General features: G+C 39.2%; 2 protein-coding genes across 30 annotated transcripts; both read right to left on the bottom strand.

The window, feature by feature from the left end:
- Positions 1-68,166: 68,166 nt before the first annotated feature.
- Positions 68,167-194,534, bottom strand: ST8SIA1 (ST8 alpha-N-acetyl-neuraminide alpha-2,8-sialyltransferase 1). 3 transcript variants are annotated; one of them, XR_011337889.1, is made up of 6 exons: positions 194,242-194,534; positions 160,003-160,147; positions 121,044-121,153; positions 114,911-115,003; positions 68,746-69,786; positions 68,167-68,529 (listed from the first exon to the last, which is right to left on the bottom strand). XR_011337889.1 is itself a non-coding variant. In XM_069862710.1 (6 exons), the coding sequence occupies exons 1-5, from the start codon at positions 194,475-194,477 to the stop codon at positions 69,300-69,302; spliced, it is 1,071 nt and encodes a 356-aa protein (XP_069718811.1). In that variant the 5' UTR covers positions 194,478-194,534; the 3' UTR covers positions 68,167-68,529; positions 69,263-69,299. The 3 variants fall into 3 exon arrangements, 2 of the variants coding, with proteins under 2 accessions (XP_069718811.1, XP_069718798.1); XM_069862710.1 differs by having other exon boundaries at positions 69,263-69,786; XM_069862697.1 differs by having other exon boundaries at positions 68,167-69,786.
- Positions 194,535-214,700: 20,166 nt separating this feature from the next.
- C2CD5 (C2 calcium dependent domain containing 5) lies at positions 214,701-275,150 on the bottom strand. Of its 27 annotated transcripts, none has more exons than XM_069862430.1 (29): positions 274,991-275,150; positions 270,468-270,554; positions 269,329-269,500; positions 268,478-268,573; positions 267,791-267,946; positions 265,678-265,876; positions 262,956-263,107; positions 259,971-260,165; positions 257,676-257,761; positions 252,199-252,307; positions 250,375-250,440; positions 238,745-238,859; positions 236,033-236,221; positions 234,180-234,371; positions 232,313-232,499; positions 231,161-231,325; positions 230,689-230,829; positions 227,842-227,905; positions 226,576-226,637; positions 225,441-225,539; positions 224,980-225,069; positions 224,108-224,195; positions 222,946-223,032; positions 221,398-221,448; positions 220,584-220,637; positions 220,296-220,397; positions 219,269-219,459; positions 216,141-216,287; positions 214,701-215,471 (listed from the first exon to the last, which is right to left on the bottom strand). In XM_069862430.1, the coding sequence occupies exons 1-29, from the start codon at positions 275,078-275,080 to the stop codon at positions 215,343-215,345; spliced, it is 3,561 nt and encodes a 1,186-aa protein (XP_069718531.1). In that variant the 5' UTR covers positions 275,081-275,150; the 3' UTR covers positions 214,701-215,342. The 27 variants fall into 27 exon arrangements, 26 of the variants coding, with proteins under 26 accessions (XP_069718531.1, XP_069718540.1, XP_069718559.1 ...); XM_069862439.1 differs by having other exon boundaries at positions 220,296-220,367; XM_069862458.1 differs by having other exon boundaries at positions 236,093-236,221.
- Positions 275,151-288,358: the final 13,208 nt, after the last annotated feature.

The raw sequence follows: 288,358 nt of genomic DNA, 5'->3' as shown, positions 1-288,358 counted from the left end.
TTTAGGTAATTTCCTTTAGGAGCATTTTGTGTTGGAGCAAAGAAAGGGCCGCGGAATCCTGCTGAAATGTAAAGCTGTCATGTAAAATGCCACATTAGGCGTGCACCTCATACCTCCAAAACCTTGCAATTTTTACATGCTGAGTACAATTTAATTAAGAATCTTCATACAGCGACTGTTGTCAAAGAGTATGCTTTTCTCTGCATGCAGTAGTTAATAGTAAAAAAAAAATTACAATCCAATAGCAAGTGGAAAATCTGCAGCCAGACTCCTGCAAAGCCTCTGAGATGCCAATTAAAAAAGATTAAATAAAACACAATGTAATTTTGAGTTATTATTTCAAAAAGCACATCCATAAATTATAAAGCGCTGTTCCCACCGGAAAGTTGCAGAAGCTGCATGCCTAATACAAGCACATTAAGACACTGGTGTCTTCACAAGGGACTGTGGAATAGGAAATAATATTCTTCTCAAAGAATAAAATTATGTTAAGCAAAACCACCACAACAGCTTAAACCCAGAATGAATTAAGCTGAAGGACAGTGTGTTGACAGTGCTAGCAACAAGTTGCTATGTTGCTCTGTAGCACAGGTACAGGGCTGACCATGTCTCCCCATCCCTCATTCTGGCCATTTATCCTTTGCAGGGTATGTTTGAGCCTCTCAAGCTTGCTAACAGCTAGGGTTTGAAAAAATCAGCCTCTCACAACTCCAAAATAGGGCTTACACTTTGAAATTATACAGCCATGTTGCTGGGAGAGAGACAAAAATCAGAAAAACATACGGGCCAACAGAAAAGAAGAAAGACAAAGAAAAACATTTTCAGGACAAACACTTCCAATTTTATAAATTTGTGGTCTCAAGTAAGGCAGCAAAATTGAAGTGGAAGCTTTCCGGTGCTGTTGGAGCAGAGAATTCTTGTCCACAAAACTGTAATTACTGATTTTTATCAACTTGCCATTGCAGCAAGTAGTGCAATACCTATATGAGCCATTTAAGCACTTTCATCTAATCCTAGGACATCCTTGCTACAACTGATTTTAAACATGTGACAATTTTCCAGACAGAAATTATATAACATTTGGCCACTGCAGGACCTTAGCAGGTATTGTTTCAAACTACTGGAGCATTCAGGTAGAAAAATACTAGTTTCAAGCCCACATGCCATAATTTTCAAACGTACAAAAATCACTTTCCTATAAATCATGTAGTACTTCTAGCATGCATGCTCACATTCACAGAGATCTTATGTCAACATCTGACTTACCCAGTAATACAGGTAGAACAGCCTCACACTGACAAAACATGAATGCCCAAGAGACCCCGAACTCTACTTATTCATTTTGAGTTAACATTATACCAATTGCTACAAAAAAACCCCACAAACAATAGTTTGTAAAACTGGTAAATACTATCTCATCTAAAACTGTTGCAGTAACAATTCTGTGTTTCCTTCATCATTTGTTTAGGAAAGGTCATATTGAGAATGACAAAGTTCTTATGACACTGAATTCAGAGGTGAATTTTGATACCTGATTACACAGAGGAAACTGCAGTACTTCTGCAGTTTGAATGTCTTTCAGGTCCTTGGTAACTTTGCATTTAGATGTTGACATATTCAGAATTATCCAGAATGCTACATTACAAAGTGCACATGTACATCTACACAGTGTATGTGCTTTGTACTGTGACGGCAAATTTATGTTGCTAAATAAATGGTTAATGATGATTTCATAAGCTGCATAAGTGAAACATACAATAACCATACATCACAGAAGAGCCAAACTATAGATGACAATTCCAAATAAAATCAGATAGTGGATCGGTATGTGGTTACAGTTTTCAGTGTTTGGATTTATGAAAGTGCATTTTTATTTTACATGTTACCTGTGTATACAGTATTCTGTATATGTCTGAGAAAATTTTATCTAATACATCAGTGAGAAGTCCTACATTATAAGGCAGAATACCTCATATCTAAAGATTTAGAACTACTATTAATTCAATATTGGATCTCAAATATAGATCAAATAGCTCCTGAAAATTGTACAGATCCCTTAACATCTAAAGAGGGCTCATAACCAATATGGATTTAATATTGAATTTCAAACTGAGTGAGAAAAAATTAATTTATGGTCTTACTATAAAGGTAAAGCAGTTGTAGAAATCCTGGGACACTTCAGACCAGATATTCAGCTGTTATGAAGTGATATATTATAGTTTTATATGTGTAGTATGTTGTCCACTATGGAAATTTTCTAACACAAATAGGGCTCAACTCGCTGTGATATGAATAATTCAGTATATAAATCTGAAGGAGCATCTGCTCTGAAGGAAAGGCAGATTAGGCTTGTATTAATTCTAGCTTTTCATCTGAGCAAGTCTATTAGGTATGTAAATGTGTGAATTTAAGATCTTGTAACTGTTACTCATTTCTGTGGAAGCAGAATAAGTAACCAGTTTTTTTGCTTAAATCCATGCTGATCTAGTTTGGCATTGTTATATCTGAATATAATACAGACAAATGTATAACCCACACAATTTGTTTAAAATGGGAGGAGGAGGGTCAAATTCTGGCCTTCCTCCCTCCCCCTCTCCAAATTAGCTGCCTTGTGCTGAGGCATATGAATACTGTACATTAACTTTCCTATTCTCTAACTTACCATAGAATCATAGAGTCATAGAGTCATAGAGTCATAGAATCATAGAATCATAGAATCATAGAATCATAGAATCATAGAATCATAGAATCATAGAATGGTTTGGGTTCGAAGGGACCTTGAAGATCATCTAACTCCAACACCCCTGCCATGGGCAGAGACGCCTCCCACCAGACCAGGCTGCTCAAGGCCCCATCCAACCTGGCCTTGAACACTTTGGAGGGGGCATCTACAACTTCCCTTGGCAACTTGTGCCTGTAATTCACCATCCTCATTGTGAAGAAATTCCTCCTTATGTCTACTCTAAATCTGCCCCTCTTCAGTTTATAGCCATTCCCCCTTGTCCTATCACTACAACCTTTGTAAATGCTCCCCCCCGCCCCAGCTTTCTTATAGCCCCTTCAAGTACTGGAAGGTCGCTATAGGGTCTCCTCAGAGCCTTCTCTTCTCCAGGCTGAACAACCCCAACTCTCTCAGCCTGCCCTCATATGGGAGGTGCTCCAGCCCTCTGATCATCCTTGTAGCCCTCCTCTGGACCCATTCCGACAGCTCCATATAACTTCTTATGTTGAGGATTCCAGGACTGGACACAATTCTTCAGAGAAGAGTGTTGGCAACTATCTTATGTTTCCTCATCCACAAGTCTCCACTGCATTCATCACACAAAGCAGTCTACAAGCTGGAAAAAATAATCTTAGAGAACAGCACCAAATATATACTATTGATCTGTACAGCTGAGATTTGGCAAAACCATGACCTTCTTCTCCTCCTTATATATTCAACAGAGCAGCCATAGATTCAAGACAATTTCTGAGAGGAAGACACAGGCTAAAAAGTCTGATACTTCTTCAAAAGTCAGTGAAACAAAGCTTTGACGCCGTTAGATTCATAGCTTGGAAAGCCATTATAAAATTCCTTTCTCTCCAATAAATTAGTCATAATCTTTTAACTTCTAGATTGCTCCACAGGGAGAATCCACTGCCTGAGCTTGAATGCTATGTTTAAAACATGGTGCAAACCAGTGGACAGACGTCATAGGTGCCCACTAAAAAAGGACCTGTGAAATTCTGCATAGATGAGCTGGTTAAAAAAGTAAAACTCAGACTTCTCCAAACTGCTCCAGCATGCTTTATTATCAAATGCTCTCATGTACCCCATCACAGAGTCAGGATGCCACAGAGACTGTTCATATTTATGATGCCACAATCTGTGTGCTTGGACACATTGAGTGAAATTAAGACTATAAAATGTATTTATACACTAGTAGCAGACAAGCAATTGAGAAAAGGTTTAGTTGAATGTTTGCTACTCTTACAACTATCATCAACATTTTTGTACAGAACTGTAAATTTTTTATCATTATGTTTAATACTTTTGCTGGGCATTTTAAACAAAGGATTTAAGCAGAGGGCATTTATTTTATATGGCATTTAAACAAGATTCTGAGGAATGCTGGAGGATGGATAGCCAGAAGGTAAAACAATGTCTTAATAACTCCAACCTAAGAACTCATTGTCTGAGGCACAGTCGCTCACTAATCTCCAATAAATATCTTGTGGTGCTACAACATGTGTCTTACTATTACAGAGCAACACCAAAAGGAATCTGCTAAACCCATGTACTAATTCATCTTCCTCTCAGTGTGTATGAAAGGATCAGAGTGGAAACTGGTTCCAGGTAAAACCAGCACCCATACTTGTTGACACTTCAATTTTGCTTTTGCATTTAATAAAATAATAGTTGCAATCTGCGTATAGTTGTGATGCTGAGAGTTCCCTTGGCACCAGTCTTGTGTTTCTCTCCCCATGCTGTGTATCATGGGGAAAACCCTAGGGTATAGATGACCACTCAGAAGAGTTCTCTTTTAAGCCCCAGGTTTGATCTACATGTTGCTTCTAATCTTCCCATGAATACTCTTCCCTGCTGCAGCCTTATGATGGCATTAGCATAAGACAAAGTGTCTGAAAGTGTACCAAAGGCTACATCTTCCTGTGGTGGCAGGTAAGACTCCTCATAGGCAAGCCTGGAAGAGGAGGCAGTGATAGAAGTCTGACTCCTTGCACTTTAATCCAAGGACAGACTTGTTTAGTTTTATAAAAAATGTAATGTCTGCAAGATATAAGAACTTGGGGGGGAAGGAGGTGTAGAAATAAATTAGTGGGTACTCATGAATTCTGAAGACTTGGTAATTATGCAACTGATTAACATCCTTTGTTTTAAACCCTTTGAGTTCCCATAAAAACTCTTTTTTTTGTTTTGTTACCAGGTGCTCATTCCTTCTACTCCCCCTTCACTCACCTGGCACCAGTGCCTGGCTTTAACCATACGTGCACTATTCCTAAAGAGTTCCGCTGCATGTGGTTAAGGGAATCCTAGGTGCTCAACCACATAAACTAGGCAGTTGTGTCAAATGTGTCCAAGTCAGAACAAGCAATCATTCCACTTGCTGAAGTGTCAGCCCTCAGCCTATGCGGAAGAACAATGCTGGCATTAAATGCTAACACATAACTGTACTGACAAAGCGTGCATTCAGCCACTGTAATACACTCATTAACATTTTGGACTGGATTGTTAGTTCCAGTAACCTCTGGCTGAGAGACTGAAGAGCCATCTAATTAAGGTGCTGCAGCAATTACTGAAGCTCATGTATGTTACAAAGCAGCAACTACCTTCTCCCTTTTGATGATAAAGCCACAATAATAGAGGCTGGAGGAACCTGAGACTCCCCTTACTCTTAACAAAATATTCCAGTTGGCAGACCTGTTCATTTTCCCCTTCCACCCTGCTCCCCGCCCCCACCCTTGGCCACAATTGACAGCACAAGCTCAGCACGGGCTGCGCGGAACAGGGCTGAGATGAGTAAGAAGGGGGCTGAGAAGGACCTTTTATTTAACAAATGGTTTTTGCTTGAGAAATATTTCTACGGCACAGGAAGAGTTTAAATCTGTTGCAAGTTAACTCATATCCTACACCATTTGCAACTGTGTGGACACATTTATGATTTTTTTTTTCCTGCACCTTTGAAGAAAAGTGCATTTGTGGAAGGTAGCAGCATATGGACTTGAACTTCTCACGGGGTTTACTCTCTTATTTCAGGTGTGAAACAGTGAATTGCTATTGATCGGAAAGCTTTATCAGCTTTCCCTGAGTGAAATGAACGCTCTAGCAGTATGTTTTTACCTCTATATTCCCGCGTATTGCATACAGACATATAAATTGACTGTAAACTGTAAAAAGAAGCTTAACAGAAAATATTAGCTGTATTTTCTTTATTTCTCTTCTAGCAATTCACTAAGTTCATCAGTTGGTTAGGATTTAGCAGCTGAGACTGTTCTTGGCAGGTCTCTACTGACTTAGGATTTATTTTCATGCTATTTGATTAAACTGCATGCAGGGAATAATTTGCCCTTAGTAAAGATAAAAATTGTATTTAAAACTTACAGGGTTTTTTCTTGTTTGGCTAGCATAATTTAGGTTTTAAAGGCAGAAAATCCTGAAAAACAATTTACTTCTTATTGCACTGACTTCCGCATGTGTAGGAGGATACCAAAATAAAGCTGATTGATAGTTTCAATTTGGGATAGTGAGAAACTGGCACAATTTCTAATTAGCATGTTGCATATGGAAATTCAAGAATCCATAAAACCTTCAATAGTTTTATAATCACCAGTGACATTTTTTAAAGTTATCGATGATTAAATAATTTGAAATTACTTCAATAGCCCTTTTCCCATCAATTCACCTATTTATAGAAACATGGATTGTTGTAATCTTTAGGTAAATAAAGAACAATGTTTTCCCCAAGACCAGGCTTGAATCATCCTTTTGGGGGAAGTGACAGTGTTTCATTGTGCAATGTTTTCCAGCAAGGAGTGGATACCAAAAGAAACCCCAGGTTTAAGAGAGGGGATTCACTGATCAGTAAGAAAATCAGCTGTAATACTCTCAATAAAAATTTACTTTCAATGGCAGAGGCTTGGTGGCCTCTTCCTCTTGGTGCACGATATCATTACTGACTTCAGTTCATATCTGCTAGGCATTACAAATGGGGTTTCGGCTCCCCACTTTTCAATCAACTTTCATGTGGTTGAATTAATTTTACACCATACCCAGATGTGAAAACTTCTGGTTATTCACACCACCTCTTAATAGCAAAGTCAAGGGCAACAAAACCTTTCAGGGTGAGGTTTTGACACAGAAGAAACCCATTGCTACAGTAAAAGTACTTGCAAGGATTCTTCTTTGCTCTGCATTTGTGTTGTCCTTTATGGCCACTGATTATTTTTGGCCAGATAGTACTGTAGTAGTCACAACTATACATCACCATCCAAAAAATCCCACCTAGTAATTCCTATTTCAAGCTCACATTGAGCAAGACCACATCTTTTAAAAAAGTACCCAGTCTTGATTTAAAGACGGCAAATGGGATAAAAACTTGTCCCCTTCCCTTTGCAAGTTGTTCCAGTTCACAGTGACCTATGTTGTTTTAACGTGTATGTTGTGAGCAGAATTTTTCTCTCTCAATTCTAGACACCTGTGTCTGAGCTAAACACTTTTTATAGACGGTGGAAAAAACCCAGGTATTGCCAAAGTTCAGTTCAGCTGACCTGTTTTAGATCAGCTGAAGAGTGACTTTGACAAGTAATTTCTTTTTCTCTCATTGGCTAAAAGAGTGTCTAGTTCAGGTATATTTACTAGAGGTATATTTACCAGAGATAGATAATTTCCTTGGTTGAACTCCAAAATATACAACCTCAGGTATATTTTGTCACTGTAGAGATCTATATTTGGAAGGGAGAATTTCCCTTCCCTGGACCCTAATTTTTCTATAGTTTTATCACTTTGTTTCAGAACACAATGAGCTTATATCCACATGCTTTCTCCAATGAGATAAATAAAAGGAATTTCCAAATATACCAGTATAATGCAGATTTTCAAGCCCTGAAGTGACTCTGTCATCATTTTATGAAGCTTTCTCCATTTTTTCAGCATTTAGGGGCATGATGGACAGCTATATGTGATGGCACTTTGCAAGCCTGATCCCTTGTGTATTTGAGTACAAAGACAATAACAATGACCTTGGGGGACATACAGATAACTTAGTGCAGTGCTGTACCTAAGCAAATTAGTTAGGTGGCTTGGCCACTTAGTTCAGGAAAACTGTCATACTGCTGTGACTACATTCTTTCACAAATGACTGTTATCTCTGCATTGCCATTAATTGCACAGATTAGAGAGGAGTGCAGTTGGATTTAGAAAAAATTCTGATATATATGTCTGTCACCGAAGAGCAGGACGGCAATGAATTTAGCTTAACACACTAAATGATGAAAAAAAGGAAGACAATAATAGGAAAACAAAGCACCAGACATTTAACGAACCTTATGAGGGATATATTTCAGTTTGGAGTGTTCCTTAACTATCCAGTGAGAGAACACAACTTGTTAGCTATGGTCCAAGTATTACCTGTCGTCATATTACCTGGAATGCATTTTTGTAGCAAAACTTCCAAGTAACTAAATCTGGAAGCCTATCAATATCAATAAAATTGTTCACAACTACATGATCTGTGTTTTTGCAGCAGCTTGTATTTCAGCCATGTATGATACTTACTTGCCCTAAACAAACCAAATCACATACACAATTAAGTTTCACAAGAATGCTAAGGTAAATGCATCTGGGTTGGGTGAGTGGGTTTTTTTATATATATATTGCTCTTAGCATCAGAGGGAGCAAATTCACACCCTAGTAAAGTTGATTACTAGGGAATTTGCAGCTCCAAATAGCACATGTGCCACTAGTAGATGAAATTACATGGAGGGCTGCAGCTGCTGCTGAATTAGCAGGATGATAAATCTCACGGGAGGTTTGCCCTCCGTATGACAGAGGTGATGCAGTGGCTGGATGGGAAAGTTGGCCCATTCTGTTAGTACTTAAGTCGCTGCTGTCTTCCTAGGCTCTCCCTAATTCTTCAGTCTTGATGCCTGACCTGGTTTCTCACAAGATACATTGAAGAGGTGAAGAGAACCAGAGCAAAGCTGCAGTACATTTGAAGGAGGTAATTTTAAGCTGAGCCTAAAGGACTGGCAGAACTTAACTAACAATGTTTTCTTTTTTTCCCTAAGCTCAACATACCTTTCATTTACACACTTATTTTATTATGCAATTAAGAGAGAGAAATGAGTGTTCCAGAACTCCTACCCCAGTGAGCACAAACTCAGTAAGTGCTTAGATATCATTCTGCAGAGGGCTGGCAGCTACAGAAAAGGCAGGATAGGAAACACTCAGGAATGTTTCAACACAATATTTATGCTTGCATCTCTATCAGTATTTCTTCTTCGTGTTCACACATTTTGCTATATACTAACAATGTGGATTTTTTTCAGCCCTATTACTTACATAATAATTTCTTTCCTTTTCAGCTTTTCCAGAGTAGGCATTTAGTCATTGGGCAAGACTCGCTTTCTGTCTCTGTGGAACGAATGGCATTTCCTTGTGAAGGAACTTGGCTTCATTATAATGAGGATGTCAACACAATTCATTCTTAATGACAACCTGAAACAAGAGGGTACAGAGAAAGACAGCTGAGCTTTGTAGCAGGCTGAAAGGCTAATAATTAGTGGCCCCTGCATTCAGTTGTGGTGCATTCAGTTGTTTCTCAGGAAACAGTACGCTGTAACATATTAGATGCCTGCATGGGAAGAAATCAGTCTAGTCTCATTGTCTGACTGAGTTTCAATGGGAAAAACAGTTTAAGGGAGAGCTTGAATTACTTTGGAGAGGACTTCAACTAGTATCTTAATTGTTTCATGCTTGATATTTGGAATTCTTTAAGAAAACTACTCAGATAAGTAGAACTGTGTACTTTTACTTTTCTCAAAGGTACAGCATAACACAGGCTTATTCTTTTTTTTTCAGCCATCAGCAATAAAGAAATATGTTGCACTGGCAGAAGCAGTCACTTATTTTTTATATCTGTAGAACATGACGGTAGCATGATGTATAGCGTCATACACATCCTCTTGTTGAGGATAATCCAGGCTTGCTCTCATACAAATTGATGTGAAAGTTATGCTGACAGGGTAGACCTTTTCAGAGATTATTTAATCTGAAGTTGGAGGGAGAGCCGAGTGAGCAGCTTGCAAGTCATAATTTATCTGACAAACAGCAACTTTTTTCCATCACTGGTACCCTACACCCCAGTTGGGGTAAGGAGCAACTTGCATCACAAATATAGGGTCTTTCCATTGCTCTGCTTTCTCCATAGAAGAGGGAAGAAGGACTAACACTAAATGAGCAAAACAAGGCATCTGTTGCCATTGCTTTTCTATCCATTTAGTAGGTACATGGAGCCAAACCTTCACTGTCATTATTGTCATCAGCTATGACATCATCAGCCTGATCTCATATTTTGGCAACCCACAGGAAGTGCTAAGAGAAAGACCTACTTTCATTCATGTCTTTGTATTGGTGTGTGATCCAAACCATGTCCTTTAGACCTTTCTTAATTTTTGTTGAGGTGCTGAGGTGTTCCATTTCACAGCTATGCAACATCCAAACCAGAACTGAAACCTTCATGGCAAGCTGCCTGTATTAGAAACTCTCTAATAATACAAGAAAACACCTAATTGTTTCTCATCATGAGTGGTGCCAATGGAAATTTTGACTGAGAGAGAGCAAAGCTACATAACTTACCAACCTACAGATCATGAGTGATTTTTGAAAGTCTGAGTTGTTGTTTAAAACTGACAGTGCTTCCTTGATGCTAGGGCATGAACTAAGACAACCGGGGGAGGCCATCAAGCTGCTAATAGCTGTGACTTATTGCAAATGACTGAGCAACAAATCCATGAGGCAAGCTGAGGTAACGCCAGGCAGCTGCAAGGGATCACTTCATGAATAATGTAATTTCATCCCTCTGCACACAGAGTTAAAATTCTTCTAATTGTTACTGCACAGATGGAACCAAGATCCTCTGTGGTTGGTTTGCTGCTCCCTGGAGAGGCAGTGCTCCATTAGAGAGGGATGTAAGGCTAATAAAAAATAGAATCGATGGCTATTAAGAGAAAATATATTTTTTCCTTTCCTTATATTGTAATCTACCAACTGACAGATTAGGTAGTAAAAAAAAAAATAGGGCGATGAACAAAAATTTACCAGAAATGTGCTGCAGTGTTTCTGAGGACACCAGCAGGTGCTGCTGAATAATTAAATTTTTATGTATTCATTCTACTGGTCACATTGACAGCCATTAACAACATAAATAAAACTAGATTCTCTTTTGTGGACCAACCTTTTGTCAATATTCATTTTAAAAAGGGTAGGACAAAATATTCTCCATGGAAAAAGGAAATACATATATTTCATCTTCAAATATAGATATATACCTATATACACATGCATACATGTACCCATGCACAGTGGGGTTTTTTTAAGGAATTATGTTACACCATCCAGGAAAATCAGACTAGATAGATTAATACCTCTTTGCTCTTTCTGATGCCTAATTGTATTTTCCATTTTAAAGGTACATCTTCCTATTTATCATCTCTTAAGACAAAGGATTGTGACATGTACTGTACAGCACAGATTAACATGACAAGCAAATCTGGTGAAACAAAATTTTTAGAGAAAATAGGTGTGCGAGATAGCCCTGTCAGTACATTCAATCCCTATAAACACATGTGTTATAATACAGAGCAGAAAATTAGTTAGGGGATATTAAGTTCTTAATCCATGTCAAGAAAGCAATCTTGATTTGTTCCACTAATAAATCATGGATATTTATCCTTCCAGTTAACTGAAGTCCACTGTAAACAAGAAATTAAATATGATGCTACACTAGTAAGCAGTTGCGTATCTCAAAACAGAAGCTGTACTTGAAATCAAGGTCATCCCTCTTGATTACTGCCCTTCATTAGCATGCTAGATAGTGCCAGAATTTATCCCAAAGCCTCCAAGGATATTTCAACGCATGATGAAAGGGAAAGAGCAAATACTGTTACCCGTGTGACATAAGGAGTGTTTGTTGTTCAGCTCTGATGGGTATAGACATCCATTTTGAGGTTCTCATGGAAGCATGCTCCAAACCTTGAGCTCTATTGCAGGCCATTTTGTTGTATCTGATTTCATATAGAAAGTGGAGAAAGCCAAGACAATCACTGTACAACCATCATTCACTCAGCTAACCCAGATTGTGTTTCACTGAGCTTCTAAAACTGGCAAGTCTCCTCTGGATTTCAAAAATGAAAAGTTTTGTGAGTTTCTGCAAGCAGATGAAAGGGAAATGCTTCCACAAACCACAGTCTTTCCATCTGCCTGCTGGATGCCACTTCTTTTAGCACTTTGCAGTTGTCTGTGAACACGGTTGGTGGAAAGGCATAATGCAGAACGGCTATGCAATGTGTCGTAGGGCTGTCTGAAACCTGACGAGACTGTAATGTTTCCTCCAGAGCAGGTGTACTCTTCTGGATTCAGGTCTGTTGAGTCTTCCATAAATGCGTGCTAAAGTATTTCATGAGAATGTATTTACTTGATGGACCATGGGATCACAAACAGTAAAGGTCTAGACTTTGACTATGAATGCAGAGAATGATTAAACAGATGTCTTTTACTTGGATCTTTGCTTAGGAAAAGAAGTAACTCTTATTAGCTGAACCACAGAAAGAGTCCTTTCAAACAAACTTAATTGCAGTTTTCTGAATTCTTCTATTCAAAACAGAGACTAGGACTCTTAGGATAGTAGCCATGATGTGGATTGGGAGCAGTTCAGCCACCACCAGGCTAGCTATACCATGACCTGAATTTGTCTTTCTGCCCCTGCCCTGGCAGGAAATGTGAAATGGCCTATAGCACAGAGAATAAAGGTGTCTAGGGCAGTCCAATAAATCTGACCTTTATCTCACCCAAGCCTCCAGTCCTTCTCAAAGTCCCCGTTCTGTTCATCTACGAAAGGTGCTGGTTTGGCCTGTTATGCAGGAATACAGCTAGTGGTGGGTCATACTCTGTGGCTTCACGTTGTGCATTATGCCCAATTCTGCCCAAGCTATTGAACACCACTGCTTCTGCAATACTGCAGTATCTGCAGTAGACTAGTCTTCGGTCTTGCATAATCAGGCCTGGCCAGGACGCTGCCCTCATTTGCTGTCCCGCCTTGGTGACCCAGAATGATGTCATCTATACAACCCCACTGATCTGCCCCTAGCAAGTGGACCAGTCAGACACTTTACTTGCCAGGAATGTTTGCTGGTGTGATTGAGTGGTATATCCCAGCATTACTTTGTGCTTCCTTGCAAGAGAAAGCACAACACAGACTGTTTGTCTTCAATTGAGAAAAATCCTGTGAGCTGAAACAAAACGCATTTACACACGTGCACAGGAAGCCACAAGCTATCATTAATCTTTGGCATCAGTAAATTCTGCAGAAATAAAAGTATATAGCACATTCTCTTAAATGTTTTTGTAGAAAGGTATTTCTTCCTTTATTACAAAAGCTGAGCACCTCCTAAATTACATATACTCAAGCATCATAATAAATGAACCAGGTTGTTTGAAACAAGTCTGCAAAAACGTGTAAGACAGAGCACTATAAGTCCTTGAACTACAACCTAACTACCTGCCAAGAAGAACTCAAGAAAGCTACTAGGGAACATTAGAAAAGAGAAAGGAAGCTCTATTCAGACCCAACAGAAATGGTCAACTTTTCAACAACACTTCCACTAAAGAGCTGCAGACTAATGTTTATTGTTCACATAAACCATGCTGCAAAATTAACAGAGCTATTAAGCAAACTTCAAGTGATGTTCTTACAGTCTTCTGGTAATAATGCAGTCAAAGAAGTGCAAAATTCTTCTGAATCAAAGTACTACCCATGTATAAAACTGTTTAAATTCTCATTGTGATGCTGGTGGCCCATCTCCAGCCTAAGAAGAATGAAGAAATTTAGAAACTGATAGGCAGAGACCTTCCCCCTAGACTTTTAAGGTGATTTTGAAAGTAGGGGTCATACTAATGATGTTCTGCATGCCAAAAACAACTCCCATGGCAGATTTTCAGAAGCTATAGCAACTGCACCTTCTGTGAAGGAAGAAAACAGGAAAATACAAGATCTGCAAGGAAGTTCACTCTTGGTGTTTCAAGACCAGGTTGGATGGGGTCTTGAGCAGCCTGATCTAGCAGGAGGTGTCCTTGCCCATGGCAGAGGGGTTGGAACTAGATGATCTTTAAGGTCCTTTCCAACACAAAGCATTCTATGATTCTCTGGTGTTGTGTAGGTGAGCTTGTGTACAGAAACACAGGTTCCAGCACAGGAAACAGGCAGGTCCAGCAAACTGGGCATACATCAAGCACGTTCCACTTTTCATAACCCACATGCCTTTTGCCAAAAAATTGTCCCAGGAAGAGCAGAAAGGCTTTTTGGAAAGCATGGAGAAAGGCAGAGGGAATCGGATGACTGAGCTGAAGACAACCCTCTGTAAACAGGGCTCGTGGGTCTGATAAACTTCTGTTGTTTTAAGATAAAGGCTGCTTATGAAAATGTGAATCCATTGCCATCTGTGCCACATCAGAAAGACAGATAAGGGACTTGAGGAGATGAGTCAGCTGGAGGAAAAGTTGCTGTGCACATTGGCATTGCTAGGAGTTGAATGAAGCCCAAACCCCCAAATAGGGCAGGCAACTTCTCAAGCAGACTCCTCAAAGCAAATGGTGGGAGGATCTTAATCATATCTGAACATGTGGCTGCATGTTCAGTGCTTTGAAAGAGTGGCTTCAAAACAGTGAGAACATGTCACAAAGAGGAAGTAACCACTCATTAGAGAAAAAAAAATCCCTTTTTTACTCTTTCCTTACTGATAAGACAGGGACCATTTCTGTTCCTCCACAATCCTGGGGAAAAGGCTGTGTGATGTTTGTCAGAATTGCTACAACTGCAGCTATGGCTGAACTCAGCAAATATTTTTAGCCAAGCAGGATTTTCATTTGAAGGAATGGGCATGGGTGGAAGAGAAAAGGGAGTGAGAAATTCAGTGTTTCCTTTTTCAGACTTCTTGACAAAATATTTTGTTGCACAATTTGCCTAAGTTTATCTTTGAAGGATCTCAGTTATGATAATTTAAAAAAATCTCAGGAGACAGAACAAAAATATTTTGATAAACTAAACCCAAGGTTTTTTAAACTGATTGTTTTTCTTTTATCAGGAAAATAATATAATCCCAAGTGGAGGAAGAGATTAGGGTAGTTTAGGGAGGGGGGTGTTCACTTTGTTTAGGCTCCATAGACAAAGCAAAAACTCGGTTCTTATGCTCCCTTACTCTCTGTGTGTTGGCATTTTGGGATACAAAATTCTGCCGTCCTGCCCTTCTTCTATGCAGCGAGAGAGGGACTCCACAGACTTCAGATCTGCTCTCTTGTAACAAAGAACTGAGTTTTAACATCAGACTTAATCCTAAGATTCATAGCCAGGGCTTTCTTCCCATTTTATATACTTAAAAGGAAACATAAATGGAGTCAAGGGGCAAGAAAAATTAAAACTCCTGTGAAACACTGGTAGAGAAAGAGCCAGTACAGTTAGAAAGGCCCTGTAGCCATGTTATTTGCAAAACTCATCCAGGACACTGCCTCCAATGTGTTTCTCTTCCAAGACAGATTTAACAATACTTATTTATGTAACTGTCCTCCCTTAGGGCTCCAGCTACGCTGCTGATTCATTTGAGGCCAAGGTTCACTGAGCATTAGCAAGACCCAGATGATAAGAAGGAAAGATAAATTGAGCCAAATGATAAGCTGGGGAAGACACATGTTGAAAACATGCTGCTGCTGCTGCTGCGGCTGTTGTGTCTGCCACCTGTCTCCTTGCAGCCTCCTCTGGGAAGGCACAGCACTTGACCAAGGGTATCGTATATGAGAGATGAGGATGTGCTGGTGTAGCAAATTCCCCTTTATGAGAGCAGGACTGTCAGTCCAGGACAAGCTCTGCCAAGGAAACCTGCTGCCACCAGCCTCAAACTTCTCTGCCCCTTATACTAGACCATTAGCAAGGGATCTTTTGTGCAGCACGGGACAAATGTTTCCTGAAGACAAGAAAGGATAAGTACAGAAACAACTTGCAGAGAACTGCACAACCGTGGGCAGGACATCACACAGTTAACACTGAAGCAAGAGGTACTGCAGGTTTATGAAATCCCTTAGTCTGGATCTTTTTCTAAAGAGAACCTTAGCAAAAAGCTCGGTGAAGGAATCAGGAGGCTTGTTATTATCCCTGGAGTATCTGTCTCTCCAGAGGATTTAGAAGAACACAGGTGAATGATGTAGTTAAAAACCTCGCCTATACAGTAGTAAAGTCAGTGCAAGGAAAGGCTAGTATCCTGATCTAATGTGCACAGTACATGTAAGAAGGAAGAACTGACTTTTAAGACTTAGCTCAGCAGCTGAAGGAGAGTGAACACTAATTTCAAATTTAACTTGTTTCTTTAATCATGTTTCTAGGTTAGAGATTGCCCATTAATAAAAGTGACAGCAAAAAATCTTTACAGACTTTGAAGAAAACACAGTTCTTTAATCTTAAGAAGTTATTTCCCAAAGCTACCTCTAGTCTTGGGAGGCAAAGTCTCCCGGCTTCCCTCATCGTAACAATATCCTCTCTGGGGGCAATTCGAAGCAATTAAAGCCCAGCTCTGATCTGCTGTTGACTATATGAACCATCTAGGAGGTGATCTTCTGAAAATATCTTCCTTAGACATTATCTGGCTGGAGTGTCGTGTTGAATAGACTGTGAAATGGAAAGGATGAACAGAAAACTTTACCTCCTACAGGTCTCAGAGAGGTTCACTTATTTTTATGCTGTGGAAGGATTGAAAAAACCCACTAAATTAAAAAACCTCACGGGATTGGAAGCATTACATGCAGTGCATACATACTTATTTCTGGGGATTATCCTCTCCTTCAGAAGCAATAGACATTCAAATCAGCTATAACCAGATTATTCTTCTTAAAGATTTGTATTGCAGCTACACCTGGGGGCTCCCTCTGTGATTATAATTGAGGCAGGCACTGTAAAACTGAGGCATAAAAGAACCTTATTTATTGTTTATTATCTAAAAAGACAAACCAAAGGGAGACAGAAGAAACAAAGATGAAGAGGTCAAGATTGCATCGCAGGCTAGCAAGAGAGGAGAGCAAAAGTCCCTGACACCAGTTCATTGCCTATATGCTGCTTCTCCCAATGAACCCCACAATGAACTGGTATTGGCAATGATGCTCCCAAGAAATTCTGGATCAAAGATATTAGTAATATTTGTCCTAGAACATTGTCATTAAGGCTGAAAGGTATTGGAAAACACGTTTGGAAGACAAAGTAGGGGTAACATAGAAGACTTCTTCCATGTGACCCAGAAAACCAATTTCAAAGCGTTGCATTTTCATAATCCAGGAAACCAACCAAGCAGTAGTCCAGGGAAATAAGAAACAGAGGAGAGGGGAGCGGAAGGAGTCAGAGAAGCCCTTAACCCCAGCTTCTCCCAGGTGTGATAGAACACAAACCTGAATGCAACAGCGCACAGCAATAGTTTTGTTTTTCAAACCCTTTCATTTGCAACCCCTCAACAGATATTGAAAAATTACTTTGTACCAGCTAGGTACCAAGAGCTTGAGGAACGGCTACTTCTCAAAAGCCTCTGAGATTCTTCTTTCCCCACCCCAAATGAAAATGATCAGGAACTGGGCCCCTGAATCAGCTTGAAAATTTTACCCAAAGACAGCAGATATAAATAGAGCCAGCAAGCTGATGAGTCATTTGGGTCAGCAAGTCTCCACACAAAGCAAATTAGATGTCAGCAAAGTCATAGTTTCCAATATACACTGGTTTAAAATTAGATATTAGACTTTAAAACTGAAAAAACCCCTCTTTTTCTGAATAAGCAATAGATGTCACCGTATGAATAGCCAAAACCTATTCAAAATTCAAGAATGTGAATAGAGTAGATAAGAGTAATTAATTCACATCAAAGCTGTAACAGCATTCAGATGAGTATTAGCTTCAACCTTACTTCACTCAAACATTTCCCCAGATAAGTCAGTTAATGGTTGAGTTAGGGAAATAAAAATTAGAAGTTAAGTTAAGAGCAATCAAGGCAATAGGTGACTTTTCAGAAGCAAGACACAAGAGAGCACATGAATGAAGGGAACACATTCATTTGCAAGCAGGGAAGAAAATGCACTCAGATAAGAACACTTGGACAGCCAAATAATACAAAGCAGAGAACAGACAGGAGATGAGGAAATTCAGCATAAAAAGCCTAGGATAAATACGTGATACAAAGAAAAAGAAAGCAGTTGAGATATTCATGCAAAGGGACATGTCACAGTAATTGTCTATCATTATGTAAGGTAATTTCTTCCCTGAAGAAAAGATTAAGTCAATATAGATGTAAAATAAGAATTTAGCAGCTGGCTCAGACAATACCTGACAAAGAAATGGTTATAAAGTAAATTAAATGTGCCTTACTACTAATTATATAGCCTCTCAAATACATAGAGGAACAGCAAATGTTAAATAAGATTCATTGTAGCATGCATTTGTCTAATAGACATACATTCTGGCATCAACTTGTTTAAGAAAATACAGAATTTGGGCAAAATAAACAGGCAAACACTTTAATATGCTACAAAATGCATTGGCACAAGCTGTCATGCCAGCAGGGAGTAGGGTTGTAAAACATGCAAATCCCATTATTATATGATTGCCCACACCTTCATTGTTCAAATCCTAAACACTTTGTTGTCTGACTTGCAACTACCACCCTCTCCCACCCTATTTTATCTCAAACTTACTGGGAGATGATGCCCCTACTATCTTACCCTGAGAGCTCCAATACCTTTTTGTCAAATCAGGTATCAAAGCAGCTTGGTGCCTGATTCCCAGGAGAAATTAATGTCCCTGAACCAGCTGGCTTTCCATGGGAGAAAGGAATGCTTTCCACACACAGGTGAAAAGGTGCCCTGCTCCTTTCCATCGATGCTCCTTGCCTGAACTATGTTGACACCACCCAGCCAACTGCTAAACTAAGTTAATAGCAGTATCTAGCAAGCATCGGCTCTGCCATCCAAGATGGAGTGTTCAACACATGGAACAATAGCTTGCAATATCTCCATGTTGGACTCTGGTTTCCAGGCAAACAGGCAAAAACCTAATCCAGCAACTTGCTGCTGGCATTAAAGCCCACAGCAAACAGACCCAAAGATCAAGAGACTCAGCAGTTTCCAACCCAGGGCAAATGAAGCCTAAGATCTTTTTATAAAGTCAAGTATTTTCTGAATGGATGGAGAAAAGAAAGATATTAAACTTCTTCCTTATGTGTGGATCCACAATCTGAATTCCAGTTATGTGCTAAACAAAACTAGCCAGAAGCTTGCCAACAAAGTAAGAATAAAATTTGTCTTAAAAGTGTGAAAGACAGGGAAATACTCAGGTCCTCAAGAACTTTGGTAGTGCCAATAGCATCAGTACTAGGCTGTTTTCTGGGGCTACCATAGCAGATGTGTTTTTTCAAGACACTAATACAAAGAAGCATCAATAGCTAGGTATAGTGCTATTAAACCTCCAGAAAACCATCTTTTGCAGGGGACAGTGGCAATGGGTAGCACATTTCTATGTCCATTGCCCTACTAGCCTTTCTTACTGCCTATCAGATCTCACCTCTCTGGAGGGGATTTGTCACTGCAGACCCTACTCTAGGCCCTTTACGTGAAGGAGCAACTGATATATATCAAGGTGTGCCTAGGGGTGAATGAAGAATTAGTGGAGAGCTTACAAGTAAGAATTAAGGGGCAGACTAACATGAGTGACGCTGTTGTGTTAACTACAGGCCACATTATCAGGAATGGAAAGTCAATGAGGGCTTTTGCAGACAGCTGGAAGCAGCTTCACAATCACAGACCCTGGTTTTCATAGAGGTCTTCAGCTACCCTGATATCTGCTGGAAAGATGACACAGCTAGACACACACGCTCCAGAAGGTTCCTGCAGAGCATTGATAGTAACATTATTACACAGGTAATGGAGAAGCCAATGAGGAGAGGTGTGCTGCTGGACCTTGTACTAACAAACAAAGAAGCACGGGTTGGAGATGTGAAGGCTGGGGGCAACTTTGGCTACAGTGACCATGAAAAGGTGCGGTTCAGGAAAAGGTGTGGTAGAACAGGACAATAAGCAGGATTACAACTTTGGACTTCAGGAGCGATAATGTTAGCCTTTTCAAAGACCTATTTGGAAGAATCCCATGGTTAATGGCTCTAGAATGTATGGGGACCCAAGAGGGCTGGTAAATATTCAAGCACAACTTCCTCCAAACACAAGATCGATGCATTCCTAAGAGTAAGAAGTCCAGCAAAGGAAGAAGGACACCTGCACGGACAGGCAAGGAGTTTCTGCAAAAGCTTAAATGGAAGAAGGAAGTTTATAGAACGTGGAAAAGGGGACTGGCCACTTGTGAGGAATACAGGAACTTTGTCAGGGTATGCAGGGACCAAAAGAGGAAGGCTAAAGCCCGCTTGGGATTCGATCATGCAAGGGATGTCAAGGACAAGAAAAGGGGTTTCTTCAAGTGTATCAGTAACAACAGGAAGACTAGGGAAAAGATGATCCCACTCCTGAATGAGGTGGGTGCCCTTGTGACAGAGAATACAGAGAAAGTGAAGTTATTGAATGCCTTCTTTACTTCAGCCTTTACTACAAAGGCCAGCCTTCAGGAATCCCAGATCCTGGGATCCTAAGATCTTGAAGGAAACCTACAGAAACTGGTGGTTTGAGGATCCCTGTCATAGGCAGCCTGCCGTCAGTGATGTGTGCAATATTTTTTCCATTTTGTCTGAGTAAATGACAACAATGGAAAGGGTAAGCACAAGTGATATGAGTTTGGTGTGAAATCTCGATTTTTCTTTCACATGTCATCAGTTACAAAGATATTTGTAACTGATATTTGTCATCTAAAAAGATATTCTTGAGCTTCATGACACACTCTGGTTAACTCTATGAATATAAAATCAGTACTTAAATGGCTTATCCCAGAAGGTAATAAAATCTACAAGTAGCATTCATACTAGTGATGATGGACAGCTTTTTACATGTGATAATTTACTCAAAGTGTGTATCAAACACACAATCCATGCTACTGCAATTTGCTAAACTTATCAGGAATTAGAAACTTAACTGAAGAGTATGTTTTTCCAGGTAACTATCATCATTATTTATTAGAGCTACTGAAACTTCAGATGACAACTATAAAATATGCTCATTTTTTAATATTTCAGAAGTGTTATGTAAAGTGTCTATTGATATTATGTAACCATTTCAGTGGTGCAATGTGATGGAAAAAAACAGTTGGCTGGAAGCTAGATAATGAGTATTTCATATCTCAAATAATTAAGAGATCTCAGTAACAGGAAAACAGCTTTCTGTTTCCAGTACAGAATATAAAATACATTGGTATGCTGACAAAAAAGAGAAAAAAAAGAAAAATCTGGAAGTAATGTACAATCCCCCCTGAAATGTTATACACTACTAGATGTCCTGTGCATGATTCAGTGGATCCACTCAGGGGCTTTTTGAAAGAAAATATGAAAAGAAAGGAAGCAGTCTAGGAGGTTCCTGGAGTGTGTGGGAGACAACTTCCTCGCACAGCTGGTGAATGAACCAACAAGGGAGGGTACCCTCCTGGACCTGCTGTTGGTGAACAGAGAAGGCCTTGTAGGGGATGTGGTGGTAGGTGGACGCCTAGGGCTAAGCGACCATGAGATGATAAAATTTTCTGTTCTAGGTGAAGTGAAGAGGGTGGTTAGTAAGACAGTAGCATTAAATTTCCAGAGGGCAGACTTTGATCTCTTCAGAAGGCTGGTTGGTGAAGTCTCATGGGAGACAGTACTCAAGGGCAAGGGAGCCCAGGAGGGCTGGGAGCTCTTCAAAAGGGTGGTCCTAGCAGCTCAGGAGAAAGCCATCCCCATGGTCCGGAAAAAAAGCCGGCAGGGCAGAAAGCCAGCTTGGTTGAATAGAGAGATCTTGAGGGATATCAAGAAGAAGAGAAATGTTTATGGGCTCTGGAAGAAGGGACAGGCCTCTTGGGTGGACTACAGGAGGGAAGTGAGATTGTGTAGGGAAAAAATCAGAAGGGCTAAGGCTCAGCTAGAAATTGGATTGGCCAAGTCAGTGAAAGATAACAAAAAATCTTTCTACAAATATATAAATAATAAAAGGCGGACTAGGGAGACCATACAGTCCCTATTGGACACAGAAGGAACAACAGTAACAGGGGACGAGGAAAAGGCTGAGGTACTTAATGCCTTCTTTGCCTCAGTCTTTAGTTGTAAGGAGGGTCGTTCCGTCTGTGTACTAACCCAGGAGCTAGAGGAGCATAATGAGGCTCCTGTGATCCAAGAGGAGGTGGTCAGAGCCTTGCTAGCCCGACTGGACACCCACAAGTCTATGGGGCTGGATGGGATTCACCCAAGGGTATTGAAGGAGCTGGCGGATGTGCTGGCCAAACCCCTTTCCATCATCTTCCAACAGTCCTGGAAGACTGGGGAAGTTCCACTGGACTGGAGGCTGGCTGATGTTGTGCCCATCTACAAGAAGGGTCGCAGGGAGGACCCAGGGAACTACAGGCCTGTCAGCCTGACCTCAGTGCCAGGGAAAGTCATGGAGCAGGTGATCTTGAGTGCTATCATGAAGCACATGCAAGAGAACCGGGTGATCAGGCCCAGTCAACATGGGTTCACAAAAGGCAGGTCTTGCCAGACTAACCTGATCGCCTTCTATGACAAAGTGACTCGGCTGCTGGATGAGGGAAAGGCTGTGGATGTGGTCTTGCTGGACTTCAGCAAAGCCTTTGACACAGTTTCTCACAGCGTTCTGCTTGAGAAACTGTCAGCCTCTGGCCTGGACAGGCGCACACTCTCCTGGGTGGAAAACTGGTTGGATGGCCGGGCCCAGAGTGTGGTGGGAAATGGTGTGAAATCCAGCTGGAGGCCAGTGACAAGTGGGGTTCCCCAGGGCTCAGTGCTGGGTCCAGCCCTGTTCAATGTCTTCATCAATGATCTGGATGAAGGCATCGAGTGCACCCTTAGCAAGTTTGCGGACGACACTAAGCGGGGTGGAAGTGTCGATCTGCTGGATGGTAGGGAGGCTCTGCAAAGGGATCTGAACAGGCTGGACTGCTGGGCAGAGTCCAATGGCATGAGGTTTAACAAGGCCAAATGCCAGATCCTGCACTTGGGGCACAATAACCCTATGCAGTGCTACAGACTAGGAGAAGTCTGTCTAGAAAGCTGCCTGGAGGAGAGGGACCTGGGGGTGTTGGTTGACAACTGACTGAATATGAGCCAGCAGTGTGCCCAGGTGGCCAAGAAGGCCAATGGCATCTTGGCTTGTATCAGAAACGGCGTGACCAGCAGGTCCAGGGAGGTTATCCTCCCTCTGTACTCGGCACTGGTGAGACCGCACCTTGAATACTGTGTTCTGTTCTGGGCCCCTCACCACAAGAAGGATGTTGAGGCTCTGGAGCGAGTCCAGAGAAGAGCAAGAAAGCTGGTGAAGGGGCTGGAGAACAGGCCTTATGAGGAGCGGCTGAGAGAGCTGGGGTTGTTTAGCCTGGAGAAGAGGAGGCTGAGGGGAGACCTCATTGCTCTCTGCAACAACCTGAAAGGACGTTGTAGAGAGAAGGGTGCTGGCCTCTTCTTCCAAGTGACAGGGGACAGGACAAGAGGGAATGGCCTCAAGCTCTGCCAGGGGAGGTTTAGGCTAGACGTTAGGAAAAAATTCTTTACAGAAAGAGTCATTGGGCACTGGAACAGGCTGCCCAGGGAGGTGGTTGAGTCACCTTCCCTGGAGGTGTTTAAGGCACGGGTGGATGAGGTGCTGAGGGATATGGTTTAGTGTTTGATGGGAATGGTTGGACTCGATGATCCGGTGGGTCTCTTCCAACCTGGTTATTCTGTGATTCTGTGATTCTGTGAATGGTTATTCTCAGATCTTAAATTCTAATACTCTTTAGATACTCTTTAGATAATGTATGTCCTTAAGCAAAACTTAACAAAAAACCTTGGGAGGATGTTATTCAGCTTTTCCCGCAACTTCCGAGTGTCGGCTCCTACATCTGTTTCTGGCTTCTGTCAAAATCAGTGTCACTGGGTAACAGAAAAGTGGTTTCTACAGAGCTGGAGTGCTTTCTAAATGCCCTTCCCAGGAATGCTTGATGAAAAGCTATCTAGAAGAAGCCAATTAAGTAAATAAAAATAGCATTGGGTCTGAGTTGTTAACCATAGCTTTCTCATTGACTTAAAGGAATTGAGATCAGATTCCCATTTGCAATTATCATGCTGAATGCAAGTAGTCTTTCACACCATATTTGTTTTAACTCTTTTTTTAAGACACTGCTAAAGGTCAATGAACAGAGCTTCAGCAGTGTTTTCTCTCATCAAGTAATATCACCGTTAGTACAAAATGATCCAACATCAAACATACCCTGTTCTTTTAGTCTTATGTTTTGAAAGATCTAAGAAAACAGCCACTTGAAACAGCAACACAGAATACGCACAGAATGAATGGGGGGAGGGGGGAGGGCTTGGTATTACAGACTTTACTTTTCCTTTTTCCTTCTCAGAGTTCTGTTTAAATGAAACTAGAAGCTGAATTTCCAGTTTTTGCTAGCCCTGTTTTCTGGCATATCAGAGCAGTGTACCACCAACAGTAACAGGGATTAGGGCACTCTCACATGTCCCAGCCAAAGAAACAGGAGAACAATGAGAATTTAAGAAGGAGAAGAGGACGTATTTGAAAAATGTGCTCTTTGGCATGTGATGTACTCTGAATCACCTGTAGGTTGAACTCACCAGGAATGAGCTCTCCAAAAAAAAGGTCAAAAAGCTTTGGAATTCAAGCAAAACTTTATTCACATGAAAACAAGAAACTTAACTTTTAAAAGAGAGACAAATTAAAGAGCAAACATGGAAGGCAGATCCATGTACTTCCAGGGCATGAACACACGGCCTTTTGAGAGGCTGTAACGGACGGCACACAGAGCACACAAATGAAGCCAGTATCACCAGTCAAAGGGGCACCTCAAAACCTCAAAACAGGTTCTAGTAAAAATGTTTCCTAACATCAGATTTGTAGCTGGATCACCACCCCAACATTTCAAATCTGAAAGGGCTTTTGTTGCAACTTGTGTCTGAGTTATGGATGCATTCATATTTCTCAGCCACTGCAGAAAGTCTCCTTTGTTGTTGTTCCCACACATCCATCAGTGGTAAGGACAAAACGTGGGGGGAAAACAAATCCCATCACGTTTTGTTATTTGATTTTAGGTACATCATTAGTTTCTACTGGCAACATTGGTTATGTACTTCAAACCAGCTTCACAGGACTATTTCTAGAAGAAGATACTTTATTTCTGCTGAGTGGCTTATTTCTTAGCTAAGCCTCCCAGAGCAGTTTCTTCTCTTCTTTTTCACTTTTCAATGAAACTGATCCTTGCCCACGAGGATCTTCTCTTGAGAAGACTTGTGTAGCAAGGGAAGCAGCACATTATCAAACAGTCGTTTGAGGGGAATATAGACTTCACAGCACTCTGCTTCTTGCTCAGCCAGCCACTCTTCTGGCAGCATTTCTTCCCAGATTCATAGGATACAGTCTGTGCCAAGAGGGGCAATCTCTTTCCCTACAAATGTTACCTTATTTACCTCTGCAAGTCACAACTACAACCATGTTCCCAAATTAATCACTAAGTAGAACAGGTAGGTGCAATTGTATAGAATGGGCTAATACTTATTAAAGCACAATTTTTCTACCTCTATTTGGCTGTTGCCAAAGTAAGTAATTCACAGGTGTCTCATTTTTAGAAGACTTGGGTGGACAGAGTAAGATTTAGTACAGTAAGAGTTCATAAAAAAACTGCAAAAATGCAGTGTAATTCCTCTGTGTTAAGGAAAACAGATGATAATAAATCCTGCTAAATTTTAAATAGCACTTGTTATCTATAGGACTCTTAGAGGTCAATATCACAATATTGATATCAGCTGTTACTTTGTCAGATGCCTATTACCAGATGGCATTAGGAAGGGAATGAGATTTCCTCAGTGCCTTGTAGTAGGTTTTTAAAAGAGCTGTGAGTAGAAGCAGATTTGAAATGTCCTAGACAAAAACTGTACACATTTACTGCCCAGCAGCTCATTGAGCTATGATTTGTGATTCTGGTTCATCCTTTAATAAACAGAAGCTTTATCCCAGGATTACTAAGTACTATGATAGTAATTTAGAGAGAGTTTCTTTAAAGGATATATGTGAATTATGCACCTGTGAGTTTGTAATAGATGCTAAATGCCCAGTTGTTCTCTTTGCTTTAGCAAATCTTTTCTGATATCACAAGCGATGGGATTAATGGTGCTATTTCTCAGAGTACAGAGCAGAACATGTCCAAAGTTGGTCAGTCTCTGACCTTTACCTGGGGAGAGATCACAGGGCTGGGAACAGCATTCTCTGCTTTACAGTTGGACAACACCTTACTCCATTAATTTCATGTACTTTTTCCAATTCATTAACTAAAAGCGAGTTGTTGCCAAGAATGGAAAATAAATAACTTGCATTGCTATTCTTCTGGTCCTAATGGCATTTCTTTCCCAAAGATGGGCTGGAAATTATAAGCAGAGATAATATGCCAAGAGTTTGGGGGTGGGCCAGGTTATAAAGGGGGAATCAGGGAAGCTATTTAACAGTTTATCATCATACCAGCTTTTAATAGTGACTGCTGTAGAGATAGTAATCTGACAAGATGACAAATTCCGTTTAAATGTGGATATTACAAAAGGAAGCCCTTAAGCATCACAATTAAGACATCACATGTGGTCCATATATATTTACATACACAAGCTGGTGTATACATTGTCTGAAGTCCTGAGGTCTGTAAATATCCGAAGAGCCGAGTAACACCACATGGAAACTGGTGCAGCTTTGCAAAACTGCTGCATTTTCATCCCTCCTTACTCCTCCTTGAAAATAAAGCAAAGCACTCCCAGTTGCAGGCTGCTCTAGTAACAGTCTCTCATGCCATCTTGACAGTCTTGAAAGACGTGGCACTTGTTCCTATTCATTCATTTTGATGACATGCACTGTACCAGCCACCACAAGCCTGCTTCTGTAGCAGCTTCTTGTCTCTGCCCCAGATGGTCACCTCCTGTGTCCTCCTGCTCCCCAAAAATCCCTGCACCAGGTTCCCAGGAAACTCCTCTGGCCAGTCAGTGGGTCATCACTAGGTTCATTATGGACCATGCAGGAGTGCAGATGTCACATTCTTAGCCTGGGTATTTTACTGCTCTAGAGCCCAGTTCACCCCTGTTCAAGGAATTAAAGCTAGCTTGATTTACAGCATCAAGCTCTGGACAAAAATCTCTACTCTTTCAACCTCAGAAATCTAAAACTAGTGAAAAGAGTATACAATATTCATAATCAAAACCAGTTACACATTAAGCAGTTTCTGGTCAGCAGATGGCAAACTGTACCAGGGTAGGATTTCATCATCCCAGTGGATAACTACAGGCAAGTTAACACTATCACAAGAGTCATAAGAGCTCTGCTTTGCTGCCTAGAGAAGCAGTGCTTATAAACCAAGAAAGGAGATATTTCTCCTTGGTACTCACTGGCTTTCAGTCAGGAGTATTGCACTTTGTCAGTGCTTTGCTTAAAGAGGGGCAAATTAAAGACTTTGAGTACAAAAACAAACTACCTAGAAAAGGCCCAGCAATGTCAAGGACTGATTTTCAGCAGAGGAGAGGAAGACTGAGAGGAGAAATTTACATTTTACCAATGGCAAAAAGTGGCTTTAAAGATGATCAGGATAAAAACTTTTCTCATTAACACTGAAGACACAGATGATCTTAAACTACAATTGCGAAAATTTAGGATAAACAAGAGAAAAAATTTTATAACCATGAGAATAAGCAGCTAGGGAAGGTTATGAAATCTGCAACCATGAAGATACTTAAAGCTAAATAAATACACATACATTAGAGAGAATTCACAGCTATTCTGCTCAGATTTTACTGCCCTGAAGTATACCAGCAAAATAGGATTGAACCTCATTTATAAGGGAACTGAGGTCTTCTTATATAAAAGTAAGCATACATATTCATGGACTCTACTTGTAGTTTTTAGTTCTCTGACAGTTTTAACAGAAATAATGGAGATTTTATTAGTATTGGCTTTGCATTGCACCTCCCAGAAAGAGGAGCCTGCTAGTGACACCAACAGTGGTTTCAGAATCCAGAAATGCAGTTTGCCTCCAGATGCTTCCAGCATGCTCATCCTCCCAAGGCAGGCAAGAATCTCTAGGCCAGTGCCAGCAGTGCCAACAGTGGCAGCAGAATGGACCAGGAACTTAGCAAAAAGAATTAGTGAGTGTGAACACATACCCACAAAAAAAGGAGAACACACCTTTGAAACAAGAAGTAAGGAGACCTATTACCAAAATGGAGAGAGATTAGGGTCCTGCTGCCTCCCACACTTATCATCATCTTAAAATTTTGAGTGTTGGCTGGAGGCAATTATAGCTAAACCTGAAAATCATAAGGGGCTTTTCCTACAGTGTCTACTCTCTTCCAAGATATCTAGAAACTGGCAAATCACAACTCTGAGAGGATGTATGAGATTTCTTGTTGGCAGTGTGCTTGGAGGAAACCTGCTGTTTCACTGATCAGTACTCCTTGAGTTATTTAAGACACGTATGTATAAGCTGTGTATGTATAGGCTGTGTTCAAGCAAGCACATTATCGGCAAGGCAACTAGCAGTAATATGTGAACTTGGGCTGCTATCCTTTAGAGCGATAATAAGTGAATTCATGACACTGTCCTTCACAGTCACATTAGTGCACTGTGATGATTTGTTGCCTACCTTGCACTCGTTCCTTGCTCATCTTCATTACAGAAGTGCCTGATGGGAGGTCATTAAAACGTATTACTTTGATTCATGCTGCAAAGAGATGCTAAACAGCTGTGTTGCTCTAGCTAAACAAGTAGCCTGTTAGCTACATCCATCTTCCTTGAAGAGTGATCGAGCAAGGTTGGATGACCTTCTTCAAGGTGATATTAAAATTACTGCAAATTTTCAAGAGGAGGGAGAGACAACACTATTCCTAGTTTTGTCAGTCCCTAACCATCATGCCCCTAATTTCATGCCCTTGCGTCACTCTGCTACCGTTAGCACTGCTACTTGCCGTCATCCAGCTGTTCTTGCTCATGACCCTCAGCAGGCTCCATATGCATCCTTATCAATCAGCATTAGGGAAACACACTAAAAAGCCAGCAGGATAAAAACCCATCATTAGGATTTTAGGACTAAGCGTGATAACTGAAGATGAAACTTGACTAGCTAGGGTGTTGGAAGTAAGATGGGACTGTGGGCAATTGGAGGAAGACATTTTGGAGTTCTGTTTCTTTAATTTGATGCTACATCTGTGATCTCATGGAAAAATGGTGAAAATGGGGATGGGTAAGGCTTGAAAGCAACACCAAGCAGAGAGTTATTGCTGGTATGGCCCTGGAAGATAGTTATTCTTCCCTGTATTTAGCAGAGCGAAGATCTCTCCTCCAAGTGTATGCAGTAGTGCTTTCCCTGGGGCTTCTACTGCTCTTGGGGAAGTGTGGTACCTTGGCTAGGAGCGCAGTGACTCTTCCTCAGGATTTGGAAAGAGGCAGAACACTGAATGATGTATGTATGTAATAACAGTAAAAATGCAGAGATGCTTTCACTGCTTAGTAAAATGAACTAAGGTACCCAAGTACTTCAGAGCTGATTAATATGTGTGTGAGTCACTCCAGGTATATTATCTGAGGGTAGATGCGGCCAGTACAAGTTCATTGCAATGACAAAATATCTCTTTGTATCTAGCCCGAAGTATGTTTAGGACGAATCAGTTCTCTCCATCTCAAAGCATTCATTTGACATTCAGCTGTTAAGAATTTTTATCAGAGGGGTGATATAGATGGACAAAACACACCATTCATTTTCGTTTGATATGAGATTCTCCATCAATTCTACACATATAAACCCCATCTTATGTAGTGGGAAATCAGGACCACGTGTTTCTGGCTCTCTATTCTTCTGCAAAATCACTGTTCTTTCAGAGGTAAAGTAATTGATAAAACTCATAATTCTCCAACATTTATATCTTCTTTTTTTAGTAAAAGTGAAGATTTTGAGATTCAGTTTCAGACCTGCCTACAGACTCTTATACATAATATCCTTGGTAAGTGAGAGGCTGTTCAGTAGTATGAAACCAATTGGATTTTGGTTTTGGTATTACATCCATCTATACTGGAATTAAACCTTGAAGCAATCCATGAACTTGTTTAGAACTGAATACTGGAAAAGGAGGTGGTTTTCTTGATATTGTTTTCATCTTCAACATTACCATATTTTTAGTCTCAGTAATGCTGCTTAGAAAAGGCAAAATAAGAACTGATAGCGAGAAATAAATGGCAGGAAACTTCAAATTAGAAAGAGCACAAAAACTTTGTAAATTTTTTCAGTAAAAGTGACCACCAGTTAGAAAGAAATCACTGGAGAAAGCAGAAAAATACTTAAAACATAATTTCCAGACAGTTCTGAATGCCTTCCTGGAGGGTGAAAGTTAGCTAAATATTTGTTATTTAGCTCGTCTCAGACCTCTACTAAAGAAAGAGCAGATAAGATGAAAAACATTGTAAGGCCAGAACATGTTGTTATTACCATTTGCAGATCATGGCTTTTTTTCATTTAAGAAAAAGGAAAACTCAGCAATCAGAAGCTAGATCTTGAGGCTGCATTGGGGTATATGGTGGCGTGCAGGCATAAGTCAGGCATATATAATTCCTGTTTTATATTATCTGCCCCTCAGTTTGAAAAGAACTTCTCACTTCTTAAATACCTGCATATGCATTTGCTTTTCCTGCTTATCCCTGCTATTTTATTCTTTCTCCAGCTTTGTTTTGCTCTAGTTCTGACAATATCTGTCGTGTCCAAATGAAATGCATCTTCTGCTTATTGTTACAACTGTCATCTATTGAGACAGTTCCAGCAGCAGCGTGTCAAAAAACATGCCCCTCGGATATTCAGTTACAGTCTCTTTTCTGGGGTCTTCAAATGCTATATAACAAGCCGTTCAGGAAATGCCTGTGTTCATAGGAACTGCACTTTTTTTTTTAATGTGATTCTTTACAGATTTTGGAAGACTAGTTCATGAAAAAGAAGTAATAGGATTAGCACAAAGTTTCCTGTAATTGAACCAATAGGAATTATAGATCACTGTGTTTTACAGCTAGTAGATTATCTTCTCCCATGCAGTTAGAAAGGACTGTATTTCTTCCTTGTCTCTGGGCATTAAGATCCTCAGTCTTCTACATTTCAACAAGAAGATACACTATGCTAGTTTTCTATTAATCATGCTTCATGGATACAATTTTAGTATTGATATCACTATTCATTTAAATGGGACAAAAAAAAATTTACTACAGGGCTAATTCTCTGAACTGCTAAGCTGTTAAAAGCAGGTAATGCTGAATGCTTTCCTTTTCTGGACACAAATCTAAGAAGAGGAAAACTTACTGTTACATAATTTCCACTGAAAGAAGGATGTTTATGTCAAAATTAATTGGGGGGAGGGAGGCATGAAATCAAAAGAAAAACTGAAAGGACATTTTCTGAATTTCATTCTGAATTTCCTAATTCAGATGCTTTCATTCTCATTGCCTTACCTTTTATGACTGAGTTACATAAGTAGCCATGCATAATAAACTACTGATAAATCAAAACCGTAGTGGGATGCACTTTAACCAATTAATGTCTTGGACCTGTGTAGGCAGAGATCTTTCTACATAATATCAACAATCCCCAGTGAAATGTGCCTCAACTTCCCTTCTTCCCTTCAGAAACATACTATAAGATTTAGTGTTTGCCATGTTCATTCATTCTGTTATCATAGCTTTAAAATTGTGAAGTCTGTGCTTTCATACTGACTGAAGCTACATCAAAGCCTCCTGTTTGTATCATAATTGAAACATTCTGCTCCTGTACAATACAGTGGTTTTGAACCATGCATCAAGCACTTTTGATTACAAATAAAGGCAACACTTTTGGTATCTTTTGTGATATGAAAGACTTCATGCCCTGTTACATCCATACAAAACTCAATGCCATAACAATTTCCACATGTACCATACGCATCTCTAGTTGTTCAGGTGTTTAAGACCTACAGAAACATTCCTTCTCACTTTTGGTCTATGAAATCATTTACAACATGATCAAATTTTAAAATAAGCTGTCATAGTCATGATGTTATCCCTGTTAAAAGTCTTAAGAAAATTTAAATCTAAGAGTAAAATTCCTCATACTTTGTGGTTTCCAGCCACTGTTGCTTAATAACTTTCACAAAATAGTATGGAAGACTTATCTTTTTAGTTAAAGCAAAATAATTTAAAATTATTATAATACAATAATTTCACTGAAACATTAAATGTACTTTCACATATTGAGTAGGATGATTCATCTGCTCTGTATTTTTCCTTTTAAGTAGTTTGTACCATCACTAAATTGGACCTACAGCTTACAGCCATTTGCACTTACAATTGATCTTCTAAATCTAGCCTGCTGAAAATGTAATTTATGTACATAATTAGATGTCTCTCTCTTCCCTTGTTTTAATTGATTTAGTAGACAACTCCTAGTTTAGAGTCAGATTAATTGAATCACTACATCTATTTTAGAAAAAGCTGGCTCTTGCACAGGAGTTCACTGATCATAAGGGTGGTGCAGTATCTACAGTTCTATTTTCACCCACTAATATGATATCATAGAGCTGCTCTGGCTTTACACCAAAGATGCATTAGCAACACATGGATCCCACCTACAGTTATTTCATCTCTACTTCATACTTCAGCTTTCCTGTTGCTTCGCTTTTGCACCCTAGGCACCAGGAACAAGCAAGATGCACAATAAATACTGAAAATGCACAAACTCTCGTTAGAAATTAATTTGTCATGCCGGTCATACTACAATGCAGTTTCAGCTGTGGCCAAATAAATAATGGTGATGCCAAAAGAAAGCAATATGGGGATACAGTGGCAATATGGAGCTCTTCTATCAGACATGCTTGCCAAGAATGAGGTCCATGCAGATAGGAATAGAAGGTGAGGAGAAAACAAACCTGGAGCTCTTGTTTTCTATCACAGTGAATTCCTTGCAGTTCATAACAGAAAGTAGAAATTATCTCAGCATGTGTTGAAGAGCATTAATAGACAGAAGCATTATTGTGCTCCAATTGTCTTTCAGGAACACAACAAAAAAAATCAGAAATGGTGATACCAAAGAGCATCAGATGTGTCTTGGAAGAGGGATGGGAGACGGGGTTGACTTCTCAAAATGTGAAGCACTAAGGAGTCAATGGAAGATCTCATCATGGAGAGAAAATCTAGTTGAAGATGTCCCCGCTTACTGCAGGGAGCCTGGACTAGATGACCTTTAAATGTCCCTTCCAAACCATTCCATGGTTCTAAAAGAGTAAAAAAATGTGGCAAAAACTGTTTAGAAAAAACAGCACAATTACTCTGTCATGAAAATTTCACATTACATCATCCTCTCAAGTCTCATTTTTGAACTAACCAAGGATTATCTTTTGCTCTTTATTATCACAGCCATCTCCAAGCAACATACCAGAAAGCTCATACATATGCCTTAATGCAGCAAGACAGGTATGCCAGAGTGGATTGGCACGAATCAAAAAGAATCCAGGATGCTTCCCTACGTAGATTTTTATCTTCCCAAAATTTTCAGCTACCAGAGATTTGAAGATTTCTGAGAGTGAACTGTAATTTCCCACTGACTGACAGACTTCTTGTTTCTAAACGTGAAATAATCAGTGGTTAATTCTTTATCAACTTATGTAAGCTTGTTCATGAAAACAAAGAAGACTGGCTGGAGGTTGTCTTCTGAATCAGCAGAATTGCTACACAGCTATAATCATCTGAAACAACAATTCAGTTTTCCTTCAGTTCTGTATATGTTCCCCTGACATGTAAATTCATGAAATATTGATGTTATACTCTCACTAAAGGAGAGCTTTCATAAGGAAGTTTATAATGTGGAAAATGTCCTGCTTCAGTTAGAATTATTGCTGCAAAGATTAGAACCCATGCTTCCAACCATGATTAACAAGAAAAGGCAATTGGAAGTCTTATCATCCCACTGTCTGCTGTCATCCATGCGGTACCAAAGCACATTATCATGGCTCAGGGTGGAAGCTGGAGGTTTCACCATCTGATTAGCTTGCATTCTCTTGCAGGTCTGTTTAATGACCAGCTGATCAGAATATTAAACAATGAAAAAGCTATTATCTGGGAGAAGACAGAAAGGATGAAGAAAATATAGCAACAATACTGTATTAGACCTAGGTTGTATACAGTAGGAATAATATCAGCATGAGGGCTTTCATGCTTTGCTGGGTGGTATTTTTGGTTTTATATATTTCCCAAGTATGTTTTTCACTTGAAATGACAATTAATTTGCAACCATTTTTCCTATCTCCAAGTGTCTGCTTTTCATGACAGCAAAACATCTGCATTGTTCTAGGCCAAACTAATATGGATTACCAAAAGAATTGTAATTTACCCAGTTAGACAATTGCTGTCAACTGCTTGACAGTTGAAAATGTTTCCTATTTTTTATTTTTCCAGTAGTCAGTCTTGCTCAGCTGGCTGCTCTATTGACTAATTGACTAATGGTGTGTTTTACATGAAGGTTCACACTACATGGAAGAGAAACAATTCAAGAGAGCTTGATTAGCCAAAAGTAGTAGCCAAATGCCTGGCACATGGATAATCAAACAAGCCACATTAAAATGTGTCTTTTTTCTTCATTGCTGACTCTATATGAATACACCATGACAGTGTGTGTGAATACATAACTTCTTGGGCAGAATGTCCCATACAAACTAAAAGAGTATGAAATTGCTTGTCCTGAAGCCCAGGCTGCTTTCCATCTTCTGCTGTGGCTGCACAAACCAAAACCAACTTATACTGAAAAAGAAAACTGCTCAGAGAAACTGTCTATATTTTTAGTCAGGGTCTTGATCATGTTTTGAAGTCTAAGCTCAGTCTGTGGGGTAACACTGCAATCTAAACAAAGTGACTACATTTGTTATGACATTTTAAATCTATACTAATATCTGATTATCACTATATAAAAAAATTAATAAGCCCTGTGAAGTAGGAAGAAAATAAAGCTTGTTCAGAGATTGATGTAAACTATAAATTGATGTAAAATTTAACCTCCTATTAGGATAAAATCCAGACAATGATAATTCATACTTTATTAAGTCTGCATTTAACATTGGTACAAATCCTTGTGGAATGCTACAAGTAGTTTTGCTGTCCATGTTTCGAGAAAGCTTTTGAAAAAGTAGACAACTGAGGACAGCAATCTGGAAATTCTTGAAGTGTTGAAACACATTCTGCAGCCAGTCTTGAGGAGCTCACATTTAGGTTTATTGAGGCAGCAGGGTCATGATGATCATAGGTCTGAGGGTATGTCTGTGAAGGCAAATATGTGCAAATATAGCTTTCTTCAACTGAGCAGGCAGGCACAAGAAGATTCAGTAATCTTACCATGAAGTTAGATGACTTCAGAGTAGAAATGGGGTGCACACAGTTATCAGTGAAGTTATCTCATCACTGAAACTGTTTCCAAGGTCTACAGTGGCTCTCACTGACAGACTCTCTCAAAAAAATAAACTTTTTAATACATCTGTGCCATCAGAATCACCACCTGCCTGCTTTGGTTTCCTTTCAGCTTATGAAAGTCTCTGTCTGTAACCCTTCCTCACTGGGTCACTTGTCCAGACAGGTGAAAAGGAACACTGCAAGCTGGATACACACAATTTTTGAGGACCCAGATAAATCACTTCTTGGCCAACACTCCCAGCAGACAGCAAAGAGTCATGCTGCTACGGCAAGTGTGACTCACCTGCTGGCCAGGTACCAAACAGCTGAACAAAGTGTAGACCTCTGTGGTTTCTTGGGGAAGGCTGATCATTGACTTGCTTCTCTTTCTGTTTGTTTGCTTGTTTGCTTGGTGTCTTTTCCTTAGGGTTTTGTACCATTTCATGTCAGTAGTGCATTTTTGAACAGTTGCCAGTATCATCAACTCAACAACTTTATCATCTCACTTTTCTTATCTTGCATGGCTTTAGCCCATGTGTTTTCTCACAACTCAAAACCTATTTTCTTGGTGAATGTGATCACAGCCACAAGATTCTGCTGAACCAAACTGGGCCTTGGCTCATCACCAGCTAGACTGCTAGGGAAGGCGTTACAGTTCTGCTGGGAGACCATCTTACTCTGAATGTTCCCTGGGTAGGCAGGCAAAGGTGTCCATGTGCTGAAGTTGATTAGAAATGATGTTTAGGCAATAAATCAAAAGCAGAACCATTTGGCATTCATTACAAGACTTTTGCTTGTAGAGTTCTCAGATATTCGTAGTACCTTAGGCAGAAGTACTGGAGAGGCAGGGAACCACCCCAGCTGAGAACCACCCAGCTGAGAATTCAAGAGATTAACATGCAGGTATTAGAAAAAAATCCTTAAACTCATTTCCATGACCCTGGCGTGATTACTGAAATTACTTACTGAGTCTTCCCTGCATCTGCTTTATAGGCTAGCAATTCTGCACATGAAAGCAGAAGACTACATTCCATCATCAGATGATCAACTTGTTTTTTACTGTTGAGGTTACACAGGCTGTTTCACACTGATGGAAGTGGCATGAATTTTTATTCCAGCACTGACTTCTATTCTTAGAATGGCTCATGAAAACTGAGCAAGTAATTTTCCTCTTATGGGTAATTGTCTCATTCGTAACAAGTTGTAAAAGTCATCCTAATAACATTTGAAGGATTTAGTCAGAAGAATTCAGTTTTCTCCTTGGGAAAATTCTCGGTGAGGTAGCATGGCTAATGCATTGTTGTAGTTCGCCATGCTGTGTTTAGAGCTGCCCAGGACAGAAGAGGACACTTCCTAGTTAAGAAATGGCCATGGCTAGAGATACTAGCACCCATATTGAAGCTCTTCTTCCAACACTCATATGACACTCATCCTTGCCCAGAGTATGGTATGCAGAAGTTGAATAGGGGCACAATAAGCAGGGGCTGAACACAGTCTGTTCCTTGTGGGCTGCCTAAACACACTGTCTGCTCCAAGGTAGTACTTTGGGTTATGGTGCAAAGGTAGGAGAGGGAAGAATTATGACTGTCTTGATCATTCTTGTTGTAGGTGAGTGGTCAATGAGGATCATGCCGAAGACTGATGTGGCCACCACTTTCCTAGATCTTCTTGTGATCCTCCTGATGTGGGTTCTTTTCCTTTAGCTGCCTTGCCTCCTCCAAAGGGCTGTGTGTACCTGCCAATGTCTTGTTCTTTGATCATCTCAAATATTGTCAGCTCTCAGGTCAGCAGTTTTGGTACCTTTCTGCTAGTAGGCACCAAAGGAAACCAATGCAGATAATGTATCAAATGAACACAGAGCCAGAGTCTCATTGCTTTCACATGTGGAGGAGGTGACCTCTAAAAAGCAATTGGCTCAATACATTAAAATCAGTCACCACTTTTCAAGACATCTTAATATACTTTTTTTCTCTATTATAGGGGGAGTAAGGTGACCAAGTTCTTAACTTGTCAGTTGATTTTAAATAATGGGTTAGATTGGTACACTGGTTGGCTCATAGCTCTGGAGACAGAGCATCTAGAAGTTTTGTTTGTTTTGTTTGGGTTTTTTTAAGTACTCTTCAATCCCAAGTCATCCTATCACTACAGTCATAAAAAGTAAACACTCCTGCAAGCTTCCTCAGTTAATCTACAGCCCCATAATTTGTATATAGACCTTTGCTTATCAGATATCTGGTTTAATTTTAATGTATTAGTTTAATATGTTTTTCAATATTACCTGATAATACATACAGGCAAGATTTACAACCTCAACTTCTATCATCTGATCATTCAGGAATCCTGGAAGAGGCCAGAAATCTACCTTTCATGCTACTTAGAGCTGCAGCAAAGAAACCCAAGAGCTATAAAATTACTTGCTGACAGTTCAATTTCCTTGCTGATTTCTGAGACAGAAAAATTTAATACTTTAGCGAACCAAAAAAAAAAAAATTACCTCTGAGCAGGGAGTGCAGAAGTAGGCAGGAAGACTGGGGGTGGCTGGCTCTCCTTGCCCACAAAGGGACATTCTGGTGTAGCCATACAGGAGCACGCAGGTGCTGCTGAGAACAAAGGTTTTCAGCACCGGTAATGGAGGAAGGGAAGATCTCACCTCTCTGCAGAAAAAAATCTGAAGCCTGAAAGGTTACTTGGCATGCTTATGGTAATTATTTCATTGTGAATTGCCACAAGGAGCAAGAAGGGAACCTGGACTACATATATTCCAGGAAAACATTACCAGTAAATGTGATCTCAGTCTACTGGTGAAAATCTTCTCTGCCAATATCTGTATTTCAGGATAAGAGTCAGGGCACTATCTTATTTTACTTCAGATCTGTTTCCAAACAAAACACAGCCAGGAATGATTCAAGAACCTATGTAGGAGACTGTCTTGGTATACCATATTAGATGTATGTGTCAGCTTATTCTGGTAAGGAAACCAACATAACCTCTCCATCCTAGGTAGGTCTTGAGACATAAAAAACCAAACCAAAACAAAAAAAAACCACAAACCCCAAAACCAGAGAAAGGAATAACAGGGGAGGGAAAAAAGACATAAAAGGCAAGACTGCAGGGAGCTGCAAAAATTTATTTTGTTGAAAATTGTCTTTCAGCTATGGAACAGAGCATGTGAAGGTAAGGCATGTAGCCTGCAATACATGTCATTGTTTGTTAGAAATGAACCTGGCACTTCTCTCATTCTACCAGCAGTGTCTTGAAAAAAGAATAATGTTGCTTTTTAAGTTGTTTCTGTAGCCTCAAAGTTACTAAGGGGAAACCTTATTGCTCTCTACAACTACCTGAAAGGAGGTTGTGGAGAGGAGGGAGCTGGCCTCTTCTCCCAAGTGACAGGGGACAAGACAAGAGGGAATGGCCTCAAGCTCTGCCAGGGGAGATTTAGGCTGGACATTAGGAAAAAATTCTTCACAGAAAGGGTCATTGGGCACTGGAACAGGCTGCCCAGGGAGGTGGTTGATTCACCTTCCCTGGAGGTGTTTAAAGGATGGGTGGATGAGGTGTTGAGGGGCATGGTTTAGTGATTGATAGGAATGGTTGGACTCAATGGTCCTGTGGGTCTTTTCCAACCTGATGATTCTGTGCTATTCTGTGAAAGTACTCTGCAGCCCCCAAAATACAGCACAGATGGGGCCCCACTGGGCCACCAGCCTTTCTGGAAGCAGCACTTTCTGCTGCAGAGGTGCTAGTGCATATAGGCATGATTTTTCTAAGCAGGGGTGCCTGCAGGACTAAAACTCAGAGATCCCTGTGGTTTGGGGTCAGATAGCTTCTTCAACTATCAGGGGCTCATGCATAGGCAGACACAGCAACCAGCAGCAGTTTTGAGGGTGATTTCAGTCTGCCCTCCACTGCTGGGTCAATACTCAACATCTCCTAATCCAGACCAGCTCATTGTAAACCATGTCTTACATGGTGGTGGTCACCCTTATCTTGCTTTTACCGAGCCTAATCCTCCAGGGCTCAGCACTAAGATAGGGGGGAAGGACTGTGCTGGATTTTGAGCAGGATCCAGACTACTCCTGTGCCTCCACTCTCAGCAAGAACAACTCCATTTTGCCTGGATGCTATGCTTACCACATGTGTGTAACATGAGGATGGCACTGAACATCTCATGTTTGCAGAAAGCCAACAGAACAACCCTGTGATCACTAATCGCACTTTCTTCATGGGACTGTTCTATAGCCATTTTCACATTTTCAGAACGGCCTTTTAGAGCAGGAAGTAGAATAAATGCTGCAGAAAGTCATTGTTGTATGGATTCTGTTGCATTGCTCCTATTAGAGATAAAAGGTTTCAATCTCAGCAGAGTAACATTGCAATAGCCTACAATAAGCAAAACCAATTTGGATATGAGGCTAGTTTTGATTTCACTAGGTTGTATTGAGATTACACCAAAATAACCTTTTTGCTGCTGCTTTCTCCACTATTGCCATAACCAGGAAGAAAACACAAAGCCTTAATTGCCCTTTTAGAGAATGAAACCCTACCACTGACATTTAAGGATTCTTTCACAGCAGGTGCAAGTTGCTCCAATTCACACCTCTTTCCAAAGTCCTAGGCAAGGTGTTTCTTGCTGGCAGAAGATGCTGATATTGTCTGATATTGGCTTCCCAGAAAGCAGTGTTCTTCTTGGCAAAGTTCTCTGTCAGTCTGCATGGGAAGAGGGCTCTGGCAAGAGCACCAAAAACTGACACAGAAGAGAACCACAACAGGACTCACCAGCCTTAAACAATGGCCAAGCCGTTCTCGCCAAGTCAACAGCTGTGCTCTGAACAGCTTCAAAAAAAAAAAAAAAATGGCCTGGCTGAGCACAACTGCTGAGTTTGGATTCAGACCAGCAAAACTCATCCCATCTGCAACATTGGAGGGCAGTGTTTCCTTGGGAGCACCACAGGTAATCTTGAGGTGGGTAGACATGGAGATATTTTATTTTTATGCTAAGAAACATTTGACTTTATTAAAGCTGGCAGCTAATTTAGGAACTGGAAGCAAGTAAATTGCAGTTCTGGTCACAAAATAAATCATTCCAATACTACCTACAGCTGAATAGTCATAACATACTGCAAATGGATGTTATGAACAGCAAAACAGGCTTAATGTAGATTGGGAGACATAAAACATTAATGTGAATGACCCCTGAAAAAATTAGGTGGAAAAAAAACCCTGAAAAAGTAATTCATGTTGAAAAGCCTTAAATATGGGAAAATGAAAAAAAAAATCAGCAGTATTAAAAAGAAAACATTCTAAAAGTGAAATGAGAAAAAGAATTGTACCTGATGCTTTGGGATAGGTATAGTATCAGAAATACCCATGAATCTGAGAAGTAGATGTGATAGAAGAGTTGCAGAAGGCAAAGTATTGGCATCAGAACACATAGGATCTACTGTATCTAGCGCAAACTTGGGTTATGCTGATGCATCAGTGGCCACTTGTGTGTTTGTACAGCTGTGGACCTTTCACAGCTCCAGGAGCACACACACGTAGGGTGACTGCAGCAGAAGCCTGCAAGACACTTCTAATCAAAAGCTATTGCTACCAGATGGGGTTTCTGGAGAGCTGCTATAACGGAACTGGAGGCTCTAGCACAGTTCCCAACAAGCAGCTGTCCACTCTATTAAATGTAATGGGAGAGGCTGCCAAAAGCACAAGTTAGCATGCTTGCCAGCAAAGCCAAGGACTGGCTGTGGGCCTGCCAAGACAATCAGGTTGTCAGAGCAGTGTACAGCCTTGGCTTTCCTGCTGCTTTCAGACAAGAATTCCAGGGCTGCTGTTCTGGCATTTTTACAGAAGAGGGGGAAAAAATATTTAAAAATATCAGACACACCTGAAGTGGATTCAAACAAAGAAGAAAACCAAAAAGGGAGGAAGAAAATAGAAAACCAAAATTAAAGAGACAGTGCCTACACAAAAAGTAAACTGTGAATTGTCAGACTAAACCAAAACTAGTTCAAGATGGATCATCTTGGCTCCACAGAAGCATGACTTTAAAAGGAAAAATGAGTGCAGGGAGTTTTCAGTTCTTCCTTCACTTCTTTCAAAATGAGTTAAATTCAAGCATTAAAAAAACCAAAAACAACCAAACAAGAAACCAACAATCCACTTCCACTAATTTTTTCCTGAGCCTCTCATTTGAATAGAATGCTCTGCTACACATTTTACAGCATTTTGAAAAAAATATTTCAGAGCCACTGAAATTTATGTGTTGTTTTCAACAGTTCAACAATCCCAAGCCACTCACTTGGAAAACTTCTCCATCACAACAGGATCTTTTTCTTTGAGCCAGCCCCAAGCTTTACACACTGATCCAAATTCAGAGCCCTGATCTGAGGTCCCAGCCAGCCATAGAGATGAAAGTAGGAAAACACTAAGGATAGATCCCTGCATTATTGCCTTGCTCTAGCTAAGGTCCCTCTGAACTTCTGCCCTCCTGGAATTTCTGATCTGTTTTTCATGAAAAAAAATAATGCCACTAGTTAGCAAAAAGCCCATGCCTTACTCCAAATCAAGATAGCATGCTCATCCACTGTTCCTACTTCATATATTTCACTAATGCTCTTCTTCCCCTTAGTCTTGTATGTATCTGCCCCAGACAGAGCAGGATTTACTGATGGTGGTTTTCCTCTTACACTTTTACCAATAACCTTTCTCGGAACATCTCAAATTGTAATTTCCATGTTAGCAAATACATGGATCGTAGGAGCTGCTCCTTGGCTGCTACTGTGGGTGTGAACAGCATGACTGTTCTAGGAAACCCACAATACCCCCACTACATCAAAACAGACTACCGCTTGTAGTAGCAACTACGCAGTGCAAGAGATAACTTTCATCTATTAGGACACATTAGATAAATGGCTATGCAATCCTTATATACCCATTTGCTCTGCAGAGGTCATCTTAATTACTTGCAAAAAAATAAAAAGATTCTCTCTTGTGGCAGCTCCTTTTTTGATGACTTGTTTATAACACTGGAGTCAGTGACTAATGTGCATTTTGCAAAAAGCTTTATGTCCTATGCTCTGCCCTGAAACCCCCTTGCCAGGGTAGAGCAGGAAATTTAAAAGCTGCTTAAATCTTTTGTTTTGCTGATACCAGTAAGGCAGGGAGATGTGGATAAGATCTGCATTGACCCAGTTCAAACTAGGCAAACAGAGTGCTTACTTCATGCCCTGCTTTGTAGTCCACATGTCAGTCCAAGGGAGAAGTGCAGAAAGAGCTTCTATCCCACACTGGTGGATGTCAGTATTTCATCTCAAACTGCCCTAGTGCTATCACCCAGCTGATGTGCACAGGCAGACAAGAGGACTGTGCTTGCTGCAGTGCACACAGGATTTAGGAAGGCACCTTTCTGCACTTTTCAGCTCTAATAGCACTATCAAGACACCTGACAATATACCGTAGCTGCAATGGTTTTTAGTTTGAGGTGGAAGATATAATCAACTAGTTAGACACAGTATGAGTGACTGCCCAGTCTAGTCTGCCCTCAAACCCCCAGCACTACCTTACTCTGTCTTAGGTCCATAGAAAGTCCATGAGCTGCAAGAAGCCTACATCTGGAGCCTGTGCTTTCAGACCTGAACAAATACCAAGTCAGCCTTCATGACTGATGTTATGATGCTCCATGTAATATCATGGGGATGCCAAAAGTCAGTCTTGGAAACTAAAAATAAGAAAACTCCAACCAATATACTGCTCTTGCCTCCCACACCGGTCCCAAATGACTTCACCTCATTTTATAACTGACTGAGGTCTCAAGTCCAGATTCCAAAAAGTATGAGAGTTCTGTAGATGCTTTTGGTTCAATTTACCTACCATAACTACTGGCAACAATTTTCTTCACATTCACAAAGCAGAAACTTCAGGCATTATATGTTCCAAAGCCTTCTTTCAACAGAAGGACCCACAGAGTATAACTATACCAATAAATTATGCCTTGTGATTTCCCTGTGCCCTGTGCCAGTCTTACCCACATTTGTAATTAATAACCTCCTCTCCAAACCTAGAGACTAGCATACAAAGTGCTTTTGGGAATGGTCCCTGGATTGTCCTAATTCCTAAACTGTGCCTGGCAAACATTTGGGATGCTCCCAGCTGGCAAAGGCATGGGATCATGCTGAGAGCTTACTAGTATAAACAATTGTGTTCCTGTGTTTTGGAGCCAGCCCAAGCACCATGGAGTTTACTAGCACAGATGCAGCCATAAAGTCTCCGTCAATGACAAATAGCAGACCATAACTCATCTTTATTTCTCCAGCATAGGAATCCACTGAGGACAATGCAAAACACCAGGAGCCACTCTGTTACACTACATTTAAACCCATCTCCCTCTAGTGAAATGAATGTCTCTTACTCTGGCGTTTACTGCTATATTCAGGCTATTATTCAGCCACCAAATAGCCTTGCATGTATTTAGACAAAATGCTTTTTGCTTGGCCCTCTAAGTGTTATACAAACATCCCCCCTGGTATGCAGATATCATCCAATGTCAATAGCTGTGAATAATCGTTGCATTAATCAGTTATATGTGATTCATCCTCTTGGACCCCTGCATTTGCTAATATGCCTCTTGCAGAATGATAGGAAAGCTCTGTAAGAGGTATTTACTTCTTCCAGGAGAACAAAACAAAAAAGCTGTCTGCACAGCCAGCTTTATTTTTACTGATTTTGAAAGAATCATTTTTTTGCAGTGTAAAAGGAAGAGCCTGCCCAAGTGCAGCACCATTCTTAGACAGAGTAAAGAGACAGCTGCTGAAAACCAGGTCCCAGCAATGCCTCAGGCTGAATTTGGGATCTGTCCAGAATTTAGCTTACCCACCACTGGGACCTTTTGAAAATTCAGACCTTAATTTTTGTTGTCATAACGAAAAATTAAGATTAGGTAATTCAGCATTCAGATTCAGATCCTGAAAAAGGACTTGACAAGAGCATATCAATAACTGTCAACACTAAACTCTGCTAATGAATCCTATTTCATACATGTTTCTCCAACACTGCTCACGTAGCACTTCAGTATAGCTTAGTCTTACTCTGGAAATCTGTCTTCGACTGGGTAAACATATATTTACCCTTTACAAAAATAATAAGAGCCTGAAAGCAATATAAAAAGCTTGCTGAATGTTGATCATTCCGAACAATTTTAACAGAAATGTAAATTACAAGCAATATTTTTCAATAAAAATTTCTGGACAGTTTCATTTCTGCTCTTTTCAAATGAAACTGAAGTAGGGTTTCTAATTCTATTACAGATTTTCGGTGAACTGAGCTTGAACTCAGCTTTGATTTTTATTAATTCTGTGTATTTTTTTTAGAAATCTGGCTACTCTTCTCTTTAAAACCAAACAATCTCTCCACAAGTTTCTTTAACACAGAAGTGAACATTTCACTTTACATGTCAGATTTACATGGTTCACAACCATGAATTTCTGAATTCAGAAAAGTCTGGTTCACATCTGTTTTATTAATCACATAGCAAAAGGCTTATGAACTATAGGATATGGATTAAAGTATGAACACATTCCTTCTAATTGCATTATATCTTGAGACAGACTTCAACAGTCATATTTCTTAATAAGAAACAGAAGGGAAGAAGAAAACATTGCTCTGGTGGGTTATGAAATAGTAAACACCCTGCTCTCTAAACAAGCTGCAGAAAGAGGTCCACCTATTCCTCCTTGTAAGGAATATTTCCATATTTTCCTCCAGAAGCTTTCCTTGCTGAAACTTTCAGCTTTAACTGGACTAAAAGTCAGCATTTTCAAGACACATCTGGGAATCTACACAAAAGGCATCCTGGGGACAGGAGCCAAGTGAAAGCCTTGAAAGCTCTGTCCTTTCAACACAGAATTAAGACTAAGGCAGAATGTAGTTGGTCCTGTATTAGTTCATTAGTAACGCTAAATGTGTGTGCAGATCCACATATAGATAAGACGGCAATATGCTAATATCAAAAAAAAGTATAGAAATAAAAACAAAAAGAAGAAGAAAAGAGAAACTTAACTAAAGATCTTTTCTCAATTGTTTCCGTACTGCCAGAACATTGTTGATGCAGTGTTGAACACAAGGCTCTTGGCTAGTGACTGGAAACTGCCCAAGCAATTGCCATCAGTTGCTGGTTACTCAATATAGTTGAAAGGGAAATTATTATCTGGTTTGAAATCAAACCAAACAAAGAGTATTTTAGGCCAGAAAATCAGCTAACTGAGAAAAAAAATGGATACAAAAGTCAACCACCTTTACTTACTGGACTTGCAGATCTCATTTTTATTTACAACCCCTCTGCCTCAACTCTCCACACTTCAGACACTTTCCTAAATTTTGCCTTCTAATCAGTTCTATTCTACTATCAATTTTATGCTGGAGATAATTGTTTATTTAACACCCTCCATAAAACTTCATTTTAATTAGCCTCCAGGCATTACCCTGCTGGCTGCAGATACTATGAATTATTTCTTCTTCTTGGAGCCTACAGTATGATTGGATGATGTCCTTTTACCTGAGAGCTTTGCAGATTACTTAGCTGGATGGTGATCAAAATTATAAGGCCATTCTTGAGGTGCACAAGAGAGAAAAGGAAGAGATCTGCTCTATTTCAGGTGCATAGCCTGTATCCCTACCTACCAAAGTATTTGTGGCCACATATGTGATTCCTGTGTGCACACACAGGACACTTCCATGTCCAGGATGGTTTACAGCACTCTTCCCTCTTCTGTTTTAAGTCCAGAGAAGAAAAACTCCGTACTCAGAAAAGGGAATTTTAATCCACTCTCTATATTAGGTTACTGATGAGCCTTGTACTGCAGCATGAAGGGGAATGCCAAAGGGACCAGTAAATCACTCTCTGGCTTTTGGTGTAGTTCCTAGAGCAGGTGGGTCTTGGGAAACACTGCAGATGAGCCAGCAGGGGCACCTGGGAAATCTCTGTCAGACAGGAGATTTAGGGGTGTCCTAGCTGAGAACACACACCAGTTCACAGACATCACCTGTGATACCAAACAGTTTTTATTTATAAAGCTTTCTTCTGCTAGTTTGTACAGAGTATTTTAGATCATCTGTCTTGCCCCTGTTCAAATGGCTTATATTGCTGTCAGTAAATTCTGGAGATGGCCAGCCTGTGCCAGGCTTTGGTGGAAAAGGTTGCATAATATTTGTTCCCACTTTCTAAATATAACTGCTCTGAGCTCTGTCTGGTGCCAGCAGGGTTTGCAGAACTAACCCCAGGGGATCTGTGAACTCAGAACTGGACATGCTTTTATAAATATTAAGTTTTATAACAGGATTATGCAGCAGATAATTCCCATCTGGATTAAGGATGCATACCTGTTTTTGTCAGAAGTGCGAAACAGGCATTATCTACATAAGCACCCTTTTACCAGTATTGGTTTGCTGCACTCCTCTTTCTCTCCTCACTGCATAGTACACTGGTGTATGTGACTTACTTATACTCCTGACTTATTCAGAGCTGTTGATATTCAAAATTACAGAGAGTTAAGGTGAAGTAAAGCAATGCACAGTATAGCATAGACAATGGGGCAGCAGTAAATCAGAAACTATATTGCTTTTCTCTTTTCTCTCTGCATGCCTGATAAGGAGGCATTATTTTGAAATTATTTTGGAGATTTTATAATAAGGCATACAAATGTAGAAGGGCTTTACAAAGCCAGCAACGATCAGTACTTCTATGTCTAAATGTCTGGTTTGCCCATGCGTGAGAAAGAAGACATCTGAATCTTAGTGCAAGAGCCCATGGTTTCAGAACACCAACCCTCAAACAGCAGCAGTCACTTTCCCTTTCCATCCTTGCACTGCTGAGAAGATTAAAGAGAAAGAGCAGCTTAACACAAAGCAGGCTGGAGCAACACATGGGGAGTTTTCTGAAGAGGGAAATTACGGACTGAATTTGTTTCCACTGTGTTCAGCGGCAGAACTTCCGATGCCACCTTTGAAAATAAGGAAGGTGACACTGAGAAAATAAAATCTGTCCCTTTTGTCATGATTTTGTCCTCTTTGTGTTTACTGCTTGCAGAAAACGTGGGGAGAATCTATCAGTTTCCTAAGGAAGTCCTAGCTCAGAAAAGATCAAGTGTGGACTGGCTGTTGTGGGGCAGGACAGTACAGATTTCCCAACCCTTTTGACATGTACAGGACTCAGTGCAACCCTATAGACATCCAAAGTCATGGCACTCTATTTCCAAAAGACAAAAACCAAAGTCCGTCTGACACACCCATCAAAAGCTCAGAACAACAGTTTCATTATGCTAAGCCTTGGGTGCTTAGAAGAGCATAACTAATAGAACAGACAAACAGGATGTTTTTAGGTATCCATTTGTCTTCAGTTGCAAAGGTCCTAACATGCCATTAAGGAGCTTCCCTACACCGAAGTATTTCATTGTGTGATATATGGCCCTTGTCCTGGGAAAAGCAATAGAGTTTGTTATCAATGTGAATCAGAGCCTAGAATGCCAGTAGATTTATGTCAGAAAAGTTACTATCTTAGAAAGACACCAAAACTCAAATCAGGAAAATGAAGTTGAGGTATGACCTTCAATCAAATGAAGAAACTGAACAGATGCTGAGGTGCAGCCACCAGAGGATCTCATAAGCGTGCGCTTTCCTGTGCTTTTACAGTGACAGCCATGGATTGTTGAGGGGCTCTATCGGAAATCTCCACATCCCGCGAGAATAGGATGCTGGTAAGACCAATGGAGACAGCACCCTCCAGTCACTATGCACTCCACAGCTTTTTGTCTCAACCATCATGTTGATAGCTTCAAAGCTACTTTCTACTATAATGACTGTGATCAATAGCACAACCTGTTGAATTACAGTCAGTTTAACCCAGGGTTGGCTTTCTGTTAACATTACTTTGGAGATGGCATCACAACAGCTGGCAATGACAATTCATGACCACTAATACTTCAATGTATTTCATATATACTGACAGAAATGGACTGGAAGAGATAGAGCAGGACTGCAAAAATCAGCAGGAGTGCTGTTGGTTCCAGTTATGTTGTATTAACAGACACCTAATCTGTCAAATGCCTGTGAAAAAGTTGAACTAAAATTGTGTTTCTAAGCTCAGGATAAGCAGTGCCAGCCATTGTTATAGGATAAAATTGGGAGCAATACATTCTGAAATATACAATATATGAGTTGGGTTTCTTTTGGTGGCTAGGTTTTATTTTATTTGGAGAGAGAAAGGAGCAGATTGCCTCCCAAGATGGAGGCAACTTTTCCATAGCCTCCATTTCCACAATTTCTGGCAGTTCCAGTGCTGCTTTTCATTGGATGAGCACTCATTTTCAATGGTGTGACTATGAATCAGGTTTTAGAATATAAGACACTTACGTGTGCAATGGGAGCACTCTAAATGCTGATTTTGATGCCCTATACTGTATAATGCTGAAAAAAATCTTTCTGTACTTAAAATGGGCCCAAAGAGATGCCCTGGTAATAAAGAAAGGAATAAGCACATCAAGGGCACAGCTCATCTGATCTAGTTTAGGACATTTGCTGCACTTAAGAAATGCCTGTTTCTCCTCACAGAGCCCAACTGGGCCATCTCAGGGGCCACAGTAGGATCTGGTGTGCTGATGAGGCTGCTCCAAACATAAGCAAACTCACAATGCAGCATGAGGATCAAAAATAGTCATTTGCCATCACTGCCTTAGCAGCCTCATATGCTTGTGGCTGCCTGCTCTAGTTTTTGCTCTCTCTCACTCTCTCTCTCTCTCTTTTCTATTTCTGTCTGAGGACCTGAGAACAGACTGTTTCAGAGCAGAGTGCACCCTGCCAAAACGTTGCCAAGCTTTGATATTAACACTTAAATTAGATTTAGGACCCACTGGCAGGTGGGTACTTGCACAGACACCTGTAAAAGTTTGTCTAGAAACACTCAGTGGATTACATCAAACTACGGTTATGCATTTACTGCAGGTTTTTAATTATTCTTCTTATCTCCCCAAAAAGTATTCAAAGGTTCTAATATAAATGTCTGAGGAAATTCACACAAAATCATATCTGAAATGTCTACATTCAAAGCACATTAAATCATAAGGTCAAGCACTTCAGAATTCAAAACCACAAGAAACAAGATTGTCTGTGCAACATTCCGCTTCCATCTCCTTCTGCTTCCCCTGTGTGCCTGTACTGTCAGTTACATACTTTTTTTTTCCAAACAAGAATATTTTCTTTGTACACTGAATAAATACTTATTTATATTTCTTTTTTATTCAGCCCAGTTGCCCCAAGCTTTCCAAAGTTCATACCATCAAAGTATGCACTGATGAAAAAGTATTTGCTTCCTCCAGGCTACTTTTGTGGCATTTTTCCTTTCAGATCTGCCTCAGTCTATCAATTATCTTTAATAATGAGTAGCAGTTTTAGCAATGCCTGTAGATCCGAGTAGAAACAAGCAGGGAGATGAGAGGATGTGAAACCTGTGACTAGAGCCAGGGGAGTGGGCAGGGAGGACCACAAAGGCAGGATCCAAAAGGGAGGTAGAAGGTTGGAGACTAGAAAGTAGTGGGAGGGAGCAAGACGTGGGAAATGAAATGGAAGAAAAAAAGGCAAAGTGTGGTATGCTCAAAACACTGGGAAAGATTAAATGTCTGAGCAGGGTTGGCCACAGCAGATAGGAGCAGGAAGGGATTTGGAAGGCAAAGGGAAAATCAGCCTTCACCCACTGGGGTCCCAACCCCATGGAAACCTGAAAGGAGACACTCCATCACTCAGGTTCCAGACACCCTGCCACTGTCCAGCCAGCCTGTACCATCTGCTGCCCGCAGAGGAGATACTCACCTGTACACTGTTGAGTCATTCTTCTTCATGTCAAGCTTGAGCAAAAGAAAATTTGGACTTGCAAAATGAAAAAGTGAGGTCCTTTAGGCTGTTGAACAGCCCTACTAGAGAAATAATTGTAGTGTCATCGTGTAATTTGTTTTGAGCCAACGTTATCAAAAGATCTGCTCTTACATGAGGCCATCTGGAATGGAAAAGAGATTTAGGAAGACATTTGTTCCTCCCTTCCAATGATACTGGTAAAATGCAATTGCTCTAGTCTCCCGCAGTTCATGGAAAAGGAAATGCAAGCAGTTCATGGAAAAGGAAATGCAGACCCATGTCACAGGCATAAAGGAACAGAGCTTCACATCTTGTAGTAGCATCTTACATCCAGACAAATTTTGGGATTCACTCTCTGGGACACATTTTGTCACACAGCAGTACTATTAACGTCCCTACTACCAACAGCATAATTCAGGCTGGAAGAAATATCGAGCCCAGACCCTACTTTGGCATTGGGGTAAGGAGGTCGAGCCTTGTTCAGTCTCATTCTGGGTATAGATCTCCAAGGTTGGAGTTCTTACATCTGCCTGGGTTCCTGGTCTACTGCCTGACCCTCACAGCAAATTTTTTTTCCTTATAATTAATCAGACATTCTGTTTTTGCAACCTGTGGCTGCTGCCTCTCATCCTTTCACTGTTACCTTTGAGAGGAGCATCACTCTGCTGTATCTCACCTTCCCAGCCGGAAGTTGAAGAGCACCATGATCTGCCCTTGCCAGACTTGTTTCTCAGGCTGAGTAAGGGGACAGCTGCCCCCGTTTTCTTTGGGTACCCTGATCTCTCACTCCATGGTCATATCACCTTTCTCTGTAGTCACTCCAAAGTTTTCAGTATCCTTGTCATACCAGGGCATTTAACATCAGATGTAGTACTCCAGATGTTGACTCACAATTACCTCATGTGGAATAATTCCACAACTAATGTCCCTAGCTACACTATGTGGTTGGCAGTTATCATTGCAAATCCGTGCTGTTGACTTACAGTTCAACATACTGCTCACCAGAGCCCGGGCCCTCTTATTACAAAGGCTTCACCCTAGTCTACTGGCATCTGTCCCATGTGAAAAACTTTGCACTTGTCTTTTTCTATCAGCCACGAACATTGCTGACAGCTGATATCTCTAACAATTATTCATCCAGACAGTTAATAATTCCAAGAACTAAACCACACTTGACAGGCCACATGCAATCTAAGCCAAAAGTGCCATGTCGATAAATGAACCTAAGGCCATGCTGGTGTCATTCATGATTTTCTTTGATAGTCATGTTTTTGTTTACTCTTTCCCTGTCGCCAGACATGTCTGGTATGTCACCAAATGTGGTTTATCTCATTGAGCACTTGTCAGTATGCAGCAAGTGTTCACAATGGCAATGAATGGTACATTTAGAGATGAGTGTGAGAAAAGGAAGTGGTTAACACCGAATGGCAAGTGCTCAGTCTAAGAGATGGATTATCAGATTTTTTAAATTGCTTTTGCTAACAATACATGTTCAAACTGTTGAAGCCTTCAAATTAAATCTTGTTTTCAATAACTTGAATGAAAACATTTTTGAGAGTTTTAGACTGAAATACACATTAATCCAAGATAAAAGTACTCAGATAATGCATAGGATTGTTAAAGAGATTGTGATAGAACTATTTTGAACTTTGTGTTGTCTCTCCCATACATGTTTTCAGTCTTACCTCCTTGCTAGAAAAGGTTACATTCACTTGATTTTCAAATACTTTGTTATATTTTAAATACTTCTTTTTAAATTTAAACACCACACAGTCTGATGATGATTTGGCATACACAGTTGTATAATATTTTTAGTATTGTGACAGATCATCTCCAAATCAGGGATTCTGAATAGCTATTCCTCATCATCTACGATGTTTTTCTTTCAGTATATCTGCATAATGCAGTAAAAGAATATTCCCTTTCTTGGGAAAGTAGACTGTGTCTTAGGAAATATTTTTGCATATTAACATGGGTATAGATTAATGTCAACATCTACATCTGTAAGTATCACCAGTTATAATTATAAACAGTGAACAGAAATTTCCAAGAAATCTGTGCAAATATCCATCTTGAAAACTATCTGGAATCTTTTTTTGCAGTATTGAACTGGTCTTTGGCAGTATGTACATGTGCTTGCCTGTTTTTTAACTGTTTTGCAAGTTGTCTACATTGCTGGCACTGATTAAGAAAACCCTAGGTTTTCACTCATTTATAAGAACATAATAAAGGAAAAGCACGAGGTAAATGAACCAACAGATCAAAATATTGAAAATACCGCATGGAACTTTTTGAGAATTGAATAAAATTGGGTCAACAAGGACTAAACCACTTTACAGTCTTATTCCTGTTAAATGTCTACAAAATAAAAAGAACATGTAGCAGAGTGGACCAGAGGCAATCATTCCATCTCACAGTACATTTCAAGGTAATGAAACTAATTCTTTTTCTTCTTTAGAAAAGAAGCCCAAGCAGACCTTTTCACAGAAAGTAATCGTGTCCTAGTATTCTTTCTAAAAGATATCCAAAGGCATAGGCTTTTAATTTAAATCTCTCTGGTCAGAAGTCTACGTTAGGTATCTTGAGCCTTCTCATGACAACTCACGATGTATGTAGAAATTAAATAGAACACTTACATTTAAGAAAACACAAAGACAAAAATGTTCTAATTCTAAATTCTAGTTTCAGTAGCTAAACCGACCTGTCTTTCAGATCTTGAGGTTGTCACGGCAGTGGCTTATAGTTGGAGATAAGTAAGATCTGATTTGACAGACACTGAAAATAGTGAAAAGAAACCTAGTAATTTAATATCCATAGGATTCTAAAGGTTCTATCTCAAAAAGAAAGAGGAAGGACCAGAAAGACCACAGGGAAAAGTAACAGAAACAATCACAGTGACTGAATAGCTTTCATTAAAAACAACAACTAAATAGGCTAGGGAGTCTTAGTCTGGAGAAGATTCAAGGCCTTTGGCTTGGTAGATGGAGAAAAAGTAGCACTAGATGATTGGATGTTAATTACCACACTGAATGAGCAATACAGAAAGGCAGTTTATGAAGTATTGATTTAATCAAGATGGGTATAATGCAACTTCTCATAGTTGTGGTACCCTTAGAATATTCTCTAGCCTGCTAAGGCAAAGCAAAATGTCATGGTGACCTGTGACTAGCATTCAACTGGTTGAACTTCTATAGGAAGGGCAGCTCATTTCTTTCAAGATTCCAATTCCCCCTGCTAGCATTTTTCAAAATACACTAAAAATATTTTACCTTAAAATCCATGAGACTGGGAAGAATTAGACCTTGTTGACAGATAGCAACAATTTCACAGAAAGTAGTCAATTAGTTTGAGAGGTTAAGCAGGCGATCTGGAGCAGAAATCACAAGTGAATGCCTTTCACTTAAGTCCTATGTGTCTTCTTCTGGAAACCTCTACTTGAAGTTGTTACTCATGTTACACATAAACCACTTTCATATTCCTTAGGAAGGCAGCACGTGCTGTACATCAGCTGCTACATAATGGAGGATAAAATATCTTTGTTGCCGAAGAGGCTTAAGCAAACATGGCACAGCCAACTGGTAGATCCTTGTGCAAAAGTCTGATGCAACAACTTCATAAATCTTCTGAACAGTTAAGCACAATTGCAGCAGATTGGAACATATGCATTAAACCATTCTGATTAATGTCGCAATACTTACACTGTAGTTCTCACTGACAGCTGGTCTTTTCGTTTAAGAGCATATTTTCTACCCGATATCCAAGTCAAGCAGCAGAAGGTGTATAACATTGCTGCTAAAATGCCATGAAGAGGTGAACTGGGAAAATACATAAAGGAAACAGGTACTCGGAATCCAAAGTGCTTAAGTAAACCCCCTCGTCAGGTTGTCCAAGCTGAGTATATGACAGCAAGCTGAAAATCTGGGTGGAAGAGGATCTGAAGTGAGATACTAGAAGAATTTCCTGCATTTGGTGAGTTTCTTTTGTCCCAGCAATGACCTTCTCTATGACATTAAAGCATCTCCTGTCAAAGTCAGGTGGAGGGAGTCTGAAGTACTAATACTGTTGACATTTTGCCTTTCCATAGAATATTTTCATACAAGGAATGAATATTAGCTTATCAAGGTTAAAGGGCTAGGATGAAGAGGCACAGGGCTTAAAAAAAGTACCTAAGGTCAATAGCATAGCTAAGGTACAGTTCCCTTAGGGAGGGAAAAACCTAGCAGTAACTGCAAGATATAGCTTTCAAGTAGCACTTCACCAGCTGAAAGTGAAATGTAGCTTCAAGGACTTGAAAATTTGACTTAGTTTGCCCATCATTCAAGGCAGTATTGACAATTTTCATTATGCAAGGTAGAATACAACTGAGACACCCTACAAGGAAGCTTCCATCCATTGTCAACTCACCTGGCAGAAGTCCTTGGAGGGAGCAAGTTCTGTTTTGAGCCCCTAATGATGTTTATCCCTTATTGTAGCATGAAGAAATCTAGTGAGCAACCTAGATGGAGATGGTATATTCTGAAAACTAAGAAACCAAATGAGAAGAACAAGGAGTTCTTATTTACTCACTGGGTAGGAAAATGCATTTAGGAAAAGAAAAAATCTGTTCTAGAGAGCCAAGGAAAGCCAAGGTATCATCTGAGGATTTCTAGCACAAACATAATCACTGGAACTTGTCCTCAACTGGCCTCAACAATTTATATTTGCCCACACCTGAGTGAACTGGAAGTTAAGAAGTCTCTCACTTATCTTAATTTGGCAGTTCTTTGAAAAAGAACAATCATAGCTAAAATAAAGGGAGCTTCTATCTTCCTTTAGCAGAGACCGTCTTTGCTATGCATAACTCTTGCAATAAAATTAAGATAGAGAGAGGTGCTTGCTTTTTTTGTATCTATTAGGCTGAGGAACCCTACCAGGGTTCAGATATTAGAATCACCATTTGCTTTAGAAAATGTACTCAAGGCTCTTACGTGGGTATTAGACTGAGCACTGAAACATCCAGTCCAAGCAAGCGGGATTCAGTTACACTGATTTGAGTGCAGAATGGGAATCTCTGGCAAAATGTCTGTGTCTCCTTGGGATTCCTACAGGCACTCAAAGTTGTGTTTCTGTTTTGCTCTGGGAAGGCAAAAATGTACAGGCTCAGCCCTGGGTTAATTTTCAGACTAACACTGTAGAAAAAAATACCATAGTGACTAAGCTACAAATAAAAGGAACAGAGTAAGCAGAATAATCAGTAATATTAGAGGAGAACAATGGATGTAAATCTTGACATAACAATAGACTATAGAGGACATAAAGAAGAAGAGGAAATTGCTCTGATTTTTCAGATACATTGAGATAGAGAATAGGGAAAAGAGGAGGAAAAGAAGCCCCACAAATACTATTTTCATTTCTTAAAATGGAGATATTTATTTATTAAGATAATTTAGTCCAAAGTATAAATAACATAATAGTTACCTTTGAAAAATTCCATCAAAATTAAACAAAACAATGAGCCTGTCCCTTCTGATCATGCTCATTAAGACTCTTCAACTATGAAAAAAGGCATGGACTACTATAAAGTCGAGATTTGTTTCCATCTACTTGCACGAAATTTATAAATAAGACTTTCCTTATAAAAATCACATGAGATGCTTGTGGCATATTTTGTAAAATGTGGCTAGAAAAAGACAACAAGATATTGTTAATAAATAATACATTCAATAACAAAGCAATTTTTGCTATTGAGAGACATCTAGACATTTTGGGGTACAGTTACCATTAAACCACCTGAAAAAGTTACATTCTTCAAAAGAGTACTGCACACTACTTGAAAATGAACAAGTCTACTGACATAATAGAAAATACATTATTGCCAGGCAAAGAAAGATAAATCCTTAGTCCTTATAACAGTGTTAGCTGACACCAAACATTTGCTACATTGGAGAGAATTAGATCAAAATCCTAATCACAAGACTCTAAACAACACACGCTTTGTGATGTTTAACACACTCCACTCAAGTACCTTTGCCCCTGAGTATGTCAAAATGATGATGGTTCACGGAGATGTTTACCCAAGTGCTCAAGTCATTTTGACACAATATCCAGCCTGTAGTGCTGACGTACATCATAAACGATACAATAAATATTACACGCCAGTCACTGGAGGTAAGATAAATCCACAGAATTATGCAACCTCAGAGGCATAATGGTATGCTTATCTATTTTAAAACCATCTCAAGACATTGAACTACCACATTACCATCACATTTTTCAATAAACTAGGCAAGATAAAAAGGATTGTAAATCAAAGTACTAGTATTACGCAAAGGAAAAATTCAACAGCTAACACTGATGTCCCACATCACCTTACTCCTTTGGAAATATTGTATGAGAGCAAAAATGGCAATTATGACCAGTCCCTAAAGAGAAAGGAGACACTTTGCATCTGTCCTGCCTGGGCTATTGTCCACCAGCCTATACCATAAATCACAGACTGATCTCAAGTTAGCTTGTTTTACCCAAACACTGAGCTCCTACCAAACATACATACATGTTATGGTATAGTATGATATGATATGTTTAATCATCACCTGCTTGGGCACTCCACTGTGCTTGCCCTCTCTCATAGCCAGCCTTGCCAATAGGATCAGCTACAAAGCAAGAGGTCTGAGATGTGCAGATGGTGTGACAGGGAAGATGAGAACAGAGAACTTGCAGTCCTGAGTAAAACAGAAACCCATCACAATCCTTCAAGCAATTTTCCTGGGATGCTTGTCTTTAAATAACCTATTTTGTTGTCAAAGCAAAACACCAGGGAGTTGGTATAACCTCAGCAATGAGCCAGTTGTGAATTCCCTGGGTCCCTGTGGCTAGGCAGGTATTTCAGGGTCACTGTAACTCAGTGGTAAGGCAACAAATGTTACTCCCTCCAGAAATCACTGGCTTCTCATGAATACTTCTATCAGATAAATGCAGAATTAATAATTACGCAAAATATTTGCCTGGCCCATTTCTGTTCTAGTCAAGCCCAAAATTCCTTTCTCAAGTTGTGTGCAGCTATGCCTACAAGAATTGGAAGCCAGCTCGTGGCATTTTAGCTTGCACTTCAGTTTCAAACCATAAGCAAGCATCAAACCATACACAGCCACGGTCACTTATTTCCTGGCACAGGAAGACTTGAATTCTGTGGGCCGTAAAGACATAGTATGGCATCATCAGTGAGCCTGACTGATCTCCCAGCCAAGTGCAACCCGATGAGCCCATGCCTGGGAAGAGTTCTGATTGGCTGGAAGAGCAAATATGTTTTCACTTACAATACTGGAAAGTGTGTTTAACTTTAGGGAGAGAGCAGTTCATTACCTTTTTAACAGTAAAGCTTCCATTACCGGAACCTGACTTTGGTTATGAAAAGGGAGATAGACAAAAGAGGATGTGGTTCACTTCAAAAACTGCTAGGGATACCTTCTTTCCATTTAACTTCTCTTTTTTACACTACAGAGCTCATACTAATAACCCAGCTTATGGGCACGACATTCAAATAAAAACACATGCAGTCTTTTACATTCATTATCATCCGCATGCTACATTTCACAGTTCATTATCAAAGCAATGTACCACTCCATAAAAATTTCACAGCGAGGCACCTTTACTTGCCTTCACATCTTGTTGTTTGCTTTTCTCCTAAGCCTTCAGAAAAGACAGGTGGAACCAGCACTGACACAGGTTAAAGCAAGGTGAGTGAGATGCTTAAGAAACACAAAGGTTTACAAGTCCTTAAAGAACTTCCACCACTAAGGCAGAATTGCTGTGTCACTTTGAGCTGACAGAGTTGAAGGAGATTAAAATGACTACAAGATTTGATTTGCCAACTTAGATACTCATATTTGTAATTTGAAAAAAAAATAAGAATCTAGGTTTCAAAATAAAAATAGGAGGTATTTCTATCCTATGGTCGGAGGAATAATCAGAATTTACAGCAAACTGTTTGCACATTCAAACTTCTTGCTTTTGACCTGTAAGTGGCTAAAGCACGGTATGAAAATGCTTTGTGCTGACTTCCCTTCCACAACAAAGAAAAGAAAGTTCATCAAGTCCAATCATCAGCTCAACACCACCATGCCTATTAAATCATGTCCCAAAGTGCCATATCTACATATTTTATGAACATCTCCATGTATGGCGACTCCACCACTTCCCTGGGCAGCCTGTTCCAATGCTTCACCACTCTTTCAGTAAAGAAATTTTTCCTAATATCCAATCTAAACCTCCTTTGGCACAACTTGGCACGATTTCCTCCTGTCCTATCACTTGTTACTTGGGAGAAGAGACCAACCTCCACCTTGCTGCAGTAGAGGGTGATAAGATCTCCCCTCAGCCTCCTCTCCTCCAGAATAAATAATCCCAGATTCCTCAGGAACAACCCCAGTCCCCTCAGGGGGGAGGACTGGGGATGACATAACCCTGCTCCATGAATTTCCAGCTGGGAGAATACTTCTTAGATTCAAAATTACCCTTCCCAGCAGATTCAGTGAGGTTGCCTGTGAACACTGGGCCCCCCATGCCACATTCTTGGGGGGGAGCATGAAGCACGAGCAGACAGCAGTGGCTCCTGCTCATCCCTCATTTAGCAAGGGCTGGGACCATACTCCACATTTCATTCCAGGGCTCATATCACTTTTAATCCCCACTGGCTCTCCTCTCATCTGGTTAGACCGTGAGCACCCAGCAGCCCTGGGAATTCTCCAAACACCTATGCCAGCCTGGTCCCACTGCTTAGTACAACATGCAGCCCCAGCAGCACCCCTGAGCATCTCCTATAGCCCCAGAAGGTTGCCCTCTGCCTCCAGCACAGGTATTCAGCACAAGCAAGACAGGACCCAGGTGGTTATTTTTTAGTGCCTTGCTTTCTGACTTAGACAGTTCTCCCTCTGGAAGATGATAAAATATCCTTCATTTAAAACACGGACTATGACTAAACTCTCCAGCAGACCAGAAACCTTACTAAGTGCGATTCCTGTACACTACACATAGTAATCATTTAGTTATTGGATGACAATCTGAACAATATTCACTGAGATACAAACAACAGAAAAAATGAAAAATAATAAGGTCACTGGAAAGAATACATGTGCCAAAACCAAAAGGGCCGCTAGGCTAATACTGATTTGAGTTGTTTATATACTCATCTGAGATTATAACTTCCATAAGACATAAAATTAAAATTAAAAAAAAATTTATCACCTTGGTAGTTACAGGCCATTATTAAGAAAGACAATTAAAGACTCCTTGGTTTGTACTGAGGTTCAAAGAAATTTTGGAAATTAATTTATATTTTATTGATCCTTGATTGACTACAAGTGCAGTAAGATACTGCAAAGATTCAAGATGTGACTGTGTGCAATTTAGGCTAAAACCCAAAGACACTTGCAGCCAGAGAGGTTTTTACGAAAGTGAAAAGAATTTCAGTTCTCAAAAATGTTTGATGTTTAAGAAGATAATTTGTTGAGACTTTATTGTTGATCATCATACTCAGTGTTAAAGGATGATGCACAACATAGGAAAAAAAACTAAGAACAACATTTTTAAGATAATTAGAACCCGAGATTAGAATTGAGCCTGAAATTTAAATTGTCATTAAGGAAAAAAAAAAGGAAGAGAATAGGAAAAGACTAAAGAAAGATTTCTTCCCTGCAAAGACTATGAGAGAAGAAAAATTGCAGTCAAATAGCAGGGGGAAAAGATCATATCATTACATCCTTGAAATCTAACAAAATTATTTGGCAATGAGAGGAAACATTAGCAGGCCTCTGTTCCATCATAGACAATAAATTACTTGAGAATATGTAATTCCCAGATAGAGCCAGTCAATGCTGAGGCTTCATGCTGTAGTAAAATCTTTTTTTCTTTTTCACTTGGCTCATGCAATGTACTTGACAGGGCAGCACATGGATCACTTCTATACAACTTGCTGAAATAAGGAAATTACTTAGATTATGATTTGATTTCAGACTGTGACAGCCTAGTGCAGCAGATATTGGAAATTCAGTAAGATATCTGCTTAGAACCACCACTAACAAATAGTATAAAATGCTCGTGTTCTACATTTGTGGAAAAAATCAGTAGCCTACTGTATAGGAACCTTTAACTAGATACCATAAATTGGCACTGCTTTAAACTACCTTAATTTTAAATTTTCGTAGAATGCATTCCCTCATGTTTGAGGAAAGCTGGTTAAAATGTAGAGAATTCTGTTGATTTGACAGGAGCCAGAACAGTAAAAGAGAAGAGAATTTTGCTTAGAAATTGAAGGGCAGGGCAGAGAGGAGCAAACCTTCTTTTCTCATTCAAAGACAGACTTTTCACTTTCCTACAATCTATGTGTTATCTGAAGGTAATGTCCTCATTGTACATACTAATAATGCAGGTGGATTTTAACAAATTCAGTCAAATGAAAAGGTTTATCTATCTGCTTGTTTTCACTGTTCAAAACACATAAGCCTTTATATTTTATAAAATTTCTGGGTTTTCACTTTCACTTTACTTCCCAAGCATGGGAAACTAACGCTCAAATCATTTCCCAGTGAGCTAAATATAATCTCCATTCACCTGACAAAGAAACCACTGCAAGAAGAAAGATATCAAATATTCTGAGGTAAGTGGTGTTGGAAATAAGAAAACCTTCATTTTAATTCTGACTTAATAAAATAACTAGTACTAGGAAGACGGGAAATACTGCATACAAGCTTGCTTGCACTTGGTATTAATAAACTTTAAGTGGTTTATGTCTCTCTGTTACATTTTTCAGATTTAGAGCCTGGAGGAATGTTCACTGTAGTGTAGAGGAGATTTTAAACAACTTGTAAATGCAGCAGGTTTCACCCTGGTACTTCAAGAAGTAATGAAAAGAGAAGTGAAAGAATAAAGACTTAACATCTGTCGATAATTTTAGGTCACAGCTCAGCAAAGCTTTTAAATATATGCTTGCATTCCTTTATCTTTACCAGATACACTGTGTCATCTTGCTTATTTATACCCTTTCTGACCTTTAACTAGTTCTTTAGAGACTACAACTAAATGGCACTTCATAAACAGTAACAGACTTCGGAAGATCAGAATCTCTGTCCTGAGTTTGTTTTTCTTTCCTTTTTGACTACATTTGGAGTATAACATTTAATTATAATCTAATGGATTACTCCACATGAAGTAGTCAAAAATTGGAAGCTTTGCAAAAGTACGGACTTGAGTGCAAAGCTAGAAATACAGAATAACTTGAAAACCAGGGGAAACACTCATGTATCTCCTAGCATAGAACTTATTTGGCTGTTGGTGCATTTTAGGAAAAAAAAAAAGAGAGATATTTTTCACTAAATGATTTTAAAGTATTTCTTCAAGATACTCATCAGTGTTTGAGTGATAAACTTCAGGTTATCAGCTATTTTGTTAGTATTTATAAAATTATGTGCTTGTATATTATTTAGGCAGTCTACAGTGATCTCTTAAAAGGGTAAATCAGAGTTCCGATTGACACTTCATTCCACTATTAATGCAAGGTAAATCACATGAAGAAAATTAAAATCTACTGATTCTGCCTATGCATGAGAGAATTCTTGGAAATTATGCTTATGGGGTGGGAGTTTCAAGAGCACTTAATGCTGACCTAATCCAATATCGGCTCAACAGGAATTTCCCTACTGGTAAAAATAAAAATGCAATATGTTGTTTTGAAGTCCTTGCCCTACACAGCATCAGGCAATTACCCTCCAGTGACGTCCTCATAGATATAAGTCTCATATTCAGATAAAATGTCTTTCATGTGCAGACAGGTCTGTTTTGTAACAGGTCAAATAATCCAGCATGACCAAATGCTACACTTAAGTATTTATTTCAAGTTATTTCAATGCTCCTTTCAGTTTTCAGTACATTCAAAGTCCAGTCCTTTAAATTCATTCAACATATGATCTTCAAGATTTAAGTCCACACGCTAGCTAAGTGTAGTCTAAAAGAAAATAAGAGTTTAACTTGGAAGGTGAGGACACCAAATAACAGTAAATTCCAGGTGGTCTGAATGCTATAGGTTCACTTGCGTTTGAGAAACCCAAACAGGATAAATATTCAGCTCAACAGAAAGCTGACCAACTCAATAGCAGCAGGGAACTACACGTAGAATACTTTAAGATGCAGCTTTAATAGGTCCTTCTGAGACTTGTCAGGGATCAAAAGTGTTTCGGGGCAAGAAGCAGGCTGGTCTCCTAAGGGATAAGCTGCCATCAATTCCAGCAAGCCTAGCACTTCTGACTGTGAAGCAGGAGAGAACGAACTTTGCCGTGGGTAATTATCCAGGACCTGCTCTGAAACAGCACTTGCTAAATCGTACCCATGGCAGATCTAAATGGAGCCATTCCAGTGACTGCCGAGTCCTAGCAGCAAACGGACTTATGCTTACATGCTACTGCCTTGAACATACCCCACTACCATCACACAGATGAGGTCTATTTGCTGTCCTTGAGTGCAAGCGGCATGCCAGGGCTGGCTGAACTCACTGCACAGCTGAACTCCTCAGAGCAGTCTGGCACCATCCATGCAGACTGTCAGGAGCTGCATCCCCCCACACTGCACAATGCCTGAGTTCAGACAGCATTGGTGGGCACCTGACAGAGCCACAAGATGCTCATAAACAAGCTATACAACACTAGGGAAAATGCTTAAGGTTGTGCTCTGCCCTGCACAGCTTCAAATTACAGACTCAGCTGGGGTGTTTTCACAGTCCCACAGAAACGTCTGAATGCAGCCCATGTTCATAAAAAGCATGAATCACCATCTGCGGGTGCCTGTCTCTCCTGATTGCAGAGAGAACCTACTCAACCATTTTCAATTAACGACACTTCCTTTTTTTTATTTTTGTTTTTCCAGTTGAAATGACAGTGTGAGGTCCATTTTTAAGTATATGCATTAAGCTGAAGAGGCTGAATACACTAGGGCTCAACCTGCTGTAATAAAAGCCAAAGAAAATGAATAATCAGGGAGGAATAAGTAGCTGTTTAAGTCTTCATGGCTGCCAAAAAATATCAGCTAAAGATGATAGGTTAAGCCTCCTGCTGGATATCTCTGTTACACTTAGGGAAACACGTTTGCTAATATTTAACAAAAAGGCCAGTGAGTCTTTTATGAATTCTTCTGTTCAAAGTCAAACATCTGGTAGATTCCAAGTGACAAAACCTGGGAATTCAAGGAAGCAGAAGTTATTTTATAACAATCACTTTGAAAAACACAGCCTTCTTCCATCCTCTTTCCCATTTCCAGTTATGGAATTGCCAACACCTAATTGAAGTCACATTTTTAATTTGGAGCTAGGTCTGTTTGGATTTATCATCATTTTAGAAGAGAAGATGGCTGATTTTTTAAATCACAGTTCTAACCCCAAGGAGGACGGTCATTAGGAAGGACAGAGCAGAGAGAGCCTTCTAGGGGCACAAATACAAGTCGAGATGATCCCAGAGGAAGATTTCCTAGAACTACATGACATTAGGGAGGTCACAGCACACCAGGACACAGCCAGCAGAGCATCTTTCAAACAGCCACAGAACAGGAGAATAGGCATTTCAGGACAAAGTCTGATTAATTTCCTTTACCAGAAAGTATCAGCTAGTAGAAATCCCACCACATTCTTTCATGAAGGAGAACCTGACTCCTAATAGCTGGTTAGTCCATTTACATATATATGTTGCAGGGGAGTAGCAAGAAAGAAAGGAAAGACAGATTTTTCATCATCATTTTTTCCCCTTGTATTTCCCTTTCCATTTCATCAGTTACCCCTCCTCATAGCATTTTGCTTTGCTGTCATCCCACAGAAAACCATCAGTAGGTCATAGGTAGCCCATTTTTCACAGTCACTGCCAGATGAACATGTCCTACAGTTGCTGAGAACTGTGGATCTTTATCAAGAATTGCTACACTACACTCCAATTTGTTACACCACTGATTTGATCTTCCTCTTTTCCGGTATCATCCAGCCCTTCAAGAACTGCCTGTCCTTCATAGAACCTGGACACCTTGCTAGTGAGCTGAAGAAAAGAAACAAATCAGGCAGCAAATGGTGAGATAGCATTCACCTCCTCCATCACTCTCATTTCTGGATCAAGTAGTCTCCTCTCTACTGTTCTTGTTATTAATTACAGGCAAGGGTGAGCCAGATACTAAACCAGTTTCCATGAAGATGTGTAGAGGAAGGGTTTTACATAACTACCACAGTTCAGACATCCACCTTAAAACAAGCATATGCTTTGCTGAATTTCAGTTCTCACAGAGATGCAAACTCAGCAGTGTATGTTATGACACCATTTTGATGAAGCTAAAAAAAGATTAAATTAGCCAAGCTGACAAAACGGTCAATATTTCTACATACTACAAAAATTAAGCTTTAACAGAGGCTTAGACCTTTGACTTTTGTAGCTGTTTCATCCCAAACCTGATATCTTCATTTCAGTAAAAAAAATATAAAAATACAACATTCATTACTAGGAGTCCTTAGTATTACAGCAAGGTCTGGACCAAAACTATAAATGTTTTTATTCTCATGAGCACACGCACCCTTGTCTATGAGTCTAAGATTCACTGGCTTCTCTTTCACTTGCCTGTTTTAGAAGTAGCTGCCAAGGCTGTATGATTAACAGGAATAGTTTTGGCACAAGTTCAACAACTGGTCTGGGTTTACTCAAAAGTATATACAACCCCAGAAAGATTATATCTAGAGTAATTTCATTGCTGAATATCTTCCATTCACAGCTCTTGTAAAGGAATTTAATTCATTCTACTTACAAACATGGGGCAATGCTTCCTATGAAAAGAAATTATTCCAGCGCTTCTATACCTTGTCAAATCTATAATAAAATTAGTAACCATGATAAAATTAGGAACATTAACAAATCATTTGGCCAGTCTGAAGTAGTTTTTATTGAAGATTAATTTTGATAGCTTCAACCTGGCAAAGACTTGTGCAGCTTCAGCTACATTATCAGAGAAATTCAGAGACTGGCAGAGGAGACAGAGTAGGGAACTTCATTAAAAAGTAAACATTAAGATTTCAATTCCCTTCAAGGAAAATATAGCAATAGAAGCAATGAGATTTTATTAAGGGCATTACCATCAATGGGCTGGAATCAAACAATAGATAAATGCTGTATGGACATAATCATTCTGATTGAGGCTCTGCAAGATGTTGATTTCTCATGGTTAACACCTACAGTTCCCAGCTGCTTTTCTTTTCATTGTTTTGTGGCTCCTTTCACCACAAAACTCCTGCAGTACCCTCCTGTGTCCCTTTATAATGGCTTGGCAAAAGGCAGATCACTGGCCAGTGTGTTCACAGGGACTGACAAGTCAGCCAGCTAAAATAGATTTTGTTCTCTCAAAAGCAGCATTTATTTTCATTTCAATTCTTCGCTCGGTTGCCTGTTTTCTGAAAGTTATAGAAAATTATTTCTCCTTGAAGCCTTTACTTCTTCATCAGATGTGGCTGCCTTTGTAAGATACAGTTATATACACTATGCATAAATGTGAATAGAGCCAGAATTATCAATTCCTCTAACACCAGTCACACCGCACACAGCCTGGGTTTCTCCTACCCTCGTAAGTTTTCGGAAGCTATCTCTTTGCAGACATCAGGACTGCAGACACCAGAAGGCACTCGCAAAGACCACAGGCTACAGGTTCAGTCTGCTTCAGTCTTACAGAGGTGAAGAATAGAGTATCTCAAGATACCCATTGCACTGGTTGAACATGAACAAGCCAGATAGTACTGAACACTGCACTAAGTTGTCCTACAAAAATACATATTTTTTTCTCATTATTCTAATACAATTATTTTCACAAAACATGGGGGAAAAAAGGATTACCAGAGGGCTGAAGAGCTGTCAGGGAGGTTCAAGACTAAATTCCCAAGTATTAGTAAAAATACAAAAAAAAACCCCAAATGACCAGCAAAAAGGCAGTTTCCCCCTATTGTCCTCATTCCCTACCACCCCCTCAGAAAAGCCATTTCAGATCACCACATTTTGACTGTTGTTCTCACAAATAATGTCATCTTTAAAGCACTAGAAATTGCAAAACTTAACGCATACAATATAAACCATACAGGTACCCATTTGTTCCTCCAAGAAAGGCAGCTCAGTAAAATTCTACCATAACATGCAGTAAAGAAAATATTTTACTCATATTTTACTCTCCTCACCAAGTACCCACATCACAGATAAAACAAACAGAATAAAAGGGAATGAATTAGCAAGTGACATTCCATCAGTGTGTTCACTGTACTTTTAACAGATAGAATGGGTTACAGAAGCACATTCAGATTTTATCAGAACAATCTCTAGAACTCTATTTAATCCAAATCTCCACATTAAAATTTAGCATTGCCCTATAATGCTGTGGAACAGTCCCTACTTTGTGTTTGGAATATTGATATTCAGAAAGAAGATTTTATTATGAAACATAGCTTTAAAAAGCAAAACATTATTTTTTTTTTCCAGTGTCCTACATTGATAATTGAATTATTCATATTTAAAGAAGAGCCATGTATTTTACTTGTTTGGGGTTTTTTAATTATATGTATATAACTTTCAGCTGGCAGTCTACAGAGAGACATTGTCAACATAGGATAGGACACATCTTCCCAGTGTACTAGCACTTTGGAGATAAAACAGGTAGCACGGGAAATTGTTGTGGAAACCCGACAACAGTTTTGTTGTTTCAACATTTTTACTAGAATCTCAGCTACTACAGGATAAGAAAAGAGAACACTGATCTAGGTTTTAAAGTTAATGATGATAACATCTTGCAGCTGAAATTACACTGTGGACTGAGCTGGTATTCCATTCCTGTGCTACAGTGGTAAACTGAAGCAAACAAACAAAAAGATTTCTCATTTTCATGGTGATAGGACCATCTGCTGCCCCAGTAATAACCCAAAATAAAACAATCCTTCAGGCACTGTGCTGGCCGGAGCAGCACGTGTGCAATGCACACACTGACATAATTTACTCACTGTGAGAAGAGGCTGCCTTACGTAAGGGCCTGCAGTTTTCCTTTTTTTTCCTTTTCTTCGTGCTGGCTATGCAGTTTTTTAATGTTCCCAAAGGCTGTTTTGTTTTTCAGACTCTCTTTAACCAAAGACAATCTTGCAAGAAAAGTACAAGTCTTTAAGGCTAACGTTACAATACAAGCAGAAGAGCTAGTCACACACAGAGAAAGGATTTTCAAAGCTTCAACTCATCTTAAGTGTCACTTACATTCATTTCTGCAAATTTTCTGCTATAAGCAAATGAACAACCTCATTCTGCATTTCGCTGAACAACTCAAATCCCCTTTACAGTCAATGAACATTTTGAGTCCAAATGTGAATACAGAATTAATCCTCAAGGCTGGACAGCAAAACAGGTCAGGAACCATCCCTGCTATAAAAGTCGATGTGGAAAACTTGTAGCAGGTCCACTGAAAACCAGGCTGCACTTCACTACTGGTTTTGTAACACAATTGTTTTTTTTGCAGACCAATTTCCCTTAACTAGCTCTTGCCCACAGTAGAGCATTATCATAGCTATAAGTGCAATGACCTAAACTAACCTAATAAAATCTACAGCAAGTAGGTCCACCCATATTCAGTAGCAGCAGGGCATTCCTAGGACATTCTTTTAACCAGATTCTTAGCACCCTTCACTCTCTCGAGTCTTCAGAGAAGTTGATAGTACTTGGCTCCTGGGGCTTATAAGCCTTTCCTTTTCCTTCCATTGAGGATTAAAAAAAAAAAACAACAACAAAAAAAGCTAAAGAAAAAAAAAGGGGGGGAAATGAGAAAGGAGAAAGAAACAAAGAAAGTCAACAACACACATACTCCCCTACACGCGCGCACACACACACACACACACACAGAAGAAAAAAAATAAAAAAGGAAAAAGGAAAGTTGTACAAGATGCCAGTCTGGAATGAAATGGATTTTTGAATAGACAGTCATATTTGGCACTGTCAGCAAAAGCTTGTGGTTGGCCCTGTGTCTCTCCGAGCCTTAATGCCCTTTTAGCATCAGTCATTTAAAAATGTCCCCCAGAAAGTTCAGCTGAGCTGCTTCTGACGTTATTTTCACAATGCTGCTGTATGGACTTAATGGAGAGATTCGCTTTTCCCCACTCCAGTTCCATAAAGCACTGTACATTAAGGACGTATTCCATTTGGCCTTCAAGTAACATTTTTGTAGTCCATGCAGATCCATAATTATTTTCCCTTTAAAAAAAATCAACAGAAAACAGAACTCTGTTGGAGAGCATAGAAATTAAAAACTATTAGATCTCTGTATTGGAGATGGAAAATTACTTGATCTGTAGAGGTAAAACGGTGTATTGTATTGTTGTAAGTTTAAGCAAGCACTTCACCAGCACTTGATAAATCACAAGAGAAAGACTGTGTTGAGAACAACAAGGAACTGTAAGAAGCGCTTACTCAACTGTGTTTCCCATCCAAGTTATGAAACTTGCAGTTGCAAACGACCTTCAACAAAGGGAAGACAGCCAAGACGGGTGAAGAGCAAGAGAGGAAGACAAAGGAAGATGAAGTAACCACCCTTAGGAGGAGGAAAAACCTTTGACTGGGGTTTGCGCATGAGCAATAATGAGCAGTGATTATATAACTGAAGGGCAGAGTTGAGACCATCTCCTGGCACGTACTGGCCCTATGTGATGGGATGCAAACCTGTATAAATAACCCTGAAAATTGTGGCAAGGTGTGGCAATAAACCACAACCTATGTTGTCATTGCAGGGACGCCCCTGCTAAGCTTTGTGCCTAACTGTGCTACCACACAGGGACATGACGACTGCTCTGTTATTATCCCTGACGGTTATGATTACTGAACTGTCTTGCTGTTTTTAAGTAAATTACTAATTTTTACTAATAAATTATCTGTTTATAGTAGCTTGTGTGTTTGCAGCTCTTTTGCCATATCCCACAAGAACCCTTACCTAACTGTTACAATCTCCCAAACCAACTCTATGATCCTCAGGCAGAAGACTGGATTAAAGGGTCCTCACATGGTTCTAACTGCATTCTCAGTACACCACTTTTATGAAGAAACCAGAGCTGTAGAAATTCCTCCGGCATGGCATGGAATCCAGAATCAGGCAAGACATTGTCATAGTAATGATGGCTAATAAATTTCCCATGCAGGTCCACGGAGAATGGCCAGAAGCCATAAATTGTTACTTCTTCACACAGACCAAGGGCAGCACTGACTAGGAAAAGTCCTGTGGAAAGCCGTTTGGCATGGATACCTTTGTTCTTCCAGAACTTGCCAATGTCACGCAGGAAATTGGGGTTGGCAAAAAGGACCACCTGCTTGGCCCCAAAGTCCTCCAGGGTGTAATAGACACGTAGGGAGGGTCCTGTCCCTGTCTTCATCGAGAAAGCTGGCATATAGATGTAGCTCTGGTTATATATTTTCACGCTGTCCACAAATGCTTTCCGAGACCACAGCAGATTCTGGAACCTGTAAAACAACAGAGAAAAACAAACTGGTCACACATAGGTTTTGCCAGTCGTTTCAAAATCCAGCTAAGAGCTGCTCTTCATGCACATATTTACAATTACCTGCACACCTCTCTTGAGCTCAGAGAGAGTCCAGGCAAACTTCTGACTGTCTGACACTGCCTCTCTTCTAAAAACATAAACCTAAAGAGACAGTTGAAAACTATGTGGTAACCTGCGAACTCCAAAACACAAAAAGTTTCTGATTTCATCTTTTCAAAAAACCCTAAATGAACACTGACAGCTTTCCTGAGAATCAATCATTTTTGGCGACATTTTTCTTTCAGGCACAGGAATCTTTAAAAGAAATTTTAAAGTCTGTGTTCTTCTTGTTTCATAAAGGCATACAAAAAAGAATTCATATTACATGCTGAACAAGCAATATCAAGAAATATTTAAATAGAAACTTTGGACTCACGTAACTTGTGAGAATTGTTTTTGTTATGCCTATACTGTATAGTGACTTAGGTTGCCTATTATAGTAGTAAATTCTTATTCTGGAACTGAGAAAAACTCCAAGAATATACTGTTATGAACAAGTAAAACAGAGATCAATGATCTGTTCAGCATAAGTGACACCACAAAAACTTAGCAATGTGCACAAAGCAGTATTCAGGGCTGGCGTTTAAGAAGGCACGGTTTACACACTGAGTAGGCTTAAAAGCATCTGGTATTTGTAGCATGCAAGTTAAAGGAGAGACTAGATGGCAACCATGAGGACAGTAATGCATATGGACAGATTATTTCTCTAATATGAGAAATACATCAGGTTACAATATATTAAATTATCAACAGTTATTTGCTGATGTCTGTTTTATCCCTGATATTAGACTTATATACTATTCCAAAACTAGTAATCTGTAAAGATTATAAATTCTCTTTACCATATGCTTCTGGATATGCCAAGATGAATGAGACCTCTGGCAGGAAATCCTAGGTCATTCACTCACTCCAAAACTTGCAGTCATGTTTGACCTGTCCCAATGTCTGACACTAAACAAATCACATCGCAATAAAACATTGAAGTATCTCAAATATGTATCATTGGATTCAAATGAGGTCAGCCAGAGCCATGGGTATAATTCATTACCTAAACCACAAACTTGCAAAGCAGCATGAGCACTTGCTGTCCTAGGGAGCAGATGCCTTTGCATAAGAGAGTCACTAGCACTTACCCTCGATATTCTCTTTCTTTCCAGAGATGACACAATCTTCAGAGCACGAGTAAGCCCTCCCCACTTTTACCACATGACACCATCTATAGCCTTCAGCATGCAGGTAAAGTTTGCTGCATTAAAAACCAATTCTGCACAAGCCTCACGTGCTCCTTTCATTGCAGCTGGGCTGCTCTCCCGCATGTGATTGCTAATTTTTTTTTTTTGCAGCTCCCAGACACCTGTCTTGCCCTTGTTGCTGCATCCTCACTCTCAGTTTCCTGCAGCTAAGACAAATGTGTCATGACTAACTTCACAGTCACGCAGTAGAGGAGTCTGAACAAGAACATTGAGACAGTAGCACTGGATATTTTTTCCTTTTGGGGTTGCAGGCAGACAGACAGGTATAAGAATACCCTTTTTAAAGGGTTATGTAGAGACCAATTATATGTATAGATCTTAGTGAAACAACAGCAAGAACTACACACACAAAGCAAGATACACAGATTTAAGTAGGATGCCAGATGACCTTAAGAAGCCCCAGACAAAATTTCAGCTGAAACAATTGCCAGTAAAAGATACAGCTTAAACAGCATTGATATGTCTCATAAACATGTGCTAGGTTCTACTTCAGCAGGAAACTTGAAATATTCCTAATAAGTTGAGAGGGTTTGTTGACTTTTTCAACACGCAATATTTGGTCTCCTGATTTGCTAGAAGTTTCAAAATTTCCTTCAAGTGGAATTAGAATAAAGCTGTTTTGAAGCAAACCCCCTGAAATCTGCCTAGGTCTTCATTACAGTTTTGGTCTGCAAATCTGTAGACTGCACAATGCTGTTTGCTAAGGTAGATGAAATCACTCTTTCAAGCAAGAAATCAATTCAACCTAAACACACAAAACAATACAGTAAAAACTACTTAATAACTTATTGTATTTGGATTTTTTTTCTTTAGATATAGCTAAGACAGTTGAATATAGAAGGCCAGTCAAGACCAAGATGCCATGGCAGAAATTCATTGTCTGACTTGGACACACAGCTTGATGCAGTGGGGTTCTTACATCTTGGGTGAGCTGAAGGCAGAGACATGTTCTCTGTCATTCCTGGAAGCCAGTTTCACTGTGTTCTTTCCCACTTATAGCTAGTTTAATTTCACTTCAGATGGCAAATAGATGTGGTTATTCTAAAACTGCATTTTTCAGGAAATACACCATTCATAGAAAATCACTGCGCAGCTCTAAGAGGAGCTTGTTCAGATACAGTCACAGAAGGCCAGTGACTGTCTCTGAATATTTACTTGCTATCATCGCCATGACATGCTTACTTTTATTCTAGATTAATCTCCCCAAATGCCTTAAAGTAATGACAAGTGAACAGCAGTACCGTGAGAGAAGTGCATGGGAGGGACTTCATGCAGAAGGGACAGTATTTATCATGTTAAGGCAAACCATCCTTCAGGAAAATCATCAGCTCCTGGAAACCTATTCCTCATTCAAATTATCTGGATCACAGTGTTGGGAGGCATTACACCCAGTTCAACAGATGGACACTATACAGGTGGCCAGGAGCCCATGTCAAAACAAAAAACATGCTGATGATGGCTGGTCTGATGGCCTAACACAGTCAAAAAGCTGCTGCCCATGTTGCCCTCCTCATGAGAGGAGATATTAGAAGCACACAAAGTTTTCTGTTCCCCATTTGTAAAAATAGAATCCCTGTCCAGCTTTCTGACATTTCACACACTGGTTAGAGGCTGGGAAATCCAGAGACAAATGCTGTCCCCATCAACAAGTTTCTAGAAATTGTACTGGAAGCTCAAGTGTGTTTTCCTTTACCTCCCAATCCAAATATGGAATCCTGCAGGCAACTCCTTCCAGAGGTGGTTTTGAGAGCACTATACCACATCTGTCCAAGCAGACAATGAGGAGGCTACTGTGTGCCCAACAGAGAGACTAGGTGGTCTTTTCCTCTGCAACTGATCGGCTCTGTAGTGCACATGTGATTATAACAATATGCTTCCTCCTTGCTTGTCCTGGCATGGACAATGCCAGCCTCATGTAGTCCTCACACACAGATGGCCACAAAGACCTTCCCTTGTGCTGATCCTCAACCAGCCTTCTCTGAATGAGGAGCCACTGGTTCCTAGTTAGTGCTCACCTCTACCTGACATGCTTTGAACTTTCAGTATTCTCAATGGCACAGCCCAGAAGCCGTCCTGCTCCTCCCCACTTACAGGGCTTCAAAAGAAACACATCAAATGATTGAGCCCCTTGTGCAAAAGTGCATCTCGGGCAACACTAGCTCCTCAGCTGATCTCTGCACAAAAAGCAGCTGTCAAGCTCACAAAAATGTATGGTGGGTTGCCAGCATTTACATAAAATGAGATCTGGAATCTCCCAAGCCACAAACAGCACCTGAAGACTATGTGAGTTGCTCAGTAATTTTCAGTAATGCATCCTGGCAGCTTGATGGCAGCCCTGAGAGGCGCTGATCACTGTGAACACTGGTATGTTCGGCCCAGGCGCTTTACTGCCACTAGTGTCATTAATGGATAGTAAGCCAATAAAATCATCAGCAACACATTTTTCCTGTCAGGTCCATAAGACAGATCAACTTAAAAAGCACAATTTTCAACAGACGTAGAGGCACAGCTGCACAGATACAAGAGAAGTAATTTCCTTGATACCAGCTGTAGAGTTCCCTCAAATGCTCTCCTCTATTTCACTTTTCCAGAGAGCGATGCATCCAAAACTGCTGCAGTACATTGTCATGACAGTACAGTCAGAGACTTAAGAGCATTAAGTGTTTTGCTTTTATTTTTAATACGTTTTTAACATTCTTATTGATGCTCTTTTGCAGGACTGCTCTCTGGTACTAAGAAATGACTTCCAGTAACCACAAACAATTTGCTGCAGTGACATTGAGCTAACCCATTTGCAGATAATAATGACAGCATTTTCTCACATCTCAGTGACTCTCCAGGGAGATCAAAAAGAAACCATCTCATGCTTGTGATGAAATCCCAGTTATTTACTGTGTTGGCATCTGCAGTCACAAGTTCAGCATTCTGGATTAATTGCAAGTTGACTTATTTTAAAAAAAGGAAAAGATTGAGTAATGAGTGGAACAGTTCAGATGCCAAAGGACTAGTGTATTATTTTAAAACTAAGACAAATAGAGCTCAAGGGAATAGTGTAGAAGGCATATGAAGACTTATGCATTAGTCCCTATGGCAAAGGATAACCTTACAAAAAATATTTAGATAATTTGATGTCAGCATTAGCTAAGAATGATTTAGCAATTTGCTGCAGCTGTTGGAATATGCTTACATCTAGGGTCACAACCAGTCAGCTTGCAACTACACATCTGAACCTCCGCTGCAGCGACAAAGGAATTTTACTACACTCATTTCGCAGAGTGCTTTTATGCTTTTAAATAATGATGCTCTTCTTAATGACCTGTGCTCTCATTCATATCATGCATTTCTTGATTATCAGCTGGGGCTTGGTCAGCTAATCTTACTAAAACACAGACTGTGTCTGAATTATCAGCACACTACTTTCCATGTGCTCTTTCTCAACAAAAACACTCTTAACATGCATTAAGTACAAGGTAGACTATTCTGCTTGTCTGTACAAGGGGCCAGAAATGAGCACTTGGAGTACTGTAAATTGATCCCCTTTCTTGTTTTATCCAATTTTCCCGAACTACATAGGCCACTGTTTACTGAGCCTAAGGATAGCTACCTGACTTAACATTCAATTACAATCCCATTAAAGTCAATGGCAAAACCAACTGTGATCTCACTGGAAGTATACTTGTAGTCTCAGGCAAAAAAACCAAAATATTAGAAAAGGTATGAAGTAACATGATAAATCATAAAGGCTGATCATTAAACCAATAAAATGATAGATGTCAAACACTGACCATCAATACTTTTATTCCTGTAGTAGATCTCCAGTACTCTGTCTAATCTCATTTCAAACAGCTTCAGCACGAGGCATTTTCCTCTGTTTTCACTGCAGGCCCTTCCACAGGCACCATGGTCACCCCATCAAGACCTCGTGGGGTGATGCTATTCCCAACTTTTCCTTTCCCTTTTGCCTCCTCCCTTTCTACCTGACTGCCCTTTATGAAACCAAAGACAGCAAATCTTCCACTTGGACTCTCACTGGAGGTGCTCACTCTTCTCAGGGTCTGTCTCTAAACTATCTAACTGTCTCTAAAAATCACTTTAGCTCATAACTTATGCAAAGCCTAAAGCCTACTGAGACTCCACATTGCCTCCTCTTCCTTATGGATGGAGACTTCCAGTCTCTAAGAACCTGTGTGTTCCTCTCATTTCTGGTCCCAAAGAAATTAGCCTGATTCTCCTTTTTATATATCTTTTCAATGGTGTTTTCCAGCCCAGGAATTCTGGTTACTCTCACATCAACTCCAAAGACCCACAAAGCAAGGAAACATACTATTTTCACAGTAACTGCAGACTACATCTTCCTCCACCAGCCTGTTCCTTAATGACACACTGTCCTTACACATGACCTTCAGAATAATTCAATGCACTCCAAGTCCAGTTAGACATTGCAGAGGTAGGCTATAATCCCCATTAAGAGGCAGGCTCCCTTTCTGGCTGAATTCAGTATTAATTAGGGTTTTTTTTTAAACCTCCACCCATCACTGCTCTTATGCTGTCACCCTGGGAATACTATATATAGTGCCAAGGGAAAGCTGATTCTCTGTTTTTCAATGGAACATGGAGCTATCTTATACACCAAAGCGATGAAACATTAAAATCAGTGTTCACTGGTATTTTGGGACTGCGTGTGATCCTTATTCTGCCAACGCAAATTAGAATGTGCTTTTAATAGCTACTTTTTCCAAAACCAGTAGAGCTAAGCATCAATTCTTTATGTTATCCAACAGCTTGAATCCTGGCTTTCAAAGGATGAGCTGCTCATCTGAGTTTGACTCTTTGAAGATTGTGGCTGCTAAAGTCACACACAAGTGGAAATAATATAAACAGGTAGCTAGAACAGCATGACTGTAAACTACTTGTATTGTCAAATGAAACTGCTGCCTAATATTTCTAAATCTACTCAATATTTTGCAGCTCTTACAGATGGAAGTCTGAAGGATGAGAAAACAGAGAATCAATTAAATTAGCTAGAAAAAAAAAGTTACAGATCTAAGCCTGAAATCCTTAGCATTTAATTTCACTGGACTGCATGCCAGAGTGAGCCCGTGAGAAGGAACACAACTTATCAAACATTTTCTCAGGTTTTAACAGGAAAAAGAACTGCAACAAAGCCCAGGTATAGTCTTCAGGAGACTTACTTCTGATTAACAAAGGTCTGATAAGTCCTTGGGACAGCAACCAAACAGGAACAGAACAGATCAAAATCTCCTGCACTTCTAGGTCTTTTACCCAACTCCTGTTCAGACACAAGTCTCTATGGAACAGTTTGCAACAGCACTGCAGCAAACACAAAGCTATAATAGTAACATTATGCTTTCCTGTCTGTTCATCCTGGCCGTATATGCTTTGTAACCCAATTATAAAACATACTAGATGTTTACAGCCATGAAAGACCTATTTATAGCTGAGAACACTTTCTGGCTGGTATACTTGACTGCTTGAAAAGTCTTTTGAGTTTTCTCTATAACTTCATGACCTCCTTAGCATACTAATAATTTGCAAATGTCAGTGAACTTTATCCTCTCTTCAGCCTCTCAGAGCTCTTTCCAATAACAACTGGCTACAGAGAGAAAATAGCAATGTTTGAATTGAATGTGTTTTCTCTTTGAAGATGTGCTGTGCTAAAAGCATAGTCTGAAGAGAAATTATTTAAAACAGCCAGTGCTTCAACAGGCATTATGGCAACAACTGTAATGAGGATAAGATCTTTATAAGTACATGAGCACCTTCTTTAAACGTGTATCACTGGTGATCTCCGAGGTCATGCCACGTGGCCTGCAGCTGGAGTGTGGATCCCTAGTAAACAGCATTGTCAACTAAAAGCTTGATAATAAAAATGTTTGGATCCTGCAGGAATACGTGGTGTATCTACAATATTTTAAATGGGGTGAAATCAATTTATACAACTCTAAAATACACAAAGAAGATCCTTGTATTTCCTCTGTTAGCTGCTCCCTCTGGGCAATCTCACCTATAATAGCATCCCTGGGAAAATGAGCATTACAATTGAGTAGTGAACTAGTGAACACCCGAGTATAAGCAGAAAAGATGATAAATTGCTCTGGAGCAGTTAGATTAGCAGAAGCCAAACAAAAGTTTAAAAAGATAGAAAAAGAGAGAGAAATAGCAGTTTTAAAGACTGGACATAATCCAGGAGAAGTCAAGCCAGTCAAAGGACTGCAGCTGTAGACCGTGAAGTCACTACCTTTGGTAAGCTTTCAAAATGTCCCATTTGATGAAAAAGACTTTACTTTCATCTAACATCAATTTACAGGAATATTTCTCAGCGATTCTGGTGCTGTTCAATTATGCCTAGAAGCACCGGCAGATGGTTATCAAGGCTTCCAACACTATTAGAGATGTGTTGATTTGACAAACATTAGATCATTGAAAAAGATTCCTCTATTTTGAATATACCTTGAAATGGAGTAGAAATATGACCTTTAAGGTCCTGTCTTTGTGCTTTATATTAACACAATTCCCCTGATATCAACAAATTTACACTAACTTTCATTAAAGGAGAATATAGGTCAGTCTTTATTATATCATATGCCAGATATTTAAAGTTTCAGAAACCACCAGTACACTACATTATTGAAGAAGCATGTAAGCAAAGACAATGATATTTTCTGGATGCACAAATCTATGGAGATGATTTATTCAGCATAATCATTTGCATTCCTGAAACCTGGATGTTTAATGTACTGGGAGAAATGAGAGATGGCAGCAACTCTGCTGGAGCATGAAGTCTAAGACAGCAAACTGCACCAGTACTCTGGCAGAAAAGTCCCACGTGTTATGTTCCAGCAGCTGTATTCAGTTCCATTTACACCTTAAGTGACCTAGGAACATAGAGTCAAAATCCTAAACAATTTGCAGGAGGATATATTAGTGTGCCTAATGAACTTTCTTTCAGAAAGTCAGTTGGCAAAAATATTTCAGCCAATATGTGCCAAGTGCTGAAGTACTACTAACTATGCACAGGGCAGATGTATGACCTAGTTCAGCTGCAGTGTACCAACCACGAGGTCTCTTGGGAGAGCCCAGCAGCAGTATCTTTTTTCAGCACAATCTAACTTCAATTGTTCGTGAACAACTCATTTGTATGTAGCAACACGTACAAATTTCCCCAACAGACAGGGGAACAAAAGCGCAGGAACAAAGGACCAGAGGGATCACCTGCGTTTATAGTTTCTGCCATGGCTGGGGTCAGGGATACACTGCAGACATTCTGGCAGAGCTGAGATGCCAGAAGGGAACCCAAGGAGGAAGGGAGAAGACACAGAGCAAAGAACTTGTTGGAAATCCTGCAGTGTCAACACTGTAAGAGATGCCAACTTCAGAAGGCTCTGTAGGAGCTTCAAGCAGCAGCGGCCCTGAAATACTTCATAATGTCCTATGTCCTGTAACTGACATAAAAACTGTGACGGGACAGCAGGAGGCATCAGCGACATCACCAGTGCCCTCTTGCCTCTAAATTTGCTATAAGGAAAAGCTCAAAGATGAGCTTAAAAAGCCATCTGTGGCTAATACTGCAACATCTATGAGTACACACAATATTCATATTAGTGACACGGAGAAAAAACTTCCTCAGCCCAAATGCAGAGACCAGTTTTATCCCAGCACTTTCTTTAAAATATTTCTCCTTTTCAGTTCAGGATGCCCAAGCTCCAGCACTGAAACCCCACCCAACATGGCCATGGATTGGTCCCTTGCCCTCTCTATTTACCAGCATAGCTATGTCTCTATGTCTCCGCTGCACATCATGTAAGGGAAGATTGCCAGTGCCATGCAAGACAGATGAGGAATAAGGCGCATTTTGCCTGTGTCACAAGCTGTCTCTAAGACTACAGCTGGGAGCCTAGGGCAGCACAGGGAAGCAGCCAGCCAACCTGTCTTTAGGCTGTGTAGTGGAATAACCGGTGTGGGTCTTAGTGATGTCTGTACAAGTCAGTCTGAGTTCTTACAAGGGAATTAAAAGCAAAGCCCTCAATAAAAAGGCACAGGTGCTACGGTGCTAAGGGGAATGGTTTAGTGTTTGATAGGAATGGTTGGACTCAATGATCCGGTGGGTCTCTTCCAACCTGGTTATTCTATGATTTTATCATTCTATGATTCTATGAATACTTTGCTGCTGAGAATCCTTGTGCTGGTAAAAGGTTCAAGATCATGCATGGATACAGCTCACACATGGGCCTACTGGGCTGAGACCACCAAGGGCAACGCTTTGCTTTCCCACGAGGTTCACATCTGAAAACGGGAGTAAACTTCATGCTTAAGATACTGCCTGCAGGAAAAACAAAATGGAACCAAACAAATAAAACCAAAAACAGAGCAAGGTCACCAAAGGCTGGGGAAGGGCACTGGTCTTGCTCGGGCTGTACCAAGCTGTTACCTCAAAAAGGACAGACCCTAGGTAGGACAGTAATTAAGTGCCTCCCTTTGAAGGATTACAGTAATATATTCCCCACTCTAGCAGAAAGGGACAGAGCATTGCATAATTAACCTTGAGAGCACAATCTCTCTCCTGTCAACAGTGCTTTACTTTATTTTTACAAATATCCTGAGTATGTTGCTATATGCTTTCACATGCTTTCAACTGCCATATGCATAAAATCTCCTCTTAAAATACACTGCTTGTCATCTTCCCAAATTTAATTTCCTTTGGGAAAGTTCCTGCAAGATTCTAACAGCCACCATCTGATCTACTGCCCTGAATCATGAAAAAATCCCTCAACTTTCTTCCATGACAACATTCTGAAACTTCACAGCATGATATGTTTTCTGAATATAAATGTGGTAGATTAACCGCTCATATCCTCCATACAAAAATGTCATTTAAAAATAAATACATATCTTTGTCATGTTTGAAAACCAATGATGATCAAGAATAAAATCCTAGGATCAGAATACTCAAATTCACAAACTCACAATTTAAAGTTTCCAGTTTTATACTTCTAAATATGCAACAATATTCCAAATAAAGCTCTCAAATAAGTAAAAAAAATAATTTGTATTAGAAAGCTCCCTATTTACATTTCTCTAATGTTAGCCTATAGTATTGACAGCTAAATCATAACTTACCAAGAAATCTAGTACATAAGAATAGATTATTACAGCTATAATGGAAGAAGTGACTTTCTCATTTTCCTTCCACAAATCCTCATATTTTACTGGCGTAAAACTTTTAAGCATCTGCACTGCTATTTGTGTGTTTGATGGAAGATTAGTGACTGTCGTTAGTGAAGTACACATTAGCTGAGAAATCAATTAAAGCTGATGAGAGCTAAGGGTTTTTCAGCTAGTACACTAGGAAATTTCTCCCCGAGACCCACATGCCAGGAATTGGCTACAGAGGTAAATAAAATATGTTCTATCTGTTTTTTCACATCCCTCTATTCTGAGAGCCACTTGAAACTGCTATTGTGTTTTAATTGCTACAAAAATAAAATACATAGATTTAAATTCTACTTTTTAATTCATTCTGGGGCAATTTTTCCTCCATGAGAACCTCATTATTCTCTGCCTTGTTAAACTGCACTATACATATTGACAGCCTGATTTTCTCCATCCTGCTTTATCTTTCATAAGTACCATTTGGTTCTCTCTCAGGGCAATGACAGCTTTTGTCTGGTTTCCGTTTCTTCTTCCAACAAACTAGCTATTGTGGAAAAAAGATTAAACAGATGAAAAAATCCAGCAGATCAGCTTTAACTACCAAAGCACTCCATGTGTCTTGAACACCATTATGCTTTTGATATTTACTCTTTCAAATCAGAAACTAAAAAAAAAATCACTGAAAAGAAAAGGGAGGAGGCAGGGTGTAGAAATTAAATATTAGTGGCACATCTCTCATTTAACTAATTCTGTAGTTGTTCTTGCTTTAATACATTCCTGATCAGATGGCAGAAAACTGCCATGAAAAACTCATTAAAACACACTTCCTCAAAAAAAGTGACCAAATTTAATATGAAAACAGTTTGTGCTGTTTGCTATGTTATCCAAATAAAACAGTCAGAACTTATTTCCATCTTTCAGCTATTCCCCAAAAGCTACATGATATAGAAACTCCATCTTTTAAGCCTGAATGCATCTAACTTACCTGGGGAAGATTCAAGTGGGTAGGAATACTATTCCTTTATTTTTACAGACAAGTGCATTTGCTGATATAAAATGTAAGGACAAAAATCCACAGTGGACTCATTGATGTAAAAATAAAAGTGTTACCCAAAAAGCATGTAAAGAAATCATAAATTATTATTTTGGTTAGTATAACTACTTTCTTTAAGAAAAAAAAAATTAAAAAGTTATTTTTTTACTGCTGCTTCTTCCTATTGCTTTTAAGAAGCCAAGAAAAACAGCGAGCAAACTGACTCTTCTTATGTCTTGCACATCATTAGCTCGGTTTCTTAGTTAGAACTGCACCAACCTCGCATTTGGCCATTTCTGGGCAATGGATCTGAGCTCAGCTGAAATCTATTATATTTCTTGGAGAGTACGAGAAGAGGATAAAAACAAGATTGCCAACATTTTTTAATCAATCTCCATGTGCTAGTGATTGCAGGATGCTTTCCTAAAAGGATTTTTCAATTTCCTACTGTGATGAAACAGTGAAATAATCTAATGGGTGAAGACAGGAGACAATATCTGAAAGACAGGATTAAGCATATATGAACGCCGCATGCACTTGGTACTAAATCTGAATGAATTCATCAAGGCAGAGAAAAAATTAAGATCCTGGAGGCTAGCTTTAGTGACAAATCCAAAAGAAACAATTCATCATGAACTTTGTGTTTAGAGGTACAAAAGGGATTTTCATTCTTCATAGAACCACTTACGTCTGGCACATACTTCTGCTAATATTCTTTCCCCTTGTGTTAGTCTTTAGGAAGTTCCGGCCTAGACTCGTGATTATCTTAGTCAGCTAAAATATTATTTCCTCTTTCTACCCCAATCCATTATTTATAGCTGCTAAATCTCTTTTTCCAGTGTTGCTGGAACAGTTGCACAAATCTTTCTACCCTTCCTGTGCTCCCCTCTCCCTTCACATGCATACGTGTTCTTATCTATTGCTTCAGTAAATACTTCAACAACTAATTTGATAAAACTTTTTTTCTTCGAAGCTCATATGAAGATACTATAGGGCTTTGTTTCTTTTTAAAATTGCTTTTTAGTTCCTAGAAGAAAAATGCAAATTACAAGGGTACACAAAAGGAAACTAGACAGTTCCTCTACAGTACAACTACAGGAGTAGATGAAAGGATGTGCAGGGTCGGGGGAGTAGGGAGGAACAAAGCAGGGGCAGACAGAAAGGGCATAAAAGAGGCTGGTCACGTGTAAAGCTGGGCTGGTCATTATGGTTATTTCACTGAGCCCTGTGCCTTATCACTGCCATCTGTTCTATTTTCTTATTAAATCTCTTCCTAACTCCCTGAGTAATCTCCCTCTCTATCCCTCATGTGTGCATGCTGCAAGGAACAGGTGCCAGCTTTTGGGGGAACCCGTGTGAGTGCACTGGGGGGGAGCTGCTGGAATTGGCCTAGGGGTGGAGACACCCCCGGGTCCATGGTGCCACCTACTGAAGTGAGGGGAGTTCTCTGCCTCCAGGCACTGGGGCAGTAGTGATGTAGGTAGCAAAAAAACCAGCTACAGGGGGAACTGGGATGAGAGGGGCATCAGTGGCTGGAGCAGGACTGTGGATGACAGCTCCTGTGCCTGATGCTGGCACCTAGCGGGGAGACTGTCCGTATCTTCCCCAAATCTGTTGGGGCACAAGCTAAACAAGCTGGTGGTATGTGGCTCTGGTTGAACCTGCAGCTGGGAAAGCAGCAGTCATGTCCCTCATCCCAGGCAGAGACCCTGTGACTTCTTGTCCCCGGGGTACTGGGCTAGGCTCCAGTGGCTGAGCAGAAGGGTCCTGGCCAGGGCTGCTGGAGCACACAGCTGCTCCTAATGCCTCTTAATAGGTAAAATATTTTTCTTGCTTTGGAAAGAAAAGAATAAAATGTTTCATTTTATTCTGTCATTTTCAGTCAAGCCAATGGAAAATCCTCTGTTTGGATTTGTTACCATGAATGTTGTGCTTATCTACAGATGCATCTTCCATACATCCCAGAGAGGGATCTTATCACCTTCTGCAATACAAATTCATTGCCTGACCTGAGATCTCCTGACTGCCTTCCTTTTCTGTGTTTATACTTGGAACTTTTTTTTTTTATGTTTACTTCTGGACTTTTGGTTATCTTCATTGGAGATCACTTAGAAAATGTCAAAATGAACTAATTTTTTAATTGAATAAGCTATTACTGTCTTAAGAAGAACTTGTAAACCATTTCTGTGCCTTGCAAAATGTAGTGTATTGTATTTTTCAATGAATAAATTATTATTCTGGAAAATGTACCCCAGGGGTATCCAAAAACTGCAGTCCCACCACCATAAGAGGTGTCTAAAATAAAAGAAATAAGTTACGGATATTGAACCTACTTCCTATACCATGAAAGGGAAATAATAAAACAGGTTCTATAAATCCTTTCAAGACAGCTACATTCAAAGTTATGATCATGATATATCAATGCTTTATAACCACAAGCATCAGAAAGAAATATATTCCCTGATGAACAATGAACACAGCATCAGAGCTCAAATTAAAAAATCAGACCTTCACATTTTGTACTTAACCACACACCCTCCCCAGATCTCAAATATTATATTGAAAGAAAGCACAAAGTATAAAAAAACATGTCTTCAGTTCCAAAGACACTGGGCAGGGACAGCTCCAGAAGAAGACTGGACTAAAGAAAACAAAGCAAGAAGGAGCCAAGACTGGTAAGTGATCAGGACACAGCTGTCCTACTACATGCACAGACACACGAGGAAGAAAGCATGCTCCAGAGCAAACACTGCTGCCCTAAATAACAAGTACTGTGATGGCCAGGGACAAACTGCCCAGCATGCACATGGTGGCTCTTAATGAAGAAGGGTAATGAGGAGGAAGGCCAGCAAGACATGCTCAGATACTTGAGAGGTAACAGGCTTCCTTTCAGACTCCTGCAGTTCTCTGCAAACCAGAGGCAGACATTGTGTGCAAACTTAAAAGACTTTTAAAAGTGTATTTTGCTGGATTAAGATTATCACCGGTACAAATCATACACACGCTTCTGATGAACAGTATAAAAACAGGGAACATCTGTGAGCAGGCAGTCCTTGTAATGTTTAAATTGCTGATCCCAGATGCAAGCTCACCCTGGATGTACAGTGGGGAGTATTCTTCCCAGGCATGTTTTATCTTTAATGTGAATGAGCAAAAAAGCACTACATGAAAACTGTGCTTCTTCAGGTCAATGAGATACATAGAAAGCAATAATGAGACCAAGCATAAATGGCCAGAAGCAGACATTAAGATGAAACAAAGAAACAATCCAGTCATGCTCTAGAAACAGATGCCATTGAAGAAAAAAGAAAATAACTTCTTTCAAACAAAAATGTCTGATTCCACTCCCAGAGAGGCCAAAAAGAAATTCCCGTTGCCTTCAGCATAAAGGAACATACTGCATAAATCAAGTGTGGTAAGAATTGTCTGGAAAGTGAAGCTGTCATCACTTGATGAAAGTGGACTTAGTATCCAGCTATATCATTGTCACACCAAGACATTCACCAGGATGAAGTTATCTAAACCTAACGAAGATTAATTCAATATAATGCTGATATATAACCTAGGTGAATGTACTTTTGAGATGCTATATATCAGCTTAGCTTGATAGATTGCATTTATCCTTATAAATTTAAGCAATGATGGATCGGTATATTATGCACCAGCAGTACACCCTGAAGAAGTTATGACAAGTAATCTGCTTGCTAGCAAAGAATAATGCCTTATCTAATGCTGGGATCTTACATCGAACTCACTGGTTAGACAACAGAATTACTGAAAATGACAAAAAGTCTGCCAGTGCAAACACTGACATCCAAATCCCCGTGCTGTGCCTACAGTGCTGAGGCTGCATCTCCTATTGAAAGATGTTATGCATTTGACATGGTTACACTGCCCTAATTCAGAACCAGGGAAGTGTGCTGTGGGACAGGAACAATGGACCAAACAGTTGCTGCATGAGCAATGCTGGTGACATCATGTCTGACTTCGGTGGAGTCATTCCAGTACTTTTCTCAATTGGGGCAAAATTAGTCCAGCAGCAGAATTTTCAAGTATGTACACCTGTCAGGGGAAGGAATAAAAAAAGAGAAGAGGAATCTCTGGGACCTTTTGGAGTCAACAATAATCCATCAGCCTCACTAGACCCTGTGCAAGAAATGAGCCACAACCCCTAGTGGATGGCAACTTAAAAAACCTCCTTCACCTTTAACCACTTAGACAACTAAATAAACACTGAAAGGATATGTGGCAATGCCCACCACACAAAAAGCAACAGGAATGACAAACAATTTCCCCACAAACACAGTGAAAACACTGCAGCTGCAATGATGAATAAAAACAAAGCTCCATCAGCACAGTCTGAAAGCCTGATTGTACAACAGAAATGCAGGTGGTCAAAGATCAGGTATAACAGCATCATATCGGTTTTTAACTCCCCAAGGAAAGGTCTTGCCCACATCTTTTTTTTTTTTTTTAACACACTGTTCTCTCTCTGCCAAAATAATAATAATAAAAAAAAAAAGAAGAAAAAAAAAGCTGGACTGTGCAAAATTATCTCTGCCTTGGAGCATTTTGAGCATATTATGAAATGAGGTAGCTGCATGGACCAAGATCAGCTAGCAGATGCAGACCATTTAAATGGCTAATCACCCTTTGTTGCAAAGCTGGGGTTGTAATAGAATAATGAGACAAGCAAAAGGCAGAGCTGAAAAAGATGCAAAGGTTACACAGACCTCCTAGGAAGAGGCTGAGGTCAGAGCCAGAGAAAAGATGTTTTGAGTGAGCAAATTCCCAATAAAACATCACAAAGCAATGATGTGGAAATAAATTTTTAAAACTAGCAATGTGCAAACTACAAGGGAGTCACAGGGTGAGTTCAGTTCGAGAGGGTGAGAAAGACAAAGGTGTCCTGAAATTACACAGGTTTCTACATAAGTATATAACACCTTTCAAAAATTTCTCCATTGTCTTCTGTAGGCAATGGTTCATGCCCAAAGGCTCCAAACATAGCAGAGCTTCTATGAATCTTCTCATGCTTTGCTAACATCTGCTAGAAAAATCTTTTCTTTCTCTCCTAGTGCTAAGGAACATTAATCTAGACCCTAGAGGCCACTAATGTCCCTACGAACTACATGCTGGCACAACACTGAACAGTTAGCTCCATCATTCAGCTGCCTCCTATTCCATTAAGCAGAATCATAGGGCCAGTCAAGTGATAGGTTAATTAGGAAAAAGATGTGCTGGTGCCTCTAAATCCATAAACGTTGTCCATGATGAACTACAACATTTCCACCCCTTTTTTTTCTAGTTCTATCGCTATTACCACGCTCAATAAGCAGAGCCTGAAATGGTTAGTATAGTTTGTTCCCAACACGGGCTCTGCCATCATAAGGTTACAGTTTAGGAAGGAAAACAAAGCAGGTTTAGAGACACTGTCAAGACACCAAATAATATAAAACAAACTATCTCATACAGCCATAACCAAAGCTTCACAGAATATGAGGCACATACGTTCTTACGTTTTTACGTTCTTTTACTGACCCAGCAGAAACAAAAGCCAAAACAGTGGCTATACAAAGGAATTAAACCCTCTAAAATACCACAAATGGAAAGAGAGGTGAAAAAAAAAAATATTTTTAGGAGATTTCACAGAGTTCTTCATACCAGAATTTCTCCAGCAGCTCAGGTATGAAGCATGACAATTTTACCCCAGCTGTGACCTGTTGGTTGTGTGTGCACACGTTTGCGTATGTGCTGTGATAATGTCTCTTAACGATAACAAATGGAGACCCGGCCCAGCCTCTGTTGTTACATACTCTCTACTCCATTAATCTCTTTGAAATTGTTGGGATGACAGCAGGGAAAAGACAGACAAGGAGAAAGGAAATATACAGCACATTATAGGATATGCTTATCTCCTCAGAGGAGGTCCCCATGCAGCCACAAGAAAAGCCAAGAAAAATGCATACAGGAACAATATGTGGAAAAGGAAAAGGGTAACAAGGCAAATTACTCCAGGAAGCTACTTGAAAATAGGAGGTAATGAGGTCATCACCAAAGACAAGGATGAGGCGAGCAGAATGGCAAACAAAAAGAGAAGCAGAGCTGATGAGCTTATTGCATAGTTTTTAAGTACTGATTTAAAGGGCAGAAACAAGGAAGAGGAAAAAAAAAACCAGACTGCTCCAACTGCTTCTGATGTGAAATAAATAGGACAAACCTGTAATTTTCAACTCATTTTTGGCACTCAAGAACTGCTGTTCAGTGGAACCAGGTGGTTCCTGCTAATGGCAGAGTTTAACAAGGAGTTCAGGAGTCCATCGGAGCCACGCTTGTTAATCCTGTAAGTCCCTTTGCCATGTTGCTGGTGAAGGGCCAGGAGAACAAGTCTTACGAGGAGCGGCTGAGAGAACTGGGGTTGTTTAGCCTGGAGAAGAGGAGGCTGAGGGGAGACCTTACTGCTTTTTACAACTACCTGAAAGGAGGTCGTGGAGAGGAGGGAGCTGGCCTCTTCTCCCAAGTGACAGGGGACAGAATGAGAGGGAATGGCCTCAAGCTCTGCCAGGGGAGGTTCAGGCTTGACATCAGTAAAAAATATTTCACAAGCTGCCGAGGGAGGTGGTTGAGTCACCTTCCCTGGAGGTGTTTAAAGGACGGGTAGATGAGGAGCTGAGGGGCATGGTTTAGTGGTTGTTAGGAATGGTTGGACTCGATGACCCAATGGGTCTTTTCCAACTTAGTGATTCTGTGATTCTTTTGGTGACAGGAGCCACAGCTACAAGTGCAGCTTCTGACCTGCCTCTGCCATTCCAGGGGAAAAAAAACAAGTAAATTAAAAGAAAACAGAGAGAGAATCTGTCTACTGGTCAATACTGCAGAGAATTGCTGAACACAGTTTTAACTGCACAGCAACAATTAATCACCCCTTTGAATTAGTCACTATTTCTTTATATCACAAAAAACTCTCAATACTTTTCATCATGATAGACCATAAGGGCTTTTCCTTGTCAAAGGCCAGGCAGGCCACGGGCTTCCTCTATCATTAGGTTTATGAGGAGAGGGTGTTACAAATAAGTTAAAGGCTAGGCTGATTAGGTCAAACTGATTTTTGGTAGTTTGTTAGAGTTTCAGGTTTTGATGGACAAACGTCAGTGGATCTGCTAGGGCTGCTCCCACTTCCCATCTCAAACCAATGAACAACTTTCTCCAGTGCCTCATTAACCAGCAGGCTCATACCACGCATAGTGCTGAAGCTCACACTTGCATCTGTTTTCAAACAAGTGATACGCTCATGGAGATTTAAGATTCTGGAATAGCTATTTTCAAATGCTGCAGTGAAGAGCTCGGGGGAGGAAAAAGTCAACCTAACCATTACCTTAGATGCCTAATTCTGCAGGATTTGGATCTATAAATACATAAATAAATGCTATCATTTTATTTCACAGATTTCATTTGTTGAAAATGGGAGTTACAATTGTGACAGCAAAAGCATTGATTTTGCTTATGAAAATGCTAGCAAAGTAATAATTAAACTAAGACAGTTTAGTAATAGGCTCCCTACCCACAAACCTCTCTGGAGGACCTTCATCAATTGACTTATAGCACAAAGTAAAATCTCATAATGTTTCCTGATAAATTATTTTGTAGCAATCACATAGACTGCACAGTATTTCTCACTGCCTCCCTCTTTCTCTTCTATACCTGCCTTTACTCCTCACCTCCCAGCATCTCATGATTTCTCAGATGTCACCCTGGGCATGCTTCCCAGCAATTCCTCTCGCTATCCCTGTTTTATCTTTTATCTTTTGATATCCTCCACAGTATAGTAATATACAGGTGGCTCTTGCCACAAAAATAATAGACAGCAACATACATAGTGATTGCATAAACCAATTATGTTGACTGCCTTGAAACAAGGCTTCCAAGAGCAAGGAATTGCCTTATTAGATGTGGTCACAGGAGTATTTCTGCCTTTGCTTCACTGGAAGTGATATCCAACAGGAAGCAATCTCTAACGTTGTAATAGAGTCAAAGATCAGTGAGGAAATAGGCTTTAATCATATTTGGGATTTCAAACAACAGCTTTCACTCTCAGATGGCTTTAGCACACATTTATAGAACTGCTTTCATTTAATTTGCACTGAGATAAAGGAAAAGTGAGTGCAAAACAAAATGCAAAGGCCAAGTAGTTTTATCAGCATCACTGTTGAACCATTGCTCAAAATATTTCTTTCCTGGGGGTAGATCTACCACCAGAAGCAAGGCAGACACACAGTTCTTTTCTTCGTGAGGCCACTAAACGTGCCTAGACACTCATAACCAGACATATTATGCTGGCCTAGGGCTGGGGGAAGAAAGGGCTGCTTGTAACAGAGAAGGAAATAATCAAGGACTGCAACTCCTCTTTCAGCCCTCAAGCAGTCCTGAATCATGCATTTGCCCGAGTTTATCAGTGTAATGAAAACTAAAAATGTGGTTTAATTTTTGTGAAGAGAACTTTCTTGGTTATCTGGGTAGAAAACCCTTGATATTGCAACAGCTGTTTACCACCCATTTTTAGCCAGCACAGCTCTCATGTAATTCAAGGATCAACTTTCCACTCTCGCTGATTTAAAAAAAAAAGCTTTACCGTAAGCTCTCCCTCTCATTCTACAGCAGCGATCTTTAGGCAAGAGCATCTAAGCTTTTGCAGTGCTGAGGCAAACAGGCTGATGCCACTTACTGAAAAATAGAGAGACTCTCTGTAGAGCATTCAGAATTGTGGACTATAATGTTCCCTCCAGGTATCACAGCATGGCTTACTCTAACTGCCCTTCTATCATACATTGAACAACTATAATTTTCCAGTATCTCTGCTTATTTTCCTAATCAGTGTACCCATCACAATTCACTTCTAATTTTTCCCTTTTAAATATGATTCAGGGATGATTTTTTTTTAATTAAGTTGGTTATATAACGACATTAAAGAGACACCAATGTTGGTAGATATAAATGACTGTTGGTCACACAAAAGCAGGACTCCTATGTTTGGTGTCTTATAGCAAGAACAAGAAAAAAAGGATGCCTGTTTAAGGGGGGTTACAATACACAGTCAAAAGCTAAACTGAAACAGTTGGATGAATCTGCAGAATTGCTTCAGGCACATTCATTGTGATGATTTAAAATGTAATGACCCGTTCTCTCAACTGTTTGTTCCTGCCTCCTGCTAGGGGTTACTATCTCCAAGGAAAGTCAATAAAATGAAACTTGTGAGGGCTGCCTCAATATAAAACTACGCAAATTTGTTAACACCACACTCAGAGATGCATTGAGCTACAGCCACAGAACAAGCACTGAATTCAACAAATTCTACCTCATATTAGTAGCAAGCAGCTCAAGATGGGGCACAGGTAGCATTTAAATGCTCCTCTGGTTGTCTAAGTAAAGACACACTTAAGGCAAAAGGGCCTTTTGTCTGAGCCCATGATTCTATAGAAAGGGTCCAGAAATTAGCTGAAGAGTAACCACTCTGAGGGGTTTCACCAACTTGTGTAAAGATGCTTTTACTTAAGGTAATTCATCACCCATAAATTAGTCTATTATCTTCTATTCAGCATTTTTTTTAAACATCACAAGTTAAAGATTTAACACTTTATACTCATTAGCTTATTTTTAATTCATTGGAATGGTACATAAATGGGGCATAACTAAATTTCTTAGTTCACAGCAGAACTCAATAACCAGCTGGTGGAGATTAGGATCTCCTAATCTCTTACAGGGAGGATATAAATTCATGTTTCATTCTGCTAAACCTGGATAAAGCAGTAGGCACTGCTGCCACATGTGAACCATCTGTCCATATCAGCTCTAGGGCTTCACATGCGTGCGTAGTCTAAACCTACAATTGCCAGGTGCCTTTTGATGCTTACCTAAAAGATTTGCATCTTTACTCCTCACTTCATAATCAGTTAATCTGCTTTCACTACCGCTGAAGCTGTGAAACTGCTGCTGTGAAAACTGCACCCATTTTGGCCATTGAAATACAAGGAAAGCTTGCATTTCAAGCTGCTCAAAGTGTTCCCTGGTAAAAGCAATACCAAGCAGCAGCATTGTGCAAAAATATAAAGAAAATGGTCATGGAGCTGAGCTGCAGTGAGGTGCAGAATAGATCATACCTGTATATATACCAGAGACTGGCTTTGAAGATGACAAATATGTCAGCAGTTAACTTCAGTTGCAGGAGAAATTCATAAACTGTAAGAGGCAACACCAATTACATTGTCACTAGAGTGAAAGGGCTGCTTCTCTGTTTTATTGATCCAATAGTGTAACTGCCATATGTACAACACTTAAAAATATTAGCCCAAAATAGGAGGCACTGCTCTTTTTGGAAGACTGCAAAGTCATACCTAAAACCAAAGACTACTTCACTAGAGTCTATCTCCTTAATCATAACATTAATCATAGAATCATAGAATCACCAGGTTGGAAGAGACCCACCGGATCATCGAGTCCAACCATTCCTATCAAACACTAAACCATGCCCCTTAGCACCTCGTCCACCCGTGCCTTAAACACCTCCAGGGAAGGTGACTCAACCACCTCCCTGGGCAGCCTGTTCCAGTGCCCAATGACCCTTTCTGTGAAGAATTTTTTCCTAATGTCCCGCCTAAATCTCCCCTGGCAGAGCTTGAGGCCATTCCCTCTTGTCCTGTCCCCTGTCACTTGGGAGAAGAGGCCAGCACCCTCCTCTCTACAACGTCCTTTCAGGTTGTTGTAGAGAGCAATGAGGTCTCCCCTCAGCCTCCTCTTCTTAAGGCTAAACAACCCCAGCTCTCTCAGCCGCTCCTCATAAGGCCTGTTCTCCAGCCCCTTCACCAGCTTCGTTGCTCTTCTCTGGACTCGCTCCAGAGCCTCAACATCCTTCTTGTGGTGAGGGGCCCAGAACTGAACACAGGATTCAAGGTATGTTCTCACCAGTGCTGAGTACAGAGGGACAATAACCTCCCTGGACCTGCTGGTCACGCCATTTCTGATCCAAACTAAGATGCCATTGGCCTTCTTGGCTACCTGGGCACAGTTCTGGCTCATGTTTAGTTGGCTGTCAACCAACACCCCCAGGTCCGTCTCCTCCAGGCAGCTTTCTAGACAGACTTCTCCCAGTCTGTCTATTTGAAGAACATACATTGTGACTTAAAGCCTTTATGGGAGTCTGTAGATGCATTACAGTAAACTAAAAATGGGATCATAGAATCACTAGGTTGGAAAGGACCCACTGGATCATCGAGTCCAACCATTCCCATCAATCACTAAACCATGTCCCTCAGCACCTCAACCACCAGTCTTTTAGACACCTCCAGGGATGGTGACTCAACCACCTCCCTGGGCAGCCTGTTCCAGTGCCCAATGACCCTTTCCATGAAATATTTTTTCCTGATGTCAAGCCTGAACCTCCCCTGGCAGAGCTTGAGGCCATTCCATCTTGTCCTGTCCCCTGTCACTTGGGAGAAGAGGCCAGCTCCCTCCTCTCCACAACCTCCTTTCAGGTAGTTATAGAGAGCAGTAAGGTCTCCCCTCAGCCTCCTCTTCTCCAGGCTAAACAACCCCAGTTCTCTCAGCCGCTCCTCGTAAGACTTGTTCTCCAGGCCCCTCACCAGCTTCGTTGCTCTTCTCTGGACTCGCTCCAGAGCCTCAACATCCTTCTTGTGGTGAGGGGCCCAGAACTGAACACAGTATTTGAGGTGCAAGCCTTTTTCAATAAATAATACATTGTTCCTGCCAAGTGTATTACAGGCTGGGTGATTTCTAGAAAAATTAATGTTAGTGTTCTGGTAGCCAAAAACAGACTGCTGTTTTAAAGGTAGTCATCAAAATGTCATGTTTCAAATTATTAGACAGCCTCCCCTGCTATACACAATAAAAATATGCAATTACACCTTCTAAAGAAATCACGTGATTTTAAAGATATAGCAACCAGAAATTATATAGGAACTCAGAGTGACAGCCTTTTGGAAATACTAAGACTTCTATTAATACCAATCATGGCTAGAAGGGCTCTCTTAGTCATTTTGTAGTTCATCGCTGAATAAAAACAATATGAAATTACAATTTCAGCTGCTAATTAGTAGATCCTGGTTCTTAATAACTTTAGGTTTCCTAGAAAACAAACCCAAATTTTGCTTTTAATTATGTAACTTCCAATCTGGAGTAACTGATTTGGAAGACAAAGTACTTCAATGAAAATAAAAGGCTACTAAGAGTTTGATTCAAAGTTTTTCTGCTTCCTGCCCTTAACTGATGGGAAGCAGATGTTTTTGATGGAGCTTTCTGTCCAAAATGCTTAGATGCAAATCATCTCACAATAAAAGCTGGAGAGGAGAAGTATAAAGACATTCCAACGTATTCTAAACAAAAGAGAGTTAAGTCTTGCTTTAAATTGTATTTCAGATTTCATTTTTTCAATGAAAATAATAAAAGTACTAGAAGCATTTTTAGTGCTTCAAAACAGAATTCAATAATCTGATTCTTCAAAAATGTTTCCTACAACTCAATTATTTTGCTTTCTTTGGACATTCTAGCTAACAAAATAATTAGCTATTTACACAGCTCTAAGATTAGACTGTCAGAAGTAAATCTTGATATTTTAAATTTATGTAAACACATGTATATGTACATATATAAAAGGGAGAGAGATTTGGGTATATTTTACCATTTCCTTGAATGGTACAAGCAGCCTATTTTGTTCATTTAGCAGTAACACTCATAAGCATACAGTGTTTGGTTTGTGTGGTTGTAGCAAACAGGAGCCACGTCAAATCTACTGCACTACGGTAACAAATCAAAATTTGTTAAAATGAACAATTTTCTAAATCAAAAACTCCTGCTAGGTATCAAAAAAGCTTTTAAACTGTGACTCAGCAGCTACAAACATTGTTCACCAGGCAAAGCAGTTTCATGTCTCTTTGAAAGACCAGAGCAGACTGGTTTTGGAGGAGGGCTAAGACACATTAAAATCGAAGCAGATCATTTTAATCACCCCTATCACCAGCACAGAGCAATAAGCACCTTCAAAGGACAGTTCGTCTTCACGAAGAATTCCTCTTGCTCTCTCCATTACCTGCAGAAGTCTAAAGGAAACCCTGGACTTTGTGATACCCACAGTTAGGCAAGACGATTTTCAGTGTGGTTGGATCTGAAGCTCTACAGCTGTCCTAAGTGAGCAACTGCACTTACAATAGCAAGTTTTTTATCCCATGTCATGGAAATGAAAGGTTGTTCAATTTCATCCAAACTGGTGCTTCATTTGTCTGTTCCTCCAATCCTACTTTTTTTTCAATACATTTGACCCAAAATAATGATGTTGTTTTCTATACTGGAAATTTTCCCAAGGGCTAGAGAAAAACACCATTTGAAAAATATTCAGAAATCATCAGCCTGGATCTTTAAGAATTATAGGCTTGTTTGTTACAGATTTCTGTAACATTTTCTATTTGTTTGTGTTGCATTGTGGACATCTGGAGAGCAGACACATTATCATAAATAATTAAAATGGTAAAGGAAATGGAGAATCTGCCTCTGATTAAGTAAAGCTTACAGTATGAAATGGTCTTATGCATTGCTAATTTAAATAATGAGACGTAGTTCACTGTTAACTTCATTACAAATGAAAAGTAAAGTAAAAAATCACAAATACCTCACCAGTAACCCAGATCTGGTCCTGAATACCTCAGTCTTGAGGAAAGGCAAAAGCACCTCCCAGCAACAACTGCTCTGTCCTTTACAAGAAAACCTACTGTTTATAGGGCACTCTGCCCTATTCAAACACAAGGGATATCATTAAGTTTTGTTGGAGAAGCACAAAGGATAAAACATAAGCTTTGGCAGCTGAGAGAAAGAGAGCAATTGCAGGAACTGTAGCTGTTCAGATGGTGGGTATTAGTGTAGCTCCATTGGCTTCACTAGAATTATACAGATATAATACACCAGCTGAGGATGTTATCCATTATCTTTAACTCCAGCTGTGTCTGTGCTGCTAATCCAGACAGATCTTTGAGTCACCACTTAGGAAGGAAATTTCTTATGAAGGAAATTGCTTAATATAATTTAAATACTAAGAACAGACGCGTAGATAATTTCTTCCTCCACTCACAATGAGTTGTAGGTAAGTGAAAAAGGCAAATAAACCAACCTCACAGTTTTTAAGATGTCTACTAAACAGTCCACCTAATGGCCCAAGTACACACACACAAGTTATTGAAAAGTATTTAGTTGTTGAGATTAGTTGTGTTGTGCTATTCATGAGCAGGTTTCTATGAACACTGAACACTCCATATTCAAGTCATTTTCATTTGACATAAACTCTGAAGCTACTGAAAGATAGGAGATAGCCAAAGGGTTCCTGCCTTATAAACAGTTTGCTCTTAAAATTCTTTATTTAATCATCCTTTTTTTCCCCTCCCCTTTTAGTATTCCATAGAATTCAGGGTATATTCACAGATTCAGCAAATATTTTAAGAAGAAATGTGCTTATCTGTTGTGAGGAACTATAAATACGGAAGAAAAATTTAAGTCTAAACAAATATTCTCAGGAAGTTAAAAGATGTGCACAAAAAAATGGTGACAGCACATGCCCAGCTCTGCTAGTGAGCCACCATCCCAAAAGCAGTCAATTCATCATGTACTAGGATGTCCTCTTTCTTCAGGATGCTGCTGTCAGAGCTGCCTGAACAGTTTGCACTTCATGATTCCAATCTATGCACGCAACCGCTCAGTCACTTTGCATGACTCAAAACTTCTGGCAAACTGCAAAAAAGCAAGTTGCAATTCACAGAGGAGCCCTTGCCAGTCCACCGCCAAAGGTTGTTTATGACTAGTCAGAATGCAATACAGAGGGAACACGGGCGTTGTTAGGGGCACGTGGTACCCCAACATCAGTCAGATACATCATCATTGCCAACTCTCCTATGGCACTGACATGGTTTTGTGGTTTTTAACCACACAGAGTTGATGTTACATGTTTAGTGCATTACACGTTTAGTAAGGAAAGGGAAAAATATAATTTAAGTAAGAGGAGAAGTGGAACTAGGGTTCAGATCTTTGTCTTTGCCAACCACCTGCACACCACTGTCTTCCTCCACTCCTCCATGTAGTAGCTGCCAGTCCTCCCGTACCTCCCTGATTTGAAGAGCAATTTCCACTTTATCACGCTCTGAGGAGGTTCTGAGTCACTTGGCTAGTCAAACAGTTTGCTGGTAGACTAGCTATTCCCATCTCCTCCATAGAGAGGGAGACAGACTGGACAGAGGCTTTCCAAAGGCTAGCATCAGCCCCCTGCCACATCCCCAGTTAGACAACACTGTTTTACAGATAAAATAAGATTAAAGAGTAGAATAAAGCATGAAATAGAAAATGGGAATGAGATTACCTAATATCTCAGGTCAACTCACTTAAGAATTGCACCCTACCACAAAGGCAAAAGCAGTCTTACTCTCACTTTTAAGCAGAGGATGTTCAAGTTCTAACCAAGGTCGCCATGAACTCCACAAACATCGATTCTTAAAAATGAACCCCTCCTTTGCCAAAAAGTATCATTACACCAAATTTTTCAAACAAGTGATCTGAAGAAAAATTTATCTTTCCAGACATCAGAAAGCTAGCACACAACATAAATCTTGCTTTCCAGTTCCTGTCCTAACTACTACCATGTCCCTGCCACTATGAACAAGAAGTGTCCTTCAGGGAATGAGAAACCCTTTTGAATACTGTAAAATAAGCAAAATTCAAACTGGAATCTCTGCGTCCAGGCTTTAGTTGCCATACATCCATTGCCTTAACAGAGCCAGCACATCCTTAGTAGAGCCACCTGGAGACAATGGAAGACAATTTGAAGGTTGTCATGTATACCTGCCTTTCTCCATTAGAAGATGGAATCAGTCTTTCAAAAGACAGCTTATTCTATAGTTCAGAATTATCCTTTGCAACTAGTAAGCACAGAAAGTGGGAGAGGGGAAAAAAAAAAAAGCATTAACATCTCACACCCACTTTATTTCAAGTCAGTAAATAACATTCCCACTACCACTGATGAATATATGTATTTTTTCAGTTTGGTTTCCAGTTGCTAATGGCAGTTATTTAAGGCTTCATTTCACAGAGACACGTTTTCAGGCAAAGATGCAGAGGGCAAAATGAGAGGAAGGGTAATATTACTCCAGAGCTGAGCTGACACAGCAACATCCAAAAATGCTAGAAAACATAAAAAGAGCATGTTGAAAATCTTTCTATGCTGTGGCTGCTGAGTGATTGTGGAAAACTAACAGAAAGGGACACATCCCTGAACAATAGATGGATATCATCCGCTCTGTAGGAAAGTGGGATACTCAGTCCGTGCTGGAGGAAAACTCTTTGGACAGTGAATTTGCCAGTTGAGGAACACTTCTGTGTATAAGGAAGAAACATAAGACATAAGAACCGAACCCTGCAATATTCAGACAGTGTGTGAACAGCAATTAGCAAGTCTGCAGATGGAAACAGGTTCTCTGGCAGGTCCCATTAATCTCTTTATGCGGATTTAATACTCAGGAAAGAGATTGTGTGAATAGCCAAGAATGTCAGTCTGTTCCTCACATCAGGTTCCTCAACAGGCACCTATGATTGAAGACTGGGCAGAGGGCCAGGAATATGCTACTCTGGACTTCGGTCTAACTCGGTGTTGGGCTGTGATGGCTCCTTCGTGTTTCTGCTATCCTATTTGAAAATGAGGGACAATGATATTTCATCTGCCTTGCTAAATGCTTCATCTTCACAACAGTCTGGAAACACCAGCTTGACTTAAACTTATTTCATTTAAAAAGAAATACCCACCTTCTGAAGTGAAATGAAAATTAGATCTCTCATATTATGCCCCACAAACACTGGTTTTGGTTCCTGCTCTCCATTATAGTTCATGATCAACAGTCAGAAAACCTTCCTAAAGGCCAAATGCACACCTTTCAGCTCACTGTCAAACATGCTTTAGCTCCACCCACTCTCTGCAGCTTTTCCAAAGGCTCCTTCCAGCCTGATACAGAAGGATAAGAATAGTTTAAAACATCATTCACTAGAAGGCTGACTAGGACAACACACGAGTGGACTCCAGCCAACAGACAACCTGTGAAGGAACTGCAATTCTGAACTGCCTCCTGTTTTACTTGATAGCAGTATCGAGACACCTTCGTGCCAATATGAACACTTGTTTTCACTTTTGTTCTACCTTCAAGAGGTTCATGCTCAGTGATCTAAGCCTGTTCTATACTTAATATTATTTTTTACTGGCCTAGACCAGAGCACAGTGACAATCGGAGCTACCAAGTGATGTACAGCTAGACAGAGCATGGAGCATGACCTGAGAACAGCATGACTAGGACTCCTTGGATATCTAGCCATTTGGCACATCCCTGTTAAAGCCCCAGCTGGGTCATCCTAGACTAAACTGAACTCACCTGACCATTTTAAGGCTGATGGGAAGAGCATGAGGAGATGATGAGCTCCCATCTCCTGTAATGAATCATTTAGAGAGTAACGAGTTGTACTGGCTCACACAGCTGTGCTTTACATCCATAAATAGGCCTGAATCTGTACATGCAGCATGAACATTTCCTTACTGGTAAACGAGCTCGGTATTATTCCACCTTAACCCCTAACCTGATTCAGATTTACAAGGCTAATCCCCTGCCTATTCATCCTTCCTCTCTTCCACAAACAATGGGAGTCTAAGACAAACCTGTTCACTGGTGCAGGGTTTTCACTGTATTTTAGTTGGCCTCTGATGTATATCTAACTAAATTTGTATCTTCTGTTTTAAGCACAGGTCTCACAAAACTGAACAGTGCAGTTGCTGTTAAAAGATAAATGGGTTTGGTTTGGTTGGGTTTTTTTCCTCTTGTTTTATAACTCGTTTTCTTAAAAAACAAGGCTTAACTCTTACTGTTTTCCCATCCTGACTGTTGCTCAAGCAGTCTGCGGTCAGGATACAAATACGGCTACTTCTTGGTGTGTTGTTTCCCCGCAAAGGTTAGTCTGGCATAAAAATATTGGGAGGTAGGGCGCAGATTGGTCAGAAATATCTGAAAACCCTTCACCATATCAAGAGTAAGCTAAATACCTTAATTAGTCTAATGAATCTAAGAAACACCCCCTTTTATTTCGTACTGTGTAAGCAGAGCTTCCAGTTACTGAACTGACCTTAAAGGTCAGTTGCATTCTTTAAATCATGTTTCATTCTTTTATCCTGCTTACTACATTTTGGCAATTATCTATTCTATTTTGGTTTTGAATTACCACCAGTTAGGACACAGCAGAGCAGTGCCACCCAACTTGCTGCTCCATGGGCCAACTAGCTCAGCTCAGTCTTTAATATGGTCATTGGGAGTGAGTGAGAGAAGCACTGGAAGTATTTGTACATGCATTAGTCTAGGTTTCAGTTTTAAAAGAAATGCCTAAAAGAATACATTACCTCAGGTATCAGTGACAGGAGGAATGCCACCTTAATATGTGTTGGCATGCAAAATGGAACTGCAAGTATAGAGAGTGATCTACTAGATAGGAATAGAGGGAGAGAAAAACTAGGAGATTAAAATCTCATTATACAGAAGATGCTGTTACATCACAGAGCTTCTGGCACAAGTTCTAGCAACTGATGGCACTCTCAGCTACGCACATCTAAGCAGACTTATCAAACCAGACACCTCAAATGACAAATGAGGCACCATGGGTGGCTGGTGTATGAAACCAGGAAATTCTGTTGAAACACAGGGAAAAGCTTTTCGTTCTGTCATGGTGGTCAAACACTGGAACAGGTGGCCTGGAGAGGTGGTGGTGTCTTCCTTGAGGTAATCAAAACCAACTGAATGTGGTCCTGGGCCAACAGCTCTAAGAGACTCTGCTTGAGAAGAGTGTAGAAGCAGATGACCTCCAGGGTCCCTTGCTAACTCAATCATTTCATGACTCTGAATCCTAATCAGGGTTTGCTGTAAAATGATTTCAACTCAATCCTCTCAAGATAGTGGCTGTTTTGATTGTATATTTGCATCATTGCAAAGACTTGGGCAAGTAAACTTGGCTAAGAAAATCTGCATATCCACTCAGTCTCTCAGAGAGTAACAGAGGGTTGTACAAATTACATGCTTAGACTTGGGAATATAAAAATCTACCCACAGGATTTAGCCAAATTTCTGTCTGAAGTATGGCTGGAAAAGATAATTAATATTAGATTAATGTCTCTCTAAGTAAAATACAACCATCTGGTATAAGTCTACATTACTGTATTACAGTACTACAGTACTTTGTTACAAGATAGTGCAAGAGAGCAAAGAATGAAGCCAATTAGACTTTGATAAGAATCAGGAAGGAAATTTTGATTACAGTTATGAATGAGCCACATGATGAACTCTTGCCATAGAAACAGTGACAGACTTGGTTCTTTGTTCTACACTGTGTTTCGTATCAGCTTTACTCACTAACACAGGCATGTAGCAAACAGGCATGGCACTGAAAAATTGAGCCAAGAGTTTTTCTGAGAACAGGTCGTATTCACCACTGCTATTGATTTGAAGCATTTCTCTGGGCATAAACCCAGGCAGAAACACTGTCATACTTGTAAGTAAATCCTGCCAATGTTAGGAGAACTAATAATTACCATACAAGAATCAACTCTCTCACAGCATGTAATGAAATAAATTAATTATAAATTCAAGAATATAGGTATTTAACAAATCATTTACCATCCTTCTAGACAGAGTAAAGCAAAATTGTAGGGAAGGCGCAGTGAAACATTCTATTCTGAAAAATGCATTTCCTTTTCCTTTTCCTTTTAAAGCATAATGAATCACTACCCCATAGATAAATAAGCTGGCATAGATGGAGTTTAAAAGAATCATAAGATTTCATGCACAAAAAGTTCCTATTCTAAGACACTTGAGAAATCTCTTGTGTATTTTTTCAAAACTTATGTGAAATAAGTGCTCAATTTTAGTGTGCAATTTGACTCAAAGAGTCAGAATCTTATGCATGTGATTTTAGCAGCCTGCCTGCTTCAGTAAGAAGTACACAAGTTATCCAAACGCCTAAGCAGGATGCCAGAATCAGCAATGCCAAATCTTACAATTGTATATTCACATACTCAAGAGAGAGTGTTAAAATTACTCTTCTGGAGTTCTTTTATACCCCTAACTTACAACTCCGTCTTTTATTAGCTGTTACTAACACAGTTCAACACCACAAGCTGTCTACATACTCTGATCTAGCTTACTATTCTAATTGATCAAATTAAACTCATGCAAGCCTGAGCTTACTTTATTATTATTCCCCAGGTATTCAAGCTCCAATTTTTTATTATGATGTCACAGAATTTTCTTTGGAGCTGTCCGTGTAACTGAGTGTTTGCTGTTTAAGTTCAATCGCAAACAAGAAAAACTGAATGCTGTGTATAGACCAGCCAGATTGCAAGTAACCACAGTATTTACGGGTTACGGTGGAAGTTGCCCTGAAGTACTCAAGATAAGGCCTCTGTTAATATAAATGTTAAGGTTTTTGCTTTAGAAATGGCATGGAATTCAAAGAGGCCCTCTTATTTCTTGCCTTATGTCCAAATAGAAGCAGGTTTTGTTCATAAGAACAGCATAATGAACAGTATTGAGCCTATGTGTTGGCCAACTGTCTTTACGAGACAAAAACACTTGGCAATGCAGAGGATGCTGCTAATCATGCCAAACTGCATGGTATTGTTGAACTTGTCTGCTTCACTGTTATTCTTTGTCTTTCACTTCCACCATAAGTTCTTCGGAGCTGTCCTGCTCTATCTTTCTGTCTTTTGTTCCAACAACATCTAGCTCTGTGGAGGTAAGGATCCCCAATTAAAGCAAGTAAAAACTTTCAGTTTTACAGATATGACAAAACTGAGAAGAGGGAGAGCTCAAATTACCACACTATCCCTTGGCATGTCCTATGCGCTCATGGAATCAGGGGTTCTTTGCAGTTTAATTCAAGCACACAGCTACATTCCACAGCTCAGCTCAGCACCACATGGGGAAAGGACTAGAAGGCACATGGAGCACATGAGGGGAATCCCTGCCCAGTTAGATGACTGATGCTACACATACAGAGCATTTCCCAACTTGCAGTGTAGCCTTTGGTCCTAATCACCTTTTCTTGCTCTCCTCTGACCCTGTCTTCCCTACTGATCCAAAACACATGCAGCTCCCATGCACTTTGAGCCCAAGCAGAGAAGCAGTAGATATTCTCCTTATAAGGTATTTCTGGCTTAGTCATAAAATGATTGGTAAAAGTCTACCATGTTTACAAACAATCGTTACAGCCTCTCACATCCCATCCCAAAATGCAAACATTTCTGCTGTGTGTTTTCTCCATTTTTATTTGGACAATCAAAACCATGCCAGGAGCTCCACAGATACCAAGATACCTTTTCATCACTAGACTGCCTCCCCTGCCACTACCAGACAGCTTTGTAGTCATCCTACCCTCTTGAAGAGGGCTTCCTGCTGCTAAGCTTATGAGTGGAAGACACAGATGAACTGATGGCATTGTAGGCCACAACACTTCTTTGAGTCCCTCTGCACCACAGAATCCCTCCCCAAGGCCCAGGGAAATCCTTAAAGGAACTCTCTGTAACTGCAGCTCATTGTCTTTGGATGGATACTCCAGAACCACCTTCAAAACCAGGCTTACGTTTCTTCTAAAGTATGAATCTGTGCGTCCAACTTCAGGTGTTGTCAAAATGTGTCCTCTAGACCAAATCAGGTTTGCATTACTAAAACACTCACGAAGTAAAATCCAGGCTGCCAGAAGAACAGAGGCAACACCCCGACTTCCATCCACTTTGGAAGCAGCTCTTTCACTACAACATAGGCATGGCTTCATTGACTTCTGTGTGTCTGAGGTCGACACTTCAAAGGATTACTGGTGCTACACTGCCAGGGTATGGGTAGAGTGAAGGAGAAATGAGAGAAGATCTATGCCTTTACCTCCTGAGCAGATAAACAAGGTAGGATCTATAGAGACAGGTAATGTATGAGATCAGTTCATTCATTGTAAAACTAGAAATAGTTCTCAGAACCCTTGGTGTTTAATTTGGTATTTTTTCTTGTTTGTATTTTGTAGAAGGGCTTCTGTGTGCTTAAACATTTGATTATATTTTTATCGAATACTCTTTCTCCCTACAGACCTTATCTTTTGTATCCCTAACTTAATGAAACCAAACGGGGCTTTGAGCAGCCTAGTTAGTGGGAGGTGTCTCTGCCCATAGTAGAGGAGTTGGAACTGGATTATCTCTAAGGTTCCTTCCAACTGAAACCACTCTTTGATTCTAATACAGCTACAAGAAAAATAACTGTTGCTTTTCAGAAGATACTGGACATGCTCCAGTAACAACAAAGGAAGCAAGACTCTTTCTAGGTATGATAAATGATGAATGAAGAGAAAACTACCTACTGTATCCCCTTGTTGTCCATATTGCTTCTTCTGATCTTCCTTCTGAAGATCTCCAAAGAGTTTTCCAGGAACAGACTATGACTTGGTCATATATTAACTGAATCTATCAGGTTTTAGTCATGTCACAAACTTAAATAACTCATAAGAGACAAAGAAAGAGCTACAAGGTAGGAATAGAGGGAGAGAAAAAATAGGAGATTAAAATCTCATTATACAATGACAGGGCCATTCTGGTAACAAAAAAAAAACCAAAAACAAAAAAAAACCCACAAACAAACACTCATCTGTCTTTTTATCCTTCTTATGTTATTTTGAAATGCTGGCTTCCCTTAGTATTCCACCTATTTTGCATATACACAGTTACCTAATTGTTCATTCCATCAGCCTGCATACAAGTGAAACACAGATGTTTCTACAATAAAATCAGAATATTTCTTCCCAAGACCTCTTAATGAACAGTAATGTGTCTGTTGACAGAGCTGCTTGATGCTTTCTTCTCCCTCTCTCCCCTGCCTCCAAGTTTAAAAATACATTCCACAGTTGTCAGAATTAAGATATTTAAAGTTTTCAAGACTTCTTATAGAATATAAATCAATCAGTATGAGAAGCAACTCACAACTTTGAGACTTACTTGAAAAATTGATTTTCATATGTTGCACACCTTGCCTCTGAAAACAGGTTTTAATCCCTGATTATACTTTTTCCTCAATGATGATGCCATTTAACATCTTTGTTGCATCCTGTGAAAGGCCTTCTGAACATCTATATACTTCTTTCAGTGTTTAACCATTTCCACTCTATCTCCATGTACTAAATAAGTCAGAATGACTAGCTCCTCCTGTCCTTCACTTTTCCCATTCTTTTAATATAGGCACTGCTCTTCCTTTTTTACCTTTTGCTGAGAACATATGAAAAAATAATCCAAAAGATCTTCCCTTAGCGGTTCTGACACTGCTCTGGCTATTTACTTATAAACCTCCTAAAAAATATTCTCCAGATCCCTCTAACTTGTGGTTTACCTAAAAATCCCCTAGCCTATTTGTTCTCCACTCTCAATTCTGTTCTGAACCCTTTGTTAAACTAAATGTTTGTCTTCGCTGTATTGACTCCTTCACTATCATGCACTAGACTTGCTCTAGCCTACATTCTCCTCTTTATCTCAGCATATTACAGTCTCTCAGATGCTAGTTTCCTCAATGGTATCAAAGCACTGTCTTCCGGGTGTTGTATTATTCTACTTTTTTAAAGTTTATTGCAATTTCTCAGAATTTTATGCAAAACTCTTGTTTAGAATTTCACGAATCACAATTTTAACTTTATCATGCAATGACCAGATTTGCCGTCTTTCAGTCACAGAGAAACTAATGAAAATGAAAAACTACAGAACATAGAAGATTCAATTTAGCATGCAGGCACTTGTAAAAGGTTGTTTCTTCCCCCCTACTGTTCATGCTCTGTTCCCCCAAATCGTTTTTAACACCTCAAAAACATTTCCTTTAAAACCAGTTCTTGTACTTAGAGTAGCAAATCCAGAAAGGGCAAACAGTAAGCCAATAATAAAATATAGTGGGTTAACATGCAGACCCTAGTGTGGAGCATTAAAAAAGAGGATGAGGCTGCATTAAGTAGCATCAGCCCAGCAGGAGAAGAAACACAGGCAACCAGTTTTACCTTACAGTAAACAGCAGACGCTAAAGCCAGACAAGATGTGTCCAAGTTAGTAAGATAAAACATACAGTTTGGTTTTTTTACTACACTAAACAGAAGAGAGGTAAACGTGGTCTCTCCCTCTTCCTTTAGCAGTGATGTCTCACTGCAAAAAAATCAGACCTTGGAGTCAGCCTCCAAGACAGCAGTTCCTGAACTGACAATGGATGCTGTTGTATCTCTAGCTCAAAGCAGGCGCCACGGTTCAATACTCCCACAGGATGATTTTGATACATACAGTATGAAGTGCACTCCTGGAGAACAGACATCCATTAGGAGTTGAGTTTGTCCCCTTCATCCTCTGTAAGCCTCTGTCAGCAACCAGCATTGGGAAGGTGTATGCTCTTAAGTAGTTTACTGCCCAATCCACACAGGTTTATTGATATAATCTTTCTTCTAGTTGTTCTTTGCCAGCAAACAAGCTGGTCAGAATGATGAACATCAGCACAGGAAAGGAATGCGGTCACGCCACTGCACTTCCCTCAGCCCATTACCTTAATTCACAGCCTCCTTTCATGATTTGCTCTGTGCAGAGCAAGTGGACAGGGATTAAACATGGTATCATAAAATCCAAAACTGGTCTCTCCTGAAGGAGGAAAAGCCTAAAGTCCTAAAGAGGATGATACCTTTTCCCATTGCCTCCTTTCTCTAACCCTCTCTTCATCCCTTTAAAGTCAACTTTTTTACAGCAGTTCCTCTTCAAAGCTCCTTTTCAAAACAGCAAGCAGTCACCAATAGGGTCCCCCAAAGATCAACATTGGGCCCAACACTGATTAAAATCTTCATACGTGATCTGCATGATAGGATCAAATGTACCCTGATGAAGTTTGTTGATGATACTGAACTGAGTGGGGAAGTGGACACTCGGGAAGGAAGAGACAGTCAGACCTTCACAGTTAACCCTATGCCTTCTCACAGTGTATGAACCAACCCTCTTACGCACAAAATGACCTGGTAATTCAGTCACATCTGAAGCAAGTGTATCACTTACCATACAAGGAGCTTTATAGCTAAATATTTATCTAAACAAATACAAGGAAAACAGTAATTTGACAGCTGTCAACTTCCCAAATTTTATGCAGAAGTAAAATAAAAGCAATAAATGGAAATGACAATTTTTGCAACTGAATTTGTTCTGTTCAGAAAAATAGCAGTCTAGCTATAAAATAAACCCACCTCTGCTTGGAGCTGTATTTTCACTGAAAATTATTCTATTTCTGTTACCATACATAAAAGGCTGATCATGATAAACGTTCTCTAATGCTTACAATGACTCATTTCTAGCAATTTAGCAGCATCCTCTTTTAGGAAATATATAGCAGTTTTTTAATAGTCTGACTCAAGCCAACTGTCCTTTTAATCAGCTCAGGTTTTGCTTTTAAAAAAAGATTTCATGAATCACAACGTCACATTCCTAGATTTTTAAACCACACACCTAGATTTAAGGGGAGCCTAAATTTGTTTGAACAAATCTTTATATTTCCCATGAATATAGAAGGATGCAAGTTATTCCACTGACTTTGAAAATATTACTCACATACTTAAACATAAGATACTTGGGTATGCTATTCCATATACTGGCAGTAGGATTTAGAAGGTCTTTTATCAAGTTGCACTGCAGCAATATAAGGATGAAAAAAAAATCTCCTTAATTAAAAGCATTATTTGCTCAAGGACATATATAGCTTTCCCAATTCAAATAACATAATAATGGAAAACTATACAGAGGGCTGTCATTCTCTTTGGTACTGCTGGCAGACTCTTACAGTGATGCTAAGAAGACACCAGGAGGTGACAGGGGGCAGTGAAACAACCCAAAAAGCACAGTATTTCTGCAGTGACTTTGCAAGAAAATGAAAATGTGAGAGACAATGTGTTAATGAATATCAGTGCATATGGGCAAGCACTGGTGATTTTGGTAAGGCAAAGATTTGCAATTAAAATGCCAATCACGACAGAGATAACTATTATCATCATCAAAATCCCAATTTAAGGTAGGAGACATACAAATGAATGCGTAAGGGAATGCACCCTACTCGTCTCCAATTCTACAATAAACACATACTAGCATTGAAATTGAGGACATTTCACCAGAAATGCAGAAGGATTCTTTTAGTCCTAGTATATTCGATCTCTATTATAATTACTAATAAAACATCTATTTTTGTTTGAGAGAAAGTATCAAACTGTCTTCAGGACTTCTCATTTATAATTTCCCGTTTCATCCTCTTATCAACTAGCCCTTTAAATTACTTTCACGTGGAGATTTTTATACCAGTTCTCTGTAAAGTTCTTCCTAATATCTAGCAATTGCTTTTGCTGATGAAGCATTATCCTCACCTCTACCACCTCAGCTAAACATATCCCCAGGAAACTCTTAGAGCTCTCCTTAGTCTTTCTTACTCCCTTCTTTTCTCCTATCAGATTAAATATCTTTTCCTCTCAGTTCTAATTTTCCTAACACAAAATTTCAACCCGTGGTTTCTCATCAACAGCATCTGGCATTTTTCTTTGAAGCCACTGGTACATTTGAGACACCTGTGGATCCAACAGTCCTTTCCTTGGGGCTTAGGTTTCACAGATCTCTCTTCCTGCTCTGCACTGCACTATGCAATTGATAATCCATGTTTGTGATCTGCAACTTTGTTGAACACATGGTGCCAAAACCAAGTACAGAAACACAGGTGAGGCTATGGTTAAGCTTAAATATATCTCTTCACATGTCATACTTATTTAGATAAATCAACACAGCATTTGCCATTATCTAAATAGTAAAACATTGCCTATTCATGCCAGTCACTAGCCTAACAACATATCCTTCTTTTTGGCATAAATACCACTTGGCCAATAACTCCTCCAATTTTTCACATTTCCCTCCCAATATGGAGGAGTCTACATTTGCTCTTTCTTGAGGCTTGCAGTGCTGCTTTAGTTGGTATTGGCTCTACATCTGTAATGGGAAAACAAATGCTTTTCAGTGTGACTGATGTATTGCTATGACTTCAAAAGCTGTCTTTAAAATCGGAGCTGGGTTTAATTCAAATGAATTACATTATTTATGGAAGTCTTCATCAAAAGACTGTTGTAAGTCTCCCTACATATATATCAGGATTTCTAGATCACTGCAAAGTATGGTTTTGCAGCCAAACTCTGCAACTTTTTAAAGGAAAAATCATCTAAATCTCATCTGTAAAAAGCACAGGAAGATACAAAATGGATAAGCAGTTTTCAAAAGTATTATGTATACATTTTTTACTTTAAAACAGATTATAATCCTGTCCACACTGGAAATTAAGGAAAAAGAGGTCGGATAAGAGAATAAAGACGTTGATTTAAATGGGTTAAAGCATGGATGTAATAACATCAAACTGCCTAAATCACAGCATGGCTTTGTTACAACTTCACATGTTTCCATTCATCAGCTAATAAATCAAAATAGCCAGGACAAAATAGGACTTTTTTTTCCTTGCTCTGCCTTTCCCCTGATGGTAACACTGGCAAGTCCTCTCCATCACTGCATTTTCACTTCCTTGATTGCCCACAAATAAGGCTCCAAGCAACCTCCATATGAAAAAGGGTTTATTATAATCTTGCCTCTAAAGAAATGCTTTCCAGAAGTTGTATCCCCTTGCTGTTGGCATAGATGTTCACAGACTCTTGCAGAAGAATATCAAAGGGCAGTTTCACAAAGTGAATTAAAAAAGTGATTCTTACCACTTTGGATTACTTCTCAATGAAATAATCTGAGATATATTAAGATACCAGGAATTAAAGAACCTCTATCAAAATATGTTAAATATGGTGATTAAATTACTTTACAAGGAAAGATATTCTCATCACCTCACTCCTAAAGAAAAGATAGAATGAACAAAAAGGGGTTTCCTTCAATAACTTACTTTATGAGTGGGGAGGGTCCTTTTCTGACCTTCTGCAATTACTATATTAAAATTATTGAGGAATGGAATACATAGTTTTTAGTGGAAACAGTCAAGAGTAATTCTCACATACCATTTTCATGAATGTCAGCAACAGGCCTAATATTGTACATTTGTTTAACCAAAGGTGAAAAAATCTTTTAGCAAATTAAATACATTTCTCAGTTCCATCTTTTTTATTCTTAACGGCTTAAGTCAATTTGATTCAAAGACATCTTCAGGACTGAATCCAGGAAAGATTATTGGTTAGCTCTAAGATGCAGGGAGAACTGGAAAGTAAATTTAATCCCACTCAAATTTCATGGGAACCTAATAAACGACAGCGATATTTAACTGACATTTCAAAGCTCAGAGGCAGAATTATTGCATTTGTTAGCCTTTAGTCTCATTCCTTCATCTTGCTTAAGTGCAGGAAACTGGATGCAGCAAAAACTTGTCAAACATCACAGGGATCAAAAAAAGTGAATTAATCTACTGAAAAAAATGTTCACATTCAGTGATGCGAGTTTGTACTTAGCTGCAAAGTTTAATGGCTAATACTAAATCTGGTTTCCAAGTTCCGGTGAGACTATTTCATTGGCAATGTTACACAAATGTTGAGAAACTCCATTATAAAGATTTGAATAAAAATATCCACATTTCAAAGAATGCAGATTGATATCAACTAAACTAACCCTTACACTTATTTCTGTATTCAGAGCAACAAGTTACACTCCAGTAGAAATGCAGCAGTAGCGGAAATATCGGATCGCCTACGCTCTCACAGCACAGGTATTTCACAGAAATTTTTGTGAAGAATCCAATTACCATAACCTCCAAACCCCTAAACACATTGAGGAATGACCTGTTCCTCATCCAAGTGGATTTATGTGGTAAGAGGAGGGGCTATCAAATGGGTGGCCACCGTTCTGCCACAAAGCCCAGCTCTATAGCCTCTGCACACACAAAGCTCCTGCTCTTAGGGACCTGCACAGCACCAAAGCAGCCACAGAGGAGAGATAGAGTTGGGGAAGAGCACCATAGCTCTTCCCTTCAGCAGAAGGACTCTCCTGCCAGATGAGCAACATCAGCCCACTCTCTGCCCCTACCATGGACTGAGTGCTTTCCAGCATGGAAGGCTCAAGGTAGCAGAAGAGTTTAAGCTCTCCCTTCAGAGGCCAGGAGGCAGGGAGGGGTTTCTCCAGGGAAAGAAGCAGATCTAATTACTCATCACACAGCAGGGGTTGCAAGCGTAGTGACCCTAAGTCCCCCTTCACCATCCGCTCCTCGAGCCAATAGCAGCAGCAGCCCCCAGAGCAGCTGCACAGCTGCCTGCTCTCCCCTAAGCCCAACGTCTTCCTTCTAGCACCACCAGCGCTCAGAAAATACAGTACCCTTTAAGGAGAAGGGGGAAAATCTTCACACAATTCAATCAACTAATGGATTATGTCTCAAAGGCAGTGTTAGAATTTGTGTGTAACATAACTCGAGGGCTTCCATCAGTGATACCAATGCTGAATTATGATGAGTAAAGAATGCCACCATAGTTGTCATGTCATTTTTTAATGAGATTATTTCTACACAGGTCAGAAACATTCACGCCACTCATGGATAAATAATCACCAACAAACATCAGTAGACTGGAAATTTACTGAATGCTGGGAAACCATCTATTTAGACTATTATATCCACATTAATAATGATATATGTAAGCATGGGTTAGACAGTGTAAGCAGACATCATGACTAGAAAGGAAGATTGCTGCAAACAGCATTTGTTTGGAGATTTAATTATAAGTTTAGACAAAAGGTAAGGGTATTATTATATGACATTTGCAAGAGTTGTTGAAGATGGTAAGTAATTGCTAGAATTTGCTTCTCTTAAATAGCCTAGAGACAGTGACTTCAAAACCACATAATATTCACATCCTAAATAGCAACTCTTCGCATTTCTTAGTTAAAGATCTTGTGCCATTGGTCAAAAAATCATCAATACCTATTGAAGCACTTCTAGGCTCACATGCAGTCAACTGACTAGTCCCTTTCCACAGCTGAGACCTGTGCTCAGAATATAGAATCACTGTAAATAACATTACCTTGTTGATTTTTCCCAGTCTAAGAATAGCTGTAGGCACATCACAGGTCTTGCTGCTGCTCTGCCTTTTTCCTAGCAGGGATTTATAGCAGCTACTCATGGAAAGAAAATAAAACCCAGGACAAATAAAGAATACTCTTCTGCCTACCAAGTGCTTCCCTACAGATAAGGCCAAGCTGGCTATGGTGGTAGGGAAATAAACTGGAAACATCAAAGACACCAACCTTTTTGCAGTCTCTCAATAGTACTAGAGGGCAGAGAGTGGGAGAACTCACTCCAGTAGTCCTTGAAGTACCTTTACAAAACATTTCAACCACAATTGCAACCTCAAACCAGACTCTGACAGAGGTAAGGTCTGACAGCAAAGTGGAAAAAGAAGTTTTACACAGGCTCGAAGGACTGTGAGTTCCAATATTAATTAAAGGGAGATGCCTGTGAAATGTGTTATACAAAAAAAAGAAACTAGAGCAGTCATCATGAGCCCTCTTAGTCAGCTGGGCAAATTCCTATTATAATACCTCCATTGTCAGCACTCCCATATTATAGGAAGCAAAATTAGGGTAGGAAATTCCTCAGAATTTTAAAAATCCAAATGAGAACTGAGCACACTATTTTACAAATGAAAACTGTTCTGCCTGTACAGTCATAGTTCCTGCTGAAAACTAAGTAGGAACTTGATCTTTAATTCTTTCATTATTTCCTAACTCAAAGTTTTGCAGAAGGCACTGTTTAGAAGGTATCTCTAAAGTTAATGTATTCCCAGACTAAAATCTTGACTCTACCATCTTAAGGCTCTAAGTCTAAAGGGAAATAGCAGATAACACTTTGCAATAATTACTGTCAAAAAAATTACTTTTCTAAAGGTAATCGTTCTGATTTTAAAACAACACAGAAAATTGTATCCACAACCATGGTATGAAAACTTTGCACTATCCAACATGCCTCGTCATAAACTATCGGGTAGAGATCAATCTTTTACAAGCCATGAATGGTGTTGCAGAACTAATTCACTGAATCTGCCATAACGGACTTGAGAGATAATTGAGAAGTCAAGCCTCATCAATATCAACCTACTTAAAGTAAGGACATGAGGAGAGGGCAAGAATGATAATGTATAATACCATTATGTGAAGCTAGCTAACTTGCAGCTTAGAAACAGATACATATCAGTCACCAATCTGGATGTCCTTGAATTTCAAGAAAGTCTGGATTTATAATCAGTCTTAATTCCTTAAAAAGCTTCTTTCCAAAGAAATTGTTTATCTGTTGTCAGAATAGTAGTCTTCATTTTTATTTTCACTTCCAGGCTTTCCTCTTTGTTTCCAACTCTAACTTAACACACGGTAGGTAAAACAGTGAGTTTGGATAGCATACAGAAAACATCAGTAAAATATTACTTTAAAAAAACCCAAAATAACACTCTTCCTGACTGAGCAGAGGAAGCAAATTGGCAGATCCCTCAAGAGCTCCAAGCCTTAGAGGAGGTTTCTGTCAATTGTCAGCGCTATGAGTTTGTCCTGTGTCATTCTCAGTTACTGGTTGTATATCTCCTCCTAACCAGTACACATGCACACACACTCCACGTTACTTTCTCATCAAAGGTCTTGTATTACTGTTATTGTCTGCTTACTTTGAAAACTGATGTTCAACACAATCTAGTTTTCTGTTTCCTGTCTATTCCTTCCTCCCTTTGTCTTTTCCCATTTCCCTCACCCTCCATTCCTTGTGAAATCCCTGTCTCACAAAGTAGCATCTCACTCTGTTCATCTGCTTCTTCAACCACCTGCTCACTCCTTCCCTTCCTCCTTGCTGCATAACTCCACAGTCTTTCTAGCGTAAGTCCATAGCTTCCCTGTAGCATCACTAAAACTCTTATTACTTTTCCTTTTCTGTTCAAAAATGTTAAGTACAGTGAGCTCTCCACTCTAGGCCTTCATGGAGGGAAGGGTGCAAAATAAATATCCATGAGTTTAATAATCCTCTGCCTTGACAACTGTAAAATCCTTTGTAAGAGTCATTTGTCACAGTGCTTCTCTCCATTTTATCCAAAATGCCATGGCCAAACTGATCTTCTTTCCTTGATGGGATGTTCTGGCCATTTCATCGCACTCCTCATATCAACCTCATTAGCCATCTATGTCCCACAGGATTTTCATATTCCCCAATTTCATGTCCACTGCCCTGAGAAGCTCCCTGTTACAGCCTGGCACGTGGTGCCATCCTCTGCTGATTTTGCTTGGTTTGTTTTGATCTTATCCCACAAGCATTTCTGTGCCTCTTCCTATTCAGACACTGCCTCAAATCAGCTCTTGAAGCTGATGACTACTCCATTTCTCTCTTGCTCTCCCTCTCTTTTCTACTCTGTCAAAGACTGTCATCGTTTCCACACATGAAACTAAAGAACCCTTCTATTCCTGATAGAGAGGAAAAATACTATATTTAAAAATCATCAAATATCCATTTCCAAGTCTGTGCCTTTCTTCTTTCTGAAACATCTGGCTTTCTATTATTCATTTTATTTCCTTGCTTGCTTCTTTCTTTCACAATCTTTCACCTCCTAGTACCCACATTATATATTTCTTTATGCCTAATCATTTCCTGTTTATCCCCTTGGTTTACGTCTTTTCTCTCTGTATTTCAGTGAACATGGCAGGTTACTACCAGATCTTGTTTTCCCTGAGAACAACCTGCCTCATTCTGGGTGATAAACAAATAACATAGCCATTAAAATTCAGGAAGGCAAAATCTGAGAGACAGCATAGACTTCCTCACCCCCCAGTTACCCTTTCTCATCATCCATTGACATTTGGAAAATTTCCACAGCCTCTAACAAATAACAAAAACTTGTCCCAGTTTCCTAAGAAAGCAAGGCTTGTATGATCACAGCCTGCCAATCAGTTCCATCCTAATCACTTTTGTACCTGTAAGTCAATATCAAACAGATAATGCAAAGACAGTAAGGACACATTTATCAGTAGTGAAGCAAAGAGAAACTCAAATTAGTGTCTTCATTAGCTGTGGGAAGCAGCAGCCAGCTAATCTGACCAGCAGGGTAGTTTAGGCTACCTACCAGTATATGCCTGGCTTGGGAACAGAGAAAGCACCTCTGGCATGTGATCAGCACATGGCAAACTGAGGGAGCTGGAAGCTCTGAGAGGAGTATGGTAGAACAAATAACTCCGTAAAAGGCAGCCTCCTTTAGTTTCTCTGTTTGCAGTGAAAGGATATGGGGTTTAGCCTTGAGTTATTTCACCTAATACCAAGCCATTGCCTATTTCATCTTTTCCAGATCTTTTTTCTGGACCAAAACACCATTAAGAACATAACACTTATGCTCTAATATCTATAACACAGATGAAGCATTTTTCTTTTTGCTTCCCCCAGCCAGAAAATGAACAATATGCTCTCTACCTTTTCTGTATTATACTGGGATTTGCTGTCACCAGCTGGGTTTTCGATCCAACGTCCTTGCTGTATTCACTGGATAGAGGAGGAAGGTTGCACCTGTGCACAGAAAGACAGTCAAGATGTTAAATGAAATTCAGAATTGACAGGCTTCAAAGTCAGTCTTTTCAGTCTGCAAGTTCACAGGTGGTGGGTTTGGGTTTGTTTTTCATTTTTTGTTGATTCTTTTTTTTTTTACAAAAAGGCAAGCTGTCAGAAAATGTAAGAGCTTTGTGGTAATCCTAGACCAAGCTACAAATGTTCTCTATTATGCTACACCTATAAGCACAATAGAATGTTTTTGTACCAGATTGTGGGGAAAGTAGAAATAAAATCTTTTGCAGAGATGAGCTTATGTAACCACTATGCACAAAGAAACAGACTTGGCATTTCTGACAGTCTGAAAGGCTGTGGAAGAGGCCATTATCTAAAGCAAAGACTTTCTTTTCCAAATTCTTCTAAAATTCTGTTTTTCACTGTTCCATCTTGTTTACCAGTATCAGGCTCCAGTTTACCACTCTGTGGCATTAGAAGTATTATATGTCTTCCCAATAATGAGAAATAGCATTTTAATATTACAATGGAAGGTATCCTCAGCACAAAAAATTACCAAGAAAACACAAACATTAAATATCTATTTAAATATGTGCTTTTTTGTTCCATTCACAGCCTTGTTCTGGTGGGCAAAGTGAAAAGGTAATAAAGAGAAAGTAAATGCATAAATTTACTTTGGAAAGCAGAGAGTGAAGACTCCAAAAAACAGAAGTAGAGAGAAACTTCCAAACAACGAATAGTCCTAAGTGCTCCTTATTAAAGACCCAAGAGAAGGAGCCAGGTGCAATATGTAAAGATGAAAATGCATTCAAACAGTATCCAAGCCTATGCACCGCTCAAAAAATTACATTCAGTATAAATCAATACACAGAAATCACACCAAAAATTGGCGTCAATATATTTTTTCATTTTGAATTTGTCTAACTTTTCAAATCAAAGATACAAACAATATTTGTAATGCTTGAAAGGCAAAAGTGAAACCAAGATTCTCAGAGAAAAGTAGAATTGGGTTTTTTTTCAGAAAATACTTTCAGTTTTTTATGTTGTTTGGTTTGAGGGAGCTTTTGCTTTTTAAAAATGATTTGGGCTCTTCCATAACCAAATTTGCCCTCCAGTTTTCAAGTTCAACCATCAAATCAAGACATCCCCATCTGCATGTGCTGGTGTCACTGGTTTTGCGCAGCATGCTCGAAAAGCGCAGCACAGAGACCAGAGCACACAGGGTAAGTAAAGGCAAGGAGCATGCTCGGGCACCAGCTCCTGTATCTTCCTGCTCCCAGCAAAAGCATATGCTGAGCAAATGCTGACTCTAAAGAGGGTCAAATAGCCTCCGGTTGCTTTAAGCTCTGGAGACAACCACCCACATGGACGAAGAGGTCCCAGCATTGGAAGAGGGCAGGCAGCAGAGCAAACAGACATTGCTTCATGTTGACGACTTCTCCTTTCAGCACCAGGGAGACAGGTTCCTTGACCGCACATCTTATGCCTATGAAAAGCTACATCATTTTTCTCACAGTCTTCTCTGCTAAACTCTCTGCAGCAGCCTACTTCTGTGTTTATCCTCCAGGCAGACCACATCAGTCATGAAACCCTGAGTACAACAACAATTACTTGCTTATCCGATTTTTTTGTCTTAATAATTCAGGGGCCCACATCCTACACTAGTGAAAGGTAGGAGCTAGGGAAGTGAGCTATGGTTCAGTTTTTACAGCAGATTCCACAGCAGTTTCCAGGGGCTACTGCAGAAACTGCTGTGCTAATGCATTAGAGGTTGGCATACACTTCCACCATGCTGAAAAAAAATCAGTTTCATCACAAGGAAAGCCCTTTCTTCCACAGTAGTCCTTGCATACGTTAGCATTTTCACTGACCTCTGCAGTGTTTGGAAAAGGGATCCAGGTGCTTGCAACAGCAGAGTGCAGAAAACAATGCTGCACAATTTACTAGCTGCAGCCCCACGCGTTACGGTTTTGTGCGATATCAGTGCCCAGAGAGGGCACTAGTGTGCACGCCATATACTATCCACAACTTCTGTTAACACAAAACATTCCACATTCCCTATGAAAAAAAACCCACAGCAGTGCTGTATTTGCATGTATTTGCATACAAATACCAGCTCTCAAAACCATATTCTTAAATTCACATCATAAAAAAAAATGCCAAGGGGAAGGACAGTGAAGTCCCACCTATATGGAACATTGACAGATTCAACTATGTTCGCCAAGAAAAACAAATTTTCCAGGCATGTTTTCTTTTCATGAATTCATTTGTTAAGATATGCACAATATATTGAGATCTCAGATAAGAAACAGCTTCTAGTCTGGTCTACTACAACTTAAGAAAAGCTAGATAACCTAAAGAGAAGCCAGAAAAGAGGAATCAAAATAAAGGTTTCAGAAAACGCAGTCATTGAGCGGGGGGGGGTGGAAAAAGACAGACTAGAAGCATAGGGGAAGTTTAATTCCCAGACATAAGGAATGATAAAAGCTTATGAGAGGTTTACATAAAATAAAAATTTTTTTAAAAATCACCTGGTAATAGGTTGTTTCCTGCACCTGCACTGGATAGGATACAAATTAATCAGATTAATACTATTTGGAAAGGTTATAGAAAGCCTCTTGGTGGCAGTCAAATGGCAGCTCAAACAAATATTTGTGAAGCCATACATATATATGTGATTTGACCCAGAGCAGAGAGATGGTGTAAGTGGTCTCTGGCAGATTACAGTTTAATATCCTCTGATTTGAATAAACACAAACTCAAAAGGGCAAGCTTTTACAAAGCCTTTTTTGGTTGAAGTCTATTTAAAAGCTATGAAGGACCAAGATCTCTCTCTAGTTTTTATCATCTCAACATCTCAATAATAAAATTTCTTTCACGAACCAGTCCCAGATGTATTATTTAAATAAATCTAATTCTTTTCATCAGTAAGTCTCATTCCCAGCTTGCTCTGCATGAAATATTAAGAAATGGTCTGAATGCTCAGCGAAAACTCAGTAAGAACTTGGTTGACAGAACCTTCTTGGCCTTTTAGGTTATTTTCTTGAACAGGTCAGCAGACTGCTGAGTGTTGTGCAGGTGAGGAACACATCAAGAAACAAAAGATTAACCCTAAGAAATGTCTTCTTAATTATCTTAGTCTTCATCCTGGTACTGAAGAGTATGTATGTGAATGTGCAAAAAGAACTAAGACAGTGTTTCAGGACAGCATTTTTGACAAGTGCCTAGCTGGAAGAGTGAAACATCAGTCCTCTGTGTAGAAAACCAGTGTGACTTAGACCCAGCTTTTATGTGGGGAAAAGAAAAAATCATCAACAGGCACAGCAGTTCACGTGTGCCTTTTTCACATCTGAGATCTTCCAATTCAATAGGTAGAAACAGCTGCAAGGGTAGAACGAGAGGGATCCTTCACCCTCACCGGGCAGAAATGACTCTTCTGTGTTTGGCCCAGACAGAAGTCCATGTCCTGCAGATACAGAGATTACAGTCAACTTGACTGATGCACGTGCATTTGTTAGATGCTATGTTGCTATCTACTTATTTTAGAATGCTATATATGCACATATACTAAACATTAGGGACCAACACGAATTTAATATGTAATTGCAAACGTTCATTTTCTTTCCTTTGTGGCACAATGTCCTGACAATAACTGCATAAGGCAGCTGAAAGCCATATTTCTCTGGATTTGGCTACAAATCCCTAACTGCCACCATATTTAACCTCCCCAGCTCCACCTGGGCTGCTGTGGCTAGATGGCATGGAACAGCATGATTAAAAGATAACACCTTGGCCTCCCCAAACCAGGATAACCGCTAGTCAACTTGAAATAGTGACAAGTTGCTTCTAGTTTTGGATTAAATTCACCAGCAAGCAGCTTGGAGAACTCCCTGCAATTCTCTGCTAATTTACAGAGGGAAGCTGTCTTCCTGGGAAATGTACAAACCACAGTAGAGCCATGGAAAGAAGTTGCAGGAAAGGGAGTGAGATGTAGAAATATTTCTTCAAAATCTAATGCCAAGAACTTGTACCTCTTCTATCAAAACACAGAAAAAACACATTGCTGAGGCTTTAGTACCCAATAGCTCTCTCTCAAAATAAACATTAACAGGAAGGGAGAGAGTAAATATTTTTTTTTTCTTAGAAATAAGGATTAGAAACTTGAAAACCAGCTAGGTATCAGAAGAACCGCTTACTATAATCATACTGTCTAGATATTTAGACCGTATGTCATGAACCTTTTTCACTGCAGAACCTTAGGGGCTGAAAATTGCTGCTTTTTTAATCTCCGTGTTGGTACAATTGTGTTTGTAGAAGATATTCAGGAATGAGATGAGTTTAAACTCATTAATTAACCTTACCGATTACAATATAACAGAGAAGACGGCTGTAGTCATATGACAGAGGTTATGGAAATCTATTCAAGTGAAAACAAATCCCATGTGAATGGAAGAAAAGAACAAGGGCAAAACCTAGCATGACATTTCACACTACAGAAAATCTTTAAAGATATCACACAAATTCCTTTACAAAAATGAAAGATATTATGCAAGTCACTATTGTGCTCTTTCTCAGCTCTCAGATTACAGAAATTAGATTCAGAAAAGATCAACTAAACCCTGCTATAAAAATATTTTCTCCCAGTGGCATATTGGATTGTAACCCAAAAGAACTGAAACATTTTCCATAAATATGGCTGCACATCACAAATACAATAGAGCCTGTAAGCAGGTACCAGGATTTTTGCATGATTTACCCTGTCGCTTATTTCCAATTCAAATAAGCTCCATACAGATAATGGCTGCTTTACCCTCCCTGGAGAGAAAAGGATTTTTCTGATCAAACTACGACAACTGCTTTTTTTTTTTTTTAAAAAAAAAAGTTTCTATTGTTTTTGTAACTGATTGCTCCAGCAGCATTTCAATTTCCCATTGCATCTAGATAATACTACCATGGTATATAGCCTGCAGTTTCTTATATTTAGTCTGTGGAACACCTAAGGAGTTCTGCAGTAATGGCAATCAGCACATTGTCTCTCTTCCCCTGGGCCTTACACCTTCTGTTCTGTGAATGACCTAAATATATATTTCCTTTCCCTTTTAGTTCATTGTATTTCTTTACTTTAACATTGAAAGCATTTTTGGTCTTTGAGATGCAAACCAGAAATTACAATAACACTATTTGGTTTGCACTAAATTTGTGTGGCTTTATACCAAACCACCAGGATCTAATAAGGAGCCTTGCTAAAGTGGGTGTTTATTATGCATCCATTGTAGAACCCCAAAAAAATCCATTTCTCATCTCTTTGGGAGCATTCCTCCATTTTCTCTCACACAATGCTTTTCTTGTTCATATTTAACAAGGAGGAACTCATTTCTGTCTTTCTTCCTTGAGGAATGCAGACCTAGAAAGTGCCAAATTCAATCACAAAAGCAGAAGCTGGTTCAACATCCCTCCTGACAGGTTCTTATAGCTTCAGGAAGGCTGGAGTGAAAGAAAATGTGAGGAATCCAAAAAAAGAACAACTGCATCAAGAAAAGAGGTTTGGTCTTTCCTCAGTCAGCTGGAAATCAGTGTTGAAGGAAGAAAACCACAAGAACATTTTAGCTTGTTCCAACTTCTTCAGTCTTGTCCCATAAGTCAGTGCCTATTCATCTTGAGTTCAACGGGTTGTATATGACAGCATTTAGAGTTGTAGAGGACAGAGCACATTGTAGGATGAGATTCTGCCTAGGACTATATAATTAAAAAGAAAATCATCTCTTTGGTCCCTCTCTGTGATGCTGCACAATCTGGCACAGCCTTAACACATCCATCTGCAGATTACCCCCACACTACACACTCATTTCCAGAAGCCGGTCAAAGTCTCTTTATTGCCTCTCCTCACAATTTTAAACAGTTCACTTGTGTAAAGCATCCTGCAATGGGGTGAGTAGCGGGAAACATGGCAAATTATAATTGATTAATCACAACTGAATAACTTTGAAAAGTATGAGACTTAGCAGGGGGAAAAGGGGACAATGTGTCATTGAGATTTCTGTCTTACCGCATGACAAAATCTGCTTGATCTATTTGTTTGCCGCAGCCGCTCTTTTTCAGGATCCCACCGTTTCCCACCACGGAGCATTTCTTCAGCGGCAGCTGGAAGGGAGTAGCCTAGCAACACAAAACAAGGACTGGTTTTACAGAGGAGAACACATGCATCTTTGTAGCAGCCTCTCCTGTAGAACCCAGGGAGCTGGCAGGGCTCAAAGTGATGAAAGAAAAGGGAGAATTAGGAGCTAGGGAGAAAAAAAAAGAGAAAAAAAGAAAAGTACAGAAATTAGCTGGTAAGTAGGCATAGGACAGTTCTTATCGCCACTCCCCAAACAAGGATGTAACAAACATGATACAGAAGATAACATCCCTGCAAAACCAAAACTGCCTGAAGTCCTAACGCAGACACTGACAAAGCCAGGCAGAGACAGTCATGTCAGAATAAGCCTTCTGGCCAAGCTGCAAGGACACAGGGGGAACAGGACAACCAGGAGGAAAAAAAACAAAAAAAAAATCCATACAAAAGACAGTTCTGGGGAGGAAGGAAGGAAGGAACAGGGAATGAGGTGATGACAGAAGTGTACTGGGAATCTGTTGTCACCCTGGCTCCCTCTGTGTTTGTGTTGCTGGGACAGATCACTCCAAAGCCTTAGGCAAAGATATTTAGAGCTTGACAGCAGCTCCTTAAACACTTAGCTGCCCAGGCACAGCATCAATTAAAATTAGAAAGTGAACATTTTAGCTAAGGAGCTTTTGTAGCAGCTTAGCAGGGCATTAAAGTGCAAGGTCAAATTGTCATGCTATCTTATGCATCAAACAGAGTAATAAAGTAGATCTGTATCACCTTCTTCATTCCAGAGGACCTCAAAACTATGGATTGGGTATCTCCCTGTCAGCCCCAAGCCATTCACCTTTAGTGAGACTGGGACAGTCAATAACCAGCACACAGTGCATCAGTGCAGCCCAGCATACATTTAAAAAAAATGGTGGTGAAAAGATGTGAATTTATAGCAGTGTGATTTAGCTACAGAATGGAATTTCTCCACACTACAAAAGTTAATATTCACTTCATGCAAAAAAAATGTGCCAGGACTTTTTATTCATCAAACCTGCCAAAACCGGACTTTGCAGCAGAGACAGAAATTGCTGCATGGGCCTCCAAGAATGCAAATTCCATGGCGACAGAATGCTGGATCGTAGAACAATTCTCCTCTCTGGGAGGACAAGGTAGAATGGTGGCAGCACTTGTACTCTCTTACATGTACAGAGCAACATCTAACGTTGCATCATGTATTCACCAGGCATTGCGACAGTGTACATGGTCCAGAAAAGAGACCCAGCATTATAGCACAAACTCTGTATTTTCTTTTCTCAGCAACCTAGATTTCATTCAGCTAGTATAAAGCCACAACCTGCTTTCTAATGAAAAAAAAAATATTAAAGTATTTTGTTCATGCTAACTCTGGATTAAGATATGCTAAGGCAGAAAAATAAATTTTAGTTTCTTGAGGTCCAGCCACCATTAGAAACCCAGTGAGAGCATGGCAGAACAATACTAAGTATGCATCTGCATTCTTGTTCTGCATCTGCTTTCTCAAGAACACTTTTTAATTTACACAGTTCTTGAACTAGGAATATATCTTGAAATTGAAAGAATATCACATGTCTAAGGTGACCCGATCAAATGCAAGCTCACACACTCAGTAAAGGGTGGGATGGGAATCAGAGGAAATGTAGAAAAGATACATCTAATAAATAACAGTGCCTTTCCTATTCAAGATATATCAAAGCTCATTTCAAGACAGCAGTTTATACAAAGGCAAGGCTGTGACAAATCACAGACAAAGGCAGAAGCCATTAACTCTTGCTTTTAACAGTTATGGATGCACTGCTACATAAATTCTTTGGCTTTAGTACAGATTGAGTATCTTTAGACCCCAAAAATAAACATTTAGGAGTTGTTAAATGCTTCAGAAGTCTGTGATTTGCCAGCAGCCTTTGATATTGCCTGAGATGACCCGCTACCCTTCAAGAGAGTCTTATATCTTGTTATGCTCAAAGACAATAATATTAGTTGTCATTTTCTCACATACTTTTGTTTCTGAAAGCATGTGAAGCTTTGAAACTCAGGTCCTTCAGAGAGTCCAAGAAATAAAAGAACAAGATCAAGGCTGAAAGGCTGATTTAATGAAGCCAAAGGAAATTACAAGAGGCAGGTAAAATCACCATGGTGGTTGTCCCTCCACCTAACCTGCAAAGAAATCCACTCACTCCACAGACATTGGAGGAAAATCAAACTGAACAAAGTTCTTGGTGAAAAGCCACCATGCCCCAAGAGCCCAAAGAAGCTGTTGCATCCAAGCAAAGTAGTGAAAATCCAGGACACGGCACAGACATTGGACAGTCTACATGCCACTATTTAACTTAAAGGGTTCAATGGATGCATTTTTCAGAAGACCATACTTACAAACTTTCAACAGACGTGATGCAAAAAACCTAGTTCCAGTACCATAATAGGGCAGGGCAAGAGAAGGTTGTAAAGGCCTATGGATTAATTGTCCCTGGTGTTTGGTGGGGTTTCAGCTGCTTTGAGCTTAATGAAGAGCAATGGCTTAGGAAGACCTGGGAGAAACCTGCATTTGTTTTCTTGCACATGACTTTTCTTCAAATATTTATATGGCAGATCTGTATTACTGCTGAGACTGCAGGGCCATTTCAGGAACTCTGCCCTGAGCCTCTTTGTCCAAACAAACTGCCCAAACATACACAAATCATACAAGTCTTAAACTCAAGTGCTGCCCACAAGCGCCTATGAAACTTATAGCTCCTTTTTCTCTCTACAAAAGGCATTTCTCTTTTCCCTTTTTCAAAGGTATTAGTCCCCTGGCCTTTGAAATTGTCAGGAAATCACTATCCTGTAATCTAGTTAGTAGTAGCATACCCAGCCCGCTGCAGGACGTTACTGTGATGGCACACTTCCCTCCACACCCAAAGGATCTTCATGGGACAGATACCAGAGACAAAGGCATTTAAAGGCTCTTCAAACCTAAAAGGCTGTGGACTTCATTCTGTGACTTCTCATAAGCATTCAGGTTATTCTTTCCTTTGGGCTGCCCAAAACAGGAAGTGCAAACAGCTTAAGCAAAATTGCAACACAATTAACCAAAAGGTAGTTCCAGCCCTAACACATGGTAGAATTACTCAGCTTGTTACTAGCTTTCCAGATCACTATTGCACTTTCAAGATGTCTCCTGGCATCCTCTAGTTGTTCCTACTGCTAGCTGGTCAGGGTAGTAGGCACTGTAGATTTAAGGTTGAATTTAATATTCTATGACTTCTCAAAACCTGGGGTATTTTTTTCCTCTAAGAGTAAAAAACATTGGTGATGGACTCCAATAATTATTTGATTGCTCACACCAAGTGATCTTAAACTGTCTTCACAGTGTGGGTGATCTGCCTTCAGATATTTTGAATATTATGTTGGGGTTGAAGGGTTAGAAGAACGCTACACCTTACTCCAGAATTAAACCGGTTTTACTTTTTTGTACAATCGACTTGGGGATTATTTATAACTTCAATAAGAGGTAATTTTCAAATCAAAAGTACTATCTTAAGGTCATCTTGCTATTTGGAGATAATACTATACAGCAAACCCAAGTTTGCTTCTAGGTTTCTATTACTGGCAAAACATGTTTCACAGGACTTGTAAAAACCTTCTCATGCTTTCCTTCTTTACCTCCCACAGTGTAACACTTTGCTAGGCAAATTGTGAGTTCATAGTTAAAAGCATTTAAGTTCCCACAATGTGGAGACCCAGCTGTCATTTATGCTAGATACTCACAAAAAGCTCAGTTGTTTTTCTCCTTAGAATTGTAAGCTAGTCAACAAAAGCTGGGTTTGGAATGCAAAGTTGTCACAAAAGAATTTCCACTAATATTAGCTTCCTGAAACTTTGTTATTTTCATTGTCAACACATTTGTTATTTTCTTCATTCATAAAATTTTAATGAACAGCCAGAGTCCTGTGTGTGGACTAGAAAAAATAGCTCAGCATCAGTTCATCTACTATAATAGAGAAAATGTACAAATAAATGACCAATTCACCCCCATTTTTGAGCAATCATTATTATAGGATTTGCAGATGCTGTTAAGTGAAAACACATTGAATATAAGAAGTAAGCAAGTTGAATTCCCTTTAAAATAAGTTTCAAATAATTTCTAAAACCATTTGTAAGATGTTTTTTAAAAGGCATCTCCAAACAAAACAAAAGACTGTAAGATCCCATTGTCTCATTTTCCCTGATTTAATACAATGAAACCCCAGTGATAACCAATGAAGATGTTCTAGTTCATATTAATGTAAATGTAAGAAGAAACTGCACATGCCCCTGTGAATTCAATGGCAAATAAGCACACAAAGTAATAGACTAAAGATTCCAAATTGAATAGGGGACTAATTTAACAAAGCATCTATCCAGCAATTCACTGATTAGTTTCATCATTCATCTAAGTAGAAATAAATCATTGTCATCAGCTAAAAGAACATTACACAGAGCTAACAAACTATAATTTATTTTAGATAATGCTACTCTAATTCACTTTGATTTCACTGTTAGGTTATTAATGCAGTAATTTTTGCCCACTACCTGCCAGAAACTTTAATCAGCAACCAAGTTCTTACTGGGAAAACAGGAAAAATTACAGTATTCAGCCGCTGATTTAATGCTGAAGATGTCAAAAACTGAAAACATAGAAAATATAAATTAGAATAAGGTGGGATTTTAAATAAGGGTTTTGAATTTGCAAGAGATACTGCGATCTTATCATCCCATTTGAGAAGGCAACATCCTGTCAAGAAGGTTGTTTTTCTAAGGAGACAGCAAAACCCCAAGAGTTAATGAGAAGCCAAAATCAGCTCTTCATTAAAGATTTTCTTGCACCTTTGCATAAGGAAGTAGCTAATTCTCTGGGTGTGTCAGCCACAGGTAACATGGTGCTGTTTTTCACACTGTCAGACATGGCCACGGCAGGGTGGCAAATGCCCCTTCTTTGTTGTTTACAAATCATCTTCGGTCTGATGGGCCTTTTGTTCCTCCTACAGAGCTGTCAAGACATGACAGCTTGATGGCAACCGGCTCCAAAAAAAGCATCAGTGTCAGGGATGAGGCATTCACCATAAGGGAACGTGGAGGGTGGTTGTGGTTCTCTGTATTTCACTCGCTCCTTTCCAACAAACTGCTACAGTCCCCCCCTAGTCTGGACACAAGAGCCCAGATCAAGGAGAAGCATAACAGAGGTCAGGAGAAGCTGCTCCTCCTACAACAAAGAGGACTTTTCAGCCCATCTCCCACACCATGCCACTAGAGTGAGACAGCTGACATCCCTCTTTCCATCCTTTAGAAATAATTATTATTTTGCCAGGAAAATAACCTTTTTCACACAAAAAAATAAATGCTTAGCGTTAAGGTCTGGGATATTTTTTGGTAAAAACTTTGAAAAATAAAAGACATACTTTTGTGGGGGAAGATTTCCTTTAGTAATTTATAACTTAAGACATTTTTCTATTGTACACCTATTTCCAGCCTGGCCTCTCTCTAATTACTGACTGAAATAACTAAAAAATGCTTGAAACACATCTAAAATATTAACAATAATATAGATCTCCCTTTTGTATAGACAATCAGAAGAAACATGGATTACAATGAAAGTGTCTGTGTATGAGTGCTGGAAACAGAGAAAATCTTTTCCATATCATAAATCTTGAGCAAACACAGGCTGGAAGATACATGCCTTTAAACATACAAAAAAAACCACCGATACTTTACAGGCAGATTTACTGAATGCTATATAAGTCCTAAATTGTTTTGTGTTCATGCAAAGCTATACTACAAAAGCACATTAGTGAAACTGTTGAAAGCTACATTTTGCATGTGCAAAATCTCTCAGGTTCACCATGCCTGTTCCTCTGAGACTTGCTAAACATGTGTTTTCGCTACAATTCATATAAAATTCTCTATATTCCTCTAACATGTGAAATAATGTGTGAAATGTTAAGTGAAAGGCAAGACAAAAACCTTGCCTCTATGGCAATGCTGCCACAAAGCAGAGGATTAGGTATAAGCACACTTACAGTCATTTTGTGGAACAGGTCAGAATGGAGCCCCTGCCAGACTGATCCCAGGTACGCAGCCCACTGCCTTTTTTATCTATGATAACTATGAATATTAAAAAATAGGCTGAGCATGGTTTTTAAGATCCTGGCCTCAGATAATACCAAACCCCAGTATTTGATTTCAAAGCAATTATTAAAAGAAGAAATTGTGACAGTGACTGACTAGGAAAACCCTCCAGCAGATAAGAGAGAAATCTTAAAATTAACCTCCAGCTACCTTCATTAATATTTTTTTCAAATAGTTTCCTTGCTCCGCAGAGGCACTGCCATCTAACAAATCCCGAAACCTAAATCTCACTGCTTGCACAAAAGAGGAGTGGTCCAGATGGAGCAAGCTTCTTAGTATTACCATGCAGGCATGTCTCAGTCACGACAACAGTCTCTTTATCAAGGATTCAAGTGGAATTAAACATTCAAGCTCACGTATACTTTGTGCTCTACACAGATACGTTTTTCAGGCAGTATTGTTTTTCACAAGATTGATATCTCATTAAATATTCATACGGGGGCACAGGACTGCAAAAGAACATTTAGGGGACTGAAAGCATTGCTCTGTGGCTGCAGGAAACCCTCATTTCAAAGAGGATACCTGGGTTATTAACTGCACAACAACTACACACAAAAGAGAGAACGTTTTGCAACATACCTGCATATTCACAGAAAGCACAGAGTACCAGTAACTCGCTGGCAGTCACTTGTAGTTCAAGCTGTACTTTAAGTAGGAGCTTCAAAACAGCGCGCTTTCTAATAGCTTTACACTCAGCATGAAGTCACTGTGAGTACTTGCCATGAATTAAAATAACATTTCAAATTAATGCTGTGGCATTTAATTCAATAGAATTGGCCTTCATACAGCCAGCATAGCACAGTGTATGGATTATGAAACAAATTCACATTTGGAGAGTGTAATGGTTTATTTTAGAAAAGAATCATAGAATCACCTGGTTTTAAAACACCCACGGGATCATCAATCACTAAACCATGCCCCTCAGCACCTCGTCCACCCGTGCCTTAAACACCTCCAGGGAAAGTGAATCAACCACCTCCCTGGGCACCCTGTTCCAGTGCCCAATGACCCTTTCTGTGAAAAATTTTTTCCTAATGTCCAGCGTGAACTTCTCCTGGCAGAGCTTGAGGCCATTCCCTCTTGTCCTGTCCCCTGTCACTTGGAAGAAGAGGCCAGCACCCTCCTCTCTACAACCTCCTTTCAGGTAGTTATAGAGAGCAATGAGGTCTACCCTCAGCCTCCTCTTCTCCAGGATAAACAACCCCAGCTCTCTCAGCCATTCCTCATAAGGCCTGTTCTCCAGCCCCCTCACCAGCTTCGTTGCTCTTCTCTGGACTCTCTCCAGAGCCTCAACATCCTTCTTGTGCTGAGCGGCCCAGAACTGAACACAGGATTCAAGGAGTGGTCTCACCAGTGCCAAGTACAGAGGGAGGATAACCTCCCTGGACCTGCTGGCCACACCATTTATGATCTAAGCCAAGATGCCATTGGCCTTCTTGGCCACCCGGGCACACTGCTGGCTCATGTTCAGTCAGCTGTCAATCAACACCCCCAGGTCTTTCTCCTCCAGGCAGCTTTCCAGCCAGACTTCTCCCAGCCTGTAGCACTGCACAGGGTTGTTGTGCCTCAAGTGCAGGACCTGGCACTTGGCCTTATTAAACCTCATGCCATTGGTCTCTGCCCAGCACTCCAGCCTGTTCAGATCCCTTTGCAGAGCCTCCCTACCCTCCAGCAGATCCACACTTCCACCCAGCTTAGTGTCGTCTGCAAACTTGCTAAGGGTGCACTCAATGACTTCATCCAGGTCATTGATAAAGACATTGAACAGGGCTGGACCCAGCACTGAGCCCTGGGGAACCCCACTTGTCACCGGTCTCCAGCTGGATTTCACACCATTTACCACCACTCTCTGGGCCCGGCCATCCAACCAGTTTTCCACCCAGGAGAGTGTGCGCCTGTCCAGGCCAGAGGCTGACAGTTTCTCAAGCAGAATGCTGTGAGAAACTGTGTCAAAGGCTTTACTGAAGTCCAGGAAGACCACATCCACAGCCTTTCCCTCATCCAGCAGCCGAGTCACTTGGTCATAGAAGGCGATCAGGTTAGTTTGGCAAGACCTGCCTTTTGTGAACCCATGTTGACTGGGCCTGATCACCCGGTTCTCTTGCATGTGCTTCATGATAGCACTCAAGATCTCCTGTTCCATGACTTTCCCTGGCACTGAGGTCAGGCTGACAGGCCTGTAGTTCCCTGGGTCCTCCCTGTGACCCGTCTTGTAGATGGGCACAACATCAGCCAGCCTCCAGTCCAGTGGAACTTCCCCAGTCTTCCAGGACTGTTGGAAGATGACGGAAAGGGGTTTGGCCAGCACATCCGCCAGCTCCTTCAATACCCTTGGGTGAATCCCATCCGGCCCCATAGACTTGTGGGTGTCTAGTCGGGCTAACAAGGCTCTGACCACCTCCTCTTGGATCACGGGAGCCTCATTTTGCTCCTCTAGCTCCTGGGTTTGTACACAGACGGAACAACTTTCTTTACAATTAAAGACTGAGGCAAAGAAGGCATTAAGTACCTCAGTCTTTTCCTCATCCCCTGTCACTGTTGTTCCTTCTGCATCCAATAGGGACTGTATAGTCTCCCTAGTCCTCCTTTTATTGTTAATGTATTTATAGGAAGGTTTTTTATTATCTTTCACAGACTTAGCCAATCTAATTTCTAGTTGAGCCTTAGCCCTCCTGATTTTTTCCGTGCATGATCTCACTTCCCTCCTGTAGTCCACCCAAGACACCTGTTCCTTCTTCCAAACCTCATAGACATTTCTCTTCTTTTTGACATCTCTCAAAATCTCCCTGCTCAACCAAACTGTTTTTTTCCCCTGCCAGCTCTTTTTCCAGAACATGGGGATGGCTTTCTCCTGAGCTGCTAGGATTTCCTTTTTGAAAAGCTCCCAGCCCTCATGGGCTCCCTTGCTCTTAAGGACTGTCTCCCATGGGACTTTGCCAACCAGCCTTCTGAACAGTCCAAAGTCTGCCCTCTGGAATTTTAATGCGACTGTCCTGCTAACCACCCTCTTCACCTCACCTAGAACTGAAAAACTCTATCATCTCATGATCACTTTGTCCCAGGCATCCTCCTACCACCACAACCCCCACAAGTTTGCCTGCAATGTACTAGGACCTCAAATTTTGGATTAAAAATGAGAAAAATGCAATATTGCTTCATGATTAATTAGAAAAGGGAACTCATCAAACTGGGGTGGGGAGGGTGTCCCTTGCTCTGAAAGGTGTTATGGCTTCTAGTATTTCCTGAATTGGGAGTCCTTTAGAATGATTTGGGTTTCCTTCCAAATAACTGCATTTAGATGTTCCGTGGAGCAACTCATTCCAATGTGAACTATATGAAATGGAAAAATAAAGTACAAATTCCTTGAAAATCAGCTTGACCAGAATTCATAAATAATTGTCTATGTTGACTTCCCTAAACACCTTCTCATACACTTGAATAACTCATTTGATTTTTGGTGTGTTTTTTATCATGTGTGGTAATAAGGATAAATTTTGACTCATAGGTCACATGACTGAACTGTGCCAATAGCCACAGAAACACTTAGCAAATCCTTGCTTTTACTTGACTACCTGACATCACCAGATGCCACGGCAAGCTTAGAAGAAATCCCCATCCACTGTGTGGGATTCTCAGTCCTGCTCTGCTTTGCCAACACCTCCAGAGGTAAGTACACAACAGCCTCCCTCTTAGATTTCAACTGGGTCAGACTTTTATGTTTGCATTGTACAGCGTTTACACACCAGGCAGCAATTCACCTACCAGTTCACTGGCACTCAATGGCAGAAAGACATTCAGGCACACTAGGTATTCCAGCAGTTATTTAACACTGCACTACGCTGAGTGCCAAGCAGCGACTCTTTTGGGCTAGTAGGCCTAAATTACAGGTGCTGCTTTTGAAGAGTTTGCCCATTCTCCACTTTTTCCCCGCTCCTTTCTTAATCTGCTCAAAGTCTGAGCAGAAGAGAAAAAAGCTAAGTATATCTAACTGTATGCACCAGGGTCACATTGATACAAAGCCCTAAGCTCAAGTCAAGAAAGGGCATTGAAATATTTTTTTAGTAGACTTTTCATGGAAACAAGGGTAAGCACAGTTCATCACTTCGGGGGAAAAAAACTACTTTTTTAATGTCACGCACGCCTATTAAACAACAAGAGTAGTTACTCTTTTATAAGAGTGTAATGACTTATTCTGCAGGCCTGGGAAAATGCAGTATAGGCTTTTTAACTAATCTCCTGCTTTGCAGTGCACAATTTTCTAGCTGAGAATGTAACTGTATATAGGTGCATATTTTAACTTCCATGCATGAAAGTTTTTGCTAAAGCAAATAACTATTATGTTCCAGTTGGAGAAATGCAGACAGAAAACAAATAATATGATTGCACAGGGACAACATCCTCCAACTCTGACAGCACTTTCTCCCTCAGTGATTTCAGGAAGAACAGCAACAAGCTGCAACCAAAACAGAACAGGGAGAAGTGCAGCTTATCTGCTTGTGTGTGCCTAGTGTAGGAATAAGTAAACAACGTACTCTCATGTTGAATTATTCTCTTGTGAGAGCATGGGACAACACACCCATCAGCAAAGATATGAAAATATTTGGGACATTTGCAATACCAGTTATTGTTCAGTGAGGGCTACCACTCACTTATTTTCCTAGCTTTACCAAGGATTCCTCAACACAGTTTCATTCATTTGCAAGGTTTCTGTCAGGGCCAATCCACAATCAAACACAAAGTTCCTAAGCATTTCAAGATCAATCCTTACACTGCAGAACTGATGCAGGATGAATGCTTCTACAATCACATCAGCAGAATATAAAGAACTGTGAAAGGCAACAATAGCCTGCATTGAATGTGGGTGGGAGCAGGAAAGACAACACGCAGGAGGACTCTGAAGAAGGTGTCAGAAGACCCATCTGCACGTATATGGCTGATTTAGTAAAAAGCTCATCCAGCTATAGATACATAAAGGTCTCTAAAGTCTTATTAGCAGGACGCAGCATATGCAGTAAATAAAGTTAGTTTCAGCTCATAAAAAATATAAAGGGCTTCCAATTCTGCTTGTATAAAAGACAATTATACTTAAACAAAGGAATGGCTCTCTAAATCCCCAAGGGCCCTCTACTACCACTGGTACGAATAAGGAACTGAAGCAAAGGAAATTAACCGACTTATACAGGCACTAAATTATGGATTTAGTTATCATGAGATAGATCCCAAAGTTTAAAGCTTTGGCTTTTATTTTTTAGGCTGTCTTAAAAGCAATACACTTCCATTTAGCTAGAATATTAAACAATGAGCTTCTAAAAGGAAAAGATCCACTAATCAAAAAATGCCTCTTGCCTTTGCATCACCTCTAAATAGTTCAAATGAATCAATGACATCTATTGAGAATCACTAGTTAAAAAGACATCAAAGACAACTAGCAAGGATTGATCTCTCTAGGAATTTTGCAATTAGAGTTTGAGTGGAGTGTAAACACAGAGACTGGTTTCTGGCAGCAGGGAAGCACTGTTGACTTTCTTTAATACTCACAGATTTTTTTTCTTCTCTATGAAGAAGAAAAATTAAGCTCTTAAGAAAGCTTCACTTATCTTGTACCCAAGAAGAAAATATCTAACAATTCTAAGCCAAATTTTAGACTTTAAGAATTCTACATTTTACAATACAGATGCAGATTTATATACCAATCTTTCTTTCATTAAAAAAACAATTTCCTCTGATACAAATTAGTGAAATACAGATAAACAGAAAAGGGAACCTAAACAGGCAAAGGTTAGCTAGAAAATATTTTAGGGGCTCTGGTGTTTCAAGATGTTGTAGAATAATTTATGAGTAAAGACTGGATGAAAAATTCTGATGATATTGGGCTGCCCAGAAATGTGAAAAAAAAAAAAAACAAAAAAACCCCCAAAACCAAGGTATAATATTATATCACAGACACAGTGGGTTCATTTAAATGTACTACTGAATTGGATGAAACAATGATATGAACCCAAAAAAGTGAGTAATAACTTTTTTCCCCTCCCATAGCAAACAGTCAAACCAAACAGAATCATAGAATTGTTTAGGTTGGAATACACCTTTAAGATCGTCAAGTCTAACCCTTAATGAACACTGCCAATGAAACATGTAAATATAAAAAAAACATTAAATACACTAAGAAATATGAAATAGTTTGAGGAATCAATACCTCTACTCAGCTCCAAAGAGCCATTTTAACTGGGCCAGATGAAGAGCCTGCATCAGTCTGTATTTTAGATCTTTAACATGTCCTTCACCCACAAACCAAGATGGTATTTGAGTCTGTTCATGTAACTAACAGTACAAGAAAAAACGATGACCCTCTAGTGTTGAAAAGCAAATAATAATATGTGAAGAAAATAACACAAAGAATTTTAAGGACTACATGTAAAGCAAGGGTATAGTTCTTCATTTAGAGTACTATCTTTCTTTAAGGCAGTTGTTCTGTAGAAAAGTAGAGCCAAGGTTAAAAGACCTTGATGAACAGTAAAAAATGGTGTTTAGTAGCATAATAGCATTTGCATACAATGAGTAACTACCAAATGGTTAGAAGATGAATGTTTACTAAACAAGTAATTAGAAGCAAGCAGTTAGAGGAAAGCTCAGTGCCGTGTAATGTCCTCTCTCAAGGTTAAGAAAACAAAAGTTTAGAAGATCAGGGAGGCAGAGGGGGAAAGTTGTTACAATTACAGAATCAATGAAACTATTCCTTTTTTCTGGTAATGAAAACAAAAAAAACTAAAAGGAATACTATTTCACATTGAGACATGGGAATAATTAATGTGCTATTTGAATAACTTATCATAAACTGATCTGAATAAGCACTACTCATTTCAATATCAATAATAAGCCACTTAGTAATATAAGATTAAAATGGGGAAAATTTCCCCATATAATTTCCTTATATAAAAAGGTGTAGGTTCTTCAAAAGCAAACATAAAGTGTAATTTGTTGCAAGAGGACACAAAAGTTCATCTGGGGATAGGTCCCCTACTGACAGCACAGCAAAACAGGGAGCCTAGACTTCAGGGATCAAAACCAATCTAAGATCGAAGTCACAGTAGTGCAGAGTACACCTCAGAATCTGAACATTAGAAGCCCAGGTAAATTGTGCATACTGAGGTACATGGAAACCTGCTGAAATGCAATACAGAACAAAATTAAGTTGACTTCAAGGGACAGCTTTTTTTCACTGACTTGGTGCTTCCCTTGGTTTTAGCGTTATACAATTCAGGTAATCGAGAATCATAGAATAGTTTGGGTTGGAGGGGACCTTAAAGTTCATCCAGTTCCAATCCGCCTGCCATGGGCAGGGACATGTCCCACTAGATAAGTCTGCCCAAGGCCCCATCCAACCTGGCCCTGAACACCTGCAGGGATGGGGCAGCCACAACTTCCCTGGGCAACCTGGACATCACCACTCTCATCGTGAAGAAGTTCTCCCTTATGTCTAGCCTAAATCTGCCCCTCTCTGGTTTACAGCCATTGTCCTTCGTCCTATCACTACAAGCCTTTGTAAACAGTCCCTCCCCACCCTTCAGGTACTGAAAGGTTGCTATAAGGTCTCCTTGGAGTGTTCTCCTCTCCAGGCTGAGAATCTTTGTAGCACTTCTCTGGCCCTGTTCCAACAGTTCCATATCCTTCTTATGTTAAGGATTCCAGAACTGGACACAGTACTCCAGATTATTCATCTCTTGTGAGACCTGAAAGGGTAGAATCATCTCACTCACCCTGCTGGCCATGCTTCTTTTGATGCAGCCCAGGATACTGTTGGCTTTCTGGGCTGCGAATGCACGTGGCTGGCTCATGTTAAGCTTCTCATCAATCAGCACCTTTGACTAGTCCAACTTCCAGCTCCAGACAGAGTCACTTCTGAAAATCGGTCACTATATGCTGTTTCTCGCGTGCCTTACTGTCTCTGCATCAGTCAGTCAGCCTTTGACTGCAACTTGCTGGATTGTTCGGCGCCCGCAGGCGCTCGGGGCCGGGCCCGTAAGGGCTGCTGCCCACGGCTGCGAGTCAGGACCCTGGTCAGCTCCGGGCTGGTCCCCACGGCCGTGGGTCAGGACCCTGGTCAGCGCCGCGGTTGGGAACCCACTGGAGCGGCCCGACCGCCAACCCTTGCGTCCAGTTTTCACTTGAAGAATTACGGTAATAACGGACTGTGTGCCTCTGTGAGACCCCGCTTCATACTTTTTTTTTATTATACCTAGTTAATCCAGTGGCTTAAAGCAAATACAATCCCTATATTCTTGCTAGCCCGTTTTCGGCACGTTGTTCACATCACTTATGTTTCTACTCTCCTTTCTGTTGGTCAGAAAAAAACATCTTAGAGGTATAATTACGTTACTGAGTGAAGAGGTCCATAAAATGATGTGCTGTTCCCTATCAGAGTTTGAAATTTGGAAATACTTCAGAAGCTTTAATACGCTGCAGCTCTCTTCTGCCAGCTGAACAAAACATCACAAAAATCAGAGTAGTCACTAGTCACCAAGACGTATCCTTTTCTTTAAAAAAAAACAAAAACACCCAAACACGTATTGTCAAACTCAGTTAATAGTTTTTCAGCTTACTATTAGACTAAAACTAACTTTACTTTGCACTAAAGGTTATTCTAAAACCAAAAGCACTTCTAGGGTAAACTAATGAACATCAAGATGACTCATTCAGCAGAAGGCTGTAAACATGTCGAGAATGCACTGGATTGATTACTAGCTGAGTACACAACACTACAGACCAGCAATCTTCCCAAGATCAGAAGAGCTTTCCCCCCACTTAAGTTTATGTGGCGTGCTTCATATGCTAGGCTGCGGAGAGAAGTTTCTGAACAGTAAACATTTGAGCATTGTGACTTGCATAAGGACAGCAGCAGAAGAGCAAAGCACTTGGAATTTACCAGTGAAGAACATCTGGGTCCCAAGAAGGATGGGAGTTCATTAGTCTCATACTGAACCCAGTCTCAGTACTTGCTAGTATATAAAGCTATAATTCAAACATGACAGATGACCATAGCTTCCATGCAGCATTTTTAAACACACATCCTTGCCAGGCTTGTTTCTCTGTATAAGAATATCACTCTACTCTGCCTCTTATACTCAATGTACTGCTGTAGTTTTCACACTTTTACAAAGACAGAATTCCTATAAGAACTGACATGATCTTCCACCCTTTGAAAACCAACTTATCTGATTTTGATACTCCCCAAACTCAATCTTCTGACTTTTCCTTTACCTTTCTTTATTCACATAAAGAAACTCATGGAAAGACAGTACAGTCTGATTGTTGGCTTTTGATAAGACATGCAACTGTCCTCTAGTTTCATCTTCCCACAATATCCATAAGTTTATTTTTAGAGTTCTCTCAGACAGTCAATTAAAGAGAGATATTCAAGTGGTGTTGCTATCCACTCACATCTTCATATCCTTTGAAGGGCAGACTTAGGATGAATGTCGTACATTATATTGCTTCTCAATTGTATCCAGCTAAAAAATGCCACACTTTAAAGAAAGAAGATGCTTTTACCCCTGGGGATTAAATCTCTTAAAATATGACCTGTGATTAGCAAAACAGATTAGGTTCTTTTCTCTTTTTGTATTTTTACCATCACTAGTAAAGAATCTGCACAGAGTAAAAGCACAAATGTACCCCTTAGTTCTTTCTCTTCTGTGCTGGTGTCCTGACAATGCCATTCATAATACCTGGAAACAAAAAGGCTATTAGACCCTTCTGCTGTAACAACCAAGTTAACAACAACATTGTACTTTTTTGTGGCACCTAAAGGTGTAATGACTTCAGAATATGCAAAGAACAAGCAGATTAAATAGATTATTTTCATGCCTCTCAACATATATCCGTACTCTTTTTTCTTGGAACGAATGTTACTTGGATAGCCATGACCTATTCTCAAGTTTTAGCAAGACATGGCACGTTTTGGTATTTATCTTCATTTTTTTCTGCCACCAACACATATAAGTTGGCCTGGTCTATGCAAAATATCCATAACATTAACTATCTGGTACACCTCCAATGCATATAGTCAAAAACTATGGTTTATTTAACTGTTCCAGGAGTCCGTTGTATGCCCACTTGCAAAAGGCAATTATTTGCCAAAAACACAACAGGTTGACACAGAAGAGGACTTGGGCAGAGAGGCCATGGCATACATGTTGGCACTATCATCCTGCAACTACATATGGAATGATCGTTGTAATAAACATAATGCAGCCCATGGGACAGAACTGGAAGCCGTGTTTCTACTCACCTCGTGCTGTCACACTGAGAAGACCATTTGCTGAGAAGTGGCTTTACCAAAGACAAATTGCACTTGTTAAGGGGGCAAGAGGCTAAGAGCAAGCAAAAGAGGAGTTGAAGAGAAAGGGTCTTCTGCTGTCTTCTGACAAAAACATTGCTGGTATCACCAAACCTCACCTATCTTGTCAACTATGCTTGCCTCCAGATTAATAACACTACTTTGGTATGAAATAAGATCAGTTGGGCTGTTACCTTTGTTAAAGACTAGAGTAGAGATAACGTGGATGCCCGTAATAAATTTACTAAATCAAAGGTCTCTTGTGAGCACTACGGTAAAAACCTCAGAAAGGTAATGGTCCTTGAGCTGGAGTGAAAGACTTGCAGGCTTTGAGGACAGAAAAGTCAGCCTGAGAATAAAGATAACAGTCCAATACAAGATTAGAAGTCCCTCGGTCCCTTGGATGTCTAGCAAAACAACAGCACTACATAACACTGCCTAAAGGGTCTGATAATAGGGATCAGTCTTAGTGTATAGAAGTTCACATAGGTAATAGCTTCTTTTCTTTCCTTTCAAAATCAATGGTTAATTTCAGTTAAATCCCAAAATGAAACCTTACCAGAACTACTGAGTTTAATTGAGTTTCTGCATTAAAATCTTGGGAGCCTGTGAGAATCGTAATCTTTCACAAATTAAAACAGGATTCAGCTGATAAGTTTATGGATATTAATGAACTAACGGCCTGCATGTTTTGTTAAAAACGAAGTCTAGTTGCAAAGCTTCCATTTAAGCAGTGAGAATTCTCAGCAAGGTTTCATTAAGCCTGAAGAGGATACTTGTAGATACAACTGACTGGCAGATACTGCACTCAAAATGTTGCAGTGAAATGAAGAGGAGGTTGTTTTATAACACTATGCTAAAGATAAATTAGCAATGATTCTACATTAAAATTCAGAATGGGCAAGTCTTTCACATCAAATTTGCCAAAGCTATGGGTCACAGGCTACAATATTTTGTTTAAATCACTTCTCCCACTCCTACTTAAAATTCAGACATCCAAATTCACTACATTAAAGAAATGTTACAGCTCCATTCAACTTGCAGTAATTGATATAGAATAGGAGTCTACACAGAGCTATGAGCTTGCTCCATACCCAGAGATCTCATCTCCCAGCAGAATAAGAACAAAACCCATATGCTTCAGGGTAGGAGCTGTACTCTGTCAGGTCCTCCAGGGGCTGAGATGAAACACTTCCTCAGACCACTCAATGCTCAGGTATTATGAATGAAACTCATATTCCAACACTACATTTCCCCACTACAGTGCCAGTACCCAAGTTAGTCATTCTCTCTTGCTTTAGGACTTTTTATCCCAAGTGCCCTTGCCTGATAAGCAGTCAGGTTGTTAAAGAGAGAAAGAAGGTGCACTGTGACTCCTACCACCATCTCATGCTCAGAAAATCCCCATGAAAACCATTCCACGTGGGGTTGCAGCCTCATCTCCCAGAAATGTCTCACAAATATCACACACAGTTACATCCACTATCTTATGGTACAGTTAACTTCTCCACAAGTGCCCCATTGCCTCTTGCCCCTGAGTAGCCCATGGAACAGCTGAAAAAGGTGAAGAAATACCCTTTCCAAAGACCACTGCATAGCGGGATGCAAGATTTCAGGCAGGCAGCACTCAGCATTTATCCTTTTTTTCTGCTGCTATGCACAAGAAAGTATTCCAAAATGAAGACACACATGCAGGCAGACAGAAAGGTTTTAGCTGAGCCCTGCAGATCTGATTAATATGAAGGACAGACCTCTAATGCAAAAGCTTACACTTTATCCAGATAAAAAAGTCTGTAATTCCTAATCAGAACCACATGTACATATATAGAGTTTTTAACAGAGATTTCACTGATAGTGAAATCAATATTGTCAGTTACTTCCAAAGTACCAAATGATTTAATTTTATATTCACATACCTATAAAGTGAGAGTGATGACAAAAACGCAATTATAGATTGTAATGGCTGCAAATAAGCAGTAAATAGTGGAAATTATGATAAACTATGTCAAAATCAAAACAACAAGCTTCAGAAATGAATTTAAAAAATACTGCAATGATTTTTGCAATATACATAACAAAACAGTAAGTTCTCATTTTTGACCCAACAGATGAGATAGCATTCTATACAGCTGATCGGACACCCAGGAGATCCCAACTTTTATTGTCTCTAAACACTGGTGTAATTTATAAACATTTGCACAACCAGAGAAGTGCTTTAAAGAACCTAAAGCACAAAAGTAAATAAGTTCAGTAATTTAACAGCCCAAGAAGCCATGGGGATAGAAATAAAAATATTTTCTCCATAAAACCTAAGTTTTTCTACAGTGAATTTTAAATTTACAATAACAGCTAGCATTTCTTGGTATTCTGATAACAACCAGGATGTGTGTTCTATCTCTTTTTTGATTTAATTGTTCACATGTTACAAAGATTTGGTAAGGTAATATACTTGATTTATCTTGTCTGAATGGTAGACCTAGATAGCAAACTTTTTAAAAAATCACTCTTTTAAGCTATAGGGTTGTATTTTGGTATTGCACAGTCTGACAGGCAAAGTCAGCAGTTCTATTCCCGCATTTATACTTCTGGGGATGGTGGAAATAAGGTACAGAATTTTGCAGGCAACAATGACTTACTGGAACTGACTACTGAGGTACAGCAAATGCTCCATTATAAAGAGTCTTCTGCATCTGGAAGCAGTAACTGTGCTGTAGCCTGGGAACTGCAGCCTTGTAGAACTAACATGCTGCAGCTGAAGCATTGCTACTGTACTAGACTGAGTAATCACTAGATGCAACCCTACAACTTGAGTTACTTGGGAGGTCAGGTCGTGTCATAAAGGTTCCCATTGTCTTTAAGCCTGCTGTACTGGACATAATGGCACAGAGCACCTTGCACCTGCAGGTTTCAAAATTTCTGAAGAAAGATGTTAAGCACAGCTGTTAGAATAATAATCATCATCATACATATGCTTGGGATCTGATCTGCAGCAGCCTTTCTATGGCAGTCCAAGCACAGGCTATAGGGATTCCAAATCCTAGACAACCTATGGGCTGCAATATAGCCTCTAATGTAACTTGTTTATTTTCCATTACATCCTTCAAATTACAGTTCCTCTTCCTCATTCAAATGAAACTATCGCAAATGATTCCCGACAAGGCCCAAACGAGTGGGAAGAATATCAAAGCATAATGTAAATTCCTCTCAACACAGCACCAAAGTAAAAAATCATTTTTACTCAGCTCATCATTTTTGCAGAGACAGCTTTTTTCTCCCTTGATTAAGTAACTAGACAACTGTTGAAGGCAAAACATCAAGATGTGGCAATCAAAAGAGAAATTTTAAAGTATAAAACCATGGTTTTTAGATTTACTGTTTCTGACAGAAATCTGAAGTGCGCTGCTAGGAAGTGGTAGTTAGGCATATGTTAGTGAAATTGAAAAGACCCTGAAAGCATAATTTCAGAGAAGATGCTTTTTGAAAGAGAACTTCCACGAATTCTGCTGGAAAGGCTACTCATTAAAGCCACACACATACCTGTCACATTTTGAGAAGTTACACTGTGTTCAGCTCCCGTGAAAGTACAACAGTAAATGGGATGTTGACCACATTTGCCAGAAGACAGAAGATGCTTCCTAAATTTACAGGTAAAAGACCTGTTACGGGACTGATTTGGATTACTGTCAAATTAGAAATGCTGCACATCTTAGATTTTCTGTACTTAAACAAGTTCTAAGGAGATTTAAAAAATTAGCCATACCTAGCCTGATAATGTTACATATAACTAAATAATTTTATATGGTTTCCAAAAATCTGATCTGTAGAGTATTAAAATAAAATCAAATTCACTGTAAAATTCCATGGGCAAATGATGTCAAAACTTGCTAATTGAGAATGGAATCAGGGTAATGGTTTGTGATCTAAAATGGTCAAATAACACATAGAAACAAAAGGAGAGAATGAAAGAAAGAAATTGAAAATGTGCTTATACTCTGAAATAACGGGTTCAGGAGAGGGCTAGCAAGAGTGTATACTGCATGTTCAGACACATAAGAAAAAAAAATCACAAAAAAATAGTGCAATGCTAAAATGGAGAACTTCCCACAGCAGGAAAATTCAGAAAATAAGCATGAGCAACAAGATTCTAGTTACAGAGGAAAAAAAGAAAAGAGAATCATAATCCAGCTGAAGTTAGGTAAACCCCAGCTAATCAAAACTCATGACTGCCTGTGCAGTCCTTCTGCAGAATCATCATTTTGCCTCATATCACCTGTGATTAGCAAATACTGTGCCTCTTTCAGCTTTACGTTGCTTGATGAAATTTAGCAACTAATCAGCTAAATTTCAGAAGTTAAGGCATCAAGCATACGAGCTGAGCACACTGTCCAACAATCTGAAAAGGGAGGAAAAAGCTTTCTCAGGCCTCTGAATCTTCCTGAAGTTCTCTTTCAGCACTGAGTTATACTGGACAAGACTGGAAGCTTAGTGGCTTAGATCAGGCAAATACAGGTGTATGAAAACCTCATGCAAACACTAAAAACCTCCAAGAACTGTGAGTGAATTATTTTCTTTGGATGTGGCAAACTAAACGTATAAGCTATATCACGAATTTTCATTAAACTGGAATTGTGCTGTAGGTTCTGCTAATCACTTTAGCTAACCGCTTATTTTTCCATCCTTAAAAGAGACAAAAACAATAAAATCTATACTGTGGGGTCTGCAGATAAAAAGTATCCTACAAGAGCTAAGCTTATCCTTGCAAGTTTGTTTTATCTATGTTCTTATACCTTGAAAGCCACATCAAATCTATTAGAATAACAGGAGAACATTATTACTACAGGGGAAAAAAGACATCTAGACAATCAAGCAATAGGTAAAAGAAAAGCAACTGAATCCCATGTCTGACATCAATCACAAGCAAATAACTTTACAGTTGAAAAAATGACCATCAAAACCTGTAATTCATTTCTAGAACACTTTGAATTTCACTCCAGGTGTGCAAATTACCCCGGTATCAGACTAATGGAGTAGCAGTTACATAGAAGGGGGTTGTCTCATCTTTATGCAGGATTCAAATCCCCACAGCAGGATAAAGCAAAAAAGCCAGAAGAGTTACACTGCTGTGAAACAGGTGCAAAATGATATTCACGCTCCTCATCTTTATCACTGCAATGACTCTGTGTCTCTAAGGTCTACAATAAGCGGCATGAACTCCACACAACATGACAGCAGCCCAGAAAGCATTAGTGGGAGAGTCAATCGACTTTCTAACTATGATTAAAAAGCCATCTAGAAAATAGGCACTAATAAAGATTGAAGAATATGAGCAGCAGGTAGGGAGAGCTGGAGACTACCTGGAAGAGATCTCAGCACCACAGACAACATCATGGTGAGGAAAGCAGGATAAAGAATTTAAGCGGCAGATGATGGAGCTGTTAGTAATTGTTCGATACAGGGTATTTGGCCTGGAACCCAGGAGAAAGACAGGCCAAGTTACCAGGACATTAAGAAGTCATGAATTAGGCTCCCGCTGAACAGAGTCAAACCTAGAGGCTAAGCTTCTCAGGTCTGGGAGTAACTTCCTTTCTGCTGTGTAGCAGGAAAGAAGATAAAGTTCTCCTCTATCAGACAATCATAAAATTATAGAATAGTTTGGATTGGAAAGGACCTTAACATCTTCAGCAGGGACACCTGCCACTAGATCAGGTTGCTCAAAGCCTCACCCAACCTGGCCTTGAACACCTCCAGGGATGGGCCTTCCACAAGTTCTTTGGGCAACTTGTTTCAATGCCTCACCACCTTCACAGTGAACAATATCTTCCCTATATCTAATCTAAACATCCCCTCTTTAAGCTTAAAACCATTACTCCTCATTCTACCCCTGCACTCGTTGATAAAAAGCCCCTCCTCAGCTTTCCTGCAGACCTAAGTACTAGAAGGCTGCAATAAGGACTCCCCAGAGCCTTCTCTTCTCCAGGCTAAACAAGTCCATCTCTCTCAGCCCATCCTTATATGGGAGGCGCTCCAACCCTCTGATCATCTTCGTGGCCCTCCTCTGGAATCACTCTAACAGATCCATGTCCTTCCTGTGCTGAAGACTTCAGAACTAAACACAGGACTCCAGGAGAGGTCTCATGAGAGCAGAGTAGATGAGGAGAATCCCTTCCCTCTACCTGCTGGTCATGCCTCTTTTGATGTAGCCCAGGATATGATTGGCTTTCTGAGCTGCAAGCACACAATGCCAGCTCATATTGAGTTTCTCATCCACAAAGTCCTTCTTTTCAGGGCTACTCTCAATCCATTCTCTGCCCAGCCTGTTATTGTGCTTGGGATTGTTCTGACCCAGGTGTAGGACCTTGCACTTGGTCCTGTTGAACTTCATGAGGTTAGCACAGACCCACCTCTCAAGCCTGTCAAGACACCTCTGGATAGCAACCCTCTCCTCCAGCATGTCAACCACACCACACAGCTTGGTGTTGTTGGCAAACTTGCTGAGGGTGCCCTCAATTCTACTGTCCATGTCTATGGCAAAGATGTTAAATAACACCAGTCTCGATACCAAACTCTGTAGAACGCCAGTCGTCACTGCCTTCCACTTGGACATTGAGCTGTTGACCACATCTCTGAGTGCAAAAATTCAGCCAGTTCCTTATTCATTGAATGATCCATCCATCAAATACACGTCTCTCCAATTTAGAGACAAGAATGCTGTGCAGGACAGAGTCAAATGCTTTGCACAAGTCCAGGTATATGATGCCAGTTACCCTTCCATTTTCCACCAGTGCTGTAGCACCATCATAGAAGGCCACCAAATTTGTCAGGCATGATTTACCCATAGTGAAGCCATGTTAGCTGTCACTAGTCACCTCCTTGTTTTCCACATACCTCAGCAGAGTTTCCAGGAGTGTCTGCTCCATGATCTTGCTAGGCACAGAGGTGAGACTGACCAGCCTGTAGCTCACCAGGTCTGTTTCTTTCATTTTTTAAAATGGGAGCTATGTTTCCCCTTTTCCAATCAGTGGGAACTTGACTATGCTACCACAACTTCTCAAATATGGTGGACAGTGGCTTAGCAACTCCATCTGCCAGTTCTCTCAGGACCTGTGGATGGATCCCATCAGGTCCGATGGATTTGCACACTGAATGGGACACTGTAGGTAGCAGATGTTTTGACAAAAGCCAACATAAAAGTACAGTGGAATGAGTGAGCTTTGAAAAATACTGAATTAGTCTCACCATCTTACCACAAAACATCTGCAGTATAGTGTACAGACTACTTCAACTTACTTTTATATTACCACAATTTCTGCTGCTATCAGACAAAAAGTCTATTTACTGTGGTTATACACTTTTCCCCTTCATGTTCAAACACCAGCTCAAATTTTAGCTTAGGTATGAAAAGATGGTGTCTCAACTGACAAGCAAGAGTTTTGCTCGTACTTAGAGAGACAGTGCCTATTATGAGAACATGTAATTTCTGAAATCAAGATCTCTGTTAGGTCTCTTAGTAAACTGGGTTTGATTTTGATCTGCCTTGTACATTGTCAGCTCCATGGAGAAACAAGAGTAACAGAGTTGTGTAAAATTTTAGCACTCGACAATTGTAGGATAAAAACCCTATTAAGCTGGCAATGCTAGTTAGGAGTAAGGCAACATATAATCCAACTTGCCTCTCTGTAGTTAGTGTGCTCTGAAAAAATGACAGGAATGAAAAGTTGCTTTTGTCAGTGGAAAGAAAAACCTTGTGGATATGAAGGAAGGGGCTCTGCTGAGTAAAATGGTGCCAGTTTTACAAGCTCACACTTCTGTATATATAATATAGATAGAGCTACACTCATGGAGAGCTTCTTATGCTTAATCTCCTTCATACCAGCTCCCCTCAGTGCTTTGCTGAAACCACCAAACCTGAGTCAGTAACAGTCACTACATGAGGGCCCCTGCCAGGTCAAGTTGGACTTTCAGGTTATCTTACCCTACAGAAATATCCTCAGCTAAAGCTGGTCAAGTGAATAAAGTACAAAGCTTTATAAAGCACAGACCCAGCAGTACCCACAAGCAGCAGAAAGAAAAGAGGAAGGACAACAGGGACATAGTTATTAACATGCACTTTACAAACCAATTCAGTGTGAAAATAAAGTTCATATGGCTAATGAGTAATATTGGATGGAGGTAGTTGGCATAGCAAGCTTGGAAGTGCTTGGAAAAACAGAAAGGAGGACTTAAAGCTTATATTTAAAAGAATAAAAGCAGAGATTTTTCTCTTTCATACCTGATTACTGTGAATGAGGAGTTCTACAGCTATGTTCCTTGTAGGATGAAAATGCTAGCAATGAAGCTAGCAGAAAGAATCTATTTTACATTGGAGTAGAACCACCCTGAACACTTTCTAACTTTGCCTCTAAGTTTTTCATCTCTGATGAAAGAAGACCCTTTGAAATCACAAAAAGAAAGTTTCTGATCTTTACTGCCAAAGTTATTTATTTTGTAGGCGTCACAAAACAGCAGGTTTCAGAGAAGTATTCAGCTTTACGAGTGCCCAGTGGGACCAGATATCAAACTTTAAAGAGGAACCACATTGCTAATTATCACTATATAGGTTTTCTCTGCAACCTCCTCATCTCTCAGACAGTCTGTTCTCAAGTAACCAGATATTACATTTGAATATTTGAAAATTCCAAAATACAGGGACTATTCGGGCATCCAGATGACAACCTGGGGTTGATTCATACCTGCAGAGGACAGTATCTGACCCTCTCTCAAGAAAAAAAAGCTGCAGAAAATAACATTTTTACTATTGCATCAGGAAACCAGGACATTAATGATTTCTCTTCTTTCACTGGGTCACATGCCAGGGATGTCTGTACCACTTTAAAACTAAATGAAAAATAAAAGACAACAAAATTATGTATGACCTTACTTTAATATGGTGATGTTGACTATTGTGGCATACCATTGCATGCAACGTCATCATACACAGACTCGGACAGTCATACAGAAAAGGGAGTTTGCTCTGCAAAAGTAAAGGTCTTAAAGTCTAAGATCAGCTCTTTGGGAGAGATAGAGAAGTAGAAAAGCGTGCAAAGGTTCTGCAAGACTTGCACACAGTCTGCTTGCAAGGACTTGGCAAAGCGTGAGTCAGGGATGATACCTTGCTTCCTGGCATGAGCAACAGAAAGGATGTTGTCAGTTGAGATGGCGGCAAGGAATAGCAGTGACAAAATGCTCTATTTTATCTTGCCTGAGTGGCTGTTTCAAATTTGCCTTGCCTTTTCACTCACGGTCTGTCTTAAGGAGTAATAAGTATTTTTCAGTTAGACTTGACGAAGAAGACAATTCGTTCACTACATGAAAATAAAGGCTAATAAAGGCTGAGAAATGGGGAAAAAAAAAGCCATTCTTTGATACTGATAAAGAAGCCACAAAACCAAATTAACAAGTTCCTAGCAGAACTGTACTCAGCAAGAGGTTACTGTTGGATAAATTCCGGTGATGGTGAAGTCAGTTGGAACATCGCTATTGACTTCGGTGCAACCAGGCTTTCATTTGACCTATTTTGCAACATAGCTTGTTACTCATTTCCTCACCATAGTTCTTCTGGTGCTTAATAATCCAGCAACCACATTTCCCTGCTTTATTGACCACCTTGAAAAGATGAATGCAACTGCCATGCCAACCACAAGCACAGCCATGCTAGGACAAGGGTGTGCCAGCCCTGGGTACCACTTGGAGGACAGACCCTCAACTGAGGAACTGGAACTGCAAAAAGTCTGCCAAGACCAGAGCTAGGAAAGTAGTGCTGGTAAGCTTAAATGACATAGCCTCACTTTTCAAAGGCCTTGCTTAGCGCCACAGGGTAGAGAAAGTTTCTGTCTGCTGCCCAGAATACCACAGGGGCTGTCTAGGTCTCTTCCAATTTTTTGGTTGTGGTTCAGCATCTATACCGATTTATTTTACAGGGAAAAGGAGGTTTGCAGTATTTCTTCCCTACATACTTCTCATGCAGAAACCCTCATTTTAATTGTCTCCAGAGATTTCTAGGCATAGATTTAGCTGTGCAGTAACACCATACATTGAATTTGAATGACTGTAAAGTGCTTGAGGGAATTGTTATAAAGAGCATCATACTCATACCAAGGATTATTTATCTTTGGCTTTCTCATTTCTTCTGGCACAATAGTGGATTCCAGAATAGATCCATGTAGCCTTTGCATTTATTGTCTCCTTTCACCTAAACCGTCTCCTATTGAGCCAAGACCCATTACTTAAATTTACAGCATCACTCCTGAATAACAAGCTAGATTGTGCATGTGCCAAGTCCTCCTGCAAGGGAAGGAAAGGGAGACAAGCCAGTGGGGTTTAGACTGAGGAAAAGGCTGGAGGTGGTCTGGGTGGAGGAACATCTATTAATGAATTTGTCTAGAAATAGGTTAGGCAGTCTGAAAAACAGAACACACTGCAAATTCCCATTCCCCATTCTCGTCATGTTCATAACCTCATTAGAAATCATCAGTAGAGAGAAAGCATTGCTTGGTATTATTTCATACCCTGCAGGCAGGTCTAATTCAGCTTGTCTCTGTACACTGAGAAATAAAGAGGTACAATAGTAGCTCCATGTAATCTTCACCATGCCCTCTGGAGAGGGGGCTCACTGCTGGCAGCTGACTGCCTATCTTCAGCTACATAAATTACTTTCAGTTTACTGAGGCAGAGACATGGACAAGATCAGCTGAAGCAGACTGTCAGAGCTGTGACTGCAGCACAAGGAGAACTTACTCCAGAATGGAAAAGATACCTGAGCTCCATTCCCTGTTCAGTCCTCGGTGTACGTTACCAGGGAGAAAAGGTCAGCATGTATGTTGGGACACTAGGTTTGCCTCAGTAGTAGCAACATCCAGTGATCTCCTGGCTACAGGAACAATCAGCAACATTAAATACAAGCTTGATCAAGGAGAAAGGTGCCACTAAGATCTGCCTTTGGAGGATATGGTATTGATGTTTTGTACTGCCTCCAAAGGGAGTCTGATGATACATTTCTGAGAGAACCATAGGGTTATTTGTCACATATCTTCCTTACAGACTATCAGTAAAACAAAAACTTTAAGTTGTTTAGAAAAAAATGACCTGATTAAAAGAATTGTGGTTGTTTAGCCTAGAGAAAACAATTGTGGGAAGACTTGATAGCAGTCATATATGGAAAAGATAAGAAAAAAAAAATTAAATTATAGCCAAGGGGGAATTTTAAGTTAGACATGTAGAAATACATCCTACACTTTAGGAGAGCAAAGCACTGGAATGGACTGCCTAGTGGTCTGTGGATTTCCATTACTGAAAGCTGTGAAAAATTGTTAGATAAGTATTTGTCAGGTAGAGCCCAGGTAGGGCTGTCTGCTGTGCAGCAGAGGCAAGAGTGCAGTGACTGTTGAGTTCCCCCTCCAGACAATAACTTTGTACAGATTTAATTATGATACCATCAGAATGAACTGACAGTGCCCCTGTATTTCAGTACAGCATTGCCTAGTGAATCCCCATGTGACAATGCCAGACTTTCTCCCTTAAAAGTAAAATCATAATCAATGTTGTACCCCTGGATCATGTGCTATGATTGAATGTGTTTCTTTGTGCAGTCTATGAGAAGAGAATTGTGTTATAGACTTGTGAGAATAGACTTGGTCTTGTTGATTTTGGTTTGGTGTTATTGAATTGAGAGGTTACAACTGAAGCTTTTGTTCTCTTATAACTAGTGCTTCTTGGCCAAGTACTGCAGGTGCAGGATGGAGCTAACAAGCACACGCCAATCACCACCAATGGCTTCTAAGCATTCCCCAGCAGACATCTGCAGCTAGCTATGACATGTACTTAACTAGATACAACAAAATCCGTGAGATGACACATTAAGGTGAGTGACGAGGAATCCCCGAGTGATTTACCTGCCCATGCATACCACTGATGCTTGCAGTAATGTTAGTGTCATTACTATCTTCTTTACAGCACTGACTTGTTTCCTTTGATCTCTGTAGGAAAGCTTCATTACCATGGGGCTTAATAGGCTGTAGACACATTGGTCACACCCCATAAAACCATAAGTAAGGAGATGTTATACACATAAGAAATTGGTCTATCAGCATCACATAGTACACATCCCTATCTGACTGAAGGCCCCATCAGCACAAGACAGCAACTCGCATTTCAGTGTAATGCACCTGCACCTAAATTGTTCTATCAATTTAGACCTTGTCTTAAAACAAAACCCTAAACCCACACTTTTCAAGCACAGGATATGAGGCATTGTGCCCTTTACCTGTTCACACTTAGCCTGATGTGAAACAGCTCTTGGAAGTCAATTGTCTGAATAACAGCATAGGACCCTTGTTCACTTACTACTGTCCTAACTAGTCTTCCTAGTGGAAGAGCTATATGGCTATTCAGATCACAGCTTCTACTCCTCCACACTAAGATGGATAATTTACTCTAAAAGAAATCTTCTCTGTCTCCTTCCTCATAAAAGCATATTCTCTGAGAAAAATGAAAAGCTAGACCATCCTTCTCCATGTATATTACTTGTTCTTCACCTATCACATAATTCCCATGCCAGAGAATTAAGGTACCCAAATGCACATGCATGACTTGGGAGTTCCTAGAAAACATGTCAGGTCTCACAGAGCTCATATTTGGTATATAATTCAGGTAATTTCCTCCTGATCAAATGATAATCTGAATGTTCTGAAATTGGAGCTGATCGGTCCAGTACATTTTGCACTGAGAAAAAAACTAAGCCATTGGAGACTGAGCTTCCATGAGGCAATATTCAGGTAGCTCTACTCCAGCCACCATGCTAGCATGCAGGAATCTTGAACCTCCACCCTCCTAACACTGCTCAGAGGATTTTACAACTGAGTTTCAAGAAAGTGTGCAGAATTGTACTGGCAACAGTGTACCTAACAGGAAAACATCCTGCTAATGTCTGCAGCTGTCTTTCTGGGATTGACAAACTGCGCTCAAGTCAGCAAGCCTAAGCTTAAGCCTTTCTCCTTCAAATCACCAACTAAGCCAAGTATGCACATACACAAGTCGCTCTTCTCCAAAACATAAACATACATAGACTAGCACTGCCAATTGCCACCAGCCGCCAATGTCCAGGGCTCACAGTGTCTAAGACAGCCTTTACAAAAAAATAAAAAAAAATTTAAGAAGAAAAAAAAGACACCATCTCTGCACTGGAAAGAGCTATTTCTTTCTGCATTTGAGATTCATACTCATATTAACGAAGGTCAGATTCACAAGGCTGTTAAATGCCATATCCTGACTCATTTCAGCTGGGATATACCACTGGTTTTGGTTATCTTGCCTTTGCCTGTCACTACAGACAACCTCTTCAGCCATCACACACAAAACAGTCACCTCAGACTGGTAGTTACTGGCCCTTAGACAATCAGCAGCACAGATTTAATTGTTAAACTTGTCCCTAAAGAGTCTGAAAAAAGCATAAACTCTGTTTATCAAGAAGGAAACAAAACTGAATTCTTGATCTGAGCAACAGCAAGTTAAACAGTACTTCACCAGTGCATCTTGATGTAAGAAAATCACTACTGTGTTATTTTTCCAGTGCCCAAAACATCCAATGCCTGCCTCATGGGAACCATTCAGATGATAAAAGCTGTACCAGAAGAGAATGACAGCCCTCCCCCCCAACTTCATGCCAAATCAGGTTATAAGGAGTCCAAATCAATCACGCCTGGCTACAAGTCAATTCCTAGACCATAATGCAGCAGATTTCTCATTATATGTAAAGCTGGGCTTACACTTCCCCATAAGCAAGAAGACATAAAGGATCTTTTGAAAGTCACCTTATAATCCTTCTGTAAGATTTGTAATCATGCTACCCCTTCTTAATAGCTTCTGCAGTAATGTAACCTTCCCTAACTTTCTTCAAGCCTTTAGACTCTACTAAGCCACAATTTCACTTGTATTTAGGAATACTTGGGACACTCCAATGCAATTTACATGAGTCGTATCAAGAAACCAAACAATCATATGAAAAAATAAAAGTATGTTTTATTTCAATGATTCCTACTCATTCTTCTGTCAGGTGGTAAGTGTCAGGAATGGAGTACAACTAAACACAAGCTTCAAATAAGCCTATTCTTGTATTAAGGCTATTTTAGAAGTATTTCAACAAAAAATAACAAATATAGCAAATGAACCTAATGCAATCTGATGACTAAATAATTCAAATATATAACGATACAATGATAATTCAAATATATATGCTAAAAAGACTATAAACTGAACAAGATTACTCTTAATTATAAAATCCATATATAATAAGAAAGGCTACCCCAGGTGGCCAGGATATAAAGGATAAGGCATACTCAAGGTTTAAACCTTGACTTTCAAAGAAGCGAAGGTCTCATTGCACCTGTAGGTGGAAATATTGGTATATAAATGAGCTCACTACCAGCAAAAAACCTGAATGGAAAAAGAACATCCTTTTAGCATCTTATTAGTTACATAAAACTACAATAATACAAAAAAAAAAAAAAATCTGTGTTACCTTACCTTGGGCAAACTAGAATCAACCTTTATTTCTATTTTAATACCCTAAGCCAGGCAGCTCACATGCTCTGTAGTTACTCATAGCCACCAGAAGTTTGCTTCTCCTACAGCTTCTCATCTGTGATCGCTTCCTTTAATTACTTTTCTGCTGACAACATTTCTTGCTTATGGAGCAGCAACTTTATGTGCCCATAAAGCAGATGAACACTGACTAAAAAGCCCATAAAGTTCCCAGGGCATTAGGACAGCCTCTCTGGCCATCTTTGCCCATACTGCCCACTTCCTCTTTGGCTTCATGCATTTTGCTCTGTACTTTATCATCCTACAGCATAACATCTGTAGTTGTGACTTCTAGATACTGTCAAAGATGTTACTTGAAGTAGAAAATTTTGTTTGTGCAGCTGAGTGGAAACGCACACCAGCGTGCAGCGCCACAAGATCCTCCTTGCTTCTGCCAGCAGATACCTGTCTGCAGCACCCTCTCCCTCCCTCGCTGGGACAAGCGCTCCAATGCCCCAACACTCAGCCTGGCCAGTGTTTCAAGCCCTGCAATAACCTCTTCGTGCCCAGCAGTTGTTCCACTCACAGGTTTGCATTTTGCCAGTCAGTAACCATACAGGCATGGGTACAAATAGAAATGAATAAATATGCTCTTTGAAGCGTTTTCTAAATATAAAATCATGCAAAATTGCAACACCCTCATGACTGAATTATCCTCTTGAAAATACCCCACATCCCTTCTGTTTTATGTGGCTCCACAACAATCTCACTGGGTTTTATACTTTTTTTTGTATTCCTCAGTATCTATAACAATGCAGAAGCTGGACCACATTAGCTTTTCCACATCCCCATGTCCCCAGAATTCTAAACAGTGGTGGGATTGATCTGTGTTTTTTTTTTAATGCCCAACAGCCTCAGAGTCTGTCTGGCAAAGGTACTGCTGCGTGCTCAGATCAACCCTTACGTTACCTAGGAAAGACAGTGACTGACACTCAGTCACTTTAGATTTGAAATAGAATTGTTGACCTAGAGCACCCATTCCTCTTCCTCTGCCTGGGGGCCAAACTGACACTTCACGGCAAGATCTAGCCCTTCTCTTCCTCTCTGTTACATTTGGAACGGTCAGCATCTATTTATGTATTTGCACTGACTGAGACAAAGCCAATTTTGCATGTGTGATTGCAGATAAACTCCAGAAAATCCAGCTCACCAAACACAGCTTGGCAGAAGACATTTTAGCAAGCCCAGAGAGACCAAAGCATGCATCCAATGATCAACAAGGACAAAAAGCCATTGCTTGATCTGTTTTAACTGCTTCAACAAAAGCATGTTGCCCATCCTCTAGTTAATTACTTCAAACTATACACATTGCATCTCTTCTTCTTAGCATAAATTTGATTTTCACCATCAGGCATGTGTGCATCTTGTCTGTATGGAGTCGTTTCAGACAGACTATGGCTTTTGCTTAACTGACCAGATAGAACAGATGATGTCCTATTCCAGCTTCACTAACAGGCTGCAAAAAAGGTCCAATTACACAGTTCTTAATTAGTCAGCATGCAATCAAAGTGAGGGGAGAGGTTTCCATTAGCTAAATTCACTCTCCTGGGTGGAAAACTGGTTGGATGGCCGGGCCCAGAGAGTGGTGGTAAATGGTGTGAAATCCAGCTGGAGGCCAGTGACAAGTGGGGTTCCCCAGGGCTCAGGGCTGGGTCCAGCCCTGTTCAATGTCTTTATCAATGACCTGGATGAAGGCATCGAGTGCACCCTTAGCAAGTTTGCAGACGACACTAAGCTGGGAGGAAGTGTTGATCTGCTGGAGGGTAGGGAGGCTCTGCAAAGGGATCTGAACAGGCTGGACCGCTGGGCTGAGACCAGTAGCAGGAGGTTTAACAAGGCCAAGTGCCGGATCCTGCACTTGGGGCACAACAACCCTATGCAGTGCTACAGACTAGGAGAAGTCTGTCTAGAAAGCTGCCTGGAGGAGAGGGACCTGGGGGTGTTGGTTGACAACTGACTGAATATGAGCCAGCAGTGTGCCCAGGGGGCCAAGAAGGCCAATGGCATCTTGGCTTGTATCAGAAACGGCGTGACCAGCAGGTCCAGGGAGGTTATCCTCCCTCTGTACTTGGCACTGGTGAGACCGCTCCTTGAATCCTGTGTTCAGTTCTGGGCCCCTCACCACAAGAAGGATGTTGAGGCTCTGGAACGAGTCCAGAGAAGAGCAACGAAACTGGTGAAGAGGCTGGAGAACAGGCCTTATGAGGAATAGCTGAGAGAGCTGGGGTTGTTTAGCCTGGAGAAGAGGAGGCTGAGGGGAGACCTCATTGCTCTCTACAACTACCTGAAAGGAGGTTGTAGAGAGGAGGGTGCTGGCCTCTTCTCCCAAGTGACAGGGGACAGGACAAGAGGGAATGGCCTCAAGCTCCGCCAGGGGAGGTTTAGGCTAGACGTTAGGAAAAGATTTTTCACAGAAAGGGTCATTGGGCACTGGAAAAGCTACCCAGGGAGGTGGTTGATTCACTTTCCCTGGAGGTGTTTAAGGCACGGGTGGATGAGGTGCTAAGGGGCATGGTTTAGTGTTTGATAGGAATGGTTGGACTCGATGATCCGGTGGGTCTCTTCCAACCTGGTTATTCTATGATTCTATGATTCTATGAAATATTAAGCCAGATTTTTGGTCACTGTGATGTCAAGGACTAGAGATTATCTATGACTGAAGGGAAAACTCATGCTTCAAAAGAGCACAATTTGTCAGGTCTCTACAGACAGTGTTTCATATCCCAATGTATGAAAGGCACTATATGATACAATTCCTTGAATAATTCAGAAGATCTCTTTTTAATTGCATTTTTAACATACAGGTATTCTCAAGATATAACTGCCCCTTTGCCTTTTAGTATACAATGTTTCCCATGTTTGCAATAATTAATGTTTATTACATTTTCATTTCGAATAAGTATATATAGCCCCAATTAAGAACATAGTTTGTGTTACAGTATGCTGGGGGGTGATGATAAATAAAAGGAAAAAAAATAGAAAACAGACAGCACCTAGAACTTTCTAGAAATCCCGGTTAAATACAACTCAGAATAAGCCCAGGAAGTACTATTTAGACAGTAGAATCAACGTGAGTAAATAGAAGAGTTGCTCAATAAATGTTAGGTCTGTAGGCACTTCATGGCCCTACCCAAGACATCAAGAAAAATAATGAGGCCACATACTGACAGCCAATATTTCAATTAATTTCTCCAAGTAGCTAGTAATTGAAGAGCTTTACTGAGAACAGAGTACTCCAGCAAGTTAGAATAGTAGCTTCCAAAGTCAACACCAAAGGCAATAATTTCGTGCCTCCTGGCAACACTGCAGTCCATCAAATCCTAATCCCCTTCACTTCAAGTGGTTTCCAATTCCATACACAATTTTCTGATCACTTGGGTCTAAAATCTGTCCAAACAACTCATAGTGTTTGCCCTAAGCAAGTTTACACAGTCCTCTTAATAGGGTTCACATTCCCTATACAGCTGTAGCTTCACATTCCACCCTGCATCTGTGCAGCAGCTGCACTCCCACCTAACCCTTCCCAGTACTTGCTGCTCTGAGACCTCACCTTTTACTTGAATCAAATTTTCTTCCTCAGGATACATATCTTTTTCCTGTAATCCTCCTCATGCAAAAAGGGGAAAAGCCCGCAGACTCTGTATCAAACTCCTTTTCCAAATCTGCATTATTTCCCTGAAATAATTACAAATTATTCTACTAGCTGCGAACTTTAACTGTAAGACTGGGGAATTTGCTTTGACACAGTACAAGCACCAGCATCATAAAAGGACACATCTCTGGCCAAATGAGGAATGCTGCGAGCAACCAAAAAGTATGAAACAAGCTCCCAGAATCTCCCAAGTATCCTGAATAAAAATCACAAATCACACAGCACAGTCATAAAAAAATTCACTGTGACCCAATATAATATTCACCCCAATAACCCAAAAAAGTCAGAGAATGTCTCCATCTTACCAGCAGAGAGTTTAACTTTTTCCCTGTCTCTCTATTAAGGACAAGAATTTAAATTCTAATTAGTAATCTGAAAAATATTGCCTTTCTCCTGATCTCAAGGTACACAGAAACAGTTGCCAGTCGTCCCAAATTTATTGTGTCTTGAAGCTATTTCCTTTGGATTTCTCAGACACCATTTGTGATGACTATTCATGAGAAGGTCATTGCAAGCAGTCATTTTTCTAGCTGACGGCATTTTGCAGGGGAAAGTTTAGAAGGCAATTGGAGCAGCTGGAGAATCATATTTTAGTAATTTGAAAGCAATTACTGGTAACAAATGTGTCTAACCACTTTAGGTGAAGTATAGTACAACTAGAAAATTTTTCAAAGAGTTGGTTTTTGTTACCAAATTAAAATGCTGAAGCTTAAAATCTGAAATTTGTTTTGAAATGTTTTCAGTCTTCTACCCTCCAAAATAATACTTTACCTAGCAGAATTAAAAGTTTTACTTGATTTAACTATTTCTTTAACCTTTTGGGGAAAGGGGAAAGAAGACATCAGAAATTCACCTGAGCTCTTCCTTGATATAAGCTTTTGCCAACAAGCAACAAAACTCAATTATTTGTATAAGCAGCTAAATACTGGGGTGAGAGGTTTTCTTCCTCCAGTGGTTAAGATAGTCTGAAATTTGCTTTTGATAGTCTGAGGAAGAAAAGGATAGGAAGATATCCAAAATTATTTCAGAAAATGTTTCAAAATGGGGCTTGTTTTAGTCTCTAACTCTAAAGCAGATGAGTGTTAGTTCATGTTTCTCTCACATGCTTTTGAGTTACATTCCACCTAAACTTGGTTACATCATCTTTAGTCATAGCATCTAAAAGCTACTGCAGAAATACATGGAAGCCTGGTTTCTTCCATTCTAGTTAGGCAGTAAAGGAAAATGCTAGTTATGCCTTCTGTTGTGCCTCAATATAACACAAAAGAACCAGATTTGCACGGCTGAACTTCCAGGCCGAAGAGCAAGGAGAGTGTATGTCTCTGTCCTGTTAGGGACAGGACTCCTGAACACTCACTGACACACAGTTCCATTTTCTGCATAATATTTGGACCACGACAGAGAGGAAATACATATTACAAGTTATTCATGGCCTTTGGTAACCAACCTGAGACATGGCAGCCCAGTTATTCAGAGGTTTATCCAACTATGCTACTTATCTCATCTGTAGGGTCACCTGCATCTCTGAACTTGCAGTGCTCCCAGCTACAAATCAAAATTGCTGGCTAATATTGAACCTTCAAGTCTAGATGAAAAGCTTTAGAAACTGTAAGGTACACAAGTAAGAATAACTTCTTATAGTTAATATTAAACTACACCTACACATGACACAGAGATGGGGAGAGCAAGAGGAGCTGCTTCCAGCAGCTGGAATTGTTGGTTCAAGCAAAACTCTGCAGTTTCAATTTTGTTCTCACAAACTGAAATGAGACATTCCTCTTACATCCCCTCAGCATTTCAGAGTATTCCCCATATTTTATGAACGGTTTTAAGCTTGTGGATACTTTTTGAAAGGAATATTCATCTTCACAAAAATTGCTTGCCAGTTGCTAGCAAGCTAATAGACAACATTCTTCAAAGTAGAAGCCTGAAAAATTTTGGTATTTTTCTTGAAACAAAGACAGAGGAATTAATGCAAGCATACTTGGTTCAAGAATTTACTGCAATGAAATTTTCCTAAGCTTTTAAGCTTAGCAGGAGTTGATCTGATAAAGGTTTACAAAATTCCATTGGGCAAAATACATGGGAATAAATCATCACCTTAGAGGCAGTGGTACTTGCAAGAGAAGATGCAACAGTAGCAAGCAGCACTTGTCAGAAATGAACCACCCATCAATTCATTAAAGGAACAGTATTTCTGGGAACAATCCCAGAGCTGCTTTCTAGCACTGTTCTAGAGTTGGAACATAATAAAAATTCATCTTTTCCACCACCACCCCTACAAGAGCTTCTAGCCATCCTCTTCGCATCCTGACTGGCAAGCCTAAAGCACATCATAGTCCCAGCACATTTGGCTCATATTGTGCCTCAGCAGCTTGTCCCCCAGGGCTCCCCAGGTCCTCACTCTTGACCTGGTCAACTGATAAATTTTGGGGATAGGGCTTGGAATCCTAGGAATCACTGGAGTTTCCAAGATCATGATTCCTCTCTAACCAGCATTCACCTCTCTGAAGGAGCCCATCCAGTACTCTCTTCTTTCCTGAGAGAAGGTAGGACACTGCTGTGGCCAGGCAAAGTGCTAGGTGTTAATCTAAAAAAAGCCAAATTTGAGATCTCAAATCCATTACAAAATAGAATAACCTTCCTGTGCCAGCCCAGGTGGGGCTTTTCTGAAATATTGGAAAGGATGTACACATTTTGAGCAGTTTCTGCCAATTTCTTTGTGTGATACGATGTTCACAGCTCTGCCAAGAATTTCAGTTTTCTCCAATAAACACTGAAATATTGCAACAACAAATCATACTAATCATCATAAAAAAGATTCACAGCTGCTACTCTGTGACACACCATAAACTTTCTACCAGTCTCAAAGGCAGGGATAGAAATTCACTCCAGCCAGGCAGCCCCTTTCCAGCTTTACTGCAGGAAAACACACTTGCCATGCACATTTCCTCATCTACTTATTTGTCAGGCTTGCAGGGACAGAGCAGCTGGGGAGCATCTCGAGGTAGGCAGGGGTTCCTTAATCGGTTCATTGCAACAGGTATAGACAAGTAACAAGGCAGTGGACTGGGACTGGCAGCCTGAACAAGACACAGTTGCAATACTGCTACTCTAGATGATGTCTGAACACAGAAATTGGCTGTTCCTATCTCCTTATCCCCACAATGTAGTTTCACCTCACTCCATCTCCACTAGAAGAAACTCATTCAAAGTCACAACTCTGTTGTTGAGAATTTTATTTTTTAAAAAAATAACCTTTTTGATGTCTTACTGCAGGATAACTTTAACAAATAAGAATTCTGCAACCTGTTTAACTCAAATAGCAACAAATTAAAAGACCAGTGTGAATGACTCAGCACTGACATGGAGGCACAATAAATACCTATGCCTTCAATTTAAGAAATTAAAGTAACATGTAAATCAATTAATACATCCAGCTGTTTGACTTTCCTTAAATGCGTAGCCACATAAAACATCTCTCTTTCCATATATGAAACTCAATATAATAAACTCATTATTTAACATCAATTAATATATTAATTAAAAATACGAGAAGCCTAGATCAGTTTAAAAATTCCCAGTGCTCGAAAATCATGTACATAACCCAAAACACCTTTGCTGAACAACAACAAACTACTTCTAATATTCAAAATACATTAAGAATTGAAAAAGTTGTCAGCTTCTGTTATTGGGCTTATGTTGTTTGCAATTAATAAGCTATATTAACTTGGAAATAACTTAGACACCTTTAAACAAAGCACTGTCACATCTTAGCTAAACAGATCTAAGCAACACCCTAGATGGGGGATCATATTCCCAGGAAGCATGATCACTGCCTGAAATGCAGAAACCACATTCTTAAAATAGCCGGAACTTAGTATTTTAAAAATCAAGCATCCCTCGTGTATATCCACAAACATGAAAAGTGGCCAGAGAACTATTAACATGCATACAAACATTTTAAAATTTTCAGAACACAGAAGTAAAAAAGCAGAGGAAACTGTTTCATATTGAAAAATGAAGATAAAATTTCTTGACCAGCATTTAGCCTGTTTATATTCATTTTTACCATGTTACCATTTAGCATAATAATACTTAAAAGCAAAAGAAAAAAAAAGGTAACTAACCTGTGGGAAGAGAGAGTAAGTTGCATTGTCAATAGTGAAAGAATATAAAAATTCCCCATCAAACCAGAGGTTCTTTCCCATCGGGGAGTTCGACTTTGTCATAGCAAAGAGCTGCCCAGGGTCACAGCATTCTTCCAGCAGTTTTCTAGTGAAGGCAACCAAAAGAGAAAAAGCCATATTAATTAGAGCCTTGGCACGCCTTCTCTAACAACCACCCCTCACACCTGAGACTCCGCTACTCTCAGATGCTCCAAAGGAAGCCATTCCTCTTCCCAGCCAGCAGATGAACCATGGGTGATTTTTTTACTTTACAGAAGGGCTTGATTGCATTTCAGAAAATCTTAGAAATAGACAGTAGAAAATTTAAACCTGCATTCACTTTTGAGTGGCATAGAAATAGAACCAAGATTCAGCAATAGAAATTCAATTCCTTATGACACACTCTAATAAATAAAAAAATGGTCTCCAATACACATGGAAATCAAAGAAGCACCTTTGAAAATTAAATCTTAGGTATACGAAAACTCAGTGTGAAACCTTATTCATGAAGAACAGGTCTCCTAGCCCCACCTTCCCATTACATAACTTCAGTATGGAAAAATTTGGCATCTCTCTCCAGTTACTAAATACCTTTGTGCTAAATTCACAGCAGTATTAGAGCCTGCCTTCTAATGTAAGTCCAACTTGAGTTATCTCAGTATGCTCTATATATAGTGGTTATCACAGTTCTTGTTTCCTTGCCAAAACTGCATATCCTTTTACACATCCACTTCCCAAAAATAGTTATTACTCAGTCTGAGTAGAAATATGAGAGCTAGTGAGGTTGTTGAAGGTTGTCTTGAGAAAAAATAAAACCCTGTATCACAGCAAAATAAGCAATTAATATCCTAAAATACAAAATGATTAAAAGCTCTAGACATCTGCAGGGCAGGAATGTTCTATCCTTCTAAAGGCCACATGAGAGTAGCTCTGTATAGGAAGGTGATGCTCACATTAGTTTTATATATAATTGAAGTATGTAAAATATACACTGCAGAATTATGTCATTGCAGTATATTAATGTTTATATTGTTATGTTTTAATATATAATAATATTATAATAATAATATAGTGTAATATAATAAACTATTAATATATTTATATTATCAGTGACATAATTAATATATTTATATTATCAGTAAGATTAGGATCGGAGGCAGCCTGGACCGCAGTGATCATGCAGTGGTGGAGTTCAAGGTTCAGAGGGATATGGGACAGGTGAGGAGTATAGTCAGGACACTAAACTTCAGGAAAGCAGACTTCAAGCTCTTCAAGGAGTTATTCAGTAGAATCCCCTGAGACATGGTCCTATGAGACAAGGGAGGAGAAGAGAGCTGGAAAATATTCAAGGATGCTTTCCATAAAGTGCAAGAGCACTCAGTCCTCGTATGCAGAAAATCAGGCAGGAAAGGGAAGAGACCGGTGTGGCCAAGTTGAGACCTGCTGGTTAAACTAAAGAAGAAGAGGGAACTGCACAGGCAGTGCAAGCAGGGACAGGGAACCTGGGATGTGTATAGGGACACTGCCTGGTTTTGTAGGGATGAGGTCAGGAAGGGCAAGGTGCAGCTGGAGCTGAGCTTGGCAAGAGAAGTGAAGACTAACAAGAAGGGCTTCTACAGGTATGTCAATCAAAACAGGAAGATCAAAGAGAACATACCCACACTGACTGGTTGGAAATGGTGATCACATATCAACAGACAAGGAAAGGGCTGAGGTACTTAACGTTTTTGCTTCGGTTTTCACCAGTAACCGCTTTCCTCACCCCTCCTGGATCATGGCGCAACAAGATGGTGACCAGGGAGGTAAACCTCGTCCCACTATAGAGGAGGATCAGGCTTGCGACCACCTGAAGAACCTGAATATATATAAGTCTATGGGACCTGATGAGATGCATCCCAGAGTCCTGAGAGAATTGGCAGATGTGGTTGCCACGACACTCTCTATGATATTTGAAAAGTCATGGCAATCAGAAGTCCCTGGTGACTGGAAGAAAGGTATCATTATTCCCATTTTTAAAAAGGGTAGAAAAGACAACCCTGAGAACTACTGACCTGTCAGCCTCACCTCTGTGCCTGGGAAGATCATGGAACAGATTCTCCTAGAAGCTTTGCTAAATCACATGGAGGACACAGAGGTGATTAATGGCAGCCAGCACGGCTTCACCAGGGGCAAATCCTGTCTGACCAACTTAGTGGCTTTCTTTGATGGGGTAACCACAGCAGTGGACACGGGTAAACAGACGGATGTGATCTATCTGGACTTCTGTAAAGTCTTTGACATGATCCCCCACAATATCCTCCTCTCTAAATTGGAGAGATATGGATTTGATGGGTGGATGGTACTATTCTATGATTATTATATATGTTTCTTATTTATTTTAAAGCAAAACCTAAAGACTGACACCATGTCCAATGGCTGCATAAGAGCTGCAAGCAGCAGGCAGAAAAACATTAGTAATTACCAACTACTTAAATGTTTGATACAGCTGTTCTCCTCTGTGAAAGAGAAGGTTTTATTCAAAACCAAGCAGTCATTCACAGAAATGTTTGCAGATTTTTTACCTTTTCTAAAGTTTTACAGCTACATTTTTGTGAAAAGTATTGATTTTTAGATAAGAAAATCAGTATGTTCCTCTATCAAAGAACTGATTTTGCTGTAAGATAATAGTTTTCTGCAACTGTGTGAATACTATTTTCCATACATACTTCAACTTAAAATTTTCTGAAAATCATGGAGTGCATTTGTTGTAATCTTAGCAGAAGATGAAACAGCTTGAAAATATTGCATGACAGCAAACACAAAACCTAGGGGTGTTAGGGCTGTTTGTTACCTTTTCCCACTGGGGAAGTTCAATGATATTTTTTCTGTTTCAGCTCCAGGACAGTGCTGCCCCCATCAATGCCCTGGGCCCCTGGGACACTTCCTCACATGGAGGAAGGCTCCCAAGGGACAGGAAGGATGTGAGGGCAGGAAGTCCACTCCTCTCCTAAACAGGTACCCAAGAGTAGCTTTTGCATATGACATGCAGGCAAATTAAACTGTTAAAAGAAAGCAAATTGCACAAGGTAACTGGATATCATATTTTGTTGTAAATCAAGAGTCAGCTTCTACAAAGAGCCACCAGGTCAGTTCTGCCTCTGCAATAGGCTGAGCATCCCATACGTCCCCACAGGCAGCCGAAGAGGTGAGTGACTTTTACAAAGACTCAATTAGAAGCTTATGACAAGGTGCTTCATGGCTCAAAATGTCATTATTTTGTCCAGTTGACTGCGTAGGACTGTACTGTAGGCCACAAGGCTCCACCACGTATCCAGACCTTACATTGTGAGGATACAGGTCTCATGACTGCAGAGCACACTGCTGCGCATACTTAAATGCTATGAGGACTAGATTGTTTCCTCCACACACACCTGAACTCCTCCATCTGTATAAATATGTATTTCAGAAAAAAATGTGAATCACTGTACTTGGGTGTGTAAGACAATCCCAAACTAATGAAGTCCAGGAAAAAAATTGTTTCCAGGTCTAAACCCCACAATTCAAGAATGACAGAGACAGACTAGAAAGGGTCCAAAGGAGGGCCATAATGATGATCAAAGTGCTGGAAAAACTGGCCTTTGAGGAAGGACTTCAGAAGCTTGGCCTTTTCTCCCCAGAGAAGACAAGACTTAGGGGGGGATTTCAACACAGTTTTCCAGTGCTTGAATGCCAGCTACAAAGAGGATGGAGGGTCTCTCTTCAAAGGAGCCACATGGAGGTGACAAGGAGCAATGACACAAGTTGCACTAAGAGAAGTTTTATCTTGATACAAGACAGAATTTTTTTACAGTGAGAACAACTTCCCCAGCGATGTGGTGGAATCTCTATCACTCAGAGTTTTCAAGACGCAACTGGACAAGGTGCTAAATGATCTCATCTAGGCTCCATTTCCCACAAAATGTTGTACCAGGCGATCATTCAAGGTCCCTTCCCACCTCAACAATTCTGTGATTTTGGAACTGCTTTCCCTTCAACTGCCCATTGCAGAATTGGTCCATGTACCTCTGAGCAGAACAGAGCAATGTGTTAGACAGAGCAGCAATTTCCATTCCTAGAAACAGCAACGGATCTACTTATACCCACGTCATGTCATCCTCCTGCTGATGCTCAAATAAAGCCTTCATCACAGAACTGTGAAATAGAATCAGAGGAAACTTGAAAACTCCCACCAAATACCCTTTTCAAAACAGTTTAGAACAAGTATGGAATACTGTTCAAAATAAAAATTTGAGAGTGGAGATTTTCCTGGCTGTCCACAAACTCCAGTTTGCAGCCTTTGGAAAATTACTTCTTTCTCTATCAAGTGGAATGAAAAGATTTTTTCCTGATCTTTTCCCTGCTTTTCTTTGTATTTTCTATCCCAAAAGCAACTTTTTCAAGAAAGTATAAAGTAATCCAAGATCAGCTGAAGCCTCAATTCTATGTATAGTTGTTTGTTATACAACTGTAAAACAAAATTAAAATTTCCAACTTAAATTCTACAACTCATACTTTCTCTGGAAGTCTGGTCTGAGCAAGAAGCACAAAAAATAACAGATAACTCAGTGGAAAAGCATCTAGGGAATGTTTTAGACTAACGAATCTTTCCTTAGCCAGGGTACACTGATGAGCTAAGGAACAGCTCTTTGTACAATTCCCTCCTCTTCCCCACCAACCTATTAGACTGGATATATATACCTACTTCTTCCCCTCTCCAAAAATGCATTCATCCAGCTCCCATTGGATCCTTCATTAATAAACCTGTTATGAAAAGCAGTAGAAGGTCCACAGATAGATATGTCACTAGTTCAAGTATGCATTTGTATGTACTAGCAGAAAAATATCATGCACTTAAATGTACTTTCTGTCAGAAAAGAATAATTATTAAATGTCTCACATTATTCAGTCTCTCTTTCTAATCCAAATCGTAAAATTATGAAGTGACACAAGCTCCATATGAAAACATGCATTAAAAAGCAGAACAGATTCAAAAGCAAACCTGAAGTAGGGTACATTGTAGGATAAGGGAGCCTGAACCGATTTGCTAAGCTTGATTAAAATGTGCAGCTAACATGTTATGATAGAATCTGCAAAACTGCAGCAGCTTTTAGCCAAGGATTTCAATTCACTGCAAGCATTCCTTCACTGGCAAGACATAAATAATGTAACTTTGACTCAAAGTTATCTCCAGTTCAGAGGAAATCTGTGTATGTGAAAGAAGTATTAAACAACTTAAACATTGGTATTGAAAAAGCAGTGGGGGCCCTCAGATCTGAGAGCACTTAAGGAACAAATCCCTACTTGTGAGAGAAAAGTTACTTGAAGAATCTCACTTCAGGCCTCTTGGATTTCAGCCAGAACTGGGCGCCAGGTGATTAACTACAAGGCAGCATCAGTACTGAGGTGGATCTGCACAATAACTCAAGCAGCAACTTGTGCACGAGGTGGGAGCTGAGCAGCAGTTTTCAAGCACTAGCCAACTCCCCACGGTACACTTTGCTGAGGTTATATCAGCAGACACTATATGTTGAAAGAAGCAGAGTGACATAGTTAGTTGCGAGGACCCTATATCCACATTATGATATTTTCATGAGATTTTCTGCAGACTAACTCTGGTCTGATCCCACAAAGAGCCTGCGAGTGGCTGTAGCACATGAAGTGCATTAACCAAGGGCAGTCAGGAGATTTGCTTCAAAAGCCCACTTCTGACCAAAGGGCTAATACAGGTACACTCCACCTCCACCAAGCAGAGAGGAAGCCAGACCTCTTTGCAAAGTCTAAACCTAAATTCACACATAATGTAAATGAAAAAGCTTGCTCTATTCCGCATTTTAAGCTAACGAACTTTTTAGTTTTATTTCAGTTTGCGGCCAGTTAACGCTTAATCTCAGCCTCGTTTGACTGAGTCCCAGCCAATAATGACTCAGTAGTTAGTTCAAACATCCTAAGTGGCTTCAAACTAGCAAATACAACATCTAAAAGCAGAAATGCGCAGTTCCACAATATGGGTTGCCAGCCAGGAGGTTACAGCCCTTTAGTTGCCAGAATTGCGCAAAGGAGCAGAAGCAAAATTCCTCCTCTCAATTTTTTCTTTTTAAACACTTTGCAAGGAGGATCTAGTACATGAATGAGGAAAAGATCAGGTTGACAGGGAACTACTTGTCAGGCAGCAGCAGGAGGACTGAAGGCTTAAGCCTCATCTTAAATGGAGTGATGGGCAGAGGGTACATGGCATGGCACAGCATACAAGGTGGAGGGCTAAGGCTCCGGGGTGAGGCTGGTCAGGGTTGTTAAGGCATACTGGTTCCCCGGTATTACTTATAGTACCAATACCCCTTTTCTGCCGCAAGGACAGAGCATTTTTTCAGCAAATCCCCCCCACTACACACTTACTGAACTTTGTACTGAACAGTTCCCTATCCAACTCTGTGGAGTGGTACCCTGAAAAGGCTTATGCTGCACGCACAGGAGAGGGGAGACAGCACATGAGAGGATACAGCCTGACACTGCTCTGCAGGTCCCAGCAAGTGCCAGCAGTTCCCATGCTGAAGAGCATCGGCTTCTTGTTCAACCATTGCTCAAAAAAGTTAACACGAAACTTTTATTACTGCTTTGTTACAGGTCCACCTTAACAGAAGCATTACAATAAGGACTGAGGTTCAGGTTCAACTTTGAGATAAAAATAATTGGTCAAACCAATTGCTTTAGTCAGGTTTTGTTCAGCTGCCTGGATTTATCTGGTGTCATACTGGCCTGTGTCTGGCGACAACAAAACAGAGCCAGGAGCTGACAGCACAAGACTGCAACATTTGGTCTAACAAAACCTCCTTTTCTTTACATTGAAGTAAAACTTCAATGTAAAAATAAAACTTCCTATGTTTTGCTTTGGGATCAAATGAATCTGAACAGCTGGAGAAAAAAAATTAATTTGCCTTTGGAGTTTCAGCTGATATCAAGCCAAAACCATCAGGCCTTCACATACAACCAAGGATTTGTGGCCTTTCTGAAACCCAAAATATGGGTGGTCATTTGGCTTCAGCAGGGAAGGTCTGCACAGCTCCATTTCAGTGCAACTGCTTAATTGCTTCCATCTATGTATCCTCAAATAGAGGCAGGAGGATCTACCACGAGCCTCTCGGGCTTCTGAGCTAAATCAACATTTACTTCCCAGCACATGCACACTTAATAGACCCTAGACTACTGTCCCTATCAGAAAATCTTAGCAATTAAGATAAATAGTTGCTCTGAAACACAACTGGTCTGACTCCTTTCAACACTATGAGTGTCAAAATCTAACCCTAAAATTCTCTAAACTAGGTCTTCTTCAGTGTAATGTTTCCATAAGAACAATATGTTCTTGCAAGAAGTTTTGGAAACTACAATTGCTGCTTAATGGCTAAAATCTTGCCTTTAACAAATTTGCACCCAGGTTAAAGTATGAATTGTTGTCACTTCAGGTTTTGGCTAATTTTTTTTTTCCCTTCCCTTAATACATCCCTGCATCTCAAATTTCAACCTGCCCTTTGATGCGTGGAAAAGCTGGAGTTTTCACACACACATGCACAGAACCACTAGGCTGGAAAAGACCCACTGGATCATCGAGTCCAACCATTCCTATCTGCCACTAAAGCATTTTCTGAATTTCTTGCTTTGAAGAAAGTCTTTTACTCCTTCCTATGTCTATTCACTTTTTCAGAATCCACCTTTAAATATTCCAAGCATGGAAATAATATTTCTAGGGTAGTCACCTCCTGCCAACTCCAAGGACAAAACGACCTTTCCGTTATTACCTACACATCCCACATCCAAGGCCAAAGCACATTTAAACAATATAACTATTTAGCACTCTTTTCACTGTCAAGGCTTCCATGATGGGGACACTCACCTGTAACTGCAACCTGCACTATGATTTGCCAAATATGAGGCTTTACATTTGGCTCTAATAAAAATTAGGGAGCTCAGCAGGTAACATGGACTGCTCTCTTTTCTTGGCCTGTCCCCTAGGTCAGTTGCTGCCCTGCTCCTTTTCTTATCTGAAAATTTTATCAACGATAATTTAACGTTGTCTTGCAAATCACTGTTTAAAGGAACTGTGAAGGACCAAGAATTACTCTCAGTAAGTTCAAATCTGAACATATCCTGAATTCATTCATTCAATGACCATCATCATCCAAGCACATAAAAAAAATTTAGCCCCATATCCCATCTCCAACTGTAGGCAGTAGCTAATGCTCACAGATATAAAAAAGTCCTCTCATATAGCCACATAATGGCACATTATGGTTGGACTCGATGATCCGATGGGTCTTTTCCAACCTGGTGATTCTATGATTCTATGATATTTGGGGCCATTTTTCACTCCAAGCTGGCAGCCTGAGAATTTTATGGCTCTACAGAAGGCTACAGAAGCCATTCAGTAACAGTAAAATCACTGATTGAATTACAATCAGTGTGGTCACATCAGCTTGTAGCTGCAGTTGGCATTTATCTCCTGAATATTCTGTGAAAGCATCATTAGTAGGGTTTGGCCACATATATTGAATGTCTCTTTCCCAAAGAGCTGAATACAATACTTGTAACTGGGGGTTAGCTTGAAGAAGTCATTGAGGCTTTGAAGTTTTCATGGGGTTTAAAGTACCTTAGTATTCAAGTGTTTCAAAGCATGCTAGCCTGCATCTTAGGCAGGGCAGGAGACAGCAAGTATGACAAAACTTCAAGTGGAATGTAACGTTATTTTCTTACCAGGCTGATATCACACACATCAAACTCTTTCTTCAAATACCTAACTGGCCCTATACCAAAGCTGTGGGGAGGACGTAACAGGTATGAATATACTAGGGAGGTGGAGGGAAGAAGCTGTTGCCTTTCTGCTGCCGTCAGATGCTAAAGTACACACTGAATGAGTTCTAGGTCACACAATACAGAGCCACACAGTCTTTCTCCTTCACATTAAAACAAAACTGGATCCAACCTTGTCAAATATTGTGGCACTAATCCTCTCAACAGAAGACTCCACCCCACCTGAGATGAAATTTAAAACTACCCTCAGCACAACTATTCAGGAGTATGAACTTAAAATGGCCTAAGATGATCATGGGAAAGTACCAAAAGAATAAGAGACCAGCCAATGGAAATGCTCTTTATATTCAAATAAGCACACTAAATTGTTTCTTTTGGGAAAGCAACATTAGTTTAAGCTTTAACTAAAATGAAGACCTTTGCCAAGAACATCTAAATCAAGAATATGCTGCTCTGCACAAGTTCATTTCTGAAAATCCCTGTTATATAAACTTCAAGAATAGGTCTAAATGCCATGAAAAAAATATGAAAAAAAGAGTGAACATCACAGAGAAGAACACAGAGATAGCCTGATCTACTTCCCAGCTAAACTTTCTGCAATACGGTAAGATTTTATGAATAATAGAGTCATGACAGTTTTTCTCCTCACATTTGTTAATATATTGTTTCCTTTTATGAAAATTTCCACCTACTTCAATGCCTCCTGCAGCAGATAGTATTTCCCCTATCTTCCGCATGAGAGGTAAAAGATCAGAACAACAAAAAGGTCACTGGGAGAACATCATGTATCGAACTGCCTGGTGCTACAACCTGCATGAAAAGAAAGAGGTTGCAGAGACCATAGATACTTCTCAGAATAAGGAAAATTCATGAAAACTGCCTTCATTAGCTTAGCAGTAGATCTGTATGTGACTTTTTAGAGTGAGAAACTTTAATTAAAACACATTCCATAGTTTGCTACAAATTACCAAATTAACAGTTGGGGGGGTGAGGGAATTAGAAACCAAGCATTTCCATCTTCTCTGCATTATCAGCGTCTCTATCTCTTCCTTTAGAACTCTCTTCCAGGTCTTTTTGAGGTGCCCAAATGGGAAACAAAGTATTTTATTAACCAGAGAATACTGTTTCACTATTTATTCTAAAATCAATAAACAAATATTCGGTGCCACCCACACAGTGTAGTTAGCAGTTGTGTTTTCCAGACTGCAAAAGAAATATAAAACTGGGGGTTTTTTTCTGGTGTTAGGCTACCCCACCCTTCCTTGCTTGGCCTGGTACAAACAATGTTGCCTTGCAGTAGGTAAAATCTGAGCTATTGCAGCCTATCATCCTAAACTGTGGCTGATTTTGTCAAACTCTTTCCCTGCTCCACCCCTCTTTGGTTGTTTGGGTTGGTTTGTTTGTTTGTTTTAAATATACAAGTAATATCTTTTTTTTCCAGAAATATTCAGAGTATAAAGACTATTTTCTTTCCTCTACCACCCTTCCAAACAATGATAGATTTATTGCTTAAAATATAAAGGATCTTAAGTCTTCTATCCATTTTTAGAAGACAGCAGTAGCTACAATATTACATGTTGCACCTTGTAATTCCTCAAACTTGCCTAAATTCTATTCTCTCAAAATTGAACTGTGGCTCAGCCCAATCTCCAAATCTTCAGGTTATTCCAGATTATTTAATGTCTATCAGATTCTTCTTTGGATTTAAACTCAAATTTCAGATAGTGTGATAAAAATATGCAGTTACTTTAGTTGATTATGCATTCTCTCTTTGATCAAAACCCTACATTTTAAAGAAAAAGAAGTGAAAACATATCATTTTCAGCCACAGTACATGATGCTTTTAATCACATCAATTTATTCTATACCTTTATTAATATTGCAAGTGTAAAGGAGGGACTGATCTCTGCAATATTTAGTTTGCATCAGTACAAATGAGGTCAAAATTTGCCAGGAATTATATTTGGAATTGAACAATGTTCATGAACTAGAATAAACTGGGATATTTCTCAGTGAATACAAGTCTATCTAAACACCTGACAAGCCTTCAGTTTACCTTTCTTCCTGCCAATTCTTTTACCTACAAACTGGGCAGATTTGATCTGTAGAGGTATTGAAACAAAGAAATGTTAACCTCTTTTCAGAGAAAACACATTTTGATTCAGGTAAACTTGCTTCAAACAGCTATGCACAAAGCCTGCTTATAAGCTTTGAAACAAAAATTATAATGTATGAATTATAACATGCAAATTACAGAGTATGAATTCTAATATTCATTCAGATGAAGTTTGTCTAAGACTATCATGCTCGATATATAGAGAGTTATATACAAGTAAACCACTGCAAGTTGTCACTTGCAATAGCAAAAGCAGTGGGCTGTCAGAAAGATAAGATGGCACAACTGCATGAACTGGTAGTTTTGTCAGAGAGAATTCAGAGGCAAAGGGGAGTGGGGCAGAGGAAACAGATTAAACGCTTCATGCATTGTTCTTTTTTTTAATCTTATAAACTCCAGCAAGAGGAGAGCAGCTTCCACAGAGATGAGATGAAATTAATGAATCACTGTCTGGCAAAACAGCAGAACCATCAACTGAGACAAAAATTTACAATATATGATGGTGCTGCTGCAGGCGGTAAAAATGTGTTGTTCTTACCCCTTCACTCATTCCTGTCAGCATAATTGCTGCTTGCTTTGCGCTGCTACAAGCACAAAGTATTGAGCTTCCACAAGGGCAGTGGTTGGCTTGCAGGAAAAGGAGATTCACTAAAAATAAACCAAGCAGCTCTAATCTTATATTTGAGCTTATAATATCTAGAGCTACGATACATACCACCTAAGCAGTTAAGTACTACATTACGATGACTTCTCCACCCCAAATAAAAACCCTGTAAGTATTATGTAACACTCACTGCAAAAGTGCCCCCATATTCCAATCCAACAAAGTCCACAGGGAGGTTACTTTTTACTAATGTTAAATTCATGCCCCTCCATAGAAGGTAAACTGACCAGAAAAAAAAAAGAAAAAATTAAAAATCCTCCCTTACACAGATTTAAACAGCCTAAACACTGAAAGCACAGAAATGAAGAAGAGGGGAATAATCCTCCCACTGGTCAGTCTGAATCCTATTTAATGCAAAACCTGTAGGTAACCAGGCAGCTGTTGCCTATGCATGTTACAGAGAGAAGTATATGTAAAAGTATCACATGAACAGGCATGAAAGAGCAATATATTTTCAAAGGCATACAAAGCTGCATACTTGGAGGGAAGCTATAACCCATCAAAGACAGTATGGGTAGATCTACAACTAAAGGAAGCCTTGTTTTGAAGAGAAATATGTTCCTCACTTTGCAGAAACTGCTTCCCACATCTCCTAACTATCAGTTGTTAGGGAGACAGAGCGAGTTTTGCCTGGTTTGGAAGCATCCACCTAATGGCCTGCCAGCTAGCATGATGAGTTGATCTGCCAAACACGAGGCCAAACAAAATAGGAAACCTCAGTTTTGATCTCCCTCTTCTATCCAGCCACTGTTTTTCATGAAACTTGTAAGAACTGACTATCTTTAAGACTTATATTACTCTGTCTAATTTGGATGAAATTAGGCAGTGAGACAAATTTCATAAAGGAAGTGAATCATGATTGAGATTCCAGTCATATACATCACATTTTCTGCAGGCTGGAAGAGGGGGGGAAAAAAAAGCAAAACAATAAATGCCAAATAATGCCTTGCTTTAGCTTTCTTGAAAAGGATATTTACAAAACTGTCATTTGTTGCCCCTTGTATACCCAGAATTATACACCATTTAAACTGTGATAGCAATTTTGGATGAAAGCCATAACTTAATTCACCATCAAGCACTGACACTGGACTTCAGTTACAGCCCGAGTCACCGCAACCATCAACATCACTTTTGAAAACAGCTAATGATCAGTTGCCAAAGTATCCAGAGATATTTCTGAGCTGAGTTCAGTGATCCTTCTGTATGCTGACAGATGGCTTCTAACAGATGAAAATGAATGGTAATATTATCACAGATTAAAACAGATCCGTTTACCTGAAACATACCTGGAACTTGCATTTACCCTGGTTTTGATTACAAGTTTCATTTTTAAGTAGTTTTGCTAACATGTTTTTAACCTTACCTGAGTACTAGGTGCTATAAAATCAGTTTCACTGATGCAAATACTTAGCTAAATGAAGAAAGGAAAGGCACACCCAGTTTGGAACATCTTTTCATTAGAAACTCCAGTTCCAAGTCTTTTAAATCCCTTTTCCTCTGATGAAGAAAGAAAGTTAAATGGCAGTCATCTTACACTCATCTTTTACTCCATCATGCTTTAATTCTGGCTATTGCCTGTTTTACAGACTTACTGAAATCAGAAGGAATCTCACCTGATCTGAGCTCAAGTTAGTCCATTCTTACAGACAAGGTCATCTGAGATGCTTTCACTAGTCATCTCCAAACAAACACCTGTCCCAGGAACAAGAAGGAATATACCCTCTCTATTCTCCCATCCCAGCTTGCATAGCAAAAAAAAAAAAAAAAAAAAAAAAGTTTATTGACAAACATCAGGTATGCAGAATTGGGCCTCTGGTATGATAGAGCAAAAGTAGAAGCAAATTCTAAGCTTGTTGCTGGAGTACAGGATTTTTTTTTTAATTTTTGCAAGCCTCCTACTTCTGGGTGTCTGAGTGACAACTGTGTATTTTATTAATTGATTGGTGGCTTGTGCCACCAAAACCAGCCAACGCACAGTTAGGTACCTATTTTATGCTAGACATTTATACTTTCCACAGCCAACAGGACACTTACCTTACCCTAACACAGGAATCTAAGGCAGAAGAGAGCTGTAAGTATCTGCAAGTACCTCAGACTGTTCATTACTTACAGCAGTAAGAAACCATAGCAGTACTAACAGACAGATTTAACTTTTACAAAGTTAAAGAAAGTGCGACCTGTTATTCCCATGGGTCACTATACATTATTAAAATCTGCTATTTGTCCCCTGGCCTAGACAATAGGAACACAATCACAGGGGAGTGTGGGTTTTTTTTTCCTTTCTGAATATATCTCAGTAACAAAAGCTGACATATACCATACTACCTCTAGTAGCTCTTTAGAAAGGATAAAATGTTAATGCAGAAGTAAACTTTTGGCATTTGCTCTCAGCAGTGCTGCCGACTTACTGACACAACTCTACGCAAAATTTCTCTTGCAATTACTTAAAATATGTTCAGACCTCCACTCTTACCAATGCTCACTCTTGCAAAGTAAGCTAGCTAATATCTAACAGGAAGTATGGAAAAGTCCAATAGATATTTTCCTACTTTCCACCCACGTCGTCTCATTTCTGAGTCATGCCACCCCTTCACTGGCAACCTAACCTGAGCCACGACCCTTTAGCTAGAGTCACCACTACAACTATACACTTTGATTCCAGGGTGTTTGAAACATCGGGAATTTCCTGGGTCAGACTTAAGCAGCCAGGACCTAAGCACTCTGTGTTTCCTCTAAACATTTACTTTGTACCTCTATTAGTCAACTGTTGCTTCGAAAGGATATGCAGAGTCTTATCATCTGAGCCATTCCAGACCACAACAGGAGCTGGCAAGATTCCTCTGAACACTTCCCTCAACCAACTAGAAAGAATTTGCCAGTGTAATTGGGAAACACAGACCTGGCCTTTCAGGGCAAATATTCACATGGTGCTGAGAGAACAGTTTCTGAAATGCACATTTCTAAACCTCCCAGAACTTCACAGGCACATCACTACAATTTGTCAAGGCTCTGAAACAGCACTTAGCATAATCCAAACAGCTTCGTCCATCAAGGTCATCACATATTTACAATTCCAGCTTCTAACACATTGCACGCAATTTTGCCACTACCATTAAATAATTCATATTTGGCAGCACTCACTGAAAACACAGACTTTCAACACACACCACTGTGTTTTAGGGGCTTGGGTGTAAGGAGGTTGTCTAAACCGGCATAGAAGAAGGAGAAGAAGTAGAAACCATGCAGTTGTTTGGCAGTGAAAAAGAAGATGTGAGGAGGAGGGGGAGGCAGAAACCATGCTTCGGTCTATCCTAATCTAACAGGTTTGCTGCACTATGCTCTGTGCTGCTGGGAGTAATGCACAAACCCCACTACCCAGAGCAATCAAACAGCTTCCCTGGGCATAAACACGATTTAAGTACTAAGCTCTTTCAGGAGTGAAGTCCTGGCAAAAAATGGTACGTATCCAACTTCACTCTTCTGTCTAAACTTGTGGCCTTTAACAAGCTAACTCTAAATACAAGAGAAAAGTTCCTAAAAGCCTGTCAAACACAGAACTGCAGAGACTACTGCATGCTATGACTCCTACCTAACTTTGCCAAGCTGTTTATTTTCCATCTACCCCTCCTGCCTCTGCCATCTGCTGGATCTGCCCCCAGCTATACAATCATACCTCCTCTGCACAAGCACACATGCCAAGCGGGTGGTTTTGGGAAACTCTAGGATTCCAGTGCTGCAAAACAGCTTCTCTACAGCTACAGGAAATGCTCCTCTCAGAACTCAAGTCTGGGTTTTACTTTCCCTTATCTTTCTGCTCTACTGGTTGAGAGTTTTCCATCCTTCTGAGACTTCTTTATTCCCAAAAACCCAGTTACAGGATTCATTAGAGATAAGGTAGTAAATAGGTGAACTGCTGCTGTTTAGATAGCTACCTGGCATACTACAGCAAGGCAAAGCATGCTACCTTGTAATGTCTGCAAGAATTATATATACTGCAACATTATGAAATTCTAAATAAAAGCAAAACCTGAAGTGTTTGACATATACAGCCACACATATCACAGGAAGCTATTTTTTGTTTGAAGGACTGCTGAAATTCTACATTTAATTAGCTGCCATGCTCTAGTTTTCACAGACTACCCACAATCCAAGGAAGTCTAAATAATAAAAAATACTGGGAGTAGGTTCTGAAAAGAGCTGAAAGGGGAATTTATAAACCAGCAGTTATGAACAAGACATAAAACTCACACCCATGCAAAGTCTCTCAGGCTAGCATTTCCAAGTGATCCCAATGAACAGCAAAGGGTAAGAAGAGCTGTACCGCTCCTAAAGAATTAGGTAAACTCTGCACAGCTGGAGCTTTAGCAAACAGAGCCCTTCTCCATAGTGAACAGGCAGCAAGCTGAAATGTAGTGCATTTGCTCAGACCTTCTACCTTCATCTCATGCTAGGTCATCACCATGGGGAACAAACTATTTCAAGACAGCAGAGACATCCTTTAATCACTGTCAAGTAGCACTCTTTTGCCCAAGGGAGGAACCATCCACCTTCTGCCTCTCATACTCTATTGCCTTCTCTCCAGCTGCAGGTACTCTTGAGCAGCTTCCCATCCCTCCTACAAACAGATCAGTAACCTGAGTTTACTTTTACTCAGGTGTCCTCATTGTCATTTCCCAAAGAGTGAGCCATAGTGCTGATTACAGAAACCTCCTTTAAATAACTCAAGGAACTGTCTGCACCACAAACTCTGGGTGCAGTCGGAGACTTGGGTCTCCCTGACATCTATAGGAAGGGCAACAGAGTGATGCAAGCAACCTGGGAGATTTTTAGAGTGTGTCAGGGATAATTTTAGATACAGGTATTGATGAGTCAACTTAGAGCTGGAACTACTATTCACTAACAAGGAAGCACAGTTTGGGGATGTGATAATCAATAGAAACCTTGGCTCATGAAACAGTGGCATTCAATATCCCGAGAGGAGTGAAGAAGGAGAGTAGTAGATTCTATATTTTACTGATCTTGAACTTATCAGTCTGGCCTAAAGGTAGCTCACAATCATTTTTGAGTATTGTCAAAACTACATGTCAAACCCAAGGGTCCCAATAGCAGAGATATAGATCAGTCACAGTCCCTGGCCCAAAGAGATGGTCACCTAGGACACTTTCTTTTTCTGATCCCTTCCTTCCCAGCTTGTCAGGGCAACTAAAGATATACTCCAATACAGTTTGTGGGTTTGTATTTTTTCTTCCTGATAGTAAATGAACATGAGAAATGTGTCCTGTCAGGCAGATAAACATTAGTCTCTGTGACAGGTATGAGAAGGCTTTCACCTTCACAACCACGGGATATATGCTGCACAAAATTTAACCCAACATTTGCTTTCTAGGAATGCTTTTGACTGAGTCTTTCATTACATTCATAGCTCCCAGGCCTGAAACTGGTGAAGCTTACACAGAGCTTGAGAGCATCCAGCAACTGCATAGTTCAACTGCCAGCTATTTAGATCTCAGACTTGTCTTGAAAATTCACCTTGCAGCTCAAGAATGCAAGACAAGTTATAGAACTATATTTAATCATGGGAATGTCCTTCAGTTAGTCTATGCTACTTAGCTCAAGAAATTCAATCGGTTAATTATTCAGAAAGAGGATTTGTGTTTCAGAAGTAATAACTGAACAATTTTAAAGAGCAATAATTCAATTTCTACAGTAATTTAACTGTTTACTACAGGGCTGAAGATGAACTATTTAGTTTTCAACAGCATGATGACATTTTGTTTTCTGGTACAATGTTACAATCTAAAACCAAACCAGATAAATAAGCAAATTGGTACAAAAAGAGTATGTGAGCCAAAAAAGAAATAATTTTTAAAGTGATTAAGCAACAATCTAAGAATGAGAATTATATACTTAAGAACTAACCATTATGAGAACATCTGCATTTCCTAAATTAAGAATAATGAAGGTTAAGAAGGGATTGACTTTTTATGTATGCACCAAGAAGATGAAAGGTTGTTATAATTAACAACAGTAATTTTGAATGAGGTATAGAACTAAGTTACTAAAGGGCAAGACTCATAACTATAACAACATGAGACACTGATTTATTGGGGAGATTATACTAAATATCCCTGTCCATTGCATGGCTTTATCTGCAACATTTGGTGCCAGCCCTTGACAGAGATAGGAAACTGAACTACACAGACCTGATCTATTTAGTAATCTGTCCTACTAAAGACATTTTTGTGATCTTCTGCACTATAATAGAAGTCCATTATCAATTGATTTATGCTGTACAGTTCTCACAAATCTGCCCTGCAGACCCTCAAAGGGTGTATTATCACAGCCACTGGAAAGCAAGTATATTTGGGGCAGAAGCTAGATAATGAAAATGTTGCAAAACAACAGAGAGAAAACATCTGAGACGCATAATTTCACTGTTTTCCAATGTGCCTCCTGCTTAGTGAGATCAGTCTGGAGAAGGTGCTGGCATTTGACAATGCCAGCAATTCTGTGCAATCAAAAGCACAGAAGCTCCATGTCTGCCCCCACAAATGCCTCGCCTTCCCAGAGCTGTTCCACAGTTTGGAACCAAAACTAGACAAATGTGGGTGACCAAGGAATTCTGGAGTAGCTGAATATCCACAGTGCAGTTTTGAGTCCCTGTTTCTAAATACACATTGTCTATGCACCATTTTAATGGCAACCCTGTGTATGACCCTACTAGAGCACTAAGTGAGAAGTGCATAACATTCAGACAAAACAAAGAATGTCTTTGTTTTAAAGTCTCACCCCAAAACCGTAGTAACTAACTCAGGTTTAGATATGAGAGTTCAAAGAGTTGCCCGCTGTAATTCATCATCCCTAAGCACAAGCTGCTGGTATCCTACAGGGCAGTCTAAACCTCAACGAACAAAGTTCACTAGATGCCAAGTCTGAGTGGATTGCCTAGTTGGCAACATGCAATCACAGAATGAAAAAAAAAACAGAGCAACAAATGTTGTTTTCCTGTCTCATTGCTAACCATATGGACATTTTCCCTACCACAGCTCTTAAGTAGGACAGGTACCAGAGATAGCTGCAGTGAGTGGGCTGTACTCCACATATTTCATCACTCTACTTTCAAATCTCACTACTTCAAGAGTCATCTCTAGAGCAAAATTATTCCCATTTCTCCTATCTTGTGACATGAAAATGCCCTCTTCTGTTACAGTTTCAAAGCCTCTCTTATACCTTACATAGGCCATCGAAACTGGACCCTCAATTTACTCAAGTGATCTGCTTCCATCTGATACTTGATCTTCTCAACTGACATTATAACTTCAACCATGTCCTCTTAATTAATTGTTACCTTCTTCGGTTATGTTGCCTTACTAACTGAGCTGTTCTGAAATTATCCAATTCACTGATTGTTTCATTCTCAATTGATTGCCCTTCTGATTTATCCACATATTTGTTCTCAAATTTCCTAACTACAGCCTCTCTTTCTCAGCAATACTGTTTGACATAAATGTTTCTTTACTTTATTCTCTGCTTCTAATGTTTCTCCTTCTTCAGCACCCCTGCTATTACAAACTACTTGCTTTTATTGTCTTAAAACCTACCCATCTTCCACTTCCATTCCAACTTCCCAAGGCCCCTCCATCTTACCAACTTTACCACCATCATCACCCTTCCCATCCTGCTCTACAAGCACATACATTTTCTTTCTTTCTTTTTGGAGTACCCTACTCACAATCAAAATTCAGGTTTTAAGTAAAAATAAGAACATATGAAGAAGGAAATCCTGTCCCTGAGAACAGCCAAAACTGAGAACAAGACTAACACAGCGAGGAGAGAAGGAATATTGCTCACGGTTTGTTGCAGGCAGGAAAGGACACAGTCTTGTCCTTCAGAATACAGAATTTGTCTGCTCCCAGCATGATCACTCACTATGGCTTATGATTTGGTTTGGTCTGAGCTCAGCTCCCAGCAGGGGAGGCTGTCTGGGATGAGGACAGAGGTCTGTCAGCTGTGGGAAACTGCCTGCCCTTAGTCACAAAGAGGAGGCTAATCCCCGCTGAGCAGGGGCTAGGCTGGCCTGGTATAGAAAGCCTAAAGGAGACAGAGATGTGGGGCTCCAGCAGCCCACAAGTAATTCTGAGAGAATTCACCTGGGGGAAAAAGGGTGTATTTTAAATAGGTATGGCAAACAAAACTTAAGTGACGGCACTAGCTGATGTACCTGTCCTGTGCACCTTGCAGAATTCTGAACTTGTTGGTTAACTCGAGCAACATTTGAACAGGGAAGAGGAAAAGTGTCAATTATGATTAAGATCTTACAAGTTGTGTGAAAACTTGGGTAGAAGGGAGACCCAAATTTTTGAGCCCCATGACGGCAGATGTCATGCACTCTGATGGAGAGCAGCCAGCTGCTCAGTCAGCACCCAGTGCCTCTCTTTCTACGTTTGTGTCACAGGGAACAAAAAGAGTTGAGGGAACTGGGACACAAATGGAGCCTAATTAGCACTGCTATTTATAGAACAACTTACTCTTTAAAGTGGGAAGAGATGATAGGGACAACTGAGGTAGTTTTGGAGGTGATCCAAAGCATTAAGGTAATCAGCTTCAAAAACACTGGGGCACAAGTTAATCTTGAGCTTGAGTGCCTGCAATGTCACCTGTGAGTAGGCTTCCATGGGACAGCATCAACAGCCACCACGTGGCCTTCAGGCAGGGATGTGAAGGCCTGATGAGGGAAAGGAAGCAAGAAATCCTAATGGTACTTGTAACATTTATTTTGCTTGCTAATACTGGGAGGATGCAGATACCGTGGCATAGGACAGCAACAGGTCCCTCCAGCTGCTAAAACAGCAGCCAACCACATTATTCAGAGGAGGGTCTGGAAAGCAGAGAGGATATTACAGTAATGCTGGCTGTAGAGACTAAATTTGAGCAAAGTCTTCATGAACCACTTCAGTTTAAAATAACTAGATGAGTAGCCCAGTGCAGGTCTGCTATTAAGATGCTCAACATCACATAAACTTTGATAAACAAAGCAACACTAGTTACTATTCTTTTCAGAGAAGACTTACCAACTTCCTCAGGGGAAGGATGAGCCAGAAGTACCCTAAGTATTTTTCACTGTGAAACAACTTTCTTAAGTTTTATGGTCTTTTACAGCATCAATATTTAAAAGATGCTGCTAAAAAAAAAAGCAAGCAAAAATTCTATTCAGCCTCCCAGCAACTAATGCAAAAAATCTGCTAAGTATGAGAATAAAAGTAAAAATTCATCAAATAAATCATTTGGTCTACTCGGTCCCTCAATGCGGCATCTTAAGACAGGAATATTGCTTGAAAGTTGGTTTTAAAATACTTCCAGATCACGTTCACACGCTCATTGCCTAATCCAGAGCCACTGTGTTTAGGGAGATTTTCATCCCCATACACTGAATTTATTTATTTTAGACCCAAAAAGGTGATAATAAAATGACAAAGTCTAGCTATTTATTCATTAAACTTGTTGAAAGCTGATTTGCTGTTAGCAGTTACCAAATTGTTAAAGAAATATCTGTAGACTGGAGGCATTTCACAAGTGGCAACAACTTACTTCTCAGGACTGAAAATATAATGACTCAGGCCAGACAATATATTATTCTACAGATTCTGTGAGGAAGAACAACAACCTTCATAGTACAAGACTTTCACCAGCAATGGTCTGTTTGACAAGGGAAGCACAAGATAAATTTTTTAAAATAAAATAAAAGAAAGCCCTAATTTCACTCATCAAAAACCCAAGGCAAAAATAAACATGTTATCACATGCTGGACCCACTAGCAATTACTGCACTACACTAAAGAACTGTTTTCACTCATTCCGTTGTCTAAACAGTACCATCAAAACACATGTTTTCTCTAATGATAGGTTTACTTTTTTGTTGTTGCTACCACTTTTGGATCAGCTAGCTCAAGTTCCATGCTCTGCTGTTTCCCTCTGGATGTGCTTTAACATTTAAAGGTGATGACCAAAGTGGGATAGAAAAAATAAATCTCTCATGTGCATTTTTACTGCTTCATCCAACTGGGCATACTATACCTTGAAGATCCTCAGCATTTGTACATAAGGCTCAGCAAGTGTGTTTGTGCTAGATGCTTGCTGGGTGCCAAGACAAAATGTTCAATTAATAATAAGGCCTAAAAAGGAATGCCCAGATTAGTTTTGTTTCTCCTATTCCCATCACTGTTGCAGCTTCTTTAGTTAAAAAAATACATCTAATTACAGGCTGATATGTAATTCTCACTATAGCAATCCCTATCATTTAAAAATCATGAGTCAGGCCACCAAAATCACAATTAAGGCACAGAAATTAGGTGTCTGAAAAACAACTCACAATTAATTTTTTTTTTTTCTTTTTACTTCGGTGGCATGAGCTCTCTTTCATGTTTTTCAACCCCTCACTTTAGCTATGAGGACCAAAAAAATCCTTCTTCATTTCCATTCCACAAAATTAAGACCATCACACATTTGATTGCAGGAGCCAGCATAAGCATTACAAGGGTGGGTAACAGGATATTTTTGTAGGGATGGCATCCTGGCTTGTATCAGAAATAGTGTGGCAAGCAAGAGTAGGGAAGTGAGCATCCCCTGTACTCAGTGCTGGTAAGGTTTCACCTCAAATACTGCTCAGTTTTGGGCCCTTCATTACAAGAAAGACATTGGAGTGCTGGAGTGTGTGCAAAGAAAGAATATGAAGTTGGTGACAGACTGGAGCACAAGTCTTATGAGAACCAGCTGAGGGAACTGGAGCTGTTTAGTCTGGAGGAGGCTGAGGGGAGACCTTAACACACTCTACAACTACCTGAAAGGAGATTGTAGCAAGGTGGGTGCTGGTCTCTTCTCCCAAGTGACGAGTGACAGGAGGAGAGGTTTAGGATAGATATAAGGAAACATTACTTCACTGAAAAGGTTGCCAAGTACTGGAACACGTTGCCCAGGGAAGTGATGGAGCCAATTCTAGAGGTATTTTAAAGACATGTAGATGTGGTGCTTAAAGACATGATTCAGTGTTAGATTTACAGTTGGACTTGATGATTTTAGAGGTCTTTTCCAACCTGAATGATTCCCAAATTCATATTAATGGCCCCAAACCGTAAGCACACATACTTCAACACCTATTCCTGCTTTGCTCTGGGAGAGGAGTAACTATCACCAATCCAGCAGAAATTTTACAAGTGGACATTCCCTGGACTGCAGAACCTGAAAAAAAGTCAAGGTCATGGCCCTTGGCAAAAAGCCTCTTAGCACTGCTGAATGAAGACTCTCACAGCGGTAACTTCATGCTCACTGCACTGCTCTTATCCATTCCAGCCCTTAAAGGCTGTGGGGAGAAACAAGTCAACACATTTCCCGCTTCGCAGCCCTTTGTGTCTTATCCCTGCTCACTTGTTTTCAGGGTTAACAATTACACGAGTTGCACTGTCACTATTTGCCCTCCTAGAACAGCAATCTGATTGAGGCCAGGAAAGAAGAAGCCCTGCACACAGTTGTGCATGCACTGCTACAAAGAGTCTGAACCATGCTCAGACAAATAAGAACCTAAAGTTGCCTGAGTGAATGGACAGTAAAATCACCCATAAACAAGCAAAGGTAATCTAAAGATTACAACTTAAATATTATATTTTCAGCTACTTAGCAATGTCTACCACAGCACTCACTGTTGTGACAGAGCCCACAGATCTTGTAGCTGCCATTTTCCTTGGGGCTTCCAGCTTTTTTGCTCCCGCCAAGCTTTCATGTAACTCAGAAACTGAACACACAAAGTCAATTAACTCCCATGAGTCAGGTTCACCATTACAGAACATCAAGACCAACTGAAAAGATGTTTCAAGAAGAAAGGCTAACAAATAGTCACACTCAACTCCCCAACTAGCCATGTATCTCCTTTCTCTTCTTTGCCTCCTTGCCTTTCTTCAGGTACTGATTTCCTCCCATTCCACACCGGCAGCTTTCAGTATGCTCCAAAGTGCTACTCACGAAATTCTGTTTCCCCCTCCAACTCCTATGATTGCAGCATAAGTCTTGAGGAGCCCTTGAGGATGATGTGGAGGTGCTGCCCTGGGGCCAGCATACAGCTCACTCCTGGGGTGAGTCTGAGACACAGGGCAATGCTGTAGGGTCCAAAGGACAATGCATGTGAGGCACCACACGAGGCATTAGGGAATACGACTGCTAGGGGCTTGCCAGCAAATACAAAGTGATGGGATGAAGCTGAAGGGTGCACTGCTGACCAGCAGCATTGTTCAGTAAGTGAGAGTTGACAGAGACTGAACATTTAAGAAAATGCACATACTCCGCAGCTGGGCAGCTGAGCAAGGTGATGGCAGCAAACAGCACACAAGCTATACAATCAATGGCTAAGTTTTTTCTCCCCAGATGGGACTTTGATAGAAGATAAGATAAGTGGAAAGAAAAGGGAACAAAGAAGAACAGCTAAAGGAGAAGGACAATGGTAAAAGCAAGCAATCACTTAGCCCGAAGAACAAAATGTGTGGTCAAAATTAACGAATCTGAATTACATCAGTAGCTGAAGATTCTTTCATCCACTTCTTTATCAGCCCTAGGCTCTGGTTAATCCTTTTCCGTGTCTTTCCTCACAAAGGCACGTGACTGATTCCACATGCCTGCTTTTAAATACTGATACAGACAGAGCAAACAATCTAGTACATGTGGTAACACTATCATTTAAGTACAGCTGAGGACCTGTGACAAATGTAACAGCATGAAAGGCAATGAAACATGAAGCCATGGTAACTAAGTTTATTGACATTCAGGAAAAAAAAGAAAACCGTGGAAGCATTGTTAACATTGCAATTCATTAGGGAAAACAAAGTCAGTTACTGCCCAGGAACAGGGATTCATTTCTCAAGTGAATACTATGTATGGAATAAAGACATATTCTATTCCCTTTTAAACATACTAATGCTTCAGTCGAAGCCACAGAAAGAAGGCAAAATTTTACACGAAAGTATTAAGCACTTTACACGCAGTAAGCTCATACTTCCAGGTACCAGTAGCAAGAAGAACCAGTATCCACCAAACCCTCAACACAAGTATTTGTATTATTCTTCCAGCAAACATTCAGGTGACCTGTCAGTAGGAAAGAACCTAGGTATTTCTCTGCATTAAACATTGTACTGACAGAGGGAAAACTCATTCCATTAATCAAAATTCCTAATCTGGATAGGTGGGATAAATCTCACTATACATATTCTTGGACTGAAAATCCTTCAAAGCACAGAATATCTCTCTGCAAGCTTATGGCACTGTATAAATGATAATTTCTGTACAGATTGGTACAGGACTTCCTACTGACTTCACTGATGACCTAGATCTGAAGTTCAGTTACAAGAGATAACCATGCCACAGAGACACCATTGCCTTAACTTCCTTTATAACTCTGTTTCCTTCGCTGTACAAAAAGTACCTGGGGAACCAGAATCAGGTGTACCCTAACAGTCAAAAGTGAAAAGATTGAAACATAGTTGAGTTATTTGAGACTCGTAATCCCATTTCACTGAAAGAGGCAGGAATCGGTAAGCCTTGGATTCAGCACCACCACCTCACTTTATATTTGAGTGCTTTTTGGCTGGTTCTTAACTCTTGTGGTACTTATGAGTACTGCCTATAGCTGTAGGTAGTTCACACATTGTACCGCAGGATCGACTTTGCAAGTGGAGTATCATGTACAATAGACACTCCAAACATTATGGCAGATGAAATACCATTACCAGAGCTGACATTTGGCCAAGGCAAAGTACGTAGGAAAACATTCATATCTACTTGGGGGAAGGAGGTGAACGGTTTGTTTGTTTGTCTTTCATCTTTGACAGGAAATACAAAGCTGTTACTCCTCTATTACCACAATGTCCACTCCAGGCATTCCAGAAATAGGCAGAGTAAGTTTTCCCACAGGAAAGCAAGCAAAATAGCTGATCTGCTTTCCTAGTGTTCCTTATAGGCAAGCTATATAGCAGCTTTTAAATTAAAGTTAGCCGTGCATCCTCAGAGTAGAGGAGACCTGATAGCCAGAGACTTTATCTTGCCACTACATTAAGGCAGAATGTGCAGTTTACCTGGAAAGCCTGATAGCCTACAACTGGCATGTAAACGATGGGAAATGACAGATGTCCCAAGCACCAGTGTGAGATGTAGGACTCTGAAGAAGGTGACTGGCAGCTCAGTAAGGGAGGAAGATAAAGGAGTAAATAATTTCACATAAGTTCTTTACATCACTGCTATGGGTGATGATTGGATAATCATAAAAGGAGCCATTCAAAGACTCTGGCAGTCCCCTGAAAGCTGAGGAGGATATCAAGCAGCTTAAGAATGGGAACAGACTGAAGAAGAGGTGGAGGGGAAAAAAAAAATAAAGAAAATGGTTGTTCAGGAAATTAAATGATGCTCACAGCAAACACGAAAGACAAAAAAGTCAACTATTTCTATTCAGCTATTTCCAGCAGCTTCAAAAACCTCATTGTACCCACATCTCCACTTGAAAAGAGAACCTCTAAACCAAGAATTCAGGAGGGTATTTTCTATGCAGACAGAATGGGAGAAGTCAAAATAATTCGATCTGTTGATTTAGTACAACAACAAAAAGGATCTACCATTCTGCTGGCCAGAAAGTGCTTTATAACAATCTAATTTCACATTCTTCACCACTTTCCTGAACAGAGCACTGGGAAAGCAACCTCCAGAATCCTGGTTAAAGCCAACATATTGTTCTCTACAGTGTAATTCACTCTGTTAAAAATTTCAAATACCACTAAGATCGAGGAAACAGGAACAGATTCTTCAAAAAGCTCAGAGCTTCCATATTAATTACTTTATAGACAAAGTCTTTGCTAAGGTTAAGCTACTTAACAGTGCCATGTTCCCCCTCCACCCTCTGTTCATCAATCAGTTCAGATTCCAAGACCTGGGAGAAGAATACAAAAACTGTGACACAACAAAACCTGAATTTCCACCGAGGTTTGCAATTACTACTTAACATGGATTAATATGTTTCAGTGTGAATTTAACTGCATGCATGCATGATTTAACATTAGGAGACATTTTCTTGCATTTTGGGAACCACATGCAGCATATAGAAAAAAAATCTAAGCAAAGATTTCAAATTAATTAATTTTCGGTGCTTAGAATGCTGGAAAAACAGAAGACTGCAGTCCAAACAGCCTCACCAGTTCAATGAGGATCATCCTCACAGGGAGAGGATAAATTCTAAAGGTGAAAAGACAAATCATTTTCCATGCACTTACCTAGTAGGAACTAGCCTCCAAAATAGATTTCTCTATATATGTCAGTGAACACACATCAAATGGGAGCAATACTCTTGGCTGCTCTGAAGATGAAAATTACAAGTAAAGGAATAAATCACGAGTTACTATATTGTACAGATGATTCAGTGCCCATTCCATCCACTATAAAGCAGGAAAATGGGAAAGCACAGATGTGAAAATATAATAGATACCTCAAGCAGCATCTGTGTATGTACATACCAGATCTAGTCAGGGACCTAGTCGAGGAACTTAAATTCTATTAAAGTCTGTTCCTCCTGTTGCCCAGTGTCTGGCTCTGGGCCTTCGGATGCTCCCAGCTAACAGGAAAAGAGCCTCCATGAGTTGGCTACACTTTCCCATAAATGCTGGCCGTACTGGAGTTTTTAAAAATTTAAAGTAAAGGAGCAATCCAAAACTTTGCAAGAGCAGATCCTAGAAATAGGGATCTTGACTCTGTTTCATGAGGAAGGATCAATTAAAGTCTGTAAGAAAAATCTACTTACAGGCAAAAACAAGGATACCATGAGGTGGAACTTAGGGATTGAAGTCAATTCCTATTTTGCCACCACAGCCCTCACCTGCAAAGCTGTGATAACTAATCCTTACTGCTTTCTTGTAATTTAGATATCCAAAGACACCTAAAGACCTTGAAGATATGGAGCCAGACCTCTCTACAACTTGTTGTCTTAACCACAGCCTCCAAATAGTAAAAAGGAATAAGAACTTTTCTTTCCTCTGAACTTTAGCCTGCTCTTCAAATTGTGCTTCTTCACCAAAACAACTTCCCATTTCAGCTGGAGACACCAAGAAACTACAAATTACAAATACCCAATTGTCACCAATGCAGCAAATACAACTGAAAAAAAGCCAGTAATTCAAAATGTTCGCAACTGAGTTTAAAACACAGCCAGGAAGCAGTGATGCCTCCTCAGGAGAGCAAAAAGAGCTGGATTTGGCCACTGTCAACACACAGCATTTAAACATATCCAATGGTTTCAGGGCAGGGATTCATGGGCCACAGAGGCAGAACTAATCTAATCCAGGATCTCCCAGCTCTAATCCTAACTTCACTCTTCACATGTCTCAGTGAAAGAAGTAGGAATAATTCAGTACATGACAAAGCTGTTTAAGCAAGGCAAAATTCTTATCTAGCAAACCTGAGAAATATGAAATTTAGTCTCAGATATACCTTGAAATATACTCATAAGAATTGCAACACTCATACTTTGCAATGCTCATATCAAAAGAGAAAGAAAAAAGCCATGTGAATAAAAGAAGCTCGTGCCAACTTGGCGACAGCATTTGTCTTACGCAGACGGGGAAGGGATCTGGAATTCCAGTTCTGCATTAATACAATCTGGCAACTGGAAGAAGGGCAACATTGGGCCCATTTTTAAAAAGGGTAGAAAAGATGACCCTGGGAACCACTGACCTGTCAGCCTCACCTCTGTGCCTGGGAAGATCATGGAAGAGATCCTCCTAGAAGTTATCCTAAAGCACATGGAGGACAGGGAGGTTGAGACAGCCAGCACGGCTTCACCAAAGGGAAGTCCTGTATGGTCAACCTAGTGGCTTCCTACAATGGGGTGACCCCATCAGTGGACACAGGAAAACCAATGGATGTGATCTATCTGGACTTCTGAAAAGCCTTTGACACGGTCCTCCTCAACATCCTTCTCTCTAAACTGGAGAGATACAGATTTGATGGGTGAATGGAACAGTGGTTAAGGAATTGGTTGGATGGTCGCATTCAGAGAGTGATGGTCAACAGCCCAGAGTCCAGATGGAGATCCGTGACAAGTGGTGTCCCTCAGGATTCCGTATTGGGACCAGTGCTGTTTAATATTTTCATTGATTACGCAGACAGTGAGATCGAGTGCACCCTCAGCAAGTTTGCATATGACACCAAGCTGAGTGGTGCAGTTGTCATGCCAGAAGGACAGGATGTCATCCAGAGGGACCTGGATAAGCTGGAGAAGTGGGCATGTGTGAATCTCATGAGGTTCAACAAGGCCAAGTTCAAGGTCCTACACCTGGGTCGGGTCAATCCGCAGTTTCTATACAGGATGGGAGATGATGTCATTGAGAGCAGCCCTGAGAAGGACTTGGGGGTGCTGGCTGATGAGAAGCTCCACATGAGCTGGCAATGTGTGCTCAGAGCCCAGGAGGCCAACTGTATCCTGGGCTGCATCAAAAGATGTGTGGCCAGCAGGTCGAGGGAGGAGATTCTCCTCCTCTACTCTGCTCTTGTGAGACCGCACCTGGAGTATTGTGTCCAGGTCTGGAATCCCCAGCATAAGATGCATATGGAACTGTTGGAACACGTCCAGAGGAGGGCCACAAAGATGATCAGAGGGCTGAAGCACCTCTGCTATGAGGACAGGCTGAGAGAGTTTGAGTTGTTCAGCCTGGAGAAGAAAAGGCTCCAGGAAGACCTTATTGCAACCTTCCAGTACTCGAAGGGGGCCTACAAGAAATTTGGGAAGGGACTTTTTGCAAGGGCATGTAGTGATAGGATGAGGGGAAATGGATTTAGTTCAGAAGGGGGAAGATTTAGATTAGACATTAGGAAGAAATTCTTCACAATGAAGGTGGTGAGACACTGGAACAGGCTGCCCAGGGAACCTGTGGTTGCCCCATCCCTGGAAGTGTTCAAGGCCAGGTTAGATGGGGCCTTAAGCAGCCTGGTCTGGTGGGAGGTGTCCCTGCCCATGACAGGGGGGTTGGAACAATATGATCTTTAAGGTCCTTTCCAACTCAAACCACTCTATGATTCTATGATTCTAAAATGAAAAATTATTTGCACACGGGAATGTTCTTCAGCACCTACTGTTGATTGCACTCTAGGTACAGACATTAACAGCTGGCAGACAGCAGCTTGTAGAGGTCACAGTGGGAAAACCCCCTCCAGCACAGTGCATAGCAGTGACAGAGCATTATTTTTACAAGACACAAAAGCTAACAGTAGAAGAGGCCTCATACAGTCTGTCCACATCCACACTGCAAGCACCAGAAGGTTTTCCTCTCAGTCCCTAGAAAATGGGTAAGAGGTCAAATCTGATGAAAAAGGAGTTGAGAAGCCACCTGCCAAGATAAGCATGGCCGGTGTTGCTCCAGGGACAGAGAGGACAGCACTGGGGAGATAAGCCAAGTTGTAGCAGATGCTTTGGACCAGAGGCAACCAGTGAGTTCACAGGAGACATGCCACAGCTCAACCAAGCCACTCCGTGAATAAACACAGGGTCACCTTTCAGCATCACAGAAAACTGCTGCAGCAGAAGCAAGAGCACAAACTGAATCTCAAGGGTAGCCTTTCTGTTGCCTTGCAAATGGGATTGTCCCATGTCTTCTTCAAGAATCTCTAATCTCTAAGTCACTAAGTCACCATCCAACCCTTTCACTGGGATTTCTGATAGTCAAGTCAGCTGCCCACCACAAGTGAACTCACTCCCCAGAGAAGGTCCATCTGGGCAACAAATGAAGCACAAGTGTCAAATAAACATACACCACTCAAGATTTGTGGTTGCATGGAACTTGTAGGGCAGATGAAAAGATCCAGCTCTGCTTTTAATCAACAGCAATCACTTCAAATAAAATCATCCTAAAGTTATCATTGTATAGCATTTACTTCACTAATAACAAACAGCAATTAACAACACTTTTGCCTAAATAATTTAAGCAGCACTAGGCCCATAAAAAAAACCCCTAAGCAATACGTAAGAACAATTAGAGTGCAATAACATTAACCACCTCAGAGGATGACAAGCCACTATATTGCAGGTAAATTAGACACATTAGCCATTAGTGACTCTAATGACAGTCTCATTCCTATTCTGACCATTTCCTAGTTCAAGATCAAGCAGTTTACCATCTGAATGACAGACTACTATCCAGCATTTGTCAGAGAGGGATGTTTCCACAGCAGAGTTTAACTACCCCCAGTCACTAGTGTCCCAAAATGTAAGGGATGCTAATACTAATAGCTTGCTAGTAGGCTCTGGTCAACTCCAAATGCCCAGAATTTGAGGACTTTTCAGGAAGCTATGTTTAACTGAGGAAAGGTTTTGGACCAAGAGCTTTTTTTAGTAACCTCAATTGTACGTTCAGGCTTTTCAGGATCTGTCCTACCACCTAAGAACCCTGGCAGCTCTTGCACAGACACTCACTGCACTAGCTGGCAGTGGGACTCAGCACAGTCATCATGCCAGGATTACTCATGGGAGCTGCACATGCAGAGTCAAGGCTGAGAGCAGGCTTTAAATACAGACTCACACCAGAGTGAAAAGTTTAATACAGTTCAAACTGTCTTTACGCACAGCCAAAGTAATGCAACACACACCTCAGAAGCAGCGATCTGTGGCTATTTACATGGGTATTTATACCTGAAAATCAGTACTGCAAATCCATATTTAAACACAAAACCCTCCTGTAAATCATCCCACAAGTACCAGGACAGTCTGAGTTCTTGCATAAGCCAGAACTTACATGGGTCAGATCTACACATGAGGCTTCTCACTATACAGAGAGGAGAAAGAAGGAGCAGTGGAGATGGAGGAGTTACTGACACTTGGCTGCCAGTGTTCAACCCAAATTACCCTAGATGTTTTCGTTGATCTTGCTAAGTTGCTTACTGAAATTGTCTTTGATCCAGGTACAGAAGGCAAAAGGGAATAGCACTTCTGAGGTTTGAAAAGTATGTTTTGATTAAGTTAATTACAGATATATTAAAATTTATCCTTCAAAACTGCGCAAAAGCAAAAATGTTTAGTAACCAGAATATGCCAGGAGGACTAGGGAGAATGGCAATTAATCTTATTCTTCATTAATAATATATTAAAAACCACTTAATACTAGGCTATTATGGAAAGCATATTCCTTCAAAGCCCGTACGCAGGATTTCTGTGAAGCTCTATACCTCCCTTCCAATTAAAACAGAGACTCGCATTCATCTCCAGTTTACAGTAGAAACTGAATCTGGGAGCTTTTACAGTGCTCTTGTATAAGAGACTCTTGGCAGAGTCAGGCATTGTTTCTGTTAATCCCCTCACAATATACAGCAGCTTACCTGACATGGACTTCAATTTCATAATCTTCTACTGATATTAAGAGAAGCAAATTTACACAGCAAAACCAGAGTTCTACATCACAATTATTTGACTGTTAGGGTAAATGCATTTCATATATCCAGTGCACATTTTCTCTTAAAAACTTTAAATTTATTGAAGCAGACCGATTTAAATCTCATTGTATTTAGTGCCGCAGCAACTCATCAAGACACACAGGCAAGAAACAATAACTGCTTTCATTGCAAAAGACTCTCTTCAATAGCATCTCTGAGATAATCACTGTGCTTAGAGAGTGGAAAAACATATGGCCAAACCCTCTGTTTGACAAGCCACACGGAGTTTTTGTTTCTAAACCATGTGGTGGAAGTGGTCTAAGACCTGCTTTTCAAGCTGAAGCTCCAGCAGCGTTATCAATGTTCAAACAACATTTTGTTTACAAACATGAAAAAATAATGCATCAAACTTTTCCTATATCACCTGTCAGGGTAATTTTTTTAGAATCTGGATTCATCTACCCCCAAAAATGGGAATCTGTGGCACAACATGACTGTGACGAATTAGTATCTGAGAAGATCAGCCTAGTTTCTGGTATCAGTGTTTTAGGAAAGAGATCCTGCATCTGTACTTTATTGCTAGCTCTTTAATAAGGCAGGACTTCTTCCAGGCCTTTCCAATGACAAGATATTAACACACACCTGCTTATCACCTCACATTGCTTATATTTTCAGCAAGCTTCAGGGGCTCAAGGAAGTATGTGCTTTTGAAGAACTGAAAAGTTTCTGTAACCCCAGCAGACAAGATATTAAGCAATCACATGCCGGCACCAGTCCATGACAGAGACAAGTTGAGTTGCCTTCAAAAAATACTGAAGGACATCAAATAAAGCTGTAAACCACTTTAAAAGAAAAAAAAAAGAAAAGAAGAAAATAAATCCCTTAGAATTTGGATGTCATTCATTCTATCATTTACTAAAGAAAAAGAGCCTTTTTGCAGGCAATTTCATTACCATTAACTCTTATCTTTCATTTTCTGCTTAGAGGAAAGGGAATAAAACCAGCTTCCCTCCAGGAACGGGAAGGAAATCTGCCTCTCTTCCAATTGTCTGTATTTTACTCAGGCACAACGAGAAAACTTCGAGGGGATGGAAATCTCCACCGCACATGTTTTTCAGCTAGGGTCATTCAAAAAAATCCTCCCTGCTGCAGGGACCTGCTTCTCCAGCGCTATGAGCTGAGGCTCTCTGACTGCAACGCTCCTTCTCTCCCGTGCAGCCGGGGAAGGTGAAAAGGGCTCCAAGGACTATTCGCCATTTCCCAGTCGCGTCAAAAGAAAAGAAGAGAAAAAGGTGGCTTTTCACATAGGTTCTATAATAAACTGCAAAGGGTCAAGGGCCAGCGCAGAGGTTCCAAAGCACACCTCGGACAGAGGATGCTGACACGAATAAACGCCCACACGAATTTCCCCTCGAGCATCACGGGGAGATCCACAAGCTCGGCTTCCTCCGGCAACACGCAGGGAGTCACAATCCATACGCGAAGCGAGCCCCTCGCTTTGTTCGCAGCCACAGCGGCTGCCGGTGCAGCTGTTTTCCAGGAGGCGAGAAGCATCCTATTGTGCACCCAGCACCGCAAGCCCCAGCAACCTCATCCCTCTCCTGGGAAAGGCATCCGAGACGGGTTTATTTCCCTGCGAGGAGAAATAAGCCTCCAACCCCCGCGCGCAGCCCCGCAGCGACAGAGAGACCCAAAAAGTTTTGCTGGGCAAGAGGGGTCCAGCCTGCCTGTCGCCCGCTGGGAAAAAAAAAAACAAAGGGTCGGGTAGGGAAAAATAAAGTTTGAGGCTTCGCAGGGCGGGGAGGGAGCCCGGCTGGAGGGGGATCTCTCTGCCCGGCTGAGGGGCTTTGTCCGGCTGGGGGTGACCCTGCCTGGCTAGGGGTGACCCTGCCCGGTTGGGGATGTCACTGCCCAGCTGGGGGGGTGTCCCTGTCTGGCTGAGGGGGGTGAATTTGCCTGGCTGGGGGTGTCCCTGCCCGGCTGGGGGTGACTCTGTCCGGCTGGGGTGTGTGTCTGTCCAGCTTGGGGGTGACTCTGTCCGGCTGGGGGGTGACTCTGTCCGGCTGGGGGTGTCCCTGCCCGGCTGGGTCTCTCTGCCCGCTGCTCCGCGCATCTGCCCGTCCCCAGCCGCTTGTCCCCCGCTGCCCTTGGGCCGCGCACGGCGGTACCTGAAGAGGGTGACCGCAGTGTGGTTCCTCCTCCACGCCTTGCCCTGCTGCAGCAGCACCCCCTGCACGATCTCCTTCTCGTCGGGCAGCCGGTACACGGGGAAGACGTAGAGCCAGCACAGGACGAAGACACCCAGCGCGCTGGCCCCCACGGGCAGGCGGGTGCGCGGCCACTTCCACGCCATCCTCCTCCTCGCCCCGCAGCGCCGCCGCGGCCCCGGGCCCCGCTCCAGCATCTCAGGCCCGCGCCATGCGGGGCTCCGGCTCAGCCCCGCGCCCGCCGCCCGCCTCCATCGCCGGGTCTCCTGCGGGGGCCGCTGCCGCCGCGCCGCGGCTCGCTCCTCTCTCGGCGGCGGCTGCCGTCCTTCCTCACAGTCATTTGGTCCCTCGCTTTCCCCGCCAGACGATGCTCCGCCGCTCCCACCCTCCCTCCCTTCCTTCCTCCGCCTCCCGCCGACCCCTCCTCTCTCGCTCGCAGCCGCGCTGCGGGCGGCCCCGGTAAATTTCCAGCCCGCCCCAAGACGCCGGGAGAGGGAGGGGAGCGGCGGCCGGAGCCCCCGGGGGCCGCGGGGGCGCAGGGAGGTCCCGCACCGGGCTCCCACCGACCCCCGGCCGAGCCCCCCGCCGCGCCCTCCTCCGGCGCGACCCGGCGGACAACGCGGCCCCGGCCCCCCGCGGCCCTCCCGGCGTCGCCCCCGCTCCGCATCCCCCCGCGCTCAGCCCCGGGTCGCCGCCAGGAGCCCGGTGGGTGGGAGAGTAGAATCATAGAATCATAGAATAACCAGGTTGGAAGAGACCCACCGGATCATCGAGTCCAACCATTCCTATCAAACACTAAACCATGCCCCTTAGCACCTCGTCCACCCGTGCCTTAAACACCTCCAGGGAAGGTGACTCAACCACCTCCCTGGGCAGCCTCTGCCAGTGCCCAATGACCCTTTCTGTGAAGAATTTTTTCCTAATGTCCAGCCTAAACCACCTCTGGCGGAGCTTGAGGCCGTTCCCTCTTGTCCTGTCCCCTGTCACTTGGGAGAAGAGGCCAGCACCCTCCTCTCCACAACCTCCTTTCAGGTAGTTATAGAGAGCAATGAGGTCACCCCTCAGCCTCCTCTTCTCCAGGCTAAACTACCCCAGCTCTCTCAGCCGTTCCTCATAAGACCTGCTCTCCAGCCCCCTCACCAGCTTTGTTGCTCTTCTCTGGACACGCTCCAGAGCCTCAACATCCTTCTTGTGGTGAGGGGCCCAGAACTGAACACAGTATTCGAGGAGTGGTCTCACCAGTGCCGAGTACAGAGGGAGAATAACCTCCCTGGAGTAGGCAGAGAGGTGGTTTCCCAGGACAAGCCAAGAAGAAGCGGCGTTAGCCACCTACACCCAGCTGATGTGTAGGTTCCACCGGGAACCCACCGCCTGCCCCGCAGGATGAGGCTGCCACATGCATGGCCCTCAGCCCTGCTAAATCCACAGAAAGAGTATCATTTCATGCCAACAGGGTGACTCCAGAAGAAGAAAGCACCTCTCTGAGGTAATCAGGTAGGCTGAAATACAGGAGACATGTCCACCTTTCTCTCAGAGAGGATCTGAGGCAGTTCCCAATTTCAAAGCCCAGTCTCCAGCCCTTGGCTATTGCATAAAAGGCAAATTCAGCCTGGGCTGATACTATCAGTTTGTGTTCAGTGTTTCCAGACACACCTATCAGATCCACTGGGGACCAGTGCAACCTCCCATGTAACCTTAGGAACAGCAGGGTGTGAGGAAGTAGCAAGATGCTTTCCAGACTTGCGTACTCACAGGTACGTGCGTACTCACAGGTGCATGGCTACTTTGAACACTTTCAGGGCTGAGTCATAACTAAAGGATGGCTTCAAGCGCTTTAAACCTGGGAGACCCAAAGTAGGAAGGAGACACCGCCAGGCAAAATTTCAAGACCAAGAGTGATCTCTGCTTGACTCAAGGCATGTCTGCACAGCACAACTTGCAGTGAGGTGTCAGCCGTGGTGTGTGATGAGGGGGGGAAGTATTGCCAACAGATCCGCTAAAATAGTCTGAGGCACAGTGATGAGCATCAGTAGTTAGGCACCTAGCAAAGGGCGGCAAGAGAAAAACCTGTGATTTAAGATTCTCACCTTAGCAATTAGACAAACAACTTTACGTTCCAAAACAGACAACCCCAAATTCCACAGCTCCTTGTGCAAATGTTCTGAACTTCCCTTGGACTAATGATTGAAGGAAGATTTGAAACAGGTTTTGGATGAAGGAAAGAAAGCAAGAAGAAAGTTTGACGGATAGTTTAACATGTCCTGATTGTAAGGTAGCAGTAAAATAATAGTAAGTACTAGCTGGCTGTTTATAGAACATTGTCAGCTAGAGTGCCCAAACAGATGGTACTTAGTTTCAGTAAAATATGAGATTGGAATTCCCAATGCCCTTTTGGTGCTTGAGAAGAGGAAAAGCATCCTCTCCTTCATGGTGTGTGGCTAGTAGAAATATATGCCGATTGAAAGAATATTAATATCATGATGTTTAATGAATAAAAAGAATGCAGAAACTTGTAATTGCATAAGAAATGCTGTTTTCATTCATATCTGTCCTGCTAGAGCTTTCTAGAGTATTAGAGATGTTTTCTCTAGACAAAATGGGAAAAGAAATTGAGCAAGGTATTTGGGCCAACCTCTGACCAAAAAAACATTTTGAGCAGGGTAAATATTTTCATTTCGGTGAGGAAGCTGTTTACCAACATTAAATAAACCAAAATCTATTCAGTCACTTAGATCTAAAACAAAGAACCATTCAATCTCTGGAGAATAATTCAAAACTCATAAAAATGTTTTTTAAAAAAAAATTGAAATGTGCAAAACTATGTCCCAAATTAAATTCTTCCTCTTTGTTCACCTTTAACTGAGAAGAGAGACAAACGGGAGGCTCGGTGTTGCTTGGGAAACCAGAAAGTGGAAAAGCACAAGAGAAAGTAGTAATGACTACTGTTCTTTCACTGTCTGAACTGCTTGCAATGAAGTCGAAATAAAACCAATACAATTATTTGTTAATTTCTTGAGTTGACTGGTGATTAGCAAGCTGCCCAGGGAAGTGGTTGAGACACCATCCCTGGAGGTATTTAAAAGCTGTGTAGATGTGACACTTAGGGACATGGTTTAGTGGTGAACTTGACAGTGTTAGGTTTACGGTTGGACTTGATGATCTTAAAGGCCTTTTCCAACCTAAATAATTACATGATTCTGTAATCTCTCTCAAGGTAGCATAAGGAGGGATTATTTCATTAATAAAGGGCTTTTACTCTTGCATACTGGGACACAAGATTTTGGAACATCTTTTATTTGTAAAACTGTGAGATATTCCTAAGCCTTTCCTCTTCTTTCTTCTGAATATATTTTGGCATGAAGCCTCCTGGCTGCTCACTGAATTTACCACAGTACATGCCAGCCTAGTGCCATGGCAGTAACCCCATTCTCATGTCCTGTGTGCTGCCCTGTGGATCCTGTTGGAGCCAGGTGGATCAAGACAGAAATGAGGCAGCCTGTTACGTTGCTGCTGACTTGTCATGGAGAACTGAAAATGCCTGGCCTCGTTCTGCTCTATTACAGGAATCACAGATACACCAGGACAAGCTCATACCCAGGTCTTATACTCTGTAGTCAAATCTGTTTCTAGGCAGCGTTATCAGTCTCTGTCCTTTCCTTCTGTCAGTCAGCCCTGAAGAGAAGCGCACCAATGCTTTCCACTGAAGATAATGGTTCCAAGTGGAGAATAAATGGGAGGTAAGAATAAACTGCTAAATATGAGTCTTACTTACAAGCAAATAGTGATGGTTTGCAGTCATTGAGAAGATGTAGAGATGCAGTGATCGACAATCCATGTCTTTAATTCAAAGCATAAAATTCAAATTCAGGTACAATTCTTCTCTGTTGCACTCCGTTTTAATCAGAACTTGAGTGCAGAGATTTAACCTCATCTCCATTATTCTGGTCCCAGTAAGTTCCTCATCCAGAAAGGCTAACTATTCTAGGCATAGCTCATATGTAGTCCTAATACAGAAAAAAAAAATGTTACTGAGAGATACCTTTAAAAAGCAGCACAGAGAAAAGCAGTAAGTGAGAGCATGGATTAACAGGCATCTTAAGCATTCAGTAGAAATAGTGTGACTATCCACTGATCAGAAATTTAAACAGTGTTGTAGTTTTCCCGGTTTCGCTCTAAAATGCATCGGCAGAACTCCTTTCCCATTTTCTATTGCCTGTTTATTTTCTACTAAACTAAGCAAAGACTTTTTTTCTCCACTGAGGGCAGGTAGATCCCTGACCCAGCCGCCCTCCCTCTTCCCGGCCCACCCTGTGGCTGGAGATGACACCCTGCCCAGCCACTGCCCACCGGGAAGACTTTTCCCAGCACTATAAAATAGGACCTCCACTCTTCCTTACCCCTGGCCCCAAATGTGCATGAAGACCTCAGCTGTATTTTCCACAAAATCCAGTTTTTGCCTGCTTTCATTTAAAGAATCCTGCACTCCTACAAGCATCCTTTGATACCTTGTCTTTGTTTCCTGCCCAGACCTCTCACTTCCAAAATAAGAGGGCTTTTCCCCTTCACTTCAGCATCCCACTCATTTTTCACTCTGCAGAATTCAGCAGAGGAGTTGCACTGGAACCGCCTTTAGGCTACAGCATCCTTTCACTTGATGAAAATATTATTATACCGTATACCTACAAGGTAAATCTGTTATCTTCCAAATGCACTCGGTTACCACTTGACTAAAATACCTTGCTTTAAACTGTGCCCTTGATTCTCCAAGTATTTCATGCTCCATTAGTAGAGTCAATGTGAAGGGTGGAGTTGTTTTCTAAGGAAGAAGGGAGCTTAAAAAAAACCCCAACCATTATTACTAAACACTGAATGGCAGCTATTATTCCCCACTGCTATAAATACTCAGTGCTCCTTTGGTATGTGTTTTGACCAAATGTACAACAGCAAAATGTTCAGAAATCGATGTCTGCCTGAGATATTATTGTAGGTCAGCTTTTCTGTGGTGTTGCCTTTGAACAAGCTGATTTCCCTGCATTCCTTCTATTAATACAGTTTGAAAACCTGACATCTGAATCTCACTCTGTAAGAATAACACAAATAGCCTTTATGAATGGATGCAGAGTTGTCCATACAAAAACCCACTGGCAAATTCCCATAACGCTTCTTCCTATCAGGATTTACTCTGCAGCTTTGTGAAAATCACCAACAAAAGTGTATTCTCACTAATAAAGCACTTTAAGCCCTTGACATAACAGGTGGTTTTATGTAATTCTTTTGGAGGGGGGAGAAATATAAATACAATATTGAATTAATATTCTTGTAAAGACATGGTGTCTAAAAGCTGATCTTTTTTCACCTGGCTGTAACATTTAGCCTTCAGGGAAAAAAAATATTACTAATTTTGCCACATTTTTTCCCCTCAGCTGTCACTCTTGTAATAATACCATTACTGTGACAACATCTACAGTCATCCTTCCAGCTGCAGAGAGGAGTCAGAATGCACAAGGAAGAGGCATAAAAGGGGAAAAAAAGGATCTTACTAATGAAAGGCAGAGTTCATTCTCAAAAACAGAGAACCTCTTTTATAAGCAGTCTTGAAAGGACTTTCAAAACATATTTTTATGTGACCAGTGATGTTAGCTGGTAGCAACATGGAACAAGAAAGAGTGAAAACACATAGGACTAAGTAACTGGGAATGTATCAAGCCATTAGCCACAAGCACTTTGCTTTTCAGTTTTGTAAGGAAAGAAGTTTTGCTTACAAAAAGAAGGAGCCCAGGCAATTTTTGACAACTTTGCCATCAACGCTGAATATCACTGCAGTATCTCCTGGAAGGCCATAAAGCACAGACCTCTGTTCTACAGCATTGGTTTCAGGATACATCTTTGGCAAGTTTTAACATATTTAAGAGTGTCCATGAAAGATATGGATGAGCAGGATCACCATTAAGGTGAAGATGAGTAAGTACAGTGAAATTCTGAGTGACATGCCTGCCATGTGCACTACAAGAGGCTCCCTTTCAAAACCAACACATATCTATTCACAGTGTGCATCCAAATCATCCTTTCATATCTATGATACAGGTATTCAGACAATTGGCATACTTTTATCAAATAGAAGTAGATGCATTCATAAATCACAGTAAATTTATTACAGTCCTTAAAGGTTTTGACCTTCAGCACAACTGGCTCCATAGGTCTGCCCTGTCATAACAAAGGGAAAGAAATCTCTTTCCAGCCCAGACCACTGCAACGGTTATTACTGAAAAGCATAAGAGTCTAGAAGCAACTCTAATTTTAGAGCATACTTCCTCCAAACTTGGACATCAAATTCAAATAGCTGTAAAGCTGTACTGAAAAAAAACTACAATGCAAGTTTGAACATACATTACTGGAGACAGATGGATTCAGCAGCCTTTCTGAATTCTCCCACAGGGGAAAGTACCTGCAAACCCACTGCTGTGAACCTGAATCCCTGTGCAGCTCTGAGTTGTCTTTGCTAACAGGGCAATCTGTGCTGAAGTTGAGGGGTTTACTCACAAAGAGAAGGGCTACTCAGAACTGCAAGGGATTAGTATCAATTATGTATTAGAATTGTCATGCCAAAAGTATTGTGGCTGGAGGGGGCCTATTTTATTATGCACCATTTAAAAAGGAAACAAACTGCATGTAAAAGTACCAATGGAAGATGCACGTACAAGTGCACACAGACTCCAAGCACATCTCCTGTTAGGAAAGTTCCTTTTCACTGGGGACTGAAACAGATTCTGACCTCATGTTTGACATTTGCTGAAATTTCGATCTGAGCTGTGGCTGTCAGGAAGCCATCATTCATAATTTAACATTGTTTAATAATGTCTGTTCATGTGAAGGTCATGTCTGATATAGAAAGGGACAAAATAAATTTGGTCTCACAAGAAGCAATCCCCCTGGACTAGGATGAATTGTATGAAATAAAAAAAAAGGAGAGAAAAAAAATCTTGTTAATGTTGTAGCTGTATATTTTATTCCCATAACAAATGATCCTTAGCTCTTAGTTGGGAGAAACATGAATTTATGTGAGGCATCAGAAGTTTCCCTCTGTTTCTGAGACTAGTTGAGAATTAACAGTAGGCCTAGATGATGTGATTTATTCAGTTGTCCTCCCTGAAAAAAGGGTGATGGAGAAGTGGATGGAAGCAAAAAAGGTGACGCAGAAATGTGTTTAAAAAGAAGTTTCAGCAAGGATGGCTTTATACACAGGAACTAGAAACAGTACCACTCTTGAAAATTAAAGTAGGTCTCAGAAGTTTGGGCTTTTTTCCAGAAGAAAGTTATAATTACCCTTACCCCCATTTAACTGGGAAAACAGAGGCAGACACCTGAAAACATTTGACTGATAACTGAGCTAGATTTATAACAGAGGCTTCTTCAAGCCTAGTCCAGTGCTGTAGAACACACATTGAAGAGAAATTCAGCTTGTACTTCAAAATCTTGGATGCACTGACAGTTAATATTAGCAAAGTGCTTCAAGATTATTGTGATGGGGATTTTTAAGGTCTCTTAAGTTATGCAGCATCACTTCATTTAGACCCAGACAACAATTTGAAGTTTGGTTAATGGGCAAACAATAAGGAAAATGCATTTCCTCACAAATACAATGAAGATAAGAGCAAGGCTCAGCACAGAGATTGTCCACCAAAGGACAGAGATGAAACTTGAAAAAAAACCAAAGCATTATTTTTCATGCTGGGCGACAATACAAAGTGTTAGTGAAGGAAGACAGAAGCATCTTGTGACTCAATAAGATTTCTCACACAGCGATCTGCAGTATCATGCAAGGAGAATGTGAACATCATCACTAGAAGTTCAAGCAATCAAGGACTTGGGAACCATTGCTTGTGCAGCCTGCATGTTTCTCTGCTGAATTTCAGCTGTACTTTGCATCCCACACCACAGCAGCTCCTTCACAGCTGTCAATAAACAATGTGACTCTGCCAGCACTATCCAGGCTATAGGGAGTCCAGATTCAGAGTAAATTTTAGCCCTGGAGCTTTGTTGTGCTTATTTTTCTCAAGTTAGTTATTCAAAAGTGATTCCTTTTAAGAACAATTGAAAGGCCATGCTTTCTCTCTGTTTCAAGGTTAGTCCTACAAAACATTTGAAAGGGAAGGAAATAACACTTTCCTCTCTTGAGAAGAAACTAAGGAGATGGATTACTTTGTCTTACAAAATATCACACTGTGGTGTCTGCCATCTAGAATGCAAGTTTCACAAGCCATTAATTCAACCAGATGGTGGTGTAGCATCTAATAGATAACATAAGCTGGGTGGGAACATAAATATCAACAAAGCTTTTTTTTTCTTTTCAGACACAACATACTTTTCCACTTACCTATTCACTTTGCGGGAAACATATCAAGCAGTTTTATTTATATTTTAACAGCATTGCACAAAGAATAATTTTTGGGGCTTGGAAAGAATAGCAGAAATGTATACCAGAAACGAAGCAAAGAACAAAATCTTTGATGTGCCATTAAGCAGCCATCTGTTAACATGCCCCCTTACACCAAGATGACAAGTACAGTTGTACTATCAGTAATATGATCTCTGCTGAACTGGAAGGGCCAAAATACAGGTTGGGATGTAAAAAAATACAGTCTGAATGCCAAGCATTTCAGATACGTTATTGAGTGTCATTCAAAAATCAGTTAAGAAGTCCTTATATGCATACTATGATGTCTTTTGTGGACTCGAAGATTCAAACAAACTGGATATCCCTGAGAATAGTTGAAAAAAAAATGCATTGTGAAGTGCCACATAAAATCTGTTCCACAAATGAACACAGAGTGGCCCTTCCCCTTAACTGCTATATATATTGAGCAGATATGGAAGGGAAGTGACTACCCGTAAGGTCCGTATATTAATACCTACCATAAGTAGCTTAGAAAACCACAAAAGAAAGATAAAGTTGACTGACAAATTTAAGTGAATTTCCATTTTCTCTCTTTTCCATGTTCTTCAGTTGCAGCAGGCCAGACAGAATTGCTCAACCACCACAGGGAAGCCTGTGCTCATGAGGTTCCCAAGCCAGCAGTGTCTGAAAAAGCTTTGAAATGTAGGCCACTTAACTGAACTGCAAAAAATCCACCAAGCTTCTTGATGTCAGGACACCAGGAAGTTCTAAGTTGCATTGAAAGCTACTATTTATAGTTAACATAACCACAAACTGCGAAAAAAAAAAAAAAGAAAAGAAAAAAGACGGATCTCTCTTTATAGAATTGTGCCTTTTCGGAGAAGGAAACGGAAATTTAAACATTATCCATGAATCCTTAAACAGTGGTTGCTTGTAATCTCAAGATTATAAAAGCTTGGTTTAGATTTGTCTTCTGTTTCCAGGTCATGAATATTAACAGAAGCTTTCAACTCCTGTAGTGGTTATTTGGTGGTGGGTTTGTTGGTGCCTGCGCTGGATGTCCGTGAAGTTAATCACCCACTTTCTATTCCCAAATGAGAGAGGAAAGGTGTGTCAGAGAGGTTACAACATTATTGGTTGCTACAGCGCTCTCCCAGTTCCAGGAGTCATGATTTATAACAGCTAACTTCAGAAACGGATGAAACCTGTCCTTGGAAAGTCCTGAGACAAGCTCAATGCCTGATCTGCAAGCCTCCAAAGGGGACCAGGTGATTGAAAGGGTGTGCAGGCTGCGCGCTGGCTCAAGGCTTAGAGGGGGATTTTATCTTACAGTCCTAGCTGCCACAGCTTTATGACAATAAGTAATATTTGACATTGAAGTGTCCCACTAATAGCAGAGGAAGCATTTCCAGAGGCTGATACTACGAAGTACAAAACTGGATATCAACAATCTTCTTCCCTTCAGAGGGAAGGAGAATGCAAGAAAGGGTTTTTAGTAGGAAATTGTGCTCGTACGCCTGAGATTTGTGGCAAACTTGAAAGCCTCTCTTCAGCAACAAAAAGAAAACACAACTCTGCCCACATGTAGTTACATATTGTGGATCCAACTGTCAAAATACTTCCACAGCTGAAACCTGGAGGAGAGGAATACTCTTCATTTTTGTTGAGACCTATTGTGAACAAATAATGTGCTGTGTTTTGAAGTTACAATAATTATAAATGCCAAACATCTTGCAAAGTCTGCAATTTTTTTCTTCTGCAGATTTTTAAAATCTGTAAATGCTGAATAAGCAGATAATTCCCCAGGTGGAAAGTTGGGAGCTTCATTTGTATGTATTTGTATTTTTACAAAGATAAGTCAGTTGCTGGTGGCAGAAGAAAAGAATGCATAAGAGCAGCCAAGTACACCTGCAAGTAATAATTTACATCAGCATAGAAGTAATGAAACAAAGGATGCTTTATTCATTTGGGTTAGAGGCTTTATGATTGCTAAGTTTGGAGTGTGGATAAGGGCTGCGGTCTAGCAAAATATCAGTCTTAGGACTCAACTATAGACAGTGCTCTTCTGCCTTGGACACTGTCTAGATGAATTCAAATATCGTTTATTTACCTGAATGATACAGGTCACAGGAGCAGATACTCTTGGTTTTTGAGTTGTTATCTGTTCAGTGGCTCTAAATTTTGGGGTGATCAACTCAAAATATTCCCAACATGTCTAATTTCAATGACTCATTTTATGATTATTTAACATGACACATCCTCAGGAGCTAGATTTCCAGAGGGGTTAATTACTCACAGCTCGGATGATTCATAGTAGCTCTAAAATATCATTGTAAAACTATAGGAAGAGTACATTAAACCCAGAAAAACAGCAAGACATTTCTGAGCTGACTACACATCAATTTCTCTAATGAAAGAAGGATCTTGTAGGCCAAATTCTACCAAGCATACTACCTAGTTTCATTAGGAACTGAAACTTGTCTTACAGTGTGGGAAAAATATTGAGTAGCTCATAGAGTTTAAATTCATTTTCAATGTGTTTGTTAAGATTTTCTTTTTCCTGACTGCTAACTTATGAGCACTCAAGCACTGTAAAAGCATATACTAACACATTCATTTAACTCAATTTTCTAGCATGATAGGAATTAACCCAAGCACCAGTTTAAAAATTTAAATAAAGTAACTATCATGATATCAATGACCCACTATTTTACTGAGTTGTGTGTTATCTTTGTATCAGACCAGTGTTTAATTTGCAATGTCTTGAATTTTGTAGCCTGCTTTTCACAAGCAGTGTGTTTTGCCCTAGTTGCTTGACAAACCATCCAGTTGAGCCTCTTGACATCATCGCTGCATAATTTTCAAATGATAGATCTTTTGAGCAGTTAAAAAAAAATGAAAGCATATGGATGTGTGTGCTTTGGGAATTCTTATGTGAACATGCAACAACATGTTTGCATGTGCTTAGTTATGCTTGTACATGTTACTATTATATGCATCCAGAAATAACACATATAGATTTGATTGTCATTGACAAAGCGGAAAGCTAGGGAAAAAAGATTTTATGAATATTTCACTGTCTCATCCATCTAAAACTAAAAATAACATTTTTAGAAGTTTCCTCAGTCCCACAAATGCTAATTCTCCAATCATTTTGTCCTTGGATGTTTGAAAATTTACAGCTAGGATTTCACTCTTCAGCTCTTACTGATTTCCCCTCTTTATGGCAGCCATACACACTTCTATCACTCTTCTGCAAACCTCTGCATTCTTATCACCAATTTGTTGGTCTTAAGACTATTCCAAGCCTTCAAGTGTCTTCAGTCCCCACTTATCCAAAACAGAAGAATTTTTTAGCAACTGAGGAATTTTTTTGGACATTATGCTAGAGAATGGTCAGAAATATTTGAATTCCTGCCATAAAGGGAGCCAGGGCTAGTACAATAAGAGCTTTGCTTCAGAGTAAAGTAAGCATAGCTGGTAAAATTCAATGGAAGTGAAATTTGTATTTAATTTGATTTCCTGTCATCTTCATAGATTATGTTTTCCTTTTCTCTTGCTGCTTCACTCCCGCTCATTCTCCTAATCTGTAAATTACTTTAGTCTGAGATATTTCCTGTGCATTAACTGTATTTCATTGGCTGCCAATTCAGTTTTCTGTTTCTGGCACATACATTTGTATTTAGGCAACATGATGAAAATTAATATCGTAATTATACCATTCAAGCAAATCACATGAATTAAATCTGTGTCTAGCCAGCCAGAAATATCTTTCTTTGTCAGTGGAGTGTATGGGGTTTTTTCCTCCTCAAGTCGCATCACAAGACAGTAGAAAAATTGTTCCTGTGTGGTCATGTTCCGTGAACAATTACTTCATACAGGAAGAGCCACACTCAAACTGTTCTCCTTTTAAGTATCATCTTTTAACTTTCCTGTTATGTTATTTCCCATGAAATATTTATTGTGATTTCCTTGAAGCTCCTACAGAAAAATGTGACACCATTCATTTTGAACAGACTTCTAAAGAGAATGAGCAAACCCACGCAACCCACTCTTAACTGCAGAGACACCTGCAGCAAAGCCCCAACATCAAGCACAGGGCTAAGGAAATGCTGCAATGAAACACGCAGTCTAGGACTGGAACCAAGGGAAGTAAGAAACTGGTACTTCCCTGCGCGTGGCTACACTAGAAATAGTATATACAACTTTTGTATTTGCCTAGTTGTGATATCCGTTTTGTCCAAACCTTAATGTTCTTGTGTTCCACCACCATATGAAGCTCTCCCCTATTCCCTTAGGAGTTCTACCCCGTGCTGTAGCTTTTATGCTGATATTTCATTGACTGGGCTTGAAAATTGTTGTTAAATGCTGTCAAAATCCTCACACCTGAGGGCTTCAAAGCAAGCAAACTGATCACAATAGCAACTGATGGTTTCCACTTTAAAAGAAACACATTCTGCTCTAGACTTATTTTACAGTAGATATTTGAGAATGGTCAGCCATGCAAGTATTTAACAGAATGAGCTGCAGAGAAATTAATTACACACTGTTAGTATTTTTCACAGACTGGCTGTTTGATCTCAAACAAATCTATGGTTAACCCACTGAAGTAATTAATCACTCAATGCCTCTAATATCAGACTTCCTAATGGTTTGGGCAACTGTTTTAAGAAGTCTCACATCATTTCCTGATAAAGAAATTTCTCTCCTAAGTATGGCCAGAGTTCTTGAGAGACCAGCTGCTTGTCCTATACACCTTTTCAATTTCAAGATGTAATGACTTTGTGGTTCATTAAATTAAATGAGACAATGTGATTGTTTTACTGTAGAATATTAGGTTAAATTTATGCACATGTGTTTGAAATAATGTTATCATCAAGATCTGAGCAAACTTCTGTCCAGGCTATTTTCACATTCCAATTTAATGTAAGCGATTTGGACACTGATTTAATTGCTGTAGTACAAAACTCTTTTATTTTAGAGGGATGGAGTTGGGATATTTGAAAGTCTAAACTCTATAATGAGTTCAGACAGATCATAATAAATCTTTCTTCCAAGGAAAGGAACAAGAGCTACGTTGGGTTTCATACCACTCTAATTCCATTATTAAAAATAATGTTTATTTGTATGCAAGGCAACTGTAAAAAGCAGCGTCTGTTTCCTTCCATATATAATTAAGTTTATTGCTTCCTGCCAGAAAGTTATCAAAACACAGGTTAGGAGGAGCGGCTCAGACCGTACTTGTGTCTGTGCTTCCTGCACCTCATGACTGCAAAGCTGTGCCTCGGCACATAGCCTGAATCTTTCCCATTCCCCTTCAAGCTCATTACTTCCCTCTGCGATCTGCTGCAGTTGTAGGAAACAGCCCTTGAGGCTGGTTAGCTGGTTCACAATTTCACTCGCAGCAGTTCCGTAGCCTTTCCTCGTAGATCATGTTTTCTTAACTTCTGAGCTCTCCTCGCTGTTGGACCCACAACTTTCTTGAAGAGCAGCAATCTAAAATGGGCGCAACTCTCCTGCTAAGTTGTGAGCAAAGTAGCAGTAGTATTTTAGATGTCGTCGTCTTCTACCTTCTCCTGTGGTATCTTCCTTCTCATCAACAGCATAACATTGTTGACTCCAGTGCTGTCTGTAATCTCTGGATTATTTTCCATAGGTATGTGTGCTACCTATCTAGTCGCATCATGACTCCAACAGAGATTTCTTGCTGGAAACAACATTGCGGTCACATCCTGTCAGCATACGTCTTGTATTTGGCAGGTGTAAGAAGGAAATGGGAGCTTTCCTACCTGGACCTTACATGCACACATACATGAAGAATGGTTGCTTAGTCACACTGCAACTTTCATAGGCAGAGGCTGAAACTATCATGGGAAGTAGAGCCAAAAAGCAGTGTGTACAGAGGTGTGAAAAGCTGCGTAAAGAAGCTCCTGCTTTTAAAATGGAGACATACCCATATGTACCTACAGAAAATGTGCATGTCAAACACACACTGTTCATTGACTTCCAGAAACAAAGCCTAAAAGCAATGCCTAGATTTATATCAGATAACTGATTTCCTGGCATAGCTGTCCAGCTGGGTACAAAAATAGGGCTATTCTTCTTCAAGTAAGAAGGGTAAAAGTGTGATTATATTTGACAATGACATCCTTCAAGACAAAAAGGCAATGATCTAGATGCTGATCTCTGGCATTTAATTCAGCACGATCATGAATCCAGGTGTAGGAATGCAGTGGAGACACCTCAGACCATCAGCCATGTCTTTTACTGTGGTACAACAGTAACTCTCAAAGTAGGAATCAAGAGGTTGAGTCTTGCAAGTCAGTCTTGTTACCCATCACCATAAATCAGGATAACTATTTAGATCTTCGCAGACTGATTCAAGCCCTAATGATGAAGTTTCAGATAAGAGCAAAATATTTTTGTAGCTATTGCTAAAACAACACATTATCATATTTTATTTTCAGTATTTCTTGTTTATTTTGGTTGGGGAATCATTATTAAACTGTCTCTCCAATCAGCTATTTTCTTCCCTGTCATTTTTTGTTGGTAGACACAACTTCATTCTGTTCTTTTCCCTTGTTCCTCCTGTCTACATTACCTTCTTTTATCTACCTCATCTCTTGTTCTTCCTTTCTTTGTCTCAGCCCCTCTTCTTCTGCAGAGGCAATTGGAGACACCAGACTCTCCCTGGGATGTTAGCTGGCCCACAGATGTGCTCTGCTGCTCGTTGGGGAGGCAGTCAACACCAGCAATGGTCTCAAACACAAAAGCATTTCACCTTCAATAAACAGCAGTTTGACACTGTCAACAGAAACAACAGTGTGAACACATTATTGCTAAGTTTCATTCTCTTCAAGTGGCCTGCGGGTAAGTTTAGAAGTTAATAAATGTAAAACTAAAGTGACAATTTAAAAGCCTGTTTGTAGGTTTCTGGCATGAACGAGATCCCTCCAGGCCAGCGCACTCTGATCATCCTGCACACAGAACTTCAACTGACAGAGTAAATGAGTAACGAAAGATGTGGTATGCAGCACAGGGGTGGGATTTGAGCACTGAGGAATACAGAAGTGGGAGATTAGGACAATTTAATAACAAGCCCCTCTTCCATTGCCCTTTTCAGTCATGCAAACAGCACCAAGCCTTGGATTGACACCAAAGTATAAATAGATCGTGAATTTCAGTCAAAGCTTGAAAACTGAATTACAGCTCTGCAATGCAGATAGCTCTGCTGTCCTGCAAGAAGTGTGAACAGAATCTGCAACTTCCAAACTTAAACGCAGTGACCTCCTTTCCTCTGTGCAGACCAAAAGGAAAGGGTAAGTGCTTGCATAGCTGCTGACCTGTGGTTAACCAAACTGTGGAGTAGGGAATAAAACCAAAACTAGAATAATCCTCACTCCTCTCCTTCCTACGATTCAAGGAGATATTTCTGTACACATTAATGGAAATGCTTTTGTAATAAAAATAAAATATATATTATTTAATGTGAACATGTATGTTTATGCTAAAAACTGGCAAGCCAATTGAAACATGACTCCTATTTCCAAATACGAAATCTACAATTTCAACTCCGTCTTCTACTCAGTAAAATCATTAACTCCAGCTATATCGGTGCAGACTAAGGTCTGTTTTTCAGACAATGCATTCATCAGGTAGCTGCAATAACAGAACTAGCACCACTGTCTTTCTCATTTTGTTGCACCATAGTCACAAGCATGGTGTTTTGATGCCTGGAGCAAGACCTACTTCTCCTACCAGCCCCCAGCACAACCTTGGTGTGTTGCTTCACACCTCTCCATCTCAGTTACTTCAACTGCAAACTGGACAAATTATACCAAATTATACCAATTTTGTGAAACACTTGAGGTACACAAAACGTTACCTGATGGGGTCATTCGTAACAAGGAGGAGCAGCAGCCTAGCTTGCTCTCCTACTAGCCAGGCTTCATACAGCTGACTTCCCAAAAGCCTTGTAAATAAGCTAGGGCCTGCACGTGGAAGAAAGAGCACCCAAAAGACAGAATCCTTTCTTGCTCCAAAAACCTTTAGCATGCCAGACTTGTCATGACTAACATAAGTTCTGCACGCACAAGTGTTTTATTATTTAAACTACTGTGTCAGCCTAAATCTTGAAACCCAGTTCTTATTACTGCGTCACGTTGCTGCCCAGTCCCCTGGGGAGCAAGGAGCAGGACAGCTGGGGGGCACTGGGGGCAGCCCCAGCTCAGCAGTGCCCATGGCTGGGCAGGCTGTGGGGAGCTGGAGACTGGCCCGGCCTCAGCATTGCTGGGGCAGGGGCTGGCATGGGCAAAGTGGGATGAGGCCAGGCAGGAACTCTTAAGTCCTGTTAGTGTCGTAAGGGCCTAGCACTCTACTGCAGACAGGGCAAGTCATTTTGTCCTTTTTTGCTTCATCTCTGCTTTGTAGAGTAAGCGAAACTATACTTTTTCCTGTCCACCAAAACTAAATACTGTCTGAAGAGTTTTCTTGCCAAAAGTTCTCTTGCTGCACAGCCTAGGGCTCAACAGAAGATCTGCAGAAGCTGTGGCAGCACAGCTGTTCATAACAAGCTTGTCAAGAAAATGCATTACTCACTTGGATTAGTCATCAAAGCTTCTGTCTATCTTATCTGAACACCAAAAGGGAACCTAGAGCTCTCCAAAAACTTCAGGCACTGACATCTCACTCTTTACAATACTTTGCAGTTCCCTGTATCTGCCTTGCTTCTATTTTCATGTATCCACCTCTCAGAGTTGGTAGTGAGAAGAGCACAGAGCTGTCTTTCAGTCTGACGAGTGAACCAGACCCTCAGGTTTAATCTTCAAGGAAATTCTATTTCAACTAAACACCAAAAAAAATATATTTGATTCCACTTCAAGGAGAGGGGAGCTACAATTAACTTCACAACCTTCATTTGCTCTCACCTAGCACCTTTCATTAGTGCATTATCAGAGTTCGTGAACTAGGTTATCATGGGAAAAAAAACAAGCTGAGTACACTGCAACCGGCTCTGAAAACAAGCTCCTCGTGGAAAAAGAAAAAAGTGTGATGCTATTCCAAAAGATCCATCCCTAAAGCACTGAGCTGGTTTGGACTCCAGCTTGAAGCTAGTATCTCCCTCCAAGTTAATTTCTTCAAGCTTGAGTTGGCTGACTTGGCAAGCACTACACATCACTTAAAATAGCAATGGTTAGGGAAAAATGTGGAAAGAATCAGCAAGCACCAGCATCACCTGGAAATGTTCTTCCCAAGTCTGTTTTTCCCTGAAGGAGAACAGTTGCTCAGGGTCTGAACACCACCCAGTCACCTGAAAACCTGACAGAGACCTAGCTTCACTGCTGCAAGTAAAGAACTGCCCAGAAAAGTGGCTTTTTACAGCACATGCTACCAAGTCCTTTGAAATGAAGGGCAATATCACTCAATTTGTTGACAATATTGATGTGAGGGTTTTAAACTCGGAGCTTAGTGGCTCTTCTGAGGGTTGCAGACAGAAACTGGGCTGCTTTCACTCTACCTGCTACCATTTGGATTCCTCAAGTCAAGAGAAAGCAGCAATGCTGTGCATTAACCTCGGTAGGCAGCCAGACACCACACAGCTGCTCTCTCACACCTTCCCCACCCCCGAAGGGGATCAGGAAGAGAACTGAAAGAGCAGAAGTGAGAAAACTCATGGGTTGAGATAGTTTTAGAGGAGAAAAAAGATAAAACAAAGAAAAACAAATGATGAAAAAAAATGATTGCTTACTGTCAGCCAATCGCTGTACAACTGCAAGCCCTGACAAACAACCCCCTAGGTTTACTGCTGAACTCCGAGTTGTACAGTGGGGACATCCCTGCAGTCAATCAGGTCAGCTGTCCTGGCTGCATTCCCTCCCAGCCTCTTGTCCACCCTCAGCATACTTGCTGGGGAGAGGTCAGCATGATAAACAGAAAACCTTGACTATAAGCAAGCACTGTTCAGTAATAGCTAAAACATCCCTGTATTAACAACCTTGTTTTGGTCAAAAATCCAAAACACAGCACTATACTGGCTGCTATGAAGAAAATTAACTCTATCCCAGTACAAGCAAGCTGCATTAGCACCTAGTCCCAAAGAGCTATTCTCAGAGTAAATTCCAGACACAGCAATGTTTGTCTGAGCCACGAAAATCTCAGATGGTACTGTTTGTGTCCCCACATTCCCAAGACCCATTTGAGTCGAGCAAGGAATGTTGCATTAACAGCTCCCATTTCAGCAGAAACTTCAGTGCTTCTCCCACAATCAAAACTGCATGTTATTATGACTAAAGAGGTAGAAGTCATTAACTAACACGGTACCTTTGTAGGATTTTCAGGCATTCTGAACTTGGCATGGAACATAAATCAAGTTAAATTTTAGGCGCACAGCTCCTCAAGGGTGTTTTATGCACAAATGACAAACTTGGAACCTGTGTTTTAGTTTTCCTTTCTTTGCATACTCTAGTAAATTCCCTGAATTTTGTTTTATGTTTGTATGATCCTTATTTTGCCTCTGTGAAACGTATGAGATCTGACATTTCAAATGACAACAGATTTGCACGAGTTTATCCCTTTTTTTTCACACCAGAAAGAAGAAAGTAACAATCAAAGCAATTTAAATGCACACTTTCTACAGGTTACATTTATATAGCTGGTCCAACTAAGAAAAGCTAATTTTTAATTAGTAACAGTTAAAAAACAAGTTTATTTCTAGAACAAAAATTGGAGAATTTAAATTTCCAGATGATAAAGCACCTCCTCTATGTCTAATGAAACACACCAGAAATTGTGACCTTTTAAACACTTAGAACTGAAAAGATGGCATTAATACTTCCACAGAAGCTACCAAAAAACCCCCAATACAACCCCTCCAAAATCAAAATTAGCTATTTAAATGTGCTACTTTAGGGAATATTCCTATGCTGAATACTCACACTGAAAACAGCTTCTGTGAAGACCATGTGGAGTTATTAATATTCTCCCATTAGCTTCAAAAAGAACAAGATTTACCTTGCAAAATAATCAAGACTGCTGTAACTATTTACAGGCAACTTAACTTATGGCAGCTTTGGTTGCAACAGCTACAGAATCTGGAAAGACAATTAATTACGTGAGTAAATTGTTCTGGTAAGCACTCAATTAAAATACTTCCAATATAAAGATAATTAACTTTCCAAATTTTAAATAATTAGGTTGTAACATTCTATACAAAAAACATTCCTCTGAGGAGAATAGGGGTGGAACATCTTTAATATGCATCCAGCATACACATTTAACCATTACACATTAAAAAAGGCAATAAATTTTATACAGAAATTTATTGTGCAAGAATGATTTTCATGCTCATTTACAAGAAATAATTAGTTTTAACAAATAAATCATGCCATTGCTTAATTTCAACACTAAGCAGAATATTTACATTCAAGTTTACATGTTTGTTCAAGTTCCGTGTACGGTGTTGTCAGAATTACGTAAGAATGCATCTTCCAAACAACGTTTGCATTGTTTACATTAAAATATCAGTGCCTTTCAAATATATACTGGACATGACAAGTTTCCTTTCTTTGCAGTACCTTCATTTCCCCAACTACTGTACTGGGGGAAAAAAAAGCCAACTAAAAACCAAAACTAACCTGCAGAAATTTGATCACAAACATACATCAATCTTCAATTAGCCAGGCATTTCCAGCTTATAAAACGGAAAGGAGGCTCTGTACATATACACCTCTGTATAACTGACTCACAGAGGGCTGTTTATTTCATCCTTGCAAGAGATCATGCTTTAAGAAAATAAGCCTCAGAACAATTCTTTCACAGGATCTTACATTAAAAAAAATAAATCTGTTTTGTCAATATTGAACAGTTTATCATAGCATCTAACACACTTTAGAATTTTTGTTCTTTATTTTTTTTTTAACCATACAGATAACTAGGAACATCACGGTCTGGCAACTTTTGAAAAACAAAACCGAATACCTTCCCCCAACACTCACCCAAAATACATGCTGCATAGTCATTATTTAAAAAAAAAAAAAAAAAAAAAAACCAAAACAGCAGTTCACAAACACTTGAAAAATATTTTTAGTGTGCAGAAATTCAAACTGTGACATTTTGGTGCTGCTTCTTCCTCTTCAGACTTTACGATCTAAGACAAGTTCAGATTTCACTTCACATTTTATTAGCCTGTGCACAAATCTCTTGTTTCTTTGGCAAACGTTGCTAATACAGGTTTCTGTTACGTACCGCTCACATTGACCCCACTTTTATTTTTTAAACTGAGCTGAGAATCAGCTAATACAATATGCAAACTCAGAGACGGTTCTGAATTACAGCTTGTCATGGTCCTAAACAGCTGAAAAATGCAGCAGAACTCTTGTTTACTTTCACAGTTTCATGTGATGCCTACTATTTTAATCCATATTTTCCTATCAGTACTTCACCACCTGTCTAGGTTTCAAAGGTGCCTGGAATTGTAACAAAAGAATCAGAGCATACCTGCCAATATGCTGCCCTGAGTATTAAACATAAAGGACGATGTATAGCGATTGTCTTGGACTTTGGCTATTAATGCTATGGAGAGATACTGATTCTGAAGATGCAGACCTAAACATTCCCACATAATAAACAATCTTTGCATTTGGCAAAGATGACTACACTTTTTCCGTCTTCATGTTGTGACATCTCCAGAACTTGTGGGTTGAGAAACAACTGTAGAAGGTTGTACTGGTAACACTTCCAACTCAGATTCACGTACAAAGATGACTGCATCACCACTTACATTTATTAAGCACTGGGCCTTAAAAAAAGGAAAAAAAAAAAAGGACAATACATGGTTAGCAAACATGAAACAAATTATGAAATTCTTTACCTGTGAGATTTTACTATGCAGATAATAAAAAATCAGATGCAGATCAAAGAAGGACAAATTATTAGAATTTATTAGTGAGGCAACCCCTTATGTATTTCCTTTTATACCCACTCACTCTTGTGCTATCAAATACATAGACAGATTTTTCTAAGACCACCATAAATTAAATAGCTGGGTAGCTGTACTTCATCTCAAGACTGTTTTAAACATAATTCATGTGTCAAATCAACCACATTCAGTTGCTACATGTACTAATACGGTTTTGTCACTTTATGTCCATAACAGAGTATCCTGTATTAGCAACCCAAAAAAACTGATGAAAATCCTAACACTGCAAAACCAGAAAAGCTAAGTAAGTTCAGCACTACTTCCCACAAGTTACTGCATTCTAGTGAATTTAGTTCATGAAGCATATTTGTAATTTCATGTCAGTGCAAGTGTTCAAGAATGCTCTTGGCTTCTTTAAACTGGCATTACAGTGACAGATCCAGAAGTGTTATGCAGACATAGCTCTACAGTGTTGTTTCCTAAATACATAAAACGCATATTTGTGTCATACTAGTCACAATAGCATTGATATTTAATATCATAACTTACCTGATTTTTGTTCGGATTCTCCATAAAAACACACTGCTTCATTATGTACGAGACAACTGCATTTCCCCCTAAAGCTGCAACATGAGCTCTCACCATTGCAAACACTTCAGCAATAAATGCATGGAGAAATCCACTGACACCACCCTCCTAAAATGTAAAAACAAATTAAATTTTGTTAGGTATTGCTACAAGATGCTGAATACTTTTCTTACATTTTTATCAGCTGAATATTTCAGTGAATCCTACATAGTCTATTGCATGGAACTTAAGTTATTCACTGTTTAAACGGTTAGAGTTAAAAATCAGACCAATGGAACTTACTGTTTGAGTAACAGAATCACAAGTAGGTTATTCATTTCTGACTGGTATTCTTTGCAATTGGTACATTACATATAGTCTTATTTTTCAGACTTTCCTACACCTCTGCAGGAACCCAATATTCCACTGATGCTGAATAACGAGTTTGTCTTTCACAGAATCACTAGGTTGGAAAAGACCTCCAGGATCATGGAGTCCAACCATTCCTATCTGTCACTAAACCATATCCCTCAGCACCTCTTCCATCCGTTTTTTAAATACCTCCAGGGATGGTGACTCAACCACCTCCCTGGGCAGCCTGTTCCTGTGCAAAATGACCCTTTCTGTGAAGAATTTTTTTCTGATGTCCAGCCTGAACCTCCCCTGGCGGAGCTTGAGGCCATTCCCTCTTGTCCTGTCCCCTGTCACTTGGGAGAAGAGGCCAGCACCCTCCTCTCTACAACCTCCTTTCAGGTAGCTGTAGAGAGCAATGAGGTCTCCCCTCAGCCTCCTCTTCTTAAGGCTAAACAACCCCAGCTGCCTCAGCCACTCCTCGTGAGACTTGTTCTCCAGCCCCTTTACCAGCTTCGTTGCTCTTCTCTGGACACGCTCCAGAGCCTCAAAATCCTTCTTGTAGCAAGGGGCCCAGAACTGAACACAGTATTCAAGGTGCGGTTCCACTAGTGCAGAGTACATATGGAGAATAACCTCCCTGGACCTGTTGGCCACACCGTTTCTGATACAAGCCAAGATGCCATTGGCCTTCTTGGCCATCTGGGCACACTAGTGGCTCATGTTCAGTCGGCTGTCAACCAACACCCCCAGGGCCTTTGCTTCCAGCCAACTTTCTGCCCACTCTTCCCTACCCACGTTTCATCACAAAAGATACTTCCTACTTTTTTTTTAAAACTGGGAAGCAGATAAAGAATAGTTTCTACTGAGGATTAAGAGAGATTTGGACTTCTTGGAAATTTCTGGTAAGGAGTGGTCATTACCTTTGGTCATTACCTTCATGTATGCTAATGACTGTCATTAGTTCTCAGCATTCACTAACCAACGATTCCCTTGAAATACAAAGTAATCAGGAGACAGAGCTGAGACTTGACAAATAAGATACTCAAGCTATTTTTTCCCCTTGAGGCCTAAAAGAACTGCTAGCCAAGTGTTTTAACAGCCATGGCACCTGATGGGAAAATAAAATCTATAATATTATAAACCTAATACAAAATTTGATGACAACAGATAACAGAAGTTTATAAATATCCACCTGTAAATGGCAAAACATAAGAGCAATGGATAAACTGGATTTATAATTATCATTTTGTAAACAGTGTCTGCTATGTACTTGCAACTTATGACAGCACTCACAGGGCACCAATATTCCATAAACTACTATAAGCAAAACAAAGCAATGCAAACACAAATGCTGCTAATTATTTTTTTGTATAATCTGAAACACATTCCGTATAATCTGAAACACACTGCTCAAGTTGGACATAACGACCACTCTGATTTGACTCTTACAGCCTCAGAGCAATACTATGCAACTAGTATCAAAAGCAGTTTATGACTCTGCCTATGTAGTTGAGATAGATTTAAACTAGCTGCCCTGGGCACCAGAAGTAGCACTGACAGTACCACAGAAACTGCACAACTGTCACAACTTCATGGAGGAATTTAATCAAATACTTGAGTAACCAATGTCAGCTGACATCTGCTATGACAGTTGCTAAAGCTAGCTTATCAGCTATTTAATTGGTACATACAGAAGATGCAATTAGTACAGAAATGTCATGTAAGCATTTCTCTCGTCATACCACATACGTCCGTCTGAAAATGCTGTCCTTTTCATAGAGATTTCTCAAGTTAAAGGGGGCTGTAACTTGCAAGATCCAAATGAGACGTTTGTCTGATCAGTTTCTCTAGAGACCTTGCAACAGATTTTTATGAAGAGTAATCATTTTTATTAGCATCTTGCAACTGATTTTTATGAAGGGTAATCATTTTTATTAGCATCTTAGCATCTGGTATGTAATTTTATCGAAGTCTAATTAGCAAGAAACAGCACTGACAAACCAGGCAAGACGTACATTCTATTTCTGTGATTGGAAACTGTAGCAGAAGGATGCGACTTCCCAAAAGGACATTAAAATTAAAGAAATGTGTCTTGGATTTTTGCATGCTCAGAGGAGCATCTGCTGTCCAGGTGCACACTGGAGATCACCATTTGAGTATCACTAACTACATTCTGTAAACTGCTTGTGTGGTTATATATTCTACGTTATGGTTTTTTGCTGTTCATCACACAGAGCTATGTTACTGAGCATGCACAGAATGTATTATTAAATTTCAGCTTAACAGTTATATATGATACAAAAAACTTTGTACTAACCCAAGAATTCTAAAATCCAAACACACCATGAAGATTCACCATTCAAACTGCTAAACAGAAGAATGGAGATTATTTTCTTTTCATTTAAATTAATCTCAGTTTTGGGTTCAAATGATCTGAAATATCATTCTTGGTCAAAGACCTATTTTTTTTTTCCAAATAGTTCCTTAAAGACCTCATTGATTACTGTCATATCCCAATTCAGCAACAATGGCAATGCTTAAATAACCCCTTCCTTACACTGCCAAACACAAAGCAGCTCCATATGCTCTACGACAAAAGCAGCGCAACACAACTTTTACTCCTCATTCAGCACCTACCCTCAAGCAACAAAGACTCTGTACCCTTGCTGGGCCACACCTCAACTCAAACCTCTTCAGATATTTACTTTTGATTATTGTAATTAACAAGAAGTGCGAATCCCTGATACACAGCTCACCTCACGCAAAGAAGTGGTTTCTCGTATAAAAAACATGTTGATTATCCCAAGATATTTGGTTATTTTTGCTCCAGGTAGAAAAGAAAGAGGTGTCATCTTAACAACTGAGACGGTAGAATTGGTGCATGATGGAACAGAACGGTGCCGTAAGTATCCCTCGGCCAATGGACTTGCTTTATCAAGTGAAGCAGCTAAAAAGATGGGAAAAAAGAAGAGAAAATAACTATCAAGTAAAATTAATTACAGTTTCTTAAAACACAAGAGCTCTTCTTTATTGTTTCCAAATAGCTTGGTGACAACATTCAGCTGCCTGTGATGCTCAGCCATATCATGTGAGAAAGGAAATAATCATGCAAAACATGCAAAGGAGACAAAAAGCTGAAATGGAATTTATTTGGAAGAGTGGCATTCCTGCAAAGGAAAATATTGAGGCGAGTAGCTGCACATACAACAATCAGTTATAAAGTGAAGGTAAAGAAAAAAGTGCCAACATTTTGAAACACATATTCTGCTGGAAGAACCAATTATAGGAAACGTGAAAGTTGTTGTGTTTCCCCAGTGCAGCATTTTCCATTAAAACAGATATTAATCTGCTAATTTAAGCAAGATAGTCAGACCTGTGGCCAAAGAACTACTGAAAAATAACTCACCACTTGCTAATTTAGTGACCATTGCCTTGACTGTCACCTTGGTGATTGCTTCCTGTTTCTCACCAAAAACTTTCCAAGATCATACATACACCTACATCCATGCAGTGTATGTTATATAATTAGAAGGCGTACACATTTATTGATAACTAATTTTTACTAAGTGAACAGAAATACTATATTTTGCTTTTTATGATACTGGTCCATAAACCCTGTATTAGCTTAGAAATTCTATTAATATGTCGGCAGTTTTCATACTCAGGTATTCATTCTACATGTGACCTGCAATAATACTGCTGGGCAGGAAACTCCACTATTCACCACTGGGAAATCAGAGATATGTCTCAGATTATCATAACGTGGTAGAAACAGCCGCCTACTTGTCTTAATTGATCCGCGCCTTATGGTCTGAGCTTTCAGTTTAATGAGCTCTATCCAGCTGTTGCATCTGTCTGCAAAGGAACTGTAATCAATTGACGTTGCTGAAAACACAGACAGAAAAACAAAAGAAAAAACAAAGAAAAAAATATGGATGATGTCTCTTGCTCATCTCAGTGCTCCTTTTGAGGAAGCAATTATCTGTGTCTGAGAGAGAACAAACATCCCTTTCCAGGTCTGTTTAAAGGAAAAGTTACAGTATAGGTTTGGACTCGTCCAAACCAGTGTACCGATTTCTGGTGATGTCCCAGCTGTGAACCAACTGCCTGACTGGGACTTCATCACTGAAAAAACATGCAAATACAGTCATTAATGACTTATGCTAGATGAATTCTTTTCTTTTTCAATCTCATTTTAGCTACTAAGTTCTGGCTTCTTTACGTTTATTTAAGCCTTGTTTAATTTTCACATTCATTACTATTCTTTTCCTTATGAAGAGTTGCTGATCATGATTTAAACCTCCAAACTATCAATAGCTAACCTAGAGACTAAAAAAAACCCTTCATGATGAGGATAAGATTTGCAAGCTGAAACAACACCTCTGTTTCAAACAAATGAATTTTCATTACAGTATCAGTCCTCCTTCCTCCAACACCCTTGCAACGGCCCCATTATCATTACAATGAGAAGTAGAGGTGCTTCTGCTATGAATTTTGGTATTAGTTGCAGGGGTGTTTGTGTATCTTTAAAAAAAAAAAAAGAAAAAACAAGTTTTGCAAACACCGTTTCTTCATGATCCTGAAGAAACGGAAGGAACACATGCTAACTTCAAATTAAGACAAGCAAAAAAAGGTCTCTCTCACAAAATTTTCTGTCAGATAAAGTGATACCAATATATCTGACAGATTGTTATTATTAACAAATCTGACTTTTGTGGTTAAAAAATACATCAAAAATATTATGATATCATTAAGCCACACCAGAGCATGCATTCTTAGTTAACTAGTAAACACTTCCTGGATTAAGACACATCCAAAAAGAGTATACCGATATCCAAAGAATGCTCATTCTGTTCTGGCATATGGCTAAGTTAAGTAAACTCACCTCTCTGAGTAGCAGGAATACCTGTATGGGAACTTGCACCCTCCAAGACTTCTAATAGGACAAAATGAATTCCATTCAGATAATATATGAGAAGAGTCATGCAGTACAGCACAACAGCCATCATCATATAAAAATTTTTTTTAAGCAATATGAGGGAAAAAACCTTCTTTATATACACTATATTATATACTTTGATAGCACATCATAAATCAGTATAAATAATTAACTATGAAATCTGTCTTGCAAATTACAATATGATCGTTTACTAAAGGTCATTGACACATAAGGTGGTATACAAATATTTTTAAGATAACAATCCTGTAGAGGTATATAAGAAGGTATCAATATATTAAATAAGCTGCTAAGTAAATGTAATGACAATGAAACCTCAAGTCTACTTGAGAAGACATGACAGACAAAATAACTGTCTGGTCGAATGCTTCTGAAGTGATATGCAGTACAATATGGAATGGGAAGAATCTCAGGAAAAGCAATATACGTGAACAGGCTACCCTCTACTGGTGAGTGTCCATTACACAAGTAGCACTGTCTACAGTGAAAAGCAGTGAAAAAGGCACCGGTCAGGAGTTTCTAGATAGATCCTCTCTTTGAAAATGAAAGGTTAACAGTATCAGTATGTGATCAATTTTAAGTTAAGCACACACAAACGCATAATAACAAAAAAAAGGCAATAAGAATATTATTGCTGAAATTAAACTGACCTCTGAAAATACAAGTAAATGTTGTTGGAATTCTCATTTGTACAACTTATGTAATGAGCAAAAAAGGGAGCTCTCTAACATTTTAGTACAAGAACATTTATAATAATTCACAGATACTAAATTTCCTAACACTAGCCGTTTTGGTAGGTAGGTAATCCAACAACGGAGAAGGAAGTAAAGACAACTAATTTAAATGAACGATGACCTAATTTCTAATACAGTCACAGAAGGACTGTGATAACCATTCTCAAAATGCAGCTTTATTTCAGATAAAATAAAGCAGCTGTTTAACAGCTAGCATGAGCTACACTACATCAATCGTTTACTATGTGAGTTCAAGGCTCCTTTCAGTTAAAATGAAAGTTGCAAGGAATTTTTCTCAGCTGAACAATCAGTATTTGCTAGATTTCCCACTATGAAAACTATGAGATTAATAATTTGAGGCTGATCATACACGGAGTTATTTTATATGGGCCGCTACAGAAGCAAAGCGGTTATGAGGCAAGCCTAATTATTACGTAATTTATAATTCTTTAAGTCAAATCATATCCAATATCCACTGGTTTGCAGCACTTTCAATACTGTAAATGCAAAGACAGAAGAACTACCGGAAACCTACAGAATATGTACAGAATGATTAGCCAACCACATTTTTCGTGACTCAAAAAATTTGACTTCAGGAGCAAGCAAATCCATTATGCTTAGGTAGCAAAGTATATCTGAAGTATGTATAAGTACGGATATTTTAAAGCTACTGCAACAATGAAAGAGCAGAATACAAAATAAGTAAAAAACCAATAATCCAACATTCTTCCATTTAACTGACCTTTAGCTGGTGAGAAGGGTTGAGAAGCAAGGGGATCAGAGGAAAGTTCCAATGGAAACTGTAGCTGTTCTTCATTGTCTGTAGAAGCTTCAACAAAAAAACCCAAACCCAACTGATAATTAATCTCCAAAAGACTTGGCAGTAAAAACAAGCACTACAGATTCAATTTAGTCAGGTCTGACTGAAGAGATTTCTTCAACATGCGCATAGAGTGATGCAGTTCTGTTTGAACAGATAGATGTCTGACAATAAGTCCAGCTACTAAACTGAACAGAAGCCATGTTCCATCAAACAGGATTTTATTTAGTATTTTTGGAAAAAAAAAAAGTCAATTCATGTATTTTAGATTTGATTCTGCAGTTGGATCTGAATTAGCTATACATTATGGTAAAAGGTAACGTGATTTATTTCAAATAAAAGAAAATAAAACCATTTACTGTTATACTACATAAGAAGTAAGGTATAATAATGTCTTAGAATCATATGGTTCTGTTCTACTACCTAACTGCTTTCTTTAGAAGGGATTATCTTCAGTCCTGTCAGAATTCCAATATCCAGCTTGCATATAGACATTTCCAGCATAAGATTGTGCTTCATTAGCAAGATGACATATGCAGATTGCAGTAGTCTCTTCTATTCCCTCCATATTGCTACATGCTTCACTGATCTCCAAAAATATTACTGACCTATTTAAGGGTTTTCTGGAGGTTTTTTTAAGTATTATTAATCATCTATTTTGTACCTTCCTGAAGTAAAAACAAAAATTTGCTACTTATAAGAACAAGTACCCTATAATAACATACATATATCAAAATACAATGGAAGTAACAGAGCACATCTGTTACACTAATTCATTAGAGGAAAATATTCGAGGGCAGCATATGGAATAAGGAAACGCCAAACTTCTTTTTCATGTTAATGCAAGTTTGTTGATTACATACAAGCAAACAATATTTGATAAGTAAGTCATCCAGTCATCATTTGTGCTGGAGGTCACATGTATGAACTTTAAAAAACATTATGTATTAACTTCATGATTTTTAAAGAACCTCTTGTAAAAATGTGTATATGTAAATGAAATTAAAATGTAAATTCATTAAGTACTGGAAAAAAAAAAAGAAAGAAAAATATATCTCTTATCTTTACATGCCTCAACATTTACCTCTTTGCTGTGATTTTTCTGTAGGAGCTTTGTTGGCTTGTAATGCTTGGTTTTTGTCAAATGTAATTGCAACAGCTGTGACTGCAATCTGCAAATCAGAAATATATGGCATATTAGGTAACTTAAATGTCTTGTGCAATCTGGAAAAATAATGTTGAAAAGAAGCCAGCTTTTTCCATGGAAAAATATCAGGGGGAAAAAAATATCATATAAGTAGACATATTGAAAAACTCTTCAAAGCAGAACATGAAAGGTAATACTAAGGTCCACTGTTAGAACATAGGCCTGATAGCATTCGTCCCACTTTATGATTTTGTTCATCAATTCTTTCCTTCTTTCTTAGTGAACTAACATAAAAAAAGAATCCTAAAAACTCATTAGCACTGCATTTGTAAGAGAGCAAGAGAGATGCTTAATTGATCACAAGAATGATGCTATGCTTCTAAAGAAACCATTATATTTAAAAATATTCAAGTATATTGCACTGTTTTGAAACAAAGAAAGAAAATCAGACAATTGTAATGACAGCACACTAGAAAACTAGTGTGTCATATTCTTGTAGTATATGGGGTAACACCTTTCAATGGATATCTAGTCAGGGCTTTTGTTTTCCTATCTAACTAAAAAGGTAAACACTATTACTATGCACTGTGTTCGTGAAATGCCATTTAGCCCCATAACTCTCTAAACTGGTGAACTCTAAGTTATCCTATTTCTTCTCCAAAGATAATGGCTTTAAGTTTCACTTCAGAATTCTCCAGACATACTAGTAAACAAAATTCTAGCCTTGTTTAATCTGAGCAACAAATGTTAATTAAAGGCCAAACCTGGCATGCCTAAATGCTGAAAATCAAAAGAAGCCGTTTACTTACCTGAACTATTTCATCCTCTGGCAGAGCAACTGTAAAATTTACATGACAAAGGCAGCATGGAACCATAGACCGTAGCTTAAAATACAAGCTCTGTGGATGACAAGACAATATTTGTGTTACTCTAAAAAGCATATGGTTTATTTCAGAGAAATTAAAGATCCAAATTCTTTTCACAGTAGAAATCATCCAATCATATAAATTCTTTTTTAAAGAAGTAGCCTTTATACTCCTGTTTCTATAGAACACTACCAAACCAAGGACTCATTCCAATTCAAAAAGCTTTGGAAATCCTTAGTATATTAAGGAGGCTGAATCTATCTTTAGAGCAGCTTATGAACTATTTACAGACACTTTGCAGTCAAATTCTGAAAAGTAATTACAAGTAAAACGTTATTTTCAGTATAGCCTGATTTTACTCCCATTTGAACAATTCAATAAAAGGTTTGAAATGCGATTCTTACCTTCAAGAGATTCTCACAGAGATCATTAAAGTTCTTATTAAGTGTTTGATTTGTTAGGTTAACGTTGCTTAATCTGGATACTCTTACTGCTGTGAACATCTGCATTAGAAACAAATGCACTTATTTTTTCCCAATATATCCTTGTTTGTTATCTTAAAACCAAAACAAATTAATAAAGAAGGCAAATAAAGCCTAACATAGTAAGGGGTAGGACAGGGGGAGGGCAAGAGATGGAAAGAAAAGGAAAAAAACTGTAGCAACAGTTACGTAAAGTGCTTACTGCTGTTGAAACATTATGAACAAAAGGCAAGTTTTCTGCAAACTTGAATTCGTATATGAATATATGAAACAAACCATTAAGCAAGATATGAAACACTACGCTCTTTTTACTTGCTTCATACAGGAGTCATTCTACTTGCTACACATTCTGTTAACTCCTGTTGAATATTGTATGTTAATTATATACAGTAATGTAGACAATAACGGAATCTCATATACAGATACACAGGCATCCCATCAAACCTGAGTGTGCTGCTTGTGCGATCATATTGTTTTCAGGTTTGAGTTGTGCCTCTGAAAAGCAGTCTTGCAATGTGCCAATTCGGCGTAAAAGCTCACTTAGATAGATCTGTTCCAGCTCTCTACGAGACTGAATAGTATTGCACAAATATCACCTAAATGTTTAAATTTAATTGTAAATGGAATTTTTCTCTGCTCACTAGATTTGCTTTATCTAATTCTTATCCATCTTAACCTATCAATGTTATGATAATTCAGTATCGCACACTAAGTAATAGTCAAGAGTTTGTTTCTTTCAAGAGGCTTCAAAATCTAGCCAAGCTCTTAATAACGTCTCAAACTTTAAAGTTCAGATTTACTGTAATAATTTTTTTTTATTTTTGTACCAGCTTCTTTGTTACATAACAGTATTGACAAAAAACACAAACAAACAGGCTCCAATACCTTATGTTTTGTTACCAAAATACTACTTTTATTTCTAACACAATAGTATCTTTTTACTTTATCTTTCAAAATTAGTGATCTCTAATACATATTTAAATTGCTAGCACATATTTCAACATATGTCAAGACAATTTGGAAAAAAATGTGGGTTTTTTAATTTGAATAAGCTTACTTGGATTTCTGGTGTCCAGTTATTTATACCAGGCATAATTTCTGTGTTGCAACTGTAAAAACCTGAAAAGAAGATATTCCGGGAAGTCTATATTGTGCACTGAAATATCAAAATACTTTCAAAGAAACGTACCTGACTTTACTTGATAGTTTGCAAGTATTTTCTCTCATTTGTTTTTGAATATTGAATAAAATACCATAAATAAAATCAACATGCAAAAAACAAACATAGCATCTGAAGAATGCCGTATGACATGCAAAAGAAACACATCTGCTCTGTTAGTGATACTGCAGTGACAAACAAGGGTAAGAAAGATGGAACTCACCACTTCTAAAACACTAAATCACAACAGAATTCTTATTTTGAATATTTCCTCAACCACCAAAAAGCAAGGCCAGAAATGCCATCATGTTGAGGAACAGAAGAGAGGCTGTAATGGCATGAAACGCAACAGTGACAGTTGCTCCCCATGGAGACTGGGTAACTCATGTCATCTGATGTCAAGTCTAATTGCTTAAAAGACTCCCTGACTGCTTTGCTTCCTGAAACTGCTCCTTGTAGAATGAACTCATATTCATACCATGAAGTAAAATAACAATATCAAGTCTAATGATTGAGTTGTGAAAATTATTCACTTTAATCTGTTTAATATTCTCAAGTTGCAACACTTTCTAGAAATACATCTATAAATCATCAAAGAAATTTGAAGCTACTCTAGTTCTACTAGTTGACTTTACCACCCTCTACAGAAAATGACCAACACTGACTAGGATAAAAATGCTGTGGGTGATTGAAGAATTCCAAATAATTTTGGACTTTGCATTTTTGAACAGCAAAGGCTACAAATGCAGTGAACTCAAAGACTTAAATTGACAGTATGGTACAATCACAAAGCAAGAAAAATACAACTGCACCTGTTGAACATGAGCACTGGAAGGGCAAATAACACTTTAAATAACATTCTTGGAATACAACACTAATATGTCATATTATACAGCTACAAATACTTAAAGGAGTATTTTGCTCTCTCTACCTCCACTTTCACTGACCCTGCCAAAGAAACACTGTGCTTATTTCAGTTTTCAATAAGAAATTCCTGTAAATGGCTTAATGACTTGTTTTTCATAGGTACATCTGATAAGCTAAATACTTTAAGAATATTTTCACTGTTATGCTAGAACTTTTTATTTTTTTAAATAAAAATATTTTTATTTTGTCATTTTGCAGTCTACAGTATAAATTAGATAAATATGTTTTGAACTGTACCAGAAGGTGGTGGAACATCTGTCAGTAGTGAATGTACATCCTCCATTGCATCAGTATCATCAATCTGGAAAAAGGAATAAATGATAAAAATCATGTTTATGTTCTGGTCAGTCTCAGAAAAATGTAAAAACTTTGTTATCAACTGACCTGTATCTGGCAGCTAAGCCAAGATTTTAAAAAAGGATTCCAATCAATCAAACCTCTGAATCTTAATTAGCAGCCTGTGATATTCTTAATTAAATTGTATTACAAATAAAGCAATGTGCACAGAACACACAAAAACTGCAGTAGATAAGACTAGAATAAGAAGATAATTCTAAAAACAATTGAAAATGCTGAACAAGGTCCCATACAGCTTACAGCTTTTTCCAGCTAAGGATCTTTGGCTTACTAGAGCTCTCAAAGTCTGTATTATGCTGATGTGATCATTCTCTGCCTATTCCAAGGACACATAAAAATCTTTCCAAGACTTTTATAAAAACTTTGCTTAGTAAGAACAGCAGAAAATCAAATAGGAAAAGGTAAATTTGGGGATTATTCATTTTTACAATCCAAGTAACCTCTATCCTATCCAGTCTTCAAAAACCTGTTTTCTAGGTCAAATTGAGAGCATATCTGCTCTGGTACCTTCTGTAATTATGAGTGTGTCACATGTTTCCAGGTTCCTTCAGCCTGTTTGATCTGTAAGAGATCCAAGTTTACCTCTAACTTCCAACACCAAGTTTTTTGGAAATGGTTTATCTTTTAATTCCTGTATTAAAAGGTCCTCTGCCAGGTATTGTTTCGCCGCCTTCTCTCTCGCAAAGCAAGAGAAGGTGTCTATCTACACACGTACCACCCAAAAAAAATAGAGCCTTTCCCCTCATAATTGCCATCTCAGCATCTCATAGCATTTCCTCATCACATAAAACGTTTTATCACTTTTTTTGTACATATTCTTAGTGAACACTAATTTTACTCTTCAAAGGTCAGTCAGGAGCTTCACTAAAATTCCTGGAATATTGTTTCCAATATCCACTCTCTTAGAAAAGGCAGGAGTGAGAGGTCCTATTGATGAAAAGTCCTTTTCTCTATAAATAGATATTGAACTACCAAAACACAAGGACACATATTCTAGGATCAACATAATGTAAACTAGTAAACACGAGTCCTTAAAATCAAATCTTTTCTTGCTAACTTTATCACCATTTATAATGGACTCCATAGTACATTACAGTATAGAAATGTACTACAAAGTTAGTACTTTAAAGTTAGCAAAGTAAGGTTTTTCCCTTCTGCATGGAGATCTCCTATCTCCCCAAGTGCATATACTAGAGTTAACAGTGTAGAAAGAAGAATTCTCCAGAACTGTAAAATATGTGCTGAGCTCAGCTTGCAGTACATGATGGAGTTCTAACCAACTGACCTTTGCTTATAATGTATCAAGCTTCTTTATGAAGCAACTAGACAGAAGTAGTATGCCAAGCTTCTACTATCGCTCTCTGCCTTGTATTGTCAAAAAAGGCTGTCGCCTTTTTGAAAGTGAAATGGAGGCTGGACTTAATATTTTTTCCAGTATTTTTCCTAACGTATTCCAAGGGTCTCTTGCAGTGCAACTCTCTTAAGGTTTCGAGGGGTGGGAGGGTGTTTAATAACTTATACAATCCTTTATTTTTTACAAAGGCATTCAACCCTTTTTGCATTTTTCTAAGTATTTTCTCACTGGCTCAGCCATTTCAATACATTGCCTCAAGAGAATATCTATCATAACTTTCGAGTATACAATTCCACTCCACTCAATCTACACAGATAATGATATTAAAACAAAACCAAAAACCTAGTAAGACCAGCTGCAAAATACACTTGATGAGAATTGTCCTAATTTCTTTTTAATGTCAGAACTAACTAGCAAATTTAGTTTTAGGGACTTCTTAATTCACTTACTTCAATCCAGGTATGCCCACAATATATTGGAAAGCAAAAATTATTTACTCAAAGCACAAAAACACTAACTAATCTCAATTTATTATGCTAACCTCTCCCAACCTGTTATATTTGCACTCTCCTTTCTTACCTCTGTTTTCAAATGAACTGCTGTTACAGTGCTCTCATACTCCCTATCTACCACCTTTCTTCCAGATTATTTTTTATCAAGATAGTGGTTTGCATAGATAAACATAAAGGAAAGTCTTGAATGTACCTTAGGCTGCAATTACAGGCTGAAATTTCATTCAATTGTCTTTTTCTTAGTCTAAAGACAGGTATTTGTAATATCTGCATCTAGAAGATGATCAAAACTCTAGCCTTCTTTAGACTCTGGATGTTTTCCTTCAAATTTGTACAATGTTAAAATCACATCTTTGAATTCAGTCAGAGGTAAAAGAAATTATGTTCTTTATCTGAGGGTCTTGACTACTACCAGTGCCAGAAATGAATAATTCTAAATATCCAACTATAACAATAAGAGCTGAGAAACGGGAAGAAGATTTTTCTTAGCTAAATGTGGTGAAAACAGAGAATCTCAACGTTAAAAAAAAATATCTAAGCTTTGGATGAGTCATGACTGCTGCCTGAAGTACACAGAAGGGCATTTCTTACAGCTCTTAGTTATTATTCTAGATATTTCTACATGTTCATGAACAGTAGAGGAATCCTTTCTGATATTATCCCCAGCATAATATAATTATGCTTTACGTAAAAAGAATAAGAGACAAAATCCAACACTTAACATTTTCTACTGCTATAAAATGGAAAAATTTACATACAATTCAGAGTCTTTAGAGATGAGTAAGAAAACTGTTATCCATTTCAAAAAATATATTTCAGGAAAACAACAGGAAGAAAACGAGTACTGAAAATATTTATCACCTCCAAGACAAAAGCATCCTTTTTCCCATGTGAAAGGTCTAGCTCTGTAACTTCATCAGAGCTTTCTGATTGAGACCTTAATAATCTGGAACGCTGTCTCGGCTCTGGAATGGGAGACCCAATGATTTCTTCGGGCAGCTCCTAAATAGGACAGAAAAATTAATCCTTCTTCTACAAAGCATAGAAATAACTTTAATTATGAGTAATAGATTAAGAGTTCTAAACACCAGAACATTCCAAAAATAATTTTACTGAGAAATAAACCTAAATAACTACAAACGTATTTGTATGTGTGTTAAGAGATATGAAAACTCCAGCAGGTTCCCAAAAAATAGAGACAAGACCTTACAACTCTTCTAGAAAACAACTTATGTTCTGAATGATTCAGTCAATAAGAATTCACAGATACACATGGTGTATAGTTGTTTGACTCAGAATGCGTTATTTTTAAGTATATAAAAGCTTTACTTACTGGAGGATTAATCTCATAGAGTTCCTTGTTTTTTGCTATTGTATCATTTATTTTCTTTTGCATGTGAGATATATGCTGCTCATAGGTGCCATCATTCGGAGTCTTCCCAGCAATCTGAATACCACCAGGTGTTGGCAAAGCTGCTAGATACACACCTGTTGCAGACTTAAAAAGTCATTAAGAAAAATGACAATTAGATAAGCATGTACTTCTAGTATTTTCATATAAGTTTTCCATGATGTTTATGCTATAACGGACAGCATTGTGACATGCACACTACAGCATTTCTTTGCATAATAAAGAGAGATCCCTCTCCTGTTCACTGATTTAAAAAAAGCACTACTCTTTTAATAAACTTTCTCCTCCTCATAGGTCTTTTCCATGGTGGAACTCTGAATTACCTAAAAGTTCCAAACAAGTATGAATCAAAACCTCTGCCCTAGTACATTTTGCCAGGCAAGCGACAGTTTCAAGGATTTAAAATTTGGCCAAACCATTTACAGTATCACTGAAGTTGTGACCATCCCACCTCCATTCACAGAAAAGAGATCATCATTTCAGACAAAAGAACACAGCAAATCAGGCAATATTACCCAAACACTGATGAAGGAAAAAGCAATTTATTTCACCATTCTAACCTCACGTGACAGAATGAGGTTAGAAAATACTGCTAATGAATATTTCTTAGCTATCTCTAAGATACTTCCAATCTATCATTTATTTCTTCAGTGGCATCAAAGAAGAGGCAACAGACCTTTCTCTTGTTGGTCACTAGTCAAAAGAACTATAATTTGACATTGCTTGTCATGGAATTGCAGCGCAACTTGAGGAACAGGATGTCTTTCACAGGATCAATAAAGAACACAATGATATTTCAATAATTTATGCCATTAAACCATCTAAAGTTTCTTTTCCTCTCTCACTCATTCTAATAATCTAAACCTAAAAAGATTTGAGTCTTCTTTTTCTGGTGCTGAAAGACAGTCTGGCCTGATCTGTCAAAAATTAGATACCTCATTCTTTTCCATGATTTCTTTTATTCTTAAAATGACATTTTAATACCTGTGGTTACTCTGAATTCCATATCATTTTTAGGTCTGTGTGTCGTGGAAAAATACTGCAAGAAAGCAAAAGATAAAAACGCGTACTTACTGCCAATCCCATCAGCATGTTTTCACCCACAGTGATCTGAATTCTCAGCCCAAACAAAGCATTCATTCCTCTCAGTTTTAGTTTATTCATCAGTTGGGTATGCACTTCATATTCCATAAATGGCAAGAGATTACTGATGGATGTGGCATTTGCCTCAGCTTGAGCTTTCTTCTTTAGACGGCATAACCTGACAATACAAAACAGTACAGAGACATCAGCAGATAAAAAGTTTTAATGGACTGTTGAAGACACAAAGTTATAACAGGGTACTTTCATATTTTTTCCTCATCATATAACCTAATACAATGTTGTTTTTTTTAACGTATTTTACTGTGGAAAAAAAATCCTGTCATCAGGAAGATGGAGACATGCAGTAAGTCTCAATAAGTAAGAGTTTGATTTCATTTTTTACAGGAAACTGATAAACGACAAAACTAGGTAACATAAAAAACAAGCTTATGAAACAGAACAATAAATAACCTTCAGCAATGTTATAAAATACTCCCCATCAAAGCAGAAGACAAAAACCAAGTAACTGTATTTTTCCAAATCACTGACTGCAGTCATTTCTCCCATCTTAAAACGTGCAACGTGCAACACCTGGGTTTTGTCATGGTAGCCTGACAGCACCAAATAGCCATGTAAAGAAGTTTTCTACAGGTTGCAGATAACCACCTACTAGATGTTTGGCTAAATATATTAACACTCCTATCATAGCAGCAACTTTAAAAATTCGCCCTGCTCACTGTTGTCAAACAAATATTGAAGACAAACACAACTTTTTTGGTACTACAAGTTGTCTGGTATTTGTTAAACAAAACCAGATTATTTTAAGGGACAGTTAACTGCAGTCCTTTTCAACTGAGACTCAGAACTGATGAGGTGTCTTCTTCTACACTGCTGCAATTGTGAAATAAAATATCAGTTCTTTACAAGAACTCCTTGAGACCGTCTTATCCATATTTTCAGCTTTTCTTCTAGTAAGACCCCAAATGCAAGCATCTATTTCTGTTCCTGCAAACCTCCTAGGCAATTCGCTGCACTGCCTGATTGTCCTCATGGGTAAGCAGTTTTTCCTTATATCCACTCTAAATCTCTCTTGCTTCAACTTAATGCTCGTCATCTTTCACCCTCCCACTGTGCAACACTGTGAAAACCCTGGCATGCTGCATGGCCTCCTTATAGGCACAGGCTGGCTGATATTAGGTCCCCCCAAATTCTGCCTCTCTCCAGACTGAACAAGTCCAGCACTCACAGCTTGTTTCCATAGAGCTGGTGCTCCCTACTCCTCCACTAGCCCCCATAGGCCTCCACTGAACTTGCTCTAGCCTTCTGATGCGTGTCTTACTGCTGGGGAGGACAAAACTGCACAAGTATTGTATTGTTTGGTCCCACCAATTGTGGTGTAACTGGCAAATTCAGAAGAGAATGCAGTCCATCATCCCCTCTATGTCATTAAGATGTTCAACAGGACAGGTCTTACTGCAGACTCTGTTAACACAACTGACTTAAACACTTCACAATTTCCAGTGCAATAGCTGTATGTGACCATGTTAGCAGTCTCGAACAGAAGTTAAAGCATAAAAATTCTTACATCAAGGCAGACAAAATACAGTAATTACCATAGGCATAAAAAACCCAAGCAGAAGATTTATCAAATGCCCCTTCACATGGACAAATTGCCAGATGTCCATCAACAGACATGACACACATCACAGCAGGAGAAGAAGGCTGCCATCCAATATGCTGTCATTAACTCCTACCAATTCAACATAAAAATTAAGGTTTGATGACATACTGGATTTTTACAATAGAAATTCTTTCAAAGAAGTCCAAAACTTCCCTAAGAAAACATTTTTATAGATACCTGGCTTGAATTAGACATCCTTTCCCAACAACTATTGCCTCTACCGGAAGATCAATTGTGGTGAAAAGAACATCAGGAACTTTTTGCTTCCTGCAGTTGTAACAGTAAGTCAGATGCGCAGGAAATGGCATGTTCAATTCATCATACGGTATATGGCAAAATCCACAACCTGGTGGTGAAGCTTCTTCAATCCTAAAAATACATTATGGAGAAGATACTTAAAATATCTTATTACCATCTTATTAACAACGATCAATACATGCACGTGCATAAACACCTACAGACACCCACTTATACCATACACTGCAACTATATTCTGCTCCATTATACCAATGTGTCAAATATTACATTTTATGAATTAGAAAAATAAAATTAGGCTGCATATTACTAGCTAAAATGCTATAAACGAAACTTGCATTTAAACTTTTTATGCAAGGATCAAGAAAATGCACATACAATGACCAACAACTTAGATAAACCTAAAACATTACTGCGCTGGCTTTAGGCACTATGATTTCTAAATGTAATCCATGGTACAACAGTACCACAGAGAATTTGCTCTACCATATACAATGAAAAGTCCCTTTTACATGGATTGTGTCCAAAAAACCTACACAAACCTAATGAGCAGAACATAAACAACAAACCAACCATCCTACTGAGAAGCAGAACAATATATATTAACATTGCAAGAAGAATAGCAAGGTTATTTTCTAAGATAAGGTATTAGGTAAAACTTGTGATTCTCTTAAAACACCTAGACCCTCTCCCCCACGAGAAATATCCAGGAATGAGCACTACAAGAATATGAACAGGGACAGCACAGGCTAGCTGCATCACTGCAAATTTATTCTGCTTCACATAAACAGTTCTTCTCAGTGAATTTTGAAGAGATGCTTAAGCTAGTGCAACAGATTTGGAACATTAGTTATCATTGACTTTGGCAAATATATTTTGTCTCAAACATGGGCTTTGTCTTTTTTTTTTTTTTTACCTTCCTTTGGCATTTCTAATCTATGCCAAGATTCTCAGTAGCACCAAAATAAATAGTTTCATTAAAATGCAATTTAATTAATACTATGAGAATGACATTTCTTTCTCTCCATCATACACTGATTATTGAAACAAATATTTCTGTCCTGACTACAGTTTTCAGCAGTCATCCACACAAGAAGATAACAGCGTGCTGCTAACAAAGTTAAATAATAATAAATAATACTATGTTAGCAGGGTTATTATAGAAAAAATAATGCAAGTGCTAAGTTGTAATAAACAGCCTTACTTAAGACTACAACCCCTTAAAATATCTGATGACTATCCTGATGAACACATAAATTACCAATATGCATTAATCTTATTTTTTTCCCCAAAACCCAGCTGTTTATCAAAACTCGTTCTTCAAATTTTATTGCAAGAGCAGAAACAAAGGGAAACGTCATGTTTGTCCTTCAATATATTTTGCTCATAAACTTCAACTAAAACACACATCTGTAAAAATCCGGCACCATCTTTGTTTTACAACCAAGCTATATAGCTCTTAAAGAGTATAGAGAAGAGGGTATATACACATATTACAGCCATAGCAGCATTTAGCTTGTGTACTTTATCGTATATCTGTCGTTTTTCCTTATAGTGTGATACAAAGTTGAGAAAGATACCTGAAGAGCAGCAAAGAAAAAACTGAGTTATGATCTGTGGTTAGTAGTCAAATGTGTTACCTTATTCAGACTGTTAGAAATAAAAACAGAATATCTAATTTGGTGCAGAGTTCCATTACTTCTGTTGTTGTTGTTGTTAGTGAAAAGCAGAAAAGTGGTTGGTCCCGCATCCTGCACTGTAACACTGTAACCTACCCTAATAGAGAAGAACTATCTTGGCTCTGAGGAAAAAAATCAACCTCTCCCTTCTCTGACCCTATGGAAAAGAAGTCAGGCTGCCATGACAACCTTTGTTCCAAACAGCCTTCCATGGTGCCATCCTGAAGAAACCTAGGGTTCAGTACAGCTGCAGTGCCAGACGCGGACAAAATACAGACCTCTTCACTATAAGAGAAAAGAATTACAACAAAATGAATTTCTACTACTTAGTGTTACTTTTATTTAAAGCTATTAGATTAAAAGGCTGGTACAAAGTCTCTATGAATTCTATGTAACTACTAACATTGTGCATTTGTGCAATTTTATCCATTAAATATCACAAACAACGCTCTTCATGTATTTAAACCATTGCAAAAGTAAGAGATGCAGAAAGATTGAATAGAAAGACTAAGGAGCTTTGTCCTGTGTTAGAAATAATATGCTATAACATGATAAAGACTAGTAAAGTTTAAGTAAGGTCTTCAATACTACGGTTAATAACAAAGAAATCCAGGCAAGCAATAAAAGCAAAGAAACATTTAAAAAAAAGGCATAATTTTTACCAAATTAAAATGGAAGTTGAGAACCTCATCATCTTATAAACATTCACTCTCAAAACAAAGTTAAAACGTAACACTGACAATCATTCTTCTTGGAGGATAAAAAAGTAGTAAACCAGTAAAATTTCACTATGAACAACTACAGTAATGGAACATATAGCATGTCAGGTAACTGATCAAATTCCTCATTTAGGAGAGTAAAGCCCTCGAAAGTGCGAAGCATCATCACAGAGCCTTTAATATTTCTGAAACTGTTAAATAAGAAAAATCTCTATAATCTTAAAATACTGTATTAGAAAAAAAGAGAGAGAGAAAAGCTATCCCACATTTTCTGGAAATACACATGTGCCTTTTTCTATTCGTCGTTTCTCTTTCTAGAATAATTTTTCATGTATAACTTGTCTGGCAGACCAGTACTTACAGACAGAGCCTGTAGCTCCGTAGTCTCTTTAAGCATGGAACGAAGCTGAACTGGCAAGTAAGCACAGGAACTCTAATAATTACATTATTTTATCAGTGATCAAATACTACAGCATTACATTCTTGAAGAAAAATGAAAGTATGAAACAACCCAATGACTGACTGCCTACCTATACCGTATATACTTTCCCTATAGTTACGATAGAAAAAAATCTACAAATTAGTCAAGCTTTCTACCAGGAGATTGACAGCCAAAGGAATAAATTTTCCATTTCTAGTGCATCTCTACCTCAGAGATGTAAACCTGTGCATTGCAATTCTGAGGTAAATATGATCTTTAATATACCAAGCAAGACAGGACACAACCAGACAAGACAGCATAAGGAATACAAATCATGCCTTGCCTGTAAAGTAAGTGCTCTTGTTTTCCTACTCTAAGAGCACGAGCTCTCAACTTCTACAAATAGTTTTCAAGTTTTGTGGAAGACAGACATATTTGGTGGGGTTTTTTTTACCTGCGGTGAAGCAATAAATGTGAAGGAGCAACAGATGTGAAGCAATCAATGCTGTGGCTTTCAGACTGATCATTTCTGGTTATCTTCTACTTTACCAACAGATGGTATGCGCTCATGAAAGTACTGTATAACTCTGTATTTCTTTCTTCAACTTATCAATTGCAAAGTAAAATGAAACTTCTTTTTCCAACTTCTCTCTTTAAAAAAGCAAATCTTTAGTGCTTTTTCTTTCAAGTATTTAGGCAAAATCAACTTAACAAAAAAGAAAACTTTGCTTCAGTTACTTTCCTAAAGCAATTCAGAACAACTAGGGAGCCAGAGTATGTTTCTGTTTGATACCAGTCAGACACACTTGGTACCAGGAGGAGCTCTTCATAGATTACTTTCCAGAGCTGTTATAGAAAAAGGCACAAACTTTGTTGGGCCAGAGAGAAGGAGAAGTAATACCATGAATCCCAAATTATTCCTCCCAGTCTGCAAGCCTCTCACAAAGTTCATTATAAGTCACAGAAATATGTAAGATTGGAATTTTCTCAGCCAAAGGGAATACAGTGGGACACTGGAGTTTTGGCCCAAACAGAATGCAGAGTTAGGGAATTTGACCTCAGAAAGACTACTCCACAGCAGCAGCTTAACATGTTCAACAGCACTATAGTACTGAAAGATAAAAATAATTACATACATTTTCCAGAAAGAAATACAGAACATTTACAGCTGAAGTATTCTAGACCTATCAGGCATGATATTCTCCTTTAACATACAATTAATATGTTTCTAGCAAAGCACTTGTGCTTTAAGCTTGAAGTTTTCCATTTAAGTACTGGTCTGCCAGTTGTTACCCATTAAAGAAACTACAATATATATACATGAAGAAATAGTCTTAGGCATTTACATAGATTAGGTTTAGAAAATTTCATAAATAAATCAATATTTTTACTACAAAAGCAAACATTTTGGTTTGAGGTTTTTTAAAAAAATAAAAATTGTTATGTTCATTAGGAAAAAAAATAAAACTCAACAAAAACCCAAACCCATTAAAAGAAAAAAAGCAACACAACACTGAAATCTCAGAAAGTTACTCTTAAAAACTCTCCAAAGTAGGTGTACTAGTCAGTACCAAGAACGGTGCTGAAAATGTTTGTCATTTTTAATTCACAGTACATGAAATAAACTTGCTGTGGCATTTTGAAAATCAAATCGTCATCATGATTTACCAAATGCTAGTAGATTCACTGTAGCCCACTACAGCATGACAACCCAATGCTTTGGCATGGGATTTTATTTCTTGTCTGATTTCTGCCCACCATGCATCTCGTGTTTCTGGTTCATCTGAAAGACAAAGTATAAATGAGTTCACTATTCTGCACAATGTTAACATAAAGCTTCATGCAATTAATCTGAAAAGTCAAATTTTACATATTCAAGTGTTTTGTTGTATCTGCACACTTTTTATTTCCTAGCTATTGCACTTCAAGCAAACACTAACAGGACTATTTGATTAATTTTCTTGTTTATCACCCATGGGAACAGGTTCTGACAAATTACTGCATTCCTGTTGTTGTCCATATGACAGATGACACCAAAATACTGTAGATAACATTTCAATCTCCACCCCTTTGAAGACCATACTGTCAGTTTCCAACAACATGAGAGCAGCATGTGACTTTCAAGAAAGCATCACAATTACTCTATAATATTTACAAACCAGGAGTAGTAGTAATGAAACAGTATTTGTAGTAATAAAGTAATAGCTGACTTTCACATACACCTGACATCTTTGAAATCACCTGAATAGTTTTTCCTACTGCAAGCAGTTCTGATAACCAGATTTTTAAAACATTGGTTCAAGACTGTCTGATTAATCAAACATACAGCTCTGTTCTTTTTTTTTTAGCACTTCTAACTTTGAGAAGCTATAGGTATTTGAAACTACTTCTATATTAACAACATGAACAAGTACAAGATTTACTTTGACTATATATTTGTTGATGCTTTTTTGCTTCAGTATCCTGGCAATGGCACCTTTTTCACTTCCTCCTCTGATTCCTTACCTAATTACCTTTATTGTCTTTGAGGTTAGACGTTAAGCTGTATCCTACCTGTTTTCCTCAAATACATTAAAAATGAAAAAAAAAGAGCGCTACTAGAATAAGTTTATGCAATCCCGTTATTTTAACTGTTCGGTAATTAGCTTCCCACAACTAAAGCTCCTGCCTTGTAAGCTTTTTACATATAAAGTCAATGCGTACTGCCATTTACAACTGGAGTTTGTCAACTGTTTCTTCTTTCAAAATGGTTTACCTGCACCAATGAACTTAGCTGAAAACTATTAATTGCTGATACATATAATAAGGGGGAAGACAATAATAAACAATAGGTACTCAGATGCTATAAAGGGTTCAGAGTACATGGGTTCTTATACAAATTCCCTGAAATTGACTGAACTTTGCAGATACAAAATGCTAGCCACTGAGACCTCCTCGCTGAATTATAATTTAAATTATTAATGTCAAAACCTGGGAGTCGTTGGGAACCAGTTTTGTAATATCAGGAATATTTATAAATATGGTGTATGATATCCCTATATCATACACTAGGTTCTCTGACAACATGACAAACAAAAATGAAAGATGCAGATACACACATACTTTGAAATTTACTGAAATAAAAATATTGTACAGCAAGATGTATTCATTCCTGAATTTACCTCAAATTTTCATTTGTAACTAGGCTATGATCATTTCATAATTAAAAACGGAGCACAGATGTATGTATATTCAACAATACCTAACTTATATGTTAATGCTTGTGTAACTCATAGCACTTTACTGACCAACAGCAGCCTTGTCTGTGCAGATTGAAGTTTATTCAACTTTTATTTTAAGAAATGAACACTGAACAGAAAAAAAACCCTATAGTGATAGTTCTTAGGAAGGTTCTCTGCAATCAAGACAAAAAATACACACATTATGACACATAACAGATTAAGTATATTCATGAACCATATCAATCATGTTCCATTATATCCGAGTTCACCTTCAGTAGGTTTCAATGCATTATCACAGTATCTCAAGGCATTGCATTTCACTGCTTCTCAACATGAAAACACTACTTAGACCCTTCCACTGACTGGGAAAATCAAGTGCTTCAGATGATATACAGTAATGCTGAATCAGATGACTGGAGCACCTGCTATTAAGGTCTCACACTTTTCAGCTTTCAAGAGCTGAGAATCATGCAGAATTAACCCATGGCATCATGGGTCTAGAGTTCCCAAGCTCAGCTGTTAGAGCCATTTGTGGTAAATAAAGGAAAGTGGGAGGTCATATGTCTTCTTTTGCATATGCATCTCTGAACACAAGCCGTGATTGCTGCTGTTAGTTAATGGCAGTAGTGGCACATAAAGGAGCAACTTTGGAAATCGTTTTAGGGCAAAGGCTATGGCATCTGACAAAATGGAGAGTTGTATAGGAGATGTAAGACCACGGTGTATTCCTTAAATGCTAGCACTAACTCTTTATGGCGAAATGGACATGGATCGTGGAAGCAATTCCTCCTCCTCCACCCAATCACAGACAAGAAGATTGTTTATTAATGTGTTCCTCCCTCTAACAGAAAAGTATAAGTAGTAGGAAAAGTGACTCACTGACTATGCAGAACAATTCTTGTTCAATTAGACTTGATCACAGGCAGCTGCCTACAAACATTGACTGAACAGCCACACAAATTTTTGTACTTCACAGAACATTTGCAAGAAGTAACCTTTTGTAGATATAAACAAAGATGAAAAAGCCAGTTTTACTAAATCATCACTTCTTTTTACACCTTTAGGTACCATTTGGCAAAAACTGTTCCTACTTGTCACCAATGACAAAAAATGCAAGAAAATGTGAAGACATGATGAAGGAGTAGAAAATTAGTAACAGGTGAAGTGACGGGATGAACAGGAAGAGCGCTGTGGAATAAAGAATAAGATTCCAAACAAGAATGTAAAGGTATGTAGCCACAGTAAAAAGTGAAACAGAATGAAATGCTGAAAGGGAACAGATGTGTTTAAGGGGAACAGAAAAGGTAGAAATAGTAGTGACGGGTCCCAAACTCTATGCAAAAGTTTACCTTTACTCCACAAAAATTTATAGTTTAAACTAAATTTTAGGAACAAGTTCCTAAGAGAGTTAAGACAACTTTCTCACCTATTGTAATGGAAAGCATGTATTGCTGTGAGGTTGCTCAACACTGTGTCTTGCTAAAGTAACATTTAACCCTTTACGCTGAGAATCTGTTCAACACTGGAATTACCAAAACTGTTAACTACAGTAATACAATGGATCATTTTCATTCTTACTAGATATAAGAACAATTTTCCAGCCATTGACTTCAGCGTTGACAGGATCAGTCCCAACACCTCTCAAAAAAAATCCAAGAAATTCTCATCATAGAAGTTCGAAAATTTCTATACAACTCATGCACGGTGTTCATAAAGATGACCAAGTCCTCTGCTTAAGACATTGAGTTCAATATTTTTTTCTTCCAGGAAGTGGCCAAAAATACGAATCAGTATGCTTGTATATAAATAGTGTACATTCAGTTAACATCAACTTACCTTTGCATATTAAAACACAAAACGATTGTCTACAATTAAAATCAAACACCATGACATTGCAATAATAAATTGATACAAAACATTGAATGCAGTGCAATGTGTAGCATTCATATTCTTCTGACAAATATTTTCACAAGCAGCCTCTTTTGACACATGAGCCACACAATTTCACATGGGGATGCCATTGTAGCATTTACAAGTTTAGTAAAGCTAAGGATTTACATAAACAATTAGAGGAGTTAGGGAAGCAGGATGGCATGTGTCCAGTACACTCCATAAGAGTGCCTGTTCTTTTTCGCTAAGGCAAAAGCTTAAGAACTAAGGGTTTGCAAAGCAGATTCAGCAGACAGTAGCCAGAAACGGTGGGTATTTTGGCGCATGCTTGGATCAGGTGACAGTACAGACTGAAAACTATGGCAGCTCACTGAAATGGTTACAGAAAGTAATGGCCCTGGATTCTAGGTGGAAGCAAAAAGGCAAGCATACATAGCACTCAATCACAAGCTCTTCTAGCAAATCTACTGAGTAGTTTATAGCAAGGTTTATCTACAACTTTAAGCAAAAAAGTTCGCAAAAATTACACTGCTATTAAGCACCCTTTATTGGAAGCCTAATTTTCTTCATGTTTCAAAATTGGCATGATAATTCTAAGAAAGTGGAAGCAAAGCACACCGTTTCTGGAGGTGAAGATCAGAGGAGCAATGTTTTCAATACAGTATTCTATAAAAATTGTGCCAACTCAGAACTCCTCTAACTGAAGTCTTCCAAACTTATTTTATTAAACAGCTTTAGAAGATACAAACAGAACTGTGTTTATTCTGTGCCCTAACTGTTCCTTTAACCAGTTCCATGCACCACCAATTCACCTATCTCTTTCCTTCAAAACATGAGGGTGACTTCTACGAGGCTGAATTGTCGCTAGGACAACATGTCCAAATCTTTCACCTGGAGATAACTCTAGACACTACTGACACTTTCCAATTCACAAGAAGCAATATCTTTCCAAAATTATTTCCTAGAGATTCACTTGTACAGGGCCTTTCAAGATTTAGCCACAATCTGCACAACGCTAAGTCCATACAGATTCTTAAAAACTTAAGAAAAATTAAGAAGAATGGTGTCTTGATTACACAGATCATACTCAAGAACTGTATTAAAGCTTAATCCCTAGACATCCTGAGATAGTAACTTGGAAGTAGGAACTACACGATTCATTTCAACCTAGGTTAATATTGCTTAAATTTAGCAAATATTTACATCATGTAACATTCTGAAATTAGGAGAATAATCACACTATGAAAGTTTTCACAATCTACAAATGACTTATTGTTCTGTTGTCTCAAAACCAGCAACGGAGACATCAATAATATTCCTTCAAATTCAATCTTCACCTATTTCACTAAGCAGAGCATTATCCACACACCTTCCTTATCCCCTTATTCTTGGATCTTCTTAATTAAAACCTATTAATCAGTCTATAAAGAAAAAGGCACAGGGTTTTTTTTGTAGGTTTGTTTGTTTTTTTCCTAAGACATCCCTCATCCCTTTATTAAGTTTACAAGCACCCTTCCCTGAACCTCAAGGTTTAATTTAATCCTCTGTGGCTATCCCACAAATACTGAAACTTCCTATCATCCTTCTAAAACATTTAACAATAGGTGTACAAAAAGCCAAATCACTTGACTGTAAAGTTTAAGCACCAAATTTGGATAGCAAATAACTAAACCAACAACAGTCTAACCTAAAACATTTGAACGATTTTCAAAGCCATTCCACACTTTTTAAAAAATTTCTCCCTACATTTATCTTCAGCAGCAGTCAAGTGTTTCTCTTTGTAACATTCCCATCAAAATTCCCGAATTCTTTCTGATGTTCCAAATTCCATGAAAAAAACCTACATCAGTACTAGGAGGCCAGAGAATACTCTGGTTTTCCTTAAAAATAAAAATTTAAGAATTATGAAACAGAATTAACAGAATCTCCACAGCTTCTGTATCTCTGATCCAGATGAGTTTGTAATTTACACAGAAATATGGAATTATAGTTCCATTCAGTGATTTTAAAAAGGATCACAAGATGTTTTTACCTATGCCACCACTAAAATGGAATAATAAAAATCCTAATTCAAATTTGGCTTTTGGAATCCTACCTTAACTTCCAATCAGTTCTCTCAGCCATATATTCTTGAATAATTTTATATTCTCAATATCAACGACAGCAAGCCTTGAGATGTCTTCCTGCATTTGTTCCTCATCTCAAGTAAATATTCTTTGGAACAGCTTAAATGCTCAGATAGGTAAAGATTATCAACTTGTAAGGCTTATGAATGACATCACTAGACAAGTATTTTATGTAGTCCACTGTGACCTAAACTGATTTAGGTTCGTACACCTAAACTGAAAGTCCCAGTTTAAAATAAAAAGAGAGTAACTATTGGATTCTCACAATGCAAACCTCAACTGCTCTACGCTTTGTCTACCAGTCACAAACTGCAAGTTATATATGTAATTTATCTTAGGAATAAATATGCAATAATCACTTGGACAGAGTACAGCATAACTTAACCTTTTCTGAATATTAAAAGTAACCTTTGGGGCAATAGTCTTCCATAAACTGGTTCAACAAAATCTGCTGCAAATACTACCAAGTATTAGCTATGCAGCCGTAACAGTAATACATTCTATAACTTTTGCTTTTAATTGTACGTGAAAGACTGATAGGAACAGCACATGCTACAAAAAGGTATCATCTTTCAAAAAAAAAAGGAATTCCTATAATCATACCAAAAGTACAGTAAAAAATGAATTTAGCTTATAGCTAAAGAAAACCACCAAATGATACAACTTAAATTAAAAAACAAACAAAAACCCAACTAAAATTAAAAAGACACAGCATTTAAAGACAAAAAAAGATGTTCAGAGTATTAAAAACTAAACCTAAAACTATTTAGACAACATTATAAAAGTAAAGGTTTAATCTAATCTTCACCATACTTTCTTAGAATTACAAAAGTTCAAAAGTACTGCCCAGACATAACAAAATCTTTAATATTAGAAATCAATTTGTCTCTGGAAAACAGGTGTGCCAGGCCTAAATATGTAACTTTGTCACTCCCATGTATAAGATTTTATGTTGATCAGTCAGTCATCCTAAATAGTCAGGACCTGATTAAAGATGTCTGAGACACTGCAGAAGATCTAGGAATCTGTTTCAATTGATCTTATTACAGCAACAAGGGGAAGGTCTGCCACTTCGAAGTGCTGCTAGGTAATAAACTACTTATTTTTTTTCTTGTGTATCTCAGATGTTTTGCCACTTTGGCACAAAAAAACACCATCTATTTTAAAACATGAGCAATCTACAGATGACAGCAACAAAGGGGCTATTACCCAAAGCTGGAGATACTATGCTGTAACAAAACAAGTCTTCTTAAACCACACTTTGTCTATTTTTTAATTAGTGTAACAAAATGCACTGCAAGTATGATTTAAAGCTTTAAACAATCCAAACTATCTGGAACCTTAAAACAAGCAACAATAATACTCATCTATCTAACACAGTCTTTTGAAAGAAACATACACAATTTTTAAACACAAAAAAATTAATCTCTCAACAAACACAGACAGATGTTCACAGAAAAGACTCTCACTTTCCTGGTGACTGCCATGCAATCAAACTACCTCATTGCACAACTGCAGAACTGGCACAGCATTATTTTGCAAGAAATTATACTGCCTCTGCATTTCCTATTAACTGCTTAAACTTCTCAGGCCTTCACTTGTTACATGCACAGAACTGGTGCATTCATTATTTCTATACACTCAAACCTGATTATTTTGTCTTAATATACACTAGTCAGAAAAGGCTCTCTCAACTTTGGGATCCAAACAGCCTTTCATGCAGTGCCTTCTGGAATGAGTTCAAGACCTCAAGGAGACTGTATTAAGAGAAACCAAAACCTCAAAACTTCAATAAAATACTGAAAATATCAGTGCAAAAGGTCAAAGCAAACTGCACTGTTAGGCAGAACCCAAAGTACAAAGTGCATCAGGAAAAAAAAAAAAACAACAACTCAACTACGATATTTCTTTACAAAAAACATAGCGCACCGAGGAACTTCAGTCTTAGCACTTAAAAGAGAAATCGCTAGTGCCTAATTCAGCTCAGATTATGATCTTATCCATTAACATTTAACCAGGGTTATTTCTGTAACCCTGTTAGTCAGTCAGAACTTGTTACCTGCCATCTTCCTACAATACTGTCCATAGCCATTTTACAAGGACATGTTTACATTTAATTATGTAGTAGTTAGGAAGGTGTCCTTTCAACGAGAATCATTCTAACTTTCTTCTAACAAGAACATTTTTTTGAGCCAGGCTAGAAGTTTTACAACCATATATCTGCAACTAGAATGACGTATCACAAGGCTGAAAAAAACTCACTGCAATCCACAAAGGAAGAAAAAGTTTTAGTAAAGCCTCATATTTTGGAATTAGGTGCAACAACCCTCCACAAGACCAAAGTTCTCTCTTATGTACCAATTCAAAAACAAATTGTAGTGGTGCAATAAGCAACAGCTTTACTGGAACATTTGTGCAGTGAGAAGTCTACAATGGCTTTCACATAATTAGTGAAGTCCAGGGAGATTTTTAAAATCAATATGAACAGATTCAATAGCATTACTTTATTTTAGAATTATTCGCCTAAGTTCAAGACTTTAAATGCCAAGTTTGTTAATTTATGAACCTCTAAAACGGCATAGGAATACTATTCTATACTTAGCCACAGTGACCATCCTTTGTTCAGTTACAAAAATATCTGTTCAGAACTCTCTCTAAAAGAAAAAGAATGCCCTGTCCCAAAGAAAATTATTTCATCAATATAAGGGGGTGTGTGCTTCCACAAAGGATATTGGAACACCATTCACATTAACCAAAAAAAAAAAAACATTTAGGAATATTCACTCCTCTGGAAAGGTTGCAGAAATTTAAGAGTAAAATATCACTGAAAAATGCTGTACCACTTACTCCATTCAGAAAAGCCTCTGACAACTGCCTTAACCTCCATTATCGTATCAACACACACTCCAATGTACAAGAAGTCAATCTGGAAATTCTCCAAGAAAAGGCATAAGGTCAAGTTTAAAATGTAATTTTTCTATTAGTTCTGAATGATACCTGCATCAGACACTGACAAAAACATTCTGACATTTCCTTCTGTGTTCTCACAAGTATACCATATTAACACCCTATACAGCAGTATGAAATGCAATTTGCACATTCACTGCATGTTTGTATTTCTGCAAAAGAAAAACATTCATTCAGTTACAGAACCAAAACATACTCGAGCTTTCTTCTTACATTTCCTCATATATAAAACCAGAGTTATGGAGAATTTCACACTCAAACAGTAAGTCTGAATATCAAACAAGCAGCAAAGAGTTCCTTAGGAGTTTTATTAATAAACTCTCCTCCTTCCACGTTTCTGACTACTGGAGCTGAAAAACCACTGCTGAAGCAGCTCCTCAAATGAAGAGTTTTAAAATGTAGTAATTATGTGGGAACAATGTATACGTTAGTGCTACTAAACCACTGTATGCAAAAGCAGTCTCTTCAACAATTTCCTTGCACTTCTTAAGGAATGTTTCTTCTCTGTATTTAAACTCAGGGAGAAACTTTAACAAAGATCCAGTCTTCTGTATCCAGGATTCCTTTCATATTTTTGTATTTATAGTACATCTTCAACACCTTTCTCAGAGACAGCACCAGAGTATTTTTAACACTGTATTACAGGCCCTCTTGTACATGAATTTATACTCATCTCTCTGCCTTTGTTTTGCAGATTCATCTTGATCATAACTTTTTCGGAATTTTATGAACATTTAAACAATTTTGTCATTGAACTACATGCAATTCCCAGATGTTTAAGTAGTTTCTTTTCCATTCATCAAATGAAGACAGTCTTTACTTCCACATTTCATTTTCAAGCACCTTTAAATCTCTGCCTTGTCACCACCATCAGATGGTCCTGTTGTATCTTACACACTTAATTAAAACAAGCCCCCTTGCCACTGGAAAAAACAAACATAAACCTACACAGGTTACGAGCAAGCTTAAATGATGTCTTAACATTTTCAAAACAGAAAATATTTTTTGCCTGCTCATGGTTGTGATTATACCCTTGCCAATGTGAATGTAACATAAATATGTAGTATTGTTTTCCTTTAAGTTGTGTAAATGCTTTGCTTCAGGCCAAGTATTAGTCAGCAATGACAGAGCTGGCAAAAAGGCTCTAGAATGGGGACATAACTAGAAATCTACTCCTTTGTCTTCTCAATGGTAACAGATCTGCACAGCATATTCCTTATTCCAGTCTAAAACGGTTAACTTGTATATAATCTGCAACTCTACTATCCTCTCTTCCTCTTACCTTCTTCGTTCAGCAACACACTTAGCACTGCAAAAGAAACATACTTCCAGGAATATAAAGATAAATTGCTAAGTCCCTAACCAGTTGGATTAATTAAAGACTGTTACCACAGAGCTGCTGACGCATGTCAAGCAATAGAAATAGACAGCTCTCATCAAGGTATTAACTCTAAATTAACTCCTTGGTTTAGACCTCTCTAGCCCAAAATTTTTGGGTAACAGCCACCTCTGAGTATAAAATGTATATACATGTCTCCTTTTTCCTGTTATATCTAAAAAATGCAGGGTGCTGTTTTGGATGTTCTGTCAAGAAATGAATTCATGACTTCCCCTTAGCTTTCCAGGCTTATATTTTGGGATTACTTTTTAGCCTAGATCAATACATGTTCAGTGTCTGTATATAACTCATTTACTTAATTATTCTAATACGATTATTCTGTGACGACATCCTACTGAACACTATCTCAAAAAAGTAACAATTAATTCAAACTTTTCAAGGCAGCACACAAGATGAGAAATTTCAACACATCTTTAACACCTTGGATCACACTATGTTATACCAGTAACAGATAAGAGAATTTTGTAATATTATTTTCATATGGAAAGTAAAACTACTTTCAAAAGATACCACTTCAGAACAAGCAAATAAAATCAACAAAACCAGAAAACCTCATAATTATAATATTGCAAGACACTCACTGTAGCAGGAAACAAGGATACAAAAACAAGCCAATAGTTTTAGGCACTATCTATTATTGAACTATGTGTAAAATGAAAAATGTACACAAATAATTTAAACTGATGTTTAGAGTATGACACTGCCATTTCCAAAGTGACAAAGAGCCACACTGCAAGAGAGAAGTAACAAGAAGGGAAGTTTGTTTCTGTAGAAAACAAACACCCAGAGATCAGATTTATACATTTCTACTGTGTCAGTTTTAAAAACATCAAAGTTTGGCAAGGTGCGCTTGCCTGGATATTATAAGCAGAGAAGTTATGCTTTTATTTTTTCCAAAGCTTGCTACCTTTTCCAGAGGAAAAGATGGGGAGGAAGTCTTTATTTCTCCCCATTAGGAGGCCAGTACTCTACGTAGCTTTTACGGAAACAGCATTGACTCACACTCTGATGCCTAGAACTACATTAAATACAGAATAAGGGGACAATTTTCAAGTTAGTTGTTAAAGTGATTAAAAAGTTTGAACCCTGCTAGCTGACTGCATTTTACAAGACAATTTATGAACAAAAAAAATCCAGACTACATACTACCCTTCTCTTTATCACCCTTTTTGTTTATTTTCCATTCTCTCAATTTCTGTATCTATCACTTAGAACAAGTAAATTCATCAACTTCCTAAAATTAACAGAAGTACTGTTACTGTTCAAGAAAGTGCAAGGTCATGCAAAACAAACCAACAGCCTCCCCCAAATCAAACCAACCAACCAAAAATAAAGAAGAAAAAGGATTCACACCTAACACGATCCAAACTGTATGAATAAGAATTCTTCCTCTTTCCCTAAATTACTAGCTTTGTGGACATTGAGCTGAAAGCTACTGCAAAATAATCACCTGAACATTCAGATTTCCAGATCAATATCAAATTATTCTTAGCAATACTATTTCATACTAAAACAACGTTTTGCGATTTTAAAGAAAGTCTTTAACAACATTAAAAGCAGACATTTAAGCATTTGATGGTTAAACAGATTTAAATTTGAAGCATTAACCTAAAAATCCTACTGCAATTCTAAGAACTTCACTGAGCTGCCATAATTTCTGTCAGCATATGTAGTACTGAATGACTAATAAAATACCTGAATTGAAACTATTCCAGTCTAGCAGTTTGTATGATCTTGTGTTACCCATAATTCCGACAAAGGCTGAGTTCAAAACAGCAAATTAGTAGATCAGTTATAGGAGCAGAATAGTGAAAAAAAACTACCAACAAGAACACAATTGACAACACCACTCCACAGGAACTGGAAAGACACAGACAGCAGAGTTAATAAGAGGCTGAAATAGAAAGGGAAAAAAGGAGCATGCTACAGTAATCTAGTTCTAAGCGTGACCAAAGTGAACAGTATATAGCAATTATCGTCTTATTGATAAGTTGTCAATCCACCCCTTCAAATGTTCTTTCCTCTTCTATATTCTCATGCTTGTTCACTTGCCATTTTGTTTCCTTCAGCATTTTACAAACTTACTTGACTTAAATGCATAGTATAATCATCACTATATCAGAAATTTTTTTTGTACTTCACCTTCCCTCCCATAGCCACGTGCTTTCATTCCCCATTTTGCTTTCACTGTTTTGCAATATACTGAGTTCAAAGTACCATGCATCTTACATTCACTTGTCAGGAGCAATCTACAAGTCCCACAAGAACACTGCAAAGAGCCACTTAGTTGTGCAAATATGCATGTCTATCTTCTATTATTTCATACCCTACTTTCAGTTACTTGGTAAAAACAAAGGAATGCATAATGTAACAAATTGGTTTTTTAAAAATTGTGGCCATAATTGATTTTTTTTGTCTTAGATTTATCTCAATAAATTCTGCCCATAAGTGACCTGTATCAGAAATACGCTGAAAATATAGAAGCCTAAGACAAATTTGTGGCAAGGAAAGGAGGGACTGACAAAAATTGTACTTTGATATTTCTCTTGATCTTTTTGCCATTGTGTAGATAAGTCTTAACAATAAGAGAAAAAAACATACTGTATGTATGCATACTGTGTATGCATACATTTTTTAAAAAATCCCTTAAAGTAGATTTCCTAATTAAAATTAAGTCTCAATTTTATTTAATGTTGTCAGTCTTTAGATAAGTAATTCTGCTTGCAGAATTGCTTGCATTGGGCTGCAAGAAGGAAAAAAAGATATTTTTTTTCAGTAATTTATTTTAAAAATGCATTTGCACAAGCTTTGTTTTGTTACTCCTGACTAGTGCATGCAAACCCACTAGAGGTGCTACTTTTTTTTTTTTACCCTCCTCTGTCTGCATTTTTAAGTGTACTGTTAATTCAACTTTTTACAGATTATTTCTCAGTTTGTCTCAGTGGGTATAACAACAAATTGTTCAGAGTCAAAAGTCACTTAATTCTGATGTCAAAACTAGGGCATGCAAAACATACGTTCCAGTACTGGTGTGCCCAGGTAAAATATTACATAAAAATTTTAAAGGACTATTCAGAAACAAAGCTACAAAGGTTTTATCAGAAGAGGTTAAAAACATATATTGAGCTAAATTGCAGTCATTAGTCCTTTAGGATTTCAAGGAGCTGAAAATTAGAAAACATTCACAGTTAAGATCAAGCATTTACTCTTATATTTGTTTGAGTGGAAAAATTGCATCATGTTTTAATGTTAAGAAGTAAAAAAAAAAAAAATTAAACCCTAAATAAACCAAAGCCAGTTTTTAGAGCAAAGCTACTGGATTCAAAGTTTCCAACTAAAAGTTTCCATACCCTCTGCATGACTATTATTTTTCAAACTTAAAAAGATTGCTTTTAATATAGATTGTTAGAACAGATTTGTATCTATTCAAATAGCCTTGTCTTACGTTACAAAGTTATAAAGGTTAGAAGTATGTGATCATTACAACTGGACTAGAAAGTCATTACTGTGTTAACATACCGGGATTGTGAATGCGGTCCAGGAGCTTCACAGACCGTGCACTGACAACACCACCAACGTGGACAAGGAAGCCTGGTGGAAAGGTCGTCAACGTAAAAAATGGAAATTCCTGTTATGATTAAAAACAAACATCAAATGACTGCTTACCAATCACTGCTAACTGCCAATAAACATGCACTGAATTCATAATTCCTCTGAAATACAAGCAAAGCCGTTACATTAGGCCAAACACATCCTTCAGGCTTACTAAGAACTGTGTAACCATTTGTCTCCATGTACTCGGAATAAAACAAGAGCAGAGGTATTATACAATGTAAGAATACCTTTCCCCCATAGAGTCCTATCTCAGTACAATATTAAATAATCAAAACTTTACACATCTGTGCTAATAAAACCTCAACTGAGGCACTTTTAAGATGTCAGTTACACAACAGTATTCTACTTGTTAGCTCATACAAAATAAAGGAACACTTTTCTCAAATTTTTTTGGTCTTATTGTTAGAACTGACTGCAGTTTGATCTTGAAGCAGAGGATGAGAAACATCTTATTACAGGAAGACATATCTAAAAGATATTAACTGATTGTTCTGATAGTGTCATAAGCTCTAAATGTAAAAGTAAATATCCACCTTCTAGGATAAAGCATAAGTCTTCGAAGCATAACTGTAAGTTCCTAAACTAAGGAAATTCACTTCCGATTCACAGCATAGACTAGTTTTTACCAATTCATAATTGAAATGAAGAAATAACAAGTTTCAGCAACTACTCAAAAATGCAGTTCACACATGATGCAAAGTAAGAGATAATAGTAGTTTTTCATGACACACACCATGAAATAAAATAGTCATATTCAAAAAACGTGAGCCCAAAACCGGAAGATTTTATTTTCTACAGAGACATTCTATAGATTTTTTAATACAGACATGATAGAACACTTATGGGGGAAAGGCAATAGATTTGTGTTCAGCAATTCTAAATGCACGAAGTCAAAAAGAAATAAAAAAAAAGAAAAATAGAACTCATGCAATCACAGTTTGTATAGTCATGATGATTGGTTAAACGGAAAAAATAAACACTATAATTTTATATGGGAGAAAGTACAGTACAGACTCCTTTCTCACATACTTGCAGCACTCGCAAAGGTATAGTTCAACTGAGCAACTACCTAAGACAATGTACATGCTACAGATTAAATGAGGATCACACTTCCAGCAATACATGACATGAAAAGTCATCTTAAACTGAAGCTCAACGTAGATTTAAAAATTAACACTTCAGAATTATGAACACCCTCGTTATTAAATCTCTTACAACTTTTAAAAGGTCCTACAAATGTCAAGTTTTTGGGACTTTGGTTTAGACTTTCAAAATCAGAATCTAACTTTGATAACAGCAACTGTGGAATAAATGACCAATAGAAAAACCACAAACAAAAAACAACACAAAACCAAACAACAAAACATCACCCCAAAACCTGCAGACATGCCTGCAATTAGAAAGCAGGAATATTTCACCACAGCACTCTGCAAAACAGCTTGACTAATCTGTCTTCAGAAGCACAGATGGATCTCTAGAGAGGGCTAGAGAAAACATTCCCCCTGAAGGTTCTAACAAACCAAAGTGCTTTGAAAGTTGTCAGATTATTCAGAGGTTTGTGGCTACAACACAGTCCTTTTCTGTGTCTTTCATGCGGAAAAATGGAAAAAACAACACATCAACACTTGTTAGAACACTCTTTCACTGCAGCTCTGCAGTATCAACTGTTCAGTGATTCAAGAGTATACCAAAAATGTTTCTTCCTGTATAATTCAATGATGCTTATTCTGCATAACTTATATTTAAACACATAAACATACAATTGCTCTGTCTTCTGAATAGTTATCCCACGTTAAATGCATTAAAAATAATTAGCTCTTCCAGAACTATGGAAATCAATAAAAAAGTTTGCGTAAGACACCTATATGAAACTTCATTAAGCCTACATTTATATCTTATACATAAATATCTATATATACACTCACACTTACATTGTGCTAAAGCAGTATATAGGGGACAAAGCAAATGATACCTCATGCTTTAAAGCAAATTGGATGCTTTTTGATCTATATGGAGATTCAGAAATTAATTTTTCATTCATTTTCATAAGACCGTGTACTGCACGTAATTTTAACATGTTCAAGACTTCCAGTCTGCCTTACTTGCTACACTACAAACTGGGAATAAAACTCCTTTTTCAAGTTCATTTAGAGGTTTCGGGTTTTTTATTATCTTATTACTCAAATACAAGTTCCAGCCTCAATTACATGCGCTAATCTGTAATACTTCAAAATTATAAAGCAACACTTATTTCATGGAAAACAGAGATTCCACAAGAACCTGCAACAGCTTCCATACTAGAAATCTCTATTACTGCAACTTGCAAAGGACTATCTTTACATCAAGGTGATGCAAGCCCAGAGCATTCCCATGTGAGAGAAGACTCAATGATCACAACGTTTCTAAAGTACAACTGAAGACAGTCAATCGTTTTATCAATGCCAATTCACTGAGCCATTTCAGAGTCATTGACTGCACAGGCCCTGAAAGAACTGTCACTGGTTTAATTCTTGCAACTATATAGATATTTTAGAGCTGTCAATTGGGGAAAGTTAGATAAGGTTACAGTAAAATCCTTGTAAAATTTGTTTAATACAATGTTTAAAAATATTTGGATATGCATACATGTATTGCTAGTATTCTTTTTTAACTACATTTCATACAAAGACACAAAATAATGAAAAAGCACATGGAACAAGACTATACACACATATTGTTTGGTGTTAGTGCCAGGTGAAGCAGTTCTCAGATTCCCTTCCAGCCATTCACCCATTCCCATAGTTGCACCCCTTCCTCAGATAATGCTCATCGTGCTCAGGTACATTCATGGAGCTTTTGGGCTGAACCAGAGTAGGTCCATATTAAAACACTATTTATCTGAGGCTGAATTATTTTTATTCTAAGCATATCTACTGTGTCGTCACACATGGTGGCCAAACAGCCATACAGATTTTCTTCAGCTCAACTGAGGGGATGGGCTGGATGGTACCAAGAAGTCACTGGAAAGAAAATTTGCTTAAGTCAGCATTGCAGCCAAAGACTCTCACAGACAGCTGCACTCTGACACAACAGTTATCAAGCAATGCTCTTCAGAGATGAAGAGGAACAGATCGCCACTTTGGAAAGGCAGAAGTAAAGACCTCTCAAGTACTTGAGGAATGCAAACACAAAAGAATAAAACAGCATTTGTCCAAGTTGAGGTCAGCAGAGATTCATAATGCTATCAAAAACATAGCCTAGTTTTTTTAGGATTAAAGTAAGCTCAAATTTTCTCACTGACAGAAACATATTATACACATTTACAGATAAAAATATATAAAAAGATAGCTGTGTTATAGTTACACTTGTTATCAACAGGCATCCTGTGAGTTGCTAAATGTATATTAATGCAAAACACAACACATATGTGAGTCTTCCATGGCTGGTATACTTTCCTGGAAGAAATCAAATATTACATTTGCAACAAAATATATTCTTGTTTGCAATGGGGGTTAAGTGACACGTTAAAAATGTTTGATTAAAAAAAAATGCCGTGGAGACATCCAGTTAAATGAACTGGATTTAATATACCTTAGCGTTACCATATAGCCAAATAAACATAACTAAGATTCAAAAGAACTTATTATCTATCTGAGTGGAAATAAACATATTGAATTTACTCTTTGTTTTCCTAAGTGCTACCCTAACCAACTCAGATGAGTAACTAGTGTGCCGTATTTATGTGTGCAATATTAAAGCAGACAAAGTAACTAGAATGAATAAGCCTTGTAAGTTAAGTAACCGAAAAAGAGGTAACCACAGAAAAAACATATCCAATGTGAAATTTTCAGACAGCACAAACATATTTTTAATATCAATTAACGTCTGCTTTGCTACACCATCATTAATAACACATTCAATGAGTTTCCATCACATTTTACAGTATTTTTTCCACTAGACAATGTACAGTTCTTATCAAAACAATGTGGAAATAATTAAAACTCTTAGTGTATTTTTAATGTTCTTAATTTATGTTTTTAACTGTTTTTAAAAATCTTCCTAAGGAAATTACAGATCAGCCATGAAGTGTCCGAAATGCTAGCAGATATAAAATAGAAACAGAGAAAAGACTTTTTAAGGCACATTTTAGCATTTTTTTTTAAGTAAAACACTAAAAGCAAACAGCTGTGGATTTGTATTTAAAGATAAATTAAAATTTTAACTGAAATGTATCAACATATAAATTCTACCTAAGCAAAAATATGCCAATCTGATAAATGTTGTTAGAAAAACCACACAGAATATTAAAAATTCCCGCATAAACAAGATTACAAAGAAATCTGGTAAACCTCACAAAAAAAGAAAACCAAAATATTTAAAATAATTGTTTAGAAGTCTTCAATACAAGAAAAAGGGCTACAAAGAGTCACACAATGCTTTGGAACATACCCGCCTTTTACAGAACCTACGAGGCGATCCTCCCTTAGCAAAGGATAACAAAAAATGAAAAGAGAATCATCCACTTACTCAAAACAGTAGCTATTCACTTATATTTCACAGACGTAGCTGGTTTTATTTTCTAAAAGTATATGGTTCTACGTAAGTAGTTCAGGCAGTCAGAAATTGTTGTTAAAACTAGAATTTATTTCTGAATAGGAAAACACCCACATTTCTTCCTTTGAGACGCCTCACTAACAACATTGACAAATGCAGTAAATAACGTATAAAAAAGGTTGCAAGAACTCATACCAAAATGTAAACAAAGAATTAAAACCAGTATTTTTATCACAACAGTCTATTCAGCGTAACAGATAGCATTTTCAGTCCTACAGACGTTCTTTAAAAACCTGTAATTCTATAAAGCCACTTTATAGCTAGAGAAGTAATTTAGATTTAAGTTACCATTTTTCAAAGGCTACATACACAACATTTCAAGTAGTAAAACAAAGGCAAAACTGTGCACCAAGTCTTATTTTTCAAAACAATGCTTTCACAACCACCAATGGGATTTTTCACCTTGCTTAAAGCTATTCCAATGTTTTTGAATTTGGCTTCCGTAAAAGCTTAGCTAAATACAAGATGGTAAAGTATTAAGCTTACATAAGCATCAGTACCTTACAGAGGTTAAATAACATTAATTCTTACTATAACTGTTTCTTATCACATCAACTGTAATCACTTGATTACTGTAAACATTACACTTCTCCACTCTTTTCTTAATACTTTAGTAATATATTTAAAAAATAGTCCATAAAAGGGCTATTAAACGTTCAATGTTGATTTCCAGTAAGTTTTCAGACCTAAAAATTACTGTTTAAAAATGCACAATGTGAAACATTTAACTTACAACAAGCTAAACTCTCACTTTAGTAGACCAGAAATGTAAGTATAACATGCCTTACCCTTTGTTCCAGAGCTGACTGAGTCTGTTGTCTTAAGAGAGTTTTAAACGGCCCCCCTTCTTTTCCAGCACTCCCACTGCCCATTCCTGAAGAGCATCAGTAGAAATGACATTCAAAGAAACATATATTATCATTGGTAATCAAACTTGGATTAAAAATATATAGTAATCATTATAAACAGTCCGTATTATCCCCATAATTTTAATTTTCAGACAAAAAAATAAGCTGAGCATCACATCTTAATTTAAGTCGGAGGTGGGGGGGGTGGGGGGTGTGAAGTGCTGGGTTTGATGATCACCTGACTAGCAATATTGTTTTTAACATACAGACAAAAACCTTTGATCTAAGATCTTCTGCTGACAACCCGAATTAAAAAAAAAACAACCAACCTTTCCTATCTCTTAACTTCTCTCTTTTTTTTTTAACTTCTTTTTACTACTGGGAGTTTTGTCAATGATTTCAATATAACTTTCCCTACTTCTCACAGAAAATTTCCACATAATCAGATTACCAGCCCTTATCAAAAAGGACTGCAAAGTCACCATTAATTCCACACCACTAAAAGATGCCTCTCTGACAGACAGACTACTTTATAATCAAGTACCTCACTCTACTATTTTTAGTTTTAGAGTAGCTAAATCACCTTCCCTGACCACTGGGAGGAGACTCTACACATAATTACAGCAATAGCTATATAATGCATGATTTGAACTACAAAGAAAATTGCAAAGGCAATGCACAACCCATGCTTTGAAATATAAACTCTGAAACAAATAACCAATTATTATTTTAATATCTAAGCAATGAAATATTCACTCATCTGATTCATTCAAATAAGCTAAGGACTACTGCTGAGCATTGAAAACCACCACATTTATTTGATTACCATATTTGCACACACAGAACCTGCACATTATCTGTAAAAGAACATCGAAATAAACTTCATTTTTGCATAACATGGTTAATTCTCTTCTTCCTTCCTTTCATATATTTTGCTCCCACATCTACTCTCCACTGCAGGAGCTTTTCCGGAGAGACACAAAGTTCATCACATACGCAAACATCTTGGCTATTGAACTATCTGTTATCAAGGCATTGTATTCTTAACTGAGTGCATCAAGATGCAGGTTATATGTATGACAGTAAGATACCCGTTCTATCATTAGAAATCACAAAAGTAAAAAAAAATAAACACATACCAAGATTGTGTTTTTGCTAAAGCAAACACAATGCTGGTGAATCAGATTTTCTTGGTAATATTTCATGCCTAAAACCATACTATCATTGGTATTTCTTCTATCTAAAACCACCAGTGCTAACTTGTCAACACAAATATAAACATATAAGTTGCTTAGGAAAGCACAGGATAAAGAACATAAAAGGGTGTCAGGAGCAAGATGAAATACAAACACCACAGTTATGAATGAAGCCAAGATTTTATTTTACTGAATTTGTAACTAAATTAACATAACAATCCCATCCCTAACATTTAAAAAAAAATCACTAGGCTACCAGTACCATATAATTACATACAAAAATACTACGATTCAGAAAAAAATATTTTTAGCTGTTCTTGGATAAGGAAACAAAAATATTAGTATTTGTATAGTCCCATTAAACAAGATTAAATTGCTTTTACTATTCGGCATTGATTCTAAACATTGGTGTCAGGGACTATACAATATTAAATACAAACATAGCATAAATACTGGACATGAAACGAACTTAAAAAATACAAACTAATCAAAATAGTTTCTACAGAAAAAAGCAGTAACATCAACTATTTAATTTAAATCCATGAAAATAATGCATGACAGTGAAATGGAAATGGAAGCAGTACAAATAGAATGTTTGTGTGGGTTTGGTTTAAAAGATTAATTCAAGAAGCAGAGTCGCTAGCCATCTGATAGCCATTATTCCAATAAGTTATGAATGAATTAATGAGCAAGAGATTGTTCCATGCAAAATATAGGAACTAAGAGACAGAAGTGAGGGAGATTAAAAAAAGTAAATTATTTTCGCCCAAATACCAAGGGAAATTTTGCAAGGGAAAAGGATAAAGTTCTGTAGCGTAAACTATGTATTGCTTAAGTCCTATAAGAAGCTCTGAAGCTGTTTGAAACCTCTGGGGCAGAGGTGAGAGATGGTATGAATAGTCATGTAGCCAGCAGTTTTCAGAGGCTAACTGAACAAAAACGTAGGGTTATAAAAGGCTGTGTTAAGTGCCCCTAAATCAAATAAACAACAACATTTTCTTAAAAGTTTGTTTAAAAGGCCATAATAGATTGATCCTACCAGAAGCAGCCAGAAGCAGCTCTTCAGTGAAAGAAACACTTTTCCTCAGAACAACTGGGCTGACATGGCTAGAGTGTAGAGGGTTAAGGCTAGACCCCGAGAGAAGGAGACAGGACTTTTTAAGATGTGGGAAATCACAAGAGAGTGTAGGGGAGCTGGGAAACAGGAAAATCCTAGGTCCCTGTGGGAAAGGTGCTGTGGAGGAAAGTAATAGAGACAAAGAGATGTAGATTCAGAAAATGACTAAAGAAACAAACAGAAAAAAATCAAAATGAAGCGCTTTTTTTTTTTCTCTCTCCAAATGAACCAGCACTCATAGCTAATTAATTCTCAACACACAAAGAAATGGAATGACAATACAGCTCCACAATGTGAATCATGACTTGATTAACTTTACTTTGAAATTAACTTTTTAAAAAGCCATGGTAATCTAACATTTATTTAAATTTTATACAAAACTTGATAATAAATGCTATGGCGTAAAGGCTAAATAACACAGTCTTCCCACACACATAAACTGATTACTTTCATTGTTTAGGTATAAGAAAGTTATTTTCCAGATAAATAATGGATTTGTTTTATGAATTTTTTAGAGCCAGAAGTCTTGTAGAATTCTAAGCTCCCACAAAGTAAAGGCCTTGCCACCTTCTCAATTTCCTCCAAACATATACATGTCACATCAGAATGTATCACCTAATTAAAATATGCTATGCTTTTTGTCAGTCTGATATTCTGTTAATTTGCAGTAGCATAAAACATATTACTATTCACGGAAGTCGTCTAACTTCAAACCAAAACAAGCTTTCTTAGAACAGAACTTCCCCCTATATTTAGAACAGAATGGGTAACAATCGCAATTGTATGTTATAAAAGACATTAAGGTAATATTCTGCTGTTTTGCAGCTACAGAAAACTAGATGCTTAAGCAGATCCAAGTTTCAATCTGCTCTAGTTATTCATATTGTGAAATTGTGGTATCTGCACTCCTCCAGCTTAGTCTCCATCTCAAACACATGAACATCAAAAAACATTTCATTTTTTGTATCAGCCAATCTGAGTAACAAGTATCTCAAATTTGACAGTGTTTGATGTGTCAAATGAGATGCTTGCCTTTTTTTTTTAACCACTGACATCACCAACTTTCACAGTGAAATATTCCAGCTTGGTAACTGTCTTGGGAAATGAAAACAGAGGTCTAAACATAAACCATGTATTGTTAAAAACAACATACTGAATTTAGTATGTTATAGGACAATCTTCTGCACACCATCAAATTTTTGGTAAAAGGTAAAACAAATTACCCGAGATACTGTCCTTTCAAGCTACTATGATTCAAAATAAGGTATATAACATCAAGACACAAAATTTTTAAAATGCAACCACCAAATCATCCCAAGACAAGTTTCAGAAGCAAATGTAAAGGCTGTTAAAAAGCCAGTACTAGTAAGCAAAACTGTGCCCATTGTAAAAAGATAGCTAAAAAATACCCATATATTTCAAAAATCCCTTAAATTAAGAGGTACCAAGTACACAATCTGTTTCTGTTTTGTATGAACTGACTGAAGATGAGAGGGCCCATCCACCTACATAACGCCCATCCACCTACATAATCTTACGTAAAGATTGCTGCTTTAAAAACTTGACAAATTCACAGTGAGTTGCCACCTTCATAAATTCAGAATGTTTACATTTATAAAGATGACTATCAACATTACATTTAAGCCCTTTATATGACACAATTCTTACCATGGGAAAAAAAAATATGATCAGAAGAAACAGGTTTTCAAATAGTCAGCAAACCAAATGTGTGGTTCTAAGTAACAAGCACCCAGTTATATTTGTAGGTCCTTTAAAGAAGTGACCAGCATAGGTTTTCATAAAAAACTCAACATTTCCCCAAAAGGACAAAAAAATAAAAAGTGAGCTTTTGTTTGGTTGGGTTTCTGAAAAATGGAAGAGCGAAGATAGGAAGCTGGCTGTCTTAGTAATAATTTGGCACATTTTTTAAAAATACCTAGGGAATAAACTGGGTAAAAAATTTACTATGACTGCATGGTGCAACATGTAACTTCTCTGCTTGGAAAAATTCTTTAAAGGGTGGTGGTTTATTAAGTAAAGCTGCAACAGCTACTTTAATATGTTTAAAAATTGTCCAGATTAGAAGGAGACAATGTTTTGAGCTTCAAATACCACAATTTAAAACATCATTTGAAAAGCAACCATACTTTTAAAAACAGTTCTGCAAAATATTTTGCCCTATGGTAGCAAAACTCAGGGCATTGGTCACATAACGGAGAATAAACAAACAACAATTGTTGTTGTGCTGACACTATTACCGACATCATCTAACCACAGAATAAAAAATAAGGAGAGAGGAAACAAGTTGAAGAAATTACGATAGACAAATGGAGAAAGAAAGATGTTTATTTGAAGATGGCTGGAGTATAATTTAAAATACTTTCAAAACATATACTGTGTATGTGAAGTGATTTCTCCTTTATCAAGGAGAATAAAAAGACAGCAGCTGCTACATTTCTAGTATTACATTTGCAAAAAGGAGTTAAAAATCACAGATAAATATACCTATAGCACAACACACTAGGCTTGAAGACTATACAGTTTTTGTAACACTGTCTGTAACATAATGTAGTGAGAAATGTATTCCTATGATTTGTAATATGAAATGGAGGAAATAAGAAAAAGGCAATTAGTTAGGACTCCCTTAATGCTCCAAGATGTTTTATTTCTACTTGAATACAGTTGTGTTACTAATGTCATTTTAATATTATCCAGAATAGTGGAAATACAGGCAGAATTTAAATTTTTATCCTACAGAAACCCTTTCAAGCTTGAGGTGTGCTATCTGAAGTCTCCAACTTCCATATCATTTTAATAACTTTAATGCCAAAAAAAGCAAAAAGGGGTTGAATGAAAATATAAAAAGAGAAACACAATTTTAACAAAAAGTGGGTGGAAGCGCCTTACCAGTTTTGGGTGTCAAACTCAAATCTGTGTCAGAAGAAGAGGACTGTCGACTGTAGGACTTGGAAGGTGAAAAGGAATAGGTTTGGTTTTTCAGAGGGGTGGAGGGTCCTGATGAATGAGTATTGGGATTGGGATCTTCATTGAAGGGAATCCTGCCAGAAGAAGGTGGAAACATATTCAGTAATCCTGTGCCAAAGGACCTGGCTGACAGCAGCATGATCCAAACACCAGGATGGGATTGGGGCAGGGCCAGCAGCTATTCCTTAGGTGCGAGACTGGGGATGAGGCCAGAGGCAAAAATATGCTGTTTTACTCATTCAGCATTCTACAGATAGATGCTGATAATCTACAATGAAACAATTAAGCCAAATGAAAGGCGTGAGATGTAACAAAAAATTATATATACGCAAAAGGAAAAATTGAAAACATTTTATGGCTTAAAAATCTGGTCAAATACACAATGCTTCAAGTTAGTTTAATAAAGAAAAAATGATTTCAAATTATATTTGTGTTTATACATATTCATACATTTATGTATATACACACATATGCATTTTAAGGAAAAAAAAAAATGTTTCCTTATCCTATAGCATCAGCAGCATGCCACAGCTAAAAACAGAGCAAAGAGGAGAATCTTTATGGGAACAACTATATTGACAAACAGTTCGCTTATGCACAGATTGACTTACCTGCCCTCTAAAACCATCTCTTCCACAAACGGCACATACCCTTCCGATAACCATTTTAAAACCTAAACACCACTTTATGCCCGAAAACAACTATGAACTTGAATCAAAACGTGATTTCCTCCAGTGACTGTAGAATTGTCAATGTTCCCCAGACACATAATTCACTTTTACTTAATTTCTTAGGAAGTAAGCATGTTAAAAAGAAATTAAGAGTGTGGCTTTGTGGAAGAGACTCCAATGTATTTTCAAGAAACTAGTGCCTTTGTTTCAGCAGCTGCACAGAGTAGTTCTTCACTGACAACAGAAGGTGTCTTCACGAGAAAACGAGGGAGAAAAGATGGGTGGTACCTGCCTACACTGCCTGCCTGCCTGCACTTTGCGACCACTGTGCCTGTGGCCTGCCTCTCCCCAGCTCTTGAGTCTGAGCAGTCTCGTACCAGTGTAGATGAGAGTGGGAACAGACACAGAGAAGTTCTGAGTAAGTCGTGAGCCAGTAGCAGTGTGAATTGGGCTGTTGTGAGTCGAGCGGCATCCATGGCTTGGCGGATGAACCAGCGGAGACCTGAGAGAATTTGCAGCCAAGGTGGAAGAAAAGAAAACAATACATACAAACAGGTTGCAAAGTTATATGTTATAAATGATTACAGGGAAGTTTAGCTAGAAGAGATCTTTTATTTTAAGCAGACTCTAAGAATTTTAATTCCTAGCATGCAGGAGTCCAGATGAAGTAAAAAGAGAGAAAGGAACAGCTTAAGCACTAGCTTGTGAATGTGTAATTGACTCTTTGGCAACAGAACATCAAGTTAGTAAAGCCAAGAACAAGAAGTATTAGTTGGTTTGGGTACCTTTAAGAAATATACCCATTTTTTTTGGACTGAGGGACAATGATTCCGACAATACCCACCACCAAGCTGAACATGGACTATTTGGAGGGTGGAATTCCCACATTTTGCTCCAGAGTGAATGCTACAGATTTATTTATGAATGTTTTTTAAGTTGGTATTTACCAGGTCCACCTTTCCTTTTCGTTTTTTTTAAATCACCACTGTTATTTTATGCTAAAGTGTATCCAGAAGCTCTTTAGATGGCAATTTTTTAAAATTAAGACAAGTTAAAAAAGCGATGATTTGAAACAGAAACCAGTAATTTTGAGAAGTGAAAGGATACCAATGCCTGCACAACAAAAATGCCTAATTACTATTATAACAGCAGAACAGTTCAAGCTAATGAGATCAATAAATATTTCTGGAAATACAGGCAAAGTAGTACATTTTTTTAATGCTGTTTTACACCCCCTCACAGAAACTGTATCTCTCTACCAAGCCAAAAATAACTGATTTACCCAAGCAACAAAGCAGTAACAATCTGAAGACTGCCAGTATTTTTCTATTAATTTGCATGCACACTAAAAAATTGCATTCAAGCTGTGTTTGGCTCTGTAGATGATACAACAAAGATCAAGAAATTCTACCTCACATCATAGGAGTTTTCTCTGCAAGTACACTACTTAACTCTAACTGTTTTAAAATATCCCCACTAGTTCTGCAACAGTAAAAAGCAAAGCACACAAGAAAAGATGAGACTACTTCAGGATCATTCTCTAAACTGTCTGAATTCAACACATCTCAGTGTAAATACCCAAGCCTGACTGTACAGAATTTGGAACATCTTGATAAGAAGGTACATCATTAGAAGCCCTCACAAAAACGTTTACTGTGCACGCACAAGAGTCAAGGCAATTATCAGTTGGGAAACTGGTGGATTGTAACTCAAAGATACGTAAATACTGTTATTATATAAATTCAAAAAGGTCATATTAAGGTTCACCACCCATCTTCTAAAGAAATAACTTAAGTAAACCAACCTAAAACATTGCAAAAATGTAGACTATAAACTGAGTTGCAGATAAATGTAACTACAAAAGAAATCCAAATTCTGGGGGGAAAAAAAGAAATCACACCGGTTATGTAAAACTAAATGACTATGAAAAGAAGAGAGATGAAACTTGTTCCCCTATATTAAGTCATACTTACTCCTTCATTTCTTTGGATGGGGAGTTACATGCAGGTAAAAATGCTGACGGGTTACTTAATTTATCCAATGTGCAGGCTGTTCCTATGGCTCGCACTACCAGTCCAGACTCTCCCTCCAAATCAAAACACTGCAAATACCCAACAACAGCATTTCCTCTCATTTCAAGCACCTTCAAGCCAATCTTCCTTTGCAATTCACCTATAAAACAAAAGGTAAAATGCTTATGATTGCTGTGAACTTTCCCTATTCTTTTGGTTGGCAATTCCAAAAGCAGAGGCCAAAGACAACAAGTCAGTAACCAGGTCATAGATATAATCTGACATAATTATGCCAAGCAGCTGTTCACAACCTCTGCCTCCTATAATATAGTGTGACTTCATGATTTACATCGCTTTTTTCCTTATTCCTCCAATTCTATTCTGACTGCAATAATACCACATTATTATATTAAAAAGAAAAAAGTTACTTGATCCATGTAGCTAGATAAACTTGTTAATATTAGGTGGAAGATATCATTCCTCTTTTGACAAAATGAAAAGATTTCAATTAACAAACTGAAAAACCCTGACCATCACAAAGGTTAGCCTAACAGTCCCAACGTCAATGATGTTTAGAAATCAAGTGGAATGCAATGATCACTGCAGCTTTGTCAAAGCTGGGTTTTAGCATTAGCAGAACACGCTCCTATAGCAAACTTCATAATAGAGGCTGAAATTATGCTTGTATCGGTCTTTAAAAAGTATCTAAGGTTGAGGCAGAGTACAAAAGTTTCCAGCCGAGTGAAAACTGCTATGGATTCCATTCAAGCCAAGCTTGAGACTGAATTCTTTCCTACATGTACAACATGTAATAGGACAGATATCTATGAAACAGTTTAGGTCTTACTCACAAGATTTCTTTGGGATTCTGTAGGTGTGGCCACCAGTAACAATGACTGCAATGTGAAGCATTACACTACATGACACGAAACAACATTGCTATGAGGTCTTCTGGGTTTTTTCCTCTCAACCACTGTCATGAATAAAAAGCTAGCAGAGTACTTCCACATGTGCTACTTTATCCACTTCCAACGTTTGTGCAAAGCAAGAGATGCGCAAATGTTAATCCTCTAAACTGACACAGCAAGAGTGCTATACTAAAAACCTGATAAAGAGTAAATTCCTTTCAGTTATGAAAATATTGTTTGTTCACATTTTTCCTGACAATATCCTCTTAGTGAACATACTGAGTAACATATCCACGATGTCATTTATGTTGCCCCACTTACTGAAGATCTCCATACATCCTCGCAAAACCCAACTCACTCTTTTAGTATCTTCCTTAAAACAGAGCTGTACTTACAAGAAATCTGACATTAAAAGCTCTGTTCTCTGATAGAACTGAAATCACTACCTGCCATTCTAATGGCTATTTTTCATAATTTTTGTATTACTTATGCCTTCAATATTGTCCACTTTCATCAACTGGCTGTCTCTTGTCTCAGTGTGCAATATTCTATGGGTGTTCTGTTCTATTGGCACTGAAACAGGAGGATCGTGGTACACAACTGCTGTTTGCAAGCATCAGTAAAACTACAACAAAAGATACTTGGTACTGTGCAGACATCAACTGACTGTAATGACTGGTCTCCCCAGGAATTACAGATACATCCTGCAGAACTAAATCCAAGTCCAATAAGGAAGTATGTTTGAAAAACAATGAACCAATCTTGACTTTGAAAAGATGGCATGAGCAAGGTAAGTATTACACACAGTATCTGAGATGGTGTATATTTGTTCACACACTTTAAAGTAGTTCAAAGAGGATGGAGTAGTTTGTTAACTGAGTCAAAATTCTAGTAATACTCTTCATATAGATTAAGATCATCTTCAAGAGTTTCACAGGTTTCTTGGACCTTGCTAAAAACAGCCAACAAGAAGGACAGAAGGATGGATCAGTCATACTGACCATAAGTTAAGGCAACAGAACATTCAGAAACAAAAGACACTGTGAATTAAAAAAATAAACATAGTAACAAAAATCATACTCAACCTTGTCTTAAGCAAGTCACTTATTTAAATGGTGAATATTTTTAAAAGTAGCAATAACCATTACAGCCTACATGTTTAATACCTGACATGAGTGAAATAAGTCTCTGTCTAGCCTCATTCGATGCCCTTGGCGTACGTATCCGGTCTATCCATTGGTATTCTGGGTCTTCATTAACTACAAGCTCTTCCACAAATCCATGAATTATTACTGCTCTGTAACACTTAGGAATAGATGTAGCTGTTAAAAAAAAGCATATTAAAGACGTAAGATATGACCCTACAAGCCAAGAATTCCAAGAAAAACATAAAATTACATGTGAAAAGTGACATGAACAATTCCAGAAAGTAATCCACATGATGTTCTGTTAAAAAGTGACACACACAAAGCAGTTTTGTTCTGGGAGACCCTGGAACAGCGATAAAACTGTCCAGCATAACAGTTGCAACACGTACTACCATGAAATCTTTTCACTTTGCACCTCTTTAACAGGATATGCACCCTAAGTAACACAACGTGCCTATGCACATCCATTGAAATGCAACTTAAGAAAGGAAAGGAGGAAACAAATCAGTTAGTTGTATTTTTTTTGAAATGAGAACAGTAAAACATTATTTTAAAAAAAAAAAACAAACTAGATCATTTTCTTCATTTGCTACTGGCTTCAATGTCATCTCCACTGGGCCTAGGCAATGAGCTAGAAGGAGGACAGGGCAGGGTGGGGGGAGGGGCAGAGTTTTCTGTTCAAACAGACTTTTTTCCTCTACTTACTGCAAAAAAACTTGACTCCACAAGATGACTGCCTAAATCTGTTTAGATCATTGAAGAGATCTACTTTCACCACCACATTGATCTCCCCACGTATACCTACCAATAGAAAAAAATGAAAAATTACAAGCTATAGCAGAAATAAATACAAAACTAACCCTATTAATTACTCTCAATTACTAGTACTTACTGCGTTTTCTATTACCAATGAGAAGAAGGCACTATAACCCTGCTAAAACCGCTCAATTCAACTGGCGGCTCATGTGCCAATTGTAGCCTGGGCCAGAGGAGCAGGAAGACATCTCCTGGCCTCAGTTCTGCTGCAGAGACGCTCTCTCAGAGAAGTTTCTAGTTCTGCCCAGCCTTTAAGGCTGAAGCTATGCAAACAACAATTCTTATATACCTGCTGCACCAAACAGCTCTCTCCACTCCTTTGTCCTGTACCATAATTCAGGAAGAGCACAAAACCAGTACGTAAGTACCATGACTGTCCCAAGATATCCTTACCACAAAAGGTCATAAGCACTAACTTCTTTTAGCAAACACATGGTGATTGGAAAAGTACGTTTGGGTCTTTTTTAACTTGACTTTTGCAGCAACTATTTTAAATAGAGTGTGAAGATTTCTTCCACTTGTGACAAGTTCTATGAAAGGCATTCTGTCAAGTACTAGGTCTGAACTACTGTTCCAGAAACCTTCTCGTGCCAGAAATAACGAAAAAAGTGCCAGTAAAGCAGCTTTCCAGCTCCTGACATTAAAATTATTACAAATTTCTGACAACAATTTACAGAAATGAAGATTGTAGGAAGCAGATTACATGCTGAACAGCACGTTTTTAAATTAGCATATCTTACCATGAATGGTATCATAAATAGGAAACCATCCCGAAATAACTGTAGCTGCTTCACTATAGAGTAAAGGATCAATATCTATGTACACTTTGCCAATGGCATCATTGGCACTGTAGGTATCATGATCAAGAACTGTGATTTGGAGAGGCTCATCTTGTAGCTCTTCATCGTCCACCTAGAAACAAATATTAACATGGAATCTGAGCACGTAAAGAAAACATTCAGAGAAATACTGCTGAAAAACAAATGCAAAAAAAAAGAAAGTTGGCTGTGTACAGTGACCTGACACAGATAAAGCTGTAATTTTAACTTCCTGTACCTAAACAACATATTAACTTATTTTGATTTTACCCTTCACAGATTGGCAAGATCCTGGAACCAGATTTACCACTGGGAGAAGAACACAATCGCAAGATTACATTGAATGCAAATTTTAAAATTCCACATGATTTGTTTTAAGTCACATTCCCTAGGCTGTCTACCCATCAGCACACGGGTAGACATTTTTAAAAAAACCCAACCAAGCAAAAATAATTAGACCAAAGATAAAGCATCTCAGAGGACTACTATACTCTGAAGTTTTGATTACTGGTGCTCTCATCCTTTCAAACTGGTCAGTGGCTTAAAAGAAGACAAGACGTTTTAAACAACCCACTGCAAAAATTCAGTAATTACACATGTGCACTTTCCTAAATATATGCAATAATCCACCTACAGAAACCTTGACTAATTTTTAGGATGGACAAAGACAGTCTACAACATTTTGTGCTGAACATCACAAACCAAGAATCCAATTTGCTAAAGGCAATGGGATGACTCACGTGTTGGCAGAATTATAACATGCAGTCTTGCAAAACGACCAAACTATATACACACACTTATGGTGTCTTAAGCAGTTAGTGTTTTTCCACTCTTTCAAATGTGCAACTCTATTTTTTTTTTCCTTCAGTGCTGCTGTTTGGCCGTTTTCTTTCCCAAATCCATTTTTCCATGGAAAAAGATAGAGTTTCTGAGACTTCTGTTACTGTAAAAAAACCCAAATAACTCTTCCTGTATGAACAGCTAACCCTCTACTTATTCCACTAAGAGCATTTAAACCAGAGTGTCTCTATGTCAGACAGGAAAATTCAAAAAATACTTACTTCAAATTTGAACCATTCAGAATTCCACTGAGGATTAAGTGATTTGGGATACACATCTGTCTTAAATGTTGTATTTCCAAATTTTACCTAAAAATGTAAGTATTCCATTATGACTAATAAGTAGTAATAAATACAGAAATATATTTAATCTACACATGCAAATAATTTCAAATACATAATTCAACAAAATAAGCTCTTTTCAGTGAAAGTGGCTTTTTAAATTGATTCACATGTTTCACTAAGTAATAACTTTCCACGTATCAAAGACTTCCCATAAATATCTCTCTCCCCCCATTATTAAAATACTTTTTCTTCCTCAATCAATTGATAGGTAAAAATTTCACTTATATTGGCCACCTAATTTCACTTTGTATATTCTCATCTTCCCTTTAGAAATACTGCAAGCAAAAGTATTCTATCTAAATATTGACAGTTTATGTCATATTGCTGTTTCTCTAGGGTTTCTACACAGCTTTACTGACGTTTTATAAAAGAAATATAGAAATAAAATGTTAACATTGGTAAACTTATTTCTTGAATTTAAGAAACCTCCCCAGATACACACCAGACAATAAATGAAACTATCTAAACTAACTGCAATCTTGATACACTGGACACATACCGGGAAATTCAGAGTAGCGAAGGAAAAGCACCTTATCAGTTTTTATTCCTTTCTTAACTATAGAGAATTCCAGAAAGCACACAGGCAAAAAGGCTGGAAAGATTAGTTAGCTATAAACATCTCTCTCTCACACACACACACACACACAATCTATCTATCTCTATATATATATATCTCCCTGTAACTTTCAGTTAACTAAAGAATAAATATTCTCCACACTAGTATTGATTAATGCAGCTTCAATCATGTAACAACTTATTTTAGAAATCTCCATTTGGTCTCCATAGGAGTCTATTTTAGGATGACCTCATTTCTCCCTTAGTTTTGAAACTGAATTTCTGTGATGCTCCATGCATCAAGCAGAATGCAGCACAATCCAAGAGCCTTTTATTTCACTGCAGATTCCATTGCAAACCATTTACAAACACATGTAGTTCTCCTAACATTACCTCCTCAAATAATTAGCACTTCCACTTGTATCAAGTATCTAACAGTACTTAAATACCCACAGTTGTGGTTTTTAATTCATTCAAGATTCTTAAGAACAGAATGAGTCTGCCAATACAAAAGAAACGCTGCAGCCAAAGACAGTTGTGGATTTCAAATGCTGTTTTCTTTTTAGAAGTCTAAATGGATTTTGGAGACTAAATTTAGGCTTAGCTTTTGAAAACAGTATAGTAACTTTTAAACACTCTTGCTTGAGAATGTATTAAATGAACGCTCTAGACATTTCAGTAACATGGTGATTATTTTGCATTGATCATACCCCTGCACTAAAGAGATGCTCCTCTTAGAACATCCAGTTAATGTAAAAAGCCTAATGTACTGCAGTACTGGACCAAGAGTTCACATTGAGCTCTGTATATATAACCCTACGTCTCTCATTCAACACAAAGCTCTGTACAGCATTCGTGACCAAAGAAACAAATTAAAAAAATGGTGCGGCCTCCTACTTGATTCAATGAAGAGTAATGCTTTTCAAAAAGAAGTTACTTCAAAGTCAGCTTTAAAAGTAAAAGCCAGAGTGGTGTGAAGGCACAGGACTAAGCAAGCTCAGTAAAAAAAAAAAAAAAAAAAATCATCAAGCTATCAAAAGGTGGAAGCAGTCTATGTGCATACAGAAAACTAACAGCACTGCTACTTGGATTGCATATTCACTGCACACAGCAGGATAATGAAGTGATACTGACTCAAGTTTTAACTGAGCTACTTTATATACCAGAATGTGCCAAGATACAACAGCACAGAGCTCCACCCAATCTATTTTTACACCTTATCTAGGAAGTAAATTAGTTCCCCTGGAGCCTCAGGCAGCTATAACTGAACTTCTCCAGCAGGCAAGCTAGTTCATTAAAGCTAGACGAGGTAATCAAGCAACTACACTGCTGTCTGCTGTACAAACTTGGAAGCACAGTTTCAGAATTTGTACTAGTTTTCTCCATTTCACACATGATGACTAAGTCCAACTTATGCACAATCTGAGCCAAGTAACAGCTCTAAAGTCTTTTGTCATTTTCTTTTCTAGTTCCAGATTCATATTAGAAAATTTAACAAGGAAATTAAAGGCTAGTAACCAATTAGTACCTTAACGTTACTTCAGCTTTTCATTTTTATTTAAGTGAAAACATTTTGTACAAGTTTTCACCAACCTTACACAAAAAACTATAACAGTACTTCCAAATTCACCTGCTGCCTTGCCCACACCACATCTGGAAAGAGTAGTTCTCACAGTCTTTCTAAGTTACAGTCCTAAAAGCAAGGCCACATGTATATATTTCTTCAACCTCATCTGTCCCAAGACATTCATGCAACTGCACATGAACCCAGGCAAGCAAATTGAATTTCCTGAAAAAAATTATTTTCCTTTTTTCCTAAGATAGTCTTTTAACTGATGAATTTCCAAATCTGTTTTGCTGCACAGCTATTCAGACAGTGGAGTTGGCACAGATGGAGCATGGTTAGGAACAAGTGACCAACAGGAGAAAGCTGTTTTTCCTCAAGGAAAAACTGGCACAAAACCAGGCCAAATGAAACTCATCACAACTTCCTAATGTTGTTCTCCCTGTCTCCTAGCAGCATACATTAGAGTTGTTGTATCTGCCGACTATTAACCCAATTTAAAATTACAAGATAAGTGTTCATAAATTAAAAACTTACTGATGAAACATCTGAACCCAAACAGGGAAATAGTAAGCTAAAAGATTGCCATTCATGTAATGAGGAAACTGCAAACTATTTCAGCTCCATCTAAAGGCACATGAGAAATGCATTGGCACTTTATGACCAATTTACTGTCCCATTAAGCAATTCTCTTAGTCTCTAAAGCAAATTAAATTTTTAAACCCCAAACCAAATCAGGACTTACACACCCCAAATCTATTTTGATACCAATATCATTAGACTTCAATTTATACAGTTCCATAAAGACATTCTCTTTTGCTACCTTAACACCTGTAATGCACCAATCTTAATTGCTATTTGCAGTACAAGCATGCATTTGCGTAGCATTCCATTTTAAATACCACTTTGCTTTATCTGAGAGTATGATTTCTGAATCTATGGAATGCTACTGAAATGTTCTAAGATATTCACAGTGCAAACAATTAATTATAAACCAGTAGGATCACAACAGCTTATTTTATAATCCCTTCCTGAGAAACACCCTATATATTGCCCATTACCTATATGACTGTAAAGAAGGTTGAGGTTACATATTTCTGGTAAAATAAAGAGATTTAAACACGCAAACAATATTAAATATTTGTCCAATAAAAATCCCCTTCGAAAATATCTCAGTACTTCAAATATTTCAAATAGAAATAAGAATATTGGCCTTAAAATCAAAGCCTGTATAACTACTCTGCACTTCATATATCCAAAGATGCAAAATACTTAAACACGCTTTTACTACTTCCATCCTCCTAAGAATGCATCTATCGAATCCTGAAATGGACTTCATTTGGCTGTCATACCAGCAAGACCCATTCATTAACAAGCTGCAGTCAAGAGAAGCTGAAACAGAATGTTACTGAAATTGCCATTCAGATTTTCTGCAAGCTGCCAGCTAAAACTCACACACCTCAGGGTAAACCACAGGCTACTTTTACTGTTAATACCCACACGGGTGCCCCTCGCCTGCCTGTCCGCGGCTAGATCTGGCCCACTATCCGTCCGCAGAGGGGCTGCAGTGAACGAAGAGCTCTCGGGCCGAGCCCAGGGGCACAAGATGATATGGATTATTTTCCCTTCTTTCTAATCTTACAAAAAGACTAAACAATGTTATGGGCTAGAATATGATACTGTAAACACAAAGCATATAAACAAAATACAGTAGCGTACAGCCAAAGATAAAGTAGACATTGATTTGCTATCCATCCTCCAGCCAGCTGCATGTAGGCTCACTAATACAGCATTTTCTCTCTCCACCTTGTTTGAAAGTTATCTTTGAAACATTTCACATTGTTGTTAGCATTCATCATATCCAAGTAAATTATAAATAGGCTAGATGCATGTTTCTTCCTCATGCATCCTCATGCATCCTCGTTTGAGTGCAGTACTGCAATGAGGCCGCTCCCAAGGCAGGAAAGGAGCAAAAAGCACAGACCCAGGAAGGGAATCCAAAAATCAGACAGCAGCTGCGACCCCCACCACCACCTCATCGCCCTGACCGCGGGGTCCGAGCCGGTGGGGCTGCCCTCCTTCCCTCCACACACGCAGATAGACACAGACACAGGTGCACAGACACACACTCACAAACACATTCAACACCCTTCCTATACAGATACAGACACACAAGACACACACACAAGACACACACACAAGACACACACACAAGACACACACACAAGACACACACACAAGACACACCCCGACCCGGAGCGCCCCCTCCCCTCCCGCAAACCTCCACGAAGGCGTCGGTCAGGTCGCTAGCGCGGTCCATCACCGGCAAATGGCGCCCCGCCACGATTTTGACCTTCAGTTTCCCCGGCATCTTTCCTCGCCCTCCTCCTCTTCCCCGCCGCTGCAGGGAGAAAACAACAGCGCGTGCCCCATGGACCGGAGCGGGGGGGTGGGAGGGGTGTGAGGCGGGGAGCGCATGCGCCGCGGCGAGCAGCACTGCCCCTCCCGGGAACAGCTCCTGGGCGCATGCGCTACTCACCGTGTCACCGCCGCGGACGAGCGGCACAGCGGGACCGGGATTGGGGCCGGGAGCGGGCGGCCCTCCCCTCCGCTCCCCCCGCCCGGCGCGGCCCCACCGGTACCGCCCTCCCCCCCCAAGATGGCGGCGAGCTCGCTGGAAGTCGAACGCCGACTCCTCGATGGGTTCCGCGCCTTTAGCGCGGCGGCGGCGGCGCCTCCGGGGGAAGTCGGGGCGCCTGAGCGCCGAATCATCGATGGGCAGCGGTAGAACGGGGCGGGGCCGCCACTAGCGCCCCCGCGCGGACGGGTCCCTGCCTGCAGCCTGCCCCGAGCGGGGGGCTGATCCCGCCGGGGGCTTGAGGAGCCGTGGAAGGAGAGGCTGGGAACGCGTGTGCATCTATCCCGACTGCCCAGGAAGCTGCGGATGCCCCATCCCTGGAGGTGTTGAAGGCCAGGTTGGATGGGGCTTGGAGCAACCGGATCCAGTGGGAGGTGTCCCTGCCCGTGGCAGCGGGGTTGGAACTGGATGATCTTCAAGGTCCCTTCCAACCCAAACCATTCCGTGATCCCCAGGAGCTCGGTGGAAGAGTCCCGTAACGGATTTAAACCAAACCCCGTGGTTTTGGGGTTTATTTCCCTTAATCAAAGACAAACATTTGCAGTATTTGAGGGATTATGAATAGATTAAATGGAATTTAGTTATCAGAAATAGGATTTTATATAGTTATTGGAGCCAGGTTTTGACTTTTTGATGCCTGAAAAGCTCTTTGTTTAGGAACTGGGGCTGTGGAAGGTTGGGGCAATCCAAAGGAGCAAGGTGGCCAGGAGACGCGTCAGGTGGGTACCTGTGTGGGGGTGCCCGGCAGCGCAGAACCAGGGTCTCTGCGAATCCCTGGTACCGCTGGCCTGGTTGTCAACAGGAATATAAAGGAGCCCTTGTGTTTTAATTAAGCAGTCCCCAGGTGTTGAGCCAAATAGTAGATCTGGTTGGATTATTTTCCCTTCTTTCTAATCTTACAAAAAGACTAAATAATGTCATGGGCTAGAATGTGATACTGTAAACACAAAGCATATAAACAAAATACAGTAGCGTGTGGCACAGCCAAAGATGATCTAGACGTTGATTTGCTATCTGTCCTCCAGCCAGCTGCATGTAGGCTCACTAATACAGCATTTTCTCTCTCCACCTTGCTTTGAAGTTATCTTTGAAACATTTCACACTGTTGTTAGCATGCATCATATCCAAGTAAATTATAAACAGGCCAGATGCATGTTTCTTCCTCGTACATCCTCGTTTGAGTGCAGTACTGCAATGAGGCCGCTCCCAAGGCAGGAAAGGAGCAAAAAGCATAGACCCAGGAAGGGAATCCAAAATCAGAAAACATGCTGCTAGAGTTTTAGGTTAGACCAGAAACATGATTTTTTTAATGGAATCTCCTGATTTCACTTGCTTAAATGTTGTTTTGGCACACATAATCGAGCAGTTACAAAGCACATGAACTGAATATTTCATTTGGATAAGACTGCACTGGAAAGCATAAGCTAGCAATACAGCAGATACATTCTAATTGTTAAGGGCGTTTGGGCTGTGGCATCAAATTAAAGCTAGCATGAAACTGAACTCCCCGAAGTGCACACGGTGTGGTGGCTAGGTCCTTAGCACTGTTTCACCCCAGAGATGGGCAACAGGTCCTCTACATTATTTGTTAACATAGGCTCTCCTGTGTCTTAAATTCCCTATTAGTGTAGGAAACCAGAAGAAGAAGATGGGACTACAAAAACATTCTCTGTTGCCCGTGTCGGGAAGAGCATAGCTTGGCCTTCAGTACTTGGTGGTGTAGTACTGATCTATAGCCCAGGATTTATGGAGTGTAAAGTAAGTTCTTGACTGCAAACAAGTAAAAAGCAACATAAAAGTAAACTTTATCATATCTTTTCTGGCAGAACACTTGTTTCTTTGCTGCTTTAGGTAGCTGTGTTACAATGCAACAATCACTAGGAAACACTGTGTGGTTACTGCAATTTTAAAGCATGTCTTGTAATACGCAGAAAACTTTTTCAGGTTATAAGGACACAAATCCTTGAAAAAAGCATTTCTTTAATTTGCAAAAGGACACGAATGTAGTTTAGTTCTGTCTATTTAGGGTAGGTAGCTCGACCAAACACGTTTGTGATGCTAGGGTCTTCCTAAACCCTTCTTTAGTCACCGAGCCAAACTGAACTCCAGAGCTCGTTATTGTCCGCGGAAGATTGGGACAATTTGCCTGACTAATGGCCTGTTAATTCAGTGAATACCGAGCTAAATGTACCGCCTTGTTACATGCAATAGCTACAATTAGGGACACTCCTCAAACAATTAAAGCATTATTGTAGCAGATGCTTGCTCAAAGGGGAACATTTAAGAGAATATTTAACACGGTATGCTCTTCCAGGCAAGGTCTTGTAAACCTGCGGTACTCCTGACTTTTAAGGACCTCTTTTAATCTTCCCAGATAGACCACCTCAGTGCTTCTTATTCTCAAAATTTTTAAAAAGATTTTTCTAAAGTTAAAATGGAGGGGGGAAAGAGGTGGGGAGTTGTGATGAAATACAAATCTGTTCTTGTCTTTTCCACTGAACCTAGAGAACAGATTATCCCTTTAGAAACAGAAGACTCTTACTGGATTAAACTAGTAATAACTGGTACATATTCTTTTAAGTAATCTTTTGTTGTTGTTTAATTTATAGCATCTGGGCCAAAAAGGATCCAGCAGTTATCTACCTGCTTTGGGGAAAAGTAACTCCTTTTTATTCTAAATTTACAAATTGATTTCACTTGTGGTCTCCTATTTCTTGTATTATGAAAGAGAAGGAATGATTGTTCCCTTTATTCATGCAAAGCTTTTTATGGATTTTTTTTTTAATGGACTTGCCATCTAACTTTTTTTTTAATTGACTTGTTTGAAATAAGTAACTATATTTTTTTTCAATCTTCATAAGTCTTTTTTAGTACCTCTGAACATTCTTTTAAATTTCATCTGAAGATACTCTGAATATGCCATGTTGTTTTGGTTTGTTTGGTTGGTTTGGTTTTTTTACAGTGCAGTATCTCAAGCAGGAAATAAAGTTTCAGGGAAGCTTTACCAGTGTTGCTTAGTGAACGTTTCACTCTCTCTGGGATTATGAAATACAGGGATTAATGCAACATTTCTTTCTCAAATTCTGTCTAGGGATCCAGCTTTTCAGTGGAAGATTTTAGTAGTCAAAGGACTAGAAATGAGAAAAATGCCTGTTCTGGAGAACCAGTTCAAATCTGGTTTTTAAGATACTTGGAAGAATCAATTAGATATGATTTAATGCATTAAGAAACCTGCTTGGTGTATTATACCTGGCTTAGGGCTGAGGATTTTCTATACTGGCAGAATGAGGCCTGTCTTCATAAATTAGTATGTTACTGAACATGTTGCATTCCTGTTCTTTATGGCCAGCAGGGACTTTCAGAAAGTGAAAGGTAGAAGGGACTTGGCTGAAAGTTTTGTCAAAGCCCTAGAATATATGAAGTATTCGAGGCATCTAAAATAGCATTAAATGGTTTAGGCAAATGATGTTCAATATAATGGATATACTTGACACTAAAGCAATAGTATGTTACATTCTCCATAGTATTCATGCCAGAAGACCACAGAAAATTTTAAGAGGTGTATATTCATTATATGGAGAAAATATAAGATGTGACATCTGACTTTGCTCTTTAGTACCCACTTTGCTTCTTGCTGAGGTTTTTCCCTTCTGCTTACAAGAGATGTTTTAGCTGATCATGTCATGTTTCAGCAAGATAACAAGAGTGATATGCTTAAATAACAGCATTATCTTATTTGAGCAAACATTGTCATGTGTTAAATGACATTGTAATCAAACTTCACAAATTAGGAATGTTGCTAATTACTATACTGAAGACATCTTGTATGGAACAGTGAGTAACATAAAAATTGGAGAGTTCTGTGTGGGGAGGCTGGGAGATTTTACCATGTAAGTGTAAATATCCATGTATCCCTTCTTTTCCGGTTGTTGTAGGTATGATAGGATTTTGGCTTGTGCTTTCTTTTCTGCTTAACTGCTGGCTGAGTGCATGCCTGAATTTCCAACAAAGAGATTTCCTTTGTTATAGATGTGTGTATTGAACCCTTAACTTAGAAATTGGTGCTCCAAAGAAAAGAGTTTCCCTGTAACTTCCATCTGCTGATGCATCACTTCAGGGTAGGTTTCCGTTATATTCACTTACTAGCTGCCTTCAGCATACAGATTAGAAGATGGTGGTCTAGGCTTTCCTCAGGTTTTAACAGGACCTGAAATGTGATGGACTGTGTCCTAACCCTAGGGGAAAAGATGCTTTTAGATTATGTTGCATTGAGCTTATTTGAACAAAAATGAATTAAAAGATTTTTAGTTTGTTAAAACACACTGAAGATGCTTTATATTTGCTTTTGCCTATTCGCATTCACAGAATATTCTGGCTTGATCTCTGCTGCAGTTACTGTGATAAGTAGTTGCAACGGGAGTCTTTGTCAGCTGTTACCGACAAAGAACCTCTCTGGTGCCAGTTTTTGATTTGTAGAGAAGTTCTTTGTAGAATTATGTGTTTTAAAGCAATCTGGCTGAAATCTGCAGGACACCGATCCAAAAATATTTTTAATAATGCTCAGAGGGGTCCTATATCCAGAGTGATATATAGTTATATATATCCTTAATAAAGGACCCCTGCATCCCAGAAAAAAAACCCAAACAATTTCTGCTCTATGTGTGCTATGCTATATATGGTCCACTACAAGGATTTAGATAGGGGCAAAACCTTGATTGCTACTGTTTATTATTGCCTGTATGTGTTTGATGTGGCATTGCATCCCTAATTACTCTCAGCTTAAAAGATACAGAGAGAAATCTTGTCCTGAAGTGTGGGTAGAACTCCGTAACTCGGGAAGATTTCTAAAGCAGGTATGTTTTATTTTGACATGCCAGGTCCAAGGGGGATAGCTCCTCCCAGCTTGCACACCAACAAAGGGGTCACTTATTTATTAAACTAATGCATGTATATTCATTAAATTTCCTGGAACAGGTGTATATATTGTAATAATTTTCTGGAATTTATTAAGTTCCCTCCCTTTGGCACACGCGCCCTGCCCTCTGGTGGTCTTGGGCTGGGGGCTTCTGGAAGAAGGCTAGCAGTCTTCTTCACAGTGAACTTTTCAGCTTTACTTCTTGCACACACTCTCAGACAGCTTGGGCACCTCTTCAAGGTTGCATCTGGTCTTAGCTGGTTCTTCTTCCTCCTATCCTGGTCCTAATGAATTCTTGTTTCTCTTATCATTGTGCTAGTCTTTATTAACTGGCCTAATTGGTTAGGCACAGGCAACAGATGTTCATTATTAAGAACAAAATGTGCTTCTGTGAGTGAAATAGCTACTGTAAGACTTAAACAATCAAAGCATTGTTATAATACAAGTGAAATAGCTACTTAAAAACTTAAAATAGGAAAGCGTAGCAAAACATGTTATAAGCAAAATAGTTAATTTAAACTTAAACAAAGAAAGCATGGCTAAACATGTTATAATGCCCCTCTCCAGTCTCAATAAAGTCAGCACGATGAAACACACTTACTGAAATGAAGACATGGGTTTTATTATGAGCTCCTGGGAAGAGCAAGTCTTCATTACTGAGGTGTCTGATTTACGCTGGAGCAGCTCACTGTAGTTAGCCTTTTTAAACAGAAGATTAAGATCAGTATTGATGCCTATTGCTACCTGTCTGAACAAATTCCTGCTATCATAAGGAGTCTTTATTATATAAGGCATGATAAGGAAAGCATGGTAGTCTGAGTAGGACAAATTACAGCCGGAGATATGTACATGTGACTAATGGAAATGAGAGTTAATCATTAAGCAAATTATCCAAGATAGGCATTTCTTAATTACTTGTCATTGAGACCTCTTAGAATCTGTAGTTCCCATCACTAAGACTGCAATTTTTTTGTTGAGCTGGGAGTGAGAACAAAAAACAAAAGGGTTCGTGGCCTTACAAGGATGAGCAGTATGTGTAGTTGGAAAGTGACTGTGGGTAAGCTCCAATCTGCCATTATTGTCACCTCATTGTCACTCCCTACTTCTCCCCTCCTTCCTTTCCCCTCTTCTTCCCTTCTCCCTCCCTCTCTCCCCCTCCCTCCCTCCCAATGCAAAACAGGTGGAGAGCAGAAGGGAAGGGACAGCAGGTGAAAGAACTGCAAAGGCAGTCAATCAGAAGTGGCAACTTAGTGCTTGAGTTCGTTTTGACTCTCAGTTACTTGGGTGTTATAGGCTCAGTTTTGCTGACTTTATCCTGCTTCGACTAAAGCTGCATCTCTCAATAATAGTTTTTTATTTTGAAGCTGTAACTACTAGAGAAAAATCAGATGATCATAATAAGTGCTTTCCCGAATGGAATTAAAGTATGTGATACGAGTAGTGGTATACACAGGTGGTTTACTTTTGCCCTGAATCTAATCAAAGTCATTCCCAGACTAACAGAACTAAGTTCAGCTGACATTAGTAATATATTATAAAGTAGTCTATTATTTTATATCATACAGAAACAGCATGCAGAACTTATTTGGATATAGTGGCTTGGAATTAATTTTCAGAGGTAAACATTGTCAGGAAATTCAAATACTGTGCCTGTGATACAATGGGAAGTCAGATCCAGATAAACATGCTAATATCCTATAATATGTATATTTTTAAAAAGCTTATCCAGTGAAAACTCTTTAATTGTAATGATATTATAAAATATCATTCCCATGCAGGTCTTGCAAACTGAATAAAACCTGGTTGTCCTTTAAAGAAAAACAGAAAGGAAGTATTATTCTCCAGGCTTACTTTAAGAGGGTAAAAATAAGGCCCAATATGTCTTAGTCCTAAAATTGTATTTCTGAATTGTTTATATATGCTTGTTTCCTGGATATCAAATTAAAGTATTTCCTTTATAAAAAGAGATTTCAAGGGTTCATATGCTTTTGAATGTGATATTTTTTCCAACGATCTACTTGAGTCAATCTTCTGTTGACTTCAGTAGTTTGGGATTTGGTCCATATCAAACCGCTCATAAGAACAGAGCACCATCAAAATATTCCATTTCATGCTATTACTGCTGTATGGAAGGCCTCAATTTCCATATAGACTTAAAAGTCTATATCTGTGGATAAAATAAATATTCAGTAACACAGGAATGTATGCAATTACCTACTGGGAGAATCAAACAACTGGATCTGATGTCATGTTCTCAGCTAGTAATTGGATATCATTTATCTTTCTTACAGTTCTGTGAGGGAAATAACTTTGCATATGACTGTGCATTTTATGAGCAATGAGTGGCAATGGCACAATCAGGATACCACTTCACTGAGATTGCAGGAGAATCCTGTGTACATGTGTTCTAACAACGATATTTAGTTACAAGCAGCGCAGTAATAGCTATTCAGAGTGGTTCACGCTTACAAAACCCTACTTAATTACTCAGCACCTAGGTAATAATTTAATTAAATGTAATTGTCAGCAGAATAATTTATATCATTAGAAGATAATTAGTCCTTCAGTAACACTTTCAATATTTCTGCACTTCATCCTTTTGAGTTGAGACAAAGAAATTAAATATTTAATGGTGATGGTAGTATGTATTACGCTTAGACAGTTATTATAAAAGGTTATATTTGCTGGGGTTTTTTTCATTCTGCATAACATCATTGGTATTTTCGCTCCCTTTTTCCTGTATAAATGTAATAGATTGTTACTTTAGATCCCATCAGAAAACATGGAAATATTAATGAATTTGTATATTTATATATAGAAATTGCTGTCAGGATCAAAGATGATGATCCTGAAATTGTGAAGTAGGTTAATGCTTGTTATAGCTATGATCCTTGTAGTTTGTTTCATCAACAGCTATAGCACAGGCAGCAAGATTACATGCATACTGCTCTGCAAGTCTGTGTCTTGGAGGAGACTGTTTTAAGTATAGTAACTCTGCATAAACTATCTATAGAGTAGTCTTCAAGATCCTTCACAAGATATGCAAGTTATTTCCTGGTGCATTAAAGAGATTAAATTGGATTACAATCAAAACAATAAATCTTTGTATCCTAAAACGTGTTCTAAAATGTGGAATGAATGCAGTTCTTAATAACCATGTGATGCTTTTGCTTCTTGTGCTCCATTTGGAATAGACATGATGATGTGAGTTATTAAACATTAAAGGTTTTTTATGTATAAACAGTAAAAACACCTTAATGAAGCAAATTCACTGAGCTTTGTTTTCAGCAGCATGTGAAGACCTATATTCAGCTTCTTACTAAAGTGTATATTTGATGATATTTGCTGGCAAAACATCTGACACTGAGGGTTTCACATTGTTTATTTTTAGAGTTTAACTCTCATGCCCAGCCACAGGAGACAGAGGCGCTACCGATCTGAATTCTGTCTCCTCCATTAATTAGTATGCGGAAAGCAGAAAAACTAGGTTCCGAACTCAGGCTGGTAAGGTTAGGCACTTAAACTATAAACCAAAAGTAGTATCCTTCTAACCCACTTTACATCACCATTCAATTTGTTGTGAAAAGTATGTTCTACTGCTGCAGAAAATGTCAGTCAAGCTCAGCTGAGCAAAGCAGTCATGACACATCGTGTGGAAACAGCAGGGAGAACTGTGATTGCTATGAGATGAAGCACTTCACAAGCTAGATAGAAAAACTCTGCCTACAGGCATACAGTGATGGGGAAAAAGATGAACAAGTAGAAGAAACTGTTCTCATCCAGAGCCCTCAGGGAAAGGGGGTGGATGGGACGACCCAACCAGAAGTCCCAAGCGCATTTTATGTTTTCTGCTGAGAACATGCATTGTGGCTTTCCTGATGTGGTGTGGCAGGAGAAGAGTGCTGCTGCTACAGGATTTGGGACTCTGAGATGTAGCAGCTCTTGGTGGTCTCAGTGATAAAAACTTAAGCTGAATGTGAAAGCACAGAAGTCCAAAATAGAAAAGAGTTGTCCTAGCCATGGCTAATGGGTTATTGGAGCAATCAAGATGACTACTTGTATCAATGCAAATTTTTTTTTTTTTTTGTCTGTAACAGTCACATCGCTGTTATTGTATGCATCCCTCAGTTCCCCGAGGGTCAGAAGGAAGTCTGTTCACAGAGAAAGCATAGAAGTTGAAGACTTGCAGGATTACTGGAGCCCCGCAAAACACACTCTTCAAAAGAATCCTGACTTATATATAGCGCTGGATATGTATAACTGTATTATGTGGAGTGGAAAGGAGAGAAGATGGATGGTCTCGGTACTGACCCATTCTTTATTACTGTGAATTAATCCAGTTCACTCTTCATTGCTAGCCATTAAGTAGATGCTTTATTACCTTATTTCTTAAGTAGAAATGCTTGCAGAGTAAAACTTGGCTAACTGAAGTTGGATCCTGTCATCTGTGCTTGTTCTCTGAGTACTATCTTCATTCCTGACAGAGTTGTGTTTGATACTGCCTTTGACATTGTTAGTGGCAATTTATGGAGCTTTTGAAATGTGAGGACAATGTCTTCAAACTGCCTTCAAAGTACAAAAATTCTCATTTATCAGGCTTGTTCTGCCTTTCTCTCCTTTTATGTAAAGGAGAATTATGATCATAACCTTGGACTGTCTTGATAGCAGCTGAGGGAGGTACTGCTTTGATTTTATTAGCAAATATGATTATGAACAGCACAACTTAAGAAATATATGCTAAATACATCACTCAATTAAATGTTATGAGTCTGTAAAATGACTGAGCGTCTTCCAATGCATAAAAGTTAAATGCAGACTTTAATCAGGCAAGCTGGGAGATTGGGGTTACAGCAATGCAGGCAGGGGCAATGGCATCATCCACCAGGGTGCAGCCCCACCACACCCCAACAAGAACTGAGTGAGTCCAGTGATGGTAACAAGGGTCAGTCAACAGTCTGGTAATTCTAGTTAAGTCTATAGTGGTGAGGTAGGTGGACAGTCAAGACAAGGTGGTGAGGTGAGGCCATAATCTGCAAGGCTGGAAGCAGTTAGCCCACCAGAGCTCTCAGACAAGGACTAAGGAAAAAGCAAGGGTAGGGGCCTTGAGGCATCACCCAGCTCCTTGCCTGGGAGGAGGATGAGGGTGGCAGAAGCTGCAGGGGCCTCAGGTGAGACTTTCCCCCCCCACTCACATCTTTTTATAGAAGCTGTACAGCTGTGGCATGTTAGTGCTCATCTTGGACACTGGCAGCTAAAGCCTGTGGGGTAGAGGTGGAAAGGATTGCAAAGGAGGGTGGGTACAAGCTGGTGAGGGCCCTTTGAGCTGGTGTAATTGTGTTGTGTTCAGTGCTCTCATAAGGGTATGCTATTAAGGTTAGAAGTTAAGGTAAGTAGGCTGCTGGGGGTTACTAAAGCATTAGGCATGCTAGGAAAATTCTGCAAAATTAAAAAAAAAAATCTGTTTTAATACAAAATAAGGAGATACATTGCTGTATTTTTAAGGAGAACAAAAAAAAATCTCTACAGTGGTTCAGAATAGTTTTCACATACACGAGTATGTGATTGCCATCCCATAAGAGCTGTATCTTGCAGTTAAGGCTCTTAGAGTAGGAGAGATCTCTGCTGTCTTGCCATTACCAAGTGTAAGGACTAAGAATAGACCTGCCTTGGCTAATATTAACAGTCCAAAAGAGGTAAGGAGAAATAACAGTATTCTAGTACATCCACCCCAATTTTTAAACACGTTCTCTAATTTTGTGTCTGAATTTCATGCTACAAGTCTTGCAGTGTCACACAACTGACTGAAGAACATATGAAAGCCTGCTGGTTTTCCTGATTTTGTTGCTGTGACTCCTGAACCCACCACAGAACAAAGGAAAGCGAGGTTGATATAACTGGTTTTCAAAAACAAGCCTCAATGTAGTTTTTGTGAAGGTCAACCAGTCCAAGAATTTGTTGCAAAACACAGCTGTGAACAATGTGAAGATGATACTTCGAATTTTGGAAGGCCTAATTCTCATACAGCTTCTGAATCCCTATAGAGTTAACTGCTGTCACCTGTAGTATCATATTTTATCTGTGGCCTTCCTTTCCAGTAATTTTCCATTTATGTCAGAGATTATCTCAATGAACTATGCAAGTTTCGGTGCATTGAATCAACAGATTAATCACTTCATCAGCCTTCACTTCATTTTGGAGGATTGTTTTGAAATTAGGACAGACGTAATATTATTTTAACCTTGTTGTTTGCATGTGTGGGGAAATGGCTTGATGGCATTGATCCTTCTAGTTTAAAAAGCACAAATTGTCTCAAATAACATTTGGGACCTATTTCTTGTGTTATATGCTGTGTAAGATCTTGCATTACAAAAACATGCACATAGTGAGTGCTTAGTTTAGCTTTTTAAGTGTCACTGAGATAAGACAGGGTGTGAGCTATCACAATAGATGAGTTATACCGCAGATGGTCTTTTTGAATTCACTTACAGCTACTGATACAGGATGGGTAGCTGGTGTGGTGGAAGTACTTGTAGTGCTTCTAGAGTAGGTGGCCAAGGGGGAAACTCTCCTGAAAGCATACAGATTATTTTCCATGGGCAGTAATTCTAATGCTTGTGTTAAGTGTTTGAGATGCACTTGCTTTATCTGTTTGATCATCATGTACTCTAATGATTCCTCTGAGCCAGGAATTCTTAGCTTGGTGCCTTAGACAATCCAAAGCATGGGTGAGTATTATAAGGCTCAGGCAAAATCTGTTTGCGAGCGGTGCTGCTAAGCTGGGGGAACTAACAGAAAAGTGCAGAAAGGATAATGACTCCCCCAGCAATTTTAGATATTTGCCTGTATGTTGTAATTCACGTCTTGCAAGTTTTCTTGCTCATTGATGCTTGTTAGATAAGCATATAAAATTGTGTCCGTGGAAGCTTTTTGTTATCTGTATGTAGCAAAGAAGTTACAGCACAGTCTTTCAGATGCAACCTTTGCACCTGTGATCTTTTCCAGTGTCAAACTGAAGCTTCATTATCAGAGCAGTCTGTTACAGAAGTTATGTTTCAAATCTAACTGTGATATTGAATGGCTGGCAGAGGAAAGGGAACCTTCAGCTCATAAACCAGATATGCGTCACGATTTCATTTTACGATCTTAGTGACTGTATACATTTTTCTTTGGTGTAGTCAGTGAAAAGTACTTTGGTACGTGGTCAAATGCAATCCTCATTCACAGCTTTGTTAACTGGCAACGTCTAAACTGTAATGAATGAAATCGAGTAGTTGAAGTTGATGCAGATGAAAAGTAATATGGAAAAGAATGATGCTCTTTTAGCCACATTAGCTAACCATATGGTCAGGTATGGAAAAGTATCAAAACTCATAACCAGGGGTGGGCTAGGTGTAGACTGGGTTGTGCTTCTGTGCCTAACCCTTTTCATTCCAAATGGCCACAAGTGAAAACAGCAGGAGGCTGAATTTAAAGTATAGCTAACTAGTTCTTGTTCTCCACTTCCCTCTCTGATGAGAATAAACACACAAGAATGCCTGGTATTTCTTAGAGATAATATACTACCCTACATTAAAAAGCTCATTATTGTTGATTCAGTATCAAAGAGGACAGAGTTATTAATTTTCTTGTGATTTATCTATGCTTGTTGCTTTGTTTTAAGATTTCTTCTCCCTGTTACTCATATCTGAAGGTTGTTTCAGAACCTCATGCATAATTAGAAATTTCCTACTAGAATGTCAACAGCAGTTTATGCCTATTTTGCATGTACTACTATTATTTTTTTAGCTTAAATGGACCTTTTCCCTTTAGGATACATCTGTCCAGAAACTTGTGTGATGAGTAGTTCTGCCTACACACAGCTTTTCTTGTCTGAGATGAAACTAGCCAAGATCCAGACTCCTCTTATAAGAGAATGGGAGTCTCCATTTATCTGATGATGTTGTTATTCTTTATCCATACCTGTTCCATTTTTTTAACATATGGGACCAGAACTGGATATGGTACTTCAGATGAGGCCTCAACAGTGCTTTGTACTATAATCGTCCTAGTTCTGTATCCTATCTATCTCTGTATTTGTAAGGGGCCCCAGGTGGGTC

This window comes from Phaenicophaeus curvirostris, chromosome 1, assembly GCF_032191515.1.
Source record: "Phaenicophaeus curvirostris isolate KB17595 chromosome 1, BPBGC_Pcur_1.0, whole genome shotgun sequence".
Taxonomy (NCBI): domain Eukaryota; kingdom Metazoa; phylum Chordata; class Aves; order Cuculiformes; family Cuculidae; genus Phaenicophaeus; species Phaenicophaeus curvirostris.
This window is presented reverse-complemented; position numbering and strand designations above follow the sequence as displayed.

Bases quoted from the DNA above. Each gene is read 5' to 3' on its own strand.
- ST8SIA1 (XM_069862697.1), bottom strand. From the start codon at position 194,477: ATGCTGGAGCGGGGCCCGGGGCCGCGGCGGCGCTGCGGGGCGAGGAGG. The intron at 160,148-194,241 runs GTACCGCCGTGC...TGCCTTCACTAG, and splicing joins ACTGCGGTCACCCTCTTCAG to AAAACTGCTGGAAGAATGCT. The intron at 115,004-121,043 runs GTAAGACAGAAA...TTCTGTGCACAG, and splicing joins CAAGCAGATTTTGTCATGCG to GTGCAACCTTCCTCCTCTAT.
- C2CD5 (XM_069862430.1), bottom strand. From the start codon at position 275,080: ATGCCGGGGAAACTGAAGGTCAAAATCGTGGCGGGGCGCCATTTGCCG. The intron at 238,860-250,374 runs GTATTTTATTAG...TTTGTCTTTCAG, and splicing joins CTGGAATAGTTTCAATTCAG to ATGAACCAGAAACACGAGAT. The intron at 220,638-221,397 runs GTGAGTTTACTT...ATGTTTTTTCAG, and splicing joins TATTCCTGCTACTCAGAGAG to TGATGAAGTCCCAGTCAGGC.